The 284,679-nt window shown below is 47.4% G+C and overlaps 6 protein-coding genes, 2 long non-coding RNA genes and 3 other non-coding genes across 18 annotated transcripts; 2 read left to right on the top strand and 9 right to left on the bottom strand.

The window, feature by feature from the left end:
• Window positions 1-34,773: 34,773 nt before the first annotated feature.
• On the bottom strand, window positions 34,774-43,410 carry ZDHHC19 (zinc finger DHHC-type palmitoyltransferase 19). Its single transcript, XM_012460091.3, is given in 9 exon segments — window positions 34,774-34,855; window positions 35,344-35,422; window positions 35,425-35,521; window positions 35,853-35,938; window positions 39,954-40,059; window positions 40,869-41,041; window positions 41,828-41,967; window positions 42,796-42,917; window positions 43,265-43,410. Coding segments are annotated over 8 exon segments (930 nt in total). The 3' UTR covers window positions 34,774-34,855; window positions 35,344-35,362.
• Window positions 43,411-48,967: 5,557 nt separating this feature from the next.
• Window positions 48,968-69,485, top strand: SLC51A (solute carrier family 51 member A). The gene is made up of 9 exons (XM_064360090.1): window positions 48,968-49,005; window positions 50,655-50,749; window positions 61,959-62,113; window positions 63,154-63,227; window positions 63,619-63,777; window positions 64,334-64,445; window positions 65,144-65,290; window positions 68,467-68,572; window positions 69,111-69,485. Exons 1-9 carry the CDS (start codon window positions 48,968-48,970, stop codon window positions 69,245-69,247), a joined length of 1,023 nt encoding a protein of 340 aa, XP_064216160.1. The 3' UTR covers window positions 69,248-69,485.
• A 590-nt stretch (window positions 69,486-70,075) lies between these two features.
• Window positions 70,076-109,682, bottom strand: PCYT1A (phosphate cytidylyltransferase 1A, choline). 2 transcript variants are annotated; one of them, XM_012460092.2, is made up of 9 exons: window positions 109,474-109,682; window positions 91,889-92,015; window positions 89,053-89,152; window positions 82,335-82,451; window positions 81,499-81,650; window positions 78,652-78,730; window positions 78,038-78,180; window positions 75,120-75,308; window positions 70,076-74,445 (listed from the first exon to the last, which is right to left on the bottom strand). In XM_012460092.2, exons 2-9 carry the CDS (start codon window positions 92,003-92,005, stop codon window positions 74,239-74,241), a joined length of 1,104 nt encoding a protein of 367 aa, XP_012315515.1. In that variant the 5' UTR covers window positions 92,006-92,015; window positions 109,474-109,682; the 3' UTR covers window positions 70,076-74,238. The 2 variants fall into 2 exon arrangements, with proteins under 2 accessions (XP_012315515.1, XP_012315516.1); XM_012460093.2 differs by lacking the exon at window positions 109,474-109,682 and adding an exon at window positions 97,504-97,617.
• LOC135268174 (U4 spliceosomal RNA) lies at window positions 91,002-91,142 on the bottom strand. Its single transcript, XR_010336455.1, has one exon. It is a non-coding gene; the product is annotated as a U4 spliceosomal RNA (small nuclear RNA).
• Window positions 109,683-111,153: 1,471 nt separating the features above from the next.
• On the bottom strand, window positions 111,154-134,419 carry DYNLT2B (dynein light chain Tctex-type 2B). Of its 4 annotated transcripts, none has more exons than XM_064360091.1 (6): window positions 134,225-134,419; window positions 131,865-131,998; window positions 123,635-123,704; window positions 115,231-115,294; window positions 114,189-114,294; window positions 111,260-111,312 (listed from the first exon to the last, which is right to left on the bottom strand). In XM_064360091.1, the coding sequence occupies exons 1-5, from the start codon at window positions 134,332-134,334 to the stop codon at window positions 114,280-114,282; spliced, it is 393 nt and encodes a 130-aa protein (XP_064216161.1). In that variant the 5' UTR covers window positions 134,335-134,419; the 3' UTR covers window positions 111,260-111,312; window positions 114,189-114,279. The 4 variants fall into 4 exon arrangements, with proteins under 4 accessions (XP_064216163.1, XP_012315518.2, XP_064216161.1 ...); XM_064360092.1 differs by having other exon boundaries at window positions 114,189-114,327; XM_064360093.1 differs by lacking the exon at window positions 114,189-114,294 and having other exon boundaries at window positions 111,154-111,307.
• A 5,990-nt stretch (window positions 134,420-140,409) lies between these two features.
• TM4SF19 (transmembrane 4 L six family member 19) lies at window positions 140,410-149,214 on the bottom strand. Of its 2 annotated transcripts, none has more exons than XM_064384787.1 (5): window positions 149,167-149,214; window positions 144,384-144,585; window positions 143,979-144,056; window positions 141,291-141,460; window positions 140,410-140,851 (listed from the first exon to the last, which is right to left on the bottom strand). In XM_064384787.1, the coding sequence occupies exons 2-5, from the start codon at window positions 144,582-144,584 to the stop codon at window positions 140,671-140,673; spliced, it is 630 nt and encodes a 209-aa protein (XP_064240857.1). In that variant the 5' UTR covers window position 144,585; window positions 149,167-149,214; the 3' UTR covers window positions 140,410-140,670. The 2 variants fall into 2 exon arrangements, with proteins under 2 accessions (XP_064240857.1, XP_064240858.1); XM_064384788.1 differs by having other exon boundaries at window positions 140,418-140,851; window positions 141,295-141,460.
• A 2,908-nt stretch (window positions 149,215-152,122) lies between these two features.
• LOC135268177 (U6 spliceosomal RNA) lies at window positions 152,123-152,229 on the bottom strand. Its single transcript, XR_010336458.1, has one exon. It is a non-coding gene; the product is annotated as a U6 spliceosomal RNA (small nuclear RNA).
• A 9,994-nt stretch (window positions 152,230-162,223) lies between these two features.
• Window positions 162,224-237,821, bottom strand: UBXN7 (UBX domain protein 7). Of its 2 annotated transcripts, XM_064360094.1 has the most exons (12): window positions 237,714-237,802; window positions 213,820-213,967; window positions 208,866-208,933; window positions 207,817-207,880; window positions 196,820-196,885; window positions 194,859-194,971; window positions 180,863-181,009; window positions 178,750-178,840; window positions 177,673-177,800; window positions 172,953-173,346; window positions 172,327-172,406; window positions 162,224-167,538 (listed from the first exon to the last, which is right to left on the bottom strand). In XM_064360094.1, exons 2-12 carry the CDS (start codon window positions 213,887-213,889, stop codon window positions 167,377-167,379), a joined length of 1,383 nt encoding a protein of 460 aa, XP_064216164.1. In that variant the 5' UTR covers window positions 213,890-213,967; window positions 237,714-237,802; the 3' UTR covers window positions 162,224-167,376. The 2 variants fall into 2 exon arrangements, with proteins under 2 accessions (XP_064216164.1, XP_012315519.1); XM_012460096.2 differs by lacking the exon at window positions 207,817-207,880 and having other exon boundaries at window positions 237,714-237,821.
• On the bottom strand, window positions 196,972-197,077 carry LOC135268179 (U6 spliceosomal RNA). Its single transcript, XR_010336460.1, has one exon. It is a non-coding gene; the product is annotated as a U6 spliceosomal RNA (small nuclear RNA).
• LOC105722539 (uncharacterized) lies at window positions 236,728-263,982 on the top strand. Of its 2 annotated transcripts, XR_001108598.3 has the most exons (4): window positions 236,728-236,837; window positions 238,217-238,375; window positions 245,796-245,922; window positions 262,318-263,982. It is a non-coding gene; the product is annotated as an uncharacterized LOC105722539 (long non-coding RNA). The 2 variants fall into 2 exon arrangements; XR_001108597.2 differs by lacking the exon at window positions 236,728-236,837 and having other exon boundaries at window positions 238,109-238,375.
• A 6,867-nt stretch (window positions 263,983-270,849) lies between these two features.
• Window positions 270,850-276,525, bottom strand: LOC135268159 (uncharacterized). The gene is made up of 2 exons (XR_010336442.1): window positions 274,263-276,525; window positions 270,850-273,400 (listed from the first exon to the last, which is right to left on the bottom strand). It is a non-coding gene; the product is annotated as an uncharacterized LOC135268159 (long non-coding RNA).
• Between the last annotated feature and the right edge of the window lie 8,154 nt (window positions 276,526-284,679).

The following is a 284,679-nucleotide window of genomic DNA, read 5'->3' on the forward strand; positions in this document are numbered from 1 at the left end:
ACAGGAGCTAGAGACAGGGTCTCACTTTGTTGCCCAGGCTGGTCTTGAATTCCTGGCCTCAATCAATCCTCCTGCCTCGGCCTCCCAAAGCAGTGGTCCAGTGTTTTTATGTGAGTGACTTCCTGTAAACAGCAGCATGGACGACGCATGGTTTGAGAACCTGCGTTTTTCACTAAGCAGCTTGTTTTGAGCGTTCGCTCAGTTGAAACACACACGTCTGATTTGTCCTTCAGTTCACTGCATCCCACTGCTGAATGTGCCATGCGCGATTGCCCTGTTGGCAACTCCTGCTCCATTTCACACTGCCTCTCGGAGCCGGAGGCTTTGTTGAGGAGTCCCTGAGCAGTTTTCAGGAAGCCTCTCAGGCTCATCGGCTTCCTCTGGCTGAAGAGGCCTCAGTGGAATCGTGGGGAGTTCTTACTTTGAAGGTGGGGCCACCCGCAGATCTTAACTGGCTGGGTTCAAGATCAAGGACTTCCTCAGCCAGCTGCCTCAGGGGCAGGAAAGGCTCCGCTGAGTCCCAGCCGCGGGGTCGCTGTGGCCCTTCATTCCTCCCTGCTGGGCACACCCTCCTCAACTCAGTTTGCCAGCAGGGCCTAGTAACACTGAAAGATGAAGAGGAAAATAAAATCAACACGATTAATAGGCTACAGGTTACTGAATAAAGCAGCAGCAGTAAAGAAACTGACTGCGGTGCAAATACAAAGACAAAGAGATGAAACCCTTGCTCTAAAGTACCACTCGCCAAGAGCACGGCCAGAGCTGGAGGCAGGGAGCACCTCCCCCGGGAGGACTGCCGCTTTCCTGTAGCGAGTCTCCCTCTACGTGGGATTCAGTCCTGGTTCCTCCTGAGCTACGGTCCCTGTTGGGCCATCTCAGTGGACTCAGGAGCCTGAACTTCTTCCAGATTGGTGACCACACATTTGAGTTGCCTGGGGATTAAAAGAAAAATAATTTCCCAGTGATTAGGAGTAAATCAGTTGGGGCAGGCCTGCTGCTATGAATTACCAGCCTGATTTGTGCACTTACACTCATTTGTGCACTTACACTCATTTGTGCACTTACACTGATTTGCACACTTATCTGATTTGCAGTGTTTGCTATTTCCACGGTGTAAATTCTGCCACATGGACAATGACTGCTTGTGAGTGAATTCATTCAGTATTCAGGAAAATGACACTACACTTAGAAACATTTTATGGCATTTCTCACTTTCTAAGAATTTCCAATATACATCATGATCACTGAAAAATCATAACCAGGGCCAGGAGTGGGGGCTCATGCCTGTAATCTCAGCAGTTTGGGAGGCCGAGGCAGGCAGATCACCTGAGGTCAGGAGTGTGAGACCCAGCCTGGGTAACATGGTGAAACCCCGTCTCTACTAAAAATACAAAAATTAGCTGGGCATAGTGGTGGGTGCCTGTAATCCCAGCTACTCGGGAGGCTGAGGCAGGAGAATCACTTGAACCTGAGAGGTGGAGGTTACAGTGAGCCGAGATCGCACCATTGCACTCCAGCCTGGGCTACAGAGTGAGACTGTCTCAAAAAAAAATCATAACCAGGCTGGGACAGTGGCCCAGGACTGTATTCCCAACACTTTGGGAGGCCAAGGAGGGAAGATCACTTGAGGCCAGGAGTTTGAGACCAGCCTAGGCAACATAGCAAAGACACCATCTCTACAAAAAAAAAAAAAAAAAAGGCAGGTGGGTGGCATGCACCTGCAGGCCCAGCTACTTGGGAGGCTGAAGCAGGAGGATCACTCGAGCCCAGGAGGTTAAGGTTACAGTCAGCCGTGATCACACCACATCACAGACTGCATTCCAGTCTGTGCGACCATGCAAGACCCTGTCTCCAAATAAAAACTAAATTAAAACAAACTTATATAAAGAAAAGAAAAATCAGCTGGGCACAGTGGCTCTCGCCTGTAGTCTCAGCACTTTAGGAGGCCAAGGAGAGTGGATCACCTGAGGTCAGGAGTTTGAGACCAGCCTGACCAACATGGTAAAATCCCTTCTCTACTAAAAATACAAAAGTTAGCTGGATGTGGTGGTGCGTGCCTGTAGTCCCAGCTACTTGGGAGGTTGAGGCAGGAGAATTGTTTGAACCCAGGAGGCAGAGGTTGCAGTGAGCCAAGATCACGCCATTGCACTCCAGCCTGAGTGACAGAGCAAGACTCCGTCTCAAAAAGAGAAAAGAAAAATCATAACCAATCAACATTCAATAAATTATTTATTGGCCAGGCACAGTGGCTCACGCCTGTAATCTCAGCACTTTGGGAGGCCAAGGTGGGTGGATCACTTGAGGTCAGGAGTTTGAGGCCAGCCTGGCCAACATGGTGAAACCCCATCTCTACTAAAAATACAAAAATTGGCCAGGCGTGGTGGGATGAGCCTGTAATCCCAACTACTTGGGAGGAGAATAATTTGAACCCAAGAGGCAGAGGCTGAATGAGCCCAGAATGGTGTCACCGCACTCCAGCTTGGGCAACAGAGCAAGATTCTGTCTCAAGAAAAAAAAAATTCAGTAAGTTATTTATTGTCAAATAATTTATAAACCAGCTTTCTCAATGCCCTTTCAAAAAGTTTATAGTGGCCGGGAGCAGTGGCTCACACCTGTAATCCCAGCACTTTGAGAAGCCAAGGCGAGCAGATTAACTGAGATCATGAGTTCAAGACCGGCCCGGCCAACATAGTGAAACGCCATCTCTACTGAAAATACCAAAATTAGCCAGGCGTGGTGGCGTGCGCCTGTAGTCCCAGCTACTTGGGAGGCTGAGGCAAGAGAATTGCTTGGACTCAGGTGGCAGAGGCTGCAGTGAGTCAAGATCGTGCCAATGCACTCCAGCTTGGGCAATGGAGTGAGACTGTGTCTCAAAAAAAAAAGTTGATGGCAAAAAATTCTTGCTGTGGGCCACAGGTGTGTTTTAACATGCTTGATGAGATGTGAGAGAGGCTTCTGCAAGGGAGCGTTTCCAGGACCTGCCGTGGGAACCGGAGGCAAGTCCCCACGGCGGGGAGCGGGGCAAGAGAAGAGCCGCCAGGTACAGAAAGCACCCCCCAGGCCCTTCAGAGGCCCACCAGGCACCTTCCTAGGGGCAAGGCCAGGGTCACCCGGCCACATCTCAATTTAGGACTGACAACCGGAATGACTGGCTGAGGCGAGTCTTCATCACTGAGGAGTATCAAGCCACACTAGGGTGCTTCTGGAAAAAACACGGGCTTCAGACACCTCTGTGGCTGCTTTTCTGAAGCAGTTTCAGGTTTTGTATTTGTAATTTTTTTTTTTTTTTTGAAACAGAGTCTTTCTCTGTTGCCAGGCTGGAGTGCAGAGCGCAGTGGTGCAGTCTTGGCTCACTGGCCAATCTTGGCCTCCTGGGTTCAAGCGATTCTCCTGCCTCAGCCTCCCAAGTAGCTGGGACTACAGGCGCACGCCACCATGCCCGGCTAATTTTTGTATTTTTAGTTGAGACAGTGTTTCACCACGTTGGCCAGGATGGTCTCGATCTTTTGACCTCGTGATCCACCCGCCTCAGCCTCCCAAAGTGCTGGGATTATAGGCGTGAGCCACTGCATCCGGCCTGTACATTTCTTTAAAGGGGGGATGGCACGTAGGGAGAGGGGCAGGTAGGCGGCCAGGCTTAGGGAATACTACATTTTATAAAAGATACGGTGAACATCCGAAGGCGCCACTGCACTCAGCCTGGAACAGAGCAAGACCTTGTCTCAAAAAAAAAAAAAAAGGAAGTGTGAGTGGTTCTGAGTTTTAAAATTTTCCTTTGCAGGACTTTGGACACTAGAACTAGGCCTCTTTCCAAGACACACTGATAGCGAAGGAGTCACGCTCAAGGCTGAGGGCTGGGGCCTCACACCTGTCATCCCAGCATGCTGGGAGGCCGAAGTGGGCAGATCACCTGAGGTCGAGAGTTCAAGACCAGCCTGGCCAACACGGAGAAACTCCATCTCTACTAAAAACGCAAAATTAGCTGGGCATCATGGCACACACCTGTAATCCCAGCTACTCGGGAGGCTGAGGCAGGAGAATCGCTGGAACCCAGTAGGCGGAGGTTGCTGTGAGCTGAGATCGCACTATTGCACTCCAGCCTGGGCAAAAAGAGAGAAACTCTGTCTGAAAAATAGTAATAATAATAAAATAAAACAAAAATAAAGCTGGAACACCGTCTTCCTTCTCCCCTGCCCTGACCCTCAGCAGACCACAGGCTGATCTGCCCTTTGCCGCGAGTCCCCAGGGAGGGAAGCTGTGATTTAGCCATTTCTTGATAATCCCTAAAAGGCTTTAATCACTCCATTTCCCTGCCATGCTCAGGGCAGGAGGCGGGGATGCCGGGAAAGCTGCCCAGCCTTCTGCGAAGGGTCAGGAGGTGTCGGGGTCACGCGTGGTTTAGGAGCCAGAGCTGCTGATCCCCACGCAGGCCACACAGTGGGAGCAGCTGCCTGCAGCCTCGGGGCAGGCCTGGCTTGCATAACCCATGAGGTCAGCCAGGCCTGTGGCAGCTGCCTTCCCACAGCGGAGGGGCCGCTCCCCACCTCCCACATGACCCACAGCCCACGCTCTCTTTACAGCTCACCCCTTTCAGTGGCAAAGCTGCAGGCCCCTAAACAGGAAGGGTTGAGGCCCGGCCACTCCTGCACTGGGCAAGGATCCGGGCCTCCAGCATCGCCTCGGGAGCAAGCCTGGGAGGACAGAGCACTGAATCCTTCCAGCATCAGCAACTCTGGGCAGTCCTGCACCTGCTCCATGGGGCTAGGGCCTGGGGAGGTGTCCCACAACAGCCCGCAGGGGCCCGGGAGCCCTGGCCTCTGAGAGTCCTGGCCAGGCTGTCTTCTCAGACCCTGCCTGGCATGCCGGCCGCGCACGGCTGCGGAAGAAGACAGGGCAGGCTCCCCAGGCGCTGGTCCCCACGGCCACCTCTGCTCTCTCTGAACGGTCTGGCAAGACCAAGTAGAATTTGGCAGAAGCATAACCAGGACACAGGGCTTTGGATCTGTGGCTCTCCAGGAGTATGATGTAGGGTGTGTGGGTGTGATGTGTGTGTTGTGTGGGTGTTGTGTGTCTTTATGATATGTGTATGGACATCTGTGTTGTGTTGTGCGTCTATTGTATGTGTTCTGTGTGTCTGTTGTGTGTTGTGTGTGTGTGGTGTGTGTGTCTGTTGTGTGTGTGCCTGGGGTGGTGTGTGGTGTGTGGTGTGTGTGGTGTGTCTATTGTGTGCTGTGTGTATTGGGTGGTGTATGGTGTGTGTCTGTGTGTGGTGTGTCTGTGTATGGTGTGTCTGTTGTGTAGTGTGTATGTATGGGGTGGTGTGAGGTGTGTGTGATGTGTGTGTCTGTTGTGTGTTGTGTGTGTTGTGTGATGTGTGTGTGGTGTGTGCCTGGGGTGGTGTGCAGTGTGTGTGGTGTGTCTGTTGTGTGGTATGTGTATTGGGTGGTGTGTGGTATGTGTGTCTGTGTGTGATGTGTCTGTTGTGTAGTGTGTATGTATGGGGTGGTGTGAGGTATGTGTATGGTGAGTGGTGTGTGTGCCTGGGGTGGTATGTGGTATGTGTGATGTGTCTGTTGTGTGGTGTGCATATTGGGTGGTGTATGGTGTGTGTGTCTTTGTGTGTGGTGTGTCTGTTGTGTAGTTTATGGGGTGGTGTGTGTGATGTGTGTGTCTATTGTGTGGTGTGTATGTGTGGTGTGCATATGGGGTGCTTCGTGGTGTGTATCTGTTGTGTAGTGTGTGTGTATGGGGTGATGTGTGGTGTGTGTATTTGTGGTGGTGCGTAGTGTGTGTCTGTTGTGTAGTGTGTGTATATGGGGTGGTGTGTGGGGTGTGTGTGTAGTGTGTGTGTATGGGGTGGTGTGTGTATGTCTCTTGTGTGGTGTATGGGGTGGTGTGTTTGTGTATGTGATGTGTCCGTTGTGTGGTCTGTGGGGCGGTGTGTGTGTGTGTGTATCTGTTGTGTGGTGTGTCTGTTGCGTGGTGTGTCTGTTGTGTGGTGTGTGTGTGGTGTGTCTGGTGTGTGGATGTCAGTGTATGTGGTATGTCTGTTGTGTGGTGTGTGGTGTGTGTGTGCCTGTTGTGTGGTATGTGTGGTGTGTCTGTTGTGTGGCATGTGTGTGGTATGTCTGTTGTGTGCGTGTGTGTCTGGTGTATCTGTTGTGTGGTGTGTTTGTTGTGTGGCATGTGTGTCTGCTGTGTCATGTGGCATGTGTGTCTGGTGTGTCTGTTGTATAGGGGTGGGTGTGTGCATATGTGCCTGGGGTGTCTGTTGTATAGGGGTGTGTGCGTGTCTGTTGTGTGTGTGTCTGGGGTGTCTGTTGTATAGGGGTGTGTGTGTGTGTGTGTCTGGGGTGTCTGTTGTATAGAGCTGTGTGTGTGTGTCTGGGGTGTCTACTGTATAGGGGTGTGTGTGTGTCTGGGGTGTCTGTTGTATAGGTGTGTGTGTGTGTCTGGGGTGTCTGTTGTATAGGGGTGTGTTTGTGTGTCTGGGGTGTCTGTTGTATGGGGGTGTGTGTGTGTGTGTGGGGTGTCTATTGTATAGGGGTGTGTGTGTGTGTCTGGGGCGTCTGTTGTATAGGAGTGTGTGTGTGTCTGGATTGTCTGTTGTATAGGGGTGTGTATGTGTGTGTCTGGGGTGTCTGTTGTATGGGGTGTGTATGTGTGTGTCTGGGGTGTCTGTTGTATAGGTGTGTGTGTCCGGGGAGTCTGTTGTATAGGGATGTGTATGTGTGTGTCTGGGGTGTCTGTTGTATAGGGATGTGTATGTGTGTGTCTGGGGTGTCTGTTGTATGGGGGGTATGTGTGTGTGTCTGGGGTGTCTGTTGTATAGGGATGTGTATGTGTGTGTCTGGGGTGTCTGTTGTATAGGGATGTGTATATGTGTGTCTGGGGTGTCTGTTGTATAGGGATGTGTATGTGTGTGTCTGGGGTGTCTGTTGTATAGGGATGTGTATGTGTGTGTCTGGGGTGTCTGTTGTATAGGTGTGTGTGTGTATCTGGGGTGTCTATTGTATAGGGATGTGTATGTGTGTGTCTGGGGTGTCTGTTGTATGGGGGGGTGTGTCTGGGGTGTGTTGTACAGGTGTGTGTGTGTGTATGTCTGGGGATTTACGTGCTATATGATGGGGGAATGGACATGGACTCAGTGTGTCTGACTGGAAAGTGATTTTTCAAGAGAGCATCAACCAAAGGAAATGGGAAATTGAGGTCAAGATAGATAAGGAAACATGGGGCAAGCTGGGTGGTCAGAGAAAGGCAGGGATGGCCTCTAGCTCCAAAAGCACCCGAGATAAAAGGTGGAATAAGGGCAGGAGAGAAGCCCGCAACACACAGGGTTACTGCAGGCCTGAGGGCATCGCCTCCTCCCCAGAGGAGTGAAGGTGGAAGACGTACTTTGTACGTTCTGTCAGCAACAGCAAACCTGACTGGCAGCTGGGTGAAGAAACAGCAGCGTCTTCGTCTCCCAGAATAAAAAATCTGGACGTGAGCAGGGCTGGCGCATCTCTGGAGTTCACCTGGCCTTTCCCCATGGACATGGCTGCAGCAGTTTCAGTATCAGGAGTCTTCAAAGCAGGGAGAAGGAGAAGGCAGTCTGTCCGAGGCGCACGCCGTCCGCCCAGGTCCCTTTGTCCAGAACAGGTGGCGGGGGCACCCCAGCTGCGAGGTGGGCTGGGAAGCACAGGGCAGGGTTGCCACGATCCATGGCTCACCTGGCTGATCGCTCTGTTGTGCCGCAGACGAAAGCAGAGTTTCCGGGTTTGTTTTGTTTTGTTTGAGACAAAGTCTCACTCTGTGGCCCTCAGGCTGGAGCGCAGTGGCGCGATCTCGGCTCACTGCAACCTCCGCCTCCCAGGTTCAAGCGATTCTCCTGCCTCAGCCTCCTGAGTAGCTGAAATTACAGGTGCCCACCACCACCCCTGGCTAATTTTTGTATTTGGAATAGAGATGGGGTTTCACCATGTTGGCCAGGCTGGTCTCAAACTCCTGACTCAGGTGATCCACCCGCCACAGCCTCCCAAAGTGCTGGGATTTCAGGCATGAGCCACCACGCCTGGCCCAGTTTAATTAGTAAGGAAGAAGGGGACATGAATGTCGGGAAGTCAATCGTGCCCACATGTGAGACCCGGGTAGCAAACGTTTTTCCTTTCTGTAGAGACGAGGTCTTGCTGTGTCACCCAGGCTGCTCTCAGACTCCCAAAGTGCTGGGATTACAGGCATGAGCCACCACACCTGGCGATAAACATTTTCAATACAGGCTAAATTAAGATAATGTTGTCTCCTGCCTTGCCCACTGCACAGACAAATCAATCTAGAAGGTTCAGAGGTCTTTCAAGAACAGTTTGATGGCCAGGCGCGGTGGCTCACGCCTGTAATACCAGCACTTTGGGATGTCAGCTGAGGTGAGTGGATCACAAGGCCAGCAGTTCGAGACCAGTCTGGCCAACATGGCGAAACCCCGTCCCTACTAAAAATACAAAGTTAGCTGGGCGTGGTGGCGCATGCCTGTAATCCCAGCTACTCAGAAGGCTGAGACAGGAGAATCGCTTGAACCCAGGAGTTGGAGGTTGCAGTGAGCTGAGATTCTCCCACTGCACTCCAGCCTGGTGACAGAGCAAGACTCCATCTCAAAAAAAAAGAAAAAGAGAAGAAAAGAAAAAAAAAAGAATTGTTTTATGGACAGGGGCTAGGGAAGGGGGAATATTAGTTGGTTGGGGAGGAAATCACAAAGGTATGAAACCTGGTCCTTTGTGTGTGTGGTGTGTGTGTGCTTGTGTGTGGTGTGTGTGGTTTGTGTGGTGTGTGTGTGGTGTGTGTGTTTGTGTGTGGTGTGTATGGTTTGTGTGGTGTGTGTGGTGTGTGTGTTTGTATGTGGTGTGTGTGGTGTGTGTGGTATGTGTGGTGTGTGTGTTTGTGTGTGGTGTGTGTGTGGTGTGTGTGGTTTGTGTTGTGTGTGGTGTGTGTGTTTGTGTGGTGTGTGTGTTTCTGTGTGGTGTGTGTGGTGTGTGTGTTTGTATATGGTGTGTGTGCTGTGTGGTGTGTGTGTGGTGTGTGTATTTGTGTGTGGTGTGTGTGGTGTGTGTGTTTGTGTGTGGTGTGTATGGTTTGTGTGGTGTGTGTGTGGTTTGTGTGGTGTGTGTGTGGTGTGTGTGTGTGGTGTGTATGGTTTGTGTGGTGTGTGTGGTATGTGTGGTGTGTGTGTTTGTGTGGTGTGTGTGTTTGTGTGTGGTGTGTGTGGTGTGTGTGGTGTGTGTGTGGTGTGTGTGTGGTGTGTATGTTTGTGTGTGGTGTGTATGGTTTGTGTGGTGTGTGTGTTTGTGTGTGGTGTGTGTAGTTTGTGTGGTGTGTGTGTGGTGTGCATATGTTTATGTGTGGTGTGTATGTGGTGTGTGTGGTGTGTGTGGTTTGTGTGGTGTGTGTGATGTGTGTGTGGTGTGTGTGTTTGTGTGTGGTGTGTATGGTTTGTGTGGTGTGTGGTGTGTGTTTGTGTGTGGTGTGTGTGTTTGTGTGTGGTGTGTGTGGTGTGTGTGTTTGTGTGTGGTGTGTATGGTTTGTGTGGTGTGTGTGTTTGTGTGTGGTGTGTGTTTGTGTGTGGTGTGTGTGGTTTGTGTGTGGTGTGTGTGGTGTGTGTGGTGTGTATATGTTTATGTGTGGTGTGTATGTGGTGTGTCTGGTGTGTGTTTGTGCTTGGTGTGTGTGTTTGTGTGTGGTGTGTGGTGTGTGTGTGTTTGTGTGGTGTGTGTTTGTGTGTGGTGTGGTATGTATATGTTTATGTGTGGTGTGTATGTGGTGTGTGTGGTGTGTGTTTGTGCTTGGTGTGTGTGTGTGGTGTGTGTGGTGTGTGTGTGGTGTGTATGTGGTGTGTGTGGTGCATGTGTGTTTGTGTGGTGTGTGTTTGTGTGTGGTATGTGTGGTGTGTGTTTGTGTGTGGTGTGTATGTGATGTGTGTGGTGTGTGTGGTTTGTGTGGTGTGTGTGTGGTGTGTGTGTTTGTGTGGTGTGTGTGTTTCTGTGTGGTGTGTGTGGTGTGTGTGTTTGTATGTGGTGTGTGTGGTATGTGTGGTGTGTGTGTTTCTGTGTGGTGTGTGTGGTGTGTGTGGTTTGTGTGTTGTGTGTGGTGTGTGTGTTTGTGTGGTGTGTGTGGTGTGTGTGTTTGTATATGGTGTGTGTGGTGTGTGTGGTGTGTGGTGTGTTTGTGTGGTGTGTATGTTTGTGTGGTGTGTGTGTGGTGTGTGTGTTTGTGTGTGTTGTGTGCGGTTTGTGTGGTGTGTGTGTGGTGTGTGTGTTTGTGTGTGGTGTGTATGGCTTGTGTGGTGTGTGTGTTTGTGTGTGGTATGTGTGTTTGTGTGTGGTGTGTGTGGTGTGTGTTTGTGTGTGGTGTGTGTTTGTGTGTGGTGTGTGTGGTGTGTGTGTTTGTGTGTGGTGTGTGTAGTTTGTGTGGTGTGTGTGTGGTGTGTGTTTGTGTGTGGTGTGTATGGTTTGTGTGGTGTGTGTGGTGTGTGTGTGTGGTGTGTGTGGTGTGTGTGGTGTGTGTGTTTGTGTGTGGTGTGTATGGTTTGTGTGGTGTGTGTTTGTGTGTGGTGTGTGTGGTTTGTGTGTGGTGTGTGTGGTGTGTATGTGGTGTGTGTGGTGCGTGTGTGTTTGTGTGGTGTGTGTTTGTGTGTGGTATGTGTGGTGTGTGTTTGTGTGTGGTGTGTGTTTGTGTGTGGTGTGTGTGGTGTGTGTGTTTGTGTGTGGTGTGTGTAGTTTGTGTGGTGTGTGTGTGGTGTGTGTTTGTGTGTGGTGTGTATGGTTTGTGTGGTGTGTGTGGTGTGTGTGTGTGGTGTGTGTGGTGTGTGTGGTGTGTGTGTTTGTGTGTGGTGTGTATGGTTTGTGTGGTGTGTGTTTGTGTGTGGTGTGTGTGGTTTGTGTGTGGTGTGTGTGGTGTGTATGTGGTGTGTGTGGTGCGTGTGTGTTTGTGTGGTGTGTGTTTGTGTGTGGTATGTGTGGTGTGTGTTTGTGTGTGGTGTGTATGTGATGTGTGTGGTGTATGTGATGTGTGTGGTGTGTGTGGTGTGTGTGTGTGTGTGTTGGGGGGATCTGCCTCTGTGTGGCTGCCACAGGACCGACTGAGTCATGAGTCCTGGATTCAGTGGAATCAGCTGGTCAGAAATGCAAATAGTCTGAAAAGACATCTCAGGTCCTTCCACATCCCGCTGACATTTTATCTACAGGAACAATTGGGGAGATTGCAGATCTCAGGACCCCCAGAACAATGGCTGGTTATCTTTTAACTCTGCCCGCATCCCAGCAGAATTCAGGCCCTTCTCACACTCCTAACTTGTGGCCTTTCATGAGTTTTGTACAGGTGGTTTTAGTTTTGGGAAGGGCTATTGTCATCCTTGTTTCAAGGTTAAACGATAAACAATTCCTCTCAAAGTTACCTTGGCCTGAGCCCAGGAATGACCAAGGTTGAGATTAGAAGCAGGACAGACAACTATGTCAAGTTTTTCTTACTGTTATGATTTTTGCAGAGGCGATTTTTTTTTCTTTGAGACAAGGTCTCACTCTGGCACCCAGGCTCTGTACAGTGTTGGGATCATGGTTCACTGTGGCCTTGATCCCCTGGGCTCAGGTGAGGTCATCTTCCCACCTCAGCCTCCCAATCAGCTGGGACTACAGGTACGGACCACCACACCCAGCTAATTATTTATTTGTATTTTTTAATTAAAAGAGACAGGGTCTCACTATGTTGCCCAGGCTGGTCTCGAACTCCTGGGCTTAATCAATCTTCCCGCCTCAGCTTCTCAAAGTGCTGGGATCACAGGCAGGAGCCACCGCTCAGCCAGCGGTTTCAATAATATTCCACAGTTGGGCTGAAAGAGCCTCTGGAAAACTGTGAGGCCCCACTTCGGGAATCGTGACCCACAACCCCAAGTCGGGGTCCTGACCCAGGAGCGCCCTCATCTCGGTCATCCTTAATTGTCCTGCCTGGTCCTCTCAGCAACTATTATTCCCTTGCTACAGATAAAAAGAGGGGCTCAGACAAGTTCAGAAACGAGGTCAATGGCCGGGTGCCGTGGCTCACGCCTGAAATCCCAGCACTTTGGGCGGCTGAGGTGGGCGGATCACCTGAGGTCAGGAGTTCAAGACCAGCCTGGCCAACATGGAGAAACCCCGTCTCTACTAAAAATACAAAAATTGGTCAGGCGTGGTGGTGTGTGCCTGTAATCCCAGCTACTCAGGAGGCTCAGGCAGGAGAATCACTTGAATCCGGGAGGCGGAGGTTGCAGTGAGTCAAGATCACGCCACTGCACTCCAGCCTGGGTGACAGAGCGAGACTGTGTCTCAAAAAAAAAAAAAAGAAAAGAAACTGGGCCAAGGTCACGCCGGCCACGTGGCAGAGCAGGACATGGGAGAGGCAGTCTCAGGGCAGACCCTGTGGGAGTGGGGCCCACAGGCCTCACCCGAGCTGCTGACCATGTGTCACGGCTCCCCACTTCTGTGTGAGGAGAATCATTCCTGTCTGATAAGCGTCATCAGGAGGGTGACTGTATTTCCTCAGCCAGGATGGACGGCCACTTCCCCAGCGTGAGAAACAGCCACCTAGCATAGTCTCAGGGCTGCTGACAGTGGCCTGCCCCTCGCTGTGGCATCTGCCTCACCACCAAGCACCAGCAGAAGGTTCAGAGGCCAGAGAAAGCGAGGGGAGGCACTGGGCCAGGCCCGTGGTCCACAGCTGTGCAGCACTTTGGGAGGTCGAGGCAGGAGGACCGCTTGGACCCAGGAGTTGGAGACTGGCCTGGGCAATACAGTGAGACCCTGTCTCTACAAAAATAAAAAATTTTTAAAAACTAAAAAAATTAACCAGACATAGTGGTGCATGCCTGGAGTCCCAGCTGCTCAGGAGGCTGAAGTGGGAGGATCATTTGGGCCCAGCAGTTTGAGGCGCAGTGAGCTGAGATCGCACCACTGCACTCCAGCCTGGGCGACAGAGCCAGACTCTGTCTCAGAAAGAAAATTTAAACAGACAGACAATTACCAAATGATCCAGCAGGCTCACTTCTGGGTATACACCCCAGACAACTGAAAACAGTCTCACAGAGTATTTGCACGTCCACACTCACAGCTGCGTTAGTCAGAACAGCAAAAAGATGGAAGCAACTCACGTGTGCGTGGATGGACAAAAGGACGAACCAAATGGGATATACGCACAACACGGAAGATTATTCACCCTAAAAGGAAGGAGGTTCTGACACGCGCTGCAACACAGATGAACCTTGAGAACATCACGCCAGGTAAAATGAGCCAGCCACAAAAAAGACAAACATCGTATGATCCCACTTATGTGAGTAATCGAATTCCTACAAAGTGAAAGAAAAAAGTGGTTGCCAGGGGCTGGGAGCAGGGGGGCAAGGAGTTATTGTTCAGTGGGTGTAACGTAACGTTGCCATTTTTTTTGTTTGGGGGTGGTTTTGAGACAGAGTCTCCCTCTGTCACCCAGGCTGGAGTGCAGTGGCGCAATCTCAGCTCACAGAAACCTCTGCCTCACAGGTTCAAGCCATTCTCCTGCCTCAGCCTCCCGAGTAGCTGGGACTACAGGCGCCCGCCACCACGCCTGGCTAATTTTCATATTTTAAGTAGAAACAGGGTTCCATGTTGGCCAGGCTGGTCTTGAACTCCTGGCTCAGGTGATCCGCCCGTGCCCGGCCTGCTCTGCAGTTTGGCAAGAGCGAGAGTTCTGGAGATGGATGGGGTGGTGGTTACACAGCAACGTGAATGAACTCAGTGCTACTGATCTGCACGTGCAGAAGTGACTGAGAAAGTGATTTCTATGTTATGTGTGTTTACCACGGTTAAAAACGTTTTAAATTTAATGACTTTTGTTTCCCGTAAAAAACTAGTTATTAAAAATCACAAGTCTGGTTACAGTGACTGACGCCTGTCACCTCCGCACTTCAGGAGACCAAGAGGGGAAGATTGCTTGAGGCCAGGAGTTCGAGACCAGCCTGGCCAACACGGTGAAACCCTGTCTCTACTGAAAATACGAAAATTAGCTGGGCGTGGTGGCACATGCCTGAAATCCAAGCTACTCAGGAGGATGAGGCAGGAGAATTGTTTGAGCCAGGGAGGCGGAGGGGAGGTTGCAGTGAGCCCAGATCCCGCCACTGCACTCTAGCCTGGGCAAACCTGGGACCCTGTCTCAAAACAATAACAACAATAATAAATAAATAAAAATCTTGAATGTATGGAAAAATTCAAAGAGGGCCGGGCGCGGTGGCTCATGCCTGAATCTCGGCACTTTGGGAGGCTGAGGCGGGCCCTCCTGACGACACGCCGTGTCCGGCCGGCGCTGCCCCTCCAGAGTTCCGAGGGCCCGAGACTTTCTCTCCTTTGACTTTGGCTAGATTTGACTCCCATCAGTGCTGGCAAACTAAAAGTTCTGGAATTTAAGCAGAGTAAAGTGGGCCCCCATGTCTATATGGGCTAACTTTGTAGGCTCAAATGATTGAGTCTCACCCTTGTTGCCCAGGTTGAAGTGCAGTGGCGTGATCTCGGCTCACTGCAACCTCCACCTCCTGGGTTCAAGTGATTCTCCTACCTCAGCCTCCAAAGTAGCTGGGATTACAGGTGCACACCACCACACCCAGCTAATTTTTGTATTTTTAGTAGAGACAGGGTTTCATCATGTTGGCCAGACTCGCCTTGAACTTCTGACCTCAAGTGATCCACCCGCCTTGGCCTCCCAAAGTGCTGGGATTATTACAGGCTTGAGCCACCAAACCTGGCCCTCAAATGAAATCTTTTTTTTTTTAAAGATGGGTTTCTCCATGTTGGTCAGGCTGGTCTCGAACTCCTGACCTCAGGTGATCTGCCCACCTCAGTCTCCCAAAGTGCTGGGATTACAGGTGTGAGCCACCACACCCGGCCTCAAATGAAATTGTAAGGCCAGGTTTGGCAGCTCACGCCTATAATCCCAGCACTCTGGGAGGCTTAGCAGGTGGATTGCTTGAACTCTAGGAGTTCAAGACCAGCCTGGGCAACATGGTGAAACCCTGTCTCTACAAAAAAAATCCAAAAATTTCCTGGGCATGGTGGCATGCACCTGTAGTACCAGCTACTTGGGAGGCTGAGGTGGGAGGATCACCAGAACCTGGGAGGTTGAGGCTGCAGTGAGCTATGATTGCACCACTGCACTCTAGCCTGGGGACAGAGAGAGACTGTTGAAAGGAAGAAAGAGAGAGAGACAGAGAGAGAGAGGGAGGGAATGAGAGAGGAAGGAAAGGAAGGAGGGAGGAAGGGAGGGAGGGAGGAAGAGAGAGGAAGGAAAGAAGGAGGGAGGGAGGGAGGAAGGAGGGGGAGGGAGGGAAGGAGGGAAGGAAGGAAGGAGGGAGGAAGAGAGAGGAAGGAAGGAAGGAAGGAGGGAGGGAGGGAGGAAGGAAGGAGGGGGGAGGGAGGGAAGGAGGAAAGGAAGAAAGGAGAGAGGGAAGGAGGGAAGGAAGAAAGGAGGGAGGGAGGGAGAGGAAGGAAAGAAAGAGGGAGAAAAGGAGGGAGGAAGAGAGAAGAAGGAAGGAAGGAGGGAGGGAGGGAGGAAGGAGGGGGGAGGGAGGGAGGGAAGGAGGGAAGGAAGGAAGGAGGGAGGGAGGAAGGAAGGAGGGGGGAGGGAGGGTAGGAGGAAAGGAAGGAAGGAAAAGAAAGAAAAGAGGGAAAAAGAAGGAAAGAAAAACAAGAAAAGAAAGAGACACATTTTACACAAATTGAGAATCTCTGTTGCAGGAAGAGGCTTAGAGATTGCTTTTTCCAATTCTTTCATTTTATGAAGCAGAAAAATGAGGGCCACACAGGGCCGTTCCCTTTTCTTGATGGACAGACTGAGCTGGAGCTGGCTTGGGCCATTGCCCCAGGGAGTAATGGCTGGCTCGGCAGCCCACAGCACATTCTCTGGTTCACCAGACCAGGCAGTAGGTTCTAGGACAGCTGTGGGGTCAGGTGGGGCCTTCTTCGGGCTCAGCCTGTGTCAGCTGTCTCATGCCCACATCCTGGCACTCAGAGGAGCCAGTGTAACTCTCTTCAGGGCAGTGGCTCAGACCCGTCTCCTACAGCAAACTCAGAAAACCAGGTCCTAACTTTGGGGTCTTGTCGGGGACGGTGGGAGGGCGGCGGGGATGAAAGGCTACAGATAGGGCAGTGTACACTCCTCAAGTGATGGGTCACCAAAATCTCACAAATCACCACTGAAGAACCTACTTACGCGACCAAATTCCAGCTGTTCCCCAGTAACCTACGGAGAAGGGAAAACGAAGAAGCCGGGCACGGTGGCTCACACCTGTGATCCCAGCTGCTCAGGAGGCTGAGGCGGGCGGATCACGAGGTCGAGAGATTGAGACCATCCTGGCCAACATGGTGAAACGCCATCTCTACTAAAACACAAAAATTAGCTGGGCATGGTGGCGGGCGCCTGTAGTCCCAGCTGCTCGGGAGGCTGAGGCAGGAGAATGGCTTGAACCCGGGAGGCTGAGGCAGGAGAATGGCTTGAACCCGGGAGGCAGAGGTTGCAGTGAGCCGAGATCGCAGCACTGCACTCCAGCCTGGCGACAGAGCAAGACTCCGTCTCAAAAAACAAAACAAAACAAAACAAAAAGCAAACCAGGTCCCACTTTCCTCAGCCAGTGGGGTGGCGTGTAGGTGGGTGGGCTGCACTTGGTCCCAGAGAGGTCAATGAGACCACCTGTGAAAGAAGCGGAGTGGCAGGGGCCAGGGAAGACCCCTGCCTTCACTCAGCGCCGGCTGGGTGCCAGGCAGCCCCCTGCTTAGCACCCTCAGGCCCCAGTACCATTCTGGGAGGCAGGCATTAGCCCCCTTTTGCAGATAAGCCTCAGAAAAGGGGAACTTGACCCAGGGTCAAACTGAGCAGATGGCAGAGTCAGGACCCCTTCCCCGGCTGCCCACACAGTGGCTGCAGTGTTCCCCTTACCCAGCGCAGCAGCTCCGAGATGCACGATCACTGCCAGGCCTGGAGGCTGATCTCACAGCACAGTGAGAGGCAAGCAGGACGCTCCATCGAGCGTGCTGAGCCAGAGCAGGTGGCCCTTCTCACTCGAAGGCTCTGGGACTCTCGGAGCTCTGGTAGGAGCAGGGGAGACCGGCCTCAGGGGCAGCCTCTGAGGACCCTGATAATGACCACAAGAAAGAGGCAGCCCTCTGGGGGAGGAAAGTGCTGGGGGTCAGGGGAGCCAGGCTGGCTGTGTGAGCTGGGCGAGTCACTTAACCTCGATCTTAGCACTTCCCATCAGAAAGGGGAAGGCTTCCCTCAGCCTCCTCCTGCTGCCACTCCACTGCCTGCCTTTTCTCTGCAGCAAAACGCTCCAAACGGTTACCTACACTTCTTTTCTCAGATTCCTTAAATTTGCACTAATTAGTCCAGGTGCAGTGGTTCATGCCTGTAATTCCAGCACTTTGGGAGGCTGAAGTGAGTGGATCTCTTGAGATTAGGCATTCGAGACCAGCCTGGCCAACATGGTGAAACCCCGCCTCTACTAAAATACAAAAATTAGTTGGGTGTGGTGGCGCATGCCTGTAATCCCAGCTACTCGGGAGGCTGAGGCAGAATCACTTGAACCTGGGAGGTGGAGGTTGCAGTGAGCCGAGATCACGCCACTGCACTTCAGCCTGAGAGACAGAGCAAGATTCCATCTCAAAAATAATAATTAATAGGCTGGGTGCAGTGGCTCACGCCTGTAATCCCAGCAGTTTGGGAGGCCAAGGCAGATGGATCACGAGGTCAGGAGTTCGAGACCAGCCTGGCTAACATGGTGAAATCCTGTTTCTACTAAAAATGCAAAAATTGGCTGGGCATGGTGGCGGGCACCTGTAATCCAAGCTACTCAAAAGGCCAAGGCAGGAGAACTGCTTGAACCCAAGAGGTGGAGGTTGCAGTGAGCTGAGACCGTGCCATTGCACTCCAGCCCAGGCTACAGAGTGAGACTCCATCTCAAAAAAATAATAAATAAATAAATGTGTACATATATACATATATACACCCATCTCAGCCTCCCAAAGTGCTGAGATTACAGGTGTGAGCCACCATGCTTTGCCATACATTTTTTTTTTTTTTTTTTTTTTTTTTTGTGAGACAGAGTCTTGCTCTATCACCAGGCTGGAGTGCAGTGGTGCGATCTCAGCTCACTGCAACCTCCATCACCCGGGTTAAAATGATTCCCCTGCCTCAGCCTCCCTAGTAGCTGGAACTACAGGCAAGCGCCACCACACCTGGCTAATTTTTTGTGTTTTAGTAGAGATGGCATTTCACCCATGTTGGCCAGGATGGTCTCGATCTCCTGACCTCGTGATCTGTCTGCCTTGGCCTCCCAAACTGCTGGGATTACAGGTGAGCCACTGCACCTGGCCATTTTTTAATGTTTTATTTTAAACAATTTTTATAACTTTTATTTATTTATTGAGACAAAGTCTCACTCTGTTGCCCAAGCTGGAGTGCAGTGGAGACATCTCAGCTCACTGTAACCTCCACCTCTCCAGCTCCTTGGGTTCAAGCGATTCTTCTGCCTCAGCCTCCTGAGTAGCTGGGATTACAGGCATGTGTCACCACACCCGGCTAATTTCTGTATATTTAGCAGAGATAAATTTTCACCATGTAGGCCAGGCTGGTCTTGAATCTGTGACCTCAGGAGATCCGCCCACCTCAGCCTCCCAAAGTGCTGAGATTACAGGCGTGAGCCACCCGCCCGGCCCCTGGCTTGTTCATTTTCTCTGCCACGTTCTATTATATGATATACCACAATTGATCCATTTTACTTTGAAAAGGTGTATGGTTTGCTTGCAGGTTTGCTGTTGTTTGTTTTGACATTGCAAACCGTGCTGCCCTGAACCTCCCGGCAGAGTGTACCCGCGGAGCGGAGCTGCCATTTGGGTCAAAGAGGGCAAAGGCAAGTCAACTGTAGCCCAGATAAGAGCAGTAACAACTCAGCAAGATAACGCTAATTGCTACTCAAGGGTGTGGAGCTTACACTGTCAGCAGGCAGTGAGAGTTCCCTTCGTCCCACATTCTTGTTAACACCTGAAATTGCAGTCTTTTTTTCTTTTCTTTCTTTTTTTTTAAGATGAGTCTCGCTCTGTCACCAGGCTGGAGTGCAGTAGCACGATCTCAGCTCACTGCAACCCCTGACTCCCAAGTTCAAGCGATTCTCCTGACTCAGCCTCCTGAGTAGCTGGGACTACAGGTATGCACCACCACATCCAGCTAATTTCTGTATTTTTAGTGGAGACAGGGTTTCACCATGATGGCCAGGATGGCCTTGATCTCTTGACCTTGTGATCCACCTGCCTTTCCTCCCAAAGTGCTGGGATTGCAGGTGTGAGCCACTGCACCTGGCCCTGCAGTCTTGTTTTTCTTAATTTATTATTAAAAAAAAATGTTTTTGAGACAGGATCTCACTCTGCCACCCAGGCTGGATTGCAGTGGTGCGATCTTGGCTCACTGCAGCTTCGACCTCCCAAGCTCAAGTGATCCTCCCACCTCAGCCCCCCAAGCAGCTTGGACCACAGCCATGTGCCACCACGCCCAGCTAATTTTTGTATTTTTTGTAGAGATGAGTTCTCACTGTGCTGCCCAGGCTGGTCTCAAACTCCTGGCCTCAAGCGATCTTCCTGCCTCAGCTTCCCAAAGTGCTGGGATTACAGGCGTGAGCCACGGCACCCAGACAGAAGAAACTGCTATCTTTCTTATTCTTGCCAATCTGATGGTTGTAAAATGGTATTTCCTAGTGGCTTTACTTCGCATTTTCTTGATTTCTAACAAAGTTAAGCACCTTTTACATGTTGATTGACAATGTGTATTTCCTGTTTTGCAAAACACCTGGTTGGGTTTTCCTGTTTTTTTCTTTTTATTTCTGGGAGTTCTTTACGTCCTCTGGACTCATCCTTCTGCTTTACTCATTGTGTCCTCTGATCAACAGAGCTTTTCTTTTTTCTTTCCTCTTTTAAAACAGATTTTATGGCTGGGCGAGGTGGCTCACGCCTGTAATCCCAGCACTTTGGGAGGCCGAGGTGGGCAGATCACAAGGTCAGGAGTTTGAGACCAGTCTGGCCAATATGGTGAAACCCCATCTCTACTAAAAATACAAAAATTAGCTGGGTGTGGTGGGGCTCGCCTGTAGTCCCAGCTACTTGGGAGGCTGAGGCAGAAGACTCACTTGAACCCGGGAGGCGGAGTGAGCTGAGATTGCACAGCATACTCCAGACTGGGTGACAGAGTGAGACTCCATCAAAAAAAAAAAAAAGCTTTATTTTTTAGAGTGGTGCTAGGCTCATAGCAAACTTGACCACAAACTACTGAAAGCTACCCCTTCCCCATACCCCCATGTAGTAGAATTTATTCATCTTTTTCTTAACAATTAGTGCTTTCAAGAAATTCTTTGTACCCCCAAAGTCACAGAGATATTATCCTACACTCCCCTCCTCAGGACTGGTGTTCTGCCTGTCAAGTCGCTAATGGACCTGGCATTGATTTTCGAGCCTGCCGTGTAGTCAGGAGCTAAACTGGGAAGGGAACACTTGCCCTGCTTCTCTCCCTGGGTCATTGTGAGGCTCAGAAGAGAAAATGTGTGTAAAAGCTCCGGAACCGTAACACAACACACAAGCCGGGGTGTGCTGATTTGCTGGAGGGTGGCAAAGCCATTTAAGAGAAGGCTGCTTCAGCCTTTGATTTGCTAATAAATTGATAGCGTCATAGGCTGCCAGTAGGCCAGGCAGACACCCAACCTGCGTTCTGCCTTCTGAGGCTGGAGAACACAGCCAAAAAGACCAGCTGAAGCATGTCGCCTTCGCAAGAAAGCACGTTCCAGTGGCACCGCAGGGCCGCCCCTGCCTACCCACACTTCACTCCGTCTGCCACCTGACATCAGCAAACGAGGCTGCAAATACAGCCCTGAGTCATAGAGAAAAGACTGAATTACACTCGGGAAATCCTGCTCACCAAAGTGCGTAAGTAACATGATGCAGAAAGAGGTCTGTCACGCCGCAAAAAACGAGTCAGGTGCTCCAAGGCGGCGGGCAGACTCCACCCCAGCTCAGGCTCGCTCCGCCCCAGCTCAGGCTCCGCCCCAGCTCAGGCTCCGCCCCAGCTCAGGCCCCGCCCCGGCCACACCCCAGCCCCGGCCACACCCCCGCCCCGGCCCCGCCCCAGCCCCGGCTCCGTCCCAGTTCCGGCTCCGCCCCAGCCCCGGTCCCGCCCCAGCCCCGGCCCCGCCCCAGCCCCGGCCCCACCCCAGCCCGGCTCCGCCCCAACCCCGGCCCCGCCCCAGCCCGGCTCCGCCCCAACCCCGGCCCCGCCTCACCTCCGGCCCCACCCCAGCCCCGGCTCCGCCCCAGTCCCGGCTCCGCCTCAGCCCCGGCCCCGCCTCAGCCTCGGCCCCGCCCCAGCCCCAGCCCCGCCTCAGCCCCGGTCCCACCCCCAACCCCGGCTCCGCCCCAACCCCGGCTCCGCCCCAACCCCGGCTCCGCCCCAGCCCCGGCTCCACCGGGAGGGGCCATGCGCGCTGGAGACGCCCCCATTATACAAGCCCCACGGGGGCCCAGCAACTGGCCCAGACAAGGCTGTAGAGCCCAAGCAGGGTGGACCCCCGCTTTAGCGATCTGGAAGGTTCCGTGGGGGGCTGGGAGGAAGGAAGCCGACCCGTGGGGAGTTAGCTGAGCTGCTGGAGGAGGCTGACAAAATCAGACGCTCCCTTTGGCCTGCGCAAGGTGATAGCGTTGATGCTCCTTGAAGCACATCCTGGACAAGAGACAGAGCTTCAGCAGGCCACCTGGCCACTGCCTGCTACCTAGACCTGTGACCCTGGCCAAAAGTCCCTGAGTTCCAGGATGCCAGCACTGGGAAGGGAGAGTCGCCAGGGAAGGGTTCCAAACGGGCCTGAAGAGACAGTCGGGGTGACAGATTGTTCAGCATCTTTTTGTTTGGTTTTTATTTTAAGCAATGGGGGGGGGGGGTCTCACTATGTTGCTGAGGCTGGTCTCGAACTTCTGGCCTCAAGCAGTCCTCCTGCCTCAGCCTCCAAGTAGTTGGAATTATGGACATAAGCCACAGCACCCAGCTCATGTTCAGCATCTTGATTGTAGCGGTGGCTTCACAGGAGTGTACATATATCAGCACTTACCAAATTGTACATTTTCAATATGTAATATGGTGAGACCCTGTCTCTACTGAAAATACAAAAATTAGCCGGGCATGGTGGCGTATGCCTGTAATACCAGCTAGTTGGGAGGCTAAGGCAGAGAATTGCTTAAACCTGGGAGGTTGCAGTGAGCCGAGATCTTGCCATTGCCCTCCAGCCTGGGTGATAGAGCAAGACTCCAACTCAAAATAAAAAGAATAGAATTGGCCAGGTGCAGTAGCTCACACCTGTAATCCCAACACTTTGGGAGCCTGAGACAGATGGATCACCTGAGATCAGGAGTTTGAGACCAGCCTGACCAATACGGTGAAACCCCATCATCTCTATTAAAAATACAAAATTTAGCCAAGCATGGTGGCGGGCACCTGTAGCCGCAGCTACTCGGGAGGCTGAGGCAGAACTGCTTGAACCCAGAGGGCAGAGGTTGCAGTGAGCCAAGATCGCGCCGCTGCACTCCAGCCTGGATGACAGAGCGAGACTCTGTCTCAAAAAAAAATAATAATAATAATAATTGACTTAAGAACTCTTTTTTTTTTTTTCTTTTGTTTCCTCCTGTGGTTAAAAAAAAGAGAATTGAATAATCTCTTTCTGGAACTGACAGGTTTTGAGGTTTCTGTTAGCGAGCAGCAGAAATCTTTATCTCTCAACCAACTGTAACCAGCGTCTGTGGCCTCCTGCAGCCCCGCCAATGTGGGCAGCCTCCCAGGCTTCCTCTCCTTCCCTCACCCTCTGCTGTGAGTTATCTGAGTCCACTTCTCCTGAGGCTGCTTTTCTGGGGCAGAGACGAGCCCCTACACTTTCCTTCTCTTGTTTGTTCCATTTCTGCTGTCCCCCAGAATAACCACCCATGCCCAAACCAGTCTTTAGCTTTGCCTCCTTTTCCAGGTCTGGATGCCATCCTTAACCGCCTTAGTCTGGTGGCCTGAGCAGCTTACCTGAGCCTGTTTCTTTTTTGCTTTTCCTTCTTCTTTTTGCTAGGATTTCACTCCATTGCCCAGGCTGAAGTGCAGTGGTGCAATCATGGTTCACTGTAGCCTTGACTTCCAGAGCTCAGGTGAGCCTTCCACCTCAGCCTCCTGAGTAGCTGGGACTCCAGGCACACACTCCCATGTCCAGCTAATTTTTATATTTTTGGAAGAGATGGGATTTCTCCATGTTGTCCAGGCTGGTCTCAAACTCCTGGGCTCAAGTGATCCACTGGCCTTGACCTCCGAACATGCTAGGATTGCAGGCGTCATCCTACCGGGTGGGGCAGGAGCAATCAGCCCTACTAGATAGATGAGGGAAACGAGAGGCTGGGCACCGTGGCTCCCGCCTGCAATCCCAGCACTTTGGGAGGCCAAGGCAGGTGGATCACGAGGTCAAGAGATCGAGACCATCCTAGCCAACATGGTGAAACCCTGTCTCTACTAAAAATTCCAAAAATTAGCTGGGTGTAGTGGCACATGCCTGTAGTTCCAGCTACTCAGGAGGCTGAGGCAGGAGAATCGCTTGAACCTGGGAGGTGGAGGTTGCAGTGAGCCAAGATCACGCCACTGCACTCCAGCCTGGTGACGGAGCAAGACTCTGTCTCAAAACAAACAAACAAAAAAACTTTATGGGTGACAATAGGACAAAGGCAGAGAAACAGGCCAGCACCATGAGCCGCTGCAAAGGTGAGAAGCGTGAGCTGTGAGTCTGCGAGGACACGGCCCTCCTCGGGTGTGTGCTGGGGAGTGCTGAGGACTGCCTCTGTGTCTGGGTGGGTGTGTGTAGTTGCGGAGTTCACACTTTTTATTTTTGTCCTTTCCTTTTTGTGGAGAACAGGGTCTCGATATATTGCCCAGGCAGGTGTTGAACGCCTGGGCCCAGCCATCCTCCGTCTGCCTCCTCAGCGGCTGGGATTATAGGCATGAGCCACCGTGCCCAGCAGTTGTGGAGTTTATAGCTTTCCTTTGACTCAAATCTTACCTATCACCAGCTTCCGTGTTAGAGGCCTGTAACCGAGACCGGTTCCTGGCCAGCCTGTGGTTATGAGAACCTCAGCGTGTGAGCGAACGTTACTCACTCCATGTTCCAGTCCCTGGGGCCCAGTCTGTTGGCCTCTGCAGACATCAGTTGGGCTGGTTCTTGCAGGCCCTCACCAATAAGTCCCGCTATCTGCCCTGCCACAGGCCTGTGGCCAGCCAGTCTGATGCAGCCGTTTCTGGTCTGAGGCGCGCCCCTGCCTGGCACAGCTCACCGGCAGAGAGAAGAACTGAACTGTCAGCCCAGGGCTCCGTGGCACCCTGGCTCCATGGCACCATGGCTCCGTGGCACCCTGGCTCCGTGGTCCTTGAAGACTCCTTTTCCAGGTCTAACCAGCCATGGAAGATCAGTCATCACCATTGACCAGCGTCTCTGCTCCCTCGCTGAGTGACTTTGTGCAACTCGCCTCACCTCTCCGGCCCTGTTTTCGTTTCTGTAAAATGAGACAATGACACCTGCTTGCAGAGGACTGTTGTGGGCCTTAGATGAGAAAACAGCATTTCCGAAACTCAAGTCATTCCATTTCCCGCTGGAGGACAGCAGCAAGGTCTTGGCTCACTGCGACCTCTGCCTCCCGGGTTCAAGCAATTCTCCTGCCTTGGCCTCCCAAATAGCCTGAATTACAGGCACCTGCCACCACGCCCGGCTAATTTTGTATTTTTAGTAGAAACAGATGGGGCTTCACCATGTTTGCCAGGCTGGTCTCGAACTCCTGACCTCAGGATCTACCCTCCTCAACCTCCCAAAGCGCTGGGATTACCAGCGTGAGCCACCGCGCCGGGACTTGCATGACTTTTCTCTTGGTGTTTGTCACTAAACCAGCTGTAAATCCTCTCACTTTGTAAACAAGCACTTCACTAAGAGCCCAGAGCACCTGCGATGGAGCCAACACGCAGCCCTTCTTGTTCCTGTTTTTTTTTTTTTTAAAGACAGGGTTTCACCATGTTGGTGAGGCGGGTCTTGAACTCCCGACCTCTGGTGCTCCGCCCGCCTGGGCCTCCAAAGTGCTTGGATTACAGGTGTGAGCCACCACCCCCGGCCTCTTGTTCCTTTTAATGGATCCATTTTAAAAACTCTGTCTCCTGGCAGGGCATGGGGGCTCACGCCTATAATCCCAGCACTTTGGGAGGCCGAGGCGGGAGGATCACGAAGTCAGGAGTTTGAGACCAGCCTGGCCAACATGGTGAAACCCCGTCTCTACTAAAAACACAAAAAATTAGCCAGACGTGGTGGCACGTGCCTGTAATTCTAGCTACTTGGGGGGCTGGGGCAGGAGAATCGCTTGAACCAAGGAGGCAGAGGTTGCAGTGAGCGGAGATCGTGCTACTGCACTCCAGCCTGGGCGACAGAGGGAGACTCCATCTCAAAAAAAAAAAAAAAAAAAAAAAAAAAAAAAAACAGGAGTTCCAGCATCCACAAAAAGAGCACAGAAGGTGCGGGGCCTGCCAGCTGCTGAGAGGTCAGGGAGGCCCCGAGAGCTGACAGCAGGAAGCGGGGAAGCAATTCCACCAATGAGATTCCAAGGAAGAGAAATGCTTCCAGTGTGTAGAATCAGAAAGGGCTTTACATTCCTGCTGCTGCATACAAAATTCCGGTGGAGAGGTCGGAGTGGATCTCACCAGGCTGTGCCTGGCAGCTGGAAATCCCCCTCGGACCTCGGGAGAGAAGGTGAGCTCGGCTGCTTCCACCTCCGACGCAGAGAGAGCTGGTTCCCGCCCGCCCTGCAGCGCCTTCCCCGCTGAGCTCACCAGCTCTGCTCTGCCAGAGGCCAGCGTTACGCTCCCTGCCCAGGGATGGTGGGGAACCAGTATCACCTGGGTAACAACTCACAGGGCCTGGCTTTGGGGCGTGGGGTGGGGGCCCCTGTAATCCACACATGCCAGCTCCCACCTGGGTGGCTCCCTGCCACCCAGGGATGGCAGGGATGGAGGCCGCGGGCGCAGAGCCGGCTCTGTTCCTGGTCACGAGGCTGCAGCTGAAGGGCGGAGGAGGCTTCTCAGATTCAAAACAGTGCAGAGATGAGAGGCGCAATTCTAATTTGAGATCAGCGCCTGACAGCTGGGCAGGCCGCCCGAGGAGCCTCAGGGAGAGGGGCTGTGGTCGGATTCGGGCGCGCCTGGCAAGGCCTGCGGCGGGATGAGCAGCCCTCACCGTGCCAGTGCAACCCCGCGCGAATCTCTAGTCCTGAGTGTCCTTGTGTAACTCGGAGCTGGAAAGAGCCATCGATCTTCTGCTTCCATGCTTTCATTTCACAGATAAGGAAACAGGCCCAGAGAGGACAAGGGCTTTTCGTCTCACGTGTGGAGACAGGGGCAGCTGGGCCCAGAATGCAGGTGTCTTGCCGCCCAGCCCCGCAGCCAGGATCCCCCAACTGGTCACCATAAGCATCTGATGAATTTGCCTCTAGTCTTTTAAAAATACATATATATATCTGCTTAGATTGTATTTCAGCAAAAAGAAGGAAAAAAAAGAATTAAAAAAAAAAAAACAAGGAAAAAATACGTATAATTTTATTTTAAAATTTTTCAATTTGTTTTTTGAGACAGGGTCTCACTCTGTCAGCCAGGCTGCAGTGCAGTGGTGAAATTAAGGCTCACTGCAGCCTCTATTTCTTGAGCTCAAGTGATCCTCCCCCTTCAGCCTCCCAAATAGCTTGGAGTATAGGTGTGCCTCATCACGCCTGGCTGATTGTTTTCTGGGGTTTTTTGTAGAGATGAGGTGAGCCACTGAGTTGCCCAGGCTGGTCTCAAACTCCTGGGCTCAAGCAATCCTCTCACCTCGGCCTCCCAAAGTGCTGGGATCACAGGTGTGAGCCATTGTGCCTGGCTATAATTTAAATAATTATACCATGCATGAATACGTTCTCTTGCCTCCTGGATACAGTGTGACTACTCAGTGTTTATTGAACGTGTGAGCAGATAGGAGAGAAACAAGACAGAATTCTAATTTCTATCATCCCGTTCAGGCCCCAGACTTTTTACAAGCTTGTCCTTGGATGACAGCCCCTCTCAATGTCCCTTCCCTCAGGACCCTCCTTCCCCACCCCCTGTCCTTCCACGGCCACTGGATCAGGGCACCCAGGGGCAAGGAGGCTGATGAGGCTGCCTGAGGGCCCCTCGAATTCCTGCTCCCTCTTGGTTGGGGCTAGCTGTGGGCACCCTTTGGACTTTTTTTTTTTTTTTTTTTTTGAGATAGAGTCTCACTCTGTCACCAGGCTGGAATGCAGTAGCACAATTTCAGCTCACTGCAACCTCCACCTCCTGGGTTTAAGCAATTATCCTGCCTCAGCCTCCCGAATAGCTGGGATTACAGGTGCACCACCATGCCCGGCTAATTTCTGTATTTTTAGTAGAGACAGGGTTTCACATGTTGGCCAGGCTGGTCTCGAACTCCTGACCTTGTGATCCACCTGCCCTGGCCACCCAAAGTGCTGGGATTACAGGCATGAGCCACCAGGCCCGGCCCCTTTAGACTTTTCTATTCCAGCCCCAAGCTTGGGATGGATCTGGGGCACCCAGATACCCTCCCCATGAACTCAGGCCCTCACCCTGCTCAGCCGCCCTGCACACAAGCAGGCGCTCCCTCACTCTGTGGCTCCTCTCACCGTCGCTTTCTCTCTCCCGGCACTGGGATGTGGAAAGACCCTACACATCCGGAAGCTCCCAGGGAATAATTCAGTCATAAAAAACGAAGGCGCAAAGCCTGGGCGGCCTGGAGGTGGAGGTGTGGCAGGCCCGGCACTGCTGGGCAAGGGAACGCGTGGCTTCTCCAAGAGCAGCCTGAGTCTTGTGGAGCCTCACCTGCCCCCCAGCAGCAGGAGCATGGGGACCAAGGACGGGACCTGGAAGGTTTCATGGTAGGGGGTGAGGGGAAGAGCAGCCGAGAGTCAGGAGGGTCAGAGTGTATCTGATTCCTCTGCAGGGCGTGGTGGCTCACGCCTGTCATCCCAACACTTTGGGAGGCCGAGGTGGGTGGGTCACCTGAGGTCAGGAGTCTGAGACCAGCCTGGCCAACACGGCGAAACCCCATCTCTACTAAAAATACAAAAATTAGCCGGGTGTGGAGGCACGTGCCTGTAATCCCAGCTACTCGGGAGGCTGAGGCAGGAGAATCGCTTGAACCTGGGAGGCGGAGGCTACGGAGATTGCACCAGTGCACTCCAGCCTGGGCAACAGAACGGGACTCCGTCTCAAGACCAGCAACGAAGGAAGTGTGTCTGATTCCTGAGGCTTCAAAGAGGAGGGTGTGGCAACGCGCCAGTGCCGCCGGAGTGAAGGGAAGCGGCCTCCCCTGGGACCAAACTCAGGGCTGGGCCACGACCAGGGGCCCTCAGGCTGGATCTGGTGCCGAGGAAACCCGCTGCTGAGGCTGGACGGGGGAGCCTGGAAGGGCGTGGACCTCCAGCAAACTCAGGGACAAGTGCCCGCGACCCCGCTGAGCAGAAACAGGGTGGGACGGAAACCGAACCGGCCACCCCTTCAAAGCCACCTGAAATCCACGTTGTAGGAATGTTTGCTTTTCGGCTTCTTTCCTGCAGCAGGATATTTAAAGAAAACAAATCTTTAAGGGCTGCTACTCCAAAGCAAAGAGCGCCGTGCGTGCCTACTTCTGGCCTCTGCTTCAGGAACAAACCCTTTACTCTCCGGCCTGGATCGTACCCAAGGCAGCCAGAGCCCCCTGGCCAAGCTGGGCCAGCAGCCCCGGCCCCTGCCCCCCAGAAGGCTCAGAGTGGGCCTGGCACCACCAGACCTCAAGGCCTTCCGGAGACTTCCACTCCAGGGCACTCTGAGGCCAGGGGGTGTGGGTGGCTAACAGACTGTGGCACCAGCTGGGAGCAGAGGGGGCCCCATCTCTGCCCCAAACCCAAGTCTGGCCAGCTCTTTCCCTTAGGGATAGATACTCGATGGGGAAGAGAGGGAGCCAACGAGGTCACCAAGGAAGGCTGCCTGCCTGGGAGTCAGAGCGAGGTGGCCCATCCTCAACCTCCACCATTTCCAAATGCTCTATTTTATTTAGTTTTTAATTTTATTATATAGAGACAGGGTCTCAATATGTTGCCCAGCCCAGTCTTGAACTCCTGGACTCAGATGATTCACTTGCCTCGGCCTCTCAAAGTGCTGGGACTACAGGCATGAGCCACCACACCTGGTCCCCAAAGAATCTAAATTCAGAGCATATATAAGAGTCAGGGCCCAAGGAGGGAAAATGGGGACAGAGGAGAGGGAGTCGGCCGGTAATCACAGCACTTTCGAGGTGAGCGGATCACCTGAGGTCAGGGTTCCAGACCAGCCTGGCCAACGAGAATCCCACCTCGACTAAAAATGTAGAAATTAGCCGGGTGTGGTGACACGCGCCAGTAGTCCCAGCTATGTGGGGGGCTGAGGCGGGGGAATCGTTTGAACCCGGGAGGTAGAGGTTGTGGTGAGCTGAGATCAGGCCATTGCACTCCAGCCTGGGTGACAGGAGCAAAACTCCATCTCAAAAAAGAAGAGAAGGGGAATCACTTCCCCCCAGGTCCCCATGCCTGAGTCAGACCCTCTCACTGTTCCCTTTACAACCACTGCGTACCCAGCTGGTCCTGGCCTTGGAAAAGGAATACAAGTCCATGAAGGTTTCTCTTCTTCCTCTCCTTCCTCTTCCTCTTCCCGCCCTGCCAGGAAAAGGCAGGCAGGAGGGCTCTTTCCATTCTGTCAGGGGCTGAAGAGCAGGCATCTAGGAACTCATGGGGGGGATCCCCCAGCCCAGACAGCCGGGGGCCTGGCCGCTTGCTGAGCTCATGCCTCCACTGCTACTAGGGGCAGATGAGGTTCTAATGGGCCATGGAGTAGGCCCTGCCTAGAGCCCTGCTCACCTCGGGACCTGCCCCCAGACCAGCACCCTCCTCCCTGGTCACTCAGTCAGGAGGTCCCCCACACACCTGGCCTCTGCAGGCCGGAGGACTGTCCAGGGCCACGCCCACACGAGTGACAGCGGCGCCTCATCAGGACGCTGAGCAAGCGCAGGCCAAGGGTTCCCAGGCCTGGGCCTCAGTCAGCATGCGACGGTGCCATCACTGCTGCCATTGTTACCATTTCGCCCTCTGGAGCCTGATCACTAGGCCTTTAGGGACAGAGAGTGCCCTTCCTGTTGACGGGCCAGGCCTCTGACCCAGCTGCCTCCTCTCCGTGGGGTGGCAGGAAGGGCCCGGGACTGAGGCGGCAGACGAGGGACCCCACCAGCCTGGCCTCTGCTCAGCTGTGTGACCGGGGAAGCCCTGCCCGCGTCCCCACCGCCGTGGCTTTCTTCTCCCTGAGAGGTAAGGGAGGTGGCTGACTGTTCAGCGGGGTCCCTTCCACTTTGGGAATCCCCAATTTCAGCAGCAGAACTTCCTCAGGCAGAAAGCCGCTGGGAAAGTGGGTGCCCGGGTGGGCGGCGGAAGCCCCGGGGAAGGCAGACAAAGGCGCCCTGTGCAGGCCCTGCCTCCAGCCTGGCGGACGCCTCCCGGGTTCCACACCCAGACCAGGGCTTCCAAGAACCACGGTTAGTGCTTTAAGACTGTCAGACAGTTGACTGTGCTCCTGGAAGCTGTGGTTCAGGAAAAGCGGGAGAGAGAGAGCAATCCAGGCAGAGCAGGAGACAGAGCCGAGAAAGACAGGAGAGGTGAGAAGAGGCGAGGCAGAGCCTGTGTGGAGAGGACGGCGGACAGGGACACGGGGAGGGCGGAGCTGTGCTCGGAGCCACCTTCACTCTTGACTCCCTTCAGCCTGAGGCGCTGCCTGGACACAAAGCAGAAGCAACACTTTCTTTTTTTTTTGATACAGTCTTGCTCTGTCACCAGTCTGGAGTGCAGTGGTGCAATCTCAGCTCACTGCAACCTCCGCCTCCCGGGTTCAAGCGATTCTCCAGCCCCAGCCTCCGAGTTGCTGGGATTACAGGTGCCCACCACACCTAGCTAATTTTTGTATTTTTAGCAGAGACGGGGTTTCACCACATTGGCCAGATGGTCTCGATCTCCTGACCTTGCAATCCGCCCGCCTCAGCTTCCCGAAGTGCTGGGATCACAGGCGTGAGCCCCGCGCCTGGCCCCAGTTGCTTTAGTGACAGGAGGCAGAGCCACTGTGGGGTGGCCCTCGTCCTCTCCCCAAGCCCTCTAAGAATCTGAGCCCGTGCCCCCGTCCCCTTTGGCCTGGAGCCATCAGTGTTGGTGGATTTTCTGTAAAACAGTAACAAAGACCCGCCTCCGGAGCGGCACCCTTCACCCCTGTGTCCGGCCTCAGGGGAACCCACACCGGTGGCCGGTGGCCGTTGTCAGGAGCAGATCTCAGAGGCCTGACTCCTGCGTCACCCTGTATTGCACGGTGACGAGCACGGCTCCCTCGGGGACACCCGCCACGTGTCAGGCTGGTGCTAAGCTCCTTTCATGCACTGTGGCATCCGCTTTGTAGCCACGCAATGGGATACGACCGTGTGTGTGTGTGTGTGTGTGTGTGTGTGTGTGAGTGTGTGGGCGTGCATGTGTTTTCTTCTGGAGATACGATTATTCATCTTACTTTACAGAAGGAGGGACCAGGCAGCCCACCTTCGGAGCCTCGGTTTAGCCGTTACCTGCAGGTAAGATGAACGGCCCACAGACCGCGGTGGTGAAGGGTCATGGGAGCTGCGCCTCTGCCTCTCGGGTCCACGCTGGTTCCCGCCCCCCGAGCACTACAATGACAACTTCACAGAGCAATTGTGAGGGTGAAAGGGGACGGCCTAGCCACTGCGCACAGGCCCAGGCCGGGCAGGGCTGGGTTGGGGTCGTGTGAGTGCTGGAAGCCTTCAGCCCTGGGCCTGCTTCCTCCAGCCATTCTTCTGCACGCCGAGAACTAGAGAGAAGGGACTCAGGCTCAGACGGAGCGTGGGCGCCAGGCACCGTGCCCAGCTGCCCACGAGGCTCAGCCAGCAAGGTGCCTGTGTCCTCTGAGGTACTAGGGTTCGGCCCTGGGTCCTGCAGCACCATGACCTCCCCTTCCCCCTCTGTCCCTGCCCTGCCCCACCCTCAGCCACCTGCAGGGCCCCCACCCAAGGGTCAGGGCAGAGCAGGGCAGGGCCGGGAGGCAGTGGGTGGGAGTCGTTATCGCTGGCTGCACAGCGCGGGAGACGGTGTTAAACCCGACCTTCTTATCAGTTCCCAGGCCTGTGCTGAAAGGCACAGCCCAGCCCAGCTATGAGGCACCAGGGCTGGAGGGCAGAGCCCAGGACCAGGCATAGGGGCAGCGGCCTGGGAAGCAGAGAGTCACCAGACTGGCTGTACCATGTGGTCTTAGGCAACCACTTCCCTCTCTGGGCCCCAGAGTGCCTGTTTGTGAATCTGGGGTGGAGGGGCAGCTGGATGAGGATCCTGTGACCCCGGGAGGTGGCTGTGACTGTCAGTGCTACAGACGAGGAAGCTGGGGCTGTGCACAGCAGCACAGGGCGGTGACCCCACAGCACAGCAGCTGCTGGGCACAGAGAGTAGTGACTGGCCTAGTCCCACCCCACACGTCCAGGAAGCCTGTGGCCCGCCCAGAAGGCCCGTGGAAGAAAGGCGTGGAGATGGGGAGGCGCAGCTCTGGGCTCCCCATCCCAGGGACCAACTCCCTTCTTCAGGTGCTAGGTGCCATCTGGGACCTCTCAGAGGGGCACTAGACAGGCAGGCCCTTGGCGGCCCTGCAGGCCTGGGGTCACCCCTTGGCTCCAGCACAGAGAAGGAAGGGTGGCTGGCTTCCTGGGCATGTGGGCAGCAGGCCCCATAACTGTCTGATAACACCCCTCCCCTTATCAGGGGGCCAAGGACTGGGTGGGGCGCATCTGAGAATCAAAGGCACATTCAGTGGAAACAAGGAAGGAGCAGGGGGTGCAGTTCAACTGAGGCCTCCCAGCCCGGCTGCGAAGAGTCCTGAGGGTCCCTGGCTTAGGGGAGAGAGTGTGAAGTGGTGGGGAGTCAAAGGAAGGGACGGTCCACGTCTCACTTAACCCTCCAGGAGCAGAGGGGCCTGATCCAAGCGGCTTTCCTGAAGAAACTTCAGAAATTCCAGGCTGGGGCCTGTGTGGTGGCTCACGCCTGTAATCTCAGGACTTGGGGAAGCCGAGGTCGGCCGATCACTTGAGCCCAGGAGTTTGAGACCAGCTTGGCCAACATAGTGAAACTCTGTCTCTACTAAAAATACAAAAATTAGCCGGGCATGGTGGTGCATGCCTGTAGTCCCAGCTACTCGGGAGGCTGAGGCAGGAGAATCGCCTGAATCCAGGAGGCGGAGGTTGCAGTGAGCCGAGATCACACCACTGCACTCCAGCCTGGGCGACAGAGCAAGACTGCGTCTCAAAAAAAAAAAAAGCAATCCCAGGCTGGGAGGGACAGAGAGGTCTAGAATCTATACCCCTCAGAGGGGTCATGGCCTCCTTTGACTATGAGGAAATTATGTCTGCCTAGTGGGGAGCCGAGCCCCAGACAGTGAGAGGAGGTGACTCACAGGAACAGGGCCACAGAGCGAGGGCAGGGCCTCCCCCGATCTCAGGCCTGGCCTTCTCTGCCCTCTGCTGGGACTCTAGGCTGGCGTGACTTCCTCACCTGGCCAGTTCCATGATTCATATCCCGGCCAAGGCCCAGGTTCCCAGACCCTCCTCTGTGGCCCAGTCCAGGCTGGCCCTAGGCTCGCATTTGGAGAAAATCATGACCACACTGGCTGCACCCATTGTGTGCCGACTGTGTACCTGTGTTCCTGGAGAAAATAATCATGACCGCACTGGGTGCACCCATTGTGTGCCTCCTGTGTACCTGTGTCCTTGATGTTCTGCATGAAACACCAGTCCAGCCTCTGACAACCCTCCAGAAAGGTGGCATTTTTCCCAGTCCCACGGTCACACTCTGGCTGCTAGCAGAGCCACAGTTCAATGTTCCCTCCCCCCGACCCCCACCTGGAGGGGCCTGGGACCACCCCAGGGATGGGATCAGAACCAGCTCCTGACTTCCCACCAGGAAGGAGGAGCCAGGGTGAGACACAGCTGCAGGAAAGCTGTGGGGCTGGGCTGTGGTGGAGAACGCCCCCACCCCTTCACTTCCCCAGGAGGGGCAGCCGGGAGGGGGCCACTCCCAGCCTCAGGGTCAGCCCCAACCCACCCCGAGGCTCCAGGGAGGCAGGGCTGGACCAGGCCAGGCCTGGTGAATTCCTGGGCAGCGAGCGCCCCCTGCAGCCAGACAAAGGTGCAGCCAGGTGGAGGCCAGGTCATCCCAAGCTCAGACATCCAGCCCTAGCTGGGAGCTGGGCCAGGTCAGCCGCCGCAATCATCATGCTGCCCAGTTTTAAGGATGAGAGAAATGTTACGTGTCTTGCCCAAGGTCACAGAGGTCCTGTACTCAGGTCTCCACAGATCCTGGCTCCTCCATCCCGGAAGGTCTTTGACCCCCAGTAGAGTCTCCCGAAGCCCTCACCCAGGACAGACATGCGCAGCGTGACAGCTGTAAGGGGCAGGCAAGGGTATTTAATGGGCATTGAGTGTCTTGGCACTCCCACCAGGGGAGGGCGAGGGCAGGGCACAGAAAGGCTTTCACTCAGGAGGTGGGCTCAGGAGGTGGGCTCAGGCACTGGTGCTGCGGGCATCTCCGGGCGCACAGGGGCGAGAGGAAGGCGGAGTCTCGCCTGGGGCCCTCCGGCAGCGGGGCAGCACTGGGCCAGTGTGAAGCTAAACACAGAACAGGGGCGTGAGGGCTCTTGCCAAGACTGTGCCCCGCAGCTCAGGCCAGGTCTCCTGCCCCTGGAGGCAGAGCAGAGGGAGCAGGCTGGCCCCAGAACAGGCTGCGAAGGCCCCAGGGGCGCTGGGCACTCCTAACGCTCCCAACGTGCCACCTCCGTTTCATGGGGCTTCATTTCCTTTAAATAAAACAATCTCCTGCCACCCCCACCCTCTGGCCAAATTATATACCACAGGCTCATCCCAGTCCTGACAGTAAGTGACTGACCCAAGGCCAGTCAGCATGTTTAGAGGGGTCGTCACTTGTCTTTGTGACTCCCGGGACTCCTGGGTATATTCTAGAGGCCTGGGGCCCTCCTTTCAACGCCCCTCCAGTGTAGAACCCCCTCCCCCAAGCTCAGAGTGCTCCAGCCTCAGGGGCCTCCCCCCACGCCCTCACAACCTGCAGACCCCTCTCCCGACAGGCACACGCGTCTTACCTCCTGGAGAGCCGAAGCCTCACCACTCCCCAGGGGACCCTTCCCTGGTTTGTAGGGACCCAGAGGTTGGGGCTGGAGGCAAGGGCAGGCTGCGGGGGATGTGGGGGAGTGCAGGTTCGGCATGGGTGTCCAGTCAGGCCCCACCGCTGTCTGCAGCAGGACAGCTTCAGCCATGTACCTGGGGAGGAACAGGCCACATGCGGGGCCATTGTCCTCCTGGCCTGGTCCCCCTCCCCCCTCAGCGTGGGAAGCAGGCAGCCCAGGGCTTGGCTCCGCAGGAAGCTGAGACCAGCCTTGCACGTGATGCCTCTACGCCATAGTGGGGCAAGAGCCCACAGAGGCGAGGAAGTGGGGAGGCCCCAGAGCTCCCAGCGCCCTGGAGAAGACCCCAGAGGAGCAGGAACCGTGAGTGGAAGGGCCTGGGGCTGTGTGAGGAGCCGGGGGGAGCCCACCTCCGCCCCACCCCAGCCCCAGGGTTCACCAGCTGGGCCTCTGTTTTGCCAACTCACTTGGGGCCCAGTGGTGCACAGATTGTTAAATACCAGTTGCTGGCACAGCCCTGGTCGAAGGGGTTGTATCCCTGAAGGTGCCTGCACTGGAGGAGGGTGGAAACCGGAAGAGGAGCTCAGAACCTGCAGGAAAGGCTGGGCCGTCACCCAGTGGCCCTCCCGGTGCTGCTCAGCTAGCCAGGGCTCAGCCCAGCAGCAGCTGAGAGTTAGAGGACCCCGCCACTGCACCGCCCCCCCTCTGTCTCCACCTGCCACACACATCCTCCTCCTGCCTCCTTCCAGATACAAACTGCCTTCCCTGAATGCCACGGTCTGGAAGGTCAGCTGTGTGAGGCCCAATCGCATGTCCCAACCGCCGCCACGTGGCCCAGGAAAATCTGGGCTCAGGCCCTGAAGCCCTGAACACACATCAGGTTCTCCCTCCTCTCTCCCCTTTGCCCCTCCCTCTACCCATCCATCTCACAACCTCCTGAACTCCCTCCTCCTCCCCAGGGCAGGCTGGGCCTCACCTGACTTCAAGAGCCTTCGCTGTCACGTCCTGTCACTGAACGTGGCCCAGCCACGTCTCTGCCCACCACCAACTACTGCGTGTCCCATCCCCCCAGCCATGCAAAGACTGAGCTTTTCAACACCGTTCTCCACTGAAGGGATCCGGACGCCATGCAGGGCAGCTGGCACTGCAGGGAGGAAGTCAGGACGGCTCCAGGAGAGCTCAGCATCGCCACAGGGCGACATGCTTCCTTGCACTGTTTGAGGTTCTGCCTATTTTAGGGTGTTTAAAGCACGCAAAAGAAACTGGTATTGCTGGTATTGGCCAAGCACGGTGGCTCACGTCAGTAATCCCTGCCCTTTGGGAGGCCGAGGTGGGTGGATCACTTGAGGTCAGGAGTTCAAGACCAGCCTGGCCAACACTGTGAAACCCTGTCTACTAAAAATACAAAAATTAGTCTGGTGTGGTGGCACATGCCTGTAATCCCAACTACAAGGGAGGCTGAGGCAGGAGAATCGCTTGAACCCGGGAGGTGGAGGTTGCGGTGAGCCGAGATCACACCACTGCACTCCAGCCAGGATGACAGAGTGAGACTCCATCTCAAAAATAAAATATATTTATATATATAAATATTCCAGGGGCTGGTGTGAAAGCAGTGGGCGTCTCACTTGTGCAGTAAGCCACAGATCCAGTTCCTTGCTTCACTCTACCAAGTACTGTGCTGGGGACTGAGACAGGCACGCAACACCCAGGGCCAGCCTTAACCTTCAGGGTGGTGAGGGCAGCCCCAAGGGAGGGAGCAGGAACCCAGGCCGAGACGCCTAGGCACAGGCAGAGGACCCGGCCTGGAAGCCAGAGGCTGAGCCCTGAGGGGCGGGGACAGGCCGTGCAGCCGCGTTCAGTTTCAGAAGCTGCTGTGTGCCATCCAGAAAGAGTAGGTGAGAACTGGCCACTGGCCTTGGCCACCTGGTGGAAGCAGCAGCAGTGTGACAGTGAGGACTGTGGCCGGCTGAGGCCGGGGGGAGGGGGTGGAGCGAGTGGGCACTGCCAGCTCTGTCAGGAGATATGCCTGCGAGAGAGTAGGGTACAGCAGGGGAGCGGAGGCTGGCGATGGTAAGGGAGTGTTTTGCTTTGCTTTGAAGATGAGACAGACAGAAGCATGTGTAAATGATGACGAACATGAATGGTGTTAATAGTAGCGACACAGGCCGGGCGCGGTGGCTCACACCTGTCATCCCAGCACTTTGGGAAGCCGAGGCAGGCAGATCACCTGAGGCCAGGAGTTCGAGACCAGCCTGGCCAACATGGAGAAACCACATCTCTACTAAAAACACAAAATTAGCCAGGCGTGGTGGTGGGTGTCTGTAATCGCAGCTACTCGGGAGGCTGAGGCAGGAGAATCACTTGAACCTGGGAGGCGGAGGTTGTGGTGAGCCGAGATCGCGCCACTGCACTCCAGGCTGGGTAATGAGCAAAACTCTGCCTCAGAAAAGTAAAAACCAGACAACACTATGGACATGTAGGGCGTGCACTCGTCCAGCTGCTATGTCTTTTTTTTGAGACCGAGTTCTGCTCATTACCCAGCCTGGAGTGCGGTGGCGCGATCTCAGTGCACCGAAACCTCTGCCTCCCAGGTTCAAGCGATTCTCCTGCCTCTGCCTCCCGCGTAGCTGGGATTACAGGCTCGCACCACCACACCCGGCTAATTTTTTGTATTTTCAGTAGAGACGGAATTTCTCCATATTGGTCAGACCTCAGGTGATCCGCCCACCTCAGCCTCCCAAACTGCTGGGGTTACAGGCGTGAGCCACCACGCCCAGTCAGCTTTATTTATTATAATCCTCCAAAACTAGAAGTAACACAAACATCTTCAATGGTAGATGGATAAATAAGCTGTTGAACAGCCATACGGTGCAATACTGAACAATGATGTGAATGAATCTCAAACGTTCTGTGCTTTGTGAAAGAAGCCAGACTCACGAGCCAACAATTCCACGTATTCCAGAAAAGGAAAAATGGTAAGGACAGAAGACAGATCAGTGGTTGCCAAGAGCTGCAGCTGAGGGGAGAAGTCGGCTACAAAAGACTGCGACCTCTGATTTTCGGGGGTAACAGAACTGTTCTAAATATTGATTTTGGTGGTGGCTGCGGGACTGTATCCATTTGTCAAAACTCACAGCTGTGCACTAGAAAAGGGGAGCATTACATAGGGAGATTATTGTCCAATAAATGACTTTTTTTTTTTGAGACAGAATCTCGCTCTGTCTCCCAGGCTGGAGTGCAGTGGCACAATCTCAGCTCACTGCAACCTCCACCTCCCGGGTTCAACAGATTCTCTGCCTCAGCCTCCAAGTAGCTGGGACTACAGGCACATGCCACCACACCCGGCTAATTTTTGTATTTCTTTGTAGATAGGGTTTCGCCATGTTAGCCAGACTGGTTTCAAACTCCTGGCCTGGCCTCAAGTGATCCTCCCACCTCAGCCTCCCAAAGTGCTGAGATTACAGGCAAGAGCCCCGCACGTGTCTAATAAACTTGACTTTTAAAGAATCCTACCCTGGCTCCTTGCATCAAGCCTAAATTCTCCACCTGACTTTCTGGGCCACGGTGCCCAGCCTGGGCTTTTTTAAAAAAAAAAAAATAAGGTCTCGCTCTATTTCCCAGGCTGGAGTGCAGTGGTGCAATCACAGCTCACTGACTGCAGCCTTTATCTCCCAGGCTCAAGCAATCCTCCCACCTCAGCCTCTGGAGTAGCTGGGACTATAGGCACATGCCACCACGCCTGGCCAATTTTTTAACTTTTTGTAGAGATGAAGTCTCGTTCTGTTGCCCAGGCTGGTCTCAAACTCCTGGGCTCAGGTGATCCTCCCACCTCGGCTTCCCAAACTGCTGAGCTTACAGACGTGAGCCACGGTGCCCGGCCTGGACCTCTTTAATGTGACCAGCCGGGAGCAGTCACCGGGGTTGCCCACACCACCTTCTCTGCAGTTAGAACTGCTTCCTCTCCATACTTCCCTTTCCATAGACTTTCAGGCTTCCCTGAGTTTCTGCAAAGGTGTGCCCGTCACCTGCAATGCCCTCCCCCTGTCCTGTCTCTCCCAGACCACTAAGCTGCACGTCCTCCTCTACTGCGGGGTCCTCCCTCAGCTCTCAATGCCTGAGTCTGCCAGGCCCAAGACTGCTCTCTCTGAGCCCTCGTGGGTATCTGGTGTCCATGGGTATCTGGCGGGTGTCACTCTGATTTCAGGTTCCTCATCAACACAGGTGTGGAATCCAGCCTGACCCACCTCTATTCCCATGCTCACAGTAACACCAACAGCCTAGCACGCAGTAGGCTCCCACACTCACAGTAATACCAACAGCTTAGCACACAGTAGGCTCCCACACTCAGTAACACAAACCGCCCAGCACACAGTAGGCTCCCAGGAGGGAGAGTGACCACCGAGCTCCCGGAGGAGGCGAGATTCGAGCCTCTGAAGAGCTGCGTCTGGAGGCACCTAAGGAGGCGCCATCGAGCGTGGGGGTCAGGCGACCAGGGCCCAGGGCAGTGGAGAGAGCGCGGGAGCGCGGAGGTCCGGAGGCGAGAGCTGACCCCCCACGGCCCCGCGTACCTTGCCCTCGTAGGTGCGGTCGGCCGAGCTCACGGACACGGCCTGGATCAGCAGCAGCAGGGACAGCGGCACCAGGAAGCCCGCGGCGGGCACCGCCACCACGATGCTGTGCGCGCTAAGGAACGGACGGAGCTGCGGGATCCTCCACGCCTGGCCCCGCCCGCAGACCCGACTCCGCCCCTCTCCCCGCCCCTCAGGCCCGGCTCCGTCCTGAGCCCCGCCTCCAGACCAGACTCCGCCCAGATCCTCGCTCCTCACGCCCGACTCCGCCCCGAGCCCCGCCCCTCAAGCCCGACTCCGCCCCGAGCCCCGCCCCTCAAGCCCGACTCTGCTCCGAGCCCCGCCCCTCAGACCCGACTCCGCCCAGAGCCCCGCCCGCGCAAGCCCACCCACCACTCCTAGCCCCGCCCTCATCTAGCCCACCCAGGCGAAAGCCTGACGACCCCGCAGTCCCGGCCCTTCCAGGTCTGCGTTCCACTTTTAGCGCCCGCTCCATGACCCCGCTCGATTCTTTTTTCTTTTCTTTTTTCTCTTTTAGAGGCACAATCACAACTCACTGCAGCCTCGACCTCCCCGGTTCAAGCGACCCTCCGGCCTCAGCCTCCCGAATAGCTGGGACACAGGCGCGCGCCACCACGCCCGGCTGATTTTTCTATTTTTCCGTAGAGACGGAGTCTCACTGTGTTGCCCAGGCTGGTCTGAAACGCCGGGGCTGAAGCGATGCGCCCGCCTCGGCCTCCCAAAGTGCTGGGATTACACAGCTTCTCCTAGCCCCTCCCATCCCCCACCCCACCCACCCCACTCGTCCCGGACTGACCCTCCCCGAGGCTTCTCCCTCTAGCCCCGCCCCCACAGCCGGCCCGCTGCACGCCCCCCCAGTCCCCGCCTCCTCCCTCCGCTTCCCCACGTGGATACGCGACAGCCTTGTCGGTGGAGAAGGGCAGGTGGGTCGTGCGCGCCAGGAAGATGAGACAGGTGACCAGCAGGGCGCCCGAGTAGAGGCACAGGGACAGGACGAGCAGCATGAAGAAGCGAAAGTTGCGGTGACCGATGCAGTTATTGACCCACTTGCAGTGGTGGTCAAAGTCCTGGGCCACAGGGAGAGGGAGCAGGCTCGAGGACTTCTCCTCCGGCCCGACTTCGATCACTTTCCCCCTGCCGTCTAGCCACCTGCCCTTGGCCCATGCACCGGCTTCCACCCCCAGGGAGAAACAGCCAGAGTCCCTAACGCTGGCATTTCCCTTGTTAGAGCACACCTAGGTCTCTGTGGTATATCAGGTCACCTGTCAGGAGACACTAGAGACAAGGCTTGCCAGACCTTCTGGGAGACACATCCTACTTTAACTTTGGGCAGAACATAAACCATCCGTGGGCCTCCACTTTCTCACCCATTAGATAAAGATGATAGCAGCACCCTTGCCCAGCCACCACTTGTAAACCTATGCAGGCCATGACCACGAGAGAGATGGCCACTCAGAGCCAGGAGGCCCTCCAAGTTGGACACCCAGGCAAGGACAGGCAAGGCCTCCCAGACCAGGCGGGCAGCCAGCCTGAGGGGCTTGGGTATCTGGTGTCAGTGAACTCAGGGGTGGGACAGGGAGCTGCCTCTCCTCCCCCGGCCTGACCCAGCCCAGGACAGATGTAGGTGCCTGTGCACGTCAGCACCTGTGCAGACAAGGGCCAGCCTACGGGGACAGGTGCGGGCAGGCAGCTCAGGAGTGACCAAGAGTGGCTGGGAGTTACTGGCGCCCTTGGCCTTTAGCAGTCCTGAGAGACAGCTTCAAACCCAGCCCCGGCCCCTGTATGAGGAGCCTCCTGGTCCCAGCCAGATGTGGGGCGATGGCTGGCTGGTGGTCAGGTAGAGGGGCACTCACCTCCACACAGACGTTGCACCAGGGGCAGTGGTAGGTCCGGGGCGGGCAGTGGAAGCAGCACTTTGGGCACCACTGCAGGCGAAAGGCCCCGTGGTTCACCCACACCACATGCGCGGTCAAGGGCCCCTGCTCAGCGGAGCCTGGCGTGGGAAGAGGGTTGGGTGCAGCAGAAGGCCCTGCGGTCACTCTGCAGCTGGGGCAGCTCCATGGCATCACAGGGCATGAGAAAGGGTGGGGACGAGGTGGGCAGGGGAACCCGGTCCCCACTGAGCAAGCTGTCCAAGCTCAGAGAGGATGGCAGTCAAAGGGAAGACGGGTTTTCAGCCAGGAGAGTTTTGTATAAAACTCAGGCCTGGTATGGCGCGGTGGCTCATGCCTGTAATCCCAGCACTTTGGGATCACCTGTGGTCGGGAGTTCGAGACCAGCCTGACCAACATGGAGAAACCCCGTCTCTACTTAAAATACAAAAAATTAGCCAGGCTTGGTGATGCATGCCTATAATCCCAGCTACTCGAGAGGCTGAGGTAGGAGAATTGCTCAAACCCGGGAGGCGGAAGTTGCCGTGAGCCGAGATGGCGCCATTGCACTCCAGCCTGGGCAACAACAGCGAGACTGTCTCAAAAAAAAAAAAAAAAAAAAAACACCTCAGGCCTTTGGAGCAGTGTGTGCTGCTCTCAGTTGCATTGGCAGTGAAGGGAGGACATGCAAACAGTGGTTTGGAAGAGCCCACTGGCTTCTGGCCCTGGCCCGCCCAGTCCTCCACCTAGGCCACTGGGAAAGCTCAACAATTCTGGTTTTCCACACTTTGGCGGCTTAAGAAATGGGGCGCCAGGGCCAGAGCAATGAAGACGTGGGGTGAAGCGGTCCAGAGGCCGGAGGAGGGCGGCAGGAAGGGCACTTTAGCAACCACCCCTTCAGGTACAGTCCTTGGGGTGCCGCCTCCTTCTCCGGGGGGCTGAAGCCTCACCTTGATGTAAGATGCCAGGGTCTGAGAAGTTGAGTGAAACAAGACTGAGGAAGGTGAGGACAAACAGGGGGCCTGTGACCGTAGGGAAGGCCCACTCCCCATTCTGAGCCAGCCACCTGCAACTGAGACGAGACCCAGGCTCAGACCTGAGCAGGGGCAGCCTGGCTTACCCAGGTCAGGACCCGCAGACCTTAAAGCCAGCTCTAAAATTCCAGGCTCCAAATACCCAGGCAGACTCATAACGGCTCCACCAAATGTCACCAGCATGACCGGCCGCCCACAGCTCCCCAGCTGCACAGGCACCTCCGACCTCTGTGCCTTTGCACATTCGGTTCCCTAGACCTAGAGTATCCCTCCTTCCCTGACCTCTGCCCACGTCTTCTGCACTCCTGCCTGCACCCTACCATCACCTTCTGTTTCCCTTGCTGTCTCTTTGCAGGAAACCTAACAGCTTGCCTGGGACACTCACGGGAATGCGAAGAAGAGGCCGCTGAAAAAGATCAGCATCACCACATTGCAGGCGGCAAACAGGCTGGGGAGGACCCAGGGAAGTGGGACCAGAGGCAGAGGACGGGGCTCCTTCACGCGGGGCATGGCATCCATTAAGGGTATCATGGCTGGGCCTCCTACGCCTCCAGTGCAGGTCACAGCCACCAGGCTTCCTCCCCTAACCCAGCTTCCGGAGCTCCATGGCCTCAGAGCCACAGCCCAGGATGAAAGGAAAGAAGCCCAGTGTGACATCACAGAGGCTGGGAGTCCTCAGTAGAACTGTCTGCAGCCTGCTCTGGCTGCCTCTGGTGACAGGCACTTCCAACAGCAAACCCCACTCCCACCCCACGTGCTGGGGAACCGAGGTCCTGCCCCTGAGAGGTTGACAGTTGGAGGATATGACTTTTGAGAAACACATCGGAAGAAAGGTGGTAATTTTCAGTCGGGCACTGTAATCCCTGAAATCCCAGCACTTTGGGAGGGTGAGGCAGGCAGATCAATTGAGGCCGGGAGTTTGAGACCAGCCTGACCAACATGGTGAAACCCCGTCTCTACTAAAAATACAAAACTAGCCAGGCGTGGTGGAGAATCACTTGAACCCGGATGGTGAAGGTTGCAGTGAGATCACACCACTGCACTCCAGCCTCCTGGGTGACAGAGGGAACTCCATCTCAAAAAAAAGAAAAGAAAAAGCAAGTCACTGGGTTTTATCACCCTTCAAGCCCAGTGCTGATGGGAGCAAATGCTGCTAACTGCCCATCCTATCTCCATTTTTTAATTTGTTGCAACCAAATTCCAGTGTGGGGGAGGGGCAGCAATCTGCTCTGCTAAATAATTTCCCAGCTTTGGCTTCATGACACAGTTCTGGTCAATGAGACATAAGTGGATGCCTGTTGAGGGCGTCTACAAAACCTTTTTCCTGCCAGATAAAACGGAAGAAGACGCCGCTGGAGAGCTCTGTCCCCTTCTTTCTGTCTTGAACAGAGGCATGCTGGCTAGAGCGCCACCTTGGGGCCTTAGGCCACATGTCAGCACACTGCCCAGCAGAGCCCAACCACATCGCTGAGCCGAGGCCCAGTCCTGAACCGCCTCCCCCTGAGCTGCCTATTTTATTTATTTATTTAGAGAGGGAGTCTCGCACTGTCGCCCGGGCTGGAGTGCAGTGGCGCGATCTCAGCTCCCTGCAACCTCCGCCTCCCAGGTTCACTCGATTCTCCTGCCTCAGCCTCCCAAGTAGCTGGGATTACAGGCACACACCACCACACCTGGCTAATTTTTTGTATTTTTAGTAGAGACGGGGTTTCGCTGTGTGAACCAGACTGGTCTCCAACTCCTGACCTTGTGATCCGCCTGCCTCAGCCTCCCAAAGTGCTGGGATTACAGGCGTGAGCCACCGCGCCCAGCCTTGAACTGCTTATTATGTGAGAAAATAACGTGGCTTTCCATTCCACGCAGCTGACACGATCTGTCTGTCTGTAGAGACAGGGTCTCATTAGGTTGCCCAGGTTGGCCTTGAACCTCTGGCCTAAAGCAATCCTCCTGCCTTGGTCTCCCAGAGCACTAGGATTACGGGCGTGAGCCACTGCGCCCCACCTCAGCTGACACTGGGCGCTTGCTTTGGTGACTAAGCATCTGAACCCCATCAGGGCTTGGAGGATCCACACACTGTGCATCTTGATCAGGGTCAAAAACCATTTCCCTATCCCAACTGCAGCTGAAAATGGCCAGACACTCGCTGTGGGGGCCTCTCTGTGGCTACTGCACAGGCCATGACCCAGGTGCCACCAAGCAGCTTCAGAGCTCCTGCCACCAACTCACGGGGGACTCTTGGCTGAGTCGTGGCAACTTTTCACATGTCGAAGTATAACACCCATTTTGTAGGGTACTTGAATTTCGACACTGGTCTCATTATTCTACAACATGGATAAAATAGGTAATTCCGCTAGGCACGGTGGTTCACACCTGTAATCCTAGCACTTTGGGAGGCCAAGGCTGGAGGATGGATGGCTCGAGGTCAGGAGTTCGAGACCAGCCTGGCCAACATGGTGAAACCCCGTCTCTACTAAAATAGCAAAATTAGCCGGGCGTGGTGGCACGTGCCTGTAGTCCCAGCTACATGGGAGGCTGAGGTGGGAGAGTTGCTTGAACCCAGGAGACAGAGGTTGCAGTGAGCCAGTTGTGCCACTGCACTCCAGCCTGGGTGACAGTGAGTCACCTTCTCAAAAAACAAAAAGAGCCGGGCACGGTGGCAGTGCCTGTAGTCCCAGCTACTTGGGAGGCTGAGGCTGGAGGATCACTTGAGCCCAGGAGTTCTGGGCTTTACTGTGCAGTGCCAGGTGTCTGTCCTAAGTTCAGCATCAATATGGTGACCTCTCGGGAGCGGGGGACCACCAGGTTGCCTAAGGAGGGGTGAACTGGCCCAGGTTAGAAACGGAGCAGGTCAGAACTCCCGTGCTGATCAGTAGTGGGATCACACCTGTGAATAGCACGGCACTCCAGCCTGGGCGACATAGCGAGACCTCATCTCTAAGAAAAAATAAAAAAGAGACAGCATCTCACGGTGTGGCCCAGGCAACACCAGGACTTGGGCAGTCCTCCGGCCTCAGCGTCCCAAGGGGCTGGATCGCGATCCTGAGCCGCTGCACCCAGCCCCTGTTTATGGACTGCTTGTGTCATTAACCTATTGCTTTTAGCACCGTGTATTTTGATTTTTTGGTAGTTTTTGAATTCAGGGGAGCTTTCTGCATTCTTGTCATCATCTAAATCCCTAAAATTGTGACGTTATGTAGCAAAAATATCGTAACACAAAAATATTCACTAATGAACCCACCTCAGAGCCCCCACTTAATCACCTCCTTTCACTCATTTATTTTTATGTTTTATATATTTATCTTTTTTTTAATTGAGACAGAGTTTCACTCTTGTTGCCCAGGCTGGAGTGCAGTGGCGCAATCTTGGCTCACTTCAACCTCCACCTCCCGAGTTCAAGCGATTCTCCTGCCTCAGCCTCCCGAATAGCTGGGACTACAGGCATGTGCCACCACCCCCTGGCAAGTTTTGTGTTTTTAGTAGAAATGGGGTTTCTCCATGTTGGTTAGGCTGGTGTCAAACTCTTGACTTCAGCTGATCCACCCGCCTCAGCCTCCCAAAGTGCTGGGATTACAGGCGTGAGCCACTGCGCCCGGCCTTTCTTTTCTTTTTCTTTCTTTCTTTTTTTTGGGGGGACAGAGTTTTGCTCTTGTTGCCCAGGCTGGAGTGCAATGGCACAATCTCTGCTCACTGCAACCTCCACCTCCCGGGTTCAAGTGATTCTCCTGCCTCAGCCTCCCGAGTAGCTGGGACTGCAGGCGCGCACCACCACACCCAGCTAATTTTTTGTATTTTCAGTAGAAACGGGGTTTTGCCATCTTGATCAGGCTGGTCTCAAGACCTCAGGCAATCTGCCCGCTTCGGCCTCCCAGAGTGCTGGGATTACAGGTGTGAGCCTCCGAGCCCGGGCAGAGATTTAGTCTCATAACGAGGCCAAGAGTGGAGGGGTCTCTCTGCTGTCACGCACGTGCAGGCCATGTCTTCACTGCCTTCGGTATGAGATTTAAAGGGGGCGCTGCCTAGCTGAGTTTTTCGAGGTGCTGTGATCGGCGGGTGCGCACCTTGAGTAAGATTTCTAGTGGAATGCTGCCGTCTAATTTGTTCGCCGTCCTGTAGTTAGGGAAGGGAAGAAGAAGAAGAAAGCAGAGGGGACCATTGGCAGCTTGGGAGCTGAGCCCCACCCCCTGCGTCTCAGGAAGTATCACCTGATGCTATCATATAATCTTGTGGGAAAAAACAAGCCTAAGAAATGAAATTCCGAATGACTCATTCTTTTTGGTTCTAAAAATCAGTTTCTGACAGCTGGCAGGCCTCCACTGACCAAGCCCTCTCTGAGGACAGGCCGGCCTCGAGTCAGGACCCCCCGCTGGCCGGATCCCTGGCCACACTGCACCGGACACGGCCCCTCGGGGACCCTGGGTGGAGTGGAAGCTCCTCCCCTCACTGACACCCTGCTGGTCTCTCTTGGGGTCTCCCAGTCTCTGCTGCCCAGCTGGGAAACTAACCGTCACACTAAGGAAGGTCAGCTTCTCGGCCCAACCGCTGCCCCTCCGAGTCCCTCCTGCCCTCTACCCTCCCCGTCCCCCCTTCCCCACCGTGTCCTAAGTTTCTAAGAACATCCCCAGCACCCTGTTGTCGGCTCTGGAAGACCAAAGTTCAGGGTTTTGGGCAATTAAACCCAAGGCCTGTCAGCGGGCTAGGGGTGAATGACCAGGGAGCGTTCCTGCGGAAATGGTGGGAGGACGCTGAGTCAGTCTGTGTCTTGTCAGGGTGGGGCTGAGGCCGTTGACCCTCTGGGGTCAGGGCCCTTGCCTGCCTCTTCCTTCCCTGAGCACCTTAGGAGGCAGCTGGGCCGCTGAGATGCCTCCATCACAGCCTTGTCCTGTCCCAAGAACTGGACTTTTTAGGAGGGTGAAACTGGAGGGGACCCAGCTTGACTCTTGGGAGAGGCTCTGAGGGGTCTGGGACAGGAGTGGGGTGTCCTCTGGGTATGCCATCAGGGATGCTTTCTCTGCTTGTATGGCCTCAGCAGCCCGGGGCAGGGAGCCCCCTCTGCCTTCCCGGAGGTGACCCTCTGCACCCTCTCCTGGGCCCTCTTCTCACCACCTATAACCTCCACCGTGCCGCGACGGAGCCCCTCCCCCGGGCCCCTCTGGCCGCTCTCCACACCCCGTGGCTCTTTATCTAACCTGGTTTCTTAACCTCTCTGGACCTCAGCTTCCTTATCTGTAAAATGGGAATAAGGATACTGCTTCCCTCGTAAAGCAGTTGTAAAGTTTAAATAAGCTAAGGCCCACACTGCATATCTGGCACACCAGACGTGCTAACAGACGCTGGCTGCTGCTCTGAGTTTGTGCTTTTATCAATTACACAAGCAAACCCCAAGGAACACTTAGTGTGTGCCAGGCTTCACGCCAGGAACCGAGAGTACCACGGTGCCACAGTGCAAGACGCCGTTTGTGGCTTCGAAGAGACTTCCATCTATGTGGACAGAGAGAAAAGAGAAGCTGCCAACCGATACGATGGTCCTGGAAGCACGTGACTCGGAGGGCTTCAGGGCCTGCCAGCAACTGCGACCCTCGGGTGCAGCGTCCTCCTTGGGCGCATCTTCAGGTCCAGCGGCCGCCGGGCCAAGCCTGGCATCAAGAGACGACGAGGGGCTTTGGGAGACGCACAGCTCATCCGGCTGCTCCAGCCCGTCCTCCTTCCCACGCGAGGCCTCAGGCCTGAGTCCCCCGGTGGAGTCCCGGGCCTGGCTGGGTTCCAGCAGGTTCTTCACGGTTGCTGACCGGGGCGCCGTGAGGAGCCAGGGCTTCGTCTCCGCCCACCCCGGGCAGGAGTTTCCCGTGCGTTCACCCCACCCCAGAAGGCTCCGTGAAGAGCAGGGTCGACTCCCCTAGGATGGGCAGGGCGGGGCGCCGGGGAGCTCTGCCAGCGAGAGGATCAAATTCCTCCAGGGTGAACTCTGAGATAGGAAGTCGCCGGCAGCGGGGAAGGCCCTGGAACTGCACCTGCCCTCGACCCTCCGGCAAGGCCCCCACGCGCGGCCCTCCTGCCCCTCGGTGCCCCCGGGATCGCTGGAGAGAAAGCGGCGATGGGGCCGGGCGGGACCCAGATGCAGCTCGACCCGCGGTGAGTGAGGGCGGCGGCCCCGCCCCGGCCAGTCCCGTCTCCCAGGGAGCCCTCGGCTGCCGAGCGAGTCCTCAGGGACAACGTGGGTTTGGGCCCGTGTGAGCCTTGCCCCCAGTGTGGGGAGGGTCCCACAGGTGGGGGCTCCCCAGGACCCACCCCTTCTCTGGATCCTGCGCTTCGTCTCTGGTCGGCCCCTGGGCTGCTGCCGGACGAGAGTGGAGACAGCCCTGGGTGGGCCCTCCAGGCTCTGCAGCCAGACACACCCCTGGCCGGGTGGCAGCTTGTCTTACTCCCCGGCCTGGGCCAATTCTCCACTCCCTCTAAGAAAAGGGCCGTGAGGCTGGGCACCTGTGATCTCAGCACTTTGGGAGGCTGAGGCCGGAGCCCAAGGGTTCGAGACCAGTGCCCAAGCAACATGGTGAAATCCTGTCTCTACTAAAACCATCAACAATCAGCCAGGGTGGTGGCGGGCGCCTGCAGGCCCAGCTGCTCAGTGGGGAGGGGGCTTAGCAGATCACTTGAGCCCGGGAGGTCAAGCCTGCCAGTGTGAGCTAAGACACACCACTGCACTCCAGCCTGGGCAACAGAGCAAGACCCTGTCTCTCTCTCTCTCTCTCTCTCTCTCTCTCTCTCACACACACACACACACACACACACACACACAGAACAAAAAGGGCCCTCAGGGGACATGGACAAAGTCCTCGCACTTGGGAGTGTCTGAGGGTCCAGTGTGCAGAACTGCCCCCCACCCCTCATGGTTCTGGGAGTGTCTGAGGGTCCAGTGTGCAGCCCCCGCCCCCCACCCCTCATGGTTCTGGGAGTGTCTGAGGGTCCAGTGTGCAGCCCCCGCCCCCCACCCCTCATGGTTCTGGGAGTGTCTGAGGGTCCAGTGTGCAGAACTGCCCCCCACCCCTCATGGTTCTGGGAGTGTCTGAGGGTCCAGTGTGCAGCTCCCGCCCCCCGCCCCTCATGGTTCTGGGAGTGTCTGAGGGTCCAGTGTGCAGCTCCCGCCCCCCACCCCTCATGGTTCCAGGAGTGTCTGAGGGTCCAGTGTGCAGCCCCCGCCCCCCGCCCCTCATGGTTCTGGGAGTGTCTGAGGGTCCAGTGTGCAGCCCCCGCCCCCCACCCCTCATGGTTCCAGGAGTGTCTGAGGGTCCAGTGTGCAGCCCCCGCCCCCCACCCCTCATGGTTCCAGGAGTGTCTGAGGGTCCAGTGTGCAGCCCCCGCCCCCCGCCCCGCATGGTTCTGGGAGTGTCTGAGGGTCCAGTGTGCAGCTCCCGCCCCCCGCCCCTCATGGTTCTGGGAGTGTCTGAGGGTCCAGTGTGCAGCCCCCGCCCCCCGCCCCTCATGGTTCTGGGAGTGTCTGAGGGTCCAGTGTGCAGCCCCCGCCCCCCACCCCTCATGGTTCTGGGAGTGTCTGAGGGTCCAGTGTGCAGCCCCCGCCCCCCACCCCTCATGGTTCCGGGAGTGTCTGAGGGTCCAGTGTGCAGCCCCCGCCCCCCGCCCCTCATGGTTCCAGGAGTGTCTGAGGGTCCAGTGTGCAGCCCCCGCCCCCCGCCCCGCATGGTTCCAGGAGTGTCTGAGGGTCCAGTGTGCAGCCCCCGCCCCCCGCCCCGCATGGTTCTGAACACAGGCTGGTGTCTCACCAGATACACGGCGGGTCTTCTGGAGGTGCTGAAGACCAATCACGGCATCCCCGCCGCCTGCTTCTCTCACCCTCCCACCGCAGCCCAGCTCCTGAGAGGTGAGTGGGGACCCTCCCTAGAGGGAACTGAGAGGGAGACACACGACCCAAAGGGGAGCCAGGCCAGCCGAGCGGAGCTGGTCCACCTGCACAGAATAACTGGCCGGGTGTCTGTCACCTTAACAAGGTGGCTCGGGCCTTGGAGAAGGCACCTCGTCAAGGAGTCAGTGGCCAAAATGGCAGCATGAGAGCCCAGCTCCGGAGAGCAGCCGTCCTGCTGGGCCTCCACAAACTGGCCTCAAAGCTCATTCAAACTGGGGAATATGCGACCTGGGCGCTTTTTCCGGCCCCAGAGTCATCTAGGGCCCACGATGGCACCCAAGTGGTCCAAGTGCCATGGGGTCTCCTGGAGGCCTGCACGGCATCCTCCCCGGAAAGGGCCTGCATCATTCTAGAGGGAGGCTGTTGTGAGTGATGAGCTTCACACAGGTGGACCCAGTTCTGTCTGTTTTACGATGCAGCCTTTCTGAAGAACCCTTGTCCCTGGCCAGGCGCGGCGGCTCACGCCTGTAATCCCAGCACTTTGGGAGGCCGAGGCCGGAGGATCACCTGAGGTCAGGAGTTTGAGACCAGCCTGGCCAACATGGTGAAACCCTGTCTCTATTAAAAATAAAAAATTAGCCTGGTGTGGAGGCGGGGACCTGTAGTCCCAGCTACTCAGGAGGCTGAGGTAGGAGAATCCCTTGAACCTGGGAGGTAGAGGTTGCAGTGAGCCGAGATTGCGCCAACGCACTCCAGCCTGGGCGACAGTGAGACTTTGTCTCAAAAAAAAAAGAAAAGAAGAAACACCTTTGTCCTCACTGGGGCATTCTGCTGTCAGGTTTCTGTGTGTGAGCTTTCAGGTCGACGGATGTGATTCGAAACTTTGTTCTAAGGTGTTTATTGCAGTGCAGTGATTGGTTTGCAATACTCAGTCCTGCTTTTCACTGAAGGGGAGGCGTGTGAGTCCCCAAGATGAGCTGAAGCACTGGAAGTTTCCCTTTGCGTTTTGTCGCTCTGTTTCCTGAGAGTAACTCGCGGGGCTCCTGGTTGTCCATCTCCGGCTGGGTCCCCTGGATCCCACCCATTCTTTCCCTTTAGGAAAAAGCAAGTGATGGTTGCAGAGGGCTCTGTGTTTTGCAGCTTCCCTTTTGCAAGAAGCACCTTTCCCGAATAAAACAATAATTTTTTTAAAAATGTAGGCGAACCTGCAAAAGTGTCCTCTCAGTGTTGGCCAACAAGATTCTATTACTGAATTACTTTTGAAGGTGAAAGGCATCAGCCGGCTGCGGTGGCTCACGCCTGTATTTCCAGCACTTTGGGAGGCCGAGGCAACAGATCACCTGAGGTCAGGAGTTTGAGACCAGCCTGGCCAACACGGTGAAACCCCATCTCTACTAAAAGTACAAAAGTTAGGCTAGTGTGGTGGCCTATGCCTGTAGTCCCAGCTACTTGGGAGGCTGAGGCAGGAGAATCGCGTCAACCCGGGAGGCGGAGGCTGCAGTGAGCCGAGATCGCGCCACCGCACTCCAGCCTGTGCGACAGAGTGAGTGAGACTCCATCTCAAAAAGAAAAAAGAAAAAGTGAAATGCGTAGGATGGGGCTCCACGTATCCCTGGACATGAAGCACTGAGAACCAAGGCCTCGCGTGCCTAGAGAAAGCGCGGCTCTGGCTTGCACACTGACGGTTCCCTGTGCGTACTGACCATCTCTGAAACGCTGGATCAAAGGCTGTGTCTCTACAGCGCGCTCAATGCGTTTCCCAGGCAACAGGACGCCGTCAGTGTGCATTCGCACGCAGACATGGCACGTCCTTGGACTGTATGGCTTCGGTTTCAGAGGAACTGGCACGACTGCCCACAGCCAGAGCGCCTGGAGATGCCTGGTGGCCACGCTGCGGTCAGTGCCAGTACATGGCTGCTACGGCAGTTCCAGGAACCTGTTCAGAGAGTGCAGCTGGTGGCACAAGCCTCCCTCACACAGCAGCTCTCACCCCAGGGAACGTTTGCCAGCCTCTGGAGAGGGTTTCCGTTGCCATGCTGGAAGGTACCACTGGCATCTTGTGGGCAGAGGCCAGGAGAGCTGCTAAACTTCCTACAGTGCCCAGGACCGCCCCCCACAAAAAAAGATGACTGAGGCCGAAGCACCCTGCCGTACACAATGAAAACGGGTTCACATTGCTTTGCTACAAAATGTGCAAACAGAGCCCCCAAGGCTGTTCAAAGCAGAGACACCATTCCAAGCCTGCTGGTCCAGCAAGCTGCAGGCAGAGTGGGTAGGATTTGGACAGCGGGCCCTCCAGGGCAGGGAAGCTGAGCGGATGAGTCGGCGGGTGCCCCAGGCTGTACTTTATCCCGCAGAGAGAAGGAGCTGGCGAGGGCTCTGAGATTGGGAGAGGCCGGATGAAAGTATGCTTCATGACCATTAATCAGTAATCAGGACGGACGGCAGAGGAAGAGGCTTAAAAGCAGGGATGTGGCCGGGCGAGGTGGCTCACGCCTGTGATATCAGCACTTTGGGAGGCTGAGGAGGGTGGATCATTTGAGGTCAAGAGTTCAAGACCAGCCTGGCCAACATGGTGAAACCCTGTCTCTACTAAAAATACAGAAGTTAGCCAGGCATGGTGGCTCATGCCTGTAGTCCCAGCTCCTTGGGAGGCTGAGGCAGGAGAATCGCTTGAACCCGGGAGGCAGAGGTTGCAGTGAGCCGAGATCGTGCCACCGCACGCCAGCCTGGGCGACAGAGCGAGACTCCATCTCAACAACAGCAAAACAGAAGCAGGATGTAAATGAGAGGCTGTCGCCCGTGTCCAGCATGCGGGGCATGGGCAGCGGCGGGGAAGGCGAGGAAGGGCGGAAAACAGGCGATTCAAAGAAAGGGCGGGCAGTCTAGTAAAGACCGAGGCGCCAAGTACTGGTTCCGAGCGACCCTGACGGCACAGACAGAGCAGGAAGAGCAGGAAGTGCCTCCGGGAGGGCGGGGCCAAACTCCTTCCCTGCTTCATTTGTAAATTCTGTTGTTCCTGAAATTATTATGATTATTATTATTATTTGAGAGAGGGTCTCACTCTGTCACCCAGGCTGGAGTACAGTGGTGTGATCCCGGCTCACCCCAACCTCCACCTCCTGGGCTCAGGGGATCCTCCCACCTCAGCCTCCCAAGTAGCTGGGACCACAGGCATGTGCCACCACATCCAGCTAATTTTTGTATTTTTTTGTAGAGATGGAGTTTCTCCATGTTGCCCAGGCTGGTCTCGAACTTAAAATTAAATGCTAGGAAGAACTATTTCAGGCCAGGCGTGGCAGCTCGTGAGGTCGCAGTGAGCCACAGTTGCACCACCAACCTCAGCCTGGGCAACACGCGGAGGCCTTGTCTCTATTAGAGACAGAGAGAAGCTATTATTGTGGAAGAACAACTGAATCAATTTTGTTTTCTTTTTTTTGAGACAGAGTCTCACTCTGTCGCCCAGGCTGGAGTGCAGTGGTGGTGTCCTGGCTCACTGCAACCTCTGCCTCCCATGTTTAAGCGATTCTCCTGCCTCAGCCTCCCAATTTAGCTGGGACTACATGCGCCTGCTACCATGCCTGGCTAATTTTTGTATTTTTAGTAGAGACAGGGTTCCACCATGTTGACCCAGCTGGTCTTGATCTCCTGACCTCAAGTGATCCACTTGCCTCGGCCTCCCGAAGTGCTGGGATTACGGCATGAGCCACCGCGCCCGGCCTTTTTTGTTTTAAATCACGGCTTGCTGCAGCTGGAGCTCTGTGCTCAAGTGATCCTCCCACGTCATCCTCTGAGCAGCTGGGGCTGCAGGCACACGCCATCACATCTGCACTAACTTTTAATTTTTGTAGAGACAGAGTCTCACTTTGTTGCCCAGGCTGATCTCAAACTCCCCAGTTCAAGCGGTCGTCCTGCCTCGGCCTCCTAAAATGCTGGCATTACAGGCGTGAGCCACCTCGCCCGGCCTTAAAGCTACTTTGTGTGGAACAAATACTACATGCCAGATGCTTTGCCAAGAAGCCCAGGAGAGAATAAGTAAGCAGTCTGCAGTCACAGGGTAATTAGTACGTGGTATTTTACTTCAGCGTCTGACTCTACCGCCCGCACTGCATCCCTAACCTCCTGGAAGCAAATACGAAAAAATGGAAATAATTTTTGGTTAGAAAGCTGGGATTATGGGTGATTACTCTTTTTTCAATTTTTTATTTGATGTTCTTGTTTTCATTATTGTAAAAAGTAATCTTTGCTATTCCAGAGACAGTAGGAAATTTAATAGTTGTTATAAGTATGATTATATTCAAAATGGTCAGCTAGACAAGCATTTCTCAAAGTCTCAGAATATTAATCCCAAGGAGTGCTTCGTGAAAACAGACCTCTGTAGAAGGTTAAGTTTTGTGGCCAGGAACGGTGGCTGACACCTATAATCCCAGCACTTTGGAAGGCTGAGGTGGGTGGATCACTTGAGGTCAGGAGTTCGAGACCAGCCTGGCCAACATGATGAAACCCCGTCTCTACTAAAAACATAAAAATTAGCTGGGCATGGTGGTGGGCACCTGTAATCCCAGCTACTTGGGAGGCAGAGGCAGGGGAATCGCTTGAACCCAGGAGGAGAAGTTTGCAGTGAGCCAAGAATGTGCCATTGCACTCCAGCCGGGGCAACAGAGCGAGACTCTGTCTCAAAAAAAAAAAAAAAAAGAAAGTTGTTTTCTAAAAGGTGCATTCTAGACCCTCCGTTTGGAAATTTACAATGTAAATTAGCAGATTAAAAATTTCAGCTGGGTGCGGTGGCTCACGCCTGTAATCCCAGCACTTTGGGAGGCTGATGCCAGCGGATCACAAGGTCAGGAGTTCAAGACCATCCTGGCCAACACGGTGAAACCCCATCTCTACTAAAAATACAAAAATAGCTGTGTGTGTTGGTGGACACCTGTAATCCCAGCTACTCAGGAGGCTGAGGCAGGAGAATGGCTTGAACCTGGGAGTCAGAGGTTGCAGTGAGCCGAGATCACCCCACTGCACTCCAGCCTGGCAACAGAGCGAGAGTCCGTCTCAAAAAAAATTCAGTACACTCTGCAGGAATCATATTTAACTTTGATGCATTTCCAAAAATCCCTTCGCCGTGGAATACTGCCGTCCCATAGCATCCATTCAGATGCACTTTTGGGGAAATTGAGTTCAATCAGGAAAGAAGAGGCCACCTCCTAAGAAGATAAAGCGTTTGATGGGCAGCCCAGTGCCGGGCCGCGGGTGCGGAGGAACTTGTCCTTCCCTGATTAGAGCTCCAAAGGCAAAAAAGACACAGCAGCAGCTTTGCATCGACAGAATCCGCCCCGCCTCACCTTCGAGACGGAACGGTCCTCCTACGGTTGCCTTTGATCACCTCTGCCATCCACACGTACACACACCGAGTCACCGTGTGCGGTGGAGAAGCGTGTGGGCTTAGCGTGGCGAATCCAAGTTTCCTTCCAGGCTGTGTGACCGTGGGCAAGGTGCTTCATATTCTGAGCCTAGTTTCCTGAAAAAGTCTATAAAATGGGGATGATGATGGGAATTACCACAGGGTTATTTCTTTCATTCAACCAACAGTTGCGGAGCAGTTACTGCTCCAGGCGTCTGAGAACAGAGCACAAGCTTGACGAGGTCCCCGCCTCCGTGGAAACTCCGCAGTGAGCCAGTAAACAGCTCCGTGGACACAGAGAGCCCCGACGTGGCTGGAGGACGGAACCTCCCCGGGACATCACCCGGAGTGGAGATTTCCAAGGAGCAGGGAGCAGTCAGGGAAATGAAGACTGGGAAAGACTGGGTTTATGGCTTGTGAAAGGGCAGCTTTCACACTCTGCGGGCTGATGAGGACTCGGCTGGGGTTCGGGAGGCTCTAGCAATGGCCACCCTGCCAACCGTGGAATATCGGCTTTGGGAAACCATCTGCATTAATTCTGGCTTTTTCCTATCTGGACTTTACCTATTGTCTGAATTTTTTTAATTAAACATTTTTATAATAAAAATCATTCAGGTTTAATAAAAAATATATATAGCAGTAAAAAGAAAAAAAAATCATCTACAATCACACCCAGAGACAGGCACTGCACGTATCTTAGTGTAATCTCCTTTTTTAATGCTTGTGTTTGTTGATACTGAGTCTCGCTCTGTTGCCCAGGCTGGAGTGCATTGGCACAATCTCAGCTCACTGCAACCTCTGCCTCCCAGGTTCAAGCATTCTCCTGCCTCAGCCTCCCAAGTAGCTGGGATTACAGGTACCACACCCAGCTGATTTTGTAATTTTGGTAGAGACAGGGTTTCACCATGTTGACCAGGCTGGTCTCGAACTCCTGGTCTCAAGTGATCTGCCTGCCTCGGCGTCCCCAAGTGCTGGGATTACAGGCGTGAGCCAACGTGCCCGGCCCTTTTTCTGTGCTTTTATTTAACATTTGCAGAAATCATACTAGTCCTCTAATTTTATGTTCTGTTTTTGTAAGCATGACATTAAAATAAAATTTTCACATCATTGCATATTTGGAAAAATATTTTTTTTCTAAAAAAAGGTTATTTTTGTTATAAAATACATATTCATTATAGAATAATTAGAAAAGAGAGACACTAGAGATTTGCACACACAGAGAAAAGGCCGTGTGAGGACACAGTAGAACGTGGCTGTCAGCCGGGCGCAGTGGCTCGCGCCTGTGATCCCAGCAGTTTGGGAGGTCAAGGCGGGCGGATCCCTTGAGGTCAGGAGTTCGAGACCAGCCTGGCCAACACGGTGAAACCCCATCTCTACTAAAAATATAAAAATTTGCCGGGTATGGTGGCAGGTGCCTTTAGTCACAGCTACTCAGGAGGCTGAGGCATGAGAATCGCTAAAACCCGGGAGGTGGAGGTTGCAGTGAACTGAGATCAGGCCACTACACTCCAGCCTGGGCGACAAGAGTGAAACTCCATCAAAAAAAAAAAAGGAAAAGAAAAGGAAGAGAGGGAGGGAGGGAGGGGGGAAGGAAGGAAGAAAAGGAGGAAGGGAGGGAGGGAAAGAGGAAAGAAGGGAGGGAGGGAAAGAGGAAGGGAGGGAGGGAAAGAGGAAAGAAGGGAGGGAGGAAGGGAAGGAGGGAGGGAGGGAGGAAGGGAGGGAGGGAGGAAGGGAGGGAGGAAGGGAAGGAGGAAGGGAGGGAGGAAGGGAAGGAGGAAGGGAGGGAAGAAGGGAAGGAGGAAGGGAGGAAGGGAAGGAGGGAGGGAAGGGGGAAGGAAGAAAAGGAGGAAGGGAGGGAGGGAGGAAGGAAGGGAGGGAGGGAAAGAGGAAAGAAGGGAGGGAGGGAGGGAGGGAGGAAGGGAGGGAGGAAGGGAGGGAGGGAAAGAGGAAAGAAGGGAGGGAGGAAGGGAAGGAGGAAGGGAGGGAGGAAGGGAAGGAGGAAGGGAGGGAGGAAGGGAAGGAGGAAGGAAGAAAAGGAGGAAGGGAGGGAAGGAGGGAGGAAGGGAGGGAGGGAAAGAGGAAAGAAGGGAGGGAGGGAAAGAGGAAGGGAGGGAGGGAGGGAAAGAGGAAGGGAGGGAGGGAAAGAGGAAAGAAGGGAGGGAGGGAAAGAGGAAGGGAGGGAGGGAAAGAGGAAAGAAGGGAGGGAGGACGGGAAGGAGGGAGGGAGGGAGGAAGGGAGGGAGGGAGGAAGGGAGGGAGGAAGGGAAGGAGGAAGGGAAGGAGGAAGGGAGGGAGGGAGGAAGGGAGGGAGGAAGGGAAGGAGGAAGGGAGGGAGGGAAAGAGGAAAGAAGGGAGGGAGGAAGGGAAGGAGGAAGGGAGGGAGGGAGGGAAGGGGGAAGGAAGAAAAGGAGGAAGGGAGGGAAGGAGGAAGGAAGGGAGGGAGGGAAAGAGGAAAGAAGGGAGGGAGGGAAAGAGGAAGGGAGGGAGGGAAAGAGGAAAGAAGGGAGGGAGGAAGGGAGGGAGGAAGGGAGGGAGGGAGGGAGGAAGGGAGGGAGGGAGGGAGGAGGGAGGGGGAAGGGAGGGAGGGAGGGATGAAGGGTGGGAGGAAGGGAGGAAGGGAGGGAGTTGGTTGTCTGCAAGTGGAGGAACAAGGCCTCAGGAGAAATCAAACCTGCTGCCACCTTGATCTTGAACTTCTAACCTCTAAAACTATGAGAAAATAAATTTAAGTGTTTAAGTTTAAAAAAAAAGACAAATATTCAGAAAAGATAGCAAAAAGTAAGAAGATGGAAGACAGAAATCATCCATAGTCCCGTCACCCAAACATAAGCGTTGCTAACTTTTCTTCAGTATTATGGGTTTTTTTTTTTTGAGACAGGGTCTGGCTCTGTCACCCAGGCTGGAGTGCAGTGCTGTGATCTTGGCTCACTGCAACCTCTGCCTCTCTCCGAGTAGCTGGGACCGCAGGCAGGCGCCACCACACCTGGCTAATTTCTGTTTTAGTAGAGGTGGGGGTTTCGCCATGTTGGCCAGGTTGGTCTTGAACTTCTGGCCTCAGGTGATCCGCCCACCTCAGCCTCCCACGGTGCTGGGACTACAGGTGTGAGCCGCCACGCCCCACCGAGGACCAACACATTTTTCGGCAGATCCACCTGTAGTCCTGGTTGGTCCTGTGGCGCCGCCGGGTGCAAACGGCTGAGACGACCGCTCAGGTCTGTACTGTGGCCGCTGCCGTGTCCCTGTTTTGGTTTCAGCATTCCTGTTGCTCTCCCTGAGTGGCCCTCATGTCCCTCGGTCACCACAGCACGGAGCTGACTCGCCAGTCCCTTCCTCATGCTCACCCCGCAAGTAAACAGGACAACGACTGCACTCTGGCACTTTCCTCATCTTTGTTTTTTTTTTTTTTGAGACGGAGTTTCGCTCTTGTTACCCAGGCTGGAGTGCAATGGCGCGATCTCGGCTCACCACAACCTCCGCCTCCTGGGTTCAGGCAATTCTCCTGCCTCAGCCTCCTGAGCAGCTGGGATTACAGGCACGCACCACCATGCCCAGCTAATTTTTGTATTTTTAGTAGAGACGGGGTTTCACCATGTTGACCAGGATGGTCTTGATCTCTTGACCTCGTGATCCACCCGCCTCGGCCTCCCAAAGTGCTGAGATTACAGGCTTGAGCCACCGCGCCCGGCTGTTTTGTCACCTTTCTCACTTTTTTTTTTTTTTTTTGAGACAGAGTCTCACTCTGTCTTCCACCTGGAGCGCAGTAGCACAATCTCGGCTTACTGTAACCTCTCTTCCCAGGTTAAAGCGATTCTCGTGCCTCAGCCTCCTGGGTAGCTGGGACTACAGGCACACGCCACCACACCCAGCTAATTTTTGTATTTTTAGTAGAGGTGAGGTTTCACCAAGTTGGTCAATCTTCTGACCTTGTGATCCATCCGCCTTGGCCTCCCAAAGTTCTGGGATCACAGGCGTGAGCCACCGCTCCCGCCCCTCCCTTCCTCTCATCTAGCCAAGTAGGAGGTATGAAGAAGGGCCAGTAACTAGAAAAGATACATGATCACAGGGTCCCTAAGGAAAGAGAGTTCTTTCTTTAAATTAAATGGCTGCATTCATGAATCACATTTGTTCGGAAACACATATTGTGACTATTTTCATTTTATTCTGTTAGCAATGGTGAGGCCAGATGAGGTCTATCAGTATTTGTCAAAGTGTTTGCTATCCTCTGACCGTTATCAGGTGAGCTTGTTAGAAATGCAGATTGCTGGGCCCATCTCAGACCTATTGACGCACACCTCTGAAGGGAGGGCCTGGGCAGCTGCTTTTTAACAACTCCCAAAATGATCGCAGTAACCACAACGTAAACTATTTGAGAACCACTGGACTACATTCAACGTAAGACAAGCACGAGGCCAACGAGGGTCAGACGTCCTCGGGGTCTGTATTTGTATCCGTTTCTCTTTTGTTAAAGCTCCTCCCGGCTGAGCGTGGTGGCGCACGCCAGTAATCCCAGCACTTTGGGAGGCCAAGGTGGGAGGACTGCTTAAGCCTAGGAGTTTGAGGCCAGTCTGGGCACGATAGTGAGACCCTGTCTCTACAGAAAATTTTTAAAATTAGCCGGCTGTGGCGTGGTGCACACCTGTAGCCCCAGACTACTTGGGAGGCTGAGGCTGGAGGATGGTTTGAACTTGGAAGATCAAAGTTGCAGTGAGTCATAAGCGCACCTGCACTCCAGCCTGGGTGACAGAGTGAGACCCTGTCCTCTTCCCCCACGAAAAAATTCCTTCCTAATATCCTGGTTTCATGATATAATAATTTTGGTAAATCAACTTAAACAGCTCCAGAATATCCCACAAATTATATTCTGCTTCAATTATAATGCTAATTGATCTATGTTTGCTAGTGCAAGACCAGGCACTAGAGATAGAAAAGTGAACTGGGCCGGGTGCGGTGGCTCACGCCTGTCATCCCAGCACTTTGGGAGGCCGAGGTGGGCGGATCACCTGAGGTCAGGAGTTTGAGACCAGCCTGGCCAACATGTTAAAAATTGTCTCTACTAAAAATAGAAAAATTGGCCTGGTGTAGTGGCGGGCATCTGTAATGCCAGCTACTTGAGAAGCTGAGGCAGGAGAATCGCTTGAGCCTGGAAGGCGGAGGTTGCAGTAAGGTGAGTTCATGCAACTGCACTCCAGCTGGGTGATAAGGTGAGACTTTGTCTAAAAAAAAAAAAGTGAATAGGCCTTCCTGATCTTTTTTTTCTTTTCTTTTTTTTTTTTGTGACAGAGTCTGACTCTGTTGCCAGGCTGGAGTGCAGTGATTCGATCTCTGCTCACTGCAACCTCTGCCTCCCAGGTTCAAGCAATTCCTCTGCCTCAGCCTCCCGAGTAGCTGGGACTACAGGCGTGTGCCACCATGCCCAGCAAGTTTTTTGTATTTTAGAGAGATGGGGGGTTCACTGTGTTGGCCAGGATGGTCTCGATCTCCTGACCTCGTGGTCCACCCGCTTCAGTCTCCCAAAGTGCTGGGATTACAGGCATGAGCCACTGTGCCCCGCCCTCCGGACCTCTTAATTTAAAAATTTTGCTAATTATGTAAAAACTTGTTTGGCATCTATGCCCTGGTTCAACAGCCCTCCATATGCCAAGAATTATCTGATCTAAGCTCTCATCCATGCACAAGAATGACTATTTCGTAGTCAGATGTTGGATACTCGAGGTCTAAAAAACTGTCATTCTTGGGCACGGGCGGGAGCCTAGACCCGGTAAGGCAACTCCCACCCCAGGGAAGAAGCCCACGTCTTCTCCCGCTCAGTCCTGCGCTCTCCTCCTCCAGCGCTGGGCCCTGTGGAACTTGCCCTCACCAGCATCATGACCTTGCTTGCCCTGGGCTCCATCGCCATCTTCCTGGAGGACGCCGTCTACCTGTACAGGAACACCCTTTGCCCCATCAAGAGGCGGACCCTGCTCTGGAGCAGCTCTGCACCCACGGTGAGCCCCTGGGCTGCCCTTTGGGAGGAGCTGAAAAGAAGGCAGAGACCAATTCGAGAATTTCTCTGAACTCAGCCATTCGCTTCCCCAAAGAGCTTCCTGCCACTCCCCACGGAGAGTGGAGGTTTGCAGTCTGATCCCCACCTGCAGCTCGGGGTCTCTGCTTGGAAGGCCACAGGTTGTGGGACGCAGCGTTTGATTCTCAGCTGCGGAAACGGCTGGAGACCTTCGCCCACCCGCGGCCTCACTCACCGCCCCCCCCCACCCACCCCGCCACAGTACTGCTACTGGAAGAGAGCTTCCTTCCTGTAGAGGCGGGCCGGGTTCCTCCCGAGTGTGGGGACGTCTTACCCCACAGGGTCACACTCAGCCCCGCACTCATGCCAAGGCTTTTGAGACGCTCCCACAGCCATGACATAGGTCCTTGGTTTGCTTGATTAGTTCTTTTTCCCGCTGGCAACGGTTCAGGAACGCTGCCTCAAATGTATAGGTTTTGCCTCCTGGGCCCTTGCACAAAAAGTATGAGTGGTCTCCCCCACGCTCACCCGCTCTGCCCCTCTGCGCAGGTGTGCATTCCCCCCCTACCCACCCCCACCGACTCTGCCCCTGTGCGCAGGTGAGCGTTCCCCCCCCACCAGCTCTCCCCTCTGCGCAGGTGAGCGTTCCCCCCCACCCTATCTCCCCTCTGCGCAGGTGTGCATTCCCCCTCCCCCACCCGCTCTGCCCCTCTGCGCAGGTGTGCATTCCCCCCCTCCTCTCTGCGCAGGTGAGTGTTCCCCCCCACCCGCTCTCCCCTCTGCACAGGTGAGCGTTCCCCCCTACATCCGCTCTGCCCCTCTGCGCAGGTGAGCGTTCCCCGCCACCCGCTCTCCCCTCTGCGCAGGTGAGCGTTCCCCCCCACCCGCTCTCCCCTCTGCGCAGGTGTGCATTCCCCCCCTCCTCTCTGCACAGGTGAGCGTTCCCCCCTACATCCGCTCTGCCCCTCTGCGCAGGTGAGCGTTCCCCCCCACCCGCCCTCACCCGCTCTCCTCTCTGCGCAGGTGGTGTCTGTGTTCTGCTGCTTTGGTCTCTGGATCCCTCGTTCCCTGGTGCTGGTGGAAATGGCCATCACCTCGTGAGTGTCCTGCCCCACCTCGTCGTGGGCCCCTCTGGTCCCGCTCACCAGGACTCCGGAGTCCTTGTCTTTAATCCCAGCTGAACCTGAATCTGGCCCTTCCCAGCTTGTGCTGGTTCGGGGCTCTCGGACTTCTGGTTCTGTTCGCGGAGTGCCTAATTTTGGCATCTGGCCATTCCTCAGGCACCCCTTTGTTCCCACAGTCAGAAGCTCCCCTCCCCCAGTCCTGCGAGCTGTCTCCTCTCTCTCGCTCCTGGCTCACTGGCTCACGGTGGGTCACACACCCAGAACGCCCAGCCCTGCCCTCCTCCCTGCAGTCTTTCTCTGTCGGCAAAGGGGTGTCCCTGCAGCGTGCCCCCACCTCACAGGCCCACTTCCCTCCCCGCCGCAGGTTTTATGCCGTGTGCTTTTACCTGCTGATGCTGGTCATGGTGGAAGGCTTTGGGGGGAAGGAGGCAGTGCTGAGGACTCTGAAGGACACCCCGATGAGGGTCCACACAGGCCCCTGCTGTTGCTGCTGTCCCTGCTGTCCCCCGCTGCTGCTCACCAGGTGAGGCAGGATGACGGCACCTCCTCCAGGAGCAGGGGTGCCTCTTCTGGCACCTTCCCAGGAGCTTCTTCTGGCCCTCTAGCCCCATTCAAGGCTCTGGGAATTAGGCGTGAATGGGCCAAAACCAGTGATGGAAAGGTGGGCGCCCCACAGCCAGGACCCCCAGGCACTGACCTCCGGGGACAGGGGAGCAGAGGAAAGAGAGCTAAATTCTCATCACGGAACTTCACTACACCCTGCAAACTTTAGCCACACGAGATAAAACTGGACATGGGGCCATTCGCTTGTCCCTTCTGCCCACTTTGGTGAACGAGCTTGAGGTCACACTCCCAGATGGCGCTCGAAAGGCAGCATGCTGGTCTGGGGGGTGACTGGGAGACAAGGAGGGTTCCCAGTGCTGTCAACATCCCGGCCTTCTCCTGGGTCCCCGTCCGTTTGACCTGGTGGGCGTGCATGACGGCAGCCAAGCGTCAGCCCGGAGCCCCGTGAGGAGCCAGAGGTCTTCCTGGGGCAGGCGGTCTGGGGGCCCATGTTCCTAGCCCTCTTCCCCGCTCAGGAGGAAGCTTCAGCTGCTGATGTTGGGCCCTTTCCAATATGCCTTCTTGAAGATAACGCTGACGCTGACGGGCCTGTTTCTCATCCCCGACGGCATCTACGACCCAGCAGACGTAAGCTGGGAACGAGGGGCGGCCCAGTCCTACTCATTGAGTGCCTTTGTGTTCTAAAAGGAATCGCCAGAGCCAACACCCATTGACAGAGGGCCTCAGAAACAGGGTGACTGTGGAAAAGCAGGCTCAGGGACTGCTGGGGAGAGGAAAGCGCTGGAGCAGGCCCAGGCTCTCGGGCTTTTTTCATTACCTTTCCTGCCATGGGAGGGGAGAGATCAAAGCAGGCACTGGGTGCGTGGCGCATGCCTGTAATCTCAGTGGCTCAGAAGGCCGAGCTGCGAGGAATGCTCAAGAGTGGGAGTTCAAGACTAGCCTGGGCAATATAGTGAGACCCCATTTCTAAAAATGTTTTTAAAATTAGACTGGGCATGGTGGCTCACAGCTGTAATCCCAGCACTTTGGGGGGCCGAGGTGGGAGGATCACTGGAAGCCAGGAGTTTGAGACCAGCTTGGGAAACATAGTGAGGTCCGTCTCTCTCTGTTTTTTTAATTAGCGGGGAATGGTGTGCACCTGTGGTCCCAGCTACTCAGGAGCCTGAGGTGCGTGGATCATGGAGCCCAGGCGTCTGATGCCGCAGTGAGCTGTAATTGCAGCACTGCACTTTCAGCTGGGTGACAGAGTGACACCATCTCTTAAAGAGAGAAAGAGAGAGAGAGTGCCTGCCTGCCTCACTGGCTACCTTCTCGCCTGTCACCAGATTTCTGAGGAGAGCACAGCTCTCTGGATCAACACCTTCCTCGGCGTGTCCACGCTGTTGGCTCTCTGGACCCTGGGCATCCTTTTCCGTCAAGCCAAGCTACACCTGGGTGAGCAGAACATTGGAGCCAAGTTTGCTCTGTTCCAGGTAACGATACCCTGGGAGAGAAAAGATGTTTAATAACAGAGCTACAGACGATTAGGGTTAGGGGCGGGCTTCAGGTGGGCCTGGGGATCTTCTTCCTGAGCCTCGGGTCTCTCATGAGATTCAGAAGTGATTGCTGTGCTTCCCACTTTCCATCTTTCTGTGCTGTAATTGTTTCCCAGGGCTGCCATGGCAAATACCACAAACCAGATGGCTTAAAGCAACAGACACGTAATCCCAGCACTCTGGGAGGCCGAGGTGGGCGGATCTCCTGAGGTCAGGAGTTTGAGACTAGCCTGACCAACATGGAGAAACCCCATCTCTACAAAAATACAAAAGGAGCCGGGCGTGGTGGTGCACACCTGTAGTCCCAGCTACTCGGGAGGCTGAGGCAGGAGAATTGATTGAACCCGGGAGGCGGAGGTTGCGGTGAGCCGAGATCATGCCATTGCACTGCACCCTGGGCAACAAGAGTGAAACTCCATCTCAAAACAACAACAACCAGACATGTATTGTCGCCTTGTGCTGGAGGCTACAAGCCCACAATCAAGGCGCCAGCAGGCCCATGCTCCCTCTGCACCCCAAGCGGTCTCCACCCTTCCACCCTCGCCTCCCTAGTCACCGGGGCTTGCCAGCAGTCCTGGGTGATCCTTGAACAGCATCTGCGTCACTCCAGTTTCTGCCTCCATCACATGATATTCTCCCCCGTGTTTCTGCGTGACTTCTATTTTTTTTTTGAGATGGAGTCTTGCTCTGTCGCCCAGGCTGGAGTGCAGTGGCGCCATCTCGGGTTAAGTGATTCTCCTGCCTCAGCCTCCCGTGTAGCTGGGACTACAGGTGTGCACCACCACGCCCAGCTAATTTCGTATTTTTAGTAGAGACAGGTTTCGCCATGCTGGCCAGGCTGGTCTAAACTCCTGACCTCAGGTGATCTGCCTGCCTTGGCCTCCCAAAGTGCTGGGATGACAGCCGTGAGCCACCGTGACCACCATCCCCACCATCTTGTCCGTTTTTAGGACACGAGTCAAATTGGATTGAGGGCCACGGTATTCCATTATGGCCTCATCTTAACTAATTACATCTGCAACAAACTGTTCTTAAATAAGGTCAAAGTACGGGGATCAGGACGTCAGCACAGCTTATCGGGGGACACAATGTGACCTATGACGCGTCTGTTAACAAACCTGACATCTGTCTGCCCTTGCTTCTCCCTTTCTGTTTCTGCCTGTGACTCCCTAAAATGCTGTAATCCACCAACAGCCGCTGCAGTAGTCTCCAGCGACCGCGATGAACTACCTGCACCATGCGCTAGGCACTTCCGTACCCTACACTTACATTTTCACAGTCCTGGAACTCATTATTATTCCCATTTCACAAAGGAAGAAACAGACCCAGAGATGTCCCTGCTCAAAGGCACATGAGGGATAGGGCTGGAATTCATCCCCAGGTGTGTCCGACTCCTCAGTACCCTGCGTCTTCATCTTCATGCCGCTTCTGAAAATTCTCTGAGGCACGTCTGCCCGCCTTCTGTGCGCTGCATTCTCTCATCCTCCAAATGCAATGACCTGTGACCCAGTCCTGTTCTCCTTTCTCCATCCTGTCTCCCTGCTGGTCTACTCCCAAGGCGCAGTGACTGGCCTACAGTTAACAGAGTGATTTCACCTAGCTTCTCCTTCCACCTGCGTACGTGCCTCCCAACTGTGAACGTCCAGGCACATAGTAGGTAGAAGGAACAGAGAGAGAAGTCCCTAGAATGAGTCAGAGACTGAAGGGGCAGCAAGGTTCTGGGTCCCAGAAGTACTCAAGACCAGGCTGAAGGATAAAAGCCCTGTGATCGCCGAGCCTGCCCAAGGCTAACGTGGAGAGCGTGGACAAGCCCCGCCGGCCTTGAAGAAGCGATGCTTCCCCACACTGTGCTCAGGGAGGGCAACATTGAGACAGACGCTGCTTCCAGGGCCCTGGATCTTCTTCTCCTCGCTCTCCTTCTTTCTTTATTGTGGTGAAATACTGATACCATTTGCTCTCTTGATGATTTTTTTTTTTTTTGAGACAGAGTCTCACTCTGTTGCCAGGCTGGAGTGCAATGGCGAGATCTCAGCTCACTGCAACCTACGCCTCCGGGGTTCAAGTGATTCTCCTGCCTCAGCCTCCCGAGTAGCTGTGATTACAGGCGTGCGCCACAACGCATGGCTAATTTTTGTATTTTTAGTAGAGATGGGGTTTTACCATGTTGGCTAGGATGGTCTCAAACTCTTGAACTTGTGATCCGCCCACCTCAGTCTCCCAAAGTGCTGGGATTACAGGCGTGAGCCCCTGTTTCCGGCCCAAGGATTTTGAAGTGTAACTTTCTGTGGCATTAAGTACATTCGCACTGTTGCACAACCATTACCCCCATCCATGCCCAGAACTTCTGAAATTTCCCCAGCTGAAACCCAGCACCCATTCAACACGAATTCCCCATTGCCTGCTCCTCCCAGTTCCTGGCATGGCAGAGAGTTTTCAAAGGGCACTTGAATGGTTAGTTGTCCAGTATTCTAGGAGCAGGGACCTCAGGCACTTGAGCTGGATGGAATGAGTCTTCTCTAATCATCCGCCTTTTTTATCCATTAAGTGCTCATTGGTAGCCACGGCTGGGATAGGAGTTAAAAATGAACCCCTTCATCAGTTCTTAAATCTTGTCAGAAATTCTAAAATATTGGGTAGAGGGCCGGGCGCGGTGGCTCATGCCTGTAATCCCAGCCCTTTGGGAGGCCGAGGTGGGCAGATCACGAGGTCAAGAGATCAAGACCAGCTTGGCCAACATGGTGAAACCCTGTCTCTACTAAAAATACAAAAGTTAGCCTAGTGTGGTAGTGTACGCTTGTAATCCCAGCTACTCGGGAGGCTGAGGCAGAAGAATCGCTTGAACCCAGGAAGTGGAGGTTGCAGTGAACCGAGATTGTGCCACTGCCCTCCAGCCTGGCGACAGAGCAAGACTCCGTCTCAAAAAAAAAAAAGAAAGAAAATGAGAATGTCATTTGCTTAGAAATGAAAATCCCACAGATTTTTAATAAGTGAGAGTCTCAACCCTCTGTAACTGCACAGATCTGGTGGTGGGTGGAATCTGCCCAGTGGAAGGGGACGCCCTGTGCCGTGCGGCAGGACCCAGCCCGCCCCTGCCTCTCTCTGACTTTCCACAGGTTCTCCTCATCCTGACTGCCCTACAGCCCTCCATTTTCTCAGTCTTGGCCAATGGCGGACAGATTGCTTGTTCACCTCCCTTTTCCTCTAAAATCAGGTCTCAAGGTGAGCACGTGAAGGCCCCCATCCCATCGTGGGATGGATGAGCTAGGGCAGAGTCAGGAACGAAAGGGCCTCAGACAGACATGAGGGCAACTGACTTCTGCTCAGAATGTTCAGAAGGGATCTCCAGGAAATCCCAACAAAGGCTTTAAGGAAAGTATGACCTCTGTGATCACACAGAAGAGAAGTGAAACCCCACAGCTTGAGGACAGCCCAGAGTGCCAGCCCAGAAAGCCATGGGTTCAATCGTCAGCAACAGGGAGAGGAATGGGTGTGGCTGAAAAACAGAAGCCCGTGTTAATTGAACATACATAAGAAATGGACTTTAATGCTAGCCTCAGATCCCAGAAGTAGACAGTCAAGTTCTGGTTCTGGCTCTACCAGTAACCTGCTATGTTATTTATGACAATTTGGTATCCCTAAGTCCTAATTTGGGGATAAATCGGAGAAAGCATTGCTCAACTTATATGCCAGGGCTGTTAGTAAAATACCACCTCTATAACTCAGCGTAACCTACGTTCTGTTTCGCCCCACACTGCAGTGATGAACTGCCACCTCCTCATACTGGAGACTTTTCTAATGACTGTGCTGACACGGATGTACTACCGGAGGAAAGACCGCAAGGCTGGGTACGAAGCCTTCTCTTCTCCAGACCTGGACTGGACCCTCAAGGCCTAAGGTGGACGGCCTGGACAGCGAACGTGATGCTGTACTCATTAGAATAGAGATTTCTTTACTGTCCCTCAACCTTGACCAAATGGGGAAGCATTCCCCTTGTCCACACAAGCTGGCAGACTCCATGTGACTCTACAGGTGAAGGTGAACAGCGTGTGGGATAAACTTGTTTTGGATCTTGCCTGGGGAAGGTGTTTTAAGTTTTGTAATAAATAAACAAGATGAAGTCTGAAAATGTGTAACTGGGCACACGGCCTCTGTCCGTGTCACTATGAGTCCTTCAGGGTTGTATATTGCTGGCTGGGTGTGCTGGCTCATGCCTGCTGTCCCAGCACTTTGGGAGGCTAAGGCGGGAGGATCGCTTACACCCAGGAGGTTGAGGCTGTAGTGAGCGATGGTTGCGCCATGCACTGCAGCCTGGGGGACACAGTGAGACCTGGTCTCTGGAAAAGAATAAAGGAAAGCTTACTGAGCTTTCCGAAGCTGTGACTGGTATAAGAAAAGAACTTTTAAGCAAAATAGCACCTGCCCAAAGTCTTGAAGAAGCCAGGCCTCTGGAGAACAGACGGAAGGTGCTCCTTCCCTTCCAGACGTGTTACCAGGGCACCAACCACACGAGGCCTGGGGGTGCGGGTCAGCCTTGCTCTGTGGCACACTGGCTTTTGGGTCTTCGGTGACAAGCTACCAAAGGAGCCTCCTGATGCTGTGGGCATGGAGCTTGATTTCTGAGGAGAGAATCAGTGTGCAGAAGCAAAGGCACCGAGAGGCCAAGTAAAAGTCCCAAATCCACAAAACGCACCACACACAGGTCACAACACAGGAAATGGAACGTCAGGTAAAACCACATTGCCTTTATTTGGCTAAATAACAAAATCCAAATAACTCAGAACAAATTAATAACGGACAGGCAAAGTACAGACTGAACCCAGCTGAGGAGCTCTTCCCCATGGGCTCACACTGGTGATGGGCGGCCGTTCACGACCAAGTGGGCAGTCCTTTCCAAGACTCTGGTCTTTTTTGGGATCCTCAATACAGAACAACCCAACTAATCCAGGATGTGTGTTCAAAACAGTTTTCCCCCGCAAAAGGCAGGAAGGCCCACTTCAAACCTACAGGAAGACAACCCAAGTCATCCCAGCGCTAAACCTGGTTCTGCTCTCTACCTCAATCCGGGTACTAACATAAAACTTCGGCAGACAAAAATCTTTCTTCTTCAAGAAAATTAACATTAAACGGTATAATCCCAATAACACGTTCTACTTCTTTATTGGGAAAAATAGAAGCTAGGCACCACTGTTTATCCCATGACAGTCTGTACTATGAGAGAAAACAAGAACAATCATTATGACTTTGAAAAATATAACCTTTAAAAATACTTATATTGGTAAGCTTAAAAAAATAGCATTAGTTAAAAACATTGTTAAGGGAGCTTTCTTTTTCTGCCTGCGTTGGTTCAACTTCTGGCGAGAATGCGTGCTGATAGAAAATCTAGAAGCTATGGCTTTCAGAGAATTAAAGAGAAGCAGCAAAATAGAACTGATTTGGAAACATTTTGGGTAAGTGATCTCGAACAGGATTAAAAAGGCAATGAGCCTTGGAATTAAGCTACCCATAGTCAAGGTAATCCAGGAAGGAGGAACAAGCCTGTGAACCATGGTGGAAAGAGTATCTAGAGATAAGCTGACCAGCTGTGCAGCCTCGAAAAAAATCCGGACTTGGCAGCGATCAGAAAGTGTCAAAAGTTTTCTCAACTCCCTCACGTTTTTTCTCTGCTTCAGGATTTGCAGCCTCCTCACATCCCTAACTTTCTTACCCAAGCCTCAGCAAAATAATGGTCTCTGGCTCTAGCTATCAGAATAGCTGCAGCAGTACAAACAATCCATTTCTAGGCCTCTAAAGTTTCAACCTCCGTCCCTCAGTGCTTCTGAGCCCAGCATGAGAAAAGAGCAAGCTTTCTGTCCAGTGCACCTTCAGGCAGGGGCAGCGCTGGCACCTCCTCAGCTCTAGCTGCCAGGCTCTGGCCCCAGCCTTCTCCTGTCTCTCACACAGAGGCTCTGCTCTACGGCCAGCTTTGCTGGCTCTGTCATCTCGGCCACATTTGGCCCCCCGATGTTGACTGCTTTCTGGTATGGGATTCGGGGAAACACAGCTCCACAGCCTCAAACACTGATATCTGAAGAGTTAGATCACAGGCCTTGTTGTGGTGTACAAACCTCTAACTTCATTCACGTAGGCACAGATGATCACACGATGCAGCAGGCCACCGTCTACCCACGCCTGTCCAGCACCTCAGAACACATTTCCCTGAAGTATCTAATATGCCACACCATGAAAGTTTTTAGTTTTCAGCCAAACAAACAGCTTTCAGTCCAAACTATTAGACTGAGGGAGTAGAAGCTCACTAAAAGGGGAAAGGGAGTCTCCCAAGGCCATGTGCGTTTGCTGGCCCAGCATTCTGAGAGGCCTGTCAGCACAGGGCACGCCGGCAGCAGCCCAGTGAGAGCGGAGGAAGAGGGCTCAGACATTTGGGATCCAGACAATAACTTAGGAGGTGTGACTCCAACCGGGAGGGAGGAAAACTGCATTCAGGGCCTCTCTCTGTCTATCCAAAGACACTTGCACAATGTGCGCTCTGAGGGACAAGTGGGGCGGCTTCGCTGCCTTTCCACACCAGGGAGAACAAGTCAGACAGAAGCAGGCAGAATTCCCAGGAGAAGACTGAAGCAGAAAAGTTCAAAGACGAGACTACAAGACTACACAAAGCCGGGTACACAGGAAAACACTAACTTCAACTGTTTCAAAGACAGGATCCCAAGCCAAAGCTCGTATGAATCAGGTTTGATAGTAAGAACTGCACTTCGTGAGAAGAGTTAGAAATGCCGTTTTCACAGGTCATCAGGACAGGAGGCTTCGTGTGCCCTCGCCTACCTTTCTGAATGATCCAAGTTTATTTTTTATTAATTATTTCTCTGTGTGGTTTTTTTTTTTTGGAGACAGCATCTTGCCTTATCACCCAGGCTGGAATGGAGTGCAATGGCACCATCTCAGCTCACTGCAACCTCTGCCTACTGGGTTCAAGGGATTCTCCTGCCTCAGCCTCTGGAGTAGCTGGGATTACAGGCGTGCCCCATCACGCCCAGCTAATTTTTTGTACTTTTAGTAGAGATGGGGTTTCACCATGTTGGTCAGGCTGGTCTCAAACTCTTGGCCTCAAGTGATCCACCAGCCTCAGCCTCCCAAAGTGCTGGGATTACAGGCGTGAGCCACTGCACCAGGCCTGGGTAATCCCAGTTTTAAAAGCCTCGGTAGTCCTACTGTGCAGGCAATGATTCTAGCCTCTGACCCTCAGGCGGAAGAATAGGTGTTACCAGGAAGTGTTTAGGGAGTGGACCATGAGATGCTCACAGTCCCAGCAGAGAGGCAAGAAAAGAGAAAATGTGGTTTTCTTCGCTGAAAACACTAACACTCCACCCCCACAAGGGGTATTTATGAGTGACGGGGGTGGGGCCTGGACATGAGCAGTTTCCCCCTGGATCCACCTACAGGATCACTGATGGCTGATGATCTGTGAATCCATGTAGCTAAGGAGACAGGAGGCTGAGGCTTTGAAAGTCAGATCATGCTCAACAGCAAGGGTTCAGCATTAGCAATCTTCGATTTGAAATCCAAGTGTTGAATCCCCTGGGCAAGCTAACGCAGGAGATGGGACCACAACCACCAGGCGTGTGTGAGAAATGGGGAGAAAAGCTACCACGCTCTTGTCACATGAGGGTGTGCTCTGTGGCTTGCTGGAGGGGCGGCAGAGGGAAGTCCCTGCCAGCTGCAGCTCTCAGAGGGAAAGAAACACTCTGTGGAGCACTGGTTCCAGTGAAGAATGTTCTTAAGAGGGACAGAGGTCAAGATGATAAGGCTGTTGCTTTAGAAAGGAAGATGTTTCCTTAGGGTTTTGCTTCTACATTCGGTGCAAATCTAAATATTCAATATGGCTATGAGCAAAATGGATTAACATCAAGTTTCAATGGCAGACATTGACAAAGTACCCTTTCTAAAAGGCTAGGCAATATTAATAGCATTCAGATAGGAGTAGCAGGGCCAGGCACTTACTCCCAGTAGGAAACTCCCTTAACTGATGCGGTAGAGGACTGAGTGTCATCCCGCTCCTCTCCTCATCAGTCACCCTCAAAGTGTTCCTTCCTTCAAAGGTCGATGGCAGGAAAGAGACTGACGAAAGCTCCCAAAGAACTGGGCAACAGAATTCTCTGAGAAGATGAACACAGCAGAAACACTGCAGTTGATGCCATGGGTCTGCTTCCATCCCCATCAGTGTCTTCATGGACCCCATTGGGTCCAACAAGAAACTCCTCAGGGAGTAAGGAAAGTGAGGCTCAGATCTTCTTCCCACAGCCACGGTGGCACTGGCGACAGCCGCACATTGAGGGGATTTGCGACTGTAATTCGGCTTTTAGTCTTTCCTTAAGGAAATCAAAATTAGGATATTTCTCCACAAATTACCCATGAGCACGGCTCATTTCAGGAAGGACTTGGCAAGCCACTTTGCTTCAGAACAGAAGGCAAATGCTATAGTGGACCGGGAAGAAAAGGCCTCTGCGGATTACACTGCCTCCTTCTTCTGCCCACTCCTCAGGGGCAAAAAATTAGTTCTACATTTGAAAGACTAATTTAAAAAAATTAATAAAAATGACAATTTCCCTGTCGAGATCACGTGAACACAGCATGAACGTGAACATACCCTGGGGAGGGTGAATGGATGCAGAGCAGGCTTCTAGGGTGCAGTCCACCTCCTTCGTGGGGTGAGTGAGGTCTCCTGGAGGACAGGCTGTTTTGGCTCCCCCAGTCCTAGGTCCTCTTGCCTCAGTTGTCTTTCCTTTGTAGCTGTCCTTAGGTTTAGTGTTGGGGTCACAATTTGGAATTCAACAGAGAGCTTCTGAAGGTAACAGGACACGGGGAGAGGACAGGAAAGGAGGGAGGCTACATTAGTCTTCTTCATCCTCACTGATATCATAGGCTGCCACCTTGCGCCTGGAGAGATTTGCTGGGGAGCAAGGTGGGGAGGTCTTGCCAGAGAAGGGCCATCGGAAAGAGGGGGAGGGGGAGCGCTCACGAGCAGGGCTGCTGCTGGGACTCTGCTTTGGACTGATGGCCTGGAGCATCCGGCCTTTCCCCTCTTTCAGCATATGTTTCTGGAGAAATCAAAAGGAAGAGTTAGGAAAAAACCTGTGGATCCTACTAAATCATCCCCGAAGCATCTGGGACTAGGGTAGATGACGCTGCCTGCTGTCATCAGCTGTGGATCCTACTAAATCGTCCCCGAAGCATCTGGGACTAGGGTAGATGACGCTGCCTGCTGTCATCAGCTGGGAAATTCCCCATTCGTCCTGAATAATCTGTTCTAGTGTCCAAACACCCTCACAGACAGACCCTTCCTGTTATCTCACCTAAGGCTCACTCGCTCAATCTTGTATTTGATTGAAAAGACAGACAGAATTCCCACCTGACCTGGGGATCCTGCTGCAGCTACTTGGAGTGGAGGCTGCTTTCTTTTTATCATTCTTTATTCTTTCCTTTCCTTCTATGTCAAGTCATACCACAGAAAGAAGCTGGGCAAGGCTACTTGCTTATCTTGTCACCAGATTTCAAGGTTGATAGAGAGCGGGCAAAGTTATCTAGGAGAAAGTGTAACCTCTTTCTGTAAAGTTTCAGAAATCTTTCTGGGGACAGTTGAAACACAGTTCTGCCCAGATAAGGGGAACACATTAGATAACTTCTTAATGTCAACGTCCCTTTCTGCTCAATGATTCTATAATTCTCTCCACAACACGGGAATTCCCTAAATTATCCAGTGGGAAGAACATACCAGTGCTCCTTCTGGACCAAACATTTCCAGAAAACTTCCAATGAATTCTCGGGACTTCTCCTCCCATTTCTGAATGAGGTCGATGCTTTTTTCCTCCACCTTCTGAACAAATTCTTTTGACTTTTCCTCCACATCTTTCACTTTCTTCTTTACTTTATCAACCCTCTCCTGCAAGTTGTATTTCTTCTCCTAGGAGAAATAACTATTTTGAGAAATAATACTCATCCTAAACTTACCTACCATTAGAGAAAGAAAAAACATGGCCCACTGTTTTCAGTCTAGAATTTTGCTTTGCTTTAATCGACCCCATGTCATTAGCATAATAACAGCTAAGATATGCTGTGGATGCTCATACGAAAAGTGGTAATTCTAATACTGTGGGCATTTGGGACTAAACTAGAAATACAGGCTATACCCAGTAACGGACAGGCACGTAGCCAAATAAATCAGAGTTTTACAGATAAAACATAAACTTGGAATGACCCAAGTCTCATTTTAAATGGAGATACAGAGGCAGCTAAAAGATCACTGCAGAATATTGCCAAGAATAAACCAATCACAATAGACGGAAAGAGGAAGGACTAGATCTTTTACTTAATTAATCTGCTCATCATGCTGGATGTTTCCCCTCTATCGCTGGCTTATTCTATTTTTAAATGAGTTGTGGTTTTTGCTTTTTGTTTCTTCGGTATTTGAAAGTCTATTTACTCATCTGCAAAATGATGAAACTCTTTGGTCTTGCCAACTTTCCTAAAGATAAGGAAGATGGTATAAACCCTCTGGCGAAGGGAAGGAAATATTTAGTCAAATGAAAAGTATCGTCGGCCAGGCACAGTGGCTCATGCCTGTAATCCCAGCACTTTGGGAAGCCGAGGTGGGAGGATGCCTGAGGCCAGGAGCTCGAGACCAGCTGGGACAACGTCGCGAGACCTCACCTCTACTAAAAATAAAAATTAAAAAATTAGCTGGGTGTGGTGGCCTGTGCCTGTAGTCCCAGCTTCTCAGGAGGCTGAGGTGCGAGAATCACTTGAGCCTGGAGGTCAAGGCTGCAGTAAGCCAAGATTGCGCTACTGTACTCCAGCCTGGGTGACTGAGTGCAACTCTATCTCAAAAAAACAGGAAAAGTATTCTCATAATTTCCAGATCATAAAGAGGAAAAGGATTATGTTTAGAATTTTTAAACACCTGATTCTTATGGTGAAAATAAAGCTATAGTAAGTAAATTAGCAAAAGCTAGGGTTTATCTGCCTAGATAAATCATATTTAAATGTAACCATTTTATCTATTCTTTTGTTTTTTGTGTTTTTTGTTGTTTTTTATTTTTTGAGATGGAGTTTCACTCTTTTTGCCCAGGCTGGAGTATAATGGCACAATCTTGGCTCCCTGCAACCTCCACTTCCCAGAATCAAGCGATTCTCCTACCTCAGCCTCCCGAGTAGCTCGGATTACAGGTGTGCACCACCACACCTGGCTAATTTCTGTATTCTTAGTAGAGAGGGGGTTTCACCATGTTGGCCAGGCTGGTCTCAAACTCCTGACCTCAGGTGATCCACCCACCTTGGCCTCCCAACGTGTTGGGATTACAGGCGTGAGCCACTGTGCCTGGCCCATTTTACCTGTTCTTACAGCACAATTCACAGAGATGGGAACAGGTGAGAGAGCATGGTAAACGGGTTATGTAGAAGACATTAAAGTTAGCAGCTTTCTTCTTTTTAAATCAACTTTATTGAGGTCTAATTTACATACAAAATACATAGTGTTGGCCAGATACAGTGACTCATGCCTGTAATTCCAGCACTTTGGGAGGCAAAGGGGGCCACTTGCTTGAGGCCAGGAGTTCGAGACCAGCCTGGGGAACAGGGCAAAACCCCATCTCTACTAAAAAAATACAAAAATTATCCAGGCATGGTGGCACATGCCTGTAATCACAGCCATTCAGGAGCCTGAGGCACCAGAATCACTCGAACCCAGGAGAGTTTTTTTGTTTGTCTGTCTGTTTAGAGATGGGGTCTAGCATTGCTGCCCCAGGCTGGTCTCAAACTCCTGGCCTCAAGCAATCCTCCCGCCTCAGCCTCCCAAAGTACTGGGATTACAGGTGTGAACCACCGTTCCCAGCAAAATATACAGAGTTTCTAAAAGGCAATATTAAACTAAAATAAATTTAAGCTTTCATAAATCAAAATTTAAAGCTTAGGTCCGTGTGGGGAAATTGCATGCAAAATGTTGTGTGTCATTATCATACGGGGAGAGGATTCACAGCTTTTAGTAGATTTCAAAAGATCATCCAACCAAAAAAGAAAAAGGAAATTTAAGATACACTGTTTTAAATTTATTAACAGAAATTCTCTACTATATAAATTACGCATTCTGCCGGGCACGGTGGCTCACACCTGTAATCCCAGCACTTTGGGAGGCCGAGGTGGGCGGATCACCTGAGGTTGGGAGTTCGAAACCAACCTGACCAACATGGAGAAACCCCATCTCTACTACAAATACAAAATTAGCCAGGCGTAGTGGTGCATGCCTGTAATCCCACCTACTCAGGAGGCTGAGGCAGGAGAATCACTTGAACCCAGGAGGCAGAGGTTGCAGTGAGCCAAGGTCACACCATTGTACTCCAGCCTGGGCAACAGAGCAACATTCTGTCTCAAAAATAAATAAATAAATAATAAAAATAAATTGCGCTTTCTTACTTATTTAGTCGGTTGTGTGGCTTTATATGAATGTGTTGGTGTGAGGCCATCATGGCAGAAACTGCTGTTTCCTTCTCTTTGCAGAGTTAACACGGTGGTGATTCGTTCACTGATCTTTTGGGAGTGATCGTTAGAACCAGCTGCAAAGCCAGCTCAGCTAAGAGGCAATGGGGGGGCAATATGTGCCCCACTGAGTGGGGACTCTGCGGTGAGGCTGGAACTCACGTTGATGAAGCTGACATTGAGCTCCTTCGCTGTGTAGCCCCGCTGCAGGTTCCGCCGCGCATACACATCGTAGTCCCGCACGATTCGAGTGATGATGTCTGACGTGGAGATGCCTTCTGTCCTCTGTGTTGGAGCAAACATGCCTAACTCAGAAACACATACAGACAGACACTGTGAGGTTCTGGTTGGCTCCGGTGTGAAGACTACATGGAAACTGGGAGCAACATTCCTTTCCTTTCCTCAAAAAGCAGAATCTGTTATTACTAAATGAAACTGAGATACTGATATACAGAAGGAAGACTGAATCAAAGGCTAGAGGTAAGACAAAGAAGAGTTACGTAGCCCTAATATTAAGAAAACTATGAGGAAGCTCTCCTGAAATTAAGAGAGATATCAAAAGCAGATGTTTAAACCAAGAATCGATGGATGTCATGAACCGATGGCAAAGAATTGATGGATGCTATGCTCATCTTTACCTTTTACCCAAAACGTGACCTGAAAGAAGATGTTAAACTTCTAACGTACACATTTCCTCTGTAAAGTAGCACTATGGCTGAACATCCACAGCTGCCCCTGAGATTCCATGAAGCGAGGATGCACAGCAGCCCACTCACCGGCTTCCTTGATGTGCTTATAGACATCATCACTGCCAGCAGATGAATAAGGGATGTCGTCATGGGCTACAAAATCAATCTGAAAATAAGGAGACATCATTTAAAACCCAGGATAGCTGCCTTTCAGAAAGACCCAGGAAATGTTCTCAGGCCGAGAAAAAGAACAATAAGCAGAGGCCAGGCCTCAGTGGACTTTATCTCTCTTTCCTTTGCTCATACGTTCTACAATCTACTCATAAATCACCCAACCTCATTATTTATGGAGTATAAATATGAAGTTAGCCAGCTGCTTCTCTAGCTCTTTCTACTAGACTACCAGAACTGTTACCCTCACTCTGTATACCATCATCTTGCAATATCAGTAGGGCCAGAGCGTTTGCTGGTGAGCCAGTTAGTGGGTGCAGCCTAGGAAAGGTGGAAATCTCCCTGTCCTAGGTCTGGAAGGATTGGTCAAATAGGGTTTCTAAAAATATGAGAAAGAGGTTACTTCTTTCTTAACTGGTTTCTCTCAGTCCATGAGAAAAGAGGGAATATAAAAATAGCAACCACGAGCCATTTGACTGGAATAGATACGTCTGTACTCCTGAGAAATACAAACCCAAAGCCAGAAAAGAGGTTTTATTCTCAGGATCTATCATTTTACTACTTTTTTTTTTTTTTTTTGGGACTGAGTCTCGCTCTGTCACCCAGGCTGGAGTGCAATGGCACGATCTCGGTTCACTACAACGTCCGCCTCCCAGATTCAAGTGATTCTCCTGCCTCAGCCTCCCAAGTAGCTGCGGTTACAGGTGCGTACCATGACACCCAGCTAATTTTTTTTTTTTTTTTAATTTTTTTTTATTGCATTTTAGGTTTTGGGGTACATGTGAAAAACATGCAAGGTTGTTGCATAGGTGCATACGTGGCAGTGTGATTTGCTGCCTTCCTCCCCTTCACCCATATCTGGCATTTCTCCCCATGCTCTCTCTCCCCAACTCCCCACCCCCCCCGACACCCAGCTAATTTTTATATTTTTAGTAGAGGTGAAGTTTCACCATGTTGGTCAGGCTGGTCATGAACTCCTGACCTCAAGTGATCCGCCCACCTCGGCCTCCCAAAGTGCTGGGATTATAGGCGTGAGCCACCGCACCAGGCCATTTTACTACTATTAATATCCTTTGCAAGAGCAAGAAGAGATGAATGGCTCTGGGATCAGTGTTGTTCAGAGACATGCCAAACTTCACATACTCCTTCCTGAAAGGGCCACAGGCCTTTTGCTAATAATTACTAAGATCACTATACCAATTCCCAACTCCCAGAGGCCACTGTAGTGTGAAGCGTTGACTGGGACTGTGTCAGAGATCCTCAGCTAGCATCTGAATTACTCATGAACAACTTGTCAGGGATCCACAGGCAGCAAAGTAAAGAATAGGAGGCCAGGAGGATCACCTGAGGTCCAGAGTTCCAGACCAGCCTGGCCAACATGGCAAAACCCTGTCTCTACTAAAAATATAAAAAATTAGCCAGGTGTGGTGGCGGGCACCTATAATTCCAGCTACTCAGGAGGCTGAGGCAGGAAAATCGCTTGAACCCTGGAGGCAGAGGTTACAGTGAGCTGAGACTACCCCATTGCACTCCAGCCTGGGCAACAAGAGCAAAACTCTGTCTCAAAAAAAAAAAAGAATGGAACAAGCAAAACTCACAGTTGAGTCTATGCTGTTAATAAAGAGAAAAGGGAAGTTAGAAATTCCGCTAACCGCACGCACACTTCCATCTGGGGTTGTCCAGCTATGAGGCTGAGAATAAGCTTGCTTACCACCTTTGGTGCCACTGGCTGCTAAGTGTTGATGTAGAAAAGCCAGAGAATTATGAAAGGTCTGTCCTAATCCTCAGTATCCTCAACCGTCATAATAAACACTCCCTCTTCAGGCCTATGCATGTATTGCTTCAGAAGCACTCTGGCTGCTTTTATTCTTTCTGCCTCCATGAACAATTTGCCTACAGCATTCCCAATGCCCCTGTACTGACCACATGCTTGTGTGTCCTCAGGCTTGGGGGCCCCTAACCCGGCCTAATAAATCCTTCTCATCTTTTATACCCAACTTTTACAGGAAACCTGTGGCTTTTTCTTTTTTTAAATAGAGACAGGGTCTTGCTATGTTGCCCAGGCTGGTCTCGAACTCCTGGGCTCAAGCGATGCTCCCACCTTGGCCTCCCAAGGTGCTGGGATTACAGGCATGAGCCACCACACCTGGCTGACATCTGTTACTTTAATGTGGGAGAATTAAAAGGAGGAAAGGGGTTTTATAATAACTCACTGAGTAAAAGTGAGAAATATCCTTAACTTCTGATTCCACACAATTTCTAGCCTAAGATCAAAGCCCTGAAATGAACCTTAAGTCAAGAAAAGTCCATGTTAATCTGCCTGTTTCCCAGTAATGTGAGGTCTTCAGAGTGTGCCTGGGGCTATGGATATGCTAAGGAGACTGGCATGCTGTAAGGGGTGGGGGGAAGTCACGTAACAGAAGAGTTCAGTTCCCGGCCCTGCTAAGTGTGACTTGGAGCAGGTTACTTGGTTTCTCTAGGCCTCCTTACTCATGTGTGAAGTGGAAATGATAACCACACCACAGGACTGTTGTGGGGAGAAAATGGAATAGAATGAATGCAAAAGTGCTTGCAAACCATCCAACCCCATGTAATGTCAGGGATGACTGCCACCACTAGGAGGATCACTGTCAGCTCCTATGAAACCTACGAGAAGGTAGAGAAGTAAAACAGGGCTAGTGGAAAACTAGCCTAAGTGCCACAAGCATTGAGAGTTGAGGCAATCCTGGAACAAGGAAGGGGGACATGTGCCCGGTTTCTTACCCGGTGTTCTGCCAGGAACTCAGGCGTCAGGGTCCAGGGCGCATTCCTCACTACCTCGTCCACGTAGCGGCAGTGCTGTACTGCATCATAGCGCTCATTTTCATTCATCACCGTGAAGCCCTTGAAGTTGTGCGTTAGCTCGTCACTGCAAACTGAGTGCACCACACTATAAAGCCGTGAGTCCGAACCCTCTTTGCTTAACCACTCCCGCCTTCTCCCACTTCTTAGGACTGCAACTATCTTCCCCAACTGAAGAAAAGTCTTCTCAAGGCAGTTCAACCTGGGCAACAATGCCTGTCCTAACACAGCGGATACTTTCAGGAGCAACACTCACTAAATAGTATGTTCATACTTTGGATAAGAAACAGTGCAACAGGGGACCAAGATCTTTGACTCCAAAATAAACCTGCTGTGCATGTCTGTATCAATTAAGTTCTTAAACATGTTTTCCTGTTTTATTAATACTGGACTGGACCACATAACATTTCCTTGGCAGGCTTTTGTACTCCAGTTGATTCAAAATGATAAACTGAAATCTAAAGGAAATGTTTTTAAGTAGGCAACAGAAGTCACTGTTGCTCCTGTGACTGCAGAAACTCCGCTAAAAACACTGAGATAAATGTCAGATGTCATAGTCCATGAGCGTGAAGCTCCTCTGTCCTGGTTTAGGTTGCTAGGACCCCACATACATCACGTGTTTTAGAGAGGCTGTACTACATCCTTCATTTAAAAATGAAAACAAGAGCCATGTACTCAGGTTGTAAAGACAGAAGAGAAAGAAAGGCTACTATCATCTTTTTCTTCACAGCACCTGAAGTCATCAGATGTTTTCTTACCTCCCACGATGAGGTATGTATTAGGGAAAAGGTTCTTTGCTTGCATCAGAGCTCGGGCATGACCAGAGTGAAATAAGTCAAATATTCCATCGGCATAAACTCTCACGGGCCGCTCACCTAAATACAAATGAAAGAATTTATCACAAAAATACATTTTTTTTTGAGACTGAACCTTGTTCTGTCGCCCAGGCTGGAGCGCAGTGGTGCGATCTCGGCTCAGTGCAACCTCTACTTCCCGGGTTCAAGTGATTTTCCTGCCTCAGCCTCCCGAGTAGCTGGGATTACATGCACATGTCATAACACTTGACTAATTTTTGTGTTTTTAGTAGAGACGGGGTTTTGCCTCGTTGGCCAGTCTGGTCTCGAATTCCTGGCCTCAAGTGATCTGCCCACCTCAGCCTCCCAAAGTCCTGGGATTGCAGGTGTGAGCCACCATGCCCAGCCACAAAAATACATTTATTCGATATCTTGTACTTGGCAAATGGAAATGGCACTGTGTGACTTTTCCATGACTGCATACTCCTTTAAGGTGTTCTCTGGGTATTCACCCTGATTTTGGGGGTAGGCTGGATTATGAAAAACAACATCACAGACTTCCTTGACTATAAATAAAGACCTTTTCATTTTTTTCCTGGGACAAGGTCTCACTCTGTCATCCAGGCTAGAGTGCCACGGTGCAATCATAGCTCACTGCAGCCTCAACCTCCTGGCCTCAAGTGATCCTCCCATCTCAGCCTCCTAAGTAGATGGGATCACAGGTGCACACCACCATGCCCAGCTAATTTTTTTATTTTTTGTAGAGACAATGTTGCCCAGGCTGGTCTTGAACTCCTAGACTCAAGCAGTCCCATCTCAGCCTCCCAAAATGCTGGGATTACAGGTGTGAGCCACCATGCCCAGCCTATAAAGGTATTTTTGACATTGCCTGGTTGTACCAAACTTCTCAGGCACAAAAAACAACAGAGAACTGACTGTCAACTTAGAAGTAAGGAAATTATTTCCTGGGGTACAAGACTAGTTCCAAAGCCAAATAAACATTAAAAATGAAACCAGCATAACGGTTCATCCAAGTTTAAATAATACATCTAAGGAGTCCATGTAACTGATTTCCTTTACGTGAGTAAAGGAAGAGCTATTTTACTGCAGCACCAGAAAGTAGCAGTAGGAGCATGTGTGTCGTTTTGGGAAAGATGGGCCACAGTGTATCAGACGTGCTACTGAGGCTGAGTGTCAGACACATCTCCTTCCTGTCCTAAGGGCAGCGAACCAAGGGAAGGAAGCTGTTCTCAGGAGGTTTATGAATGTTTGTTTTCAAAAAGCTTGATTCATAAACAAGTAGATTTTAAACCAAGAAATCATACATTGCTGAAAGGAATATCAGCAACTTTCCAAAAGGGTAATTAGGTAGTGTTTGTCAAAAGACAAACAACAAATGCTTATATCTTTGGCCTGGCTATTCCAGTTCTGGGAATTACCTCACAGTAAATATAGACGTTATTCATCGCGGCGCTGTTTATAATAGCAACAGTTAGGAAACAGCCTACATTTCAATGGAAGATTGAATATAGCATAATACACCCACAGCAAGGTGGGAGGACATATAAACGATTTACTTAGATATTCACAGAAACTGGTAACATTGGTTGCCTGTTACAGGGATACCAGGTGGCTGTGAGACAGGTCTTGAGAGGATGACATTTTACTTTATGCCCTCTTCGTGCTACATGGATATTAAACTGTGGGAATGTATTGATTTCATTTGATTTGATTTTTTGAGACAAGGTCTGGCTCTGTCACCCAGGCTGGAGTGCAGTGGTGTGGTCTCAGCTCGCTGTAACCTCCACCTCCTAGGCTAAAATGATCCTCCCACCTCAGCCTCCCAAGTAGCTGGGGCTACAGATACACAACACCATGCCCAGCTAATTTTTGTTTTTTGTAGAGACGGGATATCACATGTTGCCCAGGCTAGTTTTTTTTTTTTTTCTTTTTTCTTTTTTTATGAGATGGAGTCTGGCTCTGTTACCCAGACTGGAGTACGGTGTTGTGATCTAGGCTCACTGCAACCTCTGTTTCCTGGGTTCAAGCGATTCTCCTGTCTCAGCCTCCCAAGTCGCTGGGATTACAGGTGAAAGCCACCATGCCAGGATGATTTTTGTATTTTCAGTAGAGACAGGGTTTCACCACGTTGGCCAGGCTAGTCTCAAAACTCCTGACTCGAAGCGATCCACCTGCCTTGGCCTCCCAAAGTGCTGGGATTTCGGGTGTGAGCCATCACACCCAGCCTAGGCTGGTTGTACTGATTTTAAAATACAGCAAATAACAATTTTTAATTATACCAATCCAATGGAAAACTAATAATTAATTTAATGGATTTAAGAGTCAGAAAGGTCATAGCTCAAGCTTGCCAACCAGCTTTCTTCCTCTGTAGCCTTAACTTCCTTATGCCTCAGTATTCTCCTCTATGAGACAAAGCAGGCTGGGTGTGGTAGCTCACACCTGTAATCCCAGCACTTGAGAGACCAGGGCAGGAGGATTGCTTGAGCCCAGGAGTTTGAGACCAGCCTGGGCAACACAGTGAAACCCTATCTCTATTAAAAATTATTTTTTACTGCTAGCATGTGTCAACTAAAAAAAAAAGAAGAAAAAAATTATTTAAAAAATAATTTTTACAAAAACAAAGTAAAATAAACCAAAATCTGAGCATATAATCCCTCTTCCATATCCCAGAAATCACTGCATTGGCTCTGTGCCTATTAAAAAATAATAAATTTAAAAAATGTTTGGGCCAGGTGTGATGGCTCATGCCTGTAATCCCAGCACTGTGGGAGGCCAATGCAGGCAGATCACCTGAGGTCAGCAGTTCAAGGCCTGCCTGGCTAACATGGTGAAACCCCATCTCTATTAAAAATACAAAAATTAGATGGGTGTGGTGGTGGGCGTCATTAATAATCCTAGCTACTTGGGAGGCTGAAGTGGGAGAATCACTTGAACCTGGGAGGCAGAGGTTGCAGTGAGCCAAGATCAAGGCACTGCGCTCCAGCCTGGGCAACAGAGCGAGACTCTGCCTCAAAAAACAAAACAAAAACACACACAAAAAAATGTTAAAGTATCCCAGAAGTCATGTCCATGAAGTAACTAACACACTTCCATTTTTCCTAAACAAGTCCAGAGGGGCTACGATCTCACACTGTTTGATCCTAAAACACAAGGATAGAATATAAAAAGTAAGACTATTTTGTTGTTTGTTTGCTACTAGGCAGCACACAGCCGGGAAATTTTGCTCAAGAAACACATCGCCTGGATGGTGGCAGTAGCTCAGAATGCTGCTGATCAGGTGGCTGCCGGCAGCACACCTACTCATCCCGTGTTAGGCCGAGGAGATCACTGAACCTTTTCTCCAACGAATCCCAGGTGTGCCTCTTGCTCTCTTCAGTGCTGCCCCAGCCGACTTATCTCAGCTGGCCACTATTCCACCCCAAGTCGCTGGCAAACCCAGACTGACATATTAACCAAATGGCCAGCAGGGGCCACTGTTAAACTAGTCTGGGAAGAAAGCTAGCATTAGCCATTCTTTTACCAAGCGGCTGCTGGCCAGGATAACCACACCCCTGATTTACATTTGTTGTTTCCACACACATATGTGCCGAGACAACAAATGTATATTATAGTATGTATAACATTTATATAAATCATATACTTTTAATATAACTTTTAATGTTCATATCATTATATATATCTAATAATATATCCTTTATATATTATACATATATATGTGCTTGTGTGTGTGTGTGTGTGTGTGTGTGTGTGTGTGTGTATATATATATATATTTTTTTTTTTTAAAGACAGGGTCTCTGTCACCCAGGCTGGAGTGCAGTGGTGCAATCACGGCTCACTGTACTCTAGACCTCTTGGGCTCAAGCAATCCTCTCACCTCAGCCTCCTGAGTGACTGGGACTATAGATGCACACCACCACACCCGGCTAATTTTTTAAATTTTTTGTAGAGATGGGATCTCACTGTATTGCCCAGGCTGGTCTTGAATTCCTGGCCTTGAGTAATCCTTCTGCTTTGGTCTCCCAAAGTGCTAGGATTATAGGCAGGAGCCACCACACTCAACCTCTGTATATTCTTAACAGCAACTCCCTTTCATGCTCAAAACTGTCTTATTTGGATGATAAATTACATGGTTTATATGGATTATGAATTATATGCTGCACCACTGGTGACTAAGTAACCATCTGTCCTCCTTTAGGCAGAAGAAACCTGGGTTTCAATTAATAATCTCTTTTGACATATTTATTCTCCCAAATACCTACCATCGAAACATTCTGTCCCTAACAGATTTCCATTGCCCTTCACATTCTCCCGTTTTCTTACTTTCTCTGAGTTAAACATACTGCTGATTTTTTTCATCCTCCAAAAGATTCCCAGAGCTGACCTTCTTATCTCTCAAATCATACTTGTTTTTCTCTGAGTAGAGAATCTTCTCCTAGACTGTACAACCTTCCTAGTGAAAACACGAGGAGCCGGAGGGAGATGTTTAAAATTCACTGCAGCACATGCACACTCTTTATTGTTTCTTCCTTGTCCTGCACTGGCATGAATGCAGTTAGCTACTTGGTGATTTAACATAAAACAGTCAGACAAAATGAGATATGAGAGAAAAACCAGAGTTCAAATGAAGCTGGCAAATTTATAGGCTAGTTTGTGGCTGTTTGTTCCACCAAAAATACAATTATTTTGCTGAAGGCCTTCTATTCTAGTGTTTACAATAAGTAGCAGCATTCCAGGGTGAGGCTTTAGCTACAATTCTATCCCGCTAATGATCTGCTTTACTGTAGGCTGGGCACAGTGGCTACTTGGGAGACTGAGATTTGAGAACTGCTTGAACCCTGGAGGCGGAGGCTGCAGTGAGCTGAGATCACGCCACTGCACTCCAGCCCGGGCGACAGAGCAAGACTGTCTCAAAAAACAAAACAAAACAAAACTTGGAAGCAGTACATGTATTTTCAACTTTTACGTACCACAAATGGTACGTGGACAAATTAGCAATAAACTGGGTGATGCAACCAATCTGATCAGATCTGAATGAATAACTGATTCTAAATGTGTGTCACGAGAGAGTACATAAAAAGTTCTTGCTTTCAACAAACTACTATCACATCTGAATGTGAACCTAAACTGTCTTTTGGCATTTTGAAGTCAGACCTGCCCACCTTACACTCTGATCCATACAGCCTCTGGTTTTCCTCATTTTACCCTGCCCCAGGAGCCTACCTATTACCCAAATAAGGGAAGCCAAACTCAAAAGTCATAAATGAATCAGAGAGTTGCAATCAACATGAACTATATCTAAACATTTCTGCAAAAGGAAAGGATTCTCTGGAATTAGCCTCTTTTTTGTTTAGGACCCAAAAACCACAATACATATACCCAAGATAAGGCCAAGGGGTAGGTGTCAAAATTCCTGGTGTGACACTTGTATCATTTCTGTTTGTTTTGAGACAGGGTCTCACTCTGTCACCCAGGCTGGAGTGCAGTGGCATGATCTTGGCTTACTGCAATCTCTGCCTCCTGGGTTCATGCAATTGTCTGCCTTAGCCTCCCGAGTAGCTGGGACTACAGGCGTTCGCTGCCATGCCCAGATAAGTTTTGTATTTTTAGTAAAGACAGGGTTTCACCATGTTGGGCAGGCTGGTCTCGAACTCTTGACCTCAAGTGATCCACCCACCTCGGCCTCCCAAAGTGCTGGGATCACAGGCGTGAGCCACCGCGCCCGGCCCACTTCTATTTGTCCTTCACTGTTCTTCAGTTACGACAGAGAGTAAACCTACCAACACAATTAAGAAGTAACCGCAAATAAACTGTATGCTGCAAATGTATAGATTCATGGCTGTAACTCCCTCTTATTCCCTGGTGTTTGAGTCTTAGTTCAGCCCTACATTTACAGGATAGAGAGAATACTTATTATAGTAATCAGAAACAGTGAAAAAGGATTGGGAAAATTGGAGAATTTATAGAGAAAAAATAACATTTGTCTATAGGACTTTGTACTCATAACAAACGCTCTTGGAAGTTTCTTTTTACAGTGAGTTCTAAAACCAATTGCTCCACATAAGAAAAGCATCTTGACTATATATTAATAACTTAAGTGGTCAAAAACTGCTAATTAATGATGTTAATTAAGCACACAAATAAAGAGTAAGGGCTTTGAAAATAATAAAGTATTTTTTAAAACCTGGAAAATTATAATACCAGGAAAAATAAAGTGATGAGCACCTCCCAACTTGGGATATTTTTGTCCTCTGTAAATCAGCAGGACCACAGCCAACTGACAGAAAGTAGAAATATTGTGGGGGAAATTCTGAAGGCTATGAAAAATGTGACAGCCTGAACTATTATTTGGACCTTTATAGAAATAGACAAGATCATAAACCAGCTCAGACTAATATACTATCTTATGGTTTCTGTTCTACTATATCTCATAGCTACAGCAGCCCAGGAGACAGGTGTATGATCATAAGAAAAAAATGAAAGTTTATGGAGTGGAGTTACCCTTCTAAATAGAGCATCAAGGCTGATGGGAAGAACCCCTTTCTCCATTAGCCTTTACAAGGAAACGGACGGAAGTGTATAGAGAGTGGGTGTGTATTTGATAAACACAATGGAATGCTAAAAACACCAGTCAAACAGCAAATTAAGTAGGTATTTACTTACAAGGAGTTCCTCTACTGGCTTCTTCCATAGTTACCCTGACATAGGGCTTACTAAAGTCAACTTCAATTTCATCAGAAAAAGGAGCTGGTTGCCGTAAGCCCTTAAGAAAAGGAAAGTGAATGAAAAGAAAGTTCAATTCAATGACATACATGGAAATAATAAAAAAATGGCAGCTTTAAAGAAAAATCAGTTATTCGATATGATGTGACTAAAATTCTTCCTGAAACATTATAACATAAAAAAGAAGGGAACAAAACCTATTCCAAACCGACAAATGAAAGTTGTAATCTTCTACAAAATGGGTAAATCGTGGCATGAAAAATAAATGTCTTGCAGGTGACTTCAGGTTAAGATGGAGCCATCTGTCTGGGAAACTAAGCACAGTCCCAACTAACTGGGTCAGGAATGATGGCTCCCCTGCAGCATGGCAAAACAGCCACCCCTGTATCACGTGACAAACTGCCAAGATTCATAAATGCATTTTCTTTTCTTTCTTTTTTTTTTTTTTGAGACAGAGTCTCGCTCTGTCACCCAGGCTGAAGTGCAGTGGTGCAAACTCGGCTCACTGCAAGCTCCGCCTTCCGGGTTCAAGCGATTCTCCTGCCTCAGCCTCCCGAGTAGCTGGGATTATAGGTGCCCGCCACCACGCCCAGCTAACTTTTGTATTTTTAGTAGAGATTGGGTTTTGCCATGTTGGCCAGGCTGGTCTCAAACTCCTAACCTCAAGAGATCTACCTGCCTTAGCCTTCCAAAGTGCTGGGATTATAGGTGTGAGCCACCGCACCCGGCCCATAAGTGCATTTTCACACCACTTCTGGGAAGGCAAACAGCTCCAGGTGCTTTATTTAGTATAATTATTGCTGTGTGGTGCTTTACACTGTAAATATGTTCTAATGCTCATAACAGCCCAGTAAGGCAAGAAGTACTGTAACTGGTATCCTCAGTTTAAGGATGAGAGGAACAAGGCAGGGCACGGTGGCTCACGCCTGTACTCCCAGCACTTTGGGAGGCCAAGGCAGGCAGCTGACCTGAGGTCAGGAATTGCAAGACCAGCCTGGCCAACATGGTGAAACCCTGTCTCTACGAAAAATACAAAAATTAACCGAGCATGGTGGCGCATGCCTGTAATTCCAGCTACTCGAGGGGCTGAGACATGAGAATCGCTGGAACCCAGGAGGCAGAGGTTGCAATGAGCCGAGATCGCACTGCTGCACTCCAGCCTGGGCCACAGAGCAAGAAACAAGATTCAGAGAAGTTATGTAAATTGTATGCAGTTACTCAGAGGCCAAGCTGAAATTATTATGCAGACATGTTGATCTATTATAGATGGCTTCGCTTAAGAGTTTTTGTTATTCCTAAATATTTTATTTACTTGATGCTATTGTGAACAGAATTGTTTTAATTTTATTTTTGGATTGTTCTTTGATATTATGTAACATGCAGTTGATCTGTATTTGTGTTTGTGTAACTGAAATTTTCCGTATATTGATCTTATGTCCTACGTCTTTGCTTAAGTTAATTATTACTTCTAGTATCAGTTGTTGTTTCGTAGATTCCTTAGCATTTTCTACATATAACATCACGTCTGTGAATGAAGATCATTTTCTTTATTCTTTTCCAATCTGGGTTTTTGTTTTTGTTTTTTTGAGAGTCTGGCTCTGTTGCCCCGGCTGGAGTGCACTGGCGCCATTTTGGCTCACTGCAACCTCGACCTCCCCAACTCGAGTGATCTCCTACCTCAGCCTCCCAAGTAGCTGGGACTATAGGCATGCACTACCTGACACCCAGGTAATTTTTTATTCTGGTTGAAACAAGGTCTCACCATGTGCCCAGGCAGGTTTCAAACTCCTGGCCTCAAGCAATCCTTCCACCTTGGCCTCCAAAAGTGCTGAGTTTATAGGTGTGAGCCACCACACCCAGCTAATTTTTTGTATTTTTTTTTAATTCAGTCTCCATAGAGACTGTCAAAAATCGCCAATGTTGACTATATCGCAAGTTGTCACAGAGGGGTATTGGGAAAAGTTTTCAAGTAGTAATAATCATGCCTCAGATAAACCTCAGTGGCTACTATGCAAAACTTTTTTTAAAATTACTGCCACTGTGTAAAGCTTTTTTTTTTTTTTTTTGACAGAGTCTGGCCCTGTCGCCCAGGCTGGAGTGCAATGGTGCAATCTTGGCTCACTGCAACCTCTGCCTCCTGGGTTCAAGCAATTCTACTGCTTCAGCCTCCTGAGTAGCTGGGATTCATTAGTTTTATTTATTTACTTATTTTTTCTTTTTCTTTTTATTTTTGAGACAGGGTCTGTCTCTGTTGTCCAGGCTGGAGTGCAATGGCATGATCTTGGCTCACTGCATCTTCCACCTCCCGAGTTCAAGCAATTCTCCTGCCTCAGCCTCCCCAGTAGCTGGGATTACAGGCACCCGCCACCACATCCGGTTAATTTTGTATTTTTAGTAGAGATGGGGTTTCACCATGTTGGCCAGGCTGGTCTCAAACTCCTGACCTCAGGTGGTCTGCCCACCTCGGCCTCCCAAAGTGCGGGGATTACAGGTGTGGGCTACCACACCTATCCATATTTCAATAGTTTTCATTTGATCTTGAGCCTAATACACATGCAACTTCCATATTTTCCTAAGACTTCTTTTTCTAAATCCAATGTAAAGCTTCTACAACTGAGCTGAGTCATAATCTAGTAAAAAGGCATAAGATTTCCAGTGACTGTGAAAATATCCTTACTATTCATTCTTTTCATTATTTAAGAAGACTTGTAACACTGATATCGTCAATGTCTCTCCCCCTGTCAGGTGAAGTGTTCAACAATGAAACTCTACTTACAACTGCACAGCGCTGCACTTTGGAAGGAATCCCATCTTCCTCTGCTGCCCCGTTGGGTCCGGGGGCCTCTTTTCTCCTCTTCCTAGCATTGACTTTGGGTGAACACTGTGCATCCATCTTCTTTTAACTGGTCATAGAAAGTGAGCAGAAATTTTTTCCTCATTGGGGTGGAAAAAAAGTTTGTCACCAGTATTTCAGAGATGTTGACATTGATACACTCAGCAAAGTATCAATTCTATAGCATGTACTTCACCAAGAAGAGCCGATGGCATCTGGCAAAAACCATGAAGCTTCACAAAACACAGGCTGTAGTGGAAATACTGCGATGCCTCTCTGTGGAACAATGGCCACAAGGAATTGCCTGAAGTTGGAAATCATTCACCCTCACAATGCAGCCTGCGTACTAACTGCTAATTTTACATCCTGATTGCATGCAAAAGACTGGAATCATTTGGCTGAGACAGATAGCTATATAGACTTTCCCAGTACCCTCCATATCATCGGAATGACAGGTGTAAGGCAATGTGAAGGTATGATTGGTGCAGGTAGAGAAAAGAGCTTTTTGTAAAGGGGGGGCTCTCACCAAGTCCTGGCTTAACAAAACATGGACTTTTTTTTAACTCTAATTTTTTTTTTTTTAAGACAGCGTTTCACCCTGTTGTCCAGGCTGGAGCGTAGCAGTGTGATCTTGGCTCACTGCAGCTTCAACCTCTTTAGCTCAAGTGATCCTCTTGCCCCAGCCTCCCAAGTAGCTGGGACTACAGGCACATGCCACCACACCTAGCTACAGGCCTCACTATGTTACCCAGGGTGGTCTTGAACTCCTGGCCTCACGCGGTCCTCCTGTCTCAAACTCCCAAAGACCTGGGATTACAGGTATGAGCAACAGTACCCAGTTGATTTCTTAACTCTGAATGCTCTACGGATTCCAGTGGCCACTCCTCCAGGGTTAGTTCTATCAACATTGTGAGTAGCATAATGCTTTTTATTTACTTTTTAAATTTTTTTTAAGGGATTGGGTCTTTCTATGTTGTCCAGGCTAGAGTGCAGTGGCTACTCACAGTTGTAATCATAGCACACTGTAGCCTCAAACTCCTGAGCTTAAGCAATCCTCCCACCTGAGCCTCCAGAATAGCTAGGATCAGCATAATGCATTTTTTAAATGTCCTTCCCTTTCTTTCCATTTTATTTATTTTTGAGAAAGAGTCTCACTCTGTCGCCCAGGCTAGAGTGCAGTGGCATGATCTTGGCTCACTACAACCTCCACCTCCCGGGTTCAAGCAATTCTCCTGCCTCAGCTTCTGAATAGCTGAGATTGCCACCACTCCCAGCTAATTTTTGTATTTTTCGTACAGACCGGGTTTCATCATGTTGGCCAGGCTGGTCCTGAACTCCTGACCTCAGCTGATCCACCCACCTCGGCCTCCCAAAGTGCTGGGATTACAGGTGTGAACCACTGCATCTGGCCCTTCCTCTTCTTTTGATCCACCCATCTCGGCCTCCCAAAGTGCTGGGATTACAGGTGTGAACCACTGCATCTGGCCCTTCCCCTTCTTTTCTCAGTACTCATTTCTCTTTCCTCTTTTGGGATCTTGACACCTCAAGCTTCTTCATAGTTTCCAGCTATTAAAACTCCTCCGGGATTCTCCTTCCCCCAAAGGAAAACTTATTCATTATTGTCTCACTTAGCAGAGAGTTTCTAGCAACTAGCTATTACAGCAAAGTTCTGAATATTCTGTATTTCATGTTTTTATCACAGAATACTTGGCGTGTCGCTTCACCAGCCAGAAACTTCTGTGGCCAGTGGCGCCTTCGCCCGAGTTTTGCTTGGGCCTGCCAGGCTCCTTCCGTCCACTTGGTCTGGTAGGCTGTGTTCACCTCGTGACCGGCACAGATTCCATACATGCTGAGGGCGAGCCAGGTGCAGAGCACCAAGGGGTGCGTTAGCAAGTGAGCACAGGGTCTGGCCACTGCGCATAGCCAGGCACTCCAGCTGCAAGGGGGTGGGCAGCTCCAGGCGCCAGCTCCCTGAGAGGCTGTGGCTGGACCAGGTATACCAGAAGCAGCTTCCACTGCAGCACTGGGGAACATGGTGGTGCCCAGAAGCTTGGAGATGCCAGGAACCATGGAGCTCCAAAGAGGGTGTCACAGCCCTAGCTCAGGGAGCTCCTAGGTCTGGGCTTCCCAAAGGACTGCAGCACTTCTCTCTCTCCTTCTCTCTTCTCTCCTTCTCTTGCTCACAACATGGCAAGCGGGCAGGGGAGGGGGAGGGGGAGGGGGGCATGCTTCAGCTCTGTTTGTGTTACAGCTTTTTCAGTCCCGCCATTTTGTGGATCCTGAGTTCTTGTCTCGTGTCCAGGAAGAATGAGGTACGCACACAACTGGAGGTGAGCAATGTGAAGCGGTACTTTATTGAGCAATACAATGGCTCTCAAGAAACCCAAAGTGGGTAGCTCCTTTCCACAGGAGGTCGGCCCAGCATGTGTGCAGTCCTCAGCAGAGAGGAGACCCAGAGTGGACAGCTCCTATCTACAGGCAAGTCGGCCTGTCAAGTCCGGCTGAGTCCAGGGTTTTTATGGGCTACAGAGGGGAGGAAGTACATGCTGATTGGTCCATGAGTGGCCATGGGCAGACTGGAAAAGGCACCATAAGCTCTCACTCCAGTCCACAGAACTGGCAGCCTAGGCCCCAGGCCTCAGGCCATCCCTGGCTTGAAGGTGGGGCTTCACGAGGGACCCACCCATTTCTGCCTAGGAGCCTGTCTGCCTCCTGCCGCCATCAACCTGCCAACCATGGTGCCCAGGTTATTTGTGCCAAGGGGCATCTGCAGGCCTGCATGGACTTGCCCTCAGCCCCCTCCTTGGCATCCCTCCTATGCTCCTGGACACCCAAAATCCAGAGGGGAACAAGGCAGCAGTGGGCTGGTGTGTCAATGCTGCCCTTAACATGCACACACCCAGCCAGGGCATGACGGTGCCCAGGCTTGGTCTCAACCTTGCTCCAAAATCAGAGTGGGCACCAGGAGCATGGAGAGGCCAGGCAGTGGGAGCGGGCACTTCCAAGTCTGCAGGGGCAGGGAAGGTTCCTGGGCCCCCAAAAGCACAGGGATGCCTGGGTATGCAGCCATGGCCTCTCCTACCCCGCCAACTGAGAATGGGGCAGGGCTTCCACCTATTCCCAGCTCCCACTGGCTCCATGGAGCGTGTGCAGCCCAGGCCATGACTCCCCCACTGTAGCCAGCGTCATGGCAGCAGCCAGTCCAGACAGGCCATCACTGCCATCATTTAGATGTTGACTTTTCAAACCCTGCAGGGATATTTGCATTTTTCTTGAGTAATACAATTTGTTTTTTTTTTTTTTTTTTGGTTTTTTTTTTTTTTTAGACGGAGTTTCGCTCTTGTTACCCAGGCTGGAGTGCAATGGCACGATCTCAGCTCACCGCAACCTCCGCCTCCTGGGTTCAAGGAATTCTCCTGCCTCAGCCTCCCAAGTAGCTGGGACTACAGGCACGGGCCACCATGCCCAGCTAATTTTTGTATTTTTAGTAGAGACGGGGTTTCACCATGTTGACCAGGATGGTCTCGATCTCTTGACCTTGTGATCCACCCACCTCGGCCTCTCAAAGTGCTGGGATTATATGCGTAATACAATTTGTATGAATAAATTACTTTCTTGATACTGATGAAATTTTAGGAATCAGCCAGAAATTGGGAATTAGGGGAACCTCTATGATCCACTGTCATCTCTGCTTAAGATACAGTTCAGAGAAAAATCTTCAGAACAGAGGTGGAAAACAAAGGCTGGACAGAATGAGGACAGTCTACTCTGCCCTATTGCCTCTGCTAAGCCTAGTGAGATGTTCATCTAAACAACTGCAATTGTGCCTTACTTTTTGTCCTCCGGGGAAATTCCAAACGGCAACATGACAAGATCTACAAGAAACCTGGCCTCCTTCTTAGAGACTGAAGGTGACACCTCATGAGTCATGGCTACGTATTAGGCCAGCATGAAAAAATGTCAGAGTCCAAAGTGAAAGATAAGCACCACCTAGAAACTTCCTTCTGTCACAAATGCAAATTAAAATGGAAGAACGGTGCTATACGTTTAACACTAAGTTCTTCCAGTGATGATGACTGAAAGGCAGTCATAGTTGTCATTAGTATTTCTTTTTCTTTTTTTTTTTTTTGAGACAGAGTTTCAGTCTTGTTGCCCAGGCTGGAGTGTAATGGCGCGATCTCAGCTCACTGTAACCTCCACCTCCTGGGTTCAAGCGATTCTCCTGCCTCGGCCTCCTGAGTAGCTGAGATTACAGGTGCATGTCACCACAACGGGCTAAGTTTTGTATTTTTAGTAGAGATAGAGTTTCACCATGTCGGCCAAAGCTGACCTCAGGTGATCCACCTGTCTTGGCCTCCCAAAGTGCTGGGATTACAGGTGTGAGCCACCAGGCCCGGCCTATTTATTCCTTTTAAGTTCATTTTGTTGGTTACCATCTTGTTAAAGTTCATATATGTTGATCTTTTTATCTGTTACAATCTGTTGAGATCATTCTAAATCTTGAATGTCATCTATCATGTTAGCTATTTATCACAACTATATGTAATCTGTGAATTTGAAAAGCATAAGGCTGGGCACGGTGGCTCATGCCTGTAATCCCAGCACTTTGGGAGGCCAAGGTGGATAGATCTCTTGAGTCCAGGAGTTCGAGACCAGCCTATGCAACATGGTGAAACCCCATCGCTACAAAAAAACAAAAAGATCAGTGGTGGCACATGTCTGTGGTCCCAGCTACTCAGGAGGCTGAGGAGGGAGGATCACTTGAGACTCTTTCTCAAAAAAAGAAAAAAGGGAAATTCCTGAAAGTAGGTCAAGGTTGAGGTTGCAGTGAGCTGAGATCATGCCACCACGCTCCAGCCTGGAGGACAGAATGAGAACCTGTCTCCACAAAAAAAAAAAAAAAAAAAAAAAAAATGGAAAGTATGGTTTTTCTGTCTCCATCCAAGTCACTGCTGAAAATGTTGGTTCGGATAGATATATGTCAGCAAACACCAATGTGACACACCGCTAGAACCCTCTCCCCTCACTGAGATTCACCCTTAATACTCTTGAGGTTACTATAGCATAAAACACACTAGAGTTTACATTTAGAAAACAGAATATGTGCCACAGTGAAAACCTATCCAAGGAAGCAAAAAATAAAAGTTTTTTAAAAAGGAAAGAAAATAGAATATAGAACATATTTCAAAGTCTTTAATGATCAGAGTGTTCAGATGTAAATCCAACTGTATCATACTATCATACAATCTACGTTTCTCCACAGTCCCAAAGATTATGATAACAGTGATGATAATAATTTAGCTTTTACAAAGTACTTCCCATATGTCAGAAAGTTATTTTATATACTAAATAATTCAGTCCCTACGACAGTCCCATGAGGTAGCTGATACTGAAGCACAGCCAGGTGAAATGGACTGGCCGAGGCCACATACCCAGCACAGAGCAAAACCAGGACTGCAGCCCAGGCGTTCTGTCTTTGGCGGCTGCGCTCTTGACCCTAACACTATCCTGCCTAGTATGTACAATAATCATAGATTAATTTAGTCACAAGTGCTTACCGCGCTCTCACCACGTGCTACACTGCCACGCAGGAATTTAATTTCACCTTTTCATAAAGACCGGGCTCCCTTCCCATTGAGCTGATCCCTGGGAGACTCTTGTTTTGATCTGGGCTAGGGTGGAAGAACGAACATGGCACTTTAGGGGGAATCATAGCAAATAAATGGGATTTCATGCTAGGTCCTCCCAGTACTTTAACTCGCAGTTAAAAATAAGCCCCCCACCGCCTCCCCCTCAAGCAATTCCCCCACCTCAGCCTCCCAAGTAGCTGAGACTATAGGTATGTGCCACCACATCCAGCTAATTTTTTTTTCTAGTAGAGACAGGATCTCACTATGTTGCCCAGGCTAGTGTTGAACCCCTGGCCTCAAGTAATCCTCCTGGCTAAGCCTCCCAAAGTGCTAGGAGTATAGGTGTGAGCCACTGCACCTGATCAAGGTAGGTCCCTTAATGCTAGGAGTTTCTTCATGTGATTAAGGAAGGCTCTAATAACATGTACTTAACTCTAAGTCATAGTAGGGATCAAATGATCCTTGATATAGTATATATCTGTTGTTTGTCCACGATTTAATCCCACTGCTCTGAAAAGAGCCCATTTTTATTTACAGACTCTCTCGTTTGGTCTGTGCAGCTTCATTTTCAGCCCTAGCATCAGATCCCCTGTACCAAACCTAAACCAATCAGCACATTACTCTCCCTTGGTCATGGATTTGAGGGAAGGGAGGCAGTGGTTTGTGACCTAATCTAGTCTAATCAATAATTTCTTTCTTTGTGGATTCGAACTGGAGATTTGGCTCTAGGAACTGTTCTGTGACCATCTAGTGGCCATCTAATAACCAGGAGGAGAGCCTTTTTAGAAATAGTCAACACAGAAAAAGCAAAAAGCTGGCTCCAAAACTGTGTAATCATGCCAACCAATATGTTCTTTTTGCTTAAGCCCATCAAGATAAGTTTGTTCTTCTTTTTACCACTTGGAACTACAAAAATCACAACTCACATGCAGTACCCAGCAGTGAGCCCAAGTACACAGTAGGCACCAGCTGAATAGTAGACTAGTGGACAGAAAACTGCCTTGAATTTTTGAAGGGACTACAAATATTACTGTTTTGTTTTCAGGGAAAGAAGACAGGTACTTGTCAATTTGTAAGCATATCAAAGTTGGCACAACAAATAAAGCTCTCATCCTGACAAACGTATTTTGTGGGAAGATGGGCAGCACACAGTAGCTCATTTCTGTAATCCCAGCACTTTGGGAGGCCAAAGCAGTCAGCTTACTTGAGCCCAGGAGGTCAAGACCAGCTTGGGTAACATAGAACTGGTTTCTACAGGCCGGGCGTGGCAGCTCACGCATGTAATCCCAGCACTTTGGAAGGCTGAGGAGGGCAGATCACGAGGTCAAGAGATCAAGACCATCCTGGCTAACACGATGAAACCTGTCTCTACTAAAAAAAAAAAAAAAAAAAAAAAATTAGCTGGGTGTGGTGGCACATGCCTGTAGTCCCAGCTACTCGGGAGACTGAGGTGGGAGGACCACTTGAGCCCAGGAGGTCAAGGCTGCAGTGAACCATGACCATGCCACTACACTCCAGCCTGAGCAACAAAGCGATACTCTTTCTCAAAAAAGAAAAAGAAAAGAAAAAGGCCGGGTACAGTGGTTTACACCTGTAATCCAAGCAATTTGAGAGGCCGAGGCAGGCAGATCACCTGAGGTCAGGTGTTTGAGACCAGCCTGGCTGGTGAAACTCCATCTCTATTGAAAATATCAAAATTAGCCGGGCATGGCAACGGGCACCTGTAATCCCAGCTACTCGGGAGGCTAAGGCAGGAGAATCACTTGAACCCAAGAGGCAGAGGTTGCAGTGAGCTGAGATCGCGCCACTGCACTCCAGCCTGGGTGACAAGAGTGAGACTGTCTCAAAAAAATATATATTTTTCTTTACCTGCTTACATTAATATGTATTTATACTATTCCTTATCTGCTTACATACAGTTCTTCTATCTTCTAAAGATGACTTTTGTGTTTTTGTGTTTTACGTTATATTTTACGCTATTCTTTAAACTGAAGTCATTAGATCCTTTGGATTTAAAACAAACATAGCTACTGCTGTTTGGGTTTTAGTGTAAGACGCTTCTTTATCTTATCCACTTCATCAGGAGACGGAAAACACCTGGGTCACAGATATTCCATAATAATGGCCCTAAAAGAATTTAGAAATTATGAAAAGATTACTCCTCATTACTTTCCTCTAGAACTACTGCCGTTTAAACTTTTACTCTGAGCTGGGCACAGTGACTTATGCTAATAATCCCAACACTTTGAGAGGCCAAGACAGGTGGCTCACCTGAGGTCAGGAGTTCAAGACCAGCCTGGCCAACATGGTGAAACTCCATCTACACTAAAAATACAAAAATTAGCCAGACTTGGTGGCACGCACCTATAATCCCAGCTACTTGAGAGGCTAAGGCAGGAGAATCACTTGGTCCTGGGAGGCAGAGGTTGCAGTGAGCCTAGATCACACGCCACTGCACTCCAGCGTGGGTGATGGAGCGAGACTTTGTCCCAAATTACATCATCATCATCATCATCATCATCTTTCACTCTGTAAGTCTCACAAGTTTTTTTCATTTTTTACCAGCCTTCTTAGGCCATCCCAATGTTCTCTCACATCTATTAACTTATGCAGCACCAAAGTACACAGACAAATAAATGATGTTTAAAATAATGGAAAAAGTTACCCCAGTCACCCTAATGTTCCAATAGCTGCTTGCCTGGACACATCACCTTTGCTACTGAGAAAGTGTAGAGAAAAGACATGTGGGAGGATGAGGGCGTACTGAAGACAGTAAATACATCCTCACATCATGTTGGCTTCTGTTTTTTTCAATTTTTGAGACGGGGTCTCGCTCTGTCACCCAGGCTGGACTGCAATGGTGCGATCTCAGCTCACTGCAACCTCCACCTCCCGGGTTCAAGCGACTCTCCTGCCTCAGTCTCTGAAGTGGCTGGGACTACAGGCCTGCATCACCATGCCTAGCTAATTTTTTGTGGGATTACAGGCATGAGCTACGACACCCGGCCCTGTGGTGGCTTCTCAATTTGTTACACTGAAACTTTGGTGTACCTAAAACCACGCCACCATTACAACATTGATAATTGCCCAGTAACCATTTTTAATACCTCCAACAATGAGAAAAAATATTTCTTGGACTCTCAGTTTATGATAACTGCACCTCTGTAATCAACCAATACCATTCAAGTAAGGTACGGTGATGGCTCTGGAAAAGGAGGTGGCTTTAAACATCTCCATTCAAGAGGGGAAAATACACACACATAAACAGGCTGCCTTCACATCCCTGTTTGTCCAGTGGGCAATAGGACTGGGAAATGATTGCACCTCCTCAGAGCCAACACAGTCGGAGGTGAACATAGAGCAGTGGGTGACTTAGGTAATGCCTTGCAGATAGATCCTTACAAATGGGGCAGAAACAAAGGATCTGAAGATAGAACAGAGAACCTCCCTCAAGAGCCCTCCTAGGATGGGCCAAAACATCCTGTTTGCTTAGTGGTTCACCTTCCAGAAAATTTTCTTTGTCAAAAAGGTTGTAACAGCTGGGTACAGTGGCTCACGCCTACAATCCCAGCACTTTGGGAGATCAAGACGGATGGATTGCTTGAGCCCTGGAGTTCAAGACCAGCCTGGCCAACATGGTGAAACCCCATCTCTACTAAAAAGACGAAAAATTAGCCAGGAGTGGTGGCACATGCCTGTAGTCTCAGTTACTTGGGAGGCTGAGGTGACAGAATCGCTTGAGCTCAGGAGGCAGAGGTTGCAGTGAGCCGATGTCGTGCCACTGCACTCCAGCCCAGGTGGCAGAGCAAGACCTCATCTCAAAACAAAAGTATAGACCAGCTGTGGTGGCTCATGCTTGTAATCCCAACACTTTGGGAGGCCAAGGCAGGCAGATCACCTGAGGTCAGGAGTTCAAGACCAGCCTGGCCAACATGGTGAAACCTCGTCTCTACTAAAACTACAAAAAGTAGCCAGGTGTGGCAACCACGGCAGATGTCTGTAATCCCAGCTACTCAGAGGCTGAGGCAGGAGAATCGCTTGAACCCGAGAGACAGAGAGTGCAATAAGCCAAGAGCATGCCATTGCACCCCAGCCTGGGCGACAAGAGTGAAACTCCATCTCAAAAAAAAAAAAAGGCTGACAGCCAGAAGACAGTATTTGTAAGGCCTGATCTTTCCAACACCGCTGCCTATTCATTCCATAGATAAGTCACCTTATCTTAGGCACTGAAATTTAAGCACAGATTCTAAATATGGACACAAAAACCCACCCTCCCAACACCCTGCCTGCTAAGTACATTAGTATCTCCAAAGTGCTCTCAAAATATAGAATGTAGTTTCTGTGCCTGTGATTTTTACTCAGACTCACAAAAACCTGGCTCCGTTTCTGCTGACTCACCCACCAGTGCACACTGCTTGCCTTGTTCTTCAATGTTCCAGTAGATGCCTGCTTGGATACATCAACTCTTCTAGACAAGTGGAAAATGTGTTTGAGGAGGGGGTGGGGTGGCACTGAGGAGACGCTAAGGATAGGTCTAGTCAAGTATTTTTCCAGTGGGACTGTCCTGAAGGAGACAGAATCTAGGTGCTGACATGTATACGCCTGAGTCTTGAAGATGAAAGGCTCCTACAAGTAGTTTTAGGGGCTCCTATCCAATCCTTTCTCTTCAACCCCCTTATTGCAAACAGACCTACCAAGCGAAAGAGGAGGTGGACTTTGCTTCCTCAACTATGTAACAGTCTAAATATAGCAGTCCTCTCTTATCTGCAGGGGCTATGTTTCAAGACCCAGCGGATGCCTGAACCCCTGCATAGTAGGAGGCTCCTGTATGTACAGTCATCCCTTGGAATCTGCAGGGCATCGGTTCCGGGATCTCCCACAGATACCAAAATCCACAGATGCTCAAAAGTCCCTTATATATATAAAATGGTATATAATTTGCATATAATCTACACCTCCTGTATGCTTTCAATCTTCTCTAGATTACTTATAATACCTAATACAATGTAAGTACTATGTAACCAGTTATTATACTATATTGGTTTATTTGTGTTATTTTTTATTGTTGTGCTGTTATTTTAATTTTTTTCTGAATATTTTCAATCCAAGGATGGTTGAATCTGCGGATGTGGAACTCATGGCCACGGAGGGCTGACTTTGCTTTCTTCCTATATATGAAGAGTTATGATAAAGTTTTATTTATAAATTTAGCACGGTAAGAGATTAACAACAATAACTAATAATAAATACAAAAATGTTAACAATATACTGTAATAAATGTTATGGGAATGTGGTTGTTTTCTCTTTCTCTCTCAAAATATCTTACTGTATCATACTCAGCTACTTCTGACCGTGGCTGACTGTGGGTAACTGAAACCAAGGAAGCAAAACTGCAAATAAGGGTGAGCTATTTTAGTAGCAAGTTGCAATTACAGATACTATTCCACATTTCAAAAATCTAATTCCAACTTGACCAATTACTACAAGGAACTATCTACAAAAAGATAAGGCATAATTTTTCCTTTGCATTCTATTCCTGCTTTCCCCATCTCTAGGGCTACATTATCTTCCCCATTAAAACCCAGTGCTCAGGATTTTTCTACAGCACACTAATGCCCAGTTTCAAAGCCGAGTGCACAAGCATGTTTTATATTCAGGATGTTTACCTGCTTCTACCATGGTGGTGCTTAATAAGCTGGTGCTCTAAGAGGCAAGCTCGGGAAACTCAAGGGTTAAAGTGCATCTAATACTCCTGGCATTCATTCATCATATCCTCTTGCTGTACACTCAGCTCTTTCTGGAGATAATAGTGTAAGGACATTGCCCCTTAAGTAAAGATCTTTGCAGCTTGAGGGAGTACATGGCTAACCCAAGGTGGGGAAAAGAACTGGATTCAAGAACCAGAAAGTCTCCTAGATCAGGGGTCAGCACGCTACAGCAGGCGGGCCGAAGATGGCCCACTATCTGTTTTGTAATGAAGGTTTCACTGGAACACAGCCACCACGCTCACTCACTGGTGTATTTATCGTCCATGGTTGCCTTCATGCTACAACGGCAGAGCTGAGTGGTCACAGATGCTTTGTGACCTGCAAAGCCTAAAATATTCACCATCTGGCCCATTACTGAACAAAGTTGCTACCTCTCATTCTAGATGAAAATAGGACCAGCTTTATTAATAATTTGGTGACAAATTCTACCTAAATTTACTTTGAGTGCAGTGGTGCAATCATGGCTCACTGCAGCCTTGAACTGCTGAGCTTAAGTGATCCTCCTGCCTCAGCCTCCCACGTAGATGGGACTACAGGCACATGCCGCCACACCTAGCTAATTTTTTGTAGAGATGGGGGTCTCATGTTGTTGCCCAGGTTGGTCTCAAACTCCTGGCCTCAAGCAATCCTCCCACCTCAGCCTCCCAAAGTGCTGGGATGATAGGTGTGAACTACCACACCAGGCTGAGAACTTACAAATGTAAAAGTTCTCAAAACATGAGCTTCTCTGACAAATTAAACTAAAGCTCAGTGTTACTTGCCATGGAGCCTATAAACTGTCACATTTAAGATCTTAGCTTTGAACTGTATTTCTTCCCTCTAATTTCGTCAGAGAAACCCTTATTCAACAAACACCGAGCAGCACTTACTCTGTGCCAGACCCTGGGTTAGCCACTGGCACGTAATAAAGCATATACTTCTATGGCCTGGACACGCAGCAGGATATTTCAGGAAAGAGGTTATCCTAAAATCCACAAGGGACATGTAATAGTTCTTACAGTTGAACAATTTTACTCTGCCACTATTCCACCAGAATATTGAGTGAGCAAACTCTTGTGTTTAGATCTTCCTAGAGTGGATTATGGAACTCATATCTCTAAGGCAGGGTCTTTGATAGAATTCAGGAAGTCTGTGAATTCAGGTGCAAAACATTATATCTTTATTTTCACTTCAGTTATGAACATAATCTATAGCAGCAATAGCAACTTATTAGACAAATGGATTTGTCACCAACAGAAATCATGGGTATTTTCATATCATATTATACTTGTTACAAATACTTTAAAACGCTGCTTTTGTTTTGAAAACTATATGTCAATATAATCCAATATAACTGGTTTTCTTTATAGCTCTATGTATTTTATTTTTGCATATAAAAACATATTCCAAAAAGGAACTCTAAAAGCTTTCATCATACTACCAAAGCAGTCCATAACACAAAAAAGATTAAGATTCCTGTTCTATAGCCAAAAAATAAACAAACATAATCATATTTAGGGTAATTATCTGTATGTTAAAAACTACCTGTTTTTTATGAAGGGTCATATGCTCATTTTCTATAGAGCAAAGACCATATGTCATTATTTGTAGCAGCCTTCACTTCAAAAGTGGTTTGCAAGTAGTTGTGAATGTGACATAACAGCCTAGCAGATTCATGGATTCTTCTGGCTCACTGGCAGTCATCCTTGTCCAAACATAGAAAGCCTCAAACTAATATAAATTTCAACGTGTGGTACAAGAGAATTCCCAAAAGAAAGGAGGGGCCAGGTGCCGTGGCTCACGCCTGTAATCCCAACACTTTGGGAGGTCGAGGCAGGTGGATCACTTGAGGTCTGGAGTTTGAGATCAGCCTGGCCAACATAGTGAAACCCCAACTCTACTAAAATACAAAAATTAGCTGGGCATGGTGGTGCCACCTGTAATCCCAGCTACTAGGGAGGCTGAGGCAGGAGAATTGCTTGAACCCAGGAGGTGGAGGTTGCAGTGAGCTGAGATTGTGCCACTTCACTCTAGCCTGGCAACAGATGAGACTCTGGCTCAAAAAAAAAAAATGGAGGAGAAAGACACATGCACACAGAAAGCCTGCTATTAATATATGTCTACTAACCTAGTTTATGAATGGCAAAATACAAACAAATTCAGTTATTTACATTGATGAATAAGGTACGTAAACAAACCTAAAAGAATGCCAAATATGAGACTCAGTTTCATTTTATCTCCTGAGACGGAGCTTCGGCACATACTGCAAACAGCAAATAGCACATGCCCTGAATTTACTGGCTGAACTGTAGAAAGGAATTAGAATTTAAATTTTGCCAGAAATTATCCATAAAGCAATTAACAAAACAAATCATGTATGAAACACGGGTCCAGGTACTCATTTGACAGGAATACTGTGAAAAGAGAAGTTTAGGACTAAAAGCAGAAAGGTTTACGCTTAGGAAAGGGGTTGAAGGACGTAGGGAAAAGGAGATGCCAGAAATCGCCAAGTAGATAAGCAAGAGGGCTGCCAAGCCTAGACCCCTCACTCTTCCCTTCCTAAGTCTCCCCTTTTCCTTTTCTTTCCTTTTCTTTCTTTCTTTCTTTTTTTTTTTAGAGACAGAGTTTCACTTTTGTTGCTAGGCTGGAGTGCAATGGCATGATCTCGGCTCACTGCAACCTCCACCTCCTGGGTTCAAGTGATTTTCCTGCCTTAGTCTCATGAGTAGCTGGGATTACAGGCATGCACCACCACGCTCGGCTAATTTTGTATTTTTATTAGAAACAGGGTTTCTCCACGTTGGTCAGGCTGGTCTTGAACTCCCAACCTCAGGTGATCCGCCCGCCTCAGCCTCCCGACGTGCTGGGATTACAGGCGTGAGCCACCGCACCCGGGCCCCGTTTTTCTAATATGATTGATGTGCAATAATGTAAAGATGTAGAAGAAGCCAGCCACAATCTTAAGCAAAAACAGGATTCTCACAGTCCTGAGATAATTGGCAAGCGCTCTTGCTTTAGGGTTTCTGTAACTGGAAAAAATCCAAAAAAAAAAAAGACTTTTAGAAAAATGTCTTATTTTCAATCTATTTCAAGGTAACACAAACTTTGATGTAAGAGGGACCTATTTCTGCTTGATTAAGAAAGGCAAGTTTCTATTAGAAAAGTCAGAAGGTCTGGCTTCAGATCAAAGTTATGTAAATACGTAGAAAGAAAAGCATGATGCTTGAGTAGGAAAACTACTATTATTAACAGATGTTTTACTACTATCCTTCATCAGTAACAATGGAAAATTATGCTTGCTTTTTGTTTGAGCATTTCAAAAACTAAATCTCATCAGTTCTTATAACATCTCTAGGAGAGGTGATTCAGATCCCTAGGAAAATACTGTCTAACCTAAAGGCTAGACAGCTCTGAATTATAAATGGAGTCAGATGGTTTACAAACTCTATGAAATTATATAAAAGTTGGTAAGTTCACATACATTTCGGATCATTAAAGGGCTGTTTAATCATAAGAACAGTTACCTCTGGCCATGGTTAGAAAATCTGAAGGAAGAGAAAGCAATAACGCTTTCCATACATAGTCACAGAGCGAGTCAACGTTAGCATCAGAGACGGTAACCAGGGACTGCGAAAGCCAGGGTTCTATCTAACTACATCATTCTCCTCAAGGGATTACATATCCAAAAAGCAGGTCCCCAAGAAAAATAAAACCCCACCTATGTATGGGAGGAGAATCACAGACTGAGGGGGAATGAAGCTCATTCTTTATCAACCAGGCCATCATACTAGTTTTCAAAGGGAATTTGCAAGGCAAATCTTTTGTCCTACAAAAAGATTCATTTCATTCAGCAAAGATAAAAGACCCCAGAGGGAGTGCGTACTGCAGAATCCCAAGACTCTTCTATCGCCTGTTACCTTGAAGCATATATTCTGTTCTAGAAGAAATCCTTGGGCAGTTCCTTTTAGTTATGTAGACTGTAAGTCAAGTAAACATCTAGTGTGCTAGAAAAAGGTGTAACTGGTCAAATTTTTTAGCCAAAAATAAAGGCTATTCCCCACCATTCTCAACTTGCTCCCATTCAAGAACCTATATGAACTCTATCTCCCTATTACAGAGTGTATGGGAGCAGGAGTGGTTGTCAGATTAATACAGTGTCTGATAAGTTAAAATGACCTCATACTTGTCCTATTATTCTTTTCAAAAAGCACTGGGTCGCACAATCAATAGCACCTTCTAAAAAGGGCTGTAAGGTCAGGTGCGGTGGTCACGCCTGTAATCCCAGCACTTTGGGAGCCTGAGGCACCGGGTGGATCACCTGAGGTCAGCAGTTCGAGACCAGCCTGCCCAACGTGGTGAAACCCTGTGTCTACTAAAATACAAAATTATCTGGGCATGGTGGTGCACGCCTGTAGTCCCAGCTATTCAGGAGGCTGAGGTGGGAGAATCACTTTGAATCCAGGAGGCAGAGGTTGCAGGGAGCTGAGATTGTGCTGCTGCACTCCAGCCTCGTCAATAGAGTGATACTCTGTCTCAAAAATAATAAATAAAATAAAAAGGGCTGTAAGAGAGAAAGAAGTAGTAACATTCACTTTAATTTCACCTGCATCACTAACAGCCCTAATGAAAGGCAATGTGCAGGAAGTAAAATCAGCCGCTAAAACTTCACTTCAATTACCCATAGTGTGGTATCATTCCTAGTATGCCAGCCTTGGCCTCCAGTGCACACATCACTGAACCAGATGGCTAAGTATACTGAAGTCTCTCGCATGTGGCATTCCAGTCACCATTGTTGGCACTGCGCCTGTCATCGCTTTGTCCACCTGTCTTTCTCGTCATGGTCATCATTTGTTTACTGCTATTACTGCACCAAATCCCATTCTCAATATCTTTTTACTAGCAATTCTCTGTACTTGCAGAATCACTAAATATCAAGACTGAACAGGCTCTGGAGGTCGTATCTTCCTTCCTTCTTCCATTTTCTTGTTGGCAGAGTATTTTCTGTCTGTATCCTGAGTTTCCTTCCCAACCCTTGTTCCTACTCTCAAAGCTTCCCATTCCTCATTAGCAGTTTCTCATACCACACACCCATAAATCCTCACTGCCTCTATAAATACCACTGTCCGTTTTTTTTCTTTTTCTTTCTCTTTTTTTTTTTTTTTTGAGACAGAGTCTCCCTCTGTCACCCAGGCTGGACTGCAGTGGCGCTATCTTGGCTCACTGCCACCTCCGCCTCCTGGGTTCAAGCAATCCTCCCACCTCAGCCTCCCAAGTAGCTGGGATTACAGGCATGAGCCACCACACCCGCCCACTGTCCCTGTTTCAACATAATTTCTGGTTCTCCCAACTGAGAAGCCGAGTTTCGGCTCTCATAGCGAGTCACTTCGGTCACGTTCAGGAAGCCTTCTCCAGGTAAGCCGATCTAATACAGCCTGTTCCCAGCTGCATCTTTGTACTTCCAAACAGTTCCCTATTCACAGAATCATTACATTTTAGAACCAAAAGAAAACTCAGAAATATTCTGGTCCAGTGTTTTTCCAAATTTTTAAAGTACGCTTTGCTTCTTACATTTTGAGATGCACGAAATCCATTTTACATCACAGTCATACACACATAACTCCAACAAATCACAGGAAACAATACTTACCCCTACTATGTAAACACACCAAAACTTCTATCCTGTTCCACTTTTTAAAAGAAAAGTACAGGTTCCATCCACGAAATGGGTTTCACAACCCAATACTAGGGAGAAGCCCATAGTTTGGGAGCCATTAAACTCGCCCAAACTTCCCACTCACCGATGAAGAAACTGTAGCTCAGTGGCGAGGCCCGTCTGTTAAGCTCCAGGCCGTGTTCTTTCCTGCAAAGCCCTCCGCGCGGTCACCGCCAGGCACAGCCGCGCCGCGACCCCGCGGCACCGTCCGCTCTTCTGCGAGTCAGTCCCCGCGGCCGCGGCTCACGTTCCCGCAGCGCAGGGTCCCTCACAGAGTGTCCCCGGAGTCACCGCCTCACATTTCCTCGGCCCGAGCGCCCTCCGAGCCCAGGGTGTTCTGCCCGCGCCGCTCCTGGGTCACAGTCCCCTCGCTGTCACCGGCACTCGGTCACAGCAGCCTCGCAGCCCCCGCCTCCCACTGCCCTCGCTGTCACTTACCGCTCTTCCTCAGTCACCGTCGCCTCGCGGTCCCGGCCCCGCGGTCCGTCCTCTCAAACACAGACGCAAGGCTATGCACACACCTGCAGCTCACGCTCCCTCAGCCCGGTCCGGTCGGATTTCTGCGCGGCGCCGTGTCACTGACCAGTGAAGCTGAGGAGGTTGCGGGGAGACGCCCGGAGAAGGCAGCTGACGGAAGAGCCAGCCGGAAGTCCCGCCTACCTCCCCCACCCCTGTCAATCCGACCACGACGTCTCCTTGAAAACCACGACTCCTGACAAAGTAGTTCCGCCTCCTCAGAGGGCCCGGGGGTGAAGTGACCGGACAGAAATGCCCGAGACCGGAGATGGAATGACCCGGAAGCGGAGGATGCAGCGAAGACGCCTCCGTGTAGTGGGATACGGATGTGACTGGTACAAGGCTCCCTGGTCCGTCCGGACGCGCTGCCCGGCAGCCCCCTGCGGCCCAGCTCGGGCCGCGTCCTCCCGCTGCACCGCCGCGCCTGGGCAGCCGTCGTTCGGAGGCCCTCGACCGCGCCTGCCTCTCCGCAGAGCCAGCTTTGACCTACGTGGGGTTGGAAGGGGAATTGACGACCGCCAGCCCAGTCCGCTGAAAACCTGTGGCTGACCCACTCTCTTCCTATTTCTGACCCAGGTTGGCTCAACAGAAAAACGATCCCTAGGGATCCGCCGCGAGCTAATTGAGCAGGAGCGGATTCCCGGGAGGTGACTAGCAGGAAGGCACGTGCCGCAGGTGTATGGCGGGAAGAAACGTTTTCCTTTCTTAGAATGAGGCTTTGGAAGGGTCCCTTTTAATTCCGTAGATGTAAGTGGCTACACAACGTTATGGAAGAACGATGTAAAAAAAAAAAAACTTTTTAAAGTTTTAGTTATCAACTTGACTGAAGTAAAAGACCTTTTTAACTTACTTTATTCTATTTGTTTAAAGACGGAGTCTCGCTCTGATGCCCAGGCTGGACTGCAATGGTGCAGTCTCTGCTCACTGCAGCCTCAGCCTCCTGAATAGCTGGAATTAGGGGCGGGTACCAACACACCCCGCTAATTTTTGAATTTTTAGTAGAGTTGGGGATTTCACTGTTGTTTAGGCTGGTCTCGAACTCCTGACCTCAAGTAATCTGCCCACTTCGGCCTCCCAATGTGTAGAAATTACGCCCTGCCAATTTTTTTTTTTCTCGTCTACTCTCAAATGGTGAAAATGTATGCGAAGCACCAGGGCGACTGGCTGTGGAGAGAGACTCCAGCTACCTGGCCCAGCTCATCCTCTCTGAGCAGGTGACACTGGGATAAAGAATTTCATTTGCTGAGCATGGTGGCCCACACCTGTAATCCTACACTTTTTAGGAGACTGAGGCGGGAGTATCACTTGAGCCCAGGAGTTCAAGATGAGCCTGGGCAACGTCGGGAAACCTTGTCTCTATAAAAGATACAACAATTAGGCCAAGCACAGTGGCTCACACCTGTAATCTCAACACTTTGGGAGGCCAGGCGGCTGGTAGATCCCCTGAGGTCAGTGAACCCAGGAGATGGAGGTTGCAGTGAGCTGAGATCGTGCCACTGCACTCCATCCTGGATAACAGAGTGAGATGCCATCTTAAAAAAAAAAAACAAAACGTATAACAAAATCAAAACTTTAAAAATATAAGGCCTAAAACACAACAGATTCTGTTGTCAAACTACTAACATCTTTATTTTGTCAAGATATTTAACAATATTAAAAAGTTCAGGTTTCTTCATGGTCACATCTTTTCCCAGCTTGGTTTCAAAGATTCATTCAGTAGTAGAAACAGCCAAATGCTGCTACAACGCAGAATAAACTGTCCTAAAAAACAAAACACACACACACAGAATGTTAGTACTGAAGAGGAATAAGAGCAGCATGGGCAATTGAAACTAACACTATCTCAGATCTTTACCAATTTTCTCTTTTTTTTTTTTTCAGACAGAGTCTCACTCTATCACCCAGGCTGGGGTACAGTGGTGTGATCTCGGCTCACTGCAGCCTCAACATCCTGGGCTCAAACAATCCTCCTACCTCTGCCTCCAGAGTAGCTAGGACCACAGGTGCATGCCACCACACCAGGCTAATTTTATTTTTTGCAAAGATGAGGTCTCACTATGTTGCCCAGGCTGGTCTTGAACTCCTGGGCTCAAGCAATCCACCCATCTTGGTCTCCCAAAGTGCTGGCATCACAGGCATGAGCCACCTCACCCAGCCACCAAATTTCAATCATGAAGACTTTTTCCTTCTTCATGAAGTGAAGGGTTCCTAGAGTATAGCTATACTATTGCTTGATAAAAGGTTAGGATGGGTAAAGACTGAGATGTTCTGAATGTAGAAATAAAATGTGAACTAATGAACTTTAGGTAATACATATTCATTCCTAAAATAACTATTCACATATTTCCTGATTTGTCACAGAAAGAGTGTATGAAATGTTTGAGTTTCTTGGAGTAAACTGCACTACTAATCTCAAGAAACCGTATTATAGTATCACTGACAGTAAGAACAGCAGGACCTTATCATAAATTCTGGATAAGAGAAATGGTCTCTGGGTGTTTGTTCTTAATTAGTAAAATTTATTTGTCCATCTTCTAGTTCAGAATCACAAAATGCTTTCCAGAGCCCAAATTGCTTAAAACACTTTTTAGGCACTTATTACAAGATTTCCACCTGCCTCGGCAACTCCTGAACTGCCAACCTCACCTCTGGCCTGGTAATGATGAGACTAAAGCAATCTCAACTCAAGGACCTGATTAGTAACCAAAAGCAACATTCTTTGGTTTAGCCCAGCTCCCTGGCTCCTTGGGCGGGTAACTCTGAACTGTGCTCTACAACAGTGCTGTGATAAAGGACTTGCTTTTGTTTTCATTTTAGCTTCCAGTCCCTCGTGGAAGGATGCTTTTATAAAATCCAGTAAAAATAGATAACTCAGAAAATGAAATGAAAAAAAGGAACATATAAAATACAGCCTCAATTTTTTTTCTTAGATTCACTGGACATAAAATTACTTTGTCAAATTGCTGTAAGTTTCTAAATGCTTACACTCGTGTTTGCTAACCTCATCATGGACCTGTAACAAACGGGTCAGAGTGCCACTGGTCTGTGGACCCCACCTGGGGTGGCACTGTTCTATAGCACCACCCAGAGTTCTCCAGCGGGACTGAGCCCTGTTACCTACAGCAGTTTTCTGCTCAATGGCACATGATTTTCCCTTCTCTCTCATTTCCTCAGCCTCTACCCATGTTTCCTGGAATCTCCCAAATAAAGTACTCTGTGTGTGTGTGTGTGTGTGTGTGTGTGTGAGAGAGAGAGAGAGAGAGAGAGAGAGAGAGAGAGATAGCATCTCTCTCTCACCCAGGCTGGAGTGCAGTGGCACTATCTCGGCTCACTGCAACCTCTGCCCTCTGGGTTCAAGCAATTCTCTTGCCTCAGCCTCCCGAGTAGCTGGGACTACAGGTGCCTGCCACCATGCCTGGCTAATTTTTGTATTTTTAGTAGAGACGAGGTTTCACCATGTTGGCCAAACTGGTCTTGAACTCCTGACCTCAGGTGATCCACCCACCTCGCCTCCCAAAGTGCTGGCATTACAGGTGTAAGCCACCGCGCCCAGCCTCCAAATAAAGTGTTTTAAGCTCTGAAAATAAAACCTAAATAAATACCCAGCTCGGCAGGAAGCAGTGGCTCATACCTGTAATCCCAGCACTTTGGGAGGCCAAGCGGGGGTGGATCACCTGAGGTCAGGAGTTCAAGACCACCCTGACCAAATAGTGAAACCCCGTCTCTACTAAAAAATACAAAAATTAGCCAGGTGTGGTGGCATGCACCTGCAGTCCCAGCTACTCGGAAGGCTGAGGCAGGAGAACTGCCTGAACCTGGGAGGCAGAGGTTGTAGTAAGCCAAGATGGCACCACTGCACTCCAGCCTGGGTGACAGAGAGACTCTGTCTCCAAACAAACAAAAAAGATGCATTTTTAACTCCAAGAAGCACAAAAATTCATCTTCTCAGCTTGACTCTTCCCCCAAAGACAGCTGATAAATGAAGATTTGCCTAGTACTTCCCACTGTCCAGCTCCTGATCCCTTGGGTAGTTGAGCATTAAATAAAACTTTGGTTGAGACCATGGAATTTTAGAACTAAAAGCTACCTTAAAATCATCTACATAAGCAGCTTCCATATCTGGCCATCAGCAGAATCGTGTGGGGAACGCTTTAAAAATTCAGATTCACTGATCCAACCCTGGGCTTATTTGATCAGAATCTATGTGAATAGGGTACCAGCATCCATATTTTTAAACCCCCCAAATTCTCAGGCAGTCACAGCCAGTCTTTGGGAAAATGTACTTCAGCTTCCTAATGTTACTGATACAATGTGAGAAAAACCCAATTACTTACCTAAAGTTATTTAATTAGAAAATGGAACCCCCCTTTTTCCTTTTACTTTTTTTTTTTTTGAGATGGAGTCTCACTCTGTCGCCCAGGCTGGAGGGCAATAACACAATCTCAGGTCACTGCAACCTTCATCTCCTGGGTTCAAGTGATTCTCCTGCCTCAGCTCCCAAATAGCTGGGATTACAAGTGTGCACCATCATGCCTGGCTAATTTTGTGTGTGTCTGTGTGTGTTTTCAGTAGAGACAGAGTTTCACCATGTTGGCCAGGGTGGACTCAAAACTCTTGACCTCAAGTGATCCACCCACCTCAGCCTCCCAAAGTGCTGGGATTACAGGCGTGAGCCACCGCGTCCGGCCTCTCTCTCACTTTACTCAATCTAGTTTCTGTTCTATTCGATTATGTATTCACAACCTGGGAGTAGATGAATAGAGGATGTGATCATTTCTGGAGTAAATAAAAAATCATAACATATCATTAAAATACATAAAACATTTCTGCCAATAAACTACCAATGTTTTAATGAAACTTTTTTTTTTTTTTAATTTCAGACTGAGTCTCACTCTGTCGACCAGGCTGGAGTACAGTGGCACGATCTCAGCTCACTGCAATCTCTGCCTACCAGGTTCAAGAGATTCTCTGCCTCAACCTCCTGAGTAGCTGGGATTACAGGTGCCCGCCACCATGCTCGGCTAATTTTTGTATTTTTAGGAGAGATGGGGTTTCACTATGTTGGCCAGGCTGGTCTCAAACTCCAGACCTCAAGTGATCCTCGGCCTCCCAAAGTGCCAGGATTACAGGCGTGAGCCACCTTACCCAGCCTGAAACCTCTTTTTAAATATTACTCTTTATTTGTGCTTAATTTTAATCAATGGCTTTAAGATAAATAAATTTTACTACTAAAAGAAAAACCACCTTTGTTCATGGAATCCCTGCCATCCAAATTTGTTTGCAACTTAGCAAAGTATGATCTGTTCAAATGAACAAATGTGTGATTTTAACACTGTAGTTATCAATTACTATTTTAATAAGGACCATCAGGATTGGGTTTTAGAACACAGTGATTTATGGAGGAAGTAGCTGAAAATAATTTTTAAGTAATATGCTAACTAAATAAATGCTATTCCCAAATTCAAACCCATGAAAAATTATGACATATGTAAACATACAAGTTTCCTGTCTATAGTAGCGCACTAGGTTTCTGCTTTAGTAACACAAAAACTAAGTCAAATCGTCTCATCCAGATGTCAAAGGGGAATGGCTGAGACTGCAGTGTCTTTACATCCCATTAAATAGTAAGTAATTTGATTTGTCCTTAGAAAGAAAAAAGAGGTTTCCAAATACACTTACATTCATGAAAACATCGTGAGTATAGTTGTCAGTGTCAGCATCCCAGAAACAGCGAGAAGCCATGCTAAAAAATCCAAGAATGAAGAATTATCAACAATATAACAAAGACCAAAACTACACGTATCTGTCATGGGAAAAGTGTTTCTTAATACATTCTCATAGATCTGTACTTCCAAACCTTTTCACGGGTTGGTACCCAAAGAATATCGTATTTGTACCAGAGAGTATACTGGGTAAACTGGAGAGACGAGAGTCAGACGAAGCTGCTTGCAGCCAGAGGTGACCAGCCAGGGGCTCTCACAGCCTCAGACCCTGCCTGATGGCTATGGGGATCAGTACTGGAGATTTGGATGTGACTTTTGATGACCTCAGCTCCTGCACAATAATAGTAGAAGGAAGGTGTACAAAGAGCCCAACAGATTTAGTCCAACCTGATCACTGTAGAGTCCCAGGAAAAGGAGCAAACGTGGAACTAGAATTCAGTCTTCTAATTGTAACTCCAGAAATATCTCTAAGAATGCTAACCTACCTCTAAATTGGCTATTCTCCTCTCTGCAATTCTTGGGTTAAGAAAAAAATATTAGTCAAAATGAAAGCCAATTAAAAATGGAAACATGGAAACAACTTAAATGCCCCAGTAGGACTGGATTGGTAAATGAAATTCTGGTATTTCTCAGGATCTGGGAGAATTTTTTTAAAAAAGAAAAAAGAAACTATGATATTTTCTGGCAATGAAATTCCATGTAGACTTAAAGAAGTTTTACAAGACACAGTGATGTGTCCCTGTAGTCCTAGCTACTTGGGAGGCTGAGGCAGCGAATATCATTTGAGCCCAGGAGTTCAGGGCTGTGGTAATGCCATGGTCACACCTGTGCAGCCACTGCACTCCAGTCTGGGAGACACAGCAGGACCCTGGCTCTTAAAACAAATTCCAAGTACATGAAAAGCTATTCACAATATAATGTTAAGTGAAAAAAAATTGGCCAGGTGCCGTGGCTCACACCTGTAATCCCAGCACTTTGGGAGGCTGAAGTGGGCGAATCATCTGAGGTCAGGAGTTCGAGACCAGCCTGGCCAACATGGCAAAACCCTGTCTCTACTAAAAATACAAAAATTGGCTGAACAAGGGCTGGGCACGGTGGCTCACGCCTGTAATCCCAGCACTTTGGGAGGCCGAGGCGAGTGGATCACGAGTTCAAGAGATCGAGACCATCCTGGTCAACATGATGAAACCCCGTCTCTACTAAAAATACAAAAAATTAGCTGGGCACGGTGGCGCGCGCCTGTAATCCCAGCTACTCGGGAGGCTGAGGCAGGAGAATTGCCTGAACCCAGGAGGCGGAGGCTGCAGTGAGCTGAGATCGGGCCATTGCACTCCAGCCTGGGTAACAAGAGCGAAACTCCGTCTCAAAAAAAAAAAAAAATACAAAAATTAGTTGAGAGTGGTGGCTCATGCCTACAGTCCCAGCTACTCAGGTGGCTGAGGCAGGAGGATCACTTGAGCTCAGGAAGCAGAGGTTGCAGTGAGCTGAGATCACACCACTGCACTCCAGCCTGGGCAACAGAGTTGAGACTCTGTCTCAAAAAAGAAAAAAAAAGGATGAATTTAATATAGAGCCTAAAAAAACTGATGAGTCGGAACAAGAAAATAAAAATTTTAAAAAAGATAAAACTGTAACCCAACCTCAATTCAGCTCAGTACCTGAAAGTAAACAGCCCACACTCTTCCTGCACAGCAGAAGAGAGTTAAATCCTTTCTGGAAGAAAATAATGTCATCTGGAGGTCTACAATTTTTTTAAACAATGTCTAGGATTCAAACTAGGCATGCCAAGAGGCAAAAACATATACATGATTATCAAAAAAATACTAGAGAAACAAATTCACACATGACCCAGATACTAGGATAAGTAGATAATGACATTAAAATAACTACTGTAGCTGGGTACAGTGGCTCACGCCTGTAATCCCAGCACTTTGGGAGGTCCAGGTGGGTGGACAACGAGGGTAAGGAGTTTGAGACCAGCCTGGTCAACATGGTGAAACCCTGTCTCAACTAAAAATAAAAAAATTAGCCAGGCGTGGTGGCACACACCTGTAATCCCAGCTACTTGGGAGGCAGAGGCAGGAGAATCACTTGAACCTCTGAGGCAGAGGTTTCAGTGAGCCAAGATTGTGCCGCTGCACTCCAGCCTGGGCGACAGAGCAAGACTCCATCTCAAAAAAATAAAAATAAGTAAATAAATAATAAAACAAAATAACTACTGTGGCTGGGCACAGTGACTCACACCTGTAATCTCAGCACTCTGGGAGGCCGAGGCAGGGGGATCACTTGAGATCAGGAGTTCCATATGAGCCCGACTAACATGGTGAAACACTGTCTCTACTAAAAATACAAAAATTAGCCAGGCGTAGTGGTGTGCATCTGTAATCCCAGCTACTTGGGAGGCTAAGGCAGAAGAATTGCTTGAACCCAGAAGGTGGAGGTTGCAATGAGCCGAGATCATGCCACTACACTCCAGCCTGGGCGACAGAGTGAGACTCCACCTCAAAAATAGAATGAAATTTCAAACTAACCAGTATGACTAAAATATAAAAAGAGAGGTGGGAGGGATGAAAAAAATTAAAGGATAAAGCATTTTACTAGATAACTGAAATCTATAAAAAACTAAATGTAAATTCCCAAATTGAAAAATACAACTGAAATTAAGAACTCAGTACATGGGTTTAGTGGCATATCAGATGCAACAAAAAAGAGGATTAGTGACCTAAAAGGTCAACAGAAAAATATATAAATTGGCCAGGTGAGGTGGCTCATCCCTGTAATCCCAATACTTTGGGAAGCTGACCCTGGCCAATATGGTGAAACCCTGTCTCTACTAAAAATACAAAAATTAGCTGAGTGTGGTGTCAAGTTGTAATCCCAGCTACTTGGGAGACTGAGGCAGGAGAATCGCTTGAACCTGGGAGGCGGAGGTTGCAATGAGCCGAGATCGTGCTACTGCACTCCAGCCTCGGGTGATAGAGCGAGACTCTGTCTCAAAAAAAAAAAAAAAAAGAAAAGAAAAGAAAGAAATACGCATAAATTGAAGCACAGAGAGGAAATAGAAAAATCAGAAACGGTGTAAGAGATATAGTGGAATACAGAAAAAAGATCAAACACACATGTAACTGAAGTCCTAAAGAGAGGGCAGAGTGAAAGGAGCAGTCGTAGCATTTTAAGAGAGCAGCCACCTCTAGAACCCAATCTCAGTTTGTAATGCCATACTCCGATACACTGAACCAGGAGTCCTTGGAGAGGCAGCTGAATTCTAGGGCTGGGGCAGGGAATGAACAAAACAGAGCTTCTTATAGTGCTAGAAAGTAAGGAAGTACTCAAAGAAACCCACAATAGTAGAGTCAGTGGGACACAGGAATCAACTCAAAGAGCTCTCGATGGCCAAAGCTGGAACAATCAGAACTACAAAATAAATAACGTAGTGCTGAATAATCATCCAAAGTATAAAACATCCATGAGTCCATACTGAAACAAATGACAGAATGCATAAATAAATGGGAGAGACACATTTCCTGTGCTGAAAAACTCCAGATAATTTACGTAGGTATTATGCCCTCAAGGAGGTGCTCGTAACTCCCTGTTCTTTAAGTGTGGGTGCACCCAGTGATTTCCTCCTAATGAGTACAGTATGACAAGGGAGGAAATGAAACCACCTTTGCAAAATGACGACCGAGACTGTGAAGAGATCGAACTTGACCGAATCGATCTTGCTTCTAACCTCCAAGCTGTCCTTGTTCATTCCTGGGTGTAGGCTGAACTAACTTGGGGGAAAACTTAGTTTATAGCTTATAGTTTATAGTTTAAAACAAAGACAATAAGAGCCCTTTCCCAAAGCAGATCTCCTTCTGGTCTGGGGACTAGATGGCTCTGGTAGGTCTAACATTAGTCACAGGATTAGAAATTAGGGTTTAGGAGTCATGCAGCTGGAGGATACAAGCGCCACCCCTCCCCAAACTTAGTCCTAAGATCAGAGCTCGCGATACTTTGCAGACCCTGCACTTGGTGGAGCAGCTGCACCACCGCATCAATAAACTGGCTCCTCTGATCTGTGGCCCCGACCCAAGAACTGACTCAGCGCAAGAAGACAGCTCTGACTCCCAACGCTTTCACGCTTTCATCTCTGACCAATCAGCACTCCTGGCTCACTGCTTCCCCTACCCACCAAGCTATCCTAAGAGCTCTGCTGCCCAAATGCTCAGGGAGACTCACTGGAGTGCTGATAAAACTCCAGACTCCCTCACAGCCGGCTCCATGAATTACTTTTTCTCTACTGCAAGTCTCCTGTCTTGACAAATCGGCGTTGTCTAGGCAGCGGACAAGGGGAACTCATTGTGCAGTTATAGAAAGAGTAACTCTATAGTGAAGAAACCTGAAAAACACTACCTCAGGCAGGTAGTCAAAGTTCACATCAATAGTAAGATGTCATGCTGATAGTATGTGCCATTGATATGATATGACAAGAATGGCATTTTACCTCTGTGATCTTCCTTCCAAAAACCTATAACCCCCAATTAATCATTAGCAGAAAAATCCCAATGGAGGAAGGGACATTCTACAAAACACCTAACCAGTCGGCACTCCTCAAAGTTTCAACGTTATGAAAAACAAGAAAGTCTAAGAAATGATGTATCAACATTGGTTCATTAATTGTGACAAATGTTGCCTCCTCTGTATATGTTAATAATAGGGAGTCCAGGTGCAACAGGTCATGCCTGTGATCCCACTGTTTTGGGAGGCTGAGCCAGGGGGACTGGTTAAGCCCCAGAGGTCAAGGCTGCAGTGAGCCATGATTGCACCACTGCACTCCGGCCTGGGTGACAGAGCAAGACCTGTCTCAAAAACATAATTATTATTCTTACAATAATAGGGGAAACTGGGTGTGGAGTATATGCAAACTCTATGCAACTTTTCTGTATATCTAAAACTATCTTAAAATAAAAACTTGATTTTTAAAATTTTTATTTATTTATTTAATTTTTGAGACAAAGTCTCACTCTGTTCCCCAGGCTGGAGTGCAGTGGTGTGATCTCGGCTCACTGCAACCTCCACCTCCAGGTTCAAGCAATTCTCCTGCCTCAGCCTCCTGAGTGGTTGAGTGGCTGGGATTACAGGTGCACACTGCCACGCTCAGCTAATTTTTTTTATTTTTAGTAGAGATGGGGTTTCGCCATTTTGGCTAGGCGGGTCTTGAACTCCTGACTTCAAGTGATCTACACGCCTTGGTCTCCCAAAGTGCTGGGCTTACAGGTGTGAGCCACTGCACCTGGCCAAAAACTACTTTTTAAAAGAAGGTAATGGCTAAGAATTTTCCCAAACTGATAAAAAAAAAAAAAAATCAACCCAGCTAGGTACCATGGCTCGCACCTGTAATCCCAGGATTTTGGAAGGCCACATGTGGTGTCAGGCACCTGTAATCTCAACTATTCGGGAGGCTAAGGCAAGAGAATCTCTTGAACCCAGGAGGTGGAGGTTGCAGTGAGCCAAGATCGTGCCATTGCACTCAAGCCTGGGCGACAAGAGCGAAACTCCATCTCAAAAAAAAAAAAAAAAATCAACCCATAGATTCAAGAGATTCTGAGAGCCGCAAGCAGAATAAATATAAAGAATATAAAGAAAGCAATAGTGGCTGGAGAGGACGTACCACCTTCAATCGAATAATAAAACTTACAGCTGACTTCTCAACAGTAACAACGAAAACTAGAAGACAATGTAATCACTCATCTGTGTATCTGAGGCAGGGTCTCACTCTGTCGCCCAGGCTGGAGGACACTGGCACAATCACAGCTCACTGCAGTCTCAACCTCCCTGGGCTCAAGCATTCCTCCTACCTCAGCCTCTCAAGTAGCTGGGAACACAGGCATGTGCCACCATGCCCAGCTAATATTTGTATTTTTTTGTAGAGACGGGGTTTTGCTGTGTTGCCCAGGCTGGTCTGGAACTCCTGGGCTCAAGTGATCCTCCTGCCTCAGCTTCCCAAAGTGCTGGGATTACAGGTATGAGCCACCACGCCCAGCCCTGATGGGAAACTCTATAATAGATGGATCCATCTGACAATATCTGAACTCCATTATCAATCTTAACGAAGTAAAAAGAGATGGCCAGCTATTTTGTACCTCCTGATAAGATGCAATATGATGTACAGAAAACAGTCTTTCCCCGGCAGGGTGACATGGCTCACACCTGTAATCCCAGCACTTTGGTCACCATGACCAACATGGTGATACCCTGTCTCAAATAAAAATACAAAAATTAGCCAGGCATGGTGGTGCATGCCTGTAATCCCAGCTACTCAGGAGCTGAGGCAAGAGAATCACTTGAACCCAGGAGGCGGAGGTTGCAGTGAGCCAAGATCGCACCACTGCACTCCAGCCTGGGCAACAGAAGGAGACTCCATCTCAAAAAAATAAAATAAAAAACAAAACCAAAATCAAACAAAGAAAACAGTCTTTCCCCAACCTCAGACCTATGGCTAATTAAGTCTAGATCTAATTATTTATCTTCAAGAAGTACAGGAATACATATTAAACAATACCATAGGTATATAATCAGCAAATGCCAGAATACAGGAAACTCTACAGGACAAACCAATTTTTTCAACAAATAAATGGCAGGGAAAAAAAAAAAAACAGGCTGGGCACGGTGGCTCTCGCCTGTAATCCCAGCACTTTGGGAGGCCAAGGAGGGCAGATCACAAGGTCAGGAGTTCGAGACCGACCTGGCCAACATGGTGAAACCCCGTCTCAACTAAAAATACAAAAATTAGCTGGGCGTGGTGGTGCACACCTGAATCCCAGCTACTCAGGAGACTGGGGCAGGAGAATTGCTTGAACCCATGAGGCAGAGGTTGCAGTCAGCTGAGATCGTGCCACTGCACTCCAGCCTGGGTGACAGAGCAAGACTCCATCCGTCTCAAAAAAAAAGAGAGAAATGAGACAGCAAAGATGATAGATTAAATCTAAAGCCTGATGCTATGGTGTGCACCTACAGTCCCAGCTACCTGGTAGGCTGAGGTGGAAGGATCACTTGAGCCAAGGAATTCAAGTCTGTAGTGTGTTATGATCACATCTGTGAATAACAACTGTAATCCAGCCTGGGCAACATAGCAAGATCCTACGTCTTAAAAAAAACCTAATTTACGTATCAACCAAATGCAATGTGTGGACCTTGTCTGAATCTTAATTTGCACAAATTGTAAAAAAGAAAATAACAGTTCTGGCATGGTGGCTTAAACCTGTAATTACACCACTTTAGGAGGCCAAGGTTGGTGAACTGCCTGAGCCCAGGAGTTCAAGACCAGCCTGGCCAACAGACTGTGACCCATCTCTGCAAAAAAAATCAATACGAAGTTAGCCAGGTGTGTGGTGCAACTGCAGTCCCAGCTACTCAGGAGGCTGAGGCAGAAGGATCCCTTGAGCCCGTGAGTCCAAGGCTGCATGAGCTGTGATAGTGCCACTGCATGCCAGCCTGGGTAACAAAATGAGACCCTGTCTCTTTAAACAAAAAAAAAAAAAAGAAAGAAAACACAAACATACATGTATGAGGCAATCTTGGATATCTGAACACTAACTGCATGGTTTTATGATATCAAGGACTAACAACGTTTTAGAGATGATAATCATACTTTATTTTTATTTTTTGAGACAGAGTGTTGCTCTGTTACCCAGGCTGGAGTGCAATGGCACAATCTCAGCTCACTGCAACCTCCACCTCTTGAGTTCAAGCAATTCTGCCTCAGCCTCCTGAGTAGCTAGGACTACAAGCACACGCCACCATGCCTAGCTAATTTTTGTATTTTCAATAGAGACGGGGTTTCACCATTTTGGCCAGGCTTGTCTTAAACTCCTGATCTCAGGTGATCCACCTGCCTTGGCCTCCCAAAGTGCTAGGATTACAGGTGTAAGCCACCACACCGGGCCCCCTCTCTCTCTTGTAAAGACACACTCTTACTGAATTGTCAAGAGGGCAGATACCTGATAAGAAACATATATGAATAAGGCCAGGTACGGTGGCTTACACCTGTAATTCCAACACTTTGGGAGGCTGATCCACCTCAGTGGATCACCTGAGGCCGGGAATTCGAGACCAGCCTGACCAACATAGAGAAACCCCATCTCTACTAAAAATACAAAATTAGCCAGGCCTGATGGCAGGCACCTATAATCCTAGCTACTTGGGAGGTTCAGGCAGGAGAATCTCTTGAACCCAGGAGTTGGAGGTTGCGGTGAGCAGAGATTGTTCCACTGCACTCCATCCTGGGCAACAAGAGTGAAACTCCGTCTTAAAAAAAAAAAAAAAGAAAGGAAGAAATATAGATGAATAAAAACAAGAAGGAAAATCCAGATACTCACAATACTCCTTCACCTCTTTGTTCTCCAATCACTACTTGCACCACCATTTTGTATCGGTCAAACCCCATTTCTAGAAAGAAAAAATGACAAGGCTATTTATAAGCAAATATGTAGTAAAACTACTTTGAGGATAAATTGGCCCAGAAATAGACATAAGCATTCAATCCACGAGTACTTAATGAACATGATGGTAAGCCTGGGAGTCAGGGAGACGTGAAGACAGACACTGTGACTCACAAGTGCAGAACCTCAGACAAGTGATTTAACTTTTCAGCTTAAACCTCCCTCATTACATGGGAATATCATTACCCACCTCCCAGGGTTGTTACAAGGTTAGATAAGATATAGTCACATTTTTATTTTTTATTGGAGTCTCCCTCTGTTGCCCAGGCTGGAGTGCAGTGTTGTGATCTCGGCTCACTGCAACCTCTGCCTCCTGGGTTCAAGTGATTCTCCTGCCTCAGCCTCCTCAGTAGCTAGGACAATAGGCATGTGCCATCACACCCAGCTAATTTTTGTATTTTTAGTAGAAATAGTGTTTCACCATGTTGCCCAGGCTGGTCTCCAACTCCTGACCTCAGGTGATCCGCTCACCTCAGCCTCCCAAAGTGCCAGGATTACAGGTGTGAGCCACCACGCCCAGCCAGATATAATAATATTGAAAGCATCTAAACAGTGCTGTTAAATACTAGTCGCTCCGTAAACTTTAGCTTCCTTCCTATCTCCCCTACTGTAAGTCAGCTACAGTCAGCTACTGAGCTAAACCTTCAAGATAGAGAAATAAATAAGATGCTTTTCTTGCCTTAAAGAACTCACAGTAGTAAGAACTCAAAGGAAAATAGAAAAATAGGCCGGGCTCACACCTGTAATCCCAGCAGTCTGGGAGGATGAGGCGAGCGATCACCTGAGGTCAGGAGTTTGAGACCAGTCTGGCCAACATGGTTAAACCCCATCTCTACTAAAAAATACAAAAATTAGCCAGGCATGGTGGCAGGCGCCTTTAATCTCGGCTACTCTGGAGGCTGAGGCAGGAGAATAGCTTGAATTTGGGAAGTGGAAGTTGCAGTGAGTCCAGATCGCGCCATTGAACTCCAGCCAGGGTAACAAGAACAAAACTCAGTCTCAAAAAAAAAATAGAAAATAGAAAAATAAATTAAGACTGCAACATGCTTACAATTCAAGGAATGGCATGCATCAGGAACACAGAGCCAGTGGAGGCAGTTCCTCCGTTTGTCTAGGCAGTGGCAAGAAATAAGTGGAAAAGACTCCTTGGAGGATGTGACTGGTAAATAAGCTGAGTCTTGAAGGATGAGTGAGAGTTTACCAGGTCAGCCCATCTCTCCACTCTCCTGAGACGGAGTAGCAGGTGCACAGGGGGAGAGCATGGGATCTCCAGGAAACTGTAAGCTGTGCGGTAACACAGACAAGAAAAAAAATTAAGATCCCAGAGCATAATGAGGTGATCCAGCACCATTCAGCTGTCTGCCCCAGAAACTACATCGCTAAAGCAGCAAAATCCTGAAACTTCTCACTAACACCAAGTCTGAAGAGAAGAAAATGGAACGGGCATTTTTAAATCTTTCTATTTTTCTGACCAGGGAATAGCAGAAAGAGTTTTGTTTTTTTGTTTTTTAAGTGAAATAAGCAAAGCTGAAACAGAGCCAACTCTCTCTGATTAAAAGTACAGGTTCCAAGATTACATTGTAACCTTGACAATCTGAAGACTACAAGCAGTCTCCCATGTGGGGCACGAACCTCATTCAGGATGTTTAGCAAAATCTTAAAAGACAGAGTCCAAGCTATTTTTTAAAAACACTGTGCACAACTCAACAGAGCTTCCTCCTTTCTCTAACCAATCCCTAATGCTACAGAAATGTGTCTAGAATAATAAATACCCAGCCCTTCAATCACAGTTCTGAGGGGAAAATAAAATAGTCTCAGATATGATGATGAGGAGAACTTAAAAAAAATCCCCAAGCCATATCAGAGCAATTAAAAATCCCCCACACCATATCAGAGCAATCAGAAATCACCCATGCTGTATCAGAGCAATTATGATGTAACGGCACAGCAAAATGAAAAGCAGCCAAATGGCAATAAACAAAGATGCAATAGCAAAACAAAAGCGTAACAAGAAAGAACAGAACTACTGCTGGGTGCAGTGGCTCACGCCTGTAATCCCAGCACTTTTGGAGGCTGAGGTGGGAGGATCTCTCGAGGCCAGGAGTTCAAGACCAGCCTAGGCAGCATGACGAGACCCTATCTCCACAAAACAATTTTTCCAAAAATGCTTAAGAAAAGAAACTTCAAGTTGAATGATCAAGAGGGAAGGAGGGAAGGAGGGAGGAAGGGAGGGAGGCAGGGAAGGAGAGGAGGAGAGAAAGGAGGGAGGGGCTGTGTAAAAGAAAAAATTTGGCCAGCCACAGTGGCTCATGCCTATAATCCCAGCACTTTGGGAGGCTGAGGTGGGAGGGTCACTTGAGGTCAGGAGTTCGAGACCAGCCTGACCAACACGGAAAAAACCCCATCTCTATTAAAAACACAAAATTAGCTGAGCGTGGTGGTGCACGCCTATAAACCCAGCCACTTGGGAGGCTGAGGTAGGAGAACTGCTTGAACCCAGGAGGCGGAGGTTACAGTGAGCCAGGATCCCACCATTGCACTCCAGCCTGGGCAACAAGAACGAAACTCTGTCAAAAAAAAAAAAAAAGGAAAAAATTCAAACTAGGAAACAATACAATCAAGAAACAAAGAGTTATTCGTCACAATTAATTCACAATATAGAACATCGTAAGCTTACAAACTCAAAAAGAGAAGAACTCAATCGGGTTATTATTTGTTTTGTTTTTTGAGAGGGAGTCTTGCTCTGTCCCCAGACTGGAGTGCAGAGGTATGATCTCAGCTCACTGCAACCGCCACCTCCCCAGTTCAAGCGATTCTCCCGCCTGAGCCTCCTGAGTAGCTGGGATTACAGGCATGTACCACTATGCCTGGTTAATTTTTGTATTTTAGTAGAGACAGGGTTTCACCATGTTGCCCAGGCTGGTCTTGAACTCCTGACCTCAAGTGACCCACCCGTCTCGGCCTCCCAAAGTGTTGGGATTACAGGCCTGAGCCACCAAGCCCAGCCGTTTTGTTGTTGTTTTTTGAGACAGGGTCTCTCTCTGTTGCCCAGACTGGAATGCAGTGACACAATCTTGGCTCACTGCAACCTCTGCCTCCTGGGTTCAAGTAATTCTCCTGCCTAAGCCTCCTGAGTAGCTGGGACTATAGGCGCATGCCACTACACCCAGCTAATTTTTTTTATTTTAGTAGAGACAAGGTTTCACCATGTTGCCCAGGATAGTCTCGAACTCCTGAGCTCAGGCAATCCACCCACCTCGGCCTCCCCAAGTGCTGGGATTATAGGCATGCTCCACCATGCCCAGCCTCAATCAGGTTATTAAGCAACAGAAAGAGAGGAAAGACCACAGCCCTAGGAAACAAACTGAATACCCAGAAAATATCATTCCAGAACTAGTATCTTTTCAAAATGGCAAAAGAAAAGACACAAATGAAAAACTAAATTACTGGTTTAAGAAAATCACAAGTAAATGTCAGTAAAAAACGAAGTAGCCTGGGAAACATGACAAAACTCTGTCTCTACAAAAAATACAAAAATTAACCATGTGTGGTGGCAGGCGCTGCAGTCCCAGCTACTTGGGAGGTGGGGAGGTGGGAGGATTGCTTGAGGCTGCAGTGAGCCAAGACGGTGCCACTGCATTCCAGCCTGGGTGACAGAATGAGACCCTGTCTGAAAAGAAAAAAAATTACGGCAGAGAAAAACTAATAAATACAGAAGACAAAGATGGCTCAACATAACAATATTTGGTGTCTTGAAGAAGAGAAAGTTTCAAATGGAATAGGAAATATATTCAGAGATACAAGGAAATTTCCTTTATATGCAAAGAATAAAGCCTGCAGATTGAAAGCTATAAAATGCGCACTGGGGGTCGGGTATGATGGCTCACTCCTGTAATCCCAACCCTTTGGGAGGCCGAGGCAGGCAGATCACCTCAAGTCGGGAGCTCGAGACCAGCCTGACCAACATGGAGAAACCCTATCTCTACTACTAAAGATACAAAATTAGCCAGGCGAGGTGACGCATGCCTGTAATCCCAGCTACTTGGGAGGCTGAGACAGGAAAACTGCTTGAACCCAGGAGGCAAAGGTTGCGGTGAGCTGAGATCCGGCCACTGCACTCCAGCCTGGGCAACAAGAGCAAAACTCCATCCCCCCAAAATAAGTAAATAAATGAAATGCTCATCGGCAAGTCAGAATCTTTAGAAAAGCTACTGACCATAAAGGTGAAGGTGAGGATTTTTTTTTTTTTTTTGGGAGACAGAGTCTTGATCTGTCGCCTAGGCTGGAGTGCAGTGGCACAATCTTGGCTCACTGCAACCTCCACCTCCTGAGTTCAAGCAATTCTTCTGTCTCAGCCTCCCTAGTAGCTGGGACTACAGTCTAACACTACCACACTGGGCTAATTTTTTTTTTGAGATGGAGTCTCACTCTGTTGCGCAGGCTGGAGTGCAGTGGCACGCTCTCGGCTCACTGCAATCTCCTCTGGGCTCAAGCAATACTCCTGCCTCAGCCCTGCTAGTAGCTAGGATTACAAGCACACCCCACCACATGCCTAATTTTTGTATTTTTAGTAAAGATGGGTTTTCGCCATGTTGGCCAAGCTGGTCTCAAACTCCTGACCTCAGGTGATCCACCCGCCGTGGTCTCCCAAAGTGCCAGGATTACAGGCACAAGCCACCATGCTCAGCCAAAGGCGAGAATTCTTTAAGCAGAGAACATCAAGCTCGCCTCAGATTTCTTGGCAGACAAGTTACCATTGAATGTCAGAAGACAATGAAGCACAAGAGTCAAGAAGACAAATTATTACCTCAAAAGTACTATATTTATAAAAAGTATATTCCACTTTTTTGGGGGGAGAGATGGGGGATGGAGTCTCACTCTGTCACCCAGGCTGGAGTGCAGTGATACCATCTTGGATCACTGCAGGCCCCCCGGGTTCAAGTGATTCTCCTGCCTCAGCCTCCCAAGCAGCTGGGATTAAAAGCATGTGCCACCATGCCCGGCTAATTTTTGTATTTTTAGTAGAGACGGGGTTTCATCATGTTGGCCAGACTGGTCTGAAACTCCTGACCTCAGGTGATCCACCGGCCTCCACCTCCCAAAGTGCTAGGATTACAGGTGTGAGGCACCGTGCCCAGCCCACAGTATATTCTACTTAAAAGGCAAAAGGCAGGCATTCTCAAACACGAAGAACCCACAGCATTTCTAAGTCCTTTCTGAAAACATCTTACAATCAAATTTCATCATCTAAGAGTTGAAATTAGGAACTCATCCCAGCTACTTGGGGGGCTGAGGCAGGAGAACTGCTTGAGCCCAGGAGGTAGAGGCTGCAGTGATCCGAAATCACACCACTTCACTCCAGCCTGGGTGACAGAGAAAGACCCTGTCTCAAAAAAAGAAAAGAAATAAAGAACTCAACAATGAAAATGGCATGGTTAAAGAACTCAACAGAAGGCAACTGATCCAGTTACAGAATGATTACATGACTATGGGAAATACGTCTACAGTATCCCGTTGTAATTTGTCTGTATAGATACACAGAAAAGAAGTCTGTTGTAATGTTGACCTAATATTAATGTGGGCTTTTTTTTTTTTTTTAAGACAGGTTCTCACTCTGTCGCCCAGGTTGGAGCACAGTGGCATGATCTTGGCTCACTGTAATCTCTGCCCCCTGGGCTCAGGTGATGATCCTCCCACCTCAGCCTCCCAAGTAGCTGGGACTACAGGTGCACACCACCAGCCCGGCTAATTTTTGTTTTTTTTCTTTTGTAAGAGACAGGGTTTTGCCATGTTGGCCAGGATGGTCTCAAACTCCTGGGCTCAACAGATCTGCCCACCTTGGCCTCCAAAACTGCTGGAATTATAGGCGTGAGTCTCTGTGCCCGGCCAATATTAATGACAGTTTATTGGTGGTGGCATTCAGGTGATTTTTCTCATTTTTCTGCAGTATTTAAATTTTTTATAATGAATGTGTACCATTTTTTACAAAAAATCTTAACAATGTATCTTCATTAAAAAGTCCAAAAACTAAAATGCTAATATACTAACAGCAGTTGATTCTGGGTGATGGAAATACACAGGATTGCAATTTTCTTCTTTGTACTGTTCTGTTTTTTAATTTCTAAAAATTAAAAAAAATTCAGAAAAAAGAATAAACACAAATATTGAATAGTAACTACCTTTAGTTAATTATTTTTATTTCAAGACAGAGTTTTGCTCTCATTACTCAGGCTGGAGTGCAATGGCGCAACCATAGCTCACTGCAACCTCCACCTCCCGTTTTCAAGCGATTCTCCTACCTCAGCTTCCTGAGTAGCTGGGATTACAGGTGCCCGCCACCACGCCCAGCTAGTTTTTTGTATTTTTAGTAGAGACCAGTTTCACCATGTTGGCCAGGCTGGTCTTGAACTCCTAACCTCAGGTGATCCACCCACCTCGGCCTCCCAAAGTGCTGGGATTACAGGCGTGAACCACCACGCCTGCCCACCTTTAATATTTTAAAACTTTATGGATACTTTTTTGTATTACCTAGATTTATTACAATGAGTATGTATCACTTTTACAAAGATATTCCTTCCCCTCAAAAAATGGTGTCTTCTAAAAAGAGCAGATAGAAACACATGGTGGCTTATGCCTAGAATCCCATCACTCTGAGAGGCCAAGTCGTGCGAATCTCGAGGGCCAGGAGTTCAAGACCAGCCTGGCCATCGTGGTAAAATCTTGTCTCTACTAAAAATAAAAAATTAGCCACGTGTGGTGGTACACTCTTGTAATTCCAGTTGCTTGGGAGGCTGAGGTGGGAGGATCATTTGAGCCCAGGAGGAGGAGGTTGCAGTGAGCTGACATTACACCATTGCACCCCAGCTGGGCAACAGAGCAAGACTCTGTCTCCAAATTATAAAAATTAAAAAATTCAGCAAAGCATGGTGGCACAAGTCTGTAGACCCAGCTACTTGGGAGTCTGAGGTGGGAAGATAGCCTGAGCAAGGAGGTCACGGCTACAGTAAGCCATGTTCATGCCACTGCACTCCAGCCTGGGCAAAAGAGCAAGACCCTATTTCAAGAACAAAACAAAACAAAAAAAAGAGACAGACAAAGAGAACAAGGTAGGAAAAGCACAAAGTATGCTCTACACATGCAGAATTTGGCAGGATAGGAGGACTGACCAAGGAAAGTAGTTAAGGATTAGAGAGAAGGACTCAGGGTACTAAATGCCAGGCTAAGGAATCTATAGCATGGGGGAAGAAACAACCAAGAAATACGGGGGAAAGGGGCCCCTGTACTTCCTGGCCTTTCTGAACACTAAGATTTTTTGGACAGTGGTTCCCTACAATGTTTTATTTTACATCTCTACTCTTTCCCACCATTTGCAAAAATTTACATGAGTAAAAGTCACCAGGCTGGGCCCAGTGGCTCGTGCCTGTAATCCCAGCACTTTGGGAAGCCAAGCTGAGCAGATCACAAGTTCAAGAGATCGAGACCAGCTGGGCGCGGTGGCTCACGCCTGTAATCCCAGCACTTTGGGAGGCTGAGGCGGGTGGATCACAAGGTCAAGAGATCGAGACCATCCTGGCCAACACTGTGAAACCCCTATCTCTACTAAAAATACAAAAATTAGCTGGGCGTGGTGGTGTGCACCTGTAGTCCCAGCTATTGGGGAGGCAGAAGAATCGCTTGAACCCGGGAGGCAGAGGTTGCAGTGAGCCGAGATCCTGCCACTGCACTCCAGCCTGGTGACAGAGCGAGACTCCATCTCAACAACAACAAAAGTCACCAAATAATTAGAAAAGACAAGACACTGAGTAAAAATTGGTCTTTAATAGAATCCACAGCTTATGTTCTATTTAAGTTTTTATTTTTTAATAGAGATGTTTAATTTTTTTATTTTGCTTTTTAATAGAGATGAGGTCTCACCACGTTGCCCAGCCTGGTATTGAACTCCTGAGAACAAGCAATCTTCCTGCCTTGGCTTCCCACAGTGTTGGGATTACAGGCATGAGCCAACATCCCTGGCCCCAACGTTCTTTGTTTAAAGATGGAGAAGGGGCAATGGGTAATACTGAGTGTTTGAAGAGAAGAAGTCATTTCCAGTTATCACCATGATTACCTTTTAATTTATCTTTAATGTTTTCTGATAAATGTTTTGTGAGCTGAGGCATCTCTTCTGGAGCATATTCAGCGTTTGCCAGTTCCTGCTTGAGCACAGCATGGATGCAGTCTTTAACCACAGAGGGCCTGAACCTGAATGGAGCAATTTGTGAACATCTAGTCGGTGACTCCAAAACCCCAACTTACCTTCATATCTCAACTTCTCTCATCTTTTTGTCGTTAGTACCATGTAATCCTTCTTTTTCATATTTGTATAAAACATAAACAAATTAAGACAAATTATATGCCACATTTATATCTTCAGCCTGGACCTGTAGTGAACTTCAACACATATTCCAACACAAACTCCATCTGGATGTTTATTAGGCAACTTGATACATCCAGGGATGAGCCTCTGATCTTCCCCTCTGCCCCATACAAAAATATATATTTGTTGTTAATCTTGTTCTGCACTCTTTCACAAAATAAAATAAAAATATGGCTGTATAGCATTCTGGGCATTCAAGAACCTTTTACCAAATAACTGAGCATATCTTTCTGTGTTCATTCTACCCAAGGGAAAAATCCTGTATGAAATCTGTATCACTTTTTCTATGGGTTACCAGGAGAATAAAAATAAATAAAGGAAAGAAATTTGCATCATATTATGGTCAAAATTACTGTCTTCCAATATTTGCCAAGCATCAGATTCAGCAATATAGTTTCAAACAGCAGAGGAGACTGGGACATTTTTAAAAATCTTTGTGTGTGTGTGTGTGATGTGAGCGTGTGTGGGGGGTATGTGTGTGGTGTATGTATTGTGTATGTGGTGTGTGTAATGTGTATGTGTGGTGTGTGTATTGTATGTATGTGTGGTGTGTATGTATGTGGTGTGTGTAATGTGTATGTGCGTGGTATGTGTAATGTGTGTATGTGTGTGGTGTGTATGTGTGGTATGTGTGGTGTGTGTGCGTGGTATGTGTATTGTATATGTGTACGTATGGGTATGTGTGGTGTATGTGTATGTGTGTGCGTGGTATGTGTATTGTGTGTGTGTGGTGTGCGTGGTATGTGTATTGTGTGGTGTGTATGTGCAGTGTGTATGTGTGTGCGCATGGTATGTGTATTGTGTGTGTGATGTATGTATGTGTGTGCGTGGTATGTGTACTGTGTGTGTGCATATGTGTATTGTGTGTGTATGGGTATGTGTGTGGTATGTGTATTTGTGTGGTGTGTGTGTGCGCGTATGTGTATGTGTGTGTGGTATGTGTATTGTATATGTGTGTGGTGTGCGTGGTATGTATATTGTGTGTGTGGTGTATGTGTGTGTGCATATGTGTATGTGGTGTGTATGTGTGTGTGGTATGTGTATTGTATGTGTATGTGTGTGGTGTGCGTGGTATGTGTATTGTGTGTGTGGTGTATGTGGTGTGTGTGTGGTATGTGTATTGTATGTTTATGTGTGTGGTGTGTGTGGTATGTGTATTGTGTGTGGTGTATGTGGTGTGTGTGTGTATGTGTATTGTATGTGTATGTGTGTGGTGTGCATGGTATGTGTATTGTGTGGTGTGTGTGTGTGTGCGTGGTATGTGTATTGTGTGTGGTATGTGTATGTGTGGTGTGTGTATGTGTGTGGTATGTGTATTGTGTGTGTGGTATGTGTATTGTGTGTGGTGTGTATGTGTGTGGTATGTGTATTGTGTTGTGGTGTGTGTGTGGTATGTGTATTGTGTGTGGTGTGTATGTGTGTGGTATGTGTATTGTGTGGTGTGTGTGTGTGTATGTGTATGTGTGTGTGCGCGGTATGTGTATATTGTGTGTGGTATGTGTATTGTGTGTGTGGTGTGTATGTGCGCGGTATATGTATTGTGTGTGTGGTGTGTATGTGCGCGGTATGTGTATTGTGTGTGTGTATGGATGGGTGTGTGTGTGTGTGTGTGTATGGATAAATCTGGCGGTCTTACAGACCTCGCCGAGCGCCCAGTGCCCGGCCAGGTCTCGCGGTCTCAGGGCCTCCGGATCCCGCCTGGGTGGACCGTGCACACGCGGCTCCCGCGGGGGAGCGGGCACACCTAGCACACGCGTGCGCACGGGAGTCCTCGCGTCCCCGCGGAGCGGCTGGCTTCCCGCCTCTCTCTACTCTGCCTATCTCTTTGACCGGGACGCACCTCTGGGCTTCCCAGAGCCAGCCGTTCCCGCGGCGCCAAACACCGAGGCCGCGGGCGGGGTCCCCTGCGCCCCCTGCAGCCAGAGGGGCGTCGGGACGTCCGAGCAGGGCCACCCTCCGGCCTCCGCCTCCCGCCCGCGGCCCCCGCGCTCCCTCCGCCCCTCGGACCCGCGCGCTCCGGGTCGCCCCGCCACAGCCCGTCCTCTACCCGCCTCTGCTGGAAAACGGGCCGCAGAATATAGCTGTTCTCGGGCTCCGCTGAGTTCTTCTCAGCCTCAGACACCACGTCGCCCACCGAGGACACCGCGGCGGACGCGGCCATGGCCGGGCTTCTCGGTGCGGGCGCGACTCGCGGTGAAGGGCCGGCGGGTGGCGGCAGCGGGCAGCTGGGAAAGCGTCTCCAGGGCAACAGGCCGCGTCCCGCCTCGCTGGGGCCCGCGCGCTACCAGCGCCGCCGCCTCCCGCGCCTGCGCACTGCCCGCTGGGCGGGAACGGGCCGCGTCGTGCGCGACGCCTGCTGGGCGGGAACCCGTCGCGTCCGGGCCCGCCCCCGCGGTGGGCGCGTCTCCGCCGTTCACACGGCGCGTCCCGCCGCCTCCTCCCGTCAGCCGCGCCGCAGTCGGAGGACACAGACGCGGGCCTGAGGCTCGTGGACTTAAGGTGTTAGGTCGGTGCAAAAGCGATTGCGGCGGCCGCCGCGGGGCTCACGCGTATAATCCCGGGACTTTGGGAGGCCGAGGCGGGCGGATCACCTGATCGGGAGATCGAGACCAGCGTGGCCAACACGGTGAAACCCCGTCTCTACTAAAAATACAAAAATTAGCTGGGCGTGGTCGTGCGCGCCTGCAGCCCCAGCTAGAGGCGGGAGAGTCGCTTGAACCCGGGAGGCGGAGGTTGCCGTGAGCTGAGATTGCGCCACTGCACTCCAGCCTGGCGACAGAGCAAGGCTCTAGCTCAAAAAAAAAGAAAGAAAGAAGGAAGGAAGGAAGGAGACTTAGGGTGCATTCCCTGCTTTTTTTTATATTTGTAATTTTTTTTAGACGGAGTCTCGCTCTGTCACCCAGGCTGGAGTGCAGTGGCGCGATCTCGGCTCACCGCAACCTCCGCCTCCCGGGTTCTAGCGACTCTCCCGCCTCAGCCCCCTGAGTAGCTGGGACTGCAGGCAGGCACCGCCACGCCCGGCTAATTTTTGTATTTTTTGTTAGTAGCGACGGGGTTTCACCGTGGTGGCCAGGCTGGTCTGGAACCCCTGACTCAGGCGATGCGCCGGCTCGGCCTCCCACAGTGCCGAGATCACAGAGTGACTCCCTGCTTATAAGCAGCATGCTGGTCCCGTTTTAGAAGACTGCTGTATCTTGGCCTCTGCTAGCCTCAGAAACTACGGCCGGACGAGGTAGCTGCTGTCTGGGATCCCAGTTTACTGGGGAGGCCGAAGTGGCAGGGATTCCTTTTTTTTTAAAAAAAAAAAACTTGAGACAGGGTCTTGCTCTGTTATTCAGACCGGAGTGTAGTGGCACACGCACCGCTCACTGCAGCTTCGACCCACGAAATCCTCGCACCTCAGCCTCTGGAGTAGCTGAGAATACAGGCGAACACCACCACGACTGGCTAATCTTTTTAATTTTTGTAGAGACAAGACAGGATCTCGCCATGCTGCCCAGCCTCGTGGGCTCAAGCGATTATCCCACCCCAGCCTTCCAAAATACTAGGATTACAGGCATGAGCCACCACCCCCAGCTGAGATATTGTCCTTTGAATCCCTGTCAGGTTCTGTGATATAACTATGCAGTTCCTGAGAGAATGGAGGCAAGAAAGTCAGCTAACCACTGAATTGTCTTCGTGCCAAGGACTGACCTCACCTTGGGTTCCTGCTGACCCATCAGAATAGGGCTGAGCCAGGATGGGGCTTGCAGAGATGTGTGTATGAGTGTGCAGGCACTTGTATGTGCATGCCTAACATCCAAAATTAGACAAAAATTATCTTTTTTTTTTCTGAGATAAGAGTCTTGCTCTGTCGCACAGGCTGGAGTGCAGTGGTGTGATCTCGGCTCGCTGCAACCTCCGCCTCCCGGGTTCAAGCCATTCTCCTGCCTCAGCCTCTGGAGTAGCTGGGATTACAGGCGTGTGCCACCATGTCTGGCTAATTTTTTGTATTTTTAGTAGAGATGGTGTTTCACCGTGTTAGCCAGGATGATCTTGAGCTCCTGACCTCGTGATCCGCCTGCCTCGGCCTCCCAAAGTGCTGGGCTGACAGGCATGAGCCACTGCGCCTGGCCATAAATTATCTTTAAGTTCTCTATTAGTTGTGTGGAGGTGTCAGTACCTTTCCCCAGCAAGAGAAACGTCTGCGTATCATGCACATCCTAACCATGACTCTGAAACTAAACCAGCCAACAGGCAAATGGGAGAAACGCGGGTGAGCTGCTCGGATGCTGTATGCCGAGTGTGATGTGCTGTCTAGACTTGGAGATTCCCTTCCTGCCCAAGAGGCTGTGCCTCCCTGTGTCTCCCACAGGCCTCTCTGTCTGCGGTCCCCACCCCAGCAGGCACATTAGGCCAGCACCCCTGGAGAGGAAAGGAGAGGTGGCGTTTGAAGGGACCTGCCTTCTGCGAGCTCTGCTGGTTGGACTGTCATATGACAGAACTGTGCCTCTGAGCCCGGGAGAGTGAGGGACCCTGTGTTCTGGAGGCCTCCAGTGCTTCAGCAGCTCCTCACTGACATGGAATAGTGCTGGAATCAAACTGGGATCTCAGGGACCGAGGAGGGGTAGAGCAGCACCGGGCCCACGTTCCCTTCCAGCATGGGATCTCGGGGACCGAGGAGGGGTAGAGCAGCACCGGGCCCACGTTCCCTTCCAGCATGGGATCTCGGGGACTGAGGAGGGGTAGAGCAGCACCGGGGCCCACGTTCCCTTCCAGCAGAGCCTGGGTGCTCTTTGTTTCTGGGTGTGTTTGTTTGCTTGGTTGGTTTTTTCCCCAAGACGGAATCTCCCTCTGTCACCCAGGCTGGAGTGCAGTGGTGTGATCTCAGCTCACTGCAACCTCCGCTTCCCAGGTTCAAGTGATCCTCCTGCTTCAGCCTCCCAAATAGCTGTGGTTACAGGCATGCACCACCATGCCTGGCTAATTTTTGTATTTTTTGTAGAGATTGAATTTCACCATGTTGGCTAGGCTGGTCTCAAACTCCTGACCTCTGGTGATTCACCTTGGCCTCCCAAAGTGCTGGGATTACAGGTGCGAGCCACTGCTAAGAAGCTGGGGTTGTCTAACTCATTTCTGGGACCTGCCCACCACTTTTCTTGCCAGGTTCTTCCCAGGCTGCTTCTGCCTGCCTTGTCCTCTTCCTGCCATCAGACCATACTCTCCCACCAGCATCTCCTTATTCCACTCTGACTCTTCTCACCACCCAGGACCAAACCTGACTGAAAACCCCAAAGTGGGAGAGGAGGAGGCTCTGCCTTCAGGTGCTGTGTGAGAAGCAGCTGTGAGGTCGGGCACGCAGGCTCACGCCTGTAATCCCACCACTTTTGGAGGCCAAAGTGGGCGGATCACTTGAGGTCAGGAGACCAGCCTGGCCAACATGGTAAAACCCCAACTCTACTAAAAATACAAAAAAATTAGCCAGGTGTGGTGGCGCGCGCCTGTAATCCCAGCTGCTTGGGAGGCTGAGGCAGGAGACTCACTTGAGCCTGGGAGGTGGAGGTTGCAGTGAGCCGAGATCATGCACTGCACTACAGCCTGGGTGACAGAGCCAGACTCCGTCTCAAAAAAAAAAAAAGCAGCTACGGCATCACAGTTCATCACACTAGCCTGTGGAGCCCTCCTGTGTCTCTGAGTATGCTGTTGTTTTTGCTGGGAAGCCCTCCTGTCCCTCTCTGCTGGGCTGACTCTCCAAAGAATCAACTCAGGTGCCAGCGAGGCCTTCCTTGAGTTCTTCCGGGGCCTCTCCCTGGGCATTCGCTGTTGCGCCTGCGTGAGCTCTAACATGGCCCTTAGCATATGATGCTGGAATCATTGGTAGATGTTTGTTCCCGACCTAAACAAGAGCTCAAGGGCAGGGCAGCATCTGAGGGCAAGGACCCTGTCTTAGGCACCTTTGGATCACAGCGTATATGGCAGTGCCAGGCACAGGGTGGGTACTCATTATATGCTATTTGGGTTTTGGACGGGTTGTTTTTGGGCAGGGTGTCCTGTTACCCAGGCTGGAGTGCAGTGTGGTGATCACAGCTCACTGCAGCCTCAGCCTTCCAGGCTCAGGCGATCCTTCCACCTCAGCCTCCCAAGTAGCTGAGACCATGGCACGAACCACCATGGTTGGCTAATTTTTTAATTTTTTGTAGAGACTGTGTGTTAGGTGATTCTTGCACTGCTCTAAAGAAATACCTGAGACAGGGTGACTTTTTAAGAAAAGATGGCCGGGCATGGTGGCTCACACCTGTAATCGCAGCACTTTGGGAGGCCAAGGCAGGTGGATTGCTTGAGGCCAGGAATTCAAGACCAGCCTGGCCAACGTGGCAAAACCCCGTCTCTACTAAAAAAAAAAAAAATACAAAAATTAGCCTTGTGTAGTAGCAGGCACCTGTAATCCCAGCTACTCAGGAGGCTGAGGCAGGAGAATTGCTTGAAGCTGGGAGGCGGAGGTTGCAGTGAGCCAAGCTCACCACCATGGCACTCCAGCCTGGGCGACAGAGGGAGACTCCATCTCAAAAAAGAAAAGAGATTTAACTGGCTTACGGTTCTGCAGGCATTACAGGAAGCATAGCACCCACATCACTCACCTTCTGGGGAGGCCTCAGAGTTTTACCCGGGGCAGCAGGTGAAGAGGGAGGGGCGAGTCCCATGGTGAGAGCAGGAGCAGGAGAGAGAGAGAGAGAGGCCAGAGGTGTCACTCGCTTCTAAATGACCAGATCTCACAGGAACGCACTATCATAAAGACAGCTCCAAGCAGTGAGGGATCCCCTCATGATGCAGACAGCTTCCCCCAGGCCCCACCTCTAGCACTGGGGATCCCAATTCAACATGAGATCTGAGTGGGGACAAATATCCAAACCGTCAGACGGAGGTGGTGTTCCTCCGGCTCCAGCTGTGGAACTCTCTTGAGTGCTAGTGAAGAGAACACTGGTGTATTCGTCTGCCAGGGCCGCCGTTACAGAATACCACGAACTGGGCCGCTTAAGCAACAGAAATTACTTCCTCACAGTGCTGGGGGCAAGAAGCCCAAGACCCAGGTGCCAGCAGCTCTGGTGTCCCCGGGGCCTGCAGAAGGCCGCCTTCCCTCTGTGCCCTCACGTGGCCTTTTTCTTTGAGCCAGTGGAGAGCGCTCTGTTCTCTCTTCCTCTCTATAAGCACACAGGTCCTCCTTAACTCAGGTCCCACCTCATTTAATCTTTTTTTTTGTTCTTTTTGAGATAAGGTCTCCCTATGTTGCCCAGGTTAGTCTCAAACCCCTGGTCACAAGTGACCTGCCCATATCGGCCTTTCAGAGTGCTGAGATCACAGGCGTGAGCCACTGCACCGTCTCATTTAACCTTAATTACTAATTTAAAGGTGCCGTCATGGCCAGGGGCAGTGGCTTATGCCTGTAATCCCAACACTTTGGGAGGCCAAGGTGGGTGGATCACTTGCAGTCAGGAGTTCGAGACCAGCCTGGCCAAAATGGTGAAACCCCTGTCTCTACTAAAAATACAAAAATTAGCCAGGCGTGGGGGCACACACCTGTAATCCCAGCTACTCAAGAGGCCGAGGCAGGAAAATTGCTTGAACCTGGGAGGTGGAGGTTGCAGTGAGCCAAGATCTCGCCACTGCACTCCAGCCTGGGCAATAGAGTGAAACTGTCTGAACAAAAAAAGGTGCCATCACCAAAGACAGTCACATTGGGGGTTAGTGCTCCAACCAATGGATTTGGAAGAAACACTATTCAGTCTGTAATAACAGGGGAACGTGAATTTACAAGATGGAGGTTAGGGCCAGGCACAGTGAGTCATGCCTGTAATCCAGCATTTGGGAAGACCAAGGCCGGAGAATCACTTGAGGTCAGTAGTTCAAAACCAGACTGGGCAATGTAGTGAGACCCTATTTCTACAAAAATTAGCCAGGTGTCGTGGTGTGTGCCTGTAGTCCCAGCTACTCAGAGGCTGAGGCTGGAGGATCGCTTGAGCACATGAGTTCTAGGTTACGGTAAGCTATGATTGTGCCACTGTACTCCAGCCAGAGGGACAGAGTGAGACCCTGTCTCAACAAAAACAACAAAAAGGGAGCTGGGGGTCGGCTGCTGACGTCGTCTTAACTTCACTGTGTGCTTTTGTGTAGAAACCTGTCATCTTCTGCCAGCTCCGCTTCTCTATGTGTAACAAATGGCCACGTATGTGGGATTGTCAAGAAGCGGAAATGAGATCACGGCTGGAGGACATTTTATGGACTATAAATACCTACACATTTATAATGACTTAATTATTTATCCTATCCATGCATCACCTGGAAGTTTACAACGTGATTTAAAATGCATTTTATTATTCGACCTACATGTGGTGAATTTTGTTGTTATTCCAGGGATGCCTAAAGGGGAAGCTGATTTATAATTCGTACCCACTCTTTGTAGAAAGGACTCAAGGCGGCCCATGATGAAAACACCCATGCTTGAAAGTGAAGATACTGCCTGTCACTTCTCACAGAGGCTGCAGAAAAGGCCCAGGAAGCTGTTGATGACGTGAACGACCACCAGAAGAAGCTGGAGCAGGCTGATGCACAGCAGGGCGGAGAAGAAGGCCACATGCCAGACAACAGCTTTAGAGGGTTCCAGGCAGACGGAGCTCCAGAGCAAGCGGTCATACAGATAATTCCTATCCCAAAAAATAAGGAGACCAGGGATTGGGCGACAAGGAAGCCAAACAGGCAACCCCAGTAGCAAACTGGACCTCCCCTGACTGGGTCAGAGGGCCGGGCGCTCCCCTGACTGGGTCAGAGGGCCGGGACCTCCCCTGACTGGGTCAGAGAGCCGGGGGCTCCCCTGACTGGGTCAGAGGACCGGACCTCCCCTGACAGGGTCAGAGGGCTGGGGGCTCCCCTGACTGGGTCAGAGGGCTGGGCCTCCCCTGACTGGGTCAGAGGACTGGGCCCCTGAGGGTGACTGTTACTGCTGCGTTTGCAATTTTCTGAGCATCAGAGAAGCAAGACGCTAGAATGTGTGACCCAAAGGAGCTTGTAGTTCACCTGTGTGTCTTTTTGCCTCTCTCCCTCTCTCTCTGAAAAGACTACAAATCCAAGCCTCTGTCCATTTACCTACTATGCAGGTCTTTGAATGGGTAACCATATTTCCAAGCTTGTGTCTGATTGAAGGATGAGACATCAAACATGCAAAAAGGACCATCCTTCAGAGCAACTCCGGAAGTGACAAAGCAAATCAGGGCTCCAAGTGAAGCCAGGCCACTTGACAGCAGACCAGCGAGCACCTGCGGAGGGAGGCAGAGACGGCGAGCTGAGATGGAAGGGTCGCCTCCGGGGAGCCTGTGGGGTGATCTGCACAGCTCTAACTTCCGTCCTGTCATGTGGGGAGGGGGAGGGGGCATTTCTATCCATGGCACCCCCTTTCAAGCATAACCCAAGGTGGGGAGGCCAGTAAGGGCTTCTAGGTAGAGCCAGGAAGGGCTGGGAGAGAAAGGACCGAGGAGAAACACAGGCACTTGGCTCTGGCCCAGCGAGTTGGGAGGAGCTGCTCAGCAAACCTGTGTGCAGATCGCAGCCATTAGCCTCCGAGTTAAAGAGGCAGATTCGTTATCACAGGCCCACCTCTGACTCTTCTACGGAAAAGCTGCATTTTGAAAAGTTCCAGCCACCCAACTCTGATTCTTCTCTTTTTCAAATCAAGTATAAAAGGAAGGAAGGGAGGGAAGGAAGGAAGGAAGGAAGGGAGGGAAGGAATGAAGGAAGGGAGGGAAGGAAGGAAGGAAGGAAGGAAGGGAAGGAATGAAGGAAGGGAGGGAAGGAAGGAAGGAAGGGAGGGAAGGAATGAAGGAAGGGAGGGAAGGAAGGAAGGAAGGGAGGGAAGGAATGAAGGAAGGGAGGGAAGGAAGGAAGGAAAGGAGGAAAGACGGGAAAGAGAGAAGTGGGAGGGAGGGAAGAAGGCAGAGAAAGAGACAGAAGCTGCAGCAAAGCTCTGACATGACCCCACCTCTGTCCCTGCGTCCCTCCACCAAGAGCTCCCTTGGTGATCAGTGTGAGCTCTTGCTGCCCTCCGGAAAATAACTGTTTTTCCTTCCTTGGCAGGTTTCCAGCCTGCTTCCATAGTGGCTTCTTTCTTAGGGTTCTAGATTTTTTTTCTCCCTCCTCCAAAAATGTGTATTTTAAAAATCTGAATAACATCGAGAATTTTTCTGCAGAGTCATGGAGTCGTTTTCCCACTGATGTCAAGCTGGTTTGGAGTTTGGCGGGATCAGAGAAAGGTGCGTAGTAAGTTTGGACTCTGAGATGAAAGATTCAAGATGCATTAGTAAGCCTAGGGCAGTGGTCACCAAAATGGGGTCCCTGGCCCAGCTGTCCCATCACCTGAGAACTTCTTAGACATGCAAAGCCTCCTGCTCCACCCACTCCTGAACCAGAAAGTCTGGGGAGGGAGCCCAGCAACGCTGCTCTAGCAAGGCCTCCAGGCGATTCTGATGCACATTCAAGTGTGAGAACTACTTGCCTCAAGGAAAACCAGAGGTGACAGAACGGACTGCGAATGAAATTGTTTATCTTATTTTATTTTATTTTTTGGAAACTGAGTCTCACTCTGTCACCCAGGCTGGAGTGCAATGGTGCAATCTTGGCTCACTGCAACTTCCGCCTCCTGAGTTCAAGCGATTCTCCTGCTTCAGCCTCCCTAAGCTGGGATTACAGGTGCACACTACCACGCCCAGCTAATTTTTGTATTTTTAGTAGAGATGGGTTTCACCATGTAGGCCAGGCTGGTCTCAAACTCCTGACCTCAGGTAATCCACCCACCTCAGCCTCTCAAAGTGGTGGGACTACAGGTGTGAGCCACCTCGCAGCCTATATTTAATTTTTTAACATGTAACTCTGAGTCAGTGGGCTTCCCAGCATGTGGGCTGCAGATATCAGAGCAGGCTGTGGAGTTACCGTAAGGCCACAGGTTCATGTCTGAGACCAAACGTGTGTGTCACACACATATACTGAGCTCTTTCAAGTTTATACAGTTGCTGCTGTAATTCATAAAGTATAAATTTATTCTGGGCCTCAGTTTCATTATCCGTAAAATGGTGGGGTTATATTAGAATCTAGTGATTAGGTGATCTCTGGAAAACTTTTCTAAGAAAATCTTAGTTAAGCCGGGCGCGGTGGCTCACGCCTGTAATCCCAGCACTTTGGGAGGCCGAGGCGGGTGGATCATGAGGTCAAGAGATCAAGACTATCCTGGTCAACATGGTGAAACCCCGTCTCTACTAAAAATACAAAAAATTAGCTGGGCATGGTGGCACTTGCCTGTAATCCCAGCTACTCAGGAGGCTGAGGCAGGAGAATTGCCTGAACCCAGGAGGATGAGGTTGCGGTGAGCCGAGATCGCGCCATTGCACTCCAGCCTGGGTAACGAGCAAATCTCCGTCTCAAAAAAAAAAAGAGAAAAAGAAAATCTTAGTTAAAATAACTAGGAAAATTTCTGTCAATAACACATGATTAGTGTCATAACTCATGTCCATGTGTCCAGTAGGCTAAGAATATAACAGTTGCTCGCACTGCTGCAGGCATCTGTGGTTCACTGAGCACTGCTCCCTTGACTTCAGCTCCCAGTCTACAGATGAAGACCTGAAACTGGAAAGATTAAGCAACTTGCCCAAGAAATTAGCATTATTGAGGGTCACAGTCAGGACCTGACTTCAAGCCCCAAGACCAAAATCGCCTGTTTCCCACTCTGCCTCTCGAGTAGTAGAAGTGGGGACATTCCGGTGCTAGGAAGTGGAACCTGGTGCTTACACTGCGACAGAGCCCGCTCTTCCTCAAGCAGCCGTATCTCCAGCCCGTCAAGGAGATGAGGGTAGCTGCAGTGAGTACCTGGAGGAGAGAGAAGAATGCTGACATTGGGAAATTCACTTTTCCAGCTGTTTCTGGCTGCTGCCCACAGCTATTGAAATAGAGTGGCTGGGCACCTCACATGAACTCCGGGGACCCAAGTTTCGATGACTAGCCTGATCTAACACCCTGGATGTTGACCTCCCCCCCGACCTTCCTGGTGCTGTCTCTTAGAGCCTCTACAGACCCAAGACCAGCTTGTTAGAATAAACTTTTCTCGTAAGGAATCAAAACACTGCCCGTGCCACCTTCCTGCTCCAGCCCCGGAGAACTCTGGGAGTTCATATTCAGGGAACCCCAGGGACTTACCATGAGGCCTCCTCCCCAGAGCCCAGTTCCCAGCATGGCATGCCTGCCAACGAGGCCCCTCAACAGGTAGGTCACATCCCAGTTAGGAAAGAGGAGTGCCATGTTGGCCCCAGCAGCGAACAGGGCTGCAGTCCCAAGGCTCAGCCCTAGGATCTGGGAGCAAGTCCGTGAGCAAGCCAGCGTGCAGAGAGAGGACAGCATCCTGGAACAGAGAGACAGAGTCATGGCAGCTCTGCTGCTGGGGGCGTGGGGTAGGGGAACTCCAGCAGCATGTGACGGGTGGGGGCAACAGAAACCGTCACCTCCCAGGGTTTGACCAGTGAGAGCCAAGGAACTTGCTTAAAAACTCTACTCCTGGCCAGGCGTAGTGGCTCACACCTGTAATCCCAGCACTTTGGGAGGTCGAAGCAGGTGGATCACAAGGTCAGGACTTTGACCAGCCTGGCCAACATGGTGAAACCCTGTCTCTACTAAAAATACAAAAATTAGCCGGCATGGTGGCTCATGCCTGTAATCCCAGCACTTTGGGAGGTCGAAGCAGGTGGATCACGAGGTCAGGACTTTGACCAGCCTGGCCAACATGGTGAAACCCTGTCTTTACTAAAAATACAAAAATTAGCCGGGCGTGGTGGTGCACGCCCAGCTACTCAGGAGGCCGAGGCAGGAGAATCGCTTGAACCAGGAAGGCAGAGGTTGCAGTGAGCTGAGATCATGCCACTGTACTCCATCCTGGGCGACAGAGTAAGACTCCATCTCAAAAAAACCCAAAACAACAATAAGAAAAAACCTCTGCTCCTTCTAAATCTTCCCCAGTGATTAAGATTGAATTGCTTCACTTTCTGCAAACCCTGCCCTCACAAACATAGTTTATATCCCATCATACGGACCTCGTGATCCCCTGCCTCGACCTCCCAAAGTGCTGGGATTACAGGCACGTGCCACCATGCCCGGCTAGGTTTTGTATTTTTAGTAGGGAGGGGTTTCTCCATCTTAGTCAGGCTGGTCTTGACTAGAAATACAAAAATTGGGCTGGGCACCCAATTTTTGTATTTCTAGTGGAGATGCATTTTCGCCATGTTGGCCAGGCTGGTCTTGAACTCCTGGTCTCAAGAGATCCGCCTGCCTTGGCCTCCCAAAGTGCTGCAGTTACAGGCGTGAGCCACTGCGCCTGGCCAGACTATAGTTTATGGTAAAGAAACTGGTGCCAGACAAAATGCCGAGCAGGCTGTTTAGTTTGGGGATATGATTTGGCCCCCTCTCCCTCACCCTAGCCTCACCGCGCTGTGACCTTTGCTTCCTGTAATCTCAACCCATGCTCATCTCTGCCCCTCCCCACAGGGAACTTCCTGCTGCCGTTCTGTTTCGTTATGGTGAGCTGTCTTGACTGCATGCCCTGTCCATTGGGTATTAGCCCTCTAAGCCATGGCTCTCACAGTGAATGAGAGTACTTGTCCCAGATGAAAGGGAGTTCAGGTCTCAGCAGAGGGGAGCGGTGCACTGGTAGGGTGGAGGTAGGATATGAAAGAACAGTGGCCCTTACCCCGGGTGCCCAAGGGTCCTGGTGCAGGGTAGGGTCAGGAATTGGGGGGATGGTGTGTCTCTTCCCCCATCAGCCCTCTGGCTGGCAGACCCCTGGACTCCCCAGTCACAGCAAGGAGCCTGTCCTGCTCTTGGGAGCAGGGCGCCTGTGGGGAACAGCCCTCCTCATAGCCTGCCCACCTGCTGCGATGCCAGCACATGTCCCAGCAGCCTCCCTCCGAGAATGGTCCCACAGTGCAGTGCAGGGCTTTTTGTGTGTAATTCTGTGTTGAGGCAAATTAACCACCCAGGGTGATAGCAAGTCACAACTTTAACCCACTGCCCCCTCAAATGACTGACAGGGACCCAAGGAAAGATGGGTGTGTGGTTGGCCTTTCAAGTGTGTGCTCTAGATCATGGGACCAGGAGGCACCCTTGTGCAGGAATGCATTTAGTGCCTTCAAACCACACCACCTCTGAGAAAGGACTGGCCACACATTTCACCAACATCAAGCCCCTGACAATCTCTTCTTTTTTTTTTTTTGAGATGGAGTCTTGCTCTGTTGCCCAGGCTGGAGTGCAGTGGCATGATCTCGGCTCACTGCAATCTCCACCTCCTGGGTTCAAGTGATTCTCCTGCCTCAGCCTCCCGAATAGCTGGGACTACAGGCACGCACCAACACGCCCGGCTAATTTTTTGTATTTTTAGTAGAGATGGGGTTTCACCATGTTGGCCAAGATGTTCTTGATCTCCTGATCTGTGATCCACCCACCGTAGCCTCCCGAAGTGCTGAGATTACAGGCGTGAGCCACTGTGCCCTGCCTCCCCTACAATCTCTTCTACAGAAAGTTTTCCTATCAGAAAAGTCTTAAAGGGGAAACTAAAAAGGATGAACAGCAGAGGGAAAACCAGCAACTGGAGCATGGCCTTTTGGATGAGTGGCATTCAGAGAACCCTGGCTGCCCGCCAGTAGAACACTAAAGTACTTGCTGCGCTGTGGCTTCGTTTGAATTTTGCCTCATCTTCCTGATTTTATTCCCCCAGAAATTATAGGATTCAGAGAAACGCTTCCAAAAATGTGAACCAGGAGGTTAGCAAAAAGGTTAGCTAACTTGATATCTGAAGAGGCAAACAAGATCAGAAGGTAAAATCTTAAAACCAGGCTGTTGGGGAGTCCCTTGCTCTGTCCTGAGATCCTGCTAGGTGAACAAATCATCCGCTAGATGTCAGGGCAACAACAGAAGTGACTGGCTAATCAGTGGGACTCAGCGGCTCACACCTGCAATCCCAGCACTTTAGGAGGCTGAGGTGGGTGGATCACTTGAGGTCAGGAGTTTGAGACCAGCCTGGCCAACATGGTGAAACCCCATCTCTCCTAAAAATACAAAAATTAGCCAGGTGTGGTGACAGGCGCCTGTAATCCCAGCTACTCGGGAGTCTGAGGCAGGAGAATTGAAGCTGGAGGCCGAGGTTGCAGTGAGCACTCTCTGTGACAGAGTGAGTCAAAAAAAAAAAAAAAAAAAAAAGAGGTGATGGGTTAAATTACATGGAGGAAGAGACTGCACATTCTCTACATCTGTTTATCTCCCTGGCCACCTAGCAAGCCTTTTCTTTCATTCTTTTTCAGTCAGATATTCATTAAGTGATCATTACCTGACAGGCACTTGCTGGGGGCTAGGGATACAGTGATGAAAAAGTGCAGTCCCTTTTCTTGAGGAGCTTAAAGTCTAGTGGGGACACGGCCAAAGCAAAAAGCACATCTTGTTTTTGAGATGAAGTTTCACTCTTGTTGCCCAGGCTGGAGTGCAGTGGCGTGGTCTCGACTCTGTACCCTCCGCCTCCCGAGTTCAAGTGATTCTCCTGCCTCAGCCTCCCGAGTAGCTGAGATTACAGGCATGCGCCACCAGGCCCGGCTAATTTTAATATTTTTAGTAGTGACGGGGTTTCGCCATGTTGGTCAGGCTAACGAAAATCAATTCTAATGAAGTGTGGTTAGTGTTACAGCAGACATGAGCACGGCCGGAGAGGGCCGCCCACCGCAGTGAAGTCAGATGACCATCAGGTGACGGTCAGGCGGCTGCCACACTCACTGTCTTTCTGAAATAGTAATTGGTCACAGCCAGTGCCAGGGAGAGACGGTCTCCCAATAGATAGAAAATCCCAGAACCTGGTGACCAGCAGCTTCCCGATAAGAGCTCAGGAGCTGGGCGAGTGGGCTCAGGCAGGTGCACTGAGAAACAAAATGGCAGCGTTTAACTGGCATGTGACCTTCCTCTAGAGACGCGCCACTGATGAGGGAAAAACGCCCCAAGTGAGCATGCGCACAGCCTCAGTAACCACACTGCGCATGCGGCCCCTCCCAAGTGCTGGCAGCCGCTGCGCGTGCGGACGGCGCGCCCGAGGGCAGAACGGGGAGACCTGCAGTGTAAGAAACGCGGAGTCAGGGGCCGAGCGGTGACTGGGATCTCTTCCAAGTGCACTTCGCTACTTTACTCCCTCTCATTCCTGCTCTAAAACTTTTTTTTGAGACAGAGTTTCGCCCCGTGGCCCAGGCCGGAGCGCAGTGACGTGACGTCGGCTCGTTGCAACCTCCGCCTCCCGGGTTCGAGCGATTCTCCCGCCGCAGCCCCCCGAGGAGCTGGGAATAGGCGCCCGCCACCACGCCCGGCTAACTTTTGTATGTTTAGTACAGACGCGGTTTCGCCACGTCGGCCAGGATGGCCTCGAACTCCTGACCTTGTGATCCGCCGACCTCGCCTCTGAAAGTGCTGGGATGACTGGCGTGAGCCACCGCGCCCTGCTTCCAGCTCTAAAACTTCTTAATAAACGTTTGTTTCTGCTCTAAAACCTGCCTCGGTCTCTCGCTCTGCCTTAAACCTACTTCTGCCCCTCAGCAGAATCTTTCCCCCAAGAAGGGCGAGGATTGAGTTTGCTGCAGACTCTGGATTCGCGGCTGGTAACAGAACCAGGCAGAGGCTTCCAGCGTAAGTGTCATGGGGCGCATGCGGGACCTCACCCCGGGGGGCAGAAGCAGAACCCGAGCTCATACTTGCTGGACAATGAGACGTTAGGCGGGAAAAGCGTCCTAGGTGTGAGCGAAGGCCAGAAGCTGACAGACGGAGGCCAGGAGAAGGTAAGTGAGAACTGCCCGAAGCCACACGGACGCCAGGCTGCGGAGCGGGGCTCCCCCCGGGGAAGCGTGTAGCTCGTGTGAGAGGCCACGCTGTTCCCTGGCCGCCGCCGCGCCCTCTCATCTCTGCTTACCTGCATCTGAGTCAAGAATCAGAATGTGAGAAAGGCCGCCTCTTCAGAGTGGTCTCCACTCCTGCAGCCCCAGCGCCGGGCTCCAGCCTGGGCGACAGAGTGAGACAGGGCCGGACTCTGGACAGGAGGGCCCGGGAGGCTCTGTCTACACGTAAGGTCACCCAGGCGCGCGTGTGTGCGCCCCACGCCCCTGCCCACAGGCCTGCACTGACAGCGCATCCTCTCCCCGGAGGTGCTGGCCTGCTGACCCACCCTCGGCTCATTTTCATGTGATTCCAAGGCAGGAAGCAGGAGGCGTGGCCTCGTGAGCACCACCGTCCTGATGAGTCACTGGCTGCCCCCGTGAGAAACACCTCACCCTCCGCTGCCCCGGGCAGCGGCGCTTTCCACACCCCAGCTGTTCGGGACCTCATCTGCCACCCCTCGAAGAATCTGAGCTCTTCGGCAGAACAGCACTGAGCAGGCAGCCACCCCTTTTCCTCTCCTAACCTGGCCCTCGGCTGACTCCGTATGTTGCATCGTTCCTGTACTGGACTTCTTTTTTTTTTTTTTTTGAGACAGGGTCTCACTCTGTCGCCCAGGCTGGAGTGCAGTGGTGCGATCTCGGCTCACTGAAACTTCCGCCTCCCAGACTCAAGCAGTCCTCCCACCTCAGCCTCCCGAGTAGCTGGAATTTACAGGCGCCCACCACCACGCCCGGCTAATTTTTATATTTTTAGTAGAGACGAGGTTTTGCCATGTTGGTCAGGCTGATCTCAAATTCCTAACCTCGTGATCCGCCCGCCTCAGCTTCTCAAAAGTGCTGAGATCACAGGCGTGAGCCACCGCTCAGCCTCCTAACTTGTTCAAGCCCCAGGCCACTACCATCTTCTGCCATACTCTCATCAGATTGCTGAGGGTTCTGTGGCCCTCTATGGACCAGCTCCTGAATTCAAGATCCAGTTCAAACATTCCCAGTGAGGTCAGCCCAGATGTCTTTACTCCGAGCTAGGTGCTGCTTTCTCTGTGCTCCCATCGCATTTGAAACATCTAGATATTGTATGGCACTTATACGGTAAGGAGCACAGACCTGAATGATAAAATCTGATGGGTTTTCACACGTACACCTAGGCGAACCGCCACACAAATCCAGACACACGACATCCTTATCCCTTGTCCCCTGTGTTAACTTTCATTTGGCTCTTATAATCACTGATTCGTTTTTAGTTGTTCTTGAATTTCACATAAATGGAACCATACAATCCCCCGCCCTTGTTTCTTTAAACAGGGCTTTGCTGTGTCATTCAGGCTGGAGTGCAGTGGCACGGTCATGGCTCACTGCAGCCTCACCCTCTCAGGCTCAAGTGATCCTCCCACTTCAGCCTCCCGAGTAGCTGGGGCCACAGGCAAGCCCCACCAGCCCAGCTAGTGGAGATGGGGTGTCGCCATGATGCCCAGGCTGGTCTCGAACTCCTGGGCTCAGTGATCCTCCTGCCTCTGCTTCCCAAGGTGCTGGGATTACAGGCGTGAGCCACCGTGACCAGCCCAGTCTCGTTTTTGTGTGTGGCTTGCTTCACTCAATATTCTATATACAAGATTCATCCATGATGTAATTTATTCTTTTTTTATTGCTGAATATTATTGCATTGAATATTACAATTTTTTCTACTTTTTTTTTTTTTTTTAGATGCAGTTTTGCTCTTTTTTGCCCAGGCTGGAGTGCGATGGCGTGATCTCGGCTCACTGCAGCCTCCATCTCCCGGGTTCAAGCAATTCTCCCGCCCCAGCCTGCCGAGTAGCTGAGATTACATGGGCACACCACCATGCCCGGCTGATTTTGTATTTTTAGTAGAGGCGGGGTTTCACCATGTTGGTCAGGCTGGTCTTGAACTCCTGACCTCATGATCTGCCCACCTTGGCCTCCCGAAGTGCTGGGATTACAGGCGTGAGTCACTGTGCCCGGCCAACTTTTTCTACTCTTAGTGGACATTTATATTTTCAACTTTTGCCTGTTATAAGTAATGCCCCTCTGAATATTCTTCTACGTGTCCTCTGAAGGAATTACGCACTGATTTTTCCGGGGATATACCTAGGAGTAGGACTGCCATCACAGGGCAGGTGAATATTTAAGTTTGGCAGATAATGCCAAACAGATTCCCAACGTACTCCTAATTTACACGCCCACCAGCAGTGTGTAACAGATCCAGTTTCTCCACATTCTCACAAACGTTTTTAATTTTAGGCATTGTGTTTACTGTTTTACTCCTTGTGTTTGAATTTGCATCTTCTTGATGAGTAAGCCCTTTTCTTTTTTTGAGACAGAGTCTCTCTGTTGCCCAGGCTGGAGTGCAGTGGTGCAATCTCGGCTTACTGCAGCCTCCATCTCCTGGGCTCAAGCCATTCTTCTGCCTCAGCCTCCTGCGTAGCTGAGACTACAGGCAGTGCTACCACGCCCGGCTAATTTTCGTATTTTTAGTAGAGATGGGGTTTCACCACATTGGCCGGGCTGCTCTCAAACTCCTGACCCTGCCCACCTCGGCTTCCCAAAGTGCTGGGATTACAGACGTGAGCTGTCGCACCCAGCCGAGAAATTACTGATTTTGATTAAGCTCTATTTATCAATTTTTTTTATAGTCAATTCTCTTTGTGTCTGTTTAAGAAATCTTTGCCCACTGTCCACCGCAGTGTGATTCACTTCTTGCCCCACAGCTGTGAGATCCTTGCAGCCAGGGGCTGTATCTTACCCTGCTCTGTTCACTCCGAGCCTCACACAGGGCTTGGAACATGGCAGGAAGGAGCTCAAGAATCACTGAATCCCTGGATGAATGAATGAATTTATGCAATGCCTGAAGTAACACACACAGTCTCTGCACAGAGATTTTACTTCCAATGATGAAAACAGTTACTGAGAAAGCCCCTGATGCACATATATGAGGAGGGATCATTATAACTGGCTACCACAGTTTAATTTTTTCAAATAAAATTGGAACACTTCATTAATTTTCGTGTCATCCTTGTGCAGGGACCATGCTGAACTTCTCTGTATCATCCCAGTTTTAGTATATGTGTTGCCAAAGCGAGCACACAGTTTAATTCTTCTAAACTGTATATGAGCTGCTTTCTATGTAAGAATTTCAGGCCAGGCGCAGTGGCTCACGCCCGTAATCCCAGCACTTTGGGAGGCCGAGGCAGGTGGATCACAAGATCGGGAGTTCGAGATCAGCCTGGCCGATATGGTGAAACCCCGTCTCTACTAAAAATACAAAAATTAGCTGGGCGTGGTGGCACATGCCTGTAATCACAGCTACTCAGGAGGCTGACGCAGAAGAATCACTTGAACCCAGGAGGTGGAGGTTGCAGTAAGCCAAGATCACACCACTGCACTCCAGCCTGAGCAACAGAGCGAGACTCTGTCTCAAAAAACAAAACAAAACAAAACAAAACAAAAAAACAAAAAAAAAAAGAAAACTGGTAAAAAAAAAAAATTTTTTTTTGACAATAAACCATAAAAAAAAAATTTCTTTTTCTTTTCTTTTTCTCTTTTTTTTTTTTTTGAGAAGGAGTCTCGCTCTGTTGCCCAGGCTGGAGTGCAGTGGCGCAATCTTGGCTGACTGCAACCTTCACTTCCCAGATCTTAAGTGATTCTTCTGCCTCAGCCTCCCAAGTAGCTGGGATTACAGGTGCCCACCACCACGCCTGACTAATTTTTGTATTTTTAGTAGAGACAGGGTTTCTCCATGTTGGTCAGGTGGTCTCAAACTTCCGACCTAAGGTGATCTGCCTGCCTCGGCCTCCTACAGTGCTGGGATTACAGGCATTAGCCACTGCACCTGGCCTGAATTTGTTTTTAATCCTTTAAAGTGTCAAATTTAGCGATGGTGATGGCAGCTGTAGGTTTTTGCTCCTTAGGGTAAACTTACGATGATTAATTCGGTGATTACTCTTATGCACAAGACACTTCCGTAAGAAATCATGTGCTTGAGACAAACAGGTCTATTAGGTCCATTTCTTCGTTTCCCTGTGGTAAGCCTTCTAGGGTGACAGAGGCCTGGTCGCTGCCACCATTGCTAAGGCGTTCCCTTTCCGCAGACGTGCTCATCATCGCGGGTGTGGCTCTACTGGAGCCGTGGGCACCTGCTGTGACTTCGTTGGTGATATTCCTAGGGAGGAGCAAGTGGATGTCTGAGGACACAAACCACGAACAGGGCCTGGGGTGAGAAAATCAGTCGTGCCACAGGACGCTTCCTGAGGCCAAAAGATGTTGGAGGCTGCCAGGTGCGTCGGCCCACGGCGGTGATCCCAGCACTCTGGGAGGCTGAGGCCGGTGGGCCACTGGAGGTACAACTGCCCAGGGGGTTCCCCTTGCCCGCTGCCCAGACAGCGCCGCGTCATCAGGACAGGGGCACCGCAATCGAGAAACAGTGATTCACGCAGAGGCGGCTGTGCGCGAGACGGGAGTTTTATCAGCACTCCAGTGAGTCTCCCCGAGCATTCGGGCAGCAGAGCTCTTAGGATAGCTTGGTGGGTAGGGGAAGCAGTGAGCCAGGAGTGCTGATTGGTCAGAGATGAAAGCGTGAAAGCGTTGGGAGTCAGAGCTGTCTTCTTGCGCTGAGTCAGTTCTTGGGTCGGGGCCACAGATCAGAGGAGCCAGTTTATTGATGCGGTGGTGCAGCTGCTCCACCAAGTGCAGGGTCTGCAAAGTATCGCGAGCTCTGATCTTAGGACTAAGTTTGGGGAGGGGCGGCGCTTGTATCCTCCAGCTGCATGACTCCTAAACCCTAATTTCTAATCCTGTGACTAATGTTAGACCTACCAGAGCCATCTAGTCCCCAGACCAGAAGGAGGTCTGCTTTGGGAAAGGGCTCTTATTGTCTTTGTTTTAAACTATAAACTATAAGCTATAAACTAAGTTTTCCCCCAAGTTAGTTCAGCCTACACCCAGGAATGAACAAGGACAGCTTGGAGGTTAGAAGCAAGATGGATTCGGTTAAGTTCGATCTCTTCACAGTCTCGGTCGTCATTTTGCAAAGGTAGTTTCAAGGCCAGGAATTTGAGACCAGCATGACCAACATGGTGAAAACTTATCTCTACTAAAAATACAAAATGAGCTGGGTGTGGCGTGCACACCTGTAGTCCCAGCTACTGGGGAGGCTGAGGTGGGAGGACTGCTTGAGTCTGAGAAGTGGAGGTTGCAGTGAGCCAAGATCGCACCACTGCACTCCGGCCTGTGCAACAGAGCAAGACTGTTAAAAAAAAAAAAAAAGAAAAGAAAAAAAGACAGCCAGGTACTGTAGCTCACACCTGTAATCCTAGCATTTTGGGAGGCCGAGATAGGTGGATTCCCTGAGCTCAGGAGTTTGAGACCAGCCTGGGTAGCCTGGGGGTGAAACCCTGTCTCTACTAAAAATACAAACCAATCAGCAGGGCATGGTTGCAGGCATCTGTAATCCCAGCTACTTGGGAGGTTGAGGCAAGAGAATTGCTTGAACTTGGGAAGCAGAGATTGCAGTGAGCCGAGACCATGCCACTGCACTCCAGTCTGGGCAACAAAGGGAAACTTTGTCCCAAATAAAGAAAAAAAGCCTTGGGAGAACAGGCTAGACAGATGTTCCATTCTAGGGTAGGAATAGAGGAATCTGATGAAGCAGAACTCACTGGCAGAAGAGAAAGAAGATGATACAGATGGACGGCCAGGCCCCCGTCCCTAGTGTTACCCAGATGACAGTGGCGGCTCCAAACTCACTGAAAGCTGACCAGAGAGCACATTCCCTTAATTGGAGGGAGGAAAAAAGGGAAGATAAGTTGAAAGAGCTGCCGTTTATACCAGACCACTGAAGGGGAAGTGAGGGTTTTCTCATTAGTATAGACATGTCGCAAACTTGAGCCCACTCAAACTGGGTTTCTGCCTCCAGCGTTGCACTGAAACGGCTCTTGGTCCCCAGTGATGAACGCGTCACTGTCCTCTTTACCCGACTCCTCCTTGTCAGCATGAGACGTAGTTGGCCACGGGAGCCTCTCGAACGTTCCCACTCTTGGCCCCCTTGACACGTCACTCTGGCGCGTCTCCTTTGTCATCCAGGCTGGGGTGTGGAGTGCAGTGGCGCGATCTCGGCTCACTGCGAACTCCGCCTCCCAGGTTCTGCGATTCTCCTACCTCAGCCTCCTGAGCAGCTGGGATTACAGGTGCCAACCACCATGCCCGGCTAATTTTTGTGTTTTTAGTAGAGACAGATTTTCACCATGTTTGCCAGGCTGGTCTCAAACTCCTGAGCTCAAGTGATCTGCCCACCTCAGCCTCCCAAAGTGCTGGGATTACAGGCGTGAGCCACCGTGCCCGGCCCTGAGAATTCTACTTTAAATAGAATGTTGGGGAGTTTACTTTTAGGCTGAGACCTAAATGATGAAAGAAAGCGATCCATGCTGAGACCAGGAGGAGAACGTACGCGAAGAGCTGCCGAGGCTGCTGAGCTTTGAGAGAAGGCCAGTTAGCTGGCAGGCAGTGAGCAGACGGGTGGCACGGAGTAAGGAGCTTGGACGTTCTGAGGGGAAGGAGAGAGCAGAGACTGTTGCAGTGATCAAGATGAAAAGCAGGTCACTTGTGTTGAGAACTGCTAAGGGTATGATTGCTGAGAAATGCTGAGTAGATGAGAACGTATTGTTTGCTAGGAAGAATGACAGCAAGGAAAACCTAGCCAGCCAACCTCCAAGTGGAAAACTGTTAGGGACATTCTAAAGTGGCAAGACAGTATGTGTGTATCACACACCAGTTCAAACAATTCTTTCAGCACGGGACATGTGACCTGCCCCCGTGCCTCCCTCGTGGAGAATACTTTCTGGTACCAGGGGTAAGCAGGCGCCAGCTGCCCGCCTAGTTTATCTTGGTTCTATGAGAAAACACAGAACCCCTGTTTGTGAATACGCATCACCTGTTCAGAGAGCGTAACTACGTGGGTCAGAATCTGCTCGAGGCCCTCAGCCCGGAATGCTGTCAGCCCGAGGCTCTCGGCTCGGAAGGCTGTGGGCCCCGGATAGTCCCACTTGGCTGTTCTGAGAATCTGCTTCTTAATGCCTTCAGCGCCGCCTGGGTGGGGTCTCTACGGCCGAGCTGGTCTCGGTACACTTGGACTTGATTAATGGCAGTGGATTGGAAAGTAGGGTTATATTATGTACATTTTGGAGGGAGAAGTTAAAGGACTTGCCGTTGGATTGGATATGGGGGAATGAAAGAAAAAGAAAATGACTTATGTTTCTGGCAGGTTCGTGGGTCTGAGTGGGGAGGAGTAATTTCAGATTAAATGTGATACCTCCAACTGTAGGTGTGGTGTAAGAAGCTGGACGTGTGAGTCTGAAGCTTGGAGGAGGATGGACTGGAGTCAGGGATTTGAGAAATCAGCAGCATTATACACGAGGGTTGGTGGTGTGAGAGTATCACCGAGGGAGGGTGAAAGAGGGCCCAGAGTCAAGTCCTGGGGGTCACCACCATACAGAGACCCAGCCGAGGTGCAGGCAGTGAGGAAGGAGAAACACCAGGTGCAGTCACGGCTCTCGCCCGTAATCCCAGCACTTTGGCAGGCAGAGGCGGGTGCATCACTTGAGGTCAGGAGTTCCAGACCAGCCTGGTCACCATGGTGAAACCCCGTCCCTACTAAAAACACAAAAATTAGCCAGGTGTGGTGGCAGGCGCCTGTAATCCCAGATACTCAGGAGGCTTAGGAGAATTGCTTGCACCTGGGAGGCAGATATGCAGCGAGCCAAGATTGCACCACTGCACTCCAGCCTGGGCGACAGAGTGATGACTCCATCTCAAAATAAAAAAGAAAAAAAATAATTTTCTACTGGCTCCTTTTCTCTTTTTTAAAATTCGATTAGAATCAAATCTGTTTTTCCATGTATGTTTATTGTCTGTGCTCCCAACCAGAAAGTAAGTTCCTTGAGGGCAGGGGGTTTTCTCCCCATCACATAAAGCCCTATTATTTGGCATATGCGGCTGGAGCATGGGGATAAGAAATGGTTCCACAAGAACGGGGAGCACAGGCCGGGCGCGGTGGCTCACGCCTGTAATCCTAGCACTTTGGGAGGCTGAGGTAGGTGGATCACGAGGTTAAGAGATTGACACCATCCTGGCCAACATGGTGAAACCCGGCTCTACTAAAAATACAAAAATTAGCTGAGTGTGGTGACGTGTGCCTGTAGTCCCAGCTACTCAGGAGGCTGAGGCAGGAGAATCGCTTGAGCCCTGGAAGGGGAGCTTGCAGTGAGCTGAGATGGCGCCACTGCACATCAGCCTGGTGACACAGTGAGACTGACAATCTCAAAAAGAAAAAAAGAAAGAAAAGGGAGGAGCACAAAGCCGTCGCTGTAGCACTGAACTGCGCAGCAATTCCAGTTGTTTTTTTTTCTGAGGTGAGGTGGTCTCACTTGGTCACCCAGGCTGGACGCCATCTTCCCGCAACCTCCACCTCCCCGGGTTCAAACGATTCAGCCTGCCTCAGCCTCCCAAGTAGCTGGAATTACAGGCACCACTGCCACACCCAGCTTTTTTTTTTTTTTTTTTTTTTGGAGACAGTTTCGTTGTCACCCAGGCTACAGTGGTACAATCTCAGCTCACTGCAACCTCTGCCTCCTGGGTTCAAGTGATTCTCCTGCCTCAGCCTCCCAAGTAGCTGAGATTACAGGCGTGTGCCTCCACGCCCAGCTAATTTTTGTATTTTTAGTAGAGACAGGGTTTCACCATGTTGGCCAGGCTGGTCTCAAACTCCTGACCTTGTGATCAACCTGCCTCAGTCTCCCAAAGTGCTGGGAATACAGGCATGAACCATTGAGCCCAGCCCACACCCAGCTAATTTTTGTATTTTTAGTAGAGATGAGGTTTCACCATGTTGGCCAGGCTGGTCCTGAACTCCTGACCTCAAGTGATCTGCCCACCTTGGACGCAGGCATGAGCCACTGTGTCCAGCAATGATACCAATTTCTATCTATTATACCATATAATTTTACCTCCTGTCTTTCTGCCCCTTAATTTAGTAATTTCCTTCACTTTTTAAGTCCTTAATGAACCATTAGTAATTACCACTGGTCTGAAAGATTAGACACCTGAATTACCCAAGTATGTCAAATACAGCATTTATACTTGCCTAATAAGCCCAGCTTACCCAGTGTTTCTGTAACAACTCAACTAACGCTTACAGTGCTCACCGTAACATTCCACATACCGTGAGGAGCAGAAAAAAGGCTGGCAAACATTACACGTGACAGTCGGACTGCAAGCTTTTGAAGTCTAAGTGGCTTTACTGAAAGTAATATCCAGAGAGTCTTATCTTGCAAAAACAACAGCACAGAAAAGTAATACTGAAAAGCTTTTGTTTTTATTTCCAAGATCAAATATTACAACAGGACATTTACATGTATTTATAAAAAAATGCAGCAGTTGAATGTATAGATCAGAGGTTTCTTGAGCTTGGTCCCTCTCTCAGCACAGTGAGCTGATGTCTTCAAAAGACTGATCGCCCCGCTCCCCTCCCCCCACCCAGCTGTCCCCCCCTCCCTCCCCATTTCAAGTTGCAGTATTACTATAAAGCAACTGGGTACAACACAGCAAGGGTATTCACAATTTGGTACAGCCCAAAGCAGAGGAAGATCCTCCTTTTGGAAAGTATTTACCTATAGACTATGCGTATCTATAGGCAGATCACGCCCAGTTATCTGAGATTTCCCTGGTTTCAGAGCAAGTGGAAGTTCCACTGAGTCTTAGTCAGCACTTACAGCTCTGCTTCACCTAGTGGCATGTTCTTCTCCTCTTACAAGTTGAATTTTCTACCACCTGCATGTGTCTTCAATCTAAGGCTTTCCCTAGCACCTTTATGATGACTTAGCAGATATACAGGAGGGACTCTCATGTGTCTTGAACAAAAAAATTTAGGGGATAGTCTGGCTGCCCCTTGCTCAACGATCCCAAAGACTTCCTCTCACTACTGAGAAGAGCTGCATTAATAAATGGTATCTCCTAGCACCATGGGAGAAAAGGCCCAGAAAACAGAACTCGATGTGCATTTCAGGGAGCACTTGCCAGAAACACGGCAGCAGGAGCGCTGGTTCTGTTGTCTTCTTGGAGTCAACAACAGAGTTACACTACAGATTACACTGAGAGCCTGCCCTGCACTCCCCGTGCAAATCTCGGTAAGACCCCCTCCCCTCCACTTTGTCCAGAATAAGCTGAGCACACAAACATCGCAGGGAATCTCTAAATACTGCTAGGAACTGCTTTAGAAAACACTTTAAAGCAAATCACCCCAAGCTGACTTCACTCAAGTCCCCAACCCACCCTCATCCCGATCCCCCGAGAAATTTCATTCCTTGATTAACTTCTCTGAGTAAGATGTAAAGTGAGGTTTGGAAAATGACATGAAAAATGTTTAAAAACACAATCAATGAAGACATGCCAGAACTAGACATCCCAGGTGATTCAAACTGCATTGTTCAAACTGAACTCACACAAAGCATGCAGAGCCTACTCAAACTCTCCAGAGAGTTTCCATGGGACAGTCAATACCTACTTGACAAAAGACTTTCTTAAAGGGCTTAAAAAAAAAGACACTGGATGTTTAGAAGTTGTTTACAACAACAGCAACAAAAAGCCATTCTGGAAAAAAAAAGATTATCAGAGGAGTGAAGAAAACTGTGTCTAACAGATTCATCCAAAGCTTGGATGGAAGCCCCTCAAGTCTAAGTCTATGTTAGCATCAATTCATTTCTCTACATCTAAGACTAGATTACCTCACAGCTTTACTGTTTCCTGGTAAGTGTCAGGCTGAAGGGACAAACCCAGGAAAGTAACAAGGCCCAAGACCCCAAATGGGTAAGATAAGCAGCCCCTACTAGAAGCTTGCTACTCATTAACTGAGAAGTGGAGGTCGCATACGACTTTCACTCTCATTAGCAGGTCAAAGGGGATTTTCTGATGGCAACAGTCACTCCATGTAAGGTTTCACTTACAGGGCAAATGTTATCTAAAAGTTATTGTTAAAAGCATGTTAGTGTCATAAACATATTTAGATCTGGAACTCCATCATTTGATATTTCCATTAAGAATGCCAAGCTCTGAGAAAAGCATACTGTAAAATCATGCTGTTGTGAACAGCAAGGTATCCAACTGAGTAGAAACAGTCTAATGTCAGTCTGATGTCATCACCCTGAAATGGATCCTGGTGACATGCACTACTGAGCCAGCTACCTTGACAGGAAAAAGCAGAGTGGCAGGGAATGGTTCCAGATCAAGAATCTCTCCCTTGTCAGTTAAGATTTCCATATTCAGTCTATGAAAAAAGCAAATTAAAAAGACTTTAAGAAAGGGAGAATTCAATTCCAGGTCAGAATTTATCTAATGAGTTAAAATGTTTCCCACATACCATGTCTAAAAAATGGATGACTCATGCTAGCCCAGTTAGATTAATAACTTCTTTTGATGAGATAAACTATTACTTTAGTCCAGCTTAGCTTGACTATTCTTCCCATTTGAAAACCCAAATGACCTTTATAAGGTATATAAAATTCCCAGAGTACTGTGATCTCTATAGAGGAAATACAATTACACAATAAAACTTGATGTTTGCTGCCAAAGAATTAAATACAACGAAACTTCTCATATTTATAGATTAAGAGGTGATTGTTCTTGGCATTTGCCATCTCTAATCCTAGAAGTAAATCTGGTTATCTTTTGAAAATACTTTCTCATTACAGAAATGCTAAATTATGTTTATTAAAGTAGTTCAAATTGGACTGCCCAACTTTATTTTAAAATCAATATGGCAAAGAAAGGCCTAAGCCAAAAATCATGCTTATGAGACTATCTGAGACTTAGGCCACACAACAGCAACTGGCAGGCCACAAGGAGGGTGGGCTATCACAGAGCCAGCCACGCTCTGTTTGAAATAAGAGAAGTCTCCTTAGCTACAGGGAAAACAAGCCATAAAAGTAAGTTTGCCTCAAAAATTTCCTTTGATCTTATAAAAAATGAAGATTGTTACATATTAAGACTTTGAAATGGAATTTCTTAAACATAGCCAATTACATTAAAAATCGTAAGTATTTTAAGATAATGAATGTTAAAAATAAATGGAGAAGTAAAACAGAAAGCAGGATTAGAAGATTTTCTAATTAAGGGTCTCACTGTCATATCCAATAATCCCGCCATGTAAATTCACTTCACAGGAAAAATACAAGGCCACCATAATCTCTATTTTTAAAGACGTCAAGAAATTCTTGATTCTAAACTGTCTCTCTAGCAGGACACATAGGTGAGTCAAAAACCAAAATAACCATCACTGAGATAGCAAATCTCTAGGTAACAGGAGAAAGCAACATATTGGTGTGGTATTCCCTGCTGGATTCTGCAGTTCTAAAGAACTGCCACTATTCTAAGATGTGCACTGTGCAACAGCATGCTTCATGGCAAGACTGAGTGAAATGCTAAGCGAGGCCACCAGTGAGGCTGCGTGTCCACGGTACACAGCTGCCTTAGCCTTCGTCAAGGCTTGTGTTACTGGAAGACTGCCACATTCACCAGGAGAAGTGGTTCTTCCTACGCTCATTGTTAGTCCTGCACAAGACTGCTAATCACCAGCCCACACCCCATGATTTACTGAGCAGTTAAATGATGGTCAAAAAGGTAGAGACAGGGTGAGAATGACATAATAATGATACACTCTACAGGACAAGAAACATTTTTAAAAGTCAGCCTAATTGTATCTTGAAAAAGTCATTTCTACCAAAACGTGTGAATCTTACAACTTATGCAAATCAATTTCCCAAGAGGCCAGTAAAGTACTTTAAGCATACAAGTAAAAATAAAACTGAATGCCAGTGTCAGTGACGTAGTTGGTTCTCACTTACATTTTAGTTACATACTTAACACTTAAGTTTTCAAAGATAAGGAATTGTTTAAAAGATTATTACTAGACCTGTAACTATTATACTCTCCTTCTGGGAGCCTTCGGTCATCACAGTAAAATTACGAGCATTGGTCAAATGATACCTGAACACAGAAAAAAAAAAAAAAAAAAAAGAAAAGAAAAGAAACTGATTAACCAGCACATTTTAATCAGCCTTGGGATAAAATGCAATAAAGGGGACAGAGTGGAAGCCTAAGAAGTGAGTAGAAAAGGACTTCAGAGATCATCTAAATTCGGTGTCTAGAAAAGGCTGAGAACTATTAATCTAGTCCAACTCTCGCATTTTTCAGATGAGAAACCCGAGATTAAGAAGAGAGAAGTGTGAAGGTAACAATCAGCAGAGCTGTCACCCGAGCGCACTGACACGCTAGTGCCCTTTCTGCTTGTAGGATAGACTACACTATGCATTTAACTTGTACCTGGGTAGAGAGAAATTGAATACTGCCTCCATTTCTCAGTCCTAGTGGCTCCCTCTGGTATTTCCCTAAGTGTGTAAGTGAGATCCCCGCTAGCTAGGAATCTTTACTCTGGGAGATGAGTAATTCTTCCCCACTTGGGGACTGGCTATGCCTTACTGACAGAACGTCACGCCATAAATCTAGAAGTTACAGAAGGTGGAGCTGAAGAAGTAGGTGAGTCAAAAAGAAATCTAAGCTACAGTGCTTGCTACTTTTCAGTCTTAAGACTTTGCTAACAAAACACACACTATTCCTTCCCTTTTCTAAACTTTAACTAATTATAGTGCAATCCCAGAAAAGTAAACATTTACATGCTCTCTAATTATTTCATGTGTAGTGTGTCTCCCTAACTGGATAAAACAGGCAGGAATCAGATCTTTATCATTTTTTGAGATGGAGTGTCGCTCTGTCACCCAGGCTGGAGTGCAGTGGTGTGATCTCAGCTCACTGCAACCTCTGCCTCCTGTGTTCAAGCGACTCTTGTGCCTCAGCCTCCCGAGCAGCTGAGATTACAGACATGCATCACCATGCTCGGCTAATTTTTGTATTTTTAGTAAAGACAGGATTTCACCATGTTGGCCAGGCTGATCTCAAACTCACGACTTCAGGTGATCCACCTGCCTCGGACTCCCCAATGCTGGGATTACAGGCATGAGCCACCACACCCAGCCAGGAATTAGATCTTAGGTTTCAAAATATTTCCAACTTCAATTAAGAACTCAATAGATAATTGTTGACTTATATAGCCAAGAAGTAGAATTATATACAAGATTTAAAAACATACACACAGAAGGTCTACAATAATCTGGTATTGATAGGACAGAAAAGATAATTGTAGGCTGGACGCAGTGGCTCACACCTGTAATCCCAGCACTTTGGGAGGCCGAGGTGGGTGGATCATGAGGTCAAGAGCTCAAGAACGTCCTGGCCAACATGGTGAGACCCGTCTCTACTAAAAATCAAAAATTAGCTGGATGTGCTGACGTGCTCTTGCAGTCCCAGTACTCAGAGGAGGCTGAGGCAGGAGAAGCATGTGAACCTGGAAGGCAGAGGTTGCAGGGAGCCAAGATGGCGCCACTGCACTCCAGCCTGGCGATAGACAGAGACTCCATCTCAAAAAAAAAAAGAAAATTGCATCATTTTTTAAAAATGGTTAAAAGAAGATAAAATTCTTTTTTTATCCTTTTCTTTATTCTTGGCAAATAATGCCACATAGTGATTTTCCTTTCACATCTTCAACAGTGGACCATTTTTAAAAAGCAATCATCAGCCTCTCCATGGCATAAATAAAAATGTATAGGCACAGTGCAAATCCCACAGCTTTAACCCAATTACTTTCCTATATTTAAAGGAACAAAACTAAACGATAATGTACAAAGTAAACAACATCTGAGTAACTTGATTCTCCCGCTGCAGGAGAACACAGCATGGAAGTTCAAACCGTACAGACTCTGGGTTCCAATTCCGATTTGCCACTCACCAGCTGCGGCATCCTGAGTGAGTTCTCTATACCTGTTTGCTTCTTTATACACTGGGAAGAAAATGCACAGTCAAGCAGCTAGCACACGCCCGTTACTCAGCATCAGTCTCCCATTCTTTTCTCATTTGGCACTGTTCTCTCTTCTCTGGTTCCTTCCGATATCAAATCCAAAAAAGTATTCCCCTTACTTTTTTCCCCACTAGTTTTGTTTGTTTGTTTTTTAATTTGAGATGGAATCTCCCTCTGTTGCCCAGGCTGGAGTGCAGTGGCGCAATCTAGGCTCACTGCGACCTCTGCCTCCTGCGTTCAAGCCATTCTCCTGCCACTGCCTCCCGAGTATCTGTGATTACAGGCGTCCGCCACCATGCCCAGGTAATTTTTGCATTTTAGTAGAGATGGGGTTTCACCATGCTGGCCAGGCTGGTCTTGAACTCCTGACCTCAGGTGATTTGCCTGCCTCGGCCTCCCAAAGTGCTGGGATGACAGGCGCGAGCCACTGTGCCCGGCCTTTCTACTAGTTTTCATTCCATCTCCCTGTATTTTTCTCTTATCACTCTGGAAGTCTATCTTTCTTGTTCTTTTCCTCCCTAGCTTTTTTTTTTACCACTCTCTTTCAAACTTTTTCCAAGACCCACAAGGAATGACTATTTTTAACTAACCTTACTGACCTCATTGAATCTATTCAATAAAACCTCTCCCCTAAAGAGCGAAGGAGCTTGCAGAGGAAATAAGGCAACTGGAAGAAGCATACTCCCGTTCAGTGGATTAAATTCTTGAGCAAGGCAATACTCCTTATGTATTGTTCCCATGTACAATCCATAACTCCTCCCATGGACCTCTGTATCAACCCTAAGATAGTGACACTCCTGCCTCAAAATAAAATAAAACAAAACCCCCCACCTCTTGTGCTGTAAACATCCCGGTTAGATGTTAAGTTGGATGAAGGTGGCATGCCATCTCTTCAATCACTTCATGTATACTTAGTCATCTCATAGCAGCCTAAGTTGAAAAAGTCACTTTGGTTTCTCATAAATGAATATGCAAGTGCTGAGCATATGGAAAAGAACTACCTCCCCTCACTAATGGACACGCCACCAGCTTCTCTGAATATGTTTTACCTGAGAAGCTAGAAGGTAAAGAGAATGAAACAGAGCCCCATGGGTAAACCGTTGACATGCTTGACTGATCTGGGCTTCAGCCGTGACTCTGCTGGGCGTGCAGAAGGGGGCCATCAGCGCACCAAGCTGAGCATACCTCCTTTTCTCACCCTGTGCCTCCCTGAATTTTTACATTTCTGACCTTGTCTACCACCAACAAATGTCTTACCCTCCAGGGCACCTTTAACAGTACACAGCTCTATTCTTCAAACACAAGTATGTTACCCAAGTTCAGAGACACAATTGAGGAATTAACACAGAAACCATCTTTCGCTCAATAAATCAACAGCTGCTGGTTAAGCCTTGAGAGCCATAAAAACCACCAAAGTGTAATATTACTCAGTCACCACTCTAGAGAACTTCGACTCAAGGTAGAAATGAAACCGTAATTATATAAATATATTTATAAATATTTATACAATTATATACTTATACACAGCACTTACACAGACTTAGAAAAAATGTAAGAACATTCATTCAAAAGGACTCACTGAAGAATAAACAATTTTCCATGATTTCTGTGAGGAGATACATAACTCATTCTTTAGGGAGGGTTCCTCAAAATCCACCCAGCCATTAGGAATCATATTCTATAATTTTGTACTAGCAACACATCGCTTTTTTTTCTTTTCCCAAATCCCCTAATTGCCAAGAGAGCAATCTTAAAGTAGATGAAAACCGAAAGGTCCCTAAGCAACATCAGTTTATGTTCCTCAGATTAAAGAATCAATCTAAATCCTCAACTGACAAAAAAGGTTCATTTAATATTTTAATTTTACAAGTTAAAAGTTCTAGTTTTGCCACCAGAATCACCACTACCCCTTCAGACGACTCCATTTAAGCTCAAAATAAGAACTGAGCAGAGAGTGAAGTTGATATATAAATGGTATTACGTAGATTCAAGATGGCCTCTTCTAAAAAATAATGAAGAAAGCTTTCAGCAACTCCAATTTGAATTGGGTTTTGTTGGCAGAAAAAACCCACAACATCTGAAAATTACTAGTAACCTCCACCATCCCCCTTACTAAATGTTGTCTTCTGAATTGAGTTTAAAGGGCTTCCCCTTAGAGAGGCTTTCAGTTTTGATACCTTTTGAAAGAAAACAGCATGCGGACTCAAGTTCAATTCAGTCACCAGAGCCTTTTAGAGACTATTCCAACCGGGGCAAAAAACGAACCATTATTTCTAACCAAAAGAAGGCAGTTAGCAACTCTCAGCTGAATGGCTTTCTTTCTCCCCAGGGACATACCTAAGTATGCCTGAAACCACACAGGACAATCGATACCACAGTGGTGACGATGACAAGCCATGGCGCTACACGATGACTGACCAGCTGCCTTCCTACAGAGCACTGCAGACCCAGACGACGGAGGACTCCGAGGGAACGAATCTGCTGTGCTGCAGAAACAGCGAACACCTGCCCGTCCCCGTCACCACGACAGGCTCCTTCGTGTCCGTTCTTGGACCAGCAGGATCAATACAGAGTAACAACAAAATTGTCTCAGGCCAGGACAATGAAAGTCACTCCAAGCTATACACTCCATATTTAACGCTCATTCTGCCAATAACACATGTCATGGAAATAGTTCTTCTAGCTGGGAACGTGAAAATCCTTTACAGAAGTTTTGAAGCATGATGAGCAGTAATTACAAGGGATGCTGTTTCCACATAAACAAAAGCCTGGATATTTTGTTAAGTGATATTTCCTACATGAAGAATACAACAAAACGAAACACGCTAGAGAATTTCTTCTCCCTACTAAAAATGGGGGCTTACAAAAAAGGGAGGTTGTTCTTACTCTGAATCTAGCCATTCCTTTGCCAGAGGAGTCTGGGGAGTAACATTAACATTTGATCCCAAAAAAGTGCCGTCCAAGAGACCACTGATTGGAACACACAGTTCCTGCTGCTGGTACTAGGAGAGGTCTTATCCTTACACTTCAATTTGGTCACCAGGTTAGGTAAGAAAGTGTGGGGGAGAGGAGAGGAAGGGAACAGAGCGGGGAGGGAGAGAAACGAAGGGGGAGAAAGAGACTGATTATAGGAGAGATCAAGAAATAAAGAGAAGGAAGGTGACTGGCTTGCCCAACTCTGGCTCTGTGGTCCTATGAGCCAAATGCACACTTAGTGACACGGTATCTCACGGGAAAAGGGAAAAAGGGGTAAGCTGAGAGAGGTCAGGCCATGGTGTTAATTTCTTTCCTGTACAAAGACAGTCTCTTGAGGACAAAGGCCTGCCTCTTGCAAGGTAATATCATAGTCCAGATGAGACAATTTCCTTCGAGGAAAGTTGGTGAGGAGTTCAAATCGTTCATTTGGGTATCCTTTAGACTGGACGTGCTTCACCAAAGCCTATCAACAACAAGAGAGAGACAAAGCCATGAGACGCAAATAAAAGGAAAGAGCATATCAGTGAATTAATATAAAACATTGTCTTTTCAATCATATTACATCAGCTATTAAGTGTAGGTCCTTCTTTCAGATAAGCACAGCTTGCCCTTTGGACGGGGAGATGACATATCGGCACCCAATTACTTACAGCCATTAAGTGACACTGAAATACACCCAGTCACTATTTATACAATTAAATTATTGTTCTTATTTTAAACATTATCAGTTTTCCTTTCTTCCTTTTAGCAAGGAAGATATGGCCTTCATTCTACCTACAGCCAATCCACCCACCTGTACACTGAATCTCTTCACTTCTCGGAAACCACCATCAGAGAATAGCCCACCTTTTGTAGGTGTCTTCAATATCTCCCTCTCTGCTTCCCATCAAACTGAAACACTGCTTGCATTTCAGTAATACGGTCTTCAAGAACCAGACTAATTATCTCCAGCCATAGCAATGGCCAGGAATGCCTGACCCAAGGGATTCATTCATTCACAGGCTAAGCTAAGCTAATCAGACTCAAGATTCTGTTTTCCAGGAGTTTAACAGAGGGTGTCGGGCATGGTGGCTCAAAACCTGTAATCCCAGCACTGTGGGAAGCCAAGGCGGGTGAATAGCTTGAGCACAGAAGTTTGACACCAGCCTGGGCAACATGGCGAAACCCCATCTCATCAAAAAATATAGGCCAGGCGAGGTGGCTCACACCTGTAATCCCAGCACTTTGGGAGGCTGCGGAGGGAGGATCACCTGAGGTCAAGTGTTCAAAACCAGCCTGGGCAACATGGCGAAACCCCATCTCTACTAAAAATACAAAAAAATTAGCTGGGCATGGTGGTGCGCACCTGTAATCCCAACTACTTGGGAGGTTGCGGCAGAAGAACTGCTTGAACTTGGAATTGAATGCAGTGAGCTGAGATCACGCCACTGCACTCTAGCCTGGGTGACAGAGCCAGACTTCGTCTCAAAACAAAAATAAAAACTAGCCAGGTACGGAGGTATGTTCCTGTACTCCCAGGAACTGCGGAGGTGGAGGTGGGAGGAGATTAAGCCTGGGAGGCAGAGGTTGCAATAAGCCGAGATCATGCCACTGCACTCCAGCCTGGGCAGAGACAGAGTCTGTCTCCAAAAAAAGGAAAAAGAAGAAGAGGAAGAAGAAAAAACCCAGAAAGCTCATTGTCTGTGAACTTTAGATGAAAATGCCTGCAGCATCACCGTGATGGACCACGTACGAGCTGAGGAAGAAACAAAACCCACCAGTACACAGAGAGGAGGATGGTGTGAAGCAGGGGATCGCAAGAGCAAACCTACAGGCCCCAGAAGAGAAACACAGAAAAACAGACATAACTCTTCAACACTCCGCAGTTCCAGCTACCAGGAAAACCACTGTTCTCTTCAAATAACCCCAGTCGTCCTTTTCTAGAAGTAATCATTTCAGTTGGGTTTCTATTCTGTGCAGGCATGAAACAGAAAAATCTTCACTGCAACATATGTGGCTTACCTAAGTTAATCCGGGAAGGAAATAAACAAAATAGAATTAAGATTCATGACTGGGTGCTGCCCCCTGTAATCCCAGCACTTTGGGAGGCTGAGGCAGGAGGATCGCTTGAGCTCGGGAGTTCAAGATCATAGTGAGAACCCTTCTCTGCAAAAAAGATTTTTTAAAAATTAGCTGAGTGTGGTGGCACACACCTGTGGTCCCAGCTACCTGGGAGGTTGAGGTGGGAGGCTGGCTTGACCCCAGGAGGCAGAGGCTGCAGTGAGCTGAGACTGGGCCAGTGACCTCCAGTGGAGTAGTGGAGGTGGAGCAGGTGGACCTCAGGTGAGCAAAACAGCAAGACCCTGTCTCACACCAACCAGCCAGCCGGCCAGCCAGCAACATGACTCACCACAGTCTGCAGACAGAGATCAGACTAAACACCTAACACCTATTTCTTTCTTTTTTTCATAGAGACAGGGTCTCACTTTGTTGTCCAGGCTGGTCTCAAACTCCTGGACTCCAGTGATGCTTCTGCCTTGGCCTCCCAAAGTGCTGGGATTACAGGAGTGAGCCACTGTGCCCAGTCTCCCACACCTATTTCAAAGAATTATCAAGCAAATCTCGCTGAACTTACTCCAATTAAATAGCTTCTCTGCTTCGAGACAATGCTTCCGATTAGATACAGAGGCGTGCCCGGTGTTACTGTGCTTCCCTTTACTGAAGATCTACAGCGGCCTTGGTCAAGTGCCTGTGCTGGCTGCACTTTGCAGCAGCATGTGCTCACGCCACGCCTCTGCATCACTTCCGGTAATGCCTGCAGTATTTCTCTTTTTCATTATTTGACCTATTATAATCATATCTGTGAGCAGCTGTCTTTGAGGTGACTATTTTAGTTGTTTTTGGGCTCCACGAACCACCGCAACCTTGAGAATGAGTATGCTCCAGCTGCTCCACCTACCAGCAGTTTTCCCATCTTTCTCCCTCTACTCAGTCCTCCTCATTCCCCGAGACACAACAGGACTGAAATTAGGCCAATTAATAACCCTACCACTGTAGGCCTCTAAATACTCAAGTGAAAGGAACTGTTGTACATTCTCAAAATCAATCAAATGCTAAAAATGATTAAGCTTAGTGAGAAAGCCATGTTGAAAGTTGAGACAGAAACAAAGCTAGGCCTCTTGCACCAGTTAGCAAAGCTGTGAATGCCAAGGAAAAGTTATTGAAGGAAATTAAAAATGCTACACCAGTGAACACACAAATGCTAAGAAAGAAAAACAGCCTTACTGCTGAAAGGAGAAAGTTTTCATGGTCTGTAGAGAAAAATCAAACTAGTCACCACATTCCCTTAAGTCAAAGCCTAATCAAAAGCAAGGTTCTAACTCTCTTCAGTCCTATGAAGTCTAAGGGAGACAAGGAAGCCACAGAAGAAAAGCTGGACGCTAGCAGAGGTTGGTTCATGAGGTTGAAGGAAAGAAGCCATCTCCATGACATAAAAAAGTGCAAGACGAAAAAGAAACAAAAAAAAAAGAAAAGAAAAAAGGAAAAAAAAAGTGCAAGGTGACGCAGCGAGTGCAGAAACTCATCCAAAAGATGGCGTTAAGATAATTCATGAAGGTAACGACATTCACAGTTTTTCAAGTTTGACAAAACAGCCTTCTGTTGGAAGAAGATGCCATCTAGGACTTTCACAGCTAGAGAGAAGTCAGTGCCTGCCCTCAAAGGTTCAAACAGGCTGCCTTTCTTGTTAGGTGGTAATGCAGCTGGTGACTTCCAGTTGAAGCCAACACTCATTTAACATTCCAAAATTCCAGGTCCCTTAAAAATTATGCTGAATCTACTCTGCCTGTGTTCTATAACTGTAACAACAAAACCTGGATGACAGCACATCAATTTACAGCATGGCTTACTGAATATTTTAAGCCCGTTGTTGAGACCTACTGCTCAGAAAAAAAATTCAACATATAACTGCTCACTGACAATGCACCTAGTCGCCTAAGAGCTCTGATGAAAATGTAAATAAAAATGAATATTGTTTCCAGTCTGCTAACCCAACATCCATTCTGCATGCAGCCCATGGATCAAGGAGTAATTTCAACTTTTAAATCTTATTTAAGAAATACATTTGGCCAGGCATGGGGCCAAATCTCAACACTTTGGGAGGCTGAGGTGAGAGGATTACTTGAGGCCTGGAGTTGAGACAAGCCCTGGCAACACAGCAAGAAACCATCTCTATCAAAAAAAAAAAAAAAAAAAAATTAATTGGGTGTAGACACTCAGGAGGGTGAGGAAGGAGGATCTCCAGAACCAGGGCAGGGGTCGGGGGAGAGTCAAGGTTATAGTGAGCTATGACCACTGCACTCCAGCCTTGGCAATAGACCTCCCCTACATTTTTTTTTTTTTTAAAGGATATCACTGCCATAATACAGATTCCTTTGATGGATCTGGGTAAAGTAAACTGAAAAACTTCTGGAAAGGATTCACCAGTGTAAATGGCATTAAGAACATTCACAATTCATAGGAGGTCAAAATACCAACGTGAACAGGACTTTGGAAGAGGTTGATTCCAACAATCACGGATGACTTTGAGGGGTTTAAGAATTCACTGGAGGAAGTAACTGCAGGTGGGGTAAACACTGCAAGAGAACTAGAAGTGGAGGATGACGATGTGGCTGAATGGCTGCAATCTCATGACCAAATGTTAAAAGTAGGGGAGTTGCTTCTTGTGGATGAGCAAAGAAACTGATTTCTTCAGATGGAATCTACTCCTGGTGAAGATTCTGTTAACACTGTTGACATGACAACGAAGGATTTAGAATACTACATCAACTTAGTAGATAAAGCTTCGCAATGTTTGAGAAGACTGACTCCAGTTTTGAAAGAAGTTCTGCTGTGGGTAAAATACTATCAAACAGCAACACATGCTACAGAGAAAGTTTTTGTAAAAGGGATTGTCAATTGATGCAGCAACTTCATTGCTGTCACATTTTAGGAAATTGCCTGATCACCCTGATCAGTCAATAGCCGTAATATCAAGACCCTCCACCAACAAAAAGATGACAACTCACTGAGGATTCAGATGATTGTTAGCGCTGTTTAGCAAAAGTGTTTTTAAATTAAGTTATGTGCTTTTTATTTTTAAAGTTATAATGCTTCTGCACATATAATAGCCTATGGAATAATGTAAATGTAACTTTTATATGCACCAAGAAACCAAACAGTTTGTGACTCATCTTACTGCAGTGGTCTGGAACTGACCAAAGCCTGTACTTACTAGCAGTTTAGCTTGCTCTGGAAGAGTGATCTGTTCCCTTTTTCCATCTGGATACCGCAACATCAGCTGTGCTTTTGGTCCTAAAGAAAAGGTTTAAAAAAAAACGAAACAAAACAGGATATAGAAGTTTAAGACAGACAATTAGTTTAAATAAATATGTAATTGAATAAAGCCATTCAGCAATTATTCAATTTTTTGTTTTTTTTTCCCACAGAGACAAAGTTTCACAGTGCTACCCAGGCTGGCCTCAAGAGTCTCTCCTGCCACAGCCTCCCCAGTAGCTGGGACTACAGGATCACACCACTGGACCCAGCTCAATATCCAAGATGTTGTTTTTTTTTTTTTTTTGAGACAGAGTCTTGCTCTGTCACTGAGGCTGGAGTGCAGTGGCACCATCTTAGCTCACTACCACCTCCGCCTCCTTGGTTCAAGACACTCTCCTGCTTCAGCCTCCCGAGTAGCTGGGACTATAGGCATGTGCCGCCACACCTGGCTAAGTTTTGTATTTTTAGTAGAGACAGGGTTTTGCCAAGTTGGCCGGTTTGAACTCCTAACCTCAGTGATCCACCATGCCCGGCCCCAATATCCAAGTTTTAGGTAAAGTATGTGTATAAAATGTAACTTACCGTTTACATCTATGCCCTCCACTACTCCATCTGATTTTTCAGGTGCCATCTCCAGTATTTCTGAATCCACAGCCGGCAATCCTTGGTGGTTTGTGGCTGCTCCAGCGTCAGTTCTGGCTGGGGGCTCAGTCAGTGGCCTTCTATTCTCCTCTTTTCTATGCCCCAAATCTTTGTGGGGAGACTTTCTGGACTTGGCAAGATTCTCTACCTCCTCTTCTTCATCAGAACCACAAACAGATATGAACTCCTCACTGCCAGAAAAAAGTTCAGATTCAGATTCTTCATCTGAGCGGCTCTCCTGTTTTGTCTGTGTTGAATCAAAATGTGTTTCTTGTAAGGAGGCTCTGATGGCAGCTTCTAGCTGGCTGTCTTCACTTGCGTCTATAAGGCTCTCCTGTGAGACGGAGTCATAAAACACAGGGAGAAGAGCAAGTTAAACCAAACAGCAGAAGAAATACAACAGCCTGTCACATTCATTATCATGTTCTGCTGACTATGTCCCTTCTACTTTAAGAGCAAGGACTTTGAATTACACAGTCAAATTGGAATGAAGATACATATATGTATATATAGACACACACACACATATAGACATATATATATTTTTTAAGAGAGAGGCTCTCACTATGTTGCCAAGGCTGGTCTTGTACTTCAGGGCTCAAGTAATCATAGGCATTTTTAAAAACATCAAAATGAAAATGAACAAAATCAAGAAAAGTTTATCTATTACCTGCCTAGAGAAAGACAAGAATTAAAGTTTTAAATATAAAGTCAAAACACCATTTTTTAAAATTACTAAAACAGAGACAAATGTTTACTTTGTTCACCAATGTATTCTTCAACTAGTAATTCCATTAATTAAAATGAAGGTTTTCATTATGACAATGAGAAATGCAAACACCTACAGTTCTTCCCTTGGTAAAGTTCTAATGCCATAGATTTAACTAAACTTAATGAATCACAAAATATGTTGTTTGAGTGGAACTTACTTAGCTCCTGGCTCAAACATACTATAGAGGAAAAAAACTCTAAGATAATCTAAAGTGGAACACTGGGTATCTCATGATATTACAGAATTACTGGTAATTTTTAAGGGTGTAATAACGACACTGTGATAGTATTTTTAAAAACAAAAAGAGCCTTTATCTTTTAAATATATATGCCAGAGTATTAATTAATAAAACAATGAATTCTGAGATTTGCTTCAAAATAATTCGGATATGATGGGATACAGAGGAAAGAAGACTGGCCATCTGTTGATAATTACCAAAATTAGCTAATGAATACAAAGAGGCTCAATAAACTACTTCAACTTTTGAATATGCTTGAAATTTTTCATAATAAATAGGTAAAAAAAAACAACCCATGTGGACTGCTAATACAAAACTAAGGAAACCACATTTTGGCTTTTACTATCAGGCGATTATGTAGCAAAAAATTAAATGGAAAAACTTTTTTTTTTTTTTTGAGACAGATTCAACTCTTTCGCCCAGGCTGAAGTGCAGTAGTGCAGTGGTGCGATCTCAGAGAACTACCACCTCCATCTGCCAGGCTCAAGCAATCCCCCACCTCAGCCTCCCAAGCAACTGGGACTACAGGCACACACCACCACACCTGGCCAAAGGAAAATTTAAAATATACTTGAGGCTAATTTACTACCCCTAAAAAGCAAGTAGATGTGTCTATGTGACCTACAATGGCTTAGGTGGATTGTAAATTTATAACAACGACATTGTAAAATAGCACATAGTCATGTAGCTTGATTTAAAAAATTGTGGCCACGGCACATGTCAGGCTCCTACTGAATTTCATTCTCCACTGATTTCCTTACTTATAGAACCCTAATTAAGTGTAGAGGACATGTTCAACTAAAAACCTCATCTTACTAATTTCTCCTGTAGCCAGAAAATAGTATTGAGCAATAGTAGTACTTACCCAAAATTACAGAATTAAATACATATATTATAAGAGAGAAAGGTATCAAATTAATGACCTAAGCTTCCCCACCTTAAAAAAAAAAAAAAAAAAAAAAAAAAAAGAGTATACATCCAGGAAAAGAAAATAAAATTAAGCCCAAAGAAAACATATAATAAATGACCTGGAAAACAAATACAATAGAGAAAAAAAAAAAAATCAAAATCCAAAAGTCGGTTTCTTTTCTTTTCTTTTTTTCAAAGAGACAGAGTCTCACTGTTGCCCAAAGACTGGAGTGCGGTGACTACTCACAGCACGATCACGGCACACTACATTCCTGAACTCCTGGGATCAAGCGATACTCCTGCCCAGCAGCTGGGACTACAGGCACAGGCCACAGCCCAGCTGGTCTTTGAAGATCAATAAAACTACTAAGCCTCTAGTCAGACTGTCAGGGGAAAAAAGATAAGTCACAATTACCAATAACAGAACAAGAGAGGGGCAAGCACAGTCTCTACAGTCATTAATGGCATAATAAGGGACTATAATAAACTGTCAGTATAGTCAAATGAATAAATCCTTAGAAAGATACAACCTGCTAAAGCTTATCCAAGAAGAAAGAGATAACCAAGTAGTCATCTATCTTCCGATAAGACTGATTTTGTAGTTTAAAACTTGCCACCGAAAAAACTCTAGACCCATGAAGCTTCACTGGTAAATGTCATCAAACATTAAGGAAGAAATAGTAAGAATTCTACAGAAACTACTGGAAAAAACAGAAGAGGAAGAAATACTTCTCAATTCATTGTGAAGTCAGCATTAATCTGATACCAATAAGAAAAATTAATTTTAAAAAAGTGGGAAGGGGGCCCTAAAAAACCCACCAATCAAGCAGGAGAAGAACTGCTTGAGGCCAGGAGTTCAAGATCATCCTGGCCAGCAAGATTTCTGTAGTAACCCTTAGGGCTTTTCCTTAAATAAGGACACTATTACAGGTGATAAGTGAAGGGACTGTTCCTCCTACCTTCTAAAACTGTTTTTAGGCTGGGCAAGGTGGTTCATGCTTATAATCCCGCACTTTGGGAGGCCAAGGAGGGAGAATTGCTTGAGCTTAGGAGATCCTGCCTCCACAAAAAATAAAAAAATTAGCCAGGCATGATGATGTACACCTGCAGTCCTAGCTATTCAGGAGGCTGAAGCAAGAAGATTGACTGAGCCCAGGAGGTCAGGGCTAACAAGTTTCTTGTTTTCCTTTTAATGTTCTCTCAAGGCTGCAAGGACTACAGTGAGTTAATATCAGGCCACTGCAGTCCTGCCTGGGCTAGAGTGTGAGGCCAGGTCTCAAAAAATAAAATAAATAAAATGAAATTAAATGAAATTAAATTAAAATTTTACTGGGTGTGGTGCTCATGCTCAAATCTCAACAGTTTGGGAGGCTCAGAAAGGAGGACTGCTTGAGGCCAGTTTGAGACCAGTCTGGACAACATATGGAGACCTCTGTCTCTACAAAAATTTAAAAAATTAGCTGGGCATGGTGATTCACACCTGTGGTCCCAGCTACATAGGAGGTGGAGGTGGAAGGACAGCTTGAGTCAAAGAGGTGAAGGCTGTAGTGAGCCATGATCATACCACTGCACTGTAGCCTGAGCAATGGAACAAGATCCTGTCTAAAGAAAAACAGACCGGGCGCAGTGGCTCACACCTATAATCTCAGCACTTTAGGAGGCCGAAGAGGGCGGATCACCTGAGGTCAGGAGTTCAAGACCACCCTGGCCAACGTGGTGAAACCCTGTCTCTACTAAAAATACAAAAATTAGCTGGGTGTGGTGGCACATGCCTGTAATCCCAGCTACTTAGGAGGCTGAGGCGAGAGAGTTGCTTGAATCTGGGAGGCAGAAGTTGCAGTGAGCAGAGATTGTGCCACTGTCCCCCTAGCCTTGGCAACAGAACGAGACTCCAGCTCAAAAAAAAAAAAAAAAAAAAAAAAAAAACCAAACTATTTTTATCCTTACTGCTATCAAACCCAAATAACCATGAAAACCAATGTGAGATTGCTGTATCTTTGCAGTTTAGTCTCTTATTTGCAACTAATCTTGATACCAATTCTCAAACAGGTCTGCCTAGTAATAGCATGTTCTACAAATTAAGTACAGAAATAAATTCTAGAAGGGCCAGAGAGCCAGGCCCTAAAGCTACATTAACCAATAACAATGCTCAACTATGCCATGAGAGTTGTTCTAGCAAAAACAAAGAACACCACTTCCAGCTGGCTGTGGTGGCATGTACCTGTAGTCCTAGCTACTCTGGCAGTTGAGGTGAGAGGACTGCTTCAGCCCAGGAGTTCTAGGACAGCCTGGGCAAAATAGCGAGATCCCATCTCCAAAACAAAACAAAACACACAAAGCATCCACCAGGTTCACTGCTGTTTAGACCTGGATATCAGAAGCCCTCTCGGAGCTGACCCTAAGGAAGCAGGTACCTCGACCACTAGGCTTGTCAGATCAGTCTTCCTGCTCAACATATTCACATTGCTTCCTTCTAAATCCAGACCTTAAGGCATTTGTCTGCACTCTAGCTGCAAGACAAACTGAGAGGAGTGTGAGTATCACGATTTTTCACTGAGAAGATGGAACTCTCAGATGGGAAATTATCAAAATATAAGGAAGATATCTAAGATGTTACGGCCGTAAGTGACAGCTATCCACTAGTTATATTATCTTTACCATGTTAACATCAAACACTTTATGTAAGATGCTTATGACCAATTACATTTGTTTTCCCATCACCACCTCCTAATTATACTTACTGAACGGGCACATTTTTTGGGGGGACTACTAGAAAGTCCATCCAGTTGTCCATGTTCACCCAGAAATCCTGTCACTTGGTCCAAGAAAGAAGATACATCTAACTGGTGCCATTCTACTAGCTTCTGACCTAAAGATTAAAAACAAGGATATGTAAATATCTACCATCTTTCTGAACACTCTCATGAAGTATCTCTTTCAGCATATGCATAATTATACTGTAAAGACAAACCCTCTCCACCAGGTTATGCTATAGTGTCTTCATAACCTAGAAGTCACATCGATTATACTCACCTAATAGATTCCCACTCATCATGATAGGGCAACTATCTTATATGCTGCTATCACTTACTGCCATTTGGGAAGAGATTCAGAAAAAGCAGTATATCTATATAAAACACAATCAATTAATAAAACCAGCTCCACCCTCTGCTCCTCAGGAGGGATCACAACTAGAACCTGAACAATCTTACTATTTCAGTGATTTAAAAAATGTTAAAAAAAAAAATCCCTTGAGGCCGGGCGTGGTGGCTCACACCTGTAATTCCAGCACTTTGAGAGGCCGAGGCGATGGATCACAAAGTCAGGAGTTCAAGAGCAGCCTGGGAAACATGATGAAACCCTGTCTCTACTAAAAATACAACAAATTATCTGGGCATGGTGGCGGACGCCTGTAATACTAGCTACTCAGGAGGCTGAGGCAGGAGAATTGCTTGAACCCGGAAAGTGGGGGTTGCAGTGAGCTGAGATCATGCCATTGCACTCCAGCCTGGGTGACAGAGCAAGACTCCGTGTCCGGGGGGTTGGGAGCCGGGGTGGAAATCCCTTAAAAAGGGTAAGATGAACATATCGGTTATTCTTCAAAAGAGCAGAAACACACAAGCACAAAATACTAGCATTTTCCAATGCTGCCAGAAAAAGATGTCCTAAATAAATACATCAATAGATGTTTACATCAGGAAAACTACCTAAATTGCTACAATTCTGAAGCCAGATCCAGTCAAATATTAAAGATCAATCATTTAGGTAACTGAAAGACAAGTGGTACGTTAAAAGCTGCATGCTGATACAAATCTTACCTGTTCGTGGGTCCAATATGGAAACATAGGGGAAATCCCCTAACTTATAAAACTGTATGTATCTCTGACCTTCCTCACTGTCATGATAAACCTGTAAAATCATTGATATATTAAAAAAAAAAAGTTAGCCTCTAAGAAAAAAATCAACTGTAACCTTGTTATATACTAACAGCAATTAGCTCTCCAAACTACCTCTGGTATCTATGTTAAGATCTTACTCCTACACTAGAGATAATGAACATCATCTGGTGTGAACTTCTTCAACTTCCTGCTTTCAGCCCCTTCTGGAAACTTATCATAAACATATCGATCCATTCCTCTTTCTTCCCCAGTTCAGATGAGGTATTGTTCTTCCTGCTCAAGTTATCTGTCAACCTTTATCATTAATAACTCTCAACCATATACGTCTTAATAAATCACAATATATTAAGATTCTGACTCCAAATGATGGCTCACATCTATAACCCTAGTACTTTGGGAGGCTGAGGCAGAGGATAGCTTGAGGCCAGGAGTTTGAGACCAGCCTGGTCAACATAGCAAGATCCTATCTCTACAAGTTTTTTTTTTTTTTTTTTTTTAATTAGCCAGGTGTAATGGTGTGCACCTGTAGTCCTAGCAACTCAGGAGACTGAGGTGGGAAGATCCCTTGAGCCTATGAGTTAAGAGGCTGCAGTGAGCTATGATTGCACCATTGCATTCCGGCCTGGGTGACAGAGCAAGATCCTGTCTATTTATTTAGAAAGAAAGAAAACAGGATTATAAGCTCAAGAGTCTAGCACAGTGCTAAGCAAAGAGCTGCGGCAATCAATATTTGTTGAATAAAATACAAGGAATTATCATTAAAATTACATTAAATTTAGGGGGCTGTAAAATATAAACAGGCAAATTAATAACATTAATAGCATACCTTATCGTAGGGGAAAAAATTAAGTTCACTCATAAGTTTTCATTTTCTGTAACTTTTTACAAAATAAAAAATTGAGCTGGGCATGGTGATTCATGCCTGTAATCCCAGCACTCTGGGAAGCCCAGGGTGGCTTGGGCCCCCGAGTTCAAGACGAGCCTGGGCAACTATGGCAAGACCCCATCTCTACGAAAAATAAAAAAAAATTATCCGGTCATGGTGGTGGATGTTTGTGGTCCCAACTACTCAAGAGACTGAGGCGGGAGGATCACTTGAGCCCAGGAGGTCAAGGCTGAGCCACGTTCTTGCCACTGCATTGCAGCTTGGCTGACAGAGCAAAACCCTGGCTCACAGCGGGAGAAAAATGGTACAAGGTCTCTAACCTCATCTCAGTAGCTGGGAAGACTGAAGTGACCTATCTAAGAACAAACAGTTAAAAAGCATCAAACGCAAGCTTAAATCTAAGTCTTAGCCAAATGCTTTCAATGAGTCCAAGATCTTCTATACCTGCACTGTCCAATACAGCAACCAGTACCCAGAAGTGGCTACTGAAGCACCTGAAATCTGGCTACTCCAAATGCAGAAGGGATGTAAGTATAAAATACAGACTATATCTCAAAGACTTAAAACCAAAGAAAATAAAAGCAAAAATCTGATTTTTGTATTAGTTATATAGATATATTGATTTAATCAAATATATAATTAATTTCACCTGTTTCGATTAATCTTTTTTAATGTGGCTACTAGAAAAATTTAAAATATGTGTACAACTTACACTGTATGTCTACTGAACAGTACAGTTTTTTTGTTTTTTGTTTTGAGACAGAGTCTCATTCTGTCACCCAGGCTAGAGTGCAATGGCGCAATCTTGGCTGACTGCAACCTCCACTATCCTGGTTCAAACAACTCTCCTGCCTCAGCCTCCCGAGTAGCTGAGATTGCAGGCTCCTGCCACCACGCCAGGCTAATTTTTTGTATTTTTAGTAGAAACATGGTTTCACCATGTTGGTCAGGCTGGTCTCAAACTCCTGACCTCAGGTGATCCACCCGCCTCGGTCTCCCAAAGTGCTGGGATAATAGGCGTGAGCTACCGCCTCCCAGCCAGTTTTACTTTTTTTTAATGTCTTAATTCATTATAACCCGATTCCTCAACATCCCACACTACAAAAGTACAATTCTACAAAACTTCTGATGAACCCTCCTTCTCACCTGCCAGAAAATGAAATGTTCCCGGATAATGTTCTTCACAGCTTCGTTGCTCCACACATCACGGTTGAGGCACTGACATGCAAAGTCTTGTACGTTCTGAATGTTTATCATCAGCCACTTATTCTGCATCTGGCCACACTCTTTGGCCTGTGAGAATAAAGTTACACATTTGTCAGAAACAATTTCTACTTGGTGACAGATGTTTCCATAGTTGTTCAGAGATTGTTGTCTTTCACTAAAAATACTAGATTTTTGCCCAGATATGACATCTAGAGTTTTCAGTACATATACATTCTTTATATTTACTTTGCATATGCATGTATAACTATACTGTTCATTTCAAGCACTTCTCAAATTTAAATAAACTCATTTCTCTTTTATCCAGTTATTTGTTATAATGGCTGAATTTTTCTTTTCTTTTCTGAGACAGAGTCTCACTCTATTGCCCAGGCTGGAGTACAGTGGTGTGGTCTTGGCTCAGTGCAACCTCCACCTCCTGAGTTCAAGTGATTCTCCTGCCTCAACCTCCCAAGTAGTTGGGATTACTACACACCACCACACCTGGCTGATTTTTCTATTTTTAGTAGGGATGGGATATCTACATGTTGGCTAGGCTGGCCTCAAACCCTTGACCTCAAGTGACCCATCCACCTAAGTGCTGGAATCACAGGCGTGATCCACCACACCCAGTAATGGCTAAATTTTTAATGTATGTTTAAACATCTTTACCTGAAAAGGATTCAACAAACTTAAGATCAACAAGTCACATAACTCTATTCTCTTGCAACCTCCATCAACAAATACTTTTTTTTTTTTTTTTTTTTGAGAAGGAGTTTCGCTCTTGTTGCCCAGGCTGGAGCACAATGGTGCAATTTCAGCTCACTGCAACCTCTGCCTACTAGGTTCAAATGGTTCTCCTGCCTTAGTCTCCACAGTAGCTGGGATTACTGGCATGCGCCACTACGTCAGGCCAATTTTTTGTATTCTTTTATACAGAGATAAGGTTTGGCCATGTTGGCCAGGCCAGTCTCGAACTCCAGACCTCAGGTGAGCCACCCATCTCAGCCTCCCAAAATGCTGGCATTACAGGTGTGAGCCACCGCACTCGGCCAAATACACTTCTTTTTAATGAATGCAATTGGTGTGTATATTTTACTTTGTTTTCTTCAAGATCATTTCTGGAACATTTTCAAACATCATATTAATCTCAATTATTAGGCGTATATGCTATTTTAGAGAATCACCTTAAACATTTTAGTAAAAACTGCTGAGAGTTTTTTCTCTTAAGAGTTGTCTTCCTAGGAGATTTCAAAAATTGGGATTATAGGGTCAAAGAATGTTTGAGAATGAGCCTCAAACGACTCTACCCTTCATGCCACGAATACCAACGTATCAATCATTAGTGTGTATGTTTGAGAATGATCCTCAAACGACTCTACCCTTCATGCCACGAATACCAACGTATCAATCATTAGTGTGTATGTTTGAGAATGATCCTCAAACGACTCTACCATCCATGCCACGAATACCAACGTATCAATCATTAGTGTGTATGTTTGAGAATGATCCTCAAACGACTCTACCATTCATGCCACGAATATCAACGTATCAATCATTAGTGTGTACTTTTGCCTGTCAGTCCATTGTCAGCATCGAGACCTATGAAATGCTGCTGAGTGGAAAGCAATGGCAGAGAAGCACATGAGCAAATGCTGCCTCAAATCTTTGCCTACGAAAGAACAGTGACATGAGAGCAGTTTTGGAATAAATTTATCCTAGAACAATATTATTTTCCAAATCAGTGTGACATACGAAGATCTTAAGAATCAATGAATTTGGTGTAGTAATCCAAGAACATACTGGACATCGTTTTGTGGGTATTGAAAAATGTAAGACTGAAAATATCTTCTGTTTTAAGAAGGTTTAAATAATCTCACAAATACTGTGTTTTTTTTTTTTTTTGTATGAATCCCCCAGAATAAATTTTCTTTTTTTGCTGTTTTCTTACATTTTTTGTAGAGATGGGGGTTTCACTATGTTCGCCAGGCTGGTTTGGAACACCTCGCCTCAAGTGATCCTCCTCCTGCCCTGGCCTCCCAAAGTCCTGGGATTACAGGTGTCAGTCACCCCACTCAACCTCAGAATAAATTATCTTCTAATACTTGCTTACTGTTTCCATGGGTGAAAGCCCAAGGTCTAAAAAGAAATATCATTATATTGAGTCAGGAAGCTGCATTTAACTGGTCAAAGGCTTAAAGTATACAAATTAATAATTCCTTATTTATAGGAAGTAATATTTCCATTTACTTCCTTATAGGACAAACATTTAATAAAAGAATAATTACGCTGCTTTAACTACAGAAACAGTATTTGAAAATGACCATACACTCTAGAGACAGACTGGAGAGCACATGTCCCTGTAACAGAGTAAATTTACATAAGTCCGCCCCAATACTGACAAAACTGACAATGAATAAAAGTCCAGAGTTTCAAATGGAAGAGTTACTTTTTTTCTTTTAAAAATGTGTTTACTCACATTCATGCTTTCATTATCTCAGATTTATTCACTCAACAAATACTGAGTACCTACCATGTGTCAGGTACAGTTACAGATGCTGAAGTTACAGCAGTTCCAAAAGGTAAAAATCCCTGCCTTTATGCAGCTTACAATGGGGAGAAAGCTAATACTAGAAACTTGGAAGTGATACTAACCACACTGAAGGTATTGTTAAAAAATTGTTACTGCAAGAAGGAAGGGTCCAAAGACACAATTTTGAAACAAAACAACAATACTGAGAGGGAATAAGAGTGTTGAACAGGCCGGGCACAGTGCCTCACACCTGTAATCCCAGCACTTTAGGAGGCTGAAGTGGGTGGATCACCTGAGGTCAGGAGTTCAAGACCAGCCTTCCCAACATGGTGAAATCCCGTCTCTATTAAAGATACGAAAATTAGCTGGGCATGGTGGTGGGCACCATAATCCCAGCTGCTCAGGAGGTTGAGGCAGGAGAAATGTTTGAAGCTGGGCAGCAGAGATTGCAGTGGGCCAAGATGATGCCATTTGTACTCTATCCTGGGCAACAGAGTGAGACTCTGCCTCAGAAAAAAATAAAAAAAAGGCTTGCAAGTCTAGAGCTCTCATGTACCACATGAGGACGATACTTAATAATATTGTATTACACATTGAAAACGTGCTGAGAGTAGATTACTAGGTGCTCTCACCCCCTCCAGACACATGTATAAAAAGACAACTACGGAAGGTAAGGACAAGTTAATTTGCTTGACTACAGTAATCATTTTACTATGTGTATCCAATCTTCATGTTATACATCTTAAATATGTACAGTAGGCTGGAGCTGTAAGGCTGGGAGTTGGAGAACAGCCTGGGCAACACAGGAAGACCCCATCTGTAAAAAAATGTAAAATAAACGTATGCAATTTAAAAAGAGAAAGTCTTAAAAAATGGCACTAAGTGTACCAATTATGTGAGTCAAGGACTGGAGGTGAGAGTGGGCCATGAGAAAAATCATCTTCCTATGGAAGATTATTGAAATCTATTAGGTTGTTCTGAATCAACATTTTCGAAACCATTATAATGGAGACCCCAGAGTAAAACAGTGGGAGACTAAAATCTCTGCCAGTACCAGCCACATCAGAAAGGCATGAAAAAAAAAAATTTAGGCCTGACATGGTGGCTCACACCTGTAATCCCAGCATTCTGGGAGGTCAACGTGGGCCGACTGTTTGAGCCCAGGAGTTTGAGACCAGCCTGGACAACCTGGCAAAACCCCATCTCTACTAAAACTACTAAAATTAGATAAGCGTGGCGGCGCATGCCCGTAACCCCATCTACCTGGATAGCTGAGGCACAAGAATCGCTTGAACCTGGGAGGTGGAGGCTGCAGTGAGCTGGGATCATGCCACTGCACTCCAGCCTAGGTAACAGAGTGAGACTGCTTCAAAAAACAAAAATGAAAGATTTGAACAAACTTACTATGTTTCAGTAAATATATATGCATAAAGTCAAAAAGAAAATATATTAAACTATATACAGTACTTTTTATAGAAATGAAATCACACTTTTATTTTTCCTTATTCATTTTCTAATTTTCAATAATTTGCTTGTTGGTTGGGTTGGGCGGTTCACACCTGTAATCCCAGCACTTTGGGAGGCCAAGGTGGGCAGATCACGAGGTCAAGAGATGGAGACCATCCTGGTCAACATGGTGAAACCCCATCTCTACTAAAAATACAAAAATTAGCTGGGCATGGTGGCGCACGCCTGTAGTCCCAGCTACTCGGGAGGCTAAAGCAGGAGACTTGCTTGAACCCAGGAGGCAGAGGTTGTGGTGAGCCGAGATTGCGCCACTGCACTCCAGTCTGGGTAACAAGAGTGAAATTCCATCTCAAATAAATAAATAAATAAATAATTTACTTGTCTAATTTGATTAAAACTAAATGTAAACAATATATAAAGTTTAATTAGAAACACGTTATACATTGCCAGGCATCGTGGCTCATGCCTGTAATCCCAGCACTTTGGGAGGCCGAGGCAGGCAGAGCACCTGAGGTCAGGAGTCCAACACCAGCCTGACCAACATGGAAAAACCCTGTCTCTAGCCTGGACAATAAGACAAAACCCCACCTCTACAAAAAATACAAAAATCAGTCAAGCCCGGTGGCAGGCACCTGTAGTCCCACCTACTTGAGGGGCTGAAGTGGACAAATCACTTGAGCCCAGGAAGACGCGGCTGCGGTGAGCTGAGATTGTACCACGGTACTCCAGCCTGGGTGACAGAGTAAGACCCTGTCTCAAATAAAAAAGAAAATGCCAGGTGCAGTAGCTCATGCCTATAATCCTATCACTCTGGGAGGCTGAGGTGGGCGGATCACCTGAGGTCAGGAGTTCAAGACCAGCCTGGCCAATGTGGAGAAACCCCATCTCTACTAAAAATACAAACAATTAGTTGGGCATGGTGGTGGGCACTTGTAATCCCAGCTACTTGGGAGGTTGAGGCAGGAGAATCACTTGAACCCAGGAGGCAAAGGTTGCAGTGAGCTGAGATTACACCAGCCCATTGCACTCTAGCCTGGGCAACGAGAGCAAAACTTCGTCTCAAAAAAAAGAAAAAAGAAAAAGAAATACTATGGAAACTGTTCTGATTCTTTCTCCACAATATTCTTTCTGGCATAATCATGATTTAACGAGGCAAATTAAACTGTTTTAGACCCTATGGACACACAATAGTAAATAAAACAAAGTCCCTGTGTTCATACAGCCTACAGGATAGTGGGGAAAGAAGAAAACCTAAGAAATATTCCCTTGCCCAGGTCAGACCGTTTAGTCTAAGTGCTTTGCTCACTCGGCTGGTTTTCTTGACTGTGTCAGCTCTTTCCAACATCAGTACGTTCATACGGTATTATCTGCTCTTCCCTCGGACCTCCCATTAGATCGCATTCCCTCGCTTCACTAAGGTTTCTATTCTTATCTCATCCTTGCAGAAATCTTCCCTAATCTTCCTAATACAGTCCTTTGTCCTCACAATTACAAACACATGTGGAACCTCTGCAATCAACCTTGCTTTCCATTTGCCTGTAAGAAGAAACTGAATTTGGCAACAGGGACACATCTACTTGCAAAGGACGCTAGAAATTTCCAGATGCTTAACTAAATTCAGACCACACACATAAAATGGCCTTGAACAAACAAAAAAGGGCCCCCTCTCTCCTTCCCTTATTGTATTTTTTTTCCTTTTGTTTCTGAGACAGGGTTTCACTGTGTTGCTCAGGGTGGAGGGCGATGGCACCACCACAGCTCACTGCAGACTCAACCTCCTGGGCTCAAGCAGTCCTCCCACCTCAGCCTCCTGAGTAGCTGGGACCACAGGTGCGCACCACCATGTCCAGCTAATTTTTTCTATTTTTTGTAGAGACTGGGTTCCACCATATTGCCCAGGCTGGTCTTGAACTCCTGCACTCAAGTGATCTACTCCCTTCAGCCTCCTACCAAAGTGGTGGGATTATAGGCATGAGCCACTACGTCCAAGCATATTTTATTCTTTCTCCAAGCAACTACTGTAACCTAAACTGAATGTCTCTCTCTCTCCATCAAAGAGAAACATATGTATTATATTCACCATCTGTGTGTGTGTGTGTGTGTGTGTGTGTTTTACGTTTTTTGTTTATATTCTGTTTCTCCTACTAGATTATAAACGCTACAATGGCAAGGACTTTATATCATTTACCACTATCACCCTGTGGCAGAAACTGCTTATAGGCACCAAATAACCTATTCTCCCCTTGTCCCTCTCTTACTTATAGAACCTCCAATTTTTAACTAGGCATCTGGATTTCCGAGTGTCCCTTGCAAACGGGTGCAGCCATGCTGCCAAGTTACAGCAGATGGAATGCACACACAGAGTGCTGTGTACAACCTCCAGGTTGCTCCTTTAAAGAGAAATGTGTACCCTTAACAGCTCTTCCCTCTTCCATGCTGGTCATTATTTTTTTTTAATGAAAGCAAGTTTATTAAGAAAGTAAAGGATTCTAGGACATCCTTGAAAGACAACAGTTAAAAAAAAAAAGAAAGTAAAGGACTAAAGTATGGCTCTTCCACAGGCAGAGCAGCCTGAGGGCTGCTGGATGCCCACTTTTATGGATATTTCTTGATTATATGCTAATCAAGGGATGGCTTACTTACGAGGGTTACTGGAAAGGGGTGGGCAGTTCCAAGAACCGAGGGTTCTTCCCCCTTTTTAGATCATATAGGGCAACTTCCTGACTTTGCTGTGGCATTTTAAACTGTCACAGCGCAGGTGGAAGTGGAGCAGTGAGGATGACCAGGTCACTCTCATTGCCATGTGGACTTTGGTGGATTTTAGCTTCTTTACTGCAACATGTTTCATCAGCAAAGTCTTCATGACCAGTTTCTTGTGCCAACCTCCTAACTCATCCTATGACTTAGAACATCTAACTGTCTGGGAATGCAGCCCACTAGGTCTCAGCCTTATTTTACCTAGCCCCTATTCAAAATGGAGGTGCTCTGGTTTCAATGCCTCTGACATTTCCTCCCTCCCTTTTGTAAGAGAATCCTTAATCCTAAGGATTGCAGAGGGAGAAAGAGCCAACTTTCGTAACTTCTTCATGCTTAACAGGGACGATGATATTCCTGCCTAACTACTAGCTCTGTTGCATTCAGAGTAGAGAGGAGCTCAGTCTGAACGCATCTGTATGGCGAGGGCCATTCATAACGCTTGAGTCCCAACAAAAGGTGGTATCCAAAGTCAGCCAACTGGTGCTGACAGATGGCTTTCTTTCGGGTTGGGGGTATCTTCAGTATCAGCCCTTCTGTGGTTAGCCAGAAAGATGTTACTGGGTCCTATCACTTAACCAAAGTTAGCCTTTGGTTGGGGGTTTCCTTAATATCGTCCCTTCTGTGGTTGCCAGAACAATGCTACCAGAAAGGAGACCAGATCCAGCCCAAGAGAGGGTTCTTGGACCGAGCGCAGGAAAGAATTCAGGGTGAGTCCACAGAGTAAAGTGAAAGCAAGTTGATAAGGATGTAAAGGAATGAAGAATGGCTACTCCATAGGCAGAGCAGCCTTCCATGCTGTTTGGTAAGCAAACATGGTGGCAAGCCAACTTGAATCATGTAGACAAGGGCAAGCAAGACCTAGGGATGGCAGAACAAGACAGAGAAACTCTGCAACTCTTAAACTTGCAGAGCAAGTCATTCCAACATCCTGGACTTCTTTCTTGCTTAAGCTACTGTTTTTTTTCCCCTGGTCTCTCTCACATGCAGTCAAACCTTTATTCTCGATCACCCAGAACTAAGTCCTGCAACACAAGGCTTCAATGAATATGTATTAAGTAAACAAGTGAATTAATCAGTCTCTCTCATCTGGTTAGCATGAGCCAGAAAGAATCCCTGAACATGATCTACTTCTAGTTACACTAGTTTCTAAACCTGTAAAACTGTGGCTCACATTTACATCCAGTATGAGGAACAAACCTATGGGACCTCCTTGGGTCACCAAAGAGTAACCCTCTAATTTTTAATATTTACCTCTCTAAACTTCAATGACTTAATTTTGCATGTTATCTTCCTAATTTTTATAAACTTAATACATGTATCATTAACCATAATGAAATGCCTGCTTTTAGAAGGGAATGTTTATTTCATCTAAAGTCTTGCAGATGGTTAAGTATAATATTATCAGTGAAAACAAATAGACTGCTGTAAACATAGGCCATGAAATGCAAGGGAAAAAAGGTGATATAAATCAAAATTCAGGGGACAACATCAAAAGAGATTCATATTTTCCCTTAATGAGCGGGCAGAAGAGTAAATGCTTTTCCAGTTCAAAGTCACCAAATTAAATCAAGCTCAGATACTGTGGTAGGTCCAAGAGCAACTCAGAAGTTAATAAAAACAGAAAACATGCCGAAACAAACTCAGATCCTTTTCTGCCTTTCATATTGCTGTTATTCTCTCTCAGCGGCTGTAGTATCACCAGAATATACTAGAAAGGACAGGCGCTGCCATGTTGAGACCACAAGGCAAAGATGAAGAAAACTGAACAGACATCTAACCTGACATCTTTGAGCTTATGAATGAACACCAATAATTTCTTCACCTCTAGGCTTATTACTGACAAAAATAAAGCCCTGATGATTTGGTCAAATCATCATCATCATCTGAGTTTTCTGTTACATGCAGCCAAACCACTTTCAAGGTTTTCGGATTCCGAAAATTGAAACTGGAGAGCAAGCTGATGTGGTCTGGACATTTGTCCCTCCAAATCTCATAGTGAAATATAATTCCCAGTGCTGAGGGTGGGGCTTAGTAGGTGGCCTTTGGGTCATGCGGGCAGACCCCTTGTGAATGGCTTGACCCCTTGCTCCTCTCACGTGCTGTAACAGCTCCCCCTCTGCCTTCTGCCATGACTGCAAGCTTTCTGAGGCTTCACCAGAACCAGATGTCAACACCATGCTATGGTGCAGACATTCTACAGCCTGTAGAAAAGTGAACTGAAATAACATCTCTTTCTTTATAAACTGCCCGGAGAGAGATCCAAGATGGCCGATTACTAGCAGCTCAGGATTGTAGCTCCCAGTGAAAGTGCAGAGTAAACGGGACTGGGTCCCCTTCTGGTCAATGTTTGGAGCTCCGGGAAGGCAGAGTCGCCCATTTAGCTGATTGAAAAAGGGACTCAAGAGGGAAGCCAGACTGGAGATTCCTGGGCAGAAAAGCACCGTGAACCTTAACGCCGCTGTTTTAGCCGCTGGGAATCAACAAGTTGGACATCCACTCAGAGACCTAATTTGAAAGTCGGTAATTACAAAGAGGACAGGTGGATAAATTTACAATGATGGGAAGAAACCAGTGTAAAAAGGCTGAGAATACCCAAAATCAGAATGCCTCTCCCTCTATAGGTGATCACAGTTCCTCATCAACAGGGGAACAAGGCCTGATGGAGAACAAGTGTGTTCCATTAACAGAATTAGGCTCCAGAAAGTGGATAATAAGGAACTTTAGTGAGCTAAAAGAACATGTTCTAGCCCAATGTAAAGAAACTAAGAACCTTGAAAAAAGGTTTGACAAAATGCTAACGAGAATAGAAAATTTAGAGAGGAAAATAAGTGAATTAATGGAACTGAAGAACACAATACAAGAACGCTGTGAAATATGCACAGGTTTTAACAGTTGAATTGATCAAGCAGAAGAAAGGATATCAGAGGTCGAAGACCAACTTAATGAAATGAAATGAGAAGACAAGATTAGAGAATAAAAAGGAATGAGCAAAGTCTCCAAGAAATATGGGACTATGTGAAAAGACCAATTTACATTTGATAGGTGTTACCTGAATGTCATGAAGAGAATGAATCCAAGCTGGAAACTATTCTTCAGGCTATTATTTAGGAAAACTTTCCTAATCTAGTAAGGCAGGATAATACTCAACTCCAGGTAAAACAGAGAACAGCACAAAGTATTCCTTTGTAGAGCAACCCCAAGTAGAGCAACCCCAAGACACATAATCGTTAGATTCACCAGGGTTGAAATAAAGGAGAAAATTCTAAGGGCAGCTAGAATTTTCTTTATGAGAAAGGTCAGGTTACCCATAAAGGGAAGTCTATCAGACTCACAGCAGATCTCTCAGCAGAAACCCTGCAAACTAGAAGAGAGTGGGGGTCAATATTCAATATCCTCAAAGAAAAGAATTTTCAACCCAGAATCTCATATCCAGCCAAACTAAGCTTCATAAATGAAGGAAAAATATAATTTTTCATGAACAAGCAAGCACTCAGAGATGTCATCACTACCAGGCCTGCTTTACAAGAGCTTCTGAAAGACACATTACACACAGAAAGGAACAACCAGTATCAGTCATCCCAAAAACCTACCAAAAGGTAAAGAGTATCTCCATAATGAAGACTCTATATCAGCTAATGGGCAAAATAGCCAGATAGCATTAAATGACAATATTAAACTCACAAACATCAATATTAATCCTAAATTTAAATGGATTAAATGCCCCATCAAAGACACAGACAGGCAAATTGAATAAAAAGTAAAAACCCATCGGTACCCTGTATCCAGATCCATCTCATAAGCAAGGACACACAAAGACTCAAAATAAAGGATTGGAGGAAGACTCACCAATCAAATGGAGAGCAAAAAAAACAAAACAAAACAGGAGTTGTAACTTTCATCTCTGACAAAATAGACTTTAATAGTAACAAAGACTAAAAGAAACAAAGAAGAACATTACATAATGGTAAAAGGATCAATGCAACAACAGGAGTCAATGATCATAAATATATATGCACCCAATATAGGAGCACCCAGATACATAAGACAAGTTCTTAATGACTTATAAAGAGACTTGGACTCCCGCACAATAATAGCGGGAGACTTTGACACCACATTGTTAATATTCGATGGATCAACGACATAGAAAATTAACAGGGACATCTATGATTAGAACTCAGACCTGGAACAAGTAAATTCAGTGAGTATTTATAGAAGTCTCCACCCCAGGTCCACAGAACATACATTTTTCTCAGTATCACATTACAGCTACTTTGAAAGTGACCACATAATTGGAAGTAAATCACTCTTCAGCATTTGCATAGCATTTCACAGACTTAAATGAAATATTGGTTGGCTGTTTGTTATTTTCTTCCCTTATTCCTTCCTGTCTCCGCTGTTAAGCACAATTATCGGCATAAAAGAGATTTTCAATACCTATTTTTAGACTGCATTCCAGCCCGGGCAATAGAGCAAGACTCCTGTTTCTCTCCCCCTTTCTCTCTTTCTTTCTTTCATAAAAAAATAAATAAAAATTAAAAAAAAATAAAAATAAATAAACTGCCCAGTCTCAGGAATTCCTTTCTGGTAAAGCAAGTGAACTAACACACAAGCTTACATGGGAATTCCTTCTCCTAAATATTTCATGTATGACAGTGTAAACGTAAATCAAAGGACAAATTTTTAAAAATATTATCATCTGAAGTGGGCAGATCATGAGGTCAAGAGATTGAGCCTATCCTGCCAACATGGTTAAACCCTGTCTCTACTAAAAAGTACAAAAATTAGCTGGGCGTGGTGGCATGCGCCTGTAGTCCCAACTACTCGGGAGGCTGGAGCAGGAGAATTGCTTGAACCCAGGAGGTAGAGACTACAATGAGCCGAGATTGCGCCATTGCACTCCAGCCCGGCTCCTGACAACAGAGCAAGACTCTGTCTCAAAAAATTATATATATATATTATCATAACATGTTCAAATATGCAGCTGATATACATTGGTTGTTTATTTTAAGAAATGGGGTCTCAGCTCATGCCTGTAATCCTAGCACTTTGGGAGCCAAGGCGGGAGGATCACTTGACACTAGAAATTCAAGACCAGCCTGGGCAACATAGCAAGACCCCCTTCTCTACAAAATACTTTTTAAATTGGCCAGATGTAGTGGTGGTTGTCTATTTGGGAGGTTGAGACCAGGGAATAAATTAAGACCATGAGTTGGAGGCTGTGGTGAGCCATGATTCTGCCACTGTACTCCATCCCAGGTGACAGAATAAGAACCAGTCTCCAAAAAAAAAAAAAAAAAAAAAAAAGGTGGTGGGGGCAGGCACAATGGCTCACGCCTATAATCCCAGTACTTTGGGAGGCCGAGGTGGGCGGATCACCTGAGGTTGGGAGTTCGAGACTGGCATGACCAACATGGAGAAACCCCATCTCCACTAAAAATACAAAATTAGCTGAGCATGGTGGTGTACGCCTGTAGTCCCAGCTACTCAGGAGGCTGAGGCAGGAGAATCATTTGAATCTGGGAGGCAGAAGTTGCAGTGAGCCAAGATCGCACTGTTGCATTCCAGCCTGGGCAACAAAAGCGAACCTCTGTCTCAAAAAAAAAAAAAAAAAAGGGCCGGGTGTGGTGGCTCACGCCTATAATCCCAGCACTTTGGGAGGCCGAGGTGGGTGGATCACGAGGTCAAGAGATTGAGACCATCCTGGTGAACAAGGTGAAACCCCGTCTCTGCTAAAAAATACAAAAATTAGCTGGGCATGGTGGCGCGTGCCTGTAATCCCAGCTACTCGGGAGGCTGAGGCAGGAGAATTGCTTGAACCCAGGAGGCAGAGGTTGTGGTGAGCCAAGATTGCGCCATTGCACTCCAGCCTGGGTAACAAGAGCGAAACTCCATCTCAAAAAAAAAAAAAAAAAAAAAAAGACTTAAGTAAAATTTAAGTGACTTACATTTATGAAAATGCTACTCACATAATGTATTCCTCTTAATGCCTGAGACTGGGTCCCAAAGATTATTAAAAAGAAGTGTCTTCCCTCTGCCCTCAGTAAGTCTGAAAGTTAGCAGACAACCAAGTAAACATACACTGGAAAGTTTATCCTTGGGCTTAGTCATGATAAAACCAAGAAGAACTGAGGATGAATGTGTTCTCCAATTAGAGATATTCTTTTCAAACACACTAGGATCCGCACAGAAATAGAGGCAAAAGTACCTGTAAACAATTCACAAATGGCAAACCACACACATTAGTCTCAGTAGTAGCCAAAGATACAGGAACAAGTGAGATACTTTAAAAAGATATCGGGCCGGGCGCGGTGGCTCACGCCTGTAATCCCAGCACTTTGGGAGGCCGAGGCGGGTGGATCACGAGGTCAAGAGATCAAGACCATCCTGGTCAACATGGTGAAACCCCGTCTCTACTAAAAATACAAAAAATTAGCTGGGCATAGTGGTGCGTGCCTGTAATCCCAGCTACTCAGGAGGCTGAGGCAGGAGAATTGCCTGAACCCAGGAGGCGGAGGTTGCGGTGAGCCGAGATCGCGCTATTGCACTCCAGCCTGGGTAACAAGAGCGAAACTCCGTCTCAAAAAAAAAAAAAAGCTATCAAAATGGCAAATATCCCAAAATGACACCACACAAGGCTAAGAAAAGGATTTCATCCAACAATCTCCTACGCTGCTGGTAGAAAGATATTTCATATATTGCTGATAGAAATATAAATCAGTGTAACCTTTACACATATCACGTAGATATACTTATGATGCCAATTCCCTATACATTGAAAATCGTTTTTTGCTCTTATAAAAAACGTCACTGAAGGCCAGGTGCAGTGGCTCACACCAGTAATCTAAGCATTCTGGGAGGCTGAGATGTGAGGATTGCTTGAGCCCAGGCATTTGAGACCAGCCTGGGCAACATAGTGAGACCCTGTCTCTACCAAAAAAAATTTTTTTATATTAGCTGAGTGTAGTGGTGCATGTCCATAGCCCTAGTTGCTTGAAAGTCTGGGGTGGGAGGATCCCTTGCACCCAAGAGTTCAAGGCTGCAGGGAGCTATGACTGTGCCACTGCACTCCAGCCTGTACAACAAAGCGAGACCCTGTCTCTAAAACAAGTAACTTTTTTTTAAAAAAGGCATTGAAAATGCAAAAGCATTCATAGTTAAGGCACAGAATCTCCAATAACTTACTGTTTCAAAGCTGCCTTTATGCATCAAATCAATGGGTGGCCGGAATAGATCTGCAAGGGTAGTCAATTTCTTATCTATAGCTCCTCCATTTCTTAATTCTTGTTCTTGCCGAACTATAATACAGAAGGATGAAAAGTTTCAGTTAGCTATAAAAAATAATCATAAATCACATTAAAAAAAAACTTCTGCCAATTGAAGGAATTGCTGACAATGTGCTTGACCTCAAATATAAAGATCTAATGCTGACTCTGAAAAAAAAAATGCAAGGGGGAGTAAGAGGAATCTTAAGACTTGGTGGTATTCCCTATCCAAATGATACAAAGAAATTAATTGAAAATAGTCACATAATCAAAGCAACTTCTTCACATATTCAAAAGCTAACTTAAACATGGGAGAGGCTGGGTGCAGTGGCTCACACCTGTAATCCTAGCACTTTGGGAGGCCAAGGTGAGAGGATCACCTGAAGTCAGGAGTTTGACACCAGCCTGGCCAACACAGTGAAACCCCATCTCTACTAAATATACAAAAAAAAAAATTAGCCAGGTATGGTGGCGCACGCCTGTAATCCCAGCTACTCAGGAGGCTAAGGCAGGAGAATCGCTTGAACTCTGGAGGCAGAGGTTGCAGTGAGCCGAGAAAAAAAAAAATTAGCCAGGCATGGTTGGTGGTGCATGCCTGTACTCTCAGCTACTCAGGAGGCTGAGCCAGGAGAATCATTGGAACCCAGGAGGTGGAGGCTGCAGTGAGCTGAGATCACGCTACTGCACTCTAGCCTGTAGAACAGAGTGAGACTCCATCTAAAACAAAACAAAACAAAAAGCATAGGGGAAAACTTTCATCCTCATTTATCTAGTTCCGAAAGCAATGTAAATTCACCTGCTGTTTTCAGCTATGTTCTCAATCTTTAAAGATTCGGGGCCAGGCACAGTGGCTCATGCCTGTAATCCCAGTACTATGGGAGGCTGAGATGTGCAGATCACCTGAGGTCAGGAGTTCAAGACCAGCCTGGGCAACACGGTGAAACCATGTCTCTACTAAAAATACAAAAATTAATCAGGCATGTTGCGGGCGCCTGTAATCCCAGCTACTTAGGAGGCTGAGGCAGGAGAATTGCTTGAGCCTGGGAGGTGGAACTTGCAGTGAGCCCAGATCGAGACACTGCACTCCAGCCTGGGTGACAAAGTGAGACTTCATCTCAAAAACAAATAATAATAATAATAATAATAAAGATTCTGGCAGTGGAGATGATGACCACTGTTGTCACCTTCCACTGGAAGGAAACGGGATTCCCTAGATGACTTGAGTCTGTTTAGTTTCTCCATCAATTATCTCCAAAGTTACAAGACCTATCTGTGCCTCAATGAATTCACTATAAATAAACTGCAAAATCAAGCACAGTCCAAGGGTTTCTCATATATCCTCTTAACATAACTGTCCTTTCTTTAGGATTCCATTGCTACATCAATACTAAATCCGCTAAAAGTATAAGACCAACATTCTCATTCTAACTTATTACACAAAAATATTTCAAACAAGGGTAGCCAAAATATTAATAGTGGCTGCCTTGGGTGGTGTGGCTTTTTCTTCCATTTTTCAATCTCTTTCAATAACCATTTTCATTATATATTCCTTTCATTGACAGAAATCAGGATCCCAAGGGAAATCAGTTTATTTTATTACAGTAAGCACTTTCAAGTGTTTATTCACAAGCTAATTAAGTTTATCAATTAACCAGATTTCCTACATTATCTGCACCTCCTTTACTATTTTTCTATAACCAGACAGGTTAGCATTTGGAACAATTCAGCTCAGGAAAGAATTAATCATATTCTGGATCCATAATTTCACTTTTTAAATAAGGTGAAACCTCAAAGTAATTAGGCCTAACAGTAATCATCTTTTTCTTTTTAATAAGAGGAGAAGGGAAGAGAGAGATGATAAACTGGTCCACAGATACCTACTGGTTTCAGTCTGAAAATCCCGGAAACCATCAAAAATTGAACGAGCAGGTCGTCGTCTTTTAGGGGCTTTAGGGAAGAAAAAATAGAATTATTTTAACATTAATTTTGAAACAATTCTAAAAATGTCCTTATCTAAAAGTATTTTTTTAATGAAAAATATTAAACACTTCACAAATTGCATGTCATCCTTGCACAGGGGCTATGCCAATCTTCTCTGTATTGTTCCAGTGTCAGTGTAAGTGCTGCTTAAGTGAGCACAGTATTTCTTGCTTTAAAACACTCACAGATTCATAAAGGTGACTTCCCTCAAAAAATAAAAAAGCTTAAAGTTTGAAATCATTCATATATAATTAACCCAAACATCTTCCATCTAGCCATCTTGTATAATAAATGACAAAATTGAAGCCCAGTTAAGAGACTTGATCAAACCTGTGTAAAAAGCTTACCATTGGCTGGGCATGGTGGCTTATGCCTATAATCCCAACACTTTGGGAGGTTGAGGTGGGTGGATCACCTGAGGTCAGAAGTTTGAGACCCGCCTAGCCAACATGATGACCCCGTCTCTACTAAATACAAAAAAATTAGCCAGGTGGGGTGGCACATGCCTGCAATCCCAGCTACTTGGGAGGCTAAGACAGGAGAATCACTTGAACCTGGGAGACAGAAGTTGCAGTGAGCCAAATTGTGCCACTGCACTCCAACTTGGGCAACAAGAATGAAATTTCATCTCAAAAAAAAGTTTACTATCCTGCCTACATGCCTCCTGTAATCCCAGAACTTTGGGAGACTGAGGCAGTGGATCACCAAGTCGAGTTTGAGAACAGCCTAATCGACATGGTGAAACCTTGTCTCTACTAAAAATACAAAAAAACTAGCCAGATGTGGTGGTGCGCACCTGTAATCCCAGCTACTTGGGAGGCTAAGGCAGGAGAATTGCTTGAATCTGGGAGACAAAGGTTGTAGTGAGCCAAGATCTCGCCACTGCACTCCAGTCTGGGCAAGAAGAGCTAAACTCCGTCTCAAAAAAAAAAAGTTTACTATCCTAATATCCAACTGATGATATAAAGAAGAAGATTTTGACGGTGACGCCACATAGAGACGAAGCCACACACAGGCTGCAAATATCCAATTCAGGTTAGCCTTCGGGATCTGACTGCACTGTTGTATAGAGTAACTCTACGTCCTAAACCATAAGACTTAAGGACTATTTCTCAGTGATTGGACACACATGCAGAACGATAAACACACAAAAAAAACCTTTAATTTTGAGAATTTTTTTCCACAGTTATACAATGGTTTAATGACAGAAAAGTAAATGGATTCACTTAAGATGTTCTACTACCCCTGTAGAGTGTCTATTACCCAGTCTAAGTATTTTACAGATAAAGTCTAGGATGCAAGAATCAAAATGTTATCTTCCCGGCCGGGCGCGGTGGCTCAAGCCTGTAATCCCAGCACTTTGGGAGGCCGAGGCGGGTGGATCACGAGGTCAAGAGATCGAGACCATCCTGGTCACCATGGTGAAACCCCGTCTCTACTAATACAAAAAATTAGCTGGGCACGGTGGCGCGTGCCTGTAATCCCAGCTACTCAGGAGGCTGAGGCAGGAGAATTGCCTGAACACAGGAGGCGGAGATTGCGGTAACCCGAGATCGCGCCATTGCGCTCCAGCCTGGGTATCAAGAGCGAAACTCCGTCTCAAAAAAAAAAAAAAAAAAAAAAAAAATGTTATCTTCCCATGTGTTCTTAAACCTAAACAAATTATATCATTTATGTACATTACAATAAATAAAGACTGTTGATAATTCCCTCAATATGGGTAACAGTTATTAAGTTGGCTTATGGCAAGACTGGCCAGCAGATAACCAGAATAATTCTGTGTTAATAAATAATGATTAGTATCAAGATTAGACAGAGAATATAGAATCCCCCATCTCATATCAAAACATCTTTCCCAGTAACTTGTGTTTGTGATTACATAGGATAATTGTTAATATCCATAACTATCAAGTAAAAAGCAAAACAAAACAAAGCAACATAAAAATGCAGAACATGTTAAAAACTTCATTTTTGTTTAAAACATATTCATTTGTATATCATCCATGCACATGTGAGTGTCAGTATTTATGTCAAAGAATCACATTATTATCTTTGGGAAAAGAGATTTTGTAATACACTTTCATGATTATTTTTTTATTTTTTGAGACAGCGTGTCTTACTCTGTTGCCCAGGCTGGAGTTCAGTGGTGTGATCATGGCTCATCGCAGACTCCATCCTTCTGGGCTCAAGTCATTCTCCTGCCTTAGCCTCCCAAGTAGCTGGGACTACAAGTATACAGCACCACAGCCAGCTTTTTTTTTTTTTAAATAGATGGGGGTGTCACTATATTGCCCAGGCTAGTCTCAAACGCCTGGGCTCAAGGAATCCTCCCACCTCAGCCTCCCAAAGTGTTGGGATTACAGGCATGAGCCACCACGCTCAGCCTAAATTTTATTAACATTATTATTATTATTATATATATTTTTGAGATGGAGTCTCGCTCTGTCGCCTAGGCTGGAGTGCAGTGGCATGATCTGTCTACTGCCATCTCCACCTCCAGTTCAAGCAATTCTCCTGTCTCAGCCTCCCGAGTAGCTGGGATTACAGGCACACGCCACCACACCTGGCTAATTTTTGTACTTTTAGTAGAGACAGGGTTTCACCATATTGGTAAGCCTAGTCTTGCTCGAACTCCTAATCTCAGGCGATCTGCCCACCTCAGGCTCCCAAAGCGCTGGGATTACAGGTGTGAGCCACCATGCCTGGCCTGAATTTTATATTTTATTTTTTGAGACGGAGTTTTGCTCTTGTTGCCGAGGCTAGAGTTCGGTGGCACGATTTTGGCTCACTGCAACCTCTGTCTCCCAAGTTCAAGCGATTCTCCTGCCTCAGCCTCCCAAGTAGCTGGGATTACAGGCACCCACCACCACGCCCAGCTAATTCTTGTATTTTTGGTAGAGACGAGGTTTCACCAAGTTGGCCAGGCTGGTCTCAAACTCCTAACTTCAGGTGATCCACCTGTCTCAGCCTCCCAAAGTGCTGGGATTACAGGCATGAGTCACAAGGCCCGGCCGAATTCTATTTTTAATAAAAATAAAAATTTTTATTCCTATTCCTTCATTCCTATTCAAGAAAAAGCAAGGAATGTCACACTTTTCAATCTTGGAACAATTTTTGATGAAGAGCTCCTATTTCAAATGTATATGGCTTCTAGCAGAAATAATATAACCTGCTAAAGAATGCCTCAAAACCAGTTAACTGGCCCTGGTGCAGTGATGTGTGCCTACAGTCCCAGCTGCCCAGGTGGCTGATGTCAGAAGACTGCTTGACCCAAGGAGTTCCAGCCCAGGCTGTGCAATGTACTGAGCCCGTCTCTTAAAAAAAAAAAATTGCTATTTTTTAAAAAACTAGATGTCTGATACTTGTTTGTTTGTTTCTCTCCATTTAATTGGTGAATCTTCTTCCATCCCTTTGAGTCTTTGTATGTCGTTGCTTGTGAGATAGATCTGGATACAGCATACCGATGGGTTTTGAATTTTTATTCAATTTACCTGTGTCTTTGATTGGGGCATTTAATCCATTTAAATTTAGGATTAATATTTGTGAGTTCAATATTGTCATTTAGTGCTATCTGGCTATTTTGCCCATTAGTTGATGTAGATTCTTCATTATAGAGATACTCTTTACGTTTTGGTAAGTTTTTGGGATGACTGATACGGGTTGTTCCTTTCTGTGTGTAATGCTTCTTTCAGAAGCTCTTGTAAAGCAGGCCTGCTGGTGATGAAATCTGAGTGCTTGTTTGTTTGCGAAAAATTTTATTTTTCCTTCATTTATGAAGTTTAGTTTGGCTGGATATGAGACTCTGGGTTGAAAATTCTTTTTTTTTTTTTTTGAGACGGAGTTTCGCTCTTGTTACCCAGGCCGGAGTGCAATGGCACGATCTCGGCTCACCGCAACCTCCGCCTCCTGGGTTCAGGCAATTCTCCTGCCTCAACCTCCTGAGTAGCTGGGATTACAGGCAAGCGCCACCATGCCCAGCTAATTTTTTGTATTTTTAGTAGAGACGGGGTTTCACCATGTTGACCACGATGGTCTCGATCTGTTGACCTCGGGGCGCTGGGATTACAGGCGTGAGCCACCGCGCCGGGCCTGAAAATTCTTTTCTTTGAGGATATTGAATATTGACCCCCACTCTCTTCTAGTTTGTAGGGTTTCTGCTGAGAGGTTTGCTGTGAGTCTGATAGGCTTCCCATTATGGGTGACCTGACTTCTCTCTAGCTGCCGTTAGAATGTTCTCCTTTATTTTAATCCTAGTGAATCTAGTGATTATGCGTCTTGGGGTTATTCTACTTGAGGAATATCTTTGTGGTGTTCACTGGATTAGCTGGAGTTGAGTATTGTCCTGCCTTACTAGATTAGGAAAGCTTTCCTGAATAATATCCTGAAGAGTATTTTCCAACTTGGATTTATTCTCTTCATGACATTCAGGTACACCTATCAATCGTAAATTAGGTCTTTTCACACAGTCCCGTATTTCTTGGAGACTTTGCTCATTCCTTTTTACTCTTTCTTCTCTAATCTTGTCCTCTCATCTCATTTCATTAAGTTGGTCTTCAACCTCTGATATCCTTTCTTCTGCTTGATCAATTCGACTGTTAAAACCTGCGCATACTTCATGGAATTCTCGTATTGTGTTCTTCAGTTCCATTAGTTCACTTGTATTCCTCTCTAAATTGTCTATTCTTGTTAGGATTTCGTCAAACCTTTTTTCAAGGTTCCTACTTTCTTTACATTGGGCTAGAACATGTTCTTTTAGCTCACTAAAGTTTCTTTTTTTTTTTTTTGAGACGGAGTTTCGCTCTTGTTACCCAGGCTGGAGTGCAATGGCGCGATCTCGGCTCACCGCAACCTCCGCCTCCTGGGTTCAGGCAATTCTCCTGCCTCAGCCTCCTGAGTAGCTGGGATTACAGGCACGCACCACCGTGCCCAGCTAATTTTTTGTATTTTTAGTAGAGACGGGGTTTCACCATGTTGACCAGGATGGTCTCGATCTCTTGACCTCATGATCCACCCGCCTCGGCCTCCCAAAGTGCTGGGATTACAGGCGTGAGCCACCGCGCCCGGCCCAGCTCACTAAAGTTTCTTATTATCCACTTTCTGAAGCCTAATTCCGTTAATGGGATGCACTTGTTCTCCATCAGGCCTTGTTCCATTGCTGATGAGGAACTGTGATCCCCTGTAGAGGGAGAGGCATTCTGATCTTGGGTATTCTCAGCCTTTTTACGCTGGTTTCTTCCCATCATTGTGAGTTCATCCATCTGTCCTCTTTGTAATTGCCTACTTTCAAATTAGGTCTATGAGTGGACGTCCAACTTGTTGATTCTCGGTTCCGAAATCTGAGCAACCCACTGCGCCGGCTACAACAGCGGCATTAAGATTCGTGGTGCTTTTCTGCCTGGGAATCTCCGGTCTGGCTGGGCGACTCTGCCTTCCCGGAGCTCCAATCGTTGACCAAAAGGGGACCCAGTCCCGTTTACTCTGCGCCAAGAACTGCCGTGCTGGGGCACCGGCAAAATCGCCACGTTGGCCACAAGAGTTGCGCTGGCAACCCGTGGGGCTCCTCTGCTGGGAATCTTCTGGTCCGCGGGTAACAAAAATTCGTCTGAAAGTGTGGCGTCCTCTTGTTCTGTGCGCTTTCTCTGGGAGCTACAATCCCGAGCTGCTAGTGATCAGCCATCTTGGATCTCTCTCCCTCCATTCTTAACTGATCGATGTCTGATACTTTTTAACTATAATCATTAAGTTCTAGGCTGGAGTACAGAATAGCTGCCTAACAAAGTATGTTATTTTAGAAAGGTAGCACAAAAAAGGTAATTTTCTTCTACTTTTAAACCACCAAAGGCAGGTTAGTCAATATTCTACATTATTTCATATTCCCTTCCCAATTCCCCCTTCTCTTCAAGGCACCCGACCTGGATACACTCACTAGTTCCTCTTACTGCCATCCTTCTACCCAACTCCTTTTACTCCTTGGGCTAGTAACTCTCTTCCCATTTGTCTTCCCTCCATTTACCCTATGTCTAAGCAAAAACCTCTCCTCAGACCACAGCCCTGGGACCGTTACTCCTACCTGCCTTTTTAATGTGGTCTCCTGGCTCTTCTAAGCTGTCTACCACAAGCAAACATCAGTCCTCTGTCCTCACTCTACTGCCCACATAACAGAAGTACTGGTCATTGAAGCCAAAGAGACTGAGCTATAAAGAGCTAAAGGAGATTCAGAAGGAGATTCAAAGTCAGAATAGGGGAGGGACAGGTGGAGAAAAAACTGTAGTGAGAGGAGCGGCACCGTTTTACATGTCCATGTATCTCTTCATATTTGCTTCAGAAAGACATCTGGGTCTTCAGATCTGCTTCTGTGTTCTTTTAGATCTGCTGCTATTCTTTTAGTTCAAGTATAGAAAGAAAATTAAAATTTACCCTCATGCAGACATGCAATTGTAAACGGGAGGAATGGGCTTGTTTTATAAGATTGGGGTCTCACTATGTTGCCCAGGCTGAAGTGCAGTGACCATTCACAGGCACAATCCCACTACTGATCGGCACTGCTCTGATTCCTCTTCCTCAGGTCATCTGGTGGTCCTCCACTGCTGGCAGGCCACCATATTGATTCCCAACTTAGTGCAGACATACAATGAGCATAGGGCACTACAGCCAAGAACTCCTGGGGTTCAAGCCATACTCCTGCCTCCGCCTCCAGAGTAGCTGAGACTACATGCCTGTGCTACCATACCCAGCAGGGAGGAGTGTTTTAAAGCCTTAGATAATTGTGGACATTCTCCTTTAACAGTACACCAGTACTTAACCAGTGGTAGTTTCTTAGAGGACAGTTGCAAAGTGGAATCTGAAATCTTATCCATGAGCTTTTCATACTGCTGCATTAAAACCCACAGTACTATGTGGTAGGCAGTCTCCAGGCAGACCCCCATTTTCCCTGTCCCCAGTATTCCTAACCTGTGTGTGGCTACCTTGAGTACAAGTAGGACTGAACAGAATATGGCAGACCTGATGGGATTTCACTTCCAGATTATGTTACAAGATGTAGCTTCCATCTTGGGCTGCCTGCTCTGGCTCTCTCATTTGCTCTGTATAAGAATGGCTGCCCCCAGGCAATAGCCACATGAAAGAGCTTAGGAGATCCTCTTCCATTTCAGCTTTGAGATGAATGATAGCCCAGCTGACATGCTGACCACACCCTTGTAGGAGACCCCAACCAAAGACCATACTTACATTCCTAACCAAAAGAAACTGAGATAACCATTTGGTTTTTTTCAGGCAGTTTAATTTTGGAACAATTTTTTACTCAGCAATAAGCATCTAATACAATTCATCTCACAGTCTGAATGGATCTTTTACCTGTATGCAATTTTGTAGTATCATGCATTGATTATTCAAAAATTCTTGTTTACTGAGTAATGTAAACATTTAAAATATTAATGGTTTCATTATACAATATTTTAAAAATCATCTGTTTAATGTCACCACTAATCTTATCAGAAAGCCTTCAAGTATTGAGAAAGTATCAAGCTCACAAAGGTGGGTACAAAAAATTTTCTAAAATTCTGTTTTTTGCCTGAAAGCTCTTTTTTAATGTTTTTATCATTTTTTTGAGACAAGGTCTCTCTGTCACCAGTAGGCTGGAGTGCATGGCATAATCATGGCTCATTACAGCCTTGGCCTCCCAGGCTCAAGCAATCTCCTCACCCCTCAGCTTCCTGAGTAGCTGGGACTAAAGGCATGTGCAACCACATCCGGCTAATTTTTTTCTTAATTTTTTTGTAGAGATGGGGTATCCTTGTATAGCCAAGGCTGGTCTGGAACTCCCAGGCACAAGCCATCCTCCCACCTCAGTCTTCCGAAGTGTTGGGATTACAGGTGTGAGTCACCACACTCAGCCAAACCTCTCTGGTAACAAACACTCTCAGTTTTATTGAAGTTAACAAACTCACATTTTCAAGAAAATTCCAACTGTCAAAGTGTAAACTGACAGTTTGTCAGTGATTTTTCAAGTAAAAACAATGCTCCATGAAAAAAAGGCGCCTAGCTCAGCGCACTACTCTAACAATCACACAAGTGTTTTTCCTTAAGGTAATCATAGTACTTAGTTATCCCAAAGTGCTTTATGCATACATCCTATTTCAAACATTATTTTCAAACTATGCACTCAAAGGTCAAGATTTAATGAAATCAGTCATTTTTATCGCTTCATCAAGAACATTATTAAAGAAAACTGCTTTTTAAATTAATTTTTTTCTTTTTTTCTTTTCAGTTGGGGTCTCAAAAAGTTGCCCAGGCTGCTCTCAAACTCCTGGGCTCAAGCAATCCTCCCGCCTCAGCCTCCCAAGTGTTGAGATTACAGGCGTGAGCCACTATACCTGTGGTATTTATTTTTCTTTTAGAGACAGGGTCTCACTCTGTCACCCAGGCTTCAGTGCAGTGGCATGATCATAGGTCACTGTAGCCTAGAACTCCTCAGCTCAAGCAATCCTCCCACCTCAGACCCCCAAGTAACTAGGACTACAGGTGCGCAGCACTACACATAATGAATTTATTTTTATTTTTTGTAGAGATAGAGTCTTCTTATGTTGTCTGGGCTGCTCTCCAACTCCTGATCTCAAGTGATCTTCCACTGTAGCATCCCAAAGGACTGGAATTAGAGGCATGAGCCACTGCACCTGGCCCTGCCTTTTACATTTGTTTGTAAACTTCAAGTATGTGGCAGTGAAGAATTCACTATCTAGTGGTACAGTATGAAGCTACTGCATGAATTCAATCAAGATGCCAGCAGTCTGACTCATCACTGCTTCTGAACTGTCAGTCTAAATGTCACCACAATGAAGATAATTTGATGCCCATTGCAACAGTGCATACCTATAATCCCAGCTACTCAGGAGGCTGAGGTAGGAAGATCACTTGAATCTAAGAGTTCTGGCCTGTAAGAACTAAGCTCAGTGACAATATAATGATCTCCTGGGAGTAGGGGACCACCAAGTCACCTAAGGAGGGGTGAACTGGCCCAGACTGGAAACAGAGAAGGTCAAACAAAACAAACCCTTAGTATTATTATGTAATAAGTTTTAACTTTACAGACAACCTGAAAGGGTGTTAGGGACGTGAGACCACACCTGAACTGTGATTTAAATTAACAGTGTAACAGCCTTAAGCAAACAGTTCTCTAAAGATTCAAGTTTAATAATGAAAGGTAAGAATGACTTCCTAACTGTATAAAGTCATTCTCATTGTCCTCCTAACTGTACATCAACTCAGAGATAAAAAAGAAAGAAAGCAGTAAAATAAAAAAGCCAGGTGTAGTGGCTCATGCCCATAACCCCAGTGTTTTGGGAGGCCAAGGCCAAGGCGGGAGGATTGCCTGAGATCAGTTCAACAGCAGCCAGGGCAACATAGCAAGGCCCTGTCTCACAAACAAAACAAAACAAAACAAAACAAAACAAAACAGGCCAGGCGCAGAGGCTCACGCCTGTGATCCCAGCACTTTGGGAGTCTGAGGACGGAGAATCACTTGAACCTGGGAGGTGGGAGGCTGCAGTGAGCCAAGATTGTTCCACTGCACTCCAGCATGAGGGACAGAGTGAGACTCCCTCTTCTCAAAAACAAAAAAACAAAAATCAACAACAAAGCAAATTAGCCAGGCATGTTGGCATGCACCTATAGAAGGCTGAGGTGGGAGGAATCCTTGAGCCCAGGATTTTGAGGCTACAGTGAGCTAGGATTCCATCACTGCACTCCAGCCTGGAGAGACCCCATCTCTGTAAAACAAAAGAGAGGGAGAGAGAGAGAGAGAAAGTAAAGTGGGGCTCTCAAATGGAATTCTTTTGCCTCTGTTCGAAAGCAAGATGGCACAGACTTTACTTTTTATAGTCCTACCTGCTCAAAGACCCTGTATTATTCCTTGTAAGAAGAGAAGGTAAAGCTTTCAAGGGTATGACTCTTTTGCTCCAAAACTATTGGAGCAAAATTTTCCAATTATGTTCTTAAAAATAAAGAACAATGCTTTATTACACCTGATATATTAACATCTTAACGACTATCTGAATTGATGGTCTGGAAAGCACATTGTCACACTGCAGAATTCAGACCTTACAGCTTTCCTCTTGCCTTTTACTTCTGAATCTCAACGGTATATTCTTTTTTTATGCTATAATAAACATCAAAGCAGCTAAGTTAAAAACGTTTATCTTATAAAAACTCTCAGCTAAGGTGCTTTATCAAATCAAAAGGCATACATATAATTTCATTCATCCTTTTGTTACAACCTGTATCTCCTTCTCCATCTTCGTTTACCGATGAAGCTACACATATATTATCCTACGTGAATTAATGCAGGAACAGAAACCCAAATACCGCATGTTCTTGTTAAGAGAGAGCTAGACACTGAGTACACATGGACACAAAGAAGGGAACAGACACCAGGGCCTACTTGAGGGTGGAAGGCGAGAGGAGGTAATGATTGGGAAAAAAAACCTACAGGCCAGGCGTGGTGGCTCACTCCCAGCACTTTGAGAGGTTGAGGCCAGAGGATCGCTTGAGCCCAGGAGTTTGGGACCAGCCTGGGCAACATAGTGAGAAGAGAAGAGAGGAAGAGGAAGAGAAGAGAGGAGAAAGGAGAGAGGAAGGGGAGAAGGGAGGGGAAGGGAGGGAAGGAGAGAGAGAGGAGGGGAAGGGAAGGGAGAGAGAGAGAGGGAGAGAGAGAAAGAAAGAAAGAGGGAGGGAAGGAGGGAGGAAGGAAGGAGGGAGGGAGGGAGGGAGGAAAGGAAGGAAGGAAGGAAGGAAGGAGGGAAGGAGGGAAGGAGGGAGGGAGGAAGGGAGGGAGGGAGGGAGGGAGGAAGGGAGGGAGAGAAGGAAGAAAGGAAGGATGACCTATCAGGTACTATGCTCATTACCTGAGTGATAATCTGTACACCAAACCCATGGAACGTGCAATTTACCCATGTAACAAACCTGCACCTAAAATAAAAGTTGGAGGTTAAAAAATTTACATATGTCTCTTGTACTCAACTTTATTTCTTTATTTTGAGACAGAGTCTTACTCTGCCGAAAAGACTGGAGTGCAGTGGCATGATCTTGGCTCGCTGCAACCTCAGCCTCCCAGTTTAAGCAATTCTAGTGCCTCAGCCTCCCAAGCAGCTGGGATTACAGGCGTGTGCTACGATGCCTAGCACATTTTTGTATTGTAAGTAGAGACGGGATTTTGACATGTTGGCCAGGCTGGTCTTGAACTCCTGGCCTCAAGTGATTTGCCCACCTCAGCCTACCAAAGTGCTGGGATTACAGGTGTGAGCCACCTCAATGCAAAGTATTTCTCTGCAGAACTGTTCTCAGTACATACTATATACAGTTATCTGTCTTGGTCTGCCCACCAGATTATAATTCCATCTATTTCTTCTATATAAACCCATTATTAACACCTAAACTCTTTGGCTTACAAAAGGGAAATAAGTACTTATTTAACTATAAATCAAGCTGATTAAATGTCCCGTTCTCTATCACCAGTCTCTACCCAGACTAATATCACAACTTTTTACATCAATTAGGGGTTACTGTGTCCTTTATTCAAAATAGGAATAGCACATCTAGAAATTAAGAGAGAAAGTAAGGCACAGCTAGACAGTAAGGACATGGCAGTCAAGTAGGTATCCAGAAAATAAAAAGAACCAGAATCTTTTATCATGATTCGCTCCCATTACACGGCAGCAATTCTTTTTGCTAATGTTCCTCCTTTTCGCCTTTTCCAACAAATACCAATTTTTAACAACTGCTTCACTCTTTGTGAGTCAACTGTGCAACTTTCTTGACAGGACTATAAAAAACAAGATAAGACTTGAGACTCCCCTTGTAACAGTCTCCGAACAAGCCCTCACATCTTTTGATGGTTTCATTAAAATCCTAAAGAATAAAATCAAATAAAACTAAGGGAAAAAAGTGAACTTACCACCAAATAATGGTTCTGGTTCCACCAGTATTTCTTGCTTTTGAGGAATTGGGGCACGAACTTCTTCTCTATTAAAAAAAATGGAAAAATAAAAAATGAAAACTGTTTTCTGATATCTGTTTGATTTCTGTAATTACTGTGAATGCATTCAAATTAACTCAGTGACTTTTAGAAGCATAGTAATGATGATAAATAGGTTTTCTGTTGTTTTTTGGGAGGGGAGGCAGATAGCATCTCACTCTGTCACCCAGGCTGGAGTGGACTGGCACGATCTTGGCTCGCTGCAACCTCCACCTCCCAAGTTAAAGCGAATGTCACGCCTCAGCCTCCCTAGTAGCTGGGACTACATGTATACACCATCACGCCTGGCTAATTTTTTTCATATTTTTAGTAGAGACAGGGTCATGCCATGTTGGCCAGGCTGGTCTCGAACTCTTGAGCTCAGGCAATCCACCCACCTCAGCCTCCCAAAGTGCTAGGATTACAGGCGTGAGCTACTGCGTCCGGCTATGAATGAGCTTTAGATGGTCTCCACATAAAGCTGAAGCGGAAGAGTGCCTGGCACACAGAGCTCAAATGGTTTAGTTAGACATTTCGCGGTAATTATGAAAGGCTAACAGGTATGACCTTGAATTATTTACTAAAAAGATCCCAATATATAGAACAAAAAAAGTAATTACTCATCTTTTAAAAACCTATTATCTTCAAAGTTTACATTCACAGGGTTTATTGATAATCCATCTCTTCCAGTAAGAAAAAACTCATTTAGATGTACTATAAAAATTGTGTGTGCCTTTAAAGATTAGTTTATTTTAGGCTGGGCATAGTGGGTCATGCCCGTAATCCCAGCACTTTGGGAGAGGAGGCGGGAGGCTCAATTGAGCCCAGGAGTTTGAGACCAGCCTTGGCAATATACCAAAACCTCATCTCTGAGAGAGAGAGAGAGAAAAGAGAGAGAGGGAGAGAGAGCGAAAAAGAGAAAGAGAGAGAGAGAAATATGTTTTTTTTTTAATTTTTCTTTTTTTTTTTTAATAAAGATGGGGTTTCACCATGTTGGTCAGGCTGGTCTTGAAATCCTGACCTCTGGTGATCTGCCCACCTTGGCCTCCAAAGTGCTTGGATTGCAGGCGTGAGCCACCACGCCCAGCCATATTAGTTTATTTTATAGCTGTAACTCAAGTATTGAACTTTGCTGATTAATTTTCACAGCAAACAGTAACTTCTTAATTCATATCTTCTCACTTATAATAAATATTATTATATAAGCATGTAAGTTCCACATAAATTTATGTTAGGCCTAATGATTTTCATTCAGGTGTTCTGAACAGTAGTAACTAAGCTTAAGATCTTGTTTTTGATATTTAAGAGTTGGAACTCCAAAACATCCTTTATGAAATGAAGTAGGAATACTCATTTGTTAACAATACTAACATCCTGCAATCAAAGAACCACCAGTTAGAGAAAAGAAACCTCCAATAAACCAAGTGACTAAAGAATAAAATGGCAATTCAAAATTATGTTAAGCACTCTTTCCTACTACTCACACGTAAAATTTCAATAATCTGAAGAAAGACACAATACATCTATAAGAGGCAGCTCTGTCAATCCTTTCATCAAAAGGAAATGGGCTGGACAGGCAACCTGCAATCCTAGCATTTTGAGAGGCCAAGGCAGTTGGATTGCTTGAGCTCAGGAGTTCAAGTCCAGCCTAGGGAACATAGCAAAACCCCATCTTTATAAAAAATACAAAAATTAGCCAGGCATGGTAGCATGCACCTATAGTCCCAGCTACTTGAGGGGCTGAGGTTGCTTGAACCTGGGAGGCAGAAGTTGCAGTGAACCAAGAGCAGTTAGCAGAGATCACACCCCTATACCCTAGCCTGAGTGACAGAGCAAGACTGTGTTTAAAAAAAGAGAGAGTGTCCAGGCACAGAGGCTCACGCCTGTAATCCCAGCACTTTGGGAGGTCAAGGTGGGCAGATCACAAGGTCAGGAGTTCAAGACCAGCCTGGCCAACTTGGTGAAACCCCATCTTTACTAAAAACACAAAAAATAGGCAGGCATGGTGGTGGACGCCTGTAATCTCACCTACTCAGGAGGCTGAGGCAGGAGAATTGCTTGAACCCGGGAGGCAGAGGTTGCAGTAAGCCAAGACTGCGCTATTGTACTCCAGCCTGGGCAACAAAGCAAGACTCTGTCTCAAAAAAAAAAAAAAAAAAGGAAAGAAAAGAAAGAAAAAGAAAAAGGCTTATTAACTATCTTAAGAACATTATCTTAAGAAAACTAAGAACTTAGGCCGGATGTAGTGGCTCACACCTGTAATCCCAGCACTTTGGGAGGCAGAGGTGGACGAATCACAAGGTCAAGAGATCGAGACCATCCTGACCAACATGGTGAAACCCCGTCTCAATTAAAAAAAAAAAAAAGAAAACTAAGAACTTAAAAGACATTTTTACCTAAACAAAACTTTCCATTATTGTTATACCTCACTTTTTTGTTACTGTTATTATATATAATTGCCTCATCTCAGTTGTTCTTTAAACAAACTTTAATCTGATGAAATACATCAATTAGAGGGGTGGATTAAGTAGTACAGTTGTCCTTACATGAAAAGACTTGATTACTACATTATCTGAAGGTATCTGTACCAAGATTGTCAGCTACCAAGAATGGAAGGATGGAGCAGAAAAAAGTAAAGTAAATACAGAAAATTATACTTTAGGAATTAGAAGCCATTATCAAATGTTAATCAATTGGCAATATAAACTGTCTAAGCCAAGTTCAGGGTAATTCAGTAGGAAAGGGTATTCATTTATCAAAACTATTGTTGGCCGGGCGCAGTGGCTCAAGCCTGTAATCCCAGCACTTTGGGAGGCCGAGGCAGGTGGATCATGAGGTCAAGAGATCGAGACCATCCTGGCCAACATGGTGAAACCCTGTCTCTACTAAAAATACAAAAAAAATTAGCTGGGCGTGGTGGCATGCACCTGGAGTCCTAGCTACCTGGGAGGCTGAGGCAGGAGAACTGCTTGAACCCGGGAGGTGGAGGTTGCAGTGAGCCGAGATCGCGCCACTGCACTCCAGTCTGGTGACGAGTGAGACTCTGTCTCAAAAACAAAACAAAACGAAAAAACTATTGTTAAACACAATTGAGAACACATGTGTTATACAATGAGGCCAGATAGGCTCTCCCAAATCAACCATGAATATTTGCTATTCAAGTTTATGTATTAGGTGTTTTTTTCTTTGTATTTATTTATTTGAGACAGGTCTCACTCTGTGTCACTCAGGCTAGAGTGCAGTGGCACAATCATGGTTCACTGCAACCTCCACCTCCCAGGCTCAGGTGATACTCCCACCTCAGCCTCCCACGTAGTTGGGACTACAGCCCCACACCACCACACGCAACTGAGTTTTGGATGTTTTTTGTAGAGAACGGGGTTTTGCTATATTGCCCAAGCTGCTCTCAAACACCTGGGCTCAACACATTCTCCTGCCTCAGCCTCCCCAAAGTACTAGAATTACAGGCATGAGCCACTGTGCCCGGACTTTTTAAAAAAAAAAAAATTAGATTTATACTGATTTCTGTTAAAAGTCTGAGCTATACTGGGAGTGAAATACATGGCCAACATGAACAGAAGAAAACTATACAATATTATTTTTATTTATTTATTTTTTTGAGACAGAGTCTTTCTTGCTGTGTCACCCAGGCTGGAGTGCAGAGGCGTGACCTCTGGTCACTACAACCTCCGCCTCCTGGGCTCAAGCAATTCTTATGCCTCAGCCTCCCGGGTAGCTGGGATTACAGGTTGGCGCCAACACACCCAGCTAATTTTTGTATTTTTAGAAGAGACGAGGTTTCATCATGTTGGCCAGGCTGGTCTTGAACTCCTAACCTCAGGTGATCTGCCCGTCTCGGCCTGCCAAAGTGCTAGGATTACATGCATGAGCCACTGCGCCGGGCCAGAAAAATTTTTTAAGGTATTAGTAATGATCTCTAAAGTTTGTACTTCATGAGAAAACAATTATTCTGGAATCTGGAACTAGATTAATTAAAGAAACAATTATGTGTGCATGCGATCTGGCTTTTTAAATTTATCTCTAATTTAGTAGAACTAAAATCCTGGTCTTTTGCCTATTCCTATTTAAAAGGATTCCTCTTGTTTAACATCTCATGTTGTAAACAATGAGACTTATAAAAAGCTATGAGCACTGAAGTCTTGAGGACCTTTAAAAATTTTTGTTTCAAAAATTAATGGCTTTCCCTTGAGCAAGGTGCGTATCTCATGTTTTCCAAAGACTGCTGGAGTTTTGCCCAACAGTTATTTACTTCAAACTCTCATGGGTATAAATTATTAATGGCAAAGACACCAAGTCTCTTCACTGCTTATTACTATTTTCTATATATTACAGTTTCAAATATGCTGAAGATGCTTCTACTGATTAACTACATTTAACTAAGGAATAAAGGACTAGAATTATCTTCAAGCATTTTCATAGCAACTCAAAACATTTCTGTGACAATGTAGAAAAATCTAAAATTGGGAAATCTGAGCTTTATTGGGCTTTACTGCTTTAATTGCTGTGTAGCTTAGGGAAAGGCTATGCCTCTGCTTCCTTATTGGTAAATGTTGATAGTGCCATCCAATAACGTGTTTGTTTGTTTGTTTGCTGCTGCCATAGGCCAATCCTAGCAGAGCAGCACCACACACTCCCACCAACCCCACCTCCCCGACTTCACAGAGCCTATATGGTTCCTTTGAGGATTAAATAAGGCAAGACAGTACTCTAAAGAATTTAAAGTATGTAACTACAAATATTTCCACTTGATACTTTCAGAGGCTTTCAGCCTTTCATTTATTTCAGAACGAGAGAACTGAACTAGCTTTGATAAAAATGCAACTACTTAATTTAGGCAATGGACAGCTCCTGACAACACATAATAAATTCATACTCTGTGTGTGGTCTGACAGTAGAGACACTTGCTGAGCTGGTACTGGGCTCTTCAGCGATTCCTCCACCATCCAAAAACATAGTGACTGCCATTTCCAGATTATTGTTGCACGCTTCAAGCATATGTTTTCCTACACTTTCACTTGCACCTGAAACAGTAAAAAGACAGGAAAAACGTTAAAAAAAAAGAGACAACCTCTTAAATTCAGCTCATATTAAAATTCCCAAGTAAATTAATAGTATTTTTCCCTTTTGGAATGAATGACTTTCTTTTCTTAAACTTATTTGTTACTTTTGCATTGTGAAATACACAGAGCTAGAAAAAATGTACACATTCTTGACGTAAAAATACACAAAGCTAGGAAAGAATGTAGCGGCATTAAAGAGTAATCATCCTTCATAATAAAACAAAAGCTAGGCTGGGCGCAGTGGCTCACGCCTGCAATGCCAGCACTTTGGGAGGCCGAGGCAGGCGGATCACCTGAGGTTGGGAGTTGAGAACAGCCTGACCAACATGGAGAAACTCTGTCTCTAATAAAAACACAAAATTAGCTGGGCATGGTGGCACGTGCCTATACTCCCAGCTACTCAGGAGGCTGAGGCAGGAAAACTGCTTAAACCTGGGAGGACCCGGGAAGCAGAGACTGCAGTGATCCGAGATCACACCACTGCACTCCAGCCTGGGCAATAAGAGCAAAACTCTGTCTCAAAAAAAGAAAAAAGAAAGAAAAAAGACCAACAACAACTAAATAAAGCATTTTTTTTCTTTTTCTTTGCCGTTTATTTAAATGGCCCAAGTATATATTTGGGAACAAGCTGGAAAAAGATAAAGAAAAATGAAAGACTACATTCTAGAAAGCTAGAAATGCTTTGTTAGAAAGAATACATTCCAGTTAGCATTTCTGTTCCTGTTAAAAAGAAAGCATCAGGCTGGGCTCGGTGGATCCACGCCTGTAGTCCCAGCACTTTGAGAGGCCGATGCAGGCAGATCACAAGGTCAGGAATTTGAGACCAGCCTGATCAACATGGTAAAATCCAATCTCTACTAAAAATACAAAAATTAGCTGGATGTGGTGGCGCACACCTGTAATACTAGCTACTTGAGAGGCTGAGGCAGGAAAACTGCTTGAACCCAGGAGGGGAAGCAGAGGCTGCAGTGAGAGGTCGCACCACTGCACTCCAGCCTGGGCGACAGAGCAAGACTTTGTCTCAAAAAAAAAAAGCATCTTTAATACCAATGGCAAAGAGAGATGGATCATTTTTGTCTAAGACATAACTAAGTCAAAATCTGGTAAGAAATGTCAATCTTCATCATTTAAAAATGTCCTTATCACAAACTTACTCATTTGTAAATAAAGTAAAGCTAACAGTCTGCTAAATGAAATGTAAATTGGTGAGGTCCTTTAAAACAATTTTACAACATGTATTCCAGAAACAAAAATAATCATTCCTTTTTTGACTCAGTAATTTGGGCTTCTAGTCAAAAGAAAATAAAATCTACATAAAATATGATATGCATAAACATGTTCATACACATGTCCAGCATAGTTTCAGTTTATATCGAAAAGTTGGAAACAACATAAATGTCTAATAATAGAATGTAAATTGAATATTTTATGGCCACTAAAAGGCACCTCAAGCTTTCCATTTGGGATGATTTTTCTTCTATCTGAATCATGTCCCTTAGAATCTCCTTCCGTTGGTGGTAAATGCTCTTCCACTTGTCTGAAAATGTCTGTATTTTGCTGTCATTCCTGACAGTTTTATTGGGTATGCCATTTCAAAGCTGACAGCTATTTTCTCTCAGAATACAGAAGACAGCATTCCAATGTCCTCTGGCTTCTGTTGTTGCTGCTGGGAAATCAGTTGCCAGACTAAAGAAAAATGTTTTTAAAGCAATCTGTTGTTTCTCTCCAGTTGCTTTTAAGGCCCTCTGTCTCTAGCCTTCTGCAATTTCACTGATTTGTCAGGGGTGATTTTATTTATCTTCCTTGGGGTTCACTGGACTTCTGCCACTTGAAGATTATTTTTTATCAATTCTGAAAAACTCCCAGTAATTTCTATTTGACCACTGCCTCACCCCTCCATTCACACTTATTTCCTCTGTAACTCCAATTAGAGGTATGCTACAATCCTTCACTCCAACTTTTATGTCTCAACCTTTCTTTCATATGCATATTGTCTCTTTAGCTCTCTCTGGTGCATTGTGGGCGATATCTTCAATGCTATCTTCCAGTTCACACGTTATCCCTTTAGCTGTGCCAATTGTTTCTTTATTTGCTCACTGAGCTTTTGATTTCAGCTAATTTTTTATAACTAGAAGTTCCGTTTTTGTTGACATCTTTATCTGCCTGATCATGTTTTAGAGATCCTTAATTCATACTCCTATTTCAATCTTTCATTTCTTCAAATATATTAACCAAACTTACTGGAATTACTAAGGGAAAATATAAATTTTCTACAGTCTCTATTGGTCACTGTCTCTTGTTCCTGCTGGATCTTACTCACTGTGCCACAGTTTATGTGTGATTTGTGATTTTTTTTTTACTGTGATCTCATGTGCCTTGGAATTTTAATCTGTAGAATTTTGAAGCCTGGGGTTGAAGGTACATTTCCTCCTAAGAGGATGATCTGACAGACTTTGCAAGGCACCCACGGGCACTACCAAACAGAGACCACTTTAAATATATTTTGGACTTGGAAGTTTTTCAAGACCACATGGGAAATGTGACTGTAACAATCCTTGTTATAAATTCTCTGTGAAGATCTTCATCTCCATACATCCCCTCCCCACTGCCAAGGTGGAAACCAACTACTCTCTGCTTCATGAAGGGGAGGGGCGTTCTTTCAGACCCCTTTCCTTCTTGGCAAGGCCCTAAGCACTGTTTCCTGTGACCCATGAGTCTACCAAAAGGGAAGTTTAAAGCCATCCAGTGCGGACAGATTCCACCAGACCTGCTTTAAAGGTAGCTAACATATGCATTCTTCATTTTTAGCCTGCTGTCAGCCAATAATTTTGTTTTGTTTTGTTTTGATTTGAGACGAGACGAAGTCTCGCTCTGTTGTCAGGCTGGAGTGCAGTGGTGCAATCACAGCTCACTGCAACCTCCACCTCCCGGGTTGAAGCGATTCTCCTGCCTCAGCCTCCTGAGTAGCTGGGACTACAGGCCTCAAGTGATTCTCCTGCCTCATCCCCCCAAGTAGCTGGGACTACATGTGTGCACCACCACACCCAGCTAATTTTTGTATTTTTAGTAGAGACTGGGTTTCACCATCTTGGCCAGGATCGTCTGGATCTCTTGAACTCATGATCCACCTTCCTTGGCCTCCCAAAGTGCTGGGATTACAGGCGTGAGTCACCATACCTGACCCAACAATGTATTTTTTTAAAATTATTATTATAATTATTTTTTTTTGAGAAAGAGTTTCACTCTTGTCACCCAGGTTGGAGTGCAATGGTGCAATCTTGACTCACTGCAACCTCCACTTCCCAGGTTCAAGTGATTCTTCTGTCTCAGCCTCCCAAGTAGCTGGGATTACAGGTGCCCGCCACCATGCCCAGCTAATGTGTTTTTAGTAGAGACAAGGTTTTGCCATGTTGGCCAGGCTGGTCTTGAACTCCTGACCTCAGGTGATCCACCTGCCTCAGCCTCCCCAAAGTGCTGGGATTACAGGCATGAGTCATCACGCCAGGCCTAAAAAAATTTTTTAAATACATACTTTATTCAGCACTTCTTTTCTCAGCAGCAGGGTTATCTATATTATCACTCTACACTATCCTTAATACAAGAAATGGGAGTGCTAACTCTCCTCTTAATGTCTCCATTCGTTTTCTCTTCTGCATTACCACCGTCTCTAAGGCAAGTCCTTAACAGTTACCTTGATTACTTCTATAAGCTCCTAACTGATCTTACTCCATTTCCCACCTTGCTGTGGAAGATATGTTCCAAGTATAAGTCTTAATATATCATCTTCCAGTTTAGAATCCCTTAATGGCTTTCTTCTGATGCCACAGTATAAATTCAAGTCTTTATGATCCGGAAAGCCTCAGCTTATTTCTCTGGCTTTGCCTTTCTTCTTCCCCATCCTACACAGTCTGCTACAGTGAAACAAGATTACATGCTCGCAACGCCCTTATCCTCCTCATCTTCCCCTCATCTAGTTCATGCGTGCAGAAATCACCAGAAATGTTACTTTGTTGATTTGTACACTAACCTACCACAAATATCCTTTTTTTTTTTTTTTTGGAAATTAGAGAAAAACAATTGCCTTTCAGTTGGGATCTGCGTATATACAGTAATTTAAGTTACACAGGACCAGGAAGGCTTTTCCTTTAAAAGAGCTTCATACATTACTCAAGTTTAAGAAACATTCTTAGACTTTTCTTTCTCCTCCAAGTGGAAATTCCATCAGTTAACCAAAAAGACCTATAGTTCCTTCTAGTTAATACCACTTCTATCCAACCTCTTCTATGTCCACTGCTACCGTCTTAGTTCAAGCCCTCAACATCTCTTACATGAATTACTGTACTCACTCCTCTTGGCTCCTTTTGATATACAGTCATCCCTCCCGTGTCCATGGGGAATTGGTTCCGTGACCGCCCAAGTATACCAAAATTTGAGAATGTTCAAGTTCTTCATATAAAATGGTACAGTATTTGCAAACAATCTACACTTTAAATCATCTCTAGATTACTTATAGCACCTAATACAATGTAAATGTTATTACACTGTACTTGATACGCTGTAAACAGTTGTTATACTATACATTGTACCTAATACACATACCTACGTTTTATGCCTAATACAATGTATAATAATAATGCTATTACATTGTACCTAATACAATGTAAACAGTTGTTATACTATAGAGAATGACAAACAGAAAAGTCTATACTGTTCAGTAGAGATGCAACAATGTTTTCTTTTTCCCTGAATATTGTTTCCTTTTTTTTTTTTTTTTTAAGACAGAATCTCACTCTGTTGCCCACGCTGGAGTGCAATGGTGCGATCTTCACTCACTGCAAACCTCCATCTCCAGGTTTAAGTGATCCTTCTGCCTCAGCCTCCCAACTAGCTCGGATAACAGGCATCCACCACCATACCTGGCTAATATTTGTATTTTTAGAAGAAAGGGGTTTTGCCATGTTGGCCAGGCTGGTCTTGACTCCTGACCTCAGGTAATCTGCCCACCTCCCAAAGTGCTGAGATTACAGGCATGCACCACTGCACCCAGCCTTTTCCCTGAATATTTTCAATACATAGGCTAAACTCACCAATATGGAACCCACGGATATGGAGGGCCGGATGTGCCTTCAACACTGCAAAATAATGTAAGCTTGATTGTCTGTCTCCCTATTTCAACAGTCCAGTGTTGCTGATTGGAAAAATTTTAATCCCTCTTAAGCTGCATACAAGATTTGTTCCTGACCTCTCCCATTTTATATCCCTCTACTCTCATCTCACTTCTATACCATTCCCTTCAGCCACACGGACCTACCTACATGATCTAGGCAGTTCCTTGGTAGGACTATATAAAGCCCTATCTTTACATGATTTGGATGGTGGTTGGGACAAAGAATCAAATACCCACCTTTCTGTTACGGTCTGAACATCTCCCCTCCCTCCTCACTCTGAAGCAGGAACAAGTACATACTTTTCCATCAACTCATAATCTCTACCCTTGTCTCTGCTAGCTCTGCTGTCTCTCAAACTTGAAAAGCTCACTCAGCTGGGTGGGGTGGCTCATGCCTGTAATCCTAGCACTTTGGGAGGCCAGGGCCGGCGGATCACCTGAGGTCAGGAGTTTGAGACCAGCCTGACCAACACAGTGAAACCCCGTCTACACTAAAAATACAAAAAATTAGCCTGGCATGGTGGCACATGCATGTAATCCCAGCTACTCGGGAGGCTGAGGTAGGAGAATCACTTGAACATGGGAGGCGGAGGTTGCAGTGAGCTGATCACATCATTGCACTCCAGCCTGGCCAACAAGAGCAAAACTCCATCTCAAAACAACAACAACAACAACAACAAAAAAAAAACCACCTCACTCAACTATCACAGATCTCACCTTTTTCATCCCAGTTACTCCTTCCTAAGTTCTCGGTAGAGCTAAATCAAAAGTTCTTAAATTGTAGTATACACAGATTTAACATTCTAACCATCAGAAACACACCTTTAAAAAAAAATCTCAAAATGAAAACACAAATGCAACTTTTTGAAGGAAAGGGTAAGTTCAAATATCCCAATAGCCAACCTCATGTTAAGTAAATACAAATTCCTGGGGCAAAACAGCACAAATTTAATAAATAATTTCAAGACACATATACTTTCATATTCTTATAAAACCTGAGGCTTTGCTTCAGCGTTTCCCCAATATCTGTACACTGTCTCCAGTTATACTATGTTGTATTAATCATACTTCTTAAATGCTAGTCTATGAAAGTTCAGTGACTACTGTACTCTACTGTTTTAATTCAGACAGCAGCTGAAAATTAAAGGTTTCTCACAGGAAGAGTACTACTGGCTGCTTGTTCTAGCAGAGATGCATGATCTGTTAACGTGCATCCCAATGAACCCTAAAACTAGCCTCTCAAGGTATGGACCAATCTTTCTTTTTAGAGAATTAAGTGACCAAGTTTGTATTATTTTGGCTCTTGTATAAGTGCTCATACTACACTAAAGCACCACAAAAAAGCAGAGAGAACACACTTACGGTGAAGTGAAATTTACTGCTGCCATAACAGCAACCAACGCTGGCTACTTTCACTCACAAATTTATCTGGTCATAGAAAATTCAACTTATGCCAGGCGCGGTTGCTCAAGCCTGTAATCCCAGCACTTTGGGAGGCTGAGGCGGGCAGATGACAAGGTCAGGAGTTCGAGACCAGCCTGGCCAATATGGTAAGACCCCACCCCCACCCCCGGTCTCTACTAAAAATACAAAAATTAGCTGGGCGTGATGGCAGGCGTCTATAGTCCCAGTTCCTACTCAGGAGGCTGAGGCAGGAAAATCCCTTGAACTCAGAAAGCAGAGGTTGCAGTGAGCCAAGATCTCGCCACTGCAATCCAGCCTAAGCAACAAAGCGAAACTCTGTCTGGAAAAAAAAAAAAAAAAAAAAAAGGAACTTCAACTTAAAAATGCAATTGCATACAAACGTTTTTGCCATCCTTTCTACCACCTTTCATCTACCAGAACTCCAATGCCACTGCTAGGGGAACCATTTGGAGAATTTGTGGGTTCTGATGAGAACCAGAACCTGTGAAGTCAATCCTCAAGCAAGCAGGCCTGTCAACCATTTAGTCTGCCTACCCCAAAAGTCTTTTCCTAATGCCTATTTTTTTTCCACGTAATTATGCTGCCTAAAATACTTCCAATTCAGACATTAATTTGGGTAAACAAACATTCTATTTAAAAATATGAACACTTACTGGAGTTAAGGATGTATCAATCATTTCACAATGTAAATTAATTCAATCATATTGCCTTCTCTTTAAAGCCAGTAACAATAAATTTAGAGTTGATATACAGAGAGAAAGGGTGTTGATTTAGAAGAAAAGGGATATATGTAGCTTTAGTGTCACAAGTGCCTTTTTGGGGAGAGGTAAGAAAGGCCTGGGCTGGGCACGATACCTCACAACTGTAATGCCAAGGTGGATGAATCACGAGGTAAGGAGTTTGAAACCAGCCTGGCCAATGTGATGAAACCCTATCTCTACTAAAAAAAAAAAAAAAAAAAAAAAAGATAAATTAGCTGGGCATGGTGGTGGGCACCTGTAGTCCCAGCTGCTCGGGAGGGAGGCTGAGGCAGGAGAATTGCTTGAACCTGGGAGGCGGAGGATGCAGTGAGCCAAGATCACACCACTGCACTCCAGCCTGGGCAACAGAGCAAGACACCATCTCAAAAAAAAAAAAAAGAAGAAGAAGAAGAAAGAAAGGCCTGTAGTACCATATGAGGGCAGCTTAGGGCACAAAAAAACATTGAAAACCTGGAGATACAGACAGAGCAAGAAGTTAAAATAAATGTATTAAAATGTTGCCTCTACCCTGTATTATGCCCAGTAACAAAGAGAAAACAATATTCATATTCCCTTCTGTATTCATGCTAAGGAGTACAGAACAGACATTAAGTAATAAGAGCCAAGAAACTACTCAGATAAACCTCGGTTTGAATCCTACTTGTCATTCACTACTATGACTCTGAGTAAGTTACTACTTTCTCTAGGCATCAGTTTCCTCAGTTATAAAATGGGGATTTATCAACTTCATGAAGCGCTTCTGTGAATTATGAGAATTTGCTGGCCATGGTGGCTCACACCTGTAATCCCAACACTTTGGAGGGCCAAGGCAGATAGACTGCTTGAGCTCACAAGCTTGAGAATAGCCTGGGTAACATGGTATAAAAATCTCATTTCTACAAAAAATAAAAAGATTAGCCAGGTGTGGTGGCATGTTCCTATAGTCCCAGATACTCAGGAGGCGGAGGTGGGAGGACTGCTTAAGTCCAAGAGTTTGAAGCTGCTGTGAGCTATGATCATACCACTGCAACCTGGGTGATACAGCAAAATCCTGTCTAAAGAAAACCCAGAAAATTCACATTAAAGAACTTGGGACACCTTTTAATTATCAGTTAGCTATTAATAAAGACTGGCCAGGTACAGTGGTTCACACCTGTAATCCCACCACTTTGGGAGGTAGAGGCAGGTGGATCACCTGAGGTCAGGAGTTCAATACCAGCCTGAACAACATGTGAAACCCAGTCTCTACTAAAACTACAAAATTAGCTGGGTTTGATGGTGGGAGCCTATAATCCCAACTACTCAGGAGGCTGGGGGTGGGAGGGAGAATTGCTGGAACCCAGGAGGCAGAAGTTGCTGTGAGCGGAGGGAGTAAAGGAGGAAGGGAGGGAGGGAAGGAGGGAGGGAGGGAGGAGAGGAGGAAGGGAGGGAAAAAAGACTGTCCTAAGTTTATAGTACTCTATATGTACACAAATGACATGGAAGTATAAAGTGTGAATATACATAGCTTATGGGGAAATATGTTTTTGACAGACAGTGAACAGGCAGAGAAAGACATCTCAGTTTTCTTTTTCTCACTCATCTGATGCTATGAACATGTGTCTCACTCAAGTTAAACTCATTTTTTTAAAAAGCAGTACAATGAAGATACCAAAAAAACTATTACACTAGAAAAAAGTGAATGGTATGCATAGAGAACAAAATGATACATGAAAGGGATCTGCTTCAAAGAAATCTATAACAGCACTCCAGTGTGACTGAAAAACATTGAGAGCTGACATAGAGGCAGTAGAAAACTAAATAGTAGTATGCATTCCAAAATTTCTAAGATCCATAGGTCTATAGAGCTTAACATTAAAAGAGAATTTATTAAAAGTATTCTACAGAGAATGACTTTATAACACACAAGAAATAAAACTATAGTAAAGGAAATAACATCTGTAATATCTAGGGGCAGATGATGTCAACACTCAGGGTCCAGAGTTAGAGGATGATGGGGAAAGACTATTTTGCCACCCTATCTACAATCATTTAATGCGAGAACCTAATCTTTAGGGAGCATATTCCTGAGATGGTGCTACCATACCACTGGTAACAATCTGAGGTCGGGTGTGGTGGCTCACACCTGTAGTCCCAGCACTTTGGGAGGCCGAAGTACGCAGATCACTTGAGGCCAGGAGTTGGAGACCAGCCTGGCCAATATGGCGAAACCCCATCTCTACTAAAAATAACCAAAATTAGCCAGGAGTGGTGGTGGGCATCTGTAGTCCCAGCTACTAGGGAGGCTGAGGTGGAAGAATCACTTGAACCCAGGCGGTGTAGGCTGCAGTGAGCCAGGATCACGCCACTGTACTCCAGCCTGGGCAACAGAGCAAGACGTTCTCTCTAAATGTATGAATGAATGAATGAATGAATAAATAAATAAATAAATAAACAAACAAACAATCTGACAGGATGACTTCCATCTTTGGAGTCTGTCAGGATAGTGACCTGCACAAGCTTTCCAAAAAAAGTGGGCCAGGCACGGTGGCTCAAGCCTATAATCCCAGCACTTTGGGAGGCCTAGGCAAGCAGATCATGAGGTCAAGAGAGCAAGACCATCCTGGCCAACATGGTGAAATCCCGTCTCTTCTAAAAATACAAAAATTAGCTGGGCATGGTGCGCGCCTGTAGTACCGGCTACTCAGGAAGCTGAGGCAGAAGGCAGGAGAATGGCTTGAACCTGGGAGGCGGAGGTTGCAGCAAGCCAGATCACGCCATTATACTCCAGCCTGGTGACAGAGCAAGACTCTATCTAAAAAAAAAAAGTGTCTCTACACATGCAGATTTTTTTAAAAGGGAAGTAAATGCTAAATGTTGGTAAGTCTGAACAAAGGTAGTGCTAGAAAGAAGTCCATGAAGCAAAGTATACCACTCACTTTCTTAAATAAAGCCAAACTAAGCCATCTGTTCCTGTACAATCAGTCATTCTTAGTGTATCACTTAGTGAATCACTTTAGAAACAGGAGCTAACTGAAAGATAATTAAAGGTTCCAGTGGTTCTTAGTTTCTAAGCATTAGAGGCACTCAGTAACATGAGAGACCATTTTTGGTGTTTCATGCCTGGGGAGTCAGGGACACTGTTTCGTGGAGAGAAGCCAGGGGTGATGTGGTGGACTGAAAAATGTCCCCCAAAAGACTGCTCAAAGCTTCATTTCAGTCTCTGGCCTCCAGCACCATAACAGAATCAATGTGTGTTAAACCACACAATCTGTGGTAATTTGTCAGCAGTCAAAGCATTAATACAAGTGTTAAACTTCTGGAATGGATGGAATAGTCCTACTGTAATTGCCAATAACACTACCACTGAGCTACACAGAGGAATATGAAGAAGGTTAACTGAAAGGGAAGAGAAAAGGAAGGAGGGCTACATGATGTAAGGGAAGGAACAGTAATAAACAAGCTGAGTGAAGTTACACATTTTACCTACACACCCCAGAGGTACTTAAAAATTTCTGATGGATAAGCTGTAAAGAATTTGGACTTCTTTCTTACTACAGTTAGAAGAACATATCTTTTTTTTTTTTAAAGGGTGGGTAATAAAACAAGTTTGACAAGTTTACAGAGTTAAATTATTTGCAAACTTGTTAAAAACGGGCTTACTGGGGCCAGGCTCAGTGGCTCACGTCTGTAATTCTAGCACTTTGGGAGGCTGAGGCCGGTGGATCACCTGAGGTCAGGAGTTCAAGACCAGCCTGACCAATACGGCAAAACCCTGTCTCTACTGTAAGTACAAAAAAAATTAGCTGGGCATGGTGATGCATGCCTGTAATCCTAGCTACTGGGGAGGCTGAGACAGGAGAGTCGTTTGACTCCAGGAGACGGAGATTGTAGTGAGCCAAAATTGTGCCTTTGCACTCCAGCCTGGGGGACAGGGCAAGACTCTATCTCAAAAAAAGGCGGGGAGTGGGTGAGGGGGCTTATTTTGAGGCTCCAATATTGTAGGTAGCAGCAGGGTAGCTTAACCCAATCAGGCATCTGTACTCCATAGCAGGAGTTCTACTTCTGTTTCTCACCACACAAACCCCCTTCTAAAACATCCTTTATCCCTCCTTTTCCACATCTGTTTTACACTCGCTAATTAATGGCACCAAAGGGCATTACTTAACCCAGCTGAGGCACACAACGTATGAGTGGCCATTTTCATGCTGCTACCTCTTAGTTTATACACTAATGCATACTAAACACTACTTTCAGTGCCAAAAGGATAGTGATAATCTCTTCACCACCGTCAAGAGACCAAAGTATAGCAGTCACAAAGATTTTTGAAAACAATAATAATAGGCTGGGCGATGTGGCTCACGCCTGTAATCCCAGCACTTTGGGAGGATGAGGAGGGTAGAATCATGAGGTCAGGAGATCAAGACCAGCCTGACCAAGATGATGAAACCCTGTCTCTACTAAAAATACAAAAATCAGCCAGGTGGGGTGGCAGGTGCCTATAATCCCAGCTACGTGGGAGGCTGAGGCAGGAGAACTGCTTGAACCCAGGGGGCAGAGGTTGCTGTGAGCCGAGATAGCGCCACTGCACTCCAGCCTGGGCGACAGAGTGAGACTCCATTTCAAAAGGTATATATCTAGCAATCCCTCTGCAGAAATGACAGGGACAAGAAGTTACTTTTCGGTTCTGCATTTTCCCCAGCAATGATACCAAAGTAAGCTAAACTATTTACCAAGGATACAGGAGTGGATGATAATTGTGAGAAACAAGCTGAAATTTTAACCTCATCAGTCTCTAATCCCGGAGCTGTTAAGCTTTCAAATATTGAAAACATTTTTCAATGCATACCAAAAAACAACAACAACAACAACAACAAAAAAAACCTTAGTACAGAGAAATCAACAGATAAGGCAAATACTCTTAGTTCAAACAAGGAAACAATGACAAGGGAAGTAGTGATAAAGGTGGAAAACGCATGGGCCCAGGAGCAAAGATGCCAGAGTTCTAGTCCCTGCTCCGCCACTGCCTAGACCAGTGCCGCCCAAACGGGAGTCCTCAGGCCAGTTGTCTCTTACGAGTCTGTGACAAGATAAAAATACAAGTTTCAGTTCAATTACTCAGAAACTTTTATAGCAATCTGATAGAGTAAGTTTATGCCTGTCAAATATAATAATTAAAAGTTGGAGCTTGAAAGATTTATGGATAGCAAGTTATCACATGAAAAATGCTCCGTATCACTAGTCATTTGAGAAATGCAAATTGAGACCATAATGACATACCATTACACATTTATTGAAATGGCTTAAAAAAATGGCCGCATGTGGTGGCTCGTGCCTGTAATCCCAGTACTTTGGGAAGTCTAGGCGGGCAGATCACTTGAGGCCAGGAGGCCAGCCTGGCCAACATGGTGAAACCCTGTTTTAGTAAGAATACAAAAATTAGCCAGATGTGGTGATGCGTGCCTACAGTCTCAGCTACTTGGGAGGCTGAGGCAGACGTTGCAGTGGGCAGAAATCACACCACTGCACTACAGCCTGGGTGACAGTGCAAGAGTCCATTTAAAAAAAAAAAAAGCCAGGGGTGGAGGCTCACACCTGTAATCCCAGCACTCTGGGAGTCCAAGGCAGGAGTCTGAGACTAGCCTGGGCAACATAGGGAGACCTCATCTATATAGAAAATAAAAAATTAGCTGGGCATAGTGGTGTGTGCTTGTGTCCCAGCTACTCAGGAGGCTGAGGCAGGAGGATCCCTTGATCCCAGGAGCTTGAGGCTGCAGTAAGCTATGATAACATAGCTGCACTCTCTACCCTGGGCAAGACAGTGAGATCTTGTCTCAAAAAAAAAAAAAAAAAATTCAACTAAAAATAGCAAATGCTGACAAGAATGCAGAACAACTGGAATTGTCTTTTATTATTTATTTATTTTTTGAGATGGAGTCTCGCTCTGTCACTCAGGCTGGAGTGCAGTGGTGTAGTCTTGGCTCACTGCAACCTCCGCCTCCTAGGTTCCAGCGATTCTCCTGCCTCAGCCTCCTGAGTAGCTTGGGACTACAGGCACCAGCCACCATACCCAGCTAATTTTTGTATTTTTCAGTAGAGATGGGTTCCACCATATTGGCCAGGCTGGTCTCAAACTCCTGACATTGTGATCCACCTGCCTCGGCCTCCCAAAGTGCTAGGATTACAGGCATGGGCCACTGCACCTGGCCAGGGGTCTTGCTTTGTGGTCCAGGCTGGTGTCAAACTCCTGGCCTCCAGCAATCCTCCTGCATTGGCCTCCCAAAGTCACTATACTTTCCAAAGTCACTTTGGAAAGTCACTATACTGAAAAGTAACAGATTATATGTCAGTTTCTTAGAAGGCTTATATAACTATTATTATATGATCCAATAAACACACTCCTAGGTATTTATCAAAAGATTTGCACACTTACACACTAATGTTTTTGGCAGCTTTATTTATAATGTCCCCAGACTGGAAAGTGTCCTTCATTTGATAATTGCATAAACAAAGCACAGTATAACCATACAATGTATACTAATCCCCAATAAATAGGAAGGAACTACTAACCACGACAACATGCATGAATCTCAAATGCAACAGTGTAAGAGCAAGAAGCCAGACTCAAAAACGCTACATACTGTGATTCCACTTACATGACATTCTGGAAAACAGGAGACTAAAAACAGATTAGGCTATAGGCAGCCCAGCCCGCCAAGTCCTTGACTGGCTGCACGCCAGCCTGACCAAGCCATAGCCAGAGGACACCACAGTCCAACCTAGTGCGACTTGTCACCACCTGGTCTGGGGATCATCTCTACCACAAGGATCTGAGGTACAACTGCCCTGGGGAGGGCAGAAGGCCAAGCACGTGGGCTAAACTGGCAGGCCACTGCAATTCGTAAATGTTTTCATGCCAGCAAACATTTACTGAGCATCTACCATGTACAAGAACATTGGCAACAAGCCCTCCAACAAGATGGTCCCTGGAGGAGCATGTGGACAGGGCCTGTGTGGGCCAGTGGACGCTCTCTGGAGCTGCAGGGTCAGCAATCCCACTGGAATGGGTGAAACTGCCCCCCTCACCCGCTCCAGACTGTGGCCTGGCCACTGTGCCTCTTCCTGGCTGTGATGGGCCTTGGGGTACTTGTTCCCCTCCTGCCTGACCATCAGGTGCCAGCTGGCTTCACTGCATCCTTGAGAAACTGTGGAGCTGGGGCATGGAAGAGCGGGAACACGACAGAGGCCGGAAACTCGGCTCAGAGCCTCAGGAAACACAGGGTGGGGCATAGCAGGGCAGTCCCAGTCTTGGAGACCAGTTGCTCACCTGCCTGGCTTCGAACCCCCATCTGACTTACCCATCTGACAGGGTGAGTGGATAAACCCAAAGTACCTCAGAGTACCTAAAGTCCTGCACAGATGGGATTTTTTTTTTTTTTCCTGAGACAGAGTCTCACTCCGTTGCCCAGGCTGGAGTGCAGTGGCATGACCTCAGCTCACTGCAACCTCCGCCTCCTGGGTTCAAGAAATTCTCCTGCTTCAGGCTCCTGAGTACCTGGGATTATAGGCCCTGCCACCATGACCGGCTGATTTTTCTATTTTTAGTACAGACAAGGTTTCACCATGTTGGCCAGGCTGGTCTCGAACTCTTGACCTCGTGATCCACCCTCCTTGACCTCCCAAAGTGCTGGAATTACAGGACCCAGCCACATATATGAATTTTATCAACTCCTAAGATTCTGAAGTACCAGAGGGACAGAAGAAAAGAGCCATCTTGAAGTTAAATTGGATTAGCTAAACAAAGGAAAAATCAGGGAGTAATTATTCCATTTACCAAATAATTTTTCACTTTTTTATTATTCTTTTTTTTTGAGACAGAGTCACACTGTTCTTGCCTAGGCTAGAGTGCAATGCTGCAATCTCCGCTCACTGCAACCTCTGCCTCCTGGGTTCCAGTGATTCTCCTGCTTCAGCCTCACAAGTAGTGGGGATTACAGGTGCCCGCCACCACACCTGACTAATTTTTTGTAGTTTTAGTAGAGACGGGGTTTCACCATATTGGCCAGACTGATCTCGAACGCCTGACCTCAGATGATCCACCCGCCTTGGCCTCCCAAAGTGCTGGGATTACAGGTATGAGACACCTTGCCTGGCTATTCCTGATGTTTTTTTGAGACAGAGTCTCGCTCTGTCGCCCAGGCTAGAGTGCAGTGGTGCGATCTCAGCTCACTGCAACCTCTGCCTCCTGGGTTCAAGCGATTCTCTTGTCTCAGTCTCCTCAGTAGCTGGGACTACAGATGCATGCCACCAGGCCCAGCTAATTTTTTGTATTTTTAGTACAGATGGGTTTCACCACGTCGGCCAGGATGGTCTCGATCTCCTGACCTCATGATCCACCCGCCTCGGCCTCCCAAAGTGCTGGGATTACATGTGTGAGCCCTCGCACCTGGCCAGTCCTGATGTTTTAAGTGCCATCATATTCTCCTGGTCTTCCCCCCACATCTTTGGTTTTTACTGAGGTTCTCTGCGCTTCCTTCTTTGCAGTCCCCCAGATGTTGATGTTCCTTCAGCACTGGGTCCTGGAGTCACTATTTCTCACACTACACTCTCCTGCAAGATGCCACCCTTTCTCTTTTCCTAATTTTTTTTTTTTTTTTTTTTTAGAGACAAGGTCTCTGTCACCCAGGCTGGAGTGTAGTGACACCAGCATAGCTCATTGCAGCCTCAAAGTTCTGGGCTCAGGCAATCTTCCCAAGTCAACCTTCCGAGCAACCAGGATTATAGGCACGCACCACCAGGCCCAGTTAATTTTTTTACTTTTTGTAAAAACAAGGTCTTTGCTATTGCCCAAGCTGGTCTTGAACTTCTGGCCTCAAGCAATCCTTCCACCTTGGCCTCCCAAAGTACTGGGATTACAGGTGTGAGCCACTGGGCCTCACCTTATCCATTTTTGTAACTTTAACTGTCATCAATATGACAGATTTCTCACTCCTCTTTCTAGACCCAAATATTCATCTGCTTGAACAGCTCCATTTGGAAGTCCCATTAGCCACACCTTAACTCATCCAAAATTGAACTAACCAACTTTTCCCCACACCTCTTCTGCTATTCCATACCTGCATAAATAGCACTGTTATATACCTAGATGTCCAAAACAGAATCCTAAGCTTCATTTTGACTTTTATTTCTTCCCACATCTTTCAGTCCACTTCTCCACTGCTAATATTTTTCAGGACACCACTATCTATCTTTCTTGGGTTAATACAACAGCTTTCTACTGATCTCTGTGGCCATCTCTTCTCCACTACAGCCAAGTAACTCTTTAAAAAAAAAAAAAAAGGCAAGCCAAATCAGATTTAACTCCTTTTTTAATAAATAATTTTTTTAAATGAAAATTGTACCCGTACATGTCAAAGAAAAGAAACGAATTTTTAATATCTTTTGTAGAGATGGGATCTCACTACGTTGCCCAGGCTGACCTCAATCTCCTGGTCTTAAGGGACCCTCCCACCCCAGCCTCCCAAAGTGCACGAATTACAGCGTGAGCCACAGTGGCTGGTCTCATTCCTCTAATTAAAACCCTTGACTCCCCATTATTCTCAGAATAAAGACAAAATTTTTTTCTTTTTGGAGATGGAGTCTCACTCTGTCACCCAGGCTGGAGTGCACTGGTGTGATCTCAGCTCACTGCAACCTCCACTTCCCAGGTTCAAGCAATTCTCCTGCCTCAGCCTCCCGAGTAGCTGGGACTACAGGCGCATGCTGCCACACCTGGCTAATTTTTTTTGTATTTTTAGTAGAGACAGGGTTTCGCCATATTGCCCAGGCTGGTTTCGAACTCCTGAGCTCAGGCAATTCGCCTACCTCGGCCTCCCAAAGTGTCAGGATTACAAGCACGAGCCACTGTGCCCGGCCAAAGCCAAGATTTTTTTTAGCATGGCTTACGAGGCCCACTCCAACCTCCCATTTCTCTCTTGAGCTCCATTTGTTGCACTACCTGTGCTTTATTCATCTGGAGTTACCAGCTCCCTAAGCCTACCGTCTCCCCTCTCATCTCTGTCTGTATTTATGTCTGTCCAATTCCCCTCCAAGACACAGGTTCCTCCTGCCAGAAACATGTCGCTTCCAGATTTTGGATAAAAAATTATTTCTTCGGGAAGCCTTTCTTGACCTCCCTCTTTTGTGCTCCCACATTAGCTCCTTAGCATTCTCTCACTGTATTCTGTACCTATTTATGTGTCTCTTCCTGTTAGCCTTTAAGCTTCCTGAGGACAAACACCATGCCTTGGTCAAAGTTGTACCGTTAAGATGTGAACCATGCCTGGCAGTCTATCAACAAATAATGGGCCGGGCGTGGTGGCTCAGGCCTGTAATCCTGGTACTTTGGAGGCCAAGGTGGGCAGATCATCTAAGGTCAAGAGTTTGAGACCAGCCTGGCCAACAAGGTGAAACCCTATCTCCATTAAAAATACAAAAATTTAGCCGGGCATGGTGGCTCGCATCTGTGGTCCCAGCTGCTCAGGAGGCTGAGGCAGGTGAATGGCTTGAACCAGGGAGGTGGGGGTTGCAGTGAGCCAAGATCACGCCACTGCACTGCAGCCTGGGTGACAGGGCAAGACTTCGTCTCAAAAAAAAAAAAAATCTGAAACTTCGTTATCACCTATTGAAACTATTCTTAAAATTCCTGAAGTTTTAACATCTAGAATATTTCGACCATGTTTTCAGACAGAGAGAACTTAATCACATTTTAATATTAACCCAAGAGAAAGGAAATGTCCTATATAAAGAATATGAATGGAAATAAGCCACAAAGCTAAATACTACAAACATGACAGTTCCTAATTTTTATAACAAATATGCACTCATTCAACAATTTGAGAGAAAGATTAAAGTCTCTTCTACAACTGAGGTTCTATAATTTTCTGAAGTATGCCACTCTGCACGGAACTCTATGAAATTCTGTACCAACCACCTCTTATATTCCTCCCAGCCTCCACTTTCTGTGCCCTCACACTTGTCCTCACCTTCTGATTGCTAGTTTATTTTTCACCTGTTCTACAGTGTCTATGCGTCCCTCACCTTCACTCCATGAATTGTTCTGATTACACACGTGCACTGTGGTGGATGTCAGTCCAAAGTTGGTGCTAATGAAATACTGCCATGGCTCAAAACATTTTTACATTCATTCATTCATTTTTGGAGTCTCACTGTCGCCCAGGCTGGAGTGCAGTGGTGCGATATCGGCTCACTGCAACCTCCGTCTCCTGGGTTCATGAGATTCTCTTGCCTCAGCCTCCTGAGTAGCTGGGACTACAGATGTGCACCACCACGCCCAGCTAATTTTTGTATTTTTCGGAAAGACAGGGTTTCACCATGTTCGCCAAGCTGGTCTCAAACACCCGACCTCCAGTGATCTGCCTGCCTCAGCCTCCCAAAGTGCTGGGATTACAGGTGTGAGCCACCACACCCGGCCTCAAAACAGTTTTAAAAATTGCTCCTTCAGAATAGATCCAGCCATATATTTTCTCTTTATCTTTTGAGAATTGATATGACTTCTGAAAGTGTTCAACAGTAATTCAAAGCCGTGTATAGTAAATAGCAGGGAAGATCAAACAGTATTGGAAAATGTGGAATGACAATAAAAGTAACAAGACTGATTTTCTTATGTAGCTTTAAATGACACCGAAAGCATCAGTGGGGCTGGGCACAATGGCTCATGCCTGTAATCCCAGCACTCTGGGAGGCCGAGGTGGGCAGATCACTTGAGGTCAGTTCGAGATGGGCTTGGCCAACATGGTGAAACTCCAACTCTATTAAAAATACAAAACTTAGCTGGGCATGGTGACTTGAGCCTATAATCCCAGCTACTCGGGAGGCTGAGGCAGGAGAATTGCTTGCACCTGGGAAGCAGAGGCAACAGTGAGCTGAGATCACGTCACTGCCCTCCAGCCCAGGTGACAAAGCGAAATTCTGTCTCAAAAGCAAGCATCAATGGTAAGCCATGATATATATATATATATATACAGCTTCTCAATGAATGTGGTTACTTCAAAGGACATAACTTCTCTTGGCCCCTGCTTACCAGTTTGACCACATGCAAAAAATGTTTATGGCATAATGTTAAGTGAAAATTTCAGTATTTTCGCTGGGCATGGTGGCACACGCCTATAGTCCTAATTGCTCTGGAGGCTGAGGCAGGAGGATCACTTGAGCCCAGGCAGTAAACGATGCATCAAGCTATGATTGTGCCACTGTACTCCAGCCTGGGTGACAGAACAAGAGCGTCTTAAAAAAAAAAAAAAACCTCAGAAATTGTATATACTATCGTCTACAATGTAAACATAAGTATATAAACAATAAGTGGAAGTTAATATGCAAAATAAATATTGCCATTGTGAAAGGAAGGATTAGTTTTTTCCCTTTTATCAAAATTATTTTAGCCAAGCACAGTCGCCCTCACCTGTAATCCCAGGACTTTGGGAGGCCAAGGTGGGTAGATTGCTTGAGCCCAGGAGTTCGAGACCAGCGTGGGCAACAAAGTGAGACCCAGTCTCTACAAAAAAATACAAAAAGTTACCCTAGAGGCTGGGGTGGGAGCTGCACGCCAGTCTGGGTGACAGTTAAGACCCTGTCTGTCTAAAGAAAAAAAAAAGTATGATTTTTTGTTAACAATCTCTTTTTAAAAATCAGCCATTACTAAACCAGGCACAGTGATGTGCACCCGTAGCCCCAGCTACTGGGAAGGCTGAGGCAAGTGGACGGATGAGCCCAGAAGTTGGAGAACAGCCTGGGCAATAAAGAGAGACCTCCATCTCTTAAAAAAAATAAAAAATAAAAAATCAGTCATTATTTCATACTCACTGAATCAGAGAGAGATCTGTCCTATTCAGTAAAAAATAAGACTGTTCTAAAATCTTTCAATTTTCCCTTCTATTTCTAAATGCCAAAAAAAAAAGGGTAAGACATTTATTTTTATTTTTTTTCTTTTTCTTATTTTTGCTCCTGCCTGAGGAGTAAGGACTCACATTTTTGATGATGCATTTGTTTTTACAAGAATGTTGAGCTTCCAAGTAAAGCCTTTTTGAAATCAGAGCATAAGCCATTAACATCACTATAATTCATCCAGCAATGAATAAATATCAAATACCTTTTAGTCATAAACATTGTGATTTAAACATATGTGAAGAGAACGTCAAAAATTTCTTTTTAGGACATGAAAAAAGCAAAAAGAAATCATCTGTTTCTAATGGTTAATCGCTACCTTGTAAAAAGAATCCCAAAAATTATCAATAGAAATTCACAATATTTCAAGAACAACTAAGGTATTTTCCCTTCTGTAGATTTTCAAATACCATTGTCTACTGATTGAGGGACTCCAACTTGATCCAGCGATCAAGCTGAAAGACGGAGTTTCGCTCTTGTCCAGGCTGGAGTGCAGTGGTGCAATCTCAGCTCACCGAAACCTCCGCTTCCCTGGTTCAAGCATTTCTCCTGCCTCAGCCCCCGCCCCCCCCAAGTAGCTGGAATTACATGCATGAGACACCACGCTGAGCTAATTTTGTATTTTTAGTAGAGACAGAGTTTCCCCATGTCGGTCAGGCTGGTCTCAAACTCCTGACCTCAGGTGATCCGCCCCACTCTGCCTCCCAAAGTGCTGGGATTACAGGCATGAGCCACCATGCCTGGCCAAGAAACTGAAAATTAATTAAGTGGCTTTTAGGGCCGCGTATGGTGGTTCACACCTGTAATCCTACCACTTTGGGAGGCTGAAGTGAGTGGATCATTTGAGGTCAGGAATTTGAGACCAGCCAGGCCTCATGACAAAACCCCACCTCTACTAAAAAATACAAAAATTACCTGGGTCTGGTGGCACACGCCTGTAGTTCCAGCTACCCAGGAGGCTAATAAGACGAGAATCGCTTGAACTCGGGAGGTGGAGGTTGCAGTGAGCCAAGATCATGCCACCGCGCTCCAGCCTGGCGACAGAGCGAGACTCTGTTTCAAACTAACAACAACAAAAAGAAGAGGCTTTTTTCTCTCTTTTTTTGAGGGGGTTGGGGGGAGAGATGGTCTTGCTCTCTTGCCAGGGATGGAGTGCAGTGGCCTCACTGCAGCCTTGAACTCCTAGGCTCAAGCAATCCTCCCACCTCAGCCTCCCCAGTAGCTGGAACTACAGGTCAGGTCAGTGCCACTACATCCAGCTCGTTTTTTTTTTTTTTTTTTTTTTTTTTTTTTCTGAAAGATGGGGTTTCACCATGATGGCCAGGCTGATTTTGGACTCCTGACCTCCGGTGATCCACCCACCTCAGCCTCCCAAAGTGCTAGGATTACAGGCGTGAGCCACCGCGCCCAGCTCTTCAGCCCTTTTTTTTCTGCAGAGATGGGGTCTATGTTTTGCCCAGGCTGGTCTCCACCTCCAGGCCTCAAGTGAATTTCCAGCCTCCATCTCCACAAAGTACTGGGATTACAGGCATGAGGTACCACGCCAGGACCAAGTGACATCATAAACCATCTCTAGGAAATCAAGAGAAAGTACTAATAATGATATTCACTTCTCAGATTCACTGCAAAGATTTTTCTATATAAGCATAATGCAGCAACACTAACTTATATACACAATAATCTTCTCCATAGCAATGATTTGTTAGAGATTAGGAAATCTTTTATATATTTAATATAATCATCCAATCCTGGCCGGGCACAGTGGCTCACGCCTGTAATCCCAGCACTTTGGGAGGCCGAGGCGGGTGGATCATGAGGTCAGGAGTTCAAGATCAGTCTGGCCAATATGGTGACACCCTGTCTCTAATAAAAATACAAAAAATTAGCTGGGCGTGGTGATGTGCACCTGTAGTCCCAGATGCTCGAGAGGCTGGGGCAGGAGAACCGCTTAAACCCGGGAGGCGGAGGTTGCAGTGAGACGAGATCGTACCACTGCACTCCAGCCTGGGCGACAGAGCAAGACTGTCTCAATAAATAAATAATCCAATCCTTTATATCTTCAATATGATAACCCAATCACAAAGTTTAAAAATATTATGACTCCTCACCCCAATTTTATTACAAATCTTACTTCACTAACTTTGACCTGATGTTCCATGCCCACAAGCTAGATAACAACGTGTCAAACACCTCGTTATCATTGCAAAGCAAAAAATAAAACCAGCTTTAATAATAAAACGGTAACTAATATACAACCTGTGGTAGTTAAAACAATATTTTACTTAACCAGATCTTACGTTAAATTCTAAGAACATTAACAGTGGAAACAAATTCTGCATCTAACAAATCGCAAAATATAGATCCGCTGAGAGAGCTAACATTCTGACCTCCTTCCAAAATGACAAACTAGAACGGCGAAATTACACTCAGGCACATGGAGCACTCTTCTCTCAAATCACTCCACAGAGAACTTCATCATTTGCTCCGCCCTCTAATAACTCATGCAAGAAAAGTTCAGCACCCTCAGAGAGAAACGAGACAGAATTCACAGAACGGCTGAGGGCCTTTCCTCCGGGCGGTAAGAGGACCTGCGTGTGCCCTCCGCGGGGTCCAGAGGGAGCCAACCACCTAGGCCTAGGGTTTCGGGGATACTGACACCCAGAAACAGATTTTCTCTCACAAAGTTTCTGCCGCCATCCCCATCTCATCGGCAGGAGGCCCCGGCGCCATCGTCTCCGTCTTTATGATTTTATTATAGGGAGGTGGGAAACGCCACCCAGGAGTCCTCCAGGCCTCCCCATTCAGCTTGGGGGTCCCCCTCATTCTTCCCTCAAAGCCTCAGTCCCTCAGGTCCTCCCCAGCCGCCCCCGCTTCTGGCGGCCTATCCCCCGGGAAGGGCACGGGCACCGCCGAACCCACCGGCCTCGCGGTGAAGGCGGGAGGGCCCGAACCCGCCAGGGCCACGGCGATGGCTCCGAGGGGCCCAGGAAGGGGAAGGGCAGGCCGGGGACCGGGGCAGAACGACCCGGCCGGGAAGAAAGGGAAAGGGGTGAGGAGATGCGCCGCACCCCAGGGCTGCACAGAGAAGCAAGGATGATGAGGGGAGGACGAGGGCGGTGGCCCGGGTGCGGCCCCCTACTCCCCCCGCCGCGGGTCCCCGGGCCGGCGGGGGCGGACGGGCTCGGTCCATTCCCGGGTCTGGGCGGGGGGGGGTTGGGGGATCTCCCTCCACACTACCGGGAGACCCAGAACGAGGGTGTCGGGGTGCGGGGCGCTGTCTCCCGCCTGAACCCGGAGACCCCCCAACGCCGTCGTCGCCTCTTCCTCAGGAGGGAGGACGGCAGCTGCGGGTAAAGCCCGAGGGCGGAATGCGTGAAGGTAAGAGGGAGCCCGGGGCAGACCCGCCGCCCGCTCCGGACCCCACTCCCCACCGTCCGGTAACCGGGTCTCTTACCGGTGATGGCGGTGAACTGTTGAATTAACCCCTTCAGCGCCGAGGACGCCGCGGAGCCCCCGTGGGCAGCCATCTTACCGCCGCCGCCGCCGCCGCCGAACAACAACACAGACACACACGGACCGCCCTCCCCCACTTCGCCGCGCGCCGTGCGCAGGCGCACTGGCCGCCGCAAGCCCCGCCCCCGCGGGCTGCGCATGCGCGCTTTCCCTCCGGGCCGGCGCGCAGCCCGCTCTCCGGTTGGCTGCCCGGTGGCCGCCTGCTCGGTGGCCGCTGCCCGGTGGCCGCCTGCCTGGTTGCCGCCTGCCCGGTGGCCGCTGCTCCCTGCGTCCTTCTGCCGCTGCCGGTGCCTCCTCTCCGGGCTCCAGGGCCAGCCTCGCAGGCGCGGGGGCCAGTCCTAAATTCCGAGGGCAGCTTGGGCCGCCGCAGACGGCTCGCGTGTCGGCGTCGCAGGCCTTCCTGACGGAGCCGACTGCGGTGACAGTCTCGCTTCCTCTTCGCAGTCCCGCCGCACCGTGTTGGGTTCCTGCAGGTCCCAGCAAAATACAAATCCGACGTCCTGGCTTCGAAGCGACTCCCGTGCACGCTCCCCGGCCTCCACACTAGTGGCTCAGCTACCGACTGTGGCGAGTGAAACGCCGAAGAGCAGGGTCGGACGCCCGGTAGGTTGTCATGGCGATTGTTTAGTTGCTCTCCGTAAATAAACTGGCCAGTTCGTCTCCCCTTAGGGTCTTAGTCAGACCCTAAGAGGTGTCATCCGTATAAAAACAAACGATGTATATGCAGTAGAGGAAAGAAAACACATGGAAAGGACACTCGGAAAGTGTCCTCAAAACGCCAGAGAGGAGGAGATTGGGGACTTTCCTTAGAGTTTCTTATTTCTCTTTTTATTTTTAAAGCAACATTACTGGCCTGGCGCGGTGACTCATGACTGTAATCCCAGCACTTTGGGAGGCCGAGGTGGGAGGATCGCTTGAGGCCAGCAGTTTGAGATTAGACTGGGAAATATATCAAGACCCTACTAAAAAAAAAAAAAAAAAGAATATGAAAAAAAAAGATTTCGAAAAAAGAATATGTTAGTGTGTTACTTGAATAATTTTAACTATTTTGTAAAACAATTACATGAGTGGGGTGAACTAAAATCGAATGTCCCCCCGCCTTGCCAACAAAGTTACAAGAGATTCCGTGTGATTCTGTTTGTTTTCGCCTCCCACCTTCCGACTTCCACCCACGTATTTTGCATCTTCATAGGAAAGTGGTCCAATAAGAGATGGGACGAGTTGTCTGGAGAACTGACACATCCTGAGTAAATACGCTATTCGGGAGAATTAAGAAATAGCCATGTGAAATCAACGGCTGGAGTTTTGTTTTGACAGGGAGTCTCACTGTCGCCCAGGCTGGAGTGCAATGGAGTGATCCCCACTCACTGCAACCTCCACTGCCTCCTGGGTGCAGGCGACTCTCCTGTCTCAGCCTCCTGAATAGCAGGGATTACACGCATGTGCCACCAAGCCCAGCTAAGTTTTGCATTTTTAGAAGAGACAGGGTTTCACCATGTTGGCTAGGCTGGTCTCGAACTCCTAACCTCAAGTGATCCACCTGCCTCAGCCTCCCAAAGTGCTGGGATTACAAGCGTGAGCCACCAGACCCAGCCGGGCTGTATTTTCAAGAAGACGTGATTGGTGAAAAAGAAAGCTGACTCTTTGGGAGTGCTGGGATTACAGGCCTGAGCCACTGCACCCGGCTCCATAGTCTTATAATCTAGATTTAATGATGCAATTTTAGACTAACAGTGCAGGAAAAGATGATAAAGGCTGTAGCATCCACAATTCCAGAAGGCATTTTTTAGGAATTAAAAAAGAAGGCCCAGCTCTGTGGCTCACGCCTGTAATCCCAGCACTTTGGGCCAAGGCCGGTGGATCATGATGTCAGGAGTTCGAGACCAGCCTGGCCAAGATGGTGAAACCCCATCTCTACTAAAAGTACAAAAATTAGTTGGGTGCAGTGGCGGGTGCCTGTACTCCCAGCTACTCGGGAGGCTGAGGCAGGAGAATCACTTGAACCCAGGAGGCGGAGGCTGCAGTGAGCTGAGACTCTGCCGCCACACTCTAGCCTGGGCAACAGAGCAAGACTCCGTCTCAAAAAAGGAAAGAAAGAAATTGAAAAAATAAGATAAAATGACACAAGTGACCAAAAAGATTTCATAGTGGGAGGGAGGAATTAAGGGAAGAAAATGAGAGAGTTTCCAAGGATAACCAGGGCATTGGAAAAAGTAAATAAAGAATTAATGAATAATACAACCTTGAAAAGCTTTTTGGATTATTAAAGAATATGAAGGACTGACCAGGCACCGTGGCTCACACCTGTAATCCCAGCACTTTGGGAGGCTGAGGCCTGGGGATCACCTGAGGTCAGGAGCTCCAAACCAGCCTTGCCAACATGTTAAAATCCCATCTCTACTAAAAATACAAAATTAGCCAGGCACGGTGGCTCACACCTGTAATCCCAGCACTTTGGGAGGCTGAGAAGGGCGGATCATGAGGGCAAGAGATCAAGACCATCCTGGCCAACATGGTGAAACACTGTCTCTACTAAAAATACAGTAATTACCTGGGCATGGTTGTACACGCCTGTAGTCCCAGCTACTCAGGAGACTGAGGCAGGAGAATCGCTTGAACCTGGGAGGCGGAGGTTGCAGTGAGCCAAGATCACACCACGGCACTCCAGCCTGGTGCCTGTCGACAGAGCAAGACTTTGTCTCAAAAAAACAAAAAATACAAAATGAGCTGGGCATGATGGTGTGTGCCTGTAATCCCAGCTACTTGGGAGGCTGAAGGAAGAAAATCGCTTGAGCCCAGGAGGTAAAGGTTGCAGTGAGCCGAGATCATGCTACTGCACTCTAGCCTGGGAAATAGAGCAAGACTCTGTCTAAAAAAAACAAAAAAGAGGCCGGGCGTGGTGGCTCACGCCTGTAATCTCAGCACTTGGGAGGCTGAGGCAGGTGGATCACGAGGTCAAGAGATCAAGACCATCCTAGTCAACATGATGAAACCCCATCTCTACTAAAAATACAAAAAATTAGCTGGGCATGGTGGTGCGTGCCTGTAATCCCAGCTACTCAGGAGGCTGAGGCAGGAGAATTGCCTGAACCCAGGAGGCGGAGATTGCGGTGAGCTGAGATCGTGCCATTGCACTCCAGCCTGGGTAACAAGAGCGAAACTCCATCTCAAACAAACAAACAAACAAACAAAAAAAGAATATGAACATGAAGGGCCGGTGCTGTGGCTCACGCTTGTAATCCCAACACTTTGGGAGGCCAAGGCAGGAGGATTTCTTGAGCCCAGGAGTTTAAGACCAGCCTAGGCAACATAAAGAGATCCTGTCTCTGCAAAAAAAAAAAAAAAAAAAAATAGCCAAACGTCGTGGTGCAAGCTTGTAGTTCCACCTACTCGGGAGGCTGAGGCGGGAGAATCACTTGGGCCCAGGTGGTAGAGGCTGCAGTGAGCAGTGATGGCACCACTGCACTCTAGCCTGGGTAAGATACGTGGAAATGACAAGGAACAGTGGAGGTCTCATACTAGCAACAGTAGAACTGTCACAATCCATAGGTCCAAAGGGATCAGAGCAGAAAGAAGTTAGAAAAATCCCAAGTGAGATTTTTTTGTAGAGCAAACCACCATGCAAGAAGCAGTGACCAGCCAGGCACGGGGGCTCACGCCTGTAATCCCAGCACTTTGGGAGGCTGAGGTGGGCAGATCACCTGAGGTTTGGGAGTTTGAGACCAGCCTGACCAACATGGAGAAACCCCGTGTCTACTAAAAATACAAAGTTAGCCAAGCGTGATGGTACATAGCTGTAATTCCAGCTACTCAGGAGGCTGAGGCTGGAGAATCGCTTGAACCCAGGAGGCGGAGGTTGTGGTGAGCCGAGATCGCGCCCTTGCCCTCCAGCCTGGGTGGCAGAGCAAGACTCTGTCTCAAAAAAAAAAAAAAAACAGTGACCTTCTGTCAAGGGACATAAGCAGCTTGAGGCAATCTCAGAAAGGAGCCCAGGGAAATAAATACCCTGACCTCCATCTCTTCTTCCGTCTCCTGCCAGGAATCCTCACTGGTCAAACCCAAATGGAAGACAGAGGGCACAGCAAGCAGCCCCTCGAAGTAGCTCCTGCAGGCAGCCCCGGGGGCAGACAGCAGGATGGAAAAGAGGAAGTTGATGGGCACAAATTTAAAACAGAATGATCATAGAAATACATTTCAAAACTTGTGGAGCCTTTTGGTTTGAGTCTTTTTTCGTTTTGCTTTGTTTTTTTGAGACAGAGTCTCTGTCTGTCCTCCAGACTGGAGGGCAGTGGTGAGAGCCTGGCTCACTCCAGCCTCTGCCCCTGGGTTCAAGCGATTCTCCTGCCTGAGCTTCCCAAGTAGCTGGGCGTACAAGTGCATGTCACCATGCCCAGCTGAGTTTTATATTTTTAGAGACAGGGTTTCACCACATTGACCAGGCTGGTCTCGAACTCCTGACATCAAATGATCCGCCTGTAATCCCGGCTACTTGGGATTCGGCCTCCCAAAGTGCTGGGATTACAGGGGTGAGCCATGGAGCCTGGCCCAAAACTTGTGGAGTTTTAACAGAAGCTAAAGGAGAATATATAACCTTAACTAATTAGGTTAGAGAAGAAGACTGGAGACTAAGTAGTTCAACATTTAATCCAGAGGTTAATAAAGGAACAATGCAGCAAACCTAGGGAAATATGACAGGAAAAATATGAAAAAAATGATGAAGAGCAGAAATGGATAAAATAGAATGCAAAATACAGAAGAGAGGATCCATGAAATCTAAAGCTGGTTTTCTGAAATAACAGTATTTAAAACCTTTGGCAGGCTGGGCGTGTTGGCCCACGCCTGTAATCTCAGCACTTTGGGAGGCCCAGGCGGTCGGATCACCTGAGGTCAGAAGTTTGAGACCATACCAAACACTTGTTAACAAAAAAAAAAGAAGAAGAAGTTTGAGACCAGCCTGATCAACATGGTGAAACCTCATCTCTACTAAAAATACAAAAATTAGCTGGGCTTGGTGGTGGATGCCTATAATCCCAGCTACTCAGGAGACTGAGGCAGGAGAATCACTTGAACCCAGGAGGTAGAGGTTTGGTGAGCCGAGATCATGCCATTGCACTCCAGCCTGGGTGATTGAGTGAGACTCCATCTCAATAAATAAATAAATAAATAAATAAATAGGCTGGGTGCGGTGGCTCACGCCTGTAATCCCAGCACTTTGGGAGGCCAAGGCAGGCAGATCACCTGAGGTCAGGAATTTGAGACCAGCCTGACCAACGTGGTGAAACCCCATCTCTACAAAAACACAAAAATTGGCTGGGAATGACGGTGCATGCCTATAATATCTCAGCTGCTTGGGAGGCTGAGGCAGGAGAATCTCCTGAACCCAGGAAGCAGAGGTTATAGTGAGCCAAGATCACACCATTGCACTTCAGCCTGGGCAATAGAGCAAGACTCCATCTCAAATAAATAAATAAATAAATAAAACCTTTGACATATTAGATTAGAAAAAAGAGAAAGACACAAACAGTGTTATGAAAAAAAGACATAGCACATACAGCAGTGGTTTGAAAAATAAGAGAATATTATGAACAATTTTATGCTGATGAATTAGAAAATAAATAAATGACGGTTTCCTAGAAAAAATAACCAAACAGGACTCAACTATGCATAGACTCATGACCATTAACAGTATGAAATTTGCCATACAAATAACCAGACCTCAGTGATTTTACAGGAGATAGCTACCAAAAAAGTTAAACAGATTATCCCAAACTTACGCAAATTCTTCCAGACAGAGAACAATGGGACAAATAGCTCATTCTATAAGGGTAGCATAACCTTGATATCAAATCAAACAAAATAAGAACTCATCCTCACTCATGGTTACTCAAACAGATACCTTAAATTAAACCAGAATTTAGAAATCCACATATTCACACATACAGGTACATTTTTTATTGGGTTCACTTCAGAAATGCAAGCATAGTTTTACAGTAAACAGCTCTTAACAAACGGGGCACAGTTGCTCACTCCTGTAATCCCAGCTACCCAGGAGGCTGAGCTGGGAGGACCGCTGGAGCCCAATTGTCTAGGAGTTTGAAGCTGAATAAGCTATAATTGCACCCTGCATACTCCAGCTTAAAAAAGAAAAAGACTCTTTCAATGTAATTCACCATAGCAAAACAAATTAAATAAGAGAAATCATTTGATTCATTTGTCCAGATACAGGAAAAACACTGATATAAATGCGTATCTATTCACAATTTTTTTAAAAACCTTAACAAACTAGATAAAGAAACTTCCTTAATCTAATAAAATATATCTACCAAAAATGCAGAGTGAACAGCATCGTACTTAATAATTAGATATCTAAAGTCAGTAACAAGTACGCACTCTATCGTTACGTCTACTCAATATTATTCTAGAGGTCCTAACCATGGCAGTAAGACAAGAATAGGCAGTAAATTAAAAATCTATATTCAGGGGCCAGGCGCCTTGGTTCATGCCTATAATCCCAACTCTTTGAGAGGCTTAAGTGGGAGCATTGCTTGAAGCCAGGCCTTTGAGACCAGCCTGGGCGACAGAGTGAGACCTCATTACTACAAAAAAAATTGTGGTTTTTTTTTTTTTGAGACCCAGTCTCACTCTGTCACCCAGGCTGGAGTGCAATGGTGCAATCTTGGCTCACCACAACCTCTGCCTCCCGGGTTCAAGTGATTCTCAAGCATTTTAATAAGGTTATTTAAAAATTCACAAGAGTCAACAGTAATCAAAACACTTTTGAAGTAAAAGGACAGATGGAAGTCTTGCCCCACCTCTTATCAAAAATTTTTGGCTGGGCGCGGTGGCTCATGCCTGTAATCCAAGCACTTTGGAGGCCAAGGCGGGCAGATCACCTGAGTTTGGGAGTTCAAGACCAGCCTGACCAACATGGTGAAACCCCGTCTTTAAAAAAAAAAAAAAAAAAAAAAAAAAGAATTTTTATAGACCAGGCACTGTGCCTCACGCCTGTAATCCCAGCACTTTCAGAGGCTGAGGCGGGTGGATCACCTGAGGTCAGGAGTTCGAAACCAGCCTGGCCAACATGGTGAAACCCATCTCTACTAAAAATACAAAAATTAGCTGGGTGCAGTGGTGGGCGCCTATAATCCCAGCTACTCGGGAGGCTGAGGCAGGAGAATCGCTTGAACCCAAGGGGCGAAGGGTACAGTGAGCCAAGATTGCACCACTGCACTGCAGCCTGGGTGACAGAGCAAGATTCCTGTAATCCCAGCACTTTGGGAGGCTAAGGTGGGCGGATTGCTTGAGGTCAGGAGCTCAAGAGCAGCCTGGCCAACATGGTGAAACCCTGTCTCTACGAAAAATACAAAAATTAGGTGCCAGGCGAGGTGGTTCGTGCCTGTAATCCCAGCAGTTTGGGAGGCCAAGGCACCAAGGCGGATCACAAAGTCAAGAGATCGAGACCATCCTGGCCAACATGGTTAAAACCCTTCTCTACTAAAAATACAAAAATTAGCCGAGTGTGGTGGCACGCGCCTGTAGTCCCAGCTACTCAGGAGGCTGAGACAGGAGAATCGCTTGAACCCGGGAAGCGGAGGTTGCAGTGAGCTGAGATCATGCCACTGCACTCCAGCCTGGCACCTGGCGACAGAGTGAGACTCTGTCTCAAAAGAAAAAAAAAGAATTATTATAAAGATGTAGTAACTAAGACTGCTCATACTGTGTGGTATTGGTAGGGATAAACAATAGAGTACAGAATACAGCATCCAAAAACAGACACAAACATAGACGCTGTGACAGAAGTGGCATTACCAACCAGTGGAGCAAAGGATGGACTGTATCCCAGACCAGGCAAAATTGGATTCCAATCCCAAATCAGATACAAAAATAAACTGTATTTTTCTTACAGATTTAAATGAGAATAACAAAACTGGATAACTTCCACAAGAAAATATAGGGGCTTATTCTAGTGATTTCAAATGGAACTGCTTTGCATGACTTAAATGCCATCCACTCTGTGTCCCAGGAAATGCCGTGCACAGAGGACACGCCATAACTGCACAGCCTTGAAGCTGTGGATCATGAAAGTCCAGATCGAGAAAGAAGAAGATTTTATAAGGAAGACATAAAATCAGAAACCGTAATGGCCATGAGTAAGTTGACTTCATTAAAATTAGCAGCATTCGTTGGCCAGGCGCAGGGGTTCACTCCTGTTATCCCAGCACCTTGGAAGGCTGAGGCAGGTGGATCACTTGAGGCCAGGAGTTGGAGACCAGCCTGGCCAACATGGAGAAACCCCATCTCTACTAAAAATACAAAAACTAGCTGGGCATGGTAGCACACACCTGTAATCCCAGCTACTCAGGAGGCTGAGGCATGAGAATTGCTGGAACCTGGGAGGCCGAGGTTGCAGTGAACTGAGAACTCACCACTGCCTTCCAGCCTGGGCAAGAAAGACACTGTCTCAAAAAAAAAAAAAAAAAAAAAAAAAAATATATATATATATATATATATATATATATATAATCTGTAATGTAACAGGTAAAACTGGGATTTGAACCCAGACAAAATGAATTGACAGAAAGTTTTGGGAGGTGATGTGCATAGCAATTATATAAAAAGAAAGTCCGAAGAATAAAAATATTTCAGTTATTTTTCAGCATCTATCAGGTGGGCCAATATTACTACCACCAAAAAGACATATTATATTGTGGGACAGGCATTAAGTTGTTTAGGGTATTGGGTATCATATCAGGAATACCCAATTTAGCTAGCTTTATAGCAAGGTAAGTTAGGGTAGGGCCTCTGTCCAGTACCACAGGGCTCCAGCTCTGATTCTCTAGACTTTCCCACGTCTGTTTGAGCTGTGTTCAAACAGACAGTGTTTGAACAAAGTGTCTTGGTCACAAGACACCTGCAGTAGTTTGAAGCATCACATTCAGGTACAATAACATGCAAAGGAAGAGGCATCATCTCTCTTCTGCGAGAAAGGACACATTTCCTAGAAGTCTCTTGGGAGACATTCCTTCAGAATTCATCTGAATTGAGTCACAATTCCGTTCCGAAACCAGCCTCTGCCAAGGGATGTGAGATAAATATGACTGGTGTAGTAAAGCATATGGCTTTGTGGAGGAAGGTGGATACCTCCCCAAAGTTTGGTGCTTTTAGAGAGAAAGAAGGAGGGGAATGAATGTTAATTAGGCAATTAACAAAATCTGCTCCATTCATAAAGCTTCACTATGAGCACCACAAAACATTCTTGCACTTCCCTTCATTCTGATTCTGCCTTTACCTAGAACCCTTCCGACTGACGTTTAACTTTTCTTATACCGGGAAAGTAGTGAATGAGTATGTCAGTCACTGAAAACGTCTATCTGCCAATATTGCATTTAAAAATTGACATTTTGGTTTAAGGTTCCTATGATTTTTGCTATTTCTAGAATGTTACATAAATGGAATCGAACAGAGTGTAGTCCTTTTGAGTCTGGCTTCTTACATTTAGCATAACTCATTTCAAATTCATCATGGTGTTGCCTGTGCCTGCGTCTGTATTTTTTTCCTTTTCCTTTTCATTGCTGAGTATCATTCCACTATAGGGATGTATCCCAGTCTGTTTATCCACTTCCCAGTTGAAGGGCATTTGAGTTATTTCCACTTAGGGGCAATTATGAATAAAACTACTATAAACTCATGTGCAGGTTTCTGTATGAACATAAGTTCTCATTTCTCTTCGGAAAACACCTGCATGAAGAATTGCTGGCTCACTTAGTGTATTTTTATTTTATTATTTTATTTTGAGATGGACTCTCGCTCTGTCACGCAGACCGGAGTGCAGTGGCATGATTTCAACTCATGCAACCTCCGCCTCCCAATTTCAAGCGATTCTCCCGCCTCAGCCTCATGAGTAGCTGGAATTACAGGTGCCCGCCACCACATCCAGCTAATTTTTGTATTTTTAGTAGAGATGGGGTTTCGACACGTTGGCCAGGCCGGTCTTGGACTCCTGACCTCAGGTGATCCGCCTGCTTCAGCCTCCCAAAGTGCTGGAATTACAGGTGTGAGCCACCGCGCCCTCTGTTCTGTGATTTTTGATTTTTTTTTTTTTTTTTTTGAGATAGAGCCTCTCTCTGTTGCCCAGGCTGGAATGCAATGGTACGATTTTGGCTCCCTGCCCACCTCCCAGGTTCAAGCATATTCTCTTGCCTCAGCCTCCCAAGTAACTGGGATTACAGGTATGCACCACCACATCTGGCTAATTTTTGTATTTTTATTAGAGATGGGGTTTCAGGCTGGTCTTGAACTCGACCTGAGGTGATCCGCCCACCTCGGCCTCCAAAGTGCTTGGATTGCAGGCGTGAGCCACCATGCCCGGCCAAAAACCCAGAATCTTATAGCCTCCAGCTTCATGACTCCTAAACTATAATTTCTATCATCTTTTGGCTAACTTGTTAGTCCTACAAGGGCAGTCTGTTCCCCAGGCAAGAAGAGGGTTTGTTTTGGGAAACGGCTGTTACTGTTTTGGTTTCAAACATAACCTAAGTTCCTCCCACGTTAGCACGCCCGGGAATGAACAAGGACAGCCTGGAGGTTAGAAGGAAGATGGAGTTGGTTACGTCAGATCCCTTTTACTGTCTCAGTTAAAATTTTGCAGTGGTGGTTTCAGGATCACTTACTCTCAGGAGGTCCAGGTTGCAGTGACCTGTGACTGAGCCACTACACTCAGCCTGGGCTATATGGAGTGAGACCCTATCTCAATAGTAATAATAATGAGACTGGGCATAGTGGCTCACGCCTGTAATCCCAGTGCTTTGGGAGGCTGAGGTGGGTGGATCACGACATCAGGAGTTCCAGACCAGCCTGGCCAACATAGTGAAACCCCATCTCTACTAAAAATACAAAAATTTAGCCAAGTGTGGTGGCGCGCACCTATAATCCCAGCTACTTAGGAGGCTGAGGCAGGAGAATCGTTTGAACCCAGGAGGAGGACGTTGCAGTGAGCCGAGTTTGCACCACTGCACTCCAGCCTAGACAACAGAGCGAGATTCTGTCTCAAAAAAAAAAGTAATAATAATGATAACAATAGCTTTAAAAATTTTAAAAAGATAATTTTACTTTACAGTTAAACTTGAAAGCAAGGATAATAGTCCCTTCCTAAAACTAATCCCCTTCTTGCTCAGGGACCAAAAACTTCCTTTGTAAAACTAATGAAAGGCCAGCAGATCAGGATTGTGGGAGGGGCTGGAACTCTCCTAAAATGTAAGTGTAGTTTCTTTTTCTTTTCTTTCTTTTTTTTTTTAATATCTTTTTATTCTTTATTCTTTTTTTTTTTTCTCAAAGTATGCCCTACATATTTGCATCTTTTCTTTCTTTTCTTTTTTTTTTTTTGAGACAGAGTCTGGCTCTGTCACCCAGGCTGGAGTGCAGTGGTGTAATGTTGGCTCCCTGCAGCCTGCGCCTCCCGGGTTCAAGCAATTCTCCTGCCTCAGCATTGCAGCTCACTGCAGCCTCAAGCTCCTGGCCTCAAGGGATTCTCCCACCTCAGCTTCCCAGAGCACTGGGCTACACATGAGCCAAGGCGCCTGGCTATAGCTCCAGTTTTTGTTTGACTCCCCTGAGGCTTAGGTCTTAATCCTCTCAGCAAGGCAGTTTACTTCTATAGAAGGGTGTGTCTCACGGACGGGGCAATGGTGGCTGCACGCTTGGATGAGGGTGGGGGAAGGGGTACTTAAGCCTGACGGGGTCGCCCCTACTGCTGTGTCGTTCCCCTATTGGCTCGGGTTAGACCACGCAAGCTAGACTAATCCCAACTGGCTCTTTTCAAGAGAGCGGGGGTCCGAGCTGCAGTGGCAGGGTGGGTGTTTTGGTGGGAAGGACGGTTATGGGCGGGTCAGAGCAGGTAGTGAGGGGTGACCCAGGTCAAAGAAGGTGACCAGAGCAGGTGATTGGAGCAGGTGACCGGGCTGAGCCAGGATGGAGCTGGGGGCCGGGGGAACAGATGTGAACGACTGATTAGAACTGGTGAAGTTGTTTACTGGAGCTACAAGGAAGTTAAACTTTAAAATAGAGAATTGGCCGGGCGCGGTGGCTCAGGCCTGTAATCCCAGCACTTTGGGAGGCCAAGGCGGGTGGATCACGAGGTCAAGAGATCGAGACCATCCTGGTCAACATGGCGAAACCCCCATCTCTACTAAAAATACAAAAATTAGCTGGGCATAGTGGTGCAGCCTGTAGTTCCAGCTACTCAGGAGGCTGAGGTAGGAGACTTGCTTGAACCCAGGAGGTGGAGGTTGCGGTGAGCCGAGATCGCGCCATTGCACTCCAGCCTGGGTAACAAGAGCGAAACTCCGTCTCAAAAGAAAAATAAATAAATAAATAAAATAAGAGAATTGAAGAATAAGAGAGCTGAACATACATGCTGATTCTTTGAAGAGAAACTTGGGGTTCCCTATATCTAACGCCAGTAATCTTTGCACTTGGGAGGCTGAGGTAAGTGGATTGCCTGCACTCAGGAGTCTGTAGACCAGCCTGGCCAACATGGCAAAACCCTGATTCTACTAAAAACACAAAAATTAGCTGAGCATGGTGGTGCATGCCTGTTGTCCCAGCTACTCAGGGGGCTGATGCTTGACCTTGGGGAGGTTGAGGTTGCAGTAAGCCATGATTTCCAGCCTCAGTAACAGAGTGAGACCCTGTCTCAAACACACAAACAAAAAAAATGAAAAAGCTATGATTCACACCTCTAATCTCATCACTTAGGGAGGTCAAGGCAGGAGGATGCCTTGAGGCCAGGAGATCTAGCCTGGGCAACATAGGAGACCTTGTCTCTACAAAAAGATTTTTAAATGGCCAGGTGGGGTGGTCCACACGTGTAGTCCTGGCTGCTCAGGAGACTGAGGTGCAAGGATCACTGGAGCCCAGGAGTTGGTGGGTACAGTGAGCCATGATCACGTCAGCACACTCCAGCCTGACAAGGAGAGCAAAACTTTGTCTATCTTTTTTTTATTTTTATTTTTTAACATTTTCATTTATTTATTTATGTATTTTATTTTTTTTAGAAATGGGGTTTCACCATGTTGGTCAGGCCGGTCTTGAACTCCTGACCTCAGGTGATCCACCCACCTCGGCCTCCCAAAGTGCTGGGATTACAGGTGTGAGCCACTGCGCCCGGCCTTCATTTATTTATTTATTTCAGAGGAGAACTAGAGTGAAGACCTTGTCTCTTAAAAAAAAAATCAAAAGCTGACAATTGATTTCTTTCTTCCCTGTTCCCCTAACCTGCTACCATGTCAATGGCATTAATTAGGAATGGTTTTAGCTGCAAATAACAGCATTTGAACATCAGAAACTTCAGAAATTTTGATTGTTTCTTTCTTTTTTTTTTTATTTTTTTGAGTTGGAGTCTTGCTCTGTTGCCAGGCTGGAGTGCAGTGGCTTGAACTCAGCTCACTGCAGCCTCCACCTGTTGGGTTCAAACGATTCTCCTCCCTTAGCCTCCTTTGTAGCTGGAATTAGAGGTGCAAGCCACCACACCCAGCTAACTTTTCTATTTTTAGTAGAGATGGGGTTTCACCATGTTGGCCAGGAGAGTCTTGATCTCTTGACCTCGTGATCCACCCCCCTCGGCCTCCCAAAGTGCTGGTGTTACCGGTGTGAGCCCCCACGCTCAGCCTGTTACTCTTACATAGCAAGAGGACAGGCTGGTGCTGGTTCAGCAATGTCAGAGCAGGTAACTGCTGGCCTTTTGCTCGTGTCTGTGGGATAGCTTTTGCAGCTCCAGCCATCGGGCCAGTGCTTAAGTCAAGAGCAGGGAAGGACAAAGCAAAGCTTTCCCAGAACCCCCCAGCGGATTCCTGCATTTTTCTCTTTGGCCATGATTGTGTTATAGGGCATAATTGAAAAGGAAATCACTTCTTATCCAAGTCCCTCGCCTCATGATAATGGGATCTGCATATTTGTCTAGATTTGATTACACAGAAAAGGAACTCCCTCTTACAAAGCAGTTCAGGGCTATGGTGGTTTAAAAATATTATCGGCCAGGCATGGTGGCTTATGCCTGGAAGACTGAGGTGAGAGGCTCACTTGAGGCTAAGAGTTCGAGACCTGCCTGGGCACATAGAGACCTCATCTCTACTAAAAAAAAAAAAAAAAATCTGGGCATGGTGACAAGTACCTATAATCCCAGCTACAGGAACTACATTCTGGGGAGGGTGAGGAGAGAGTGTTTCAGGACTCTTGGGGTGTTGCTTTTCTGGCCAGAAAACTCTGTGGCTGGTGGCACCTTTCCCCAAGTTTTGCTTAGGCCCTCTAGGCTCATTTTGCCCACTCAGCCTGGCAGATTGCACTCAGCTCATGCTACCAACCTGTATCCTATGTCTGCCAAGGGCAAGCCAGGTGTGGAGCAGCGAGGAGGTGTGTGAGAGAGCGAGTGTGGGGTCTGGCCACTGCGCACAGTCAGGCATGCTGGCTGCTGCAGTGGGGCGGGCAGTTCCAGGTGCTGGCACCAGCCCCAGCTCTCCATGAGACTGCGGCTGGACCAGGCACACCACAAGCATCTTCCACAGCTGCCACCACGAAATGCAGTGGCACCTGAAAGCTTGGTGACTCCAGGAACTGCCAGGCCCCAAAGAGGGAGTCACAGCCCTGGCTTGGGGAGCTCCCAGGTCTGGGATCCCCGAAGGGCCACAGCTCTTCTCTTCACCCACAATGTGGTTAGTAAGGGGCATGTTTCAGCCCTGCCACTCGGCAGGTCCCAAGTTCTTGTCCTGCATCCAGGAAGAGTGAGGCACGTGGACAAGTGCAGGGTGAGCAAGGTGAAGAGGAGCTTTATTGAGTGACGGAACAGCTCAGAGGAGGCCCTGCAGTGCGTAGCTCCTCTGTGCAGTTGGTTGTCCCATCACCTCTGCAGCTCTCAGCAGAGAGGAGGCCCTGGAGTGGGTAGCTCCACTCTGTAGCTGGTTGCCCCTGTGTCCACTCTGCTCTAGCTGAGCCCAGGGGTTTTATGGGCCTCAGAGGGGAGGAAGTGTGCACTGATTAGCCCATGGGCGGCCATGGGCAGGCCCAGAAAAGGCACCACAAGTTCCCACCCTGGTCAGTGGAAATGGCAGCCTGGCCCCCAACCTTCAGGCCCTCCCTGGTCTGAAGGTGGGGCTTCACCAGGGACCTGTCCCCTTCCACCCAGGAACCTGTCTGCCTCCACTGGCATTCATGGTGCCCAGGCTATAGGTGCCAAGAGGCACCTGCAGGCCAGCACCAAGCTCAGCCCTCAGCCTCCCATTGGCTTATGCTTATCGGCACCCAAGATCTGAAGGCTGCTGAGGCAGCAGGGAACTGGTGTGTTGGCACTGCCTCAAACATATGCACCCCAACCAGGATGTGATGGCACCCAGCTTGGCCCTGACTTTGCCCAGAGATCAGAACAGGTGCCAATAGCAGGGAGAAGCCGGGCTGTGTGAGGAGGCACTTCCAAGCCTGTGAGGGCTGGCAGGGCCTTCCCAGGCCCCCAAGAATGCAGGGATGCCTACGTCCACAGCTGCAGTTTGGGCAGCTACAGCCATGCCCAAGATGGGGAGGGGGGCAAGGCTCCTGCCTGCTATGTGGAGTGTGAGGCCACAACGTGGGCAGCTGCAGCTGCACCTGGGGAGCTCCTGCCCCAAAACTTGAAAGGGGCGTGGCTCTCACTTGTCTCTGGCTCCCACGGGCTCTGTGCAGTATGTAGCCCTGGCCATGCCTCCCTGCTGCAGCCAGTGTGATGGCAGTGGCCACTCCAGAAGGGCTACTGCTGCCATCAGGAGAATCACTTGAGTCCAGAAGTTCAAGCTTGCAGTGAGCTATCGTTATGCTGCTGCACTTCAGCCTGGGTGACAGAGCAAGAAATAATAATTAATAAATAAATAAAAATATTATCTATAAATTGTTTGACATGCCTTTCTTTAAAAAATGCTTCCTTCCCTTGCCTGCAGCCATGATAAAATAGGAAACAAAATGATATCTAATTTCTCTCCTCTTTTGGTGGGCCAGATTTAATGACTTGCTTTTAATGAAAATATGGCAGAAGTGTGAGACTTTCAAGATGAGACCATAAAAAACATTGAAGCTTTTATTTTGTTTCGTCTCGCATCACTTGCTCTGGGGAAAACCAGCTGCCATGTCATGAGAACACTCAAGCAGCTCTGTGGCGAGACCCAAGTGGCGAGGAACTGAGGCCTCCTGCCAACAGCCAGCGCTGACTTTCCAGCTCCAGCCAGACATTCAGATTCTGCAGCCCCAACTGACATCTTCACTATAACCTAAAGAGAGCGCTGCCAGAACTGCCCAGCTAAGCTACTCCAGAATTCCTTACCCACAGAAGCTATGTGAGATAATTTATTATGCGAAATAATAAATGTTTATTGTCGGCTGGGCATGGTGGCACATGCCTGTAATCCCAGCACTTTGGGAGGCCAAGGAAGGCAGATCACCTGAGGTTGGGAGTTTGAGACCAGCCTGACCAACATGGAGAAACCCTGTCTCTACTAAAAATACAAAATTAGCCGGGTGTGGTGGCACATGCCTGTAATCCCAGCTACTCAGGAGGCTGAGGCAGGAGAATCAATTGAATCTGGGAGGCGGAAGTTGTGATGAGCCGAGATCATGCCATTGCACTCCAGCCTGGGCAACAAGAGTGAAACTCCATCTCAAAAAAAAAAATGTTTATTGTAATTTGAAGTCACTAAATTTTGAGGTCATTTGTTACACAGCAATACATAATATATGAGGGCTCCTCAGTTCTTTAGAGAAGCCTGGATGCAAGGTGATATGCTCACCTGCATCCACTTGGATGAGCACCTCTTTGTTCTCCCCTGTAGAGTCTTCCTACTGGAATAATGGATCCATTCCCTCTGCTCCCCAGGGACATGCCTTCCATTGGGCTGGGTGCCTCAGCTGACGGGTCTTGTATACGTAAATTTAGTATATGAAATGTAGTGTCTACTAAAAATACAAAAATTAGCAGGTGTGGTGGCATATACACGATCTGATAGGCCTTGTATACCTGTAAAGAAGGACAGAGCCACTGGCTCCACTTACAAGCAGCAGGAGCCTGACGGTCGCCATGCCATCTGCTATCTTCCTTCTCAGACAACACAAGCCAGTTTCAGGGCGTTGCTTGTCTACCCAAGGGGCAAGATGATCACCAACTATTCTAGACTGTTTGGGGACTGGTTCTTCTTTTTTTTTTTTTCTTTAATAGAGACAGGGTCTCCCTGTGTTGCCCAGGCTGGTCTGAAACTCCTGGTCACAAGCAATCCTCCCACCTTGGCCTCCCAAAGTGCTGGAATTACAGGTGTGAGCCACTATGCCTGGCCTCTGGCTCTTCTGACTCCTGAAATGGGGTCCTCGCCAAACCTTTACGTGGTGTGTACATTAATAACTGTGGGTTCTCTTTGTGGATTTAGGAATTGTTTTTTTTTCTGAGACGGAGTCTGGCTGTCACCCAGGCTAGAGTGCAGTGGCACAATCTCGGCTCACTGCAACCTCCACCTCCCGGGTTCAAGCGATTGAACCCTCCTGCCTCAGCCTCCCAAGTAGCTGGGATTACAGGTGCCTGCCACCATGCCCAGCTAATTTTTTTGTATTTTTAGTAGAGACGGGGTTTCACTATATTGGCCAGGCTGGACTTGAACTCCTGACCTTGTGATCCACCCATCTCGGCCTTCCAAAGTGCTGGGATTACAGGCCTGAGTGAATTGTTCATTTTTATCACAAACAAAATAGTAGTAAGAGAGAGAGATGTTTGCCCTTTCCTAAAGTGTCAGCGGCAATTTTAAGATCTTAAATAACACCTTCCCTGAGCTCTGGAGACTGGAAAGCGCTGCACACTAGCCCCATCCTCTAAAACCCAGTTTCTCCCCATGTATGCCGGCCACCATTCCTTTTTTCAGCTGGAGTCTCGCTCTGTCACCCAGGCTGAAGTGCAGTGGCGAAATCTTGGCTCACTGAAACTCTACCTACTGGGTTCAAGCGATTCTCCTGCCTCAGCATCCTGAGTAACTGGAATTACAGGCGTGTACCACCACGCCCAGCTGATTTTTGTATTTTTAGTAGACATGGGGTTTCACCGTGTTGGCCAGGCTGGTCTCCAACTCCTGACCTCAAGTGACCCACCCACATCAGCGTCCCATGGTGTTGGGATTACAAGCGTGAGCCACCGCGCTCGGCCAGCCGCCACCATTTTTATAGCAGATTAAGAGATGCGCCAGTTTGGGAGGACTTTGAGGGGCCCTCCCATCCCTCCCAAAGTGCTGGGATTACAGGTGTGAGCCACCGTTCCCGGCCCTCAGCTCTAATTCTAGCCTAGGGTTTGTATTCAGTCCTCAAGTAGATATGGGATACCTGGAATTCTAAGACATCCTGGATGAGCTCCACGAAGAGCTGATACTACCCGTGAGCCAGAAATAGCTGTACGGTAGCTTTACTATTGTATAATTCAACGTTATTTCTGTTGTTAGCCTCCTTCACCTGCAGCAGTGAAATCCGGTTTCCGTGAAGCTGGTTTCCTCGGTGCTAAGTGATGCCTGCATTCTCAGGGGACTTAACGCAGCACTCGCCCCCCGCCTCAGGAGGCACGTGAGCTTTGTCATCCACCCACACCACGACCCTTGACTGGTCCTCGCAGCCTCTCTGCTGCTTCATCCTCTCTCAGACAGGGTGGGGATTCTCCCTTGTTCTCACCGGTCAGGTTCCTTCATGTCTGAAGGTCCTCTGTCAGGCCTGAGCATGTAGGAAATGCTGGGGCTGTCGCCGTGCCTGTGTTGTTGTGGAGCACGCAGGCGTCTGGGCACAAACTCTTGTTCTGTAGGAGCACACGCTGCATCTGAACTTGTAATGTTTATTTTTTTTGAGATGGAGTTTCGCTCTCGTCGCCCAGGCTGGAGCGCAGAGGCGCGATCTTGGCACTTTACAACCTCCCCCTTCCGGGTTCAAGTGATCCTTTTGCCTCAGCCTCCAGAGTAGCTGGGATTACAGGCGCCCACCACCATGCCCAGCTAATTTTTTAAATTTTTAATAGAGACGGGGTTTCACTATATTGGTCAGGCTGGTCTTGAACTCCTGACCTCAGGTGATCCACCCACCTCAACCTCCCAAAGTGCTGGGATTACAGGCGTGAGCCACCGTGCCTGGCCATGAACTTGTAATGCTTCTTCACTGCCTCTTCCAGCCCAGGAAGCCTTTATTTGCTTTGAGTTCAGGGAATCCTGTCTCACTCAACATCAGATATTCTTACAAATCTATTTTCTTGTGTTGAGTGAGTTCGTTCTGTTCCTTTCTGAAAGGTAGATTTTTGAAACTCAAAGCCTGAAATGAACTTCTTTTTCTTCTAGATGAACCCTTTCCTGAAGGAAAAATGGAGGATGCCCAGGTGACTAAACAGGGAAAGGACCACATAATGCAAGGATAGGGCAGGATATTGGTTAAGAGTTTTAAACACTTATCCTATCACACACACGCGATGTCACTAAGTCCTTTCAACAATTTTGTGAGAAATAACTTCTATTTTATTGTTTAGGAGACAGAGAGGTTAGGCTACACAGCTAGAAGCAGAATCTGGCTGGGCACAGTGGTCCACGCCTGTCATCCCAGCTACTCGGGAGGCTGAGGCAGAACTCCTTGAAACAGGTTGCAGTGAGCCAAGACTGGGCCACTGCACTCCAGCGAGATTCCGTCTCAAAAAACAAACAAACAAAAAAACAAAAATAGATGCAGACTTGGAATCCATGTCTATCTGATTCTAGAATCCTGTCCTTGCCAACTCACATATGATACCTACAGGCAGTTAAAAGTGTAACCTGAGAGGCCAAGGCGGGTGGATCACCTGAGGCCGGGAGTTCAAGACCAGCCTGACCAACATGGTGAAACCCCATCTTAAAAAAAACAAAAGTTAAAAAAAGAAAAGTGTAACCTGAGTGTTCCCGTTCTTATCAGCCTAGGGGGTGCAAATAAGGTCACCTTAGCACATACCCACAATTTTGCTGGCAGGTCACCCCTCATTTGCTCACGGAACCTCAGCTTCCTTCAGAATGCCCCCTGAAAAGATTCTTTTTTTTTTTTTTTTTTGAGACGGAGTTTCGCTCTTGTTACCCAGGCTGGAGTGCAATGGCACGATCTCGGCTCACTACAACCTCCGCCTCCTGGGTTCAGGCAATTCTCCTGCCTCAGCCTCCTGAGTAGCTGGGATTACAGGCGTGCGCCACCATGCCCAGCTAATTTTTTGTATTTTTAGTAGAGACGGGGTTTCACCATGTTGACCAGGATGGTCTCGATCTCTCGACCTCGTGATCCACCCGCCTTGGCCTCCCAAAGTGCTGGGATTACAGGCGTGAGCCACTGCGCCCGGCAGAAAAGATTCTTTAGCTATCCAAGAACAAGCCTCCTGTACTGAGTGTAGCCACTCTCTTCCGTCCTCCTTGGCAAGAACCGACACAAACATGTATTCTTGCTGCTTGCTCTGCCGTGGTCATAAAGTCCTTTTTCTCTCACCCGGAATCTGATGTCTTCTGCCAACATTCAGAAGCAGTAATAGGCTCACTTATTAGCTTGTAAGTAGGGTAAAATCAAATTCTATGCCTGACGCATGGCACAGGCCTGAGGTCAGGTGCTATGTGGTGGCAACCACAAGAAGCTGCTCCGAGTCCAGGCAGAACTGGGTGCTACAGGCCAGCCCCGGTGGCTCCCGCCTGTAATCACAGCACTTTGGGAGGCTGAGGGAAGAGGACTGCTTGAGCCCAGGAGTTTGAGACCAGCCTAGGCAATATATAGGGAGATCTCTTTTTTTTTGGAATGAAGGCTTGCTCTGTTGCCCAGGCTGGAGTGCGGTGGCGTGATCTCCACTGCAACCTCTGCCTCCCAGGCTCAAATGATTCTCCTGCCTCGGTCTCCCATGTAGGTGGGATTACAGGCTCTCCCTACCACACCTGGCTAATTTTTTTGTATTTTAGTAGAGACAGGGGTTTCACCATCTTGCCCAGAGTGGTTTCAAACTCCTCAGCTCAGGCAATCCAGCTGCCTCAGCCTCCCAAAGTGCTGGGATTACAGGCGTGAGCCACCATGCCCAGCCAATATAGGGCAATCATGTCTCTACAAAATATTTTTTCTTAATCAGCTGGGCCTAGTAGTGCATGCCTATGGTCTCAGTCACTTAGGAGGCTGAGGTGGGAGGATCATTTGAGTCAGGAGTTCGAGGTTGCAGTGGGATGTGATCGCGTCATGGCACTCCAGCCTGGGCAACAGAGGGACACCTTTTCTCTAAAAAAACTAAAAGGAAGAACTGGTTGCTGTAGCAGTGGCTGGCATGAGAGGGAGGTAAAGTGTTTGAGATGGGTTCTCAGTGTCGCAAAAAGATCTCTCAGCAAGGCCAGTTTTACTTTCTGCAGGAAGGGTGCCGCCTGAGAGCGGTCTTGCCATGAGAGCACACTTGGACAAAGGAGGCAGGGTTATTTATAACCTGATGCATCCACCCTGCTGCTGTGTCTGGTTTCCATTGGCTGGAACAGGACCTCACATTCTATACTTGACCTGATTAGCTAACAGCTTAAGACTTCCCTAAATAGGCCAGGGAAAGACAGAACAAAGAAAAGAGCAAGTCACTCACGAGATGGTCAGGGAAGGGCTTCCAAACAAGGACTGGCATGAACTACGGGCTGGGCTCGCCCACGCCTGTCCAGGCATGCCTGCATAGGCTAAGGCAGCTAACTGGACTAGCGTACAGGGGCTGATGGTGGATAGAGAAGGTTGGAGTGAGAAATTATTATCCTTTCAGATCTTAAGATGGAAACTTTGATGAAGAACGTCTCTACCTCTTACATAAACCAAGGGAATCCAAAGAGGTGTCTCTACTGTCTCTGCAAATCTCATTAGCCACTGTACTGCTTACTCTCAGCGGAGACTGGGAAAGCCAGCCTCTCAAGCAGGAAATGTACACAGAAAGCAGCTGTCCCGCTCGTCTTCCCCTCCCACGGCAGCAAAGCCGTCTCTCCTACCCCTTCTCTTGTCTTTGCACGTGTATGAAAATGTTCCTCCTCACCTGGGCCCCTCTGCTGACGTTTACATCTGCCCACAGGTTAGCGCCTCTAGCTGCCCCCGGACCTCTCCCTGCCACTTTCAAAAGGAACTTCTCTACATGGTTGTCTATAAAACCGTCTACATTTTCTCCCCTACACTCACTTCTAAACCCACTCCAATCTGATTTCTGCTCATGAAACCACCTTTGCAAAAAACCCAATCAACTCCATTTTGCTTCTGCCTTTAAGCTGTCTTTGTTCCTTCCTGGGCATGAGCTGAACTAACTTTGGGAGGAACTTAGTTTGTGGTTTTTTGTTTTTTGAGACAGAGTCTCACTCTATCACCAGGCTAGAGTGCATCGCACAATCTTGGCTCACTGCAACCTCCACCTCCAGGGTTCAAGCGATTCTCCTGCCTCAGCCTCCTGAGTAGCTGGGACAACAGGTGTGCACAACCACACCCAGCTAATTTTTTTTTTGTATTTTTAGTATAGATAGAGTTTCACCATGTTGGCCAGGCTGGTCTCAATCTCTTGACCTCATGATCTGCCCGCCTCAGCCTCCCAAAGTTTTGGGATTACAGGTGTGAGCCACTGGGCCGGCCTGTGGTTTATAGTTTAAAACAAAGATGGTAACAGCCCTTTCCCAAAGCAAACCTCCTCCTTGCCTGGGGACTAGACGGCCTTTGTAGGATTAATGAATTAGCCACAGATTAGAAATTAGGGTTTAGGGGTCGTGCAGCTGGAGGATACAAGCACCGCCCCTCCCCAAACTGCTCCTAAGATCAGAGCTCGCGATACTTTGCAGACCCTGCACTTGGTGGAGCAGCTGCACCACCGCATCAATAAACTGGCTGATCTGTGGCCCGGACCCAAGAACTGACTCAGCGCAAGAAGACGGCGTCAATTCCCTGTGATTTTGTCTCTAACCCCACCAATCAGCACTCTCAACTCACTGGCCTTCCCTCATCCACCAAATTAGTCTTAAAAACCTTGATCCTGGAATGCTCAGGGAGACTGATTTGAGTAATAATAAAACTCAGGTCTCCCACACAGCCGGCCCTGTGTAAGTTACTCTCTTGCAATCCCCCTGTGTTGATGAACTGGCTCTGTCTAGGCATCGGGCAAGGGGAACCCCGTGGGTGGCTGCACTTACCCTGCACCCAACCTACTTTTACTGGGATCACCCAAGACCTCAAAGTTGCTGATTGCTCTAGACGCTTATTCATCTTCTCAGTACACTGGCATGGAGTTCATTCCCTCCTCAGAAGCCTCCCCGTCAGCTTCCACGGCCGCACGCCCTGCTGACCTTCTCCCTCCCTGCCTCCTCCTCTACTCGCAGCTTTTTCTGCACGGGGACTCCATCTGTCCTGAGGCTTGCTCAGGTCCCGCTGCCTTTTCTCTCTGTAGGACAGGTAATCTTACCATAGCCCCAGCTTCACGCAGCAGAAATAAATGTGATTTACAATCCCAAGTTTTATATAACTACACTTGGCTGGGTGCGGTGGCCCACGCCTATAACCCCGGCACTCTGGGAGGCCAAAGCAGGTGGATCACCTGAGATCAGGAGTTCAAGACCTGCCTGGCCAACATGGTGAAACCCTCAAGATGACTTAAGAGTCCTGCAGTCAGTATTGGCCCAGCAGGCTCCCATTTCACACACAGTCCTAAGGTTACTCATCTGACGTCTCCACAGTCCCAGGAAACTTATTTGTAGTCTTCCCTCAGTCCATCTTGAATGCCACACAAAACTCCCTTTCCTTTCTAGGCTAAAGCTGCCACAGGGCTTTGACAGTCTCTGGATTGTATTCAGGTTCACCTTCGGCACTATTGGTTTTGATGTGGTTGTGGCTTGTCACCCTCGTATCCTCAAGAGTGGTCTAGAGCCCTATAGAGTCATGGCAATGGTCAACAGAACTCCACAGGCCCTTTCCATCTGGGTTCTTTCTCTGAATTTAATAGGCCTGTATACTGCTGGAATAGAGGTGCCCTGTGGTGTCCAGGGTGGTCGGGGCTGCAAAGGAACACAGAACATAAGTGGTCAAGTCCTTGATAATAAGGAAGTAGCAGACACGTAAGAAACCTCTTGGGGCTGGAATGTGACTATGGAATCCCAGCTGGATAACCGTGTGGAGGTGGCCTGAGTCCCCGGATCTGGTGGACTGTGGAATTGTAGCTCTAGGGTTCATCTTGATCCTCAGAGGAGATTCAGGGCAATTGAAGCCTTATTGCAAAGTTGTCTTTAGTTTTGTTAGTTTCTATCTCATCACAACTTTGGAGGAGGTAGAGAGGTGTGGTTTGTAATTTATATACATGTTTGGAAAACTGTCCCATAAAATGTGAACATTAGTCTTAGTTTAGATATGAGACTTTCTGGGGAGAAATGCATTCCTGGAGCAGTTCTTCTGAGTGTAGTAACGCCTTTCTCAGGGGTCGCCTCAGGCTACCCAGAGAATGAGCATAACACGACTCAGACCTGGCAGATGGCTTCTAACGCGCCAATTATTTCTTCCAGGGAGCTTCCATCAGGCTCCTTCACCCAACTGTGCCCCTCGGGAAGATGGCCAGGCTCCAGTGGGCAGATGGAGGAAGGAGGGACCTGGGAACCACCAGTCACCTACCTCAGTGGAGGCCGAATACACAGAATCAGGAAGCATAGAAACCCACATCCAGATCATCATGAAACTGCAGGACCCCAAGCATGAAGAGATCTTAAATGCATCCAAGGAAAAAGCCCAAATTATAGAGAGCAGACGCTGTGCTGGCCACAGTGGAGCTGGAAGCCCTGAGACACAGACAGTGTGACGTGGACTCTTCACCGTCAGCTTAGAATCGGGTGTTGAAATAGGTGGTTGTTCAAGAATCTGCTCATGGTAAAGGCATTTCCAGATGGGAGACAGACAGAATTTATCACAACAGGAGACTCAGGAGAGTGAGACTCCGGGAACTCACTGAAGATCGTTCTTCCAGTGGAAGGAAGTGGCCCTGGAGAAGGGTCTGAGTCTGAGATGGGCAGATGACCAGGCAGCCAGTGAAGATGCGGGCAGCAGAAAGCAACGTGGCTCTAAAGCTCTGTTAACTGGCGACCTTGGTTGTCCGGGTTGTGGGGAGAAAAATTAAGAGCCCTCGCCGACACCACACAGCAAATAAGCTCTGAGCGTTTTAAATCCTAGAAGATGCCATGGGAAAGCATCTTCATGAGCTCTGGAGATGAAAAGGCTTCTTTTCTTTAATGAGGTCCTAGAAGCCCAAACAGGGAAGGAAAACATTAAGAAATTCAGGCCAAGCATGGTGGCTCACACCTGTAATCCCAGAACTTTGGGAGACCAAGTTGAGTGGATCACTTGAGCCCAGGAGTTCAAGACCAACAAGACAAACCCCATCTCTACCAAAAAGTACAAAAATTATCCAGGGATGGTGGCAGGTGCCTGCAGTCCCAGCTACTTGGGAAACTGCGGAGGGAGGATCACTTCAACCAGGGAGGCAGAGGCTGCAGTGAGCCGACATCGGGCCACTGCACTCCAGCCTGGGTGACAGAGTGAGACCCTGTCTCAAAAAATAATAATAAAAAAAATAAATTAGCCAGCTGGGCACGGTGGCTCACATCTGTAATCCTAGCACTTTGGGAGGCCGAGCCAGGTAGATCGCAAGATCAGGAGATCAAGACCAGCCTGGCCAACATGGTGAAACACCGTCTCCACTAAAAATACAAAAATTAGCCGGGCATGATGGCAGGCACCTGTCATCCCAGCTACTCAGGAGGCTGAGGCAGGAGAATCGCTTGAACCCAGGAGGCAGAGGTTGCAGTGAGCTGAGAGTGTGCCATTGCACTCCAGCCTGGGTGACAAGAGCAAAACTCTGTCTCAAAAACAACGAAAAGAACCCATTCATGTAACTAAACACCACGTTCCCCATTCATGTAACTAAACACCACCTGTTCCCCAAAACCTGTTGAAATAAAAAATATTCTAAAAATTGAAAAATAAAAAATAATAATTAAAGTATCTAATTGTTACATTGATTACATGTTTAGATAATTTTTAAAAATATTTTGGGTTAAATAAATAATTAAAATTAATTTCACTTGTTTCTCTTTACAGCTTTAATGTGACTATTAGAAAATTTAAGCCTGGGCAACTTAGTAAGCCCTCGTCACTACAAAAAAATTTAAGACTTAGGCCGAGTGCAGTGGCTCATGCCTGTAATCCCAGCACTTTGGGAGCCCAAGGCAGACAGATCACTTGAGCCCAGGAGTTCAAGACTAGCCTAGGAAATATAGAGAAACCTCATCTCTACAAAAAATACAAAATTAGCTGGGCATGGTGGCACATGCCTGTAGTCCCAGTTACTCAGGGGGCTGAGATGGGAGAATTGCTTAAGCCCAGGAAATTGAGGCTACAGTGAGCCATGATTATGCCACTGCACTCCAGCCTGGTCGACAGTGAGACTCCGTCTCAAAAATAAAAAAGTTAAGGCCGGGCGCAGTTGGCTCACGCCTATAATCCAAGCACTTTGGAGGCCAAGGCGGGCAGATCATCTGAGGTCGGGAGTTCAAGACCAGCCTGACCAACATGGTGAAACCCTGTCTTAAGAAAAAAAAAAAATTAAAATGACACATCTGGATCACGTTGTGGCTCACCTGTTTTTACTGGACTGTACTGGTCTAGAGTTATTCATAGCTGTGCATTCTGTATGTGGTGATGGGGTGCGCTAATCTGACAGACTGGTGCAGCTTTTCCCATTTTCTTAATTTGATTGAACTACATTTTTTTTAAAATTGTACTTTAGGTTCTGGGGTACATGTGCAGATCATGCAGGATTGTTGCGTAGGTACACACATGGCAATGCGGTTTGCTGCCTCCATCCTCCCCTGCTTTTTTTTTTTTGAGATGGAGTCTTGCTCTGTCACCCAGTCGCCCAGGCTGGAATGCAGTGGTGTGACCTCAGCTCACTGCAACCTCCACCTCCCAGGTTCAAGCAATTCTCATGCCCCAGTCTCATGAGTAGCTGGGATTACAGGTGCCCACCACCACACCCAGCTAATTTTTGTATTTTTATTAGAGATGGGGTCTTGCCAATGTTGGCCTGGCTGGTCTCAAACTCCTGGCCTCAAGTGATCTGCCTACCTCAGCCTCCCAAAGTGCTGGGATTACAGGCATGAGCCACTGCGTCCCGCCTGATGGCAATGACTTTTTAACAATTAAGAGTCCTAACATCTTAAGAGATGGAGGCTTTCTGGTATTAGGCTGCTCTTGGTGCAGATGCTACTAGAGGAAAGGTGAGGGTCGTCTCTGTCTTCCCAGAAATCTCAGTCTCCAAAGTTTTGTAAGTGTTTCATTTCACTACTATTAAATCATATAGTGATTTCATACCAATTCTAAGTACAAAATTCATAGATATAATTTGTCTGAATAAACTGGTTCTGCCTCTTTTAATTTCTAGTGATATGAAGGCCCATGTATATCCCTATGTTGAACTGATTTTGAAACTACCAAAACCTTCACCTAACAGGGGTGGTTTTGTCTCCAGTAATTGCATTTTTGGCATCATGGTCCGTGAAAGGTGCGTCAGGAGACGGTAACCACAGTAATTTAATTTGAACAGGGACAGTTTAATTTAAAGATGTATTGACTATTTGAAGAGAAGTAACTACTGCAAGGGAATCGAAGAGAACTCTAAAGAACATCCTAGGCAGAGGGACACGACTCACAGAAGTACTGATTTGGAAGGGAAGGGAGCCCCCCAAGCTGGGATGCAAACCTCCTTCGAGAGGGTGTGATTGCAGCTGCTGGATGGCAGAGGCGTTCACTGGGGTGCCCAGCTGGAGCTCATGCACAGTCAGCAGCTGAGGCCAGCAGGCAGGAAACATGGGCCAAGACTGGCAAGCAGCGTCCTGGGCAACTGAGAGGCCAACAGGCAGAGGCTGGAGGGCAAGAAACCACTGCCATGGCCAAAGAAAGTAGCCCTCCGGCGCCCCCTGCTGATAAGATTTAGCATCATGCCAGCTGGCAAAGGAGAGCCATCAAGCGTGGATCTCAAGCAGGCAGGCATTAAGTGAGAAAAGGCACCTTTAAAGGTGAGGGGCCTGCTGTTTTGCTTTTGGGATATTTTTAACAGGTCCATAAGAGACTTTTCACCGAAAAGAGTTTTCCCAACATCCTAAAGGAGGTTTCACAACTTCTTCTGGGTGACGGTGGCAGTCAAGGTGTCACCTTTTACTTGTCTTTTTTCAATCCATCTCACTACATACTGATAGCCTTTTACTGTTTAAGCCTGGTCTTCTCACAGATCTCTGACTCCATCTGGCCACAATGAGAGTTTCTGTTTCTCTTTTTCTTTCCTTCTCTCTCTCTTTTTTTTTTTTTGCCCTAAGTATTTCAGGAAAGTATAGTCCCAGGATCACTCTCAGAAAACCACAGATTTTTAGTCATTTCTGGTACACTAATCCCAAATTATACAGAAAAAGACCAAAATTAACTGACTTGGGGAGGTTGGAGTTCCCTTCCTTGTGCAGACAGGAGCATCTATAGAACACCTATCTAGCCCAGGAAATAGAGTACACCTATTCTGAGGGGTCTGGGAAGAGAGGGATAAAAGAGAGGTCATGCAGTCCAACCAGCAGTCCAACAGATTCAGTTTTTGATGCTTGCCTGAAGCAGCAAAGCCTTTCTGAAAAGAAGGGCGGGGGAAGGCAGGACCTAGACCACATCACCAGGAGAGGAAGGCAGGGAGGGGGCTGACAAGAAAGACACGACACGTGGTCTTTGAAGTTGGTGACAAAAATAAAAAAAAAGACAGACACTACAGGATTTCACCAGGTGGGAGCTTCTGTGTCCTGCACTACCCCGCACCTCCTCTTGGAGTCACTATTGCTCCATATCTTGTTCACTATGCCACATGTCGGGGAGGGGACAGACAAAATTTTAAAACAAGATTTTGCCACTTTTAGGGGTTGCATTGCATAATGAAGGAAGAGGAAAAAGCGTTTATCAATCAAAGGCCGGGCGTGGGGCTCATGTTTGTAATCTCAGCACTTTGGGAGGCTGAGGCAGGCAGATCACTTGAGACCAGGAGTTCAAGACCAACCTGGCCAACATGGTGAAATTCCATCTCTTAAAAAAAAATAATAAAAATAATAAATAAGAAGTGCTAATAAACCAGAGGCTAAACAGCAGCACCCTCAATTCCTAAGACATACTTCCTTTGATACAGGAATAGTACCTAAGACCCTTCTGCCACATAGCCATGGGAGGAGTAAAGGCTTGGGGTATTTTGGCAGGAAAGATGAAGCCTCATCACATTCAGGAAGAGAAAAACTAACCCTCTTTTATAAGGGATATTTGAAAGGAGGTATTGAAAACAAGTCCCAATATTTGTTTAGTAAATATTAGAGATTTGTGAAAGAATCACAATGTTTGTTAGTTCAGTGTTTAAGTTTCAGAATATGAGATATGAAACTGAATTTTGGGGGCTGATTTTCTTTTGAGAACAGGATCAAGGAGGACGACCTGCTGCCCTAACTCTTCCTGCCTCCACATGTGTACCCCGGGGTGCCCTCTGCAGTCAAGGTACAGCCCCTTCAAGTTTCCCACATCCTGTTTTGTGTCTCACTTGCCTCTCAGTTGGCATGACGAGGTGAAGACTGAACGAGTTAAGTCGCATGGCAGAGGGCAGAGTGCAGATGCGAGGGGCTGATGGTCAAGCGGTCCCCCTCCTCATCCCAACTATGAAACCCGTGTGCTACAGGAGGAAGGGCAAGCCCCATTCCTCTCTAGGCCACAGGGTCCCTAGAGAGGGCACAGCTGCAGGGCCCTGTCAGAAAAGTCACAGGAGGAGCGAGCAGAGGGAGCCCGAATGTGTGGGAAAGGTGACGAGAATGAGCGGAGCCAAGAGCCCTCGGCCTGATCTCCTGGTAGGAACTCTGGGGAAGTGACTCAGCCCGGGCCCCTCATTCCTGGCCTAACACTCCCGTTTTCTCCCCTGATCTCCTTGGGAAGAGAATTTACCATGAGTCAGAGGTGGTTTACCTTTGTCACTAGCTCAGTAGGGGCTATTGCCTGGAACAGGCACGCAGTGAGCTAATATTGTTTGGAAGTTGACACACCTATGTGGACCATGAACAGCAATTTGCCTGTGCCACGCCTCTACCAAAGTCCAGGTTTGCCGCCTTCTGGTACTTTGCATGAAATGTGTATCTGACACATTCCAACCTCTGTGGCCTTTTACTCACCCTCATTTCCTTCTCCCCTTCTCTCCCCCCAAAGATCGCCCATTCTTCCCCCAGCTAAGCCCACTCTATACCAGGACACTTTCTCTGTTCCTTTTCTAATTCTTTAATTCGTTCCAGCATCAGATGGCTTGATGCTCCCCTCTCCCAGGAGCGTTTTGCCCTAAACTGACTGTCAAAGGTGACCGTGACGATTGTGATAAAGCTATCACTCATTTAGTCCCCGAATACACACAACTCTGGGCCTGCTCTTGCATTATCCTCCCGTTTTATTTAATGTGTGCCACCATAACTGCAGGTATTGTACTTCATAATATGATTCTGTTTTCAGAGGTTACTAAACAGTTTGCAATCTGTCTTGATAACCTTCTTTATCTGTATTCTTGACAAGAATCCCCCAATTAGCCCCCAAAATCATCAGTCTTTGTCCTGAATTACACAGAATAAAGTATCTAACTGGCATGTGAGAGAATTCACCTCTCCAAATCTCCACATCTCCAAATCTCATACCCTCACATCTTCCCAGAACATTCACATACAGGTGGGCACTAGGAGGATCACAGGTCTCAGAAAACACTCCTTTTAGTGCCTCTTAAAATAAGGTGTTGCCACCTTCAGGGGCTGCATTGTGGAAGAAAGGAAGGGGAGGAAAGAAGTGACCTTCTCACGGTCACTTGATCTGACTTTCCTTATCTGAAATCAAAATATAATGCAAGCTGGCCAGGCGTGGTGGCTCATGCCTGTAATCCTAACACTTTGGGAGGCTGACGCAGGTGGATCAACTGAGGTCAGGAGTTTGACTAGGCTGGTCAACATGGTGAAACCCCCTCTCTACTAAAAAATAATCAGCTGGGCGTGGTGGTGGGCACCTGTAGTCCCACCTACTTGGGAGGCTGGGGCAGGTGAATCGCTTGAACCAGGGAGGTGGAGGTTGCAGTAAACAGAGATTGCACCACTGCACTCCAACTCCAGCCTGGGTGACAGAGCAAGACAAAGAAAAGGGACGGGAAGGGAGGAGAGGCGAGGGGAGGGGAGGGGAGAGGAGGCTGGGCGCGGTGGCTTACGCCTGTAATCTCAGCACTTTGGGAGGCCGAGGTAGATGGATCACGAGGTCAAAAGATCGAGACCATCCTGGCCAAAGTGGTGAAACGCTGTCTCTACTAAAAAAAATAAATTAGCTGGGTGTGGTGGTGCGCGCCTGTAGTCCCAGCTACTGGGGAGGCTGAGGCAGGAGAATTGCTTGAACCCAGCAGGCAGAAACTGCAGTGAGCCGAGATTGTGCCACTGCACTCCAGCCTGGCGCCTGGCGACAGAGCAAGACTCTGTCTCAAAAAAAAAAAAAGAAAAAAGGAAAAAATACATATATATATAATGCAAGCATCCTTTGACCTATCCCCCTGGAATTAGTTTATGACTAGAGCTCTTTCCTTTCCCTGTTGGCTTTACACATGATTTTTCAGGCTTATGGTGTCTTTTATAGAGAAGATTGAAGGGCGTAGGGTAGCTAAAGGGCAATTCATTTTTCCTGCTCTGCCCAAAGTTGGCAAACAACCACCATCAAGTCCTGAATGGGAGTGTGGGGGCATCTCCCTGTGGGTGAGAGTGCATTTCATTAGTATGCAATACCACTGATTTGATAAAAAAGAGAAAAAAAAGAAATTTCATTAGTAATCAAAGAAGGAATTTCATTAGTAATCAAAAAATGTCCCACAGCCGGGCGCGGTGGCTCACACCTGTAATCCCAGCACTTTGGGAGGCCGAGGTGGGTGGATCACGAGGTCAAGAGATCGAGACCATCCTGGTCAACATGGTGAAACCCCGTCTCTACTAAAAATACAAAAAAAAAATTAGCTGGACATGGTAGCACGTGCCTGTAATCCCAGCTACTCAGGAGGCTGAGGCAGGAGAATTGCCTGAACCAAGGAGGCGGAGGTTGTGGTGAGCCGAGATAGCGCCATTGCACTCCAGCCTGGGTAACAAGAGCGAAACTCCGTCTCAAAAAAAAAAAAAAAAAAAGTCCCACAAATAAAGTCCAGGACCAGATGACTTCACTGGTAAATTCTACCAAAAGTTTAAAGAATTACCATTAATCCCTCAAACTTTTTCAAAAAACAGAAGGGGAAGAAACATTTCCCAACTCATTCTATGAGTCCAGTATTACTCTGATGCAAAAACCCTGCAAAGACATCACAAGAAAAGAAAACTACACCCCAATATCCCTTATGGATTATACAGATACACAGACACACACAACTCCCAAAAACAATATACTAGCAAATGGAATCCAACTACAGATGTAATGGGTTATACACCGTGAATAGCTGAGCTATCTGCAAGGTGAAACCGTTCAACATCCAAAACCGAAACAATGTAAGACACTGTATGAAAAGAAGAAAGCTCATGCAACACTGGGAGTAGGTTTCTTCTGTTTGTTTTTGTTTTTAATATACTCCCCAGGGAGGGAGTAGTTTTATTTAAAGAAAAAATAAAAAAAAAAAAAGAAAAGAATAAAAGACAAAAACAACACGATCATCTTAACACATGCAGAAAGAACATTCGGTAATCTTCAGCAAGCTTTTCTGATAAAAAACATTCCGTAAACTCGGGAACATCCTCAAGCTGATTAAGGGTATATACAAACAAAACAAAACAAAACCAACAGCTAACATCACACTTCATGGTAAGACTGAGAGCTTCCACCTCCCCACTTCAGATCACGAACAAAGCAAAGGTGCCCACGGTCACCGTTTTATCGTCCTGGCACTTCTAGTCAGAGCAGTTGTGCACGAAAAGGAAGTAAAAAGCATTTGCACGGGGAAGGAAGCAGTGAAATTATCTCTATTGGCAGATTACATAATTTTGTATATAGAAAATACTAAGAAATACACACGCACACACATACACACACACAATCAGAGCTAACAAGTTATCTCAGCAACACTCAGGATACTAGATCAATATACAAAAATCAGTTGTATTTCTACATACTAAAAAGAAATTATAACATCAGAAAGAATACCTAGGAATAAACTGAACAAATCAAGCGCAAGGCCTATACACTAAAAACTGTAAAACATCATGGAAAGAAATGAAAGGAGACCTAAATAAACGGAAATACATTTCATGTTCATGGACTGGAAGACTTAAGGTTGTTAAGAGGGATGTACTCCGTTCATTGACCTACAGCTTCAACAATCTCAATCAAAGTTGCGACTGCATTTTTTACAGAAAACGGACATGCTTATTATAAAATTCACATGAAAATACAAGGAACCTAGAATAGCCAAAACAACTTCGAAAAAGAGCAAAGTTGGACTCACACTTCTTACTTTAAAACTTACTACAAAGTCACAGTAATCAAGACTCTGTAGCACTGATATCAGAACAGATGTATAGATCAATTGAATAGAACTGAGAGTCCATAAATAAACCCAGGTGTCCATGGTCAGGTGATTTTCCACTTCACATCCGTTGGGAGGCTGTAATTCAAAAGGGGAAACGTGAGAACCTGGAGCCCTCATCCGCTGCTGTGAACGTGAAATGTACAGCCACATAGGAAAACAGTTTTGACAATTCCTTAAAAACTTAAACACATTACGACTCTTAGTGGTGGATCACTCAAAAAAAAAAAATTAACACACGGTCCACCTAGGTATATGCCCATGAAAACTGAAATCAAATGTCCATAGAAAAACACGTATACACAAAAGTCCCTAACATTATTCATGATGGCCCCAAACTGGAAAACAGTCCAAATGTCTACCATGTGATGAGTCGATAAAGAAAGTGCGGCGTGTCCAGGCACTGAAACTGAAATATCATTCAGCCACTTAAAAGGAGTGAAGTGTCAATATACGCTACGACATGGACGATCCTTGAAAACATTATGCAAGGTAGAAGAAATCTGACGCAAAATCCACATATTGTATGATTCCATTTACATGAAACGTCCAGAATAGGCGAATACCCAAAACAGATTCACGGGGCTGGGGAAGGTGTGCAGATGGAAGTGACAACTAACGTGTCACTCATGTTGGCACGATGGAAAAGTTCTGAATTTAGACAGTGTGATGATTGTGCAACTTTTTTTTCTTCTCAGTTCAAAACCGCAATTATGATTTTGCACCTTTGCAGTAATATTAAATTGCATACTTTAAGAGGCTGAATTTTATGTTTATAGTCAGCTCTCTGTATTCATGGGTTCCTAATCCATGGATTCAACCAACCAAGGACTGAAAATATTTTTTAAAAAGCAATTTAAAATAATAGTACAGCAATAAAAGAATACAGATTTTAAAAAATACAGTATAACAACTATTTGCAGCATTTACATTATATTAGGTATTATAGGTTGAGTATCCCTTATTCAAAATGCTTGGCATCAGAAGTGTTTGGGATTTCAGAATTTCCTGTATTTTGAAATATTCTGAAATATACAAAATGAGATATCTTTGGGATGAGACCCAAGTTTAAACACATTTATTTATATTGCACATACACCTCATAGACACAGCCTAAAGTTAACTTTATACAATATTTTAAATAATTTCGCGTGTGAAACAAAGTTTTGACTGTAACCTATCACATGAGGTCAGGTGTGAAACCAATCCTCTGTGGGTAACGAGGGACGGCTGTGATTGTCTCGGTGTTTCAAAACTCAGATCTAGGTTATGGAAGCAGAATCGCGGTGTGATACACTCAGTGCAGAACAAAGTGGAACTAATAGCCTTTATTTCATTGCTTGCTGCAATAATGTTAAGGGAGAAAAGCAGAGCACAAAAGTCAATCGATTTTATTCATTCTGCAAAAACGTCCAGGTTTCTCGTCATCCTGTGCAGCCGTGTTCGTTGCTTCAGGGTGTACACAGCTCAGCGGTGCTCAGCTCCCCTCTTATGGTCTTAGAAGTTGACGGCATGGCTTAGGAGCACACAGTGCACCGAGAGCCCGACGAGGGCGAGTTCTGCTTGCCTACTGAGCGTCGGACATGTCAGGACAAGCCACCAGGCTTCCACTTCCGAGCATCCCAGACAAGTCTGTCTAGGAAGAGAATGACTGGAGACATGAAGGCTGACAGGCTACGTGGGAGAGAGACACTTGAATACGTCATAGAAGGAAGGTCACGCCTGGATCTCCCAGACAGGAGAAAGCAGTTTAGCCTTCTTTTGTTGGGAGCCCCCGAATGAGGAGAGGGACTGCTGTGACTCCTGACCTGGCTCAGTACAAATTCCTCTAAGGAAGGTGGCAGGGGAGGGGATGCTGCAAGAAACAAAAGGAAAAACTCAAACACACAAGTCACCCCAAGCTAGGCTTTATCAGAGATGAAGGGATGACTTTTTAAAAGTGCAACCTGGCCAGGCGCGGTGGCTCACACCTGCAATCCCAGCACTTCGGGAGGCCAAGGTGGGAGGATCACAAGGTCAGGAGTTTGAGACCAGCCTGGCCAATATGGTGAAACCTGTCTCTACTAAACATACAAAAATTAGCCTGGCGTGGTGGCAGGCACCTCCAGTCCCAGCTACTCAGGAGGCTAAGGCAGGAGAATCATTTGAACCTGGGAGGCGGGGAGGCTGCAGTGAGCTGAGATTGTGCCATTGCACTCCAGTCTAGGCAACAGAGTGAGACTCCAGCTCAAAAAAAAAAAAGGGCAACCTGGGTAGAAGACTGTCCTGCCACTTCAGCAAAGTGAAGAGGGAAGAAGCCTAGACCACGTGGGGCCTGGTGGAATAATGGGGCTTAGCCTAGAACCAAGTGATAGGAGGGGACAGCATCGTGCAAAGACTGGAGTAAGCATCATGGTTGACTCACATCAAAGGAACAGCGCTGTGGTGGACACACAGCCAGGACTACAAAGGGCAGAGAGGGGAAGAGACACAGCCTGAGACTTGGTGGATATAGCAGAAAGATCCCAGCTTTCAAGACTGGGGAAAGGGGGCAGATTGGAATAACAATTATTCTGTTATTGTTTTTATTCTTTTTTTTTTTTTTTTTGAGATGGAGTCTCGCTCTGTCACCCAGGCTGGAGCTGGAGGTCAATGGCACAATCCTGCCTCCGCCTCCCTAGTAGCTGGGATTACAGGCATGCGCCTCCATGCCTGGCTAATTTTTGTATTTTTAGTAAAGACAGGGTTTCACCATGTTGGCCAGGCTGGTCTTGAACTCCTGACTTCAAGTGATCCACCCGCCTTCGTGTTCCAAAGTGCTGGGATTACAGGCGTGAGCCACCAGGCTCAGACTGTTTTTATTTTCAACTGTGCCTCTCGGATTCGTCCCTCTCTGAGGTGTGGTGGGCCCTGGGAAACTGCAGTTACATAGAATACAAAGCAAAATGCTAGAAGTGACTCAAGAAAATACAAGTACTAGGGAAAGGGAGTGTGTTTCAAAAGAGGGACAGAGAGCAGGAAAAGACTCTATTCAGGCAGCAACATGCAGATTTGAAAGGCAGGGAAACGTTGTACAAATTATTTTCTGATTATAACAACAATATAAATTTAGTTTCATATTTTTTAAATGGAAATGAAAACCACAAGTATTCTACTGTTCAGATAAAGCCACCCTTACCACTTTATTTATTTATATCTATACCTATCTATAAATATCTAAAAATCTATGCCTGTAAATAGATATAAACCTAAGTTGTATGTGTTTGTAAATATATATATGTACTTCAAAACAAAAGTTGTGGTTGATAAAGATTCTGACAGGGGAAACAGAAGGTTGAAAAGTATATTCTAGGAGAGAGAATAATCTGAGCACAGGCAGCAAAGACAAAAGACAGAGGCAAGAGAGTATTCCTGAAAGAACACGAGCTAAACAGGACTGGGTTCAAATCCTGCCTCCGCCTCTATGGAAACCCAAGCAAGTCACCTAACCACACTGAACTTCAGTTTCCTCCTGTGTAAAATGGGGTAATGATACATTCCTGTAGAGTTGTTTCAATGATCTGAGACACTTTGGTCTGCCAAGTGTGCAGCGGTGCACGTGGGAAATGGAAATGAACTGAACAGGGTCCTGTGTGCGTGTGCTGGCGGCATGCTGCGGACTGAGCCGCTGTCTGGGAACACGTATGTGAGGAACAGGGATGCCAGGGACGGCTCACTACAGCCTGTGGATCACAAGCATGCCGAATCCCCATTAACTGTAAGAGCACATCAGGCAGAAATGGTGATAGGTCCTTTAAAGCTATCAATGAACTGTCCTTCAGCCACAGCACACCCAGTTCCTGGAGCGCTCACGAGCTGCACCTGAGCCCAGTCCCACTGCCTTGTGAAGCCTTCTCATCAGCTACACTGCACTAGGCCACAGGCCAAGGTGACTAGCTGTTTCTTTTTACTGTCATTTTAGTACTCATAATCCTTGAAAATTTATTCTGGCCTCAGAAAGCAGGGTAACAGAAGGACATTGGTGGTACCATTTCACTGCTGATTCATGTGGGTTGGGCAGATTACATCTCTTCTCTGGTTTTTCCCTGAAACAGGGTAGGCAGGTTCCCATCCCTGTGCAAAAACATCAACATATGGAGAGTCACTCAGGAAACCAATCTGGGTGAAGTGTCTGTTTGCATAACCCATTTTTCTTCCGGAGCTATAAAAGTAATTGTTCATCCATCTCTGGCAAAGGAGACCATTATCCTGTTCTTACTGTGATTTGGATCTAATTCAGATCCAAAGACATTTATGAGCCCTCGGTTTATTACATGATCAAGATAAACAGATGGTGTCTCTTAATCAGTATGAGGGCAGAATGACCTGAAGAGCTTGGAGATGAGCCAATAAAAACCTATTTGCAGTGCTATTGAGTTGGCAGCTCCTCCCAGAAGAGGCACCTCATTCTCACAGAATTAGCAGACCATAAAAACAGCCCTAAATCTCTGGGAGTGACAAAGTGGGGGAAATCAGAGAGTTATTAATCAATATTTGAGGAAGTGAGGGAGGAGAAGGAGGGCTCTGCAGGGAACGCTGTATAAATGGTGGGTGACCAGGAGGGCTAGAAAGTCATCAAGGCCTGTAGCCCCAGTAGCTGAGAATGCAGCCGGCATCACTGAACTCAGTTGCTTACTTCAACTTTGCAGAGGTAGCACTGAGTCATTCAACCAGCACTGCCTGGAGGACTCTCGTGTGCAGGTCACTAATAGGCTTTGTGGGCAACACAAAGAAGGATGCAACAGATTCTGCTGCCAGAGCTTGTAACCCCAGCACTTTGGGAGACCGAGGCAGGCGGATCGCCTGAGGTTGGGAGTTAAGGAACAGCCTGACCAACATGGCGAAACCTCGTCTCTACTAAAAGTACAAAAATTAGCCAGTGTGGTGGCGCCTGCCTATAATATCCCAGCTACTCAGGAGGCAGAGATAGGAGAATTGCAGACCTGCTTGAACCTGGGAGATGGAGGTTGCAGTGAGCCAAGATCGCACCATGTAACTCCAGCCTGGGCGACAGAGTGAGACTCCATCTCAAAAAAAAAAAAAAAAAATCTATGTCAAGCCTAAAATTGGCCGGGCGCGGTGGCTCACGCCTGTAATCCCAGCACTTTGGGAGGCCGAGGCGGGTGGATCACGAGGTCAAGAGATCGAGACCATCCTGGTCAACATGGTGAAACCCCGTCTCTACTAATACAAAAAAAAATTAGCTGGGCATGGTGGCGCGTGCCTGTAATTCCAGCTACTCAGGAGGCTGAGGCAGGAGAATTGCCTGAACCAAGGAGGCGGAGGTTGTGGTGAGCCGAGATCGCGCCATTGCACTCCAGCCTGGGTAACAAGAGCGAAACTCCGTCTCAAAAAAAAAAAAAAAAAAAGCCTAAAATCATGCCAATGTCTTTCCTTATTTGATCTGTATAAGTGCTTTCCTATGTAAATTATCCTCTCAACATCACTGCTTTTAGGAATCAGCCAATTCCGGGCCAGTTTGCTCGGAACACATCCCTACGAAAATGGAAGCTCTGTTTCTTTTTCTTTCTTTCTTTTTTTTTTTTTAAAAAAAGATGGGGTTTCACCATGATGGTCAGGCTGGTCTTGAACTCCTGACCTCAGGTGATCCACCCACCTCGGCCTCCCAAAGTGCTAGGATTACAGGCGTGAGCCACCGCGCCCGGCCAGCGGTTTCATGTCTGCTGTAGATCTTCCCCTAGAGCTTCATAGGGCTAGCCCCTTATCATTCAGTTCTCTGCTCAGATGTCACTGGCTGGATGTGAAGAAAGGAGGGAGTGGCAACAGGGACTGACCCAGGTTTCATGTTTGGTGAATGGGATGAATATTTGTTCCATCAAGCATGTCAGGGAATTTAGGGGAAAGGGCAGGCTTGTGCGGAGAGGGGCGGACAGCAATGACTGACTTGGCTCACTTACGGTCATGTAGAGTCTGTGGAATACCAAGGTGAAGACGTCCAACACACAGTTGAACAGACAGTTCTGGAACACAGGCAAGAAGTGTGGCAGAGGAGAGAAGAGAACAGCAGCATACAGATGAGAGTCAAAAACCATAAGAGGACATGAGATGACTCTAAGAGAAGGGCAGAGAGTTAGAAGGAAAGAGAGCACAGAACTCTAGAACACGCCAACATCTAGGGGACAGAGGAAACAAATTCAGTGACAGTAACTAAGAAAGAATGACCAGACTGCAGGCAGAATGAAAAGAAAGGTGTCAAGGGAAAGATTCATAATGGCAAATACGATCGGAGAGTCAAGTAAGATATGGGCTGAGAGACTGAAATATGTCCTTTACGACTGTTGTTTCAGCAGCGTGATGGGTGGAAACCAGTCGGATGACAGAGCAGGGCTGGAGGGGAAGATGTGGGACGATATGCACACTTTTTGCCTCCCAAATTGAGGAAAAAGAAAACAGAGCAATAGCTGGAGAAAGGATGGAGAATCTAGGAAAGGGTCTTTTTTAAATGGAAGAGTATGAGAAGCCTGGGTGCAGGGGCGAAGAGAGGCAGTAATTACAGGCGGGAGAGCAAAAAGCTGACAGATCAGGTGGCAAAAAATGATGGGATCCAGAGCACGGGGTGTGACGGGTGTTCAATGGGAGGAGGGTACCCAAAACCAGAAGAAATGACTGATGGACACGCAGGTAGGGTAAGAGAGGAGAAAGCTGAGACAATGTTTCAATGCTGCCAGTGGAAAGGGTTAGTGGGGATGGTAGGGTGATGGAAATTGAGGCTGAACAGGAATAAATGAGAGGACTGTTTTGGAGAAGGGGTCAGAAAAGTTGATGGCCTAAAGAAGAAAAGTGACTTGCTTGAAGTTGCGTTGCTGGTAAATGCTGAGGAAGATGGCGACAAGGGAAAGGGCCTGGTGTGGTGAGAGGAACTAGCGTGGACTGAGGCTCTGTTACACCCCAAGCACTCTTCTTGGGGTCTTCTGTACGGCCATTTAGATCACACAGTGCTACCCTGTAAGGCACATACTTACTAATAGCCCCATTGTGTTGATGAAAAAGGTGAGGTTCCAAGAGGCTAAATAATGTGTTCCAGGTTGTCATGCCCATAAGCATTTGAGCTGTCACTCAAAGCCAGGTCTTCCGACCTCACAAGTGGTAGCAATCCAGGGTCCCCAAGCCAGTGCCAGTGCCCTTTCCACTCTACCAAATTCTTTTTTCATATTTGTTGTTGTTTTAAGACGGAATTCTGCTCTTCTTCTCCAGGCTAGAGTGCAATAAGGTGATCTCGGGTCATCGCAACCTCCATCTCCCAGGTTCAAGCAATTGTCTTGCCTCAGCCTCCCAAATAGCTGGGATTATAGGCATGCACCACCACACCCCAGTAATTTTGTATTTTTAGTGGAAACGGGGTTTCTCCATGTTGTTCAGGCTGGTCTCGACCTCCTGACCTCAGGTGATCTGCCCACCTCGTCCTCCCGAAGTGCTGGGATGACAGGCGTGAGCCACCATGCCCGGCCTTTTTTCTTTTCCATTAGTACTTGGTAAGTGTCCTGATGTCCCCAACAACAATAAAAAATACAGAGTACCAGCCGGGTACGGTGGCTCACGTCTGTCATTCCAGCATTTTGGTTGGCCAAGTCGGGCGGATCACCTGAGGTCAGGAGTTTGAGACCAGCCTGGCCGACATGGTGAAACTCTGTCTCTACTAAAAATAGAAAAAATTAGCCAGCTGTGGTGGCAAACACCTGTAAGCCCAGCTACTCAGGAGGCCAAGGCATAGGAATCACTTGAACTCAGGAAGCAGAGGTTGCAATGAGTCGAGACTGCACATTGCACTCCAGCTTAGGCAACAAAGCAAGACTCTACCAAAAAAAACCAAACTCAAAACCAAACTGAGTGCCTCAGTGGAAAAGTCAAGACTAAAATATTAAAGTATAATATTTTTGTTCACTACAAAAAAAAATCACTACATAAACACACAAATACTGCTGTCACTTTGGTTGCTAATGGGAACCAGTTGATAAAACCAGCAATATAAAAGTAAGACACTATGTAAACTAAAGAGATCAAAGGTGGCTTCTGGCTCTTAGCTGCTGCTTTTCTGAAGTGAGAAAGAACCATATTGATTGTGAGCATTTTATATTTATGATTTTTATGCAAACCCTAAAGACTTTTTTTTTTACTTTTTTTTTGGTGCCATGATTCAGATCTAAAAGACATTTTAAAATGAAAAATACATATACACACGCACATACAGACACACAAAGCTATCAATTGTGTTTATAGGTTAGCTAAATAGTATCTACAGACGGTCAGGTGCAATGGCTCACAACTGTAACCCCAGCACTCTGGAAGGCGGAGGTGGGTGGATCACGATGTCAGGAGTTCAAGACCAGCCTAACCAAGATAGTGAAACCCCGTCTCTACTAAAAATACAAAAATTAGCTGGGTGCAGTGGTAGATGCCTGTAATCTCAACTACTTGAGAGGCTGAGGCAGGAGAATCGCTTGAACCCAGGTGGCAGAGATTCCAGTGAGCCGAGATCATGCCACTGCACTCCAGCTTGGGTGACAGAGTGAGACTCCGTCTCAAAAAAAAAAAAAAAGTATCTACAGGAACATACAAAAAATCCACAAAATATCATAATTAATACATATAACACTTACTATATGCCAGGCAATGCTGGGGTTTTATGTATCATTTAACACTCCCCAGAGCCCCATTAAGTAGGACCTATTATCATACAAATGAAGAAATGGAGGCACAAAATGATTAATTAACTTGCTCAGTGTCACACACCTAGTAAGCAGCAAAGCAAACCCCAGAGCGTGTGGAGCCTGACTCACACCAAATTAAAAGTGGCTGTGACTTTTCTCCCTCTGGAGAGTTTTGAGATTTCATTTTAGAACTGTTCTTCCCAAAGGGTAGAGGAATGAACTACGTACCTACCTTGAGAATTAATGTTCTAGAATGCATAAAGTGTGAAAAAGAAAAATTGTCACTTTAGCAGAACATGGTTGGATATGATTACAGCTGGTCCTTCTGGAAAAATATTACTGTTTCTTGTAAAACACTTGATAGATTTGAATGAGCAGACCGTGGAAAGGTCTGGTTACTTTTTGCCAAGAGCAAACTTTTTTCTTGCTTAAAAGCTCCTACCTTTTAGGCAAATTTTAAATAAAACTTTGAAACATATAATTAATGTGTCTGGGAAGTTTGTTTTTGTTTAAAACGAATAGCTTCAGTACTGTTCCATGACTCTGCAGTGTAAGGGTACTAAATTGGAATACATTACGAGTAGCCTGCTAGGGCAATTCTCTGACATGGAATCTTGTGATGGCCTGGCCCCTAGCCGATTCTCCCTGGGGCCTGGTCTTTAAAGATTATTGCTGCCGCAAAGTGGCAGTCCTTGTCCAGGAGTAGAGAGAGAACACGACTGCATGTGTTGTAATCTCTGCATCCTTAAGACCAAGGGGAAAATGGTCTCAATACACAGGATGTAATGAGATATTACTGAATAGTTTTTAAGTTTCTGGCTAAGGCTGGCCCTCTCTGTCTAATCCATTCTATTTCACTCCCAAGAACCTCAGATGCACTCTGCTGTTGTCAACGTCCTGCTCCAAAGTCTTCAGGGGGCACCTGATAGAATATTGTCCAGGTTCTTTAACAGGGAAGGTCCTCCCCACAGTGACTCACTTTTCATTATTCTCTCTGACTCTGCTTTAGTCACAAATGTTTGCCTTTTCTTTAAGTTTATTTTTATTTTTGGAGACGGAGTCTTGCTTTGTCGCCCAGGCTGCAGCGCAGTGGCGTGATCTCGGCTCACTCAACCTCCGCCTCCTGGGTTCAAACAATTCTCTTGCCTCAGCCTCCTGAGTAGCTGGGACTACAGGCGCACGCCGCCATGCCTGGCTAATTTTTTGTATTTTAGTAGAGACAGGATTCACCCTGTTGCCCAGGCTGGTCTCAGACTCCTGAGCTCAGGCAATCCACCCACGTCGGCCTCCCAAAGTGCTGGGATTAAGCCGTGAGCCACAGTGCCTGGCCAACGTTTGCTTTTTCACACTTGCTGTCCTCTGTGACACAGCTACAATCCCAGAGTCTACCTCTTTTTTTCTGCCCTCTGTTTGCTGTTTCTGAAATATTCTCCCAATTTGTTTACATTCTAGTCATCCTTCAAGGTCCACTTACGCTCCAGTCCCAAGAAGTCTTTGAAACTGCTCCACTTACTGTGGTATCTACTTGAAATTTCATTCAAAGTACTTAGAAACTTTCTTTGTTACTTCTATATATTTTTTCCTTTTACCCACTTGGATGATTAATTATTTCAGGGCGGGAACTGAGTCTTTAACTTGAGAATCTGGTACAGGTACGTGGCACAAGGCACATGTTCAATAATTGCTGATGGTGACCCCAAGTCTGGTATAAAAACACCGGTAATTATTAACAATTTTCTCAAAAGGCTTAACCTTTGTTTTAGACAAAGTTTAACAAAGATCACACAGTACTTTTTAAAAAGGACGTCAAGAACGGGGTAATGTAGCTTTTAGTTGGGCCTTGGCATGAACAGACATCTAAATTTAGAAGCCTGTTTCTCCCACGGAAGATACGATCATGTGTAGAGAGCTACTTGCAGCAGGAGAAGTCACAGAGGCTGAGGAGGGGAAAATAGCAAAGCTGGCAGATATGTTTTGTGCTGTCTTTCTTTCCATAAATTACAGGTGGGTTGGTTTAATACCTGAAAACCTAAATAATTTATTAAGTCATCTGCATCAATTACACTTCAAAATGACACACAGTAGGAAGAATGGAATAATATATGTTGCATATTTGTTACCAATTATAATGTCTGTATTACGAAAGATGTAAAAGTGTGTCACTGTCATTTGCTTGTAACATATGGTATAAAGTATAGAAGAATAATCTTCACAAAAAAAATTGACCGAATCCTCTAATTATGTTTCGGATATTTATCACCCCTTCATTTACCAAGATTTTAGTTTCTGCAAACTAATCAGAAAAAGAGAATTTCTCCCACATATAGGCAACAAAACCTCAAATAACTTGTCTTGGCGCAAACAGATGTTATCTCTTATTATTACATTTAGCTTGGGTAAAGTATGAACTTGTTAAAATTTGCAAGGAGAATTCAAGTTTCCCAGAATGAGACTGGGGTCATTAATGATATTGAGAAAACTTAAAAACAGCTCACTATCAGGGGGGCATGGTGGCTCATGCCTGCAATCCCAGCACTTTGGGAAGCCAAGGTGGGCGGATCACAAGACCAGGAGTTTGAGACCAACCTGGTCAATATGGTGAAACGCCATCTCTACTAAAAATACAAAAAATTAGCCGGGCGTGGTGGTGTGTGCCTGTAGTCCCAGCTACTCGGGAGGCTGAGGCAGGAGAATCACTTGAACCCAGGAGGCAGAGGTTGCAGTGAGCTGAGATCACACCACTGCACTCCAGCCTGGGTGACAGAGTGAGACTCAGTCTCAAAAAAAAAAAAAAATCTCACTATGGAACAAATTCCATCTATTCCTCATCAGAGCTTGAAGAACAAAATACAACTTCCTAATAAATATGGCAGTTATTAGTCTTCATGCCATGAAACAGTGAAGTATGTACACGCTGCAGAAAAGAATACAGGCATATTGTACTAAGTCACAAACTCTACTCTTGAATTTGTATGATACGGTTAGGGTGTGTGTCCCCACCCAAATCTCATGTCAAATTGTGATTCTCAGTGTTGGAGAAGGGACCTGGAAGGAGGCGATTAGATCATGGGGCGGACCTCCCCCCTGCTGTTCTCGGATAGAGTTCTCACAGACCTGGTTGTTTAAAGGTGCGTAGCACTTCCTCCTTCACTTGCTTTCTTCTGATACCAACATGTAAGACAGCTTTGCTTCCCTCTCATCTTCCACTGTGACTGTTAAGTTTCCTGAGGCCTCCCTAGCCATGTTTCCTGTACAACTTGCAGGACTGTGAGTCAATTAAACCTCTTTTCTTTTTTTAATCTTTTTTTTTTTTAACCATCAGAACTCATGAGATAAACCTCTTTTCTTTATAAATTACCCAGTCTCAGGTAGTACTTTCTAGCATTGCAAGAACAGACTAATACATATATTTTTAGAATAGATGATGTGGGGCAAACTGAACAAAGATTTTAAGTTAGTATAAGATATTGTAACATACTTATTTAAAAACAGATCAAAATCAAACCCAAAACAAGCCCATAGTATAGCTCTTGGACTAATTCATATTTGCAAATTATCTTGTTTTCATTATTCATGTTTTGTCCCAAAGACCCTAATTCTAAATAAAATAAATTACAGAGCTTTATTTTAATCAAATTCAGTAACAGTAACAGCACTGTTCATATTATATAACCGTCTAAATCAGTTTATTACATATATGATTAGAACTAAAGGAAGGCTGAAGGCGGGGTGCAGTGGCTCACGCCTGTAATCTCACTTTGGGAGGCCGAGGTGGGTAGATCACTTGAGGTCAGGAGTTCGAGACTAGCCTGGCCAAAAAGGAGAAACCCCGTCTCTACTAAAAATACAAAAAAATTAGTCGGACGTGGTGGCACATGCCTGTAGTCCCAGCTACCTGGGAGGCTGAGGCAAGAGGAACACCTGAGCCTGGGAGGCGGAGGTTGAGTGAGCTGATCATCCCATTGCACTCCAGCCTCGGCAACAGAGTCAGACTCCATCTCAAAAAAAAAAAAAAAAAAAAAAAGTGCTGAAAATTACCCAACCACTTTTATGAAAGGTTTTCAGTTTTAAGCTGCACGGAATACTAAGAGGTCTGATTTCACGACCTGGAGAGTTAAGCGAGCAGACAGAGCACTGGGCTAGTGCTCGGGAAGGCACAGTTCTTCAGATGCTGCCTGTAAGTGTCAACTAAAACATCCACTTACATTCTCAAAAACTATTTTCATTAAAAGAAAGGAAGTGGACCAGATGAGCTTTAAGGTCCCTTTAATATCTAACATTGAGACTCAATCTTTAGAAAAAAATTAGAATGCAGTTTTAAACCTCTCCTCAACATTTATACTTTGTCTGTCATAAAGCAATATTAGAAGGTATGACTATCTGGCTGGGTGCGGTGGCTCACGCCTGTAATCCCAGCACTTTGGGAGGCCAAGGCGGGTGGATCACGAGGTCAAGAGATTGAGACCATCCTGGTCAACATGGTGAAACCCCGTCTCTACTAAAAATACAAAAAAAATTAGCTGGGCATGGTGGCACGTGCCTGTAGTCCCAGTTACTCGGGA

Source organism: Aotus nancymaae, unplaced genomic scaffold, assembly GCF_030222135.1.
Source record: "Aotus nancymaae isolate 86718 unplaced genomic scaffold, 86718_ANA_hifiasm-v0.15.2.pri h1tg000038l, whole genome shotgun sequence".
Lineage (NCBI taxonomy): Eukaryota > Metazoa > Chordata > Mammalia > Primates > Aotidae > Aotus > Aotus nancymaae.

What these genes read in the sequence shown, in the direction of transcription:
- TM4SF19 (XM_064384788.1), bottom strand. Translation starts at nt 144,584, where the DNA reads ATGCTGTCCTCTCTCTGCACGCTGGCTTGCTCACGGACTTGCTCCCAG. An exon ending in AGAGCGGGCTCTGTCGCAGT is followed by an intron (nt 141,461 to 143,978) that starts GTAAGCACCAGG and finishes CTCCCTCCGCAG; the next exon opens with GTGCTCGCTGGTCTGCTGTC. An exon ending in CCCATTCAAAGACCTGCATA is followed by an intron (nt 140,852 to 141,294) that starts GTAGGTAAATGG and finishes TTTTTGGGATAG; the next exon opens with GAATTATCTGTATGACCGCT.
- PCYT1A (XM_012460092.2), bottom strand. Translation starts at nt 92,005, where the DNA reads ATGGATGCACAGTGTTCACCCAAAGTCAATGCTAGGAAGAGGAGAAAA. An exon ending in TACATACCTCATCGTGGGAG is followed by an intron (nt 81,651 to 82,334) that starts GTAAGAAAACAT and finishes TGGTGCACTCAG; the next exon opens with TTTGCAGTGACGAGCTAACG. An exon ending in AGTTCCTGGCAGAACACCGG is followed by an intron (nt 78,731 to 81,498) that starts GTAAGAAACCGG and finishes CCTTATTTTCAG; the next exon opens with ATTGATTTTGTAGCCCATGA.
- SLC51A (XM_064360090.1), top strand. Translation starts at nt 48,968, where the DNA reads ATGGGGCCGGGCGGGACCCAGATGCAGCTCGACCCGCG. An exon ending in CAGATGCAGCTCGACCCGCG is followed by an intron (nt 49,006 to 50,654) that starts GTGAGTGAGGGC and finishes GTGTCTCACCAG; the next exon opens with ATACACGGCGGGTCTTCTGG. An exon ending in GGAGCAGCTCTGCACCCACG is followed by an intron (nt 62,114 to 63,153) that starts GTGAGCCCCTGG and finishes CTCTCTGCGCAG; the next exon opens with GTGGTGTCTGTGTTCTGCTG.
- UBXN7 (XM_012460096.2), bottom strand. Translation starts at nt 237,786, where the DNA reads ATGGCTGCCCACGGGGGCTCCGCGGCGTCCTCGGCGCTGAAGGGGTTA. An exon ending in ACAGTTCACCGCCATCACCG is followed by an intron (nt 213,968 to 237,713) that starts GTAAGAGACCCG and finishes TTACTGTTTCAG; the next exon opens with GTGCAAGTGAAAGTGTAGGA. An exon ending in ACTGTCAGACCACACACAGA is followed by an intron (nt 208,934 to 213,819) that starts GTATGAATTTAT and finishes TTTTTTTAATAG; the next exon opens with AGAAGAAGTTCGTGCCCCAA.
- DYNLT2B (XM_064360093.1), bottom strand. Translation starts at nt 134,334, where the DNA reads ATGGCCGCGTCCGCCGCGGTGTCCTCGGTGGGCGACGTGGTGTCTGAG. An exon ending in CAAAGAGGTGAAGGAGTATT is followed by an intron (nt 115,295 to 123,634) that starts GTGAGTATCTGG and finishes TGGATTTTTTAG; the next exon opens with CATGGCTTCTCGCTGTTTCT. An exon ending in CTCACGATGTTTTCATGAAT is followed by an intron (nt 111,308 to 115,230) that starts GTAAGTGTATTT and finishes TTTTTAGGACAG; the next exon opens with TTTATTCTGCGTTGTAGCAG.